Below are 288,358 nucleotides of genomic sequence, written 5' to 3' on the forward strand. Positions count from 1 at the left end.
ATATTTGGCTACTCTACCCACCTCTGCTTGTATGTGAAATGATCACAGACCTGCCATCATACCAATGTGTGCCAGTCAAAGTCACAACTCCACCCCTGTGCAACAAAGCTAGGTGTTATGGGCTTTTTTTGTCCTGAGTAAAGTCTATCAGGTAAGCTAATAGCCAGATTGTGTACTGGACTTGAGCCTCCCTCGATAAACTCTTTACCAGCCAATATATAAAACAAGGGCTGATGCAGGGTTCTTGCGATGGAGGCGACATTGCGGGCAGCCTGAGAGGAATAACACCCTGTAAGACAGAGCTCAGGGAAAACTGATTCCAAAGTACGTTCAGGTTCTTTCACTTTCCCGTGATGCATTGCGCGATATTAATGTGTGGCAGTGATGTCCGGTAAATCATGTAATTTATGTTAAGTTCATAAACATTCGTTCATTTTGTTGGCGGTAGGCTTCATGTATTTGTGATTTAATCGATGTATAACTTTAGCATCATAAGTTGGCTAGCTAATATAGCACATTCAGAGAGCTCCGGGGGTTACCGCTGTAGCCCGTAACTAAGGCAACCACAAGTGACGTGACCCGCGGGAGAATAGAGTCAAAAAGAGCACCCAAACACCTCGGACTGTTTACCTGTTTGTTGTTTGGCTTCCAGTCTGTAGTAACTAATGTGTTGAACATGGAGAGACATAACGTGGGAAAAGAAAGGCTCATAGTGCCCACCGACTTTACCTCACCAGCGGCTCCAAGTAAGTTTCCTGTTCTCGCCATGTTTATGGTTCACATTTGCTCCTGACGTATACGTTGAGTTCAAGATAATGCTAGCTAACGTTAGCTTACAGTGTAACCTAGCGTACTTAGCTAAACTAGTCTGCAGTTGTCAACACTAGCGTTGACTAAGTATTAGCAAAAACAAGGGGAGTGAAGTTAAGTCATCATATTTTGGTAACTTTCCTGGAAGTCAAGTGAAGTTAAAACACTCTACTTAAGAAACATGAGAAATATTACATTTACACTAGACTGCTAGACATAGCTAACCCAGGTAAGGCACGCACACACATAACCATTAATTGTGTAATGCAGGGAATACCCAGGAGGATCTGGTCCCCCCATCGCATTTCGCCTCGAGTGTCCAGTCTGCTGGAGCACAAAGAGGCGTTCACAGTGCAAGAAATCCGCCACTCAACTCCTGGATGAACCCAAGCGTCACATCAGTACCATCAGGAGATCCCAGTCCTGCCAATCCATGGCTCGCCATCACTCAGGCCCAGCAGGAAATCTTGGAACTGAGGAAAGAAAATCAAAGGATCATGATGTTACAAGGGGACAGCGTAAGAGGAAGGAGCCCTGTGGATCACCCAGCCGACCTTAGAGCAAGGTATCCAGCACTGTGTTTTATATAGTCAGAAATACTGTTATTATCTGTCAGTAATAGGTGGCGTGTTGGGTACATGAGTAGCTCCTCTTCCTCAAACACAGGTGTGCAGAGAGAGGCGAGCAGTGGTCTAGACGGGAGTCAGAGTGGCGTCTGGAGGCAGAGATGCACAAGGCTGAGGCTGAGAGGCTGAAGGGGCAGGTGGAGACCTTGAAGGAGACTGCAGCGAGACACAGGGAAGAAATGAGAGACAGAGACAGCACCCTGAACAGGTAGAAGAAATGCTTGTGCTATGATATCGAGCCACTTTAGAGGTTGTATCTAAACATTTCAGAGATGAATAATGAGTCATTGTGAACAAGCTTAACATCACCTTTGTTCAACAGACAGAGCCATGAGCTGGAAGCAGTGCGTGAAGAGCTATGTAAAGCTAAGACTGAACTCAGCCAAATCAGAACAGAGCTCACTCACAGCAGTACACAGAAGGAGAAAATAAGCTCCCAGGTAATGCTACTTACTAACAAAACATTTCATTTCGACACTAATGTCGACAAAGATCACCTGAGATTTACTGGCATCTTGTAGCTCATTTTTGTAGTTTGTAGTCTGATGTTTTTAGGACAGTCTTGTAGTCTTTGTAGTTTACAGTAACCTCACTGTGATTAGTTTTATATATGAAGATTTTTAACATTTTTTATTCTTGTAGCTTGAAAGACTGAAGAAAGAGTCTGGCGAGGAAATTACAAAGCTGAGGAGAGATGTAGCGAGGAGCAAAGAGGAAGCCCAGGAGCTTGCTCTGAAGGCTGAAATGGGCAGGTTACAAGCTGCGGAGGAGGCCAAACAGCTGACTCTTCAACTGTCAGAACAACTGGAGGAAATGCAGAAGAAGCAGGGGGTGGAGGTGTGTGGTAAATATCTGCAGGGAAATTTAAGCCATTGTAAACTTTGTTCATACTGATTTGAGTGATTTCAGCTCAAGGACCTGTGTCAAAAAGATATTGTTGTATGTCTTCATATTTTCATTGTTTGGCTCTCTACACTTTCAGCTGCAACAGCTGAATGCTTCCCACTGTGAAGAGGTGGCTGCAGCAAGAAATACAATCAGTGAACTACAGGACAGACTTCAGTCGATGACCTCAGAAGTGCTGCAGCTAAAAAGCACTCTGATGGCGGTATCTACTGAGAGAGATGGGCTGAAAGAACATTTAAGGTGCCACATTCAATCTAAAGCCAAAGAGAACTAAACATTTGTAGCACTTTGTAGTCAGATTCACTGATTTTTTTTGGAGGGGATGTTGTTTATTTTTCAGCCAAATGGGACAAGCTTTTGAGACACAGTCGGCAACACTGCACAGCCTCAGAAATTACATCGGCCAACTCGCCCCGGAGAAAGGAGAGAAGGAACAATTAAATAAAGCTGTTGAGGTGAACACAATATAAAATGCATTGATTGCAATCAGCCTACTGTAAAGTACTTGCACAGGAAAAAAAACTTAATGTCTTGTTCTTTTCAGGCGGTTAAAGAAAGAATTGTGGAGCAAATGAGTGTTAAATTAAAGAGTTAACATGCATATTATAACAATTCATCCCATTCTGTATACTTTATTTCTCTAATATCGTCCTTTTTATAGAGGCTGAACAAAGAGAAAGCAGCTCTGCAGATGACCACAGAGCTTTTGACAGTCAGGCTAAACTCTGTGAATGAGATACTCGCCCTCCAAGAAGAGAAAATAGTGAATAAGGTGAGTGTTACATTGCCATATGCTGGTAACACATAGTAAACCGTAGCACTGCTGCTTACGGGCTTGCTTCGTAGACCAGTCAGCTGCCTATCATTGTGTGTTGTTGGCTTTAGGCTGTAAAGTTTTAAAAAGTCTGACAAAATAGTCTCAAGTGTGGATGCACCTCATGGATTTTGAAGACGCTCCTGCTGACCATTTTCCAAAGCAGACCACAGGGTTTATGATCGATGATGGAGCAGCTCCTGTCAACATGACAAAGCCCTGCAGGAGTAATTCAGTTGGCTGAACACTATTCAGATGCGTATATATATATATATAGTGTGACTCTGCAGGTAACATATAAAATATTTATTCACTTTTGAATGTGTTTTCTTACTTTTTACTCTGTATTTCGGTTTGTTTGGAATAAATGTCAACTTGCAGGAACTTAAAGGTTGCATGAGATCGGTAATTGTCATTGTAGGTAAGTTGTATTACTTAATACAGCTTAAGTTTTTGGCGGAGGCCATTGCATGTTTATGATACTGTTTTGGAAACTCTTCTCTGTTAGTTTGTATACGTAGAAAGGAAAAAAGATGCATTTTAAAGAGTCTTCTTTGGAAAACATTGAGACTAATTTGTGAGCAATAATTACTCATGCTATGAAGCACTGGCTGAAGTGGTGTGTGCTTCTACTACATGTTTGTGTTTAAATAGAGCTCAACAGGCCCATTTGGGAAGAATGGATCAGAAGGCCTTCAAGTGCTTCAGCTCTGGAGAAACAAAGTATTCAAGTTATGCATCCAGCTTCGCTCAAAGGACATCGAACTAAAAAGAGAGAAGGATGAACTTCTTTCAAAGGTATGAAAACAGTCATCTGTTAATACATCACAGTATAATCATATGTTTGGAACTGTGTTTATTGTGTGATACTGCATGTCTGTCTTTTAGGTTAGATTCATGGAGCAGGAGCTCCAGCGGGAGCAGCATCGGGCTAGTGTGCTCCAACACAGTCTTGATGACAGGATAGCTGAGCTAGACCTGGAGAGAGTGGAAAAGGAGGTTAGTACCAAAGAAAGTGATGTGATTTACGTGGCTGTCTGAAATTTTGATGATGCACGATAAATTTGTGGCTCCTTAGGAAAGTGATAAACACTCGTGCATTTTTACCAGCAGGGGATGCTGACTATATGAAATCTTTGTTAGGTTCCAAAAGCAGTTGAAGGTTTCAGAACAGCAGCTGGGCATGAAAGCTTACTCAAAACTGAGCGTGTACAATACTCTATTAAATGGATGTGTGACTTTCTTCCCAGACACTGAAACACGACTTGGCCCAGGAGCAAATGGAAAACTCACAGCTAAAGTCGCAGAGACAGAAAGACGAGGCTGAACTAAGAATCCTGACAGAGGCAGTGCGTAGGTAAAACATTTATCTAAATTCAAAAATGAAAGGATTAGGTGATTAATTAAAGGAATTAAAGGGAAAAAACAGAAATTTTCTTGCCAGTGTTGAAAGTTTCATTACAGTTAATGCTGTATCATCACACATTCTGGCTGTGCCTCACAGGTTCAGTCTGGCATTTGAAAGCAAGGTGGCAGAAGTGGACGCAGCTCAGTCAAGGCTCAACACTTTGACCCAGAGGCTGACTTTTGCTAAAAGACGAGTGGAGACAATCCAAGGTGCGGTCTTACTGGAGGTTGATGGTGTGATTGCAGCACTTCAGTTTGAATTGCATATTTCTGGTAAAGATTGTATGTCACAGTGTTTTTGTTTTTCAGGTTTGACCATGAGGAAGGTGGCTCTACAGAAAGTTCAGCAGGCCAGTAAACAGGCAGAACAAGCTGCTGACAGGTATGAAGTTTCACCAGCCATTTTTACACGATTTCTTGCATCTAGTTTTACAAAAAAAAGTTAGTTAACTATTCCATTAGCAAAGTACTCACATGAGACTAAATGCAAAGAATTTATAAATGGCTGCAGTGGTCTGTGTATATGTGTGTGCGTGTGTATTTTTTCCCCACAAATATTTGTCAATACCTATACTCTGGAAGATAATTTGCTCTGTAATGGCAGAAGTTATGCAAGCTGTGCATATTCTGGAGCCCAAAGTCATGTCTTTAAAGTGCTAACCTATTCTTATCAACAGCCCCAAAATCCAAAGCACTCAAATTATAATGTGAAATGAAGACAGTCGAACACCTCTTTGCACTTTCTAAGCTGTAAACAGCAGATGTGTTAGTACTTTTACTTAAGTGATTAAATTGAATGACTACTGGTCAGATTTGGAGTGGATTAATTATGAGAGAATTCATTTAATCCAAGAACCCTCTGAGCACTAATTCAGAGAATTAGTAAGAATTCTTATTAGAAGCTTAATATTTACACTGTCCAAATAAAGGTCTAAGAAGAATTTGTGAACAAGCATGAAATATGTGTTTCAGCTTTGTTAGGAGGTAAATATGGCAGGGTAATATGGTTGGAATCATAATTGTGATATTGATATGAATATTTGTCTGATATACTGTGTCAACATATCAGGGTTTAAAAAATTGTATGCAAAGTCAGTTTTGTCGAGAGTTATTAGTCTACATGTAAAAATAGTTTTGAGTTTGCCTTCCTTTGTTATACACCATGCAGTTGCTTCTCCGCCTCTCTGCTTGACTTTCTGCTCCTTTATTTGCTCTGCCATCTTGTCTGTGTTGCCCTGCAGCATCACAAACCTTCAGACAGAGCTTAGTTTGGTGTGTGAAGAGAGAGACAAGCTCACACAGGAGCTCAAAAGAACCCCGGAGCTCATCGAGAAAGCTCTGGCTGATCTGAAAGAACAGTGTGAGCACCCTTACAACTCACGACACCTTATTATAACACATTATCTGTTTATCTGTCTGCTATCCATGCTTTGGCAATGTATGTGTCTCAGTTTACCTTTGTACATCCTCCTCAGATGAAAGCAAACTGAAGCGGCAGCAGCAACAAGCGCTGGAGCAGAGCTGGGCGGAGGTCCGGCAGGCTGTGGCTGGCAGAGAGGAGGCCGAGCTGAGCCTGCAGCAGATCCAGACCCAGCTGGAGGAGAGCAAGGTCAACCTGGAGAAACTCCGGTCTGAGCTGCTCAGCCAGCAGGAGCACAGCGACCGTGGTGAGGCAGCGGCTACCGTAAGCCGCATGACTGTTTTTCAGCCTCGACTTATCCAGGGAAAGCATACTGAGCACTCCTGCTCTATTTCAGAAATGCCCTTCGTCACAGTCTCCACATTGTCACAGCTGGCCACTCCGGTCTCCTCGGTAGCTTCACTGGAGCAGTTGGGGATTAAGTGACACGCTCAAGAGCACCTTGACTGTCGTTGATCAGGGAGAATTACTGACTTTCCCTAATACATTTTTCCCAGTTGGCTCAAGATTTCAACCTGGGCACTCGGGAAGCTCATAGCTTTAAACCAGCATTAGGACAGGGTCACAATTTTTAATTTTTTCAAGTCTGTCTGAAATCGTCATGTGGCCTATATGTACGTTCGTACATTGTCACCTTTAAGTTGAAACTTTAAACTTGTCTGTAGACAGTTGCTTATGTACACACACACACACCCAGCAGTTACGGTTCAACATTAGCATTGATTTGTAGTCGTGTTTGTGCCCTCCTGATGAACGGGAGTCCAATATCCACTCTCCTTTTAACTGTGTTTTGCTTTCCACCTACTCCTCAGGGAAATATCTGGCTCTTTAGCTGCTAAATTTCCCACTGCTTTTACCAGTAAGTCACAAACTGTTTCTGTGTGCTGTTTGGTGCTGGACATGTAGTGTACAGTCCATGAACCAAAACAGTAAAGCTGTGGGCTGGAACACAAACAAACGATGACTTGAAAGTCGATGGGAAATGTAGAGTGATCATTATCTCTGTTGGTTTGTCATAATGATCGACTCCTTTCATATACATGTCATAATGGGATCCATTGGTAAAATACAAGTATTGAATACAGCGGCTTTAATGATGCAGACATCAAATCCGGACTGTTGGGTGTCATTTCCCTTAAAGCTGGAGCGTGGGACTTTTGTCTCCCCCCTCTGGCAGTGAGAGTAACTACACAAACACTGTCGACTCCTGGACTCCTGCTTGTGACGCATGCCAGACAGTGAGCTTCCCGCCTCTCTCCTGTATAACCCTCTATCCCCAGGAGCACTCTCTTTAAGTACTTTTTGTGGTACTTTAATCCCGCCTCTGAGTGCAGAGTTTCTTTTTTATCTGGAGCACCCACTCCAGAAACCTTTTTTGCACGCTTCTTAGGATTTGCTGCCCCCTTTCGCTTTGGCTGGTTGACGTAAAATTGCATCACTTCGAAAGTCGCCACAGACCTCACAACTCCAGTATACTACGAAACTGAGAGTTCTCCCTGGCGTAGATAGGCGTACTCAGCATTGTGTGAACTAGATTGGCAAGGGCATGAATGTAAGGGAGGTTCATTTAGATGTAAAGGTCCTGCAAAACCAGCTTTAAATTCCAGGTCTTAAATGGCTTCCCTGTATATTCCTCTGTCTTTATTGAAAGAACAGATGAACAAATGTTTGCCTCTTGCTTTATTACAAAACAACAAGTGGTGCTTTTTTTCTGACTGTTAGGCTGCTGCCACCTTGCTTTGTTTCAGTCCCTTATGCGCTATCATGGCTGCATTGTAATAACTGAAAAATCTCGAACTGATTCAATCAGCCTCCTGTTTTTGGAGGTCTTGTGGTCTTTGAAAATTTGCAAACAGATGCAATAAAATCCAGTTAATCCCCAGAGGTACATAGAAATACAGCATTAGACTGTTTTTCTCAGTGTGTAAGATACTGTATTGAGGAGTGGTGCATTTGTTGTTCCCCTTCAGCCCTGCAGGAGAGAGTGTCTGAGATCGAAGACCGCTGTGCTGAGAGGCTGAGAGAGATGGAGGTTCAAGTCAATACTGCCAGGAGAGAGCACACCAAAGCAGGTAGCAGGATTAGCACCATGCTATCTCAGCCCACAGCAGCTTAACATGGGGGGGGCTGAAGTCATATCTGTAATGCAGACTGTGATCTAATATGATTGCAATTGTTTACCCAGTATATAGCAGCATTTCCCCATGGCTTTTGATCTGTCTGTGTTGTCTCTTGCAGTTATGACTTTGCGGCAGTTTGAGAAGGAGGCAGCAAGAAAACAGGATGAGATGAGAAAAACTCAACAACACACGAAGAGGGAAGTCCAGAGCAAACAAGTGAAGGAGACAGAGAAAGACAGGAAACTACTGCTGGTAAGAATTTTTAAACTAAAAGACAGTCGTGAAAATGTTTCTGTCTTCTGCTGATGACCTCTTATGACCTGAATCTCTTCCAGGCCACTGTTGCTGAGAAAGGGCTGACAAGTGAATATACAAGAGCTCACACAACACCTCTACAAACCTCTGCTGCTCCCAGAGAACATGGAGAAAAACCGTCAGAGAGGAGTCGCTCTGTGGGAACAAAAGTATCTCCAGACGGTGAGCAGTGTCCTAACTCCTCATGCGTCAGACACGTCCTAACATTTACACAGACATGATTGATCTGACCAATGGCCTGTCTGTATCCTGTCAGGGAGACTTCTGTCTGTCTTGGAGGAGCTCCATTCTCTCAGTGCTGCAGTGGTAAACAGCTCTGAGGACTCTGCGGAGGAGGAGGGACAGAATGACAGCGTGGGACCATCCACAGGCAGTCCGCACAGCTGATACCTGATGATGACTCACTGGAGCCAGTGAACGCACCTTTCATTTGTACAAAAGGTGGGCAGTGTTGAAAAAAAAAAAAACACAGTCAGTGGAAACAATTTGTTTGAGCCAAACATCAGAAAACCACGCATGTCACACTGCTGCTGGGTGTCTAAGAAGACTGATAGCTATCTGGTGCAGACTGCTTTAATTTAACATGAACATAAATTCAAGTTTATACGATTATTTCAATACATTTTCTGCATCTGTCTCCGGGGTGACTTTTAATTACAGAGAATACTGGACAGACATTGATAGACAGAGTATTTAACTCATAAAACCGCCATTGAATGAAAGGCATAGATGTTGATGTGAATATCTAGAGTTTCAGATGCAGAAAAATCTGATTTTTCACGTTCTTGCTTTGACTAAATCATCTCACCAATAAGACCACGGTTCGCACTTTCATTTCATTTCCTTATTTCAAATGATATTTCCCTCAAGATTTGTCCACGGATTGTTTTGAATTGTTCCAGTTGAATCAGTGAAATGGTTTAAATTTATATTTTTACTATATATAAAATAAAATAAAGTAATTTTCTGACAAAGAACTGCACAGATTGTGATGACTTTGATAAATGCAAATATAAGTCTAGATTTGTCAGTTGCAGTAAGATTTTTCCATAGACTGTATTAAATAACGGACGTAGCTACCGTGACGTCACCCCAAACAGCCCTGAGTTTGGCATTTCGGCCGTCGCCAGAAGCAACAGAAGCAACCATATTTGGACAAGAGGTTTGCACTGTGGAGGAGCGAGGGATTGACTCTGTTTTGGAGCCAGCCTCAAGTGGCTGTTCGAGAAACTGCAGTTTTTGGCACTTGGGCATTGGCTTCATTTTTCAGCCTCGAAGGTTTCCACTTGTTTTTATCAGATATGAAAGAAAGAAAACAGAGCTGATATAGTACTCATCCTGCTGATGCGAATGGAAATGTCTTCTGTTGACCGGTAGAAGTTCATGTGATGGTCCAAGTACTTTTTGTGTGAGTTCACGAAGTATTTTCATATTGCAATTCTGTAGCGTGTTTTGGGGATTTTTTGATGAAGCAATTCATGATTTGATATGCATCTCAATTTACGTCTCACTGCTAACTTTCAGCTGCAATTTCAAAACCCATTAACAGAAGAGCAACTATTATCGCTGAGTTTTTAAATAGGATACTTGTTTAAATAGAATTATATTTTTGCATAAAGTTTTGACTCTACACAGGAGTTTCTCAGCTTTATAGTTAGCTGTGAATGTGGACTTTGTAATGACGAAGCAGGTTTTAATGTGATTGGCGCATCTGCCCTGTTACTATATGTATTACATTACACAGGGATGATTGGGAAGACCTGTATGATATGATTTCATGTTGAAGAAATCAATACTTTCTATTTGGAGTTCTTTAATAGAGGTCAATTTTAAAATGACTTTGCAATCATAGGATGGATGATGATAAACATCATGATGAAGCAGATAATTGTGCTATTTGTCATGTTGTCATGAGCGCTAATAAATTTTGCAGTAGTTCAAAGTTTCAAGCCTCTAGGTAAAAACATCTCAGGGAGGGAGAGCTGAGAGAAAATAGAGAAGGAAAGTCTGGACTTTATTAGTATTTTCAAAGAGCATCAAATATAATTTGCAGGGACACACTCATTGCTGGAGAGGTGATTCATCACAGCAAGCACAGGATGAATGCATCAAATTAGATTTTTTAAAAGAATATTATTGGATTTCAGCAGTGCACTCTTGCTTATATCTGCTGCTTAAGAGTTTGCAAAACAGCACAATACAATTTATATTGTATTATATATTAAGCCTCTGATACACGAATCAATAATGTCACTGATGACACAGCGAAGGAATTATGTACAGTCTTAACTTACATGCATCACGATGGATAATTTCTAAGTAATGTGCCACCCAATTTGATATTCCATCTTTGAACACTGGTGCTCTTGTGTGATCTGCTTTAGATTATATCATCCATTAATATCAGACATTCAAGTCTGAGGCATTTTCATATCAATATCACTGTAATAATCATTGTGAGTCACGATTGCAAATGTTAAGTAGGCCTACTGCTGGAAAAAAAGCATTATGTAAAGAGAACCAGTGTTCTCATGTGCAGTTTAAAACCAGCAGAGGGCGATGTTGTCAAAGGTGAGAGCTGCACATACAGTGGTTTCCAGCAGTCTGGGCTGTTCTTTGTGAAGTGCAGTTTTTCTGTTTGAGTATTAGTGAGGAAAGAACAAAATGATTTGTATGGGTTATAAATGGGGCAGTGAGTGAAGGTGGCTGTATGAACGTGCAGTTAAGAGTTTTACTATCTGTATTATCACTACTTAAATCAGTCTGAACAATAAGCTTGTCCACAATCACTTGATACTGCACTGTGTTGCTCCACAAAACTGCAAAACAAAAATGAGAACAGGATTCTGATGAAGAAAAAAAAACCGATGTTAACAGTGTTAAATTTTTTGCCATGTCCAACAAGTGTCGCAAAAATGTGTGTTACAATATACAGCATAAGTAAATGCATTTATGCTTCTTCAGTGCATCGGCAGTGTGGAGGGAACTGCACAGCAGCAAGTGAACACCGTGGTTAACCTGATGAATAATTTAGTAGAGCATTGCAATCCAGACAAGACATGAAGTAAATGAGGTAATAAAAACCAATCAATAAGCTCCCGACGGATTTTTATTAACAATTCAGAATTAATGGCATGTAAAATTAGCGGTTCAAATAAACAAATGAGGGCCAGCCAAGTGTGTTTGTACATGTCTGACTCCAAGCAGCAGTAACACGGGGCGTGAAGTCACTAAAAATATGTGTTGTAATTGAATGATCTTGAAATCAATAACACATTTTCTTAAATATATACATTCACTGATAGATTGCAAAGTACTGTTGTGTGTCTTCTATGAACTCTCCTTCCTCTGGTGCTGAGGCTGATCTTGTGCTGTCAAAGTGCAGCGTGTCAAATCTGAACATCTGCTGTCATCGGCCGTGCCTGTCATCAAGCGTCTGCGTCAAGGCTCAGTCCTATACCTCTTCTACTGGTATAAACAAAACCTGCAGGTTATTTCCACTGTTCGGATGCTGTGGAAAGAATTTTGCCCTTTCGTTTAGTGTTATTGGTTTATTTTCCCTGAATGATTAATGGCCTTATTATTGCTAAACCTTAAATCAGATATTTACGAGACAACACATAGAAACCAATTCTTACAAATACCTTGGGACTGGAAAGAGTGCACTGTTGTCAAGGTTTGCTCTTTGCAAAACTTCTCCATGGTCCAGCTCTAGCTAGCCATTTTCTTTCTCTAACACGATTGCTGTTTGTGTGCTGCTGCAACAACATTTCCCCACTAGATAAATAAAGGTGTATCTTATCTGATGACCAGCTTCCTATTGTCAGATTAGGTTGATGATATTCAAGGCACAAATATATACAGCTCTCTTTGCTGTCAGGTTTTGTGCCTGCACTCTTCACAAGTTGGCAATGCAAACTTCTGCACTGCTAACAGGCCATAGCCAAAGTCAAACTTCACATGTCTGAAGTGTTGTGGAAACTTAATCATCTGCCTGCGAAATGCTCTGTCACACTTTGCCAAATGTCCCCAAAGTGGAGTCCTCTTGGGGCCAGTCCTCATTCAGGTTTGCTGCAGCCAATGGCAGGAATACGCTACAAAAACTGGTCAGTTTTGACAACTGTAAAGTCAGTGGGACATGCTCCTCAAACATGTTACATAGCACATGGCAGCAATCTGCCTTTCTGTTTGCTGCCCAATATTTAATAGCTTTGTTTATAGTTGTGCACTCTCACTCCTGTGCAGTTGTTTTCAGATTAGATTAGAGCATTACAGTACAAGCTACAAAACACCATCACATCCTCAGTTTGCATCTTTGCACAGTACTTGCAGGCCGGAGGTCAGAGCAAACTTGGAGCAGCGCGTGAGGTTGATGTGATCCAGTAAGTCAGGGTTGTTGACCACCAGTGCTGCATGCTCCATCAGAGCTTGGTGGATGGTTCTGCACCACCGTGGCAGGCCATGCTACAGGGTAGAGCAGCAGCCACGGAGGAGCAGTGCGAGGAACGGCAGCCAAGTAACCCTATTTATAGATGTAGGCAATGTGGGGCATTGTTTGTAGGGTTGCAGTGGACTGAAGCGTCCAATCTTTAAACTGCAGCAACAGCATCTACAGTAAGTGTTTTCCTGTAGCAGATGGAAATGAGGCAGGGTTTTATTATCCTTTTCCTGGTGTACTAACAGTGATAAAGTGTATTGACCTCTGAGCACTGACAAAAGTAGATGATAAAGATACTCAGTGTTCTGACCAAGAGCATCAGCCATTAACATTTATCATAGAAGAAAACTCATGACCATTATTCATTACAGTACTTTATGCGTTTTCACCCAGATAAAAAAAGAGCTAGAAGCCAGACATTTTTACAGAAAATGCTAGAAAGTGATACCCAACATATGGCTTCAGTAAACATGTCGTCATCCGTGCCTGATGAGGTCTCCACCTGTGCCAATCAGCCACCTTGTTTGCGGCTGTAATTACAGTTTCCTTTTGGGATGATCAGCACAATTTGGAATGCATCGGTGAGATGCTGCCGTTGTTTACCAGACGCAGGAGTGATTGTCATAAAGGATCCGTCTCACCTTTCATTACCGCACTGTGACAAACAATAAGGCTCTTGGCCCTGCATGTGTTTTACCTGCTGTACAAAGGAAAATATGAGAATGTAAATCAATTTAAGTTTTGATTAAAGTTATGATTAGGGACTTTTTTGCTGAGCTAGAATCGCTTTATTAAAATTTTGATTGGTGACTCATTTGGAAGGAGCTGTGCAGTGATATGCACGTCACTGTGGGTGCGAACTGAGCTATTGAAATCAACGCATGTCAAGAGGAGCACCTGTGCAGGAACGTCAACCCACAAGTTTTCTTGAAGAATTAGCTGCCAAGATTTTAATCTAGGCCTGGATGTGCTAAAAATATAGATTGAGTTGGAGTACAGGACTCTTGACGTGTATTGTTGCATGTTGTCAACAAATTGTTTGACATGCCCTTTGTACTAGTTTTTAAAATAAACCATAAGAGCACTCACTTCCTTGTGAAATATCTACCTGCTTTTCCCTGCAGACTCGCAGCCCACCTGTTTTAAAAGATCTTTGATTATCTTACATAAGGAAAATAGTGTGAATCCTCACTCTAAATATAAGTTATTTGTTTCTGTGTAGGCTGCAACCAGCGTCATATTTTGCCCCTAATTCATCATCGTGATATCTCCATCAGTGTCACAGATGCCTCCTGTTCACCATCTCAGTTTTAGCATTTAATGCGCTCATGCAGACACCGAGCATCGAATATGCATTTAAAAACCCATCAGGAGTCCCCTCTTCCTTTGTGTTTGTATCATTGGGAAATGTTGGCAGTAAACAATGCATCCAGAAAGTGCTTTGCTGTTGGATGAGATTACAAGCAATTTAGACTGGGATCAGCTTCTACTGGCATCCCTTGGTTATGCAGAATGGAAATGACTGCAGCACTCTCCAGCCATGTTCAGTTTGTTTTCTGGATGTTATAATTGAATATCTGACATAACACTGAAACATTAGATTACCACATGAATGGTGTGTGTGGACTTAAGTTTACTCCACAGCTTCAGAGGTAAAGTGAACTACTAAGAACATCAATGGAAAGTCAGCCAAAGGGCACAAAGTCTAATGTTAGCTCCGTCCTTTAAAACATCTGTTGTTGAGATCTCATCAGGCAGAAACAGAGAAAACAGAACATCGATAATTAAAATTGCCAGGCTAATTTGTTTTGTTCTGTAAGCGCTTTGCCTGTGGGATATTCAGTTAAAGACGTGGGACTGTTTAATCAAATTTCCATTAATATTCTGTGCTGCTGCACCTTAGCTCCCTCTGGTTACCAACATGCTGTTCAAAAGAGACTTCCTAATTACCAGATTTTTTAGACGTTCATTTCATCCTTTTCTCCACTTGCGAACAATCTGTGCTACGAAATATAATTTGAATCAGTTGCTGCTCTGTTAGAGAGGATCGCCATGTGACAGTTTAATTACACACTCAATATAGTAATGGACAAGCGGACTTTTCCCCGCGGTGGAATAGACTCTTTTCACTTAGAATTATCACAGTTTTTTATCATGTCATGTAAAAAAAGGAATAGTGGTACGCTGAAGCAATTCTGCCATCTGCGAACAATAAACAGCTTTCAGATTTTGACTTGGAGAAATGAGCCTAATGAGAACAAAGCACCGTGATTCATTCCTCTACATAAAAACATTACCTTGAGCTCCCCCTCTTTTAACAGATATGCTAATGTTAGGTATCAGGACATATAAGGTGGAAGATAAACTCACCAAAACTGATTCTACAAAGACTTTATGAGATTGTCTCAGTGTAAGGCTGTTCATAGGGTGTGCAGAGTTTGCAGTAAAAAGCTGATTTTGAATTTTCAGTGGCCCACTCATATATGTCGTAACAGGTAACATGCCTACACACTAACAGTGATTCTTGAGGGAATATCTCTGAAACCATGAACACTTGTAGCTCATGCATTTAGCAAGTGTGCCAAACTTAATGCACGTTCTGTGCTCCACACGTGCCAGTCAGTCTCAACATTGCTACACTATTATGCCAGTTGCCTCTCCACACTGACACATGTGAAAACACTATCACATAATGAGCTCACTTACAAATCAGAGCTTTGGTGCTGTAAATAAATAACATTTGGTTTTGACAGCAGTGGATGCTAATATTGGACAGAGAGATCTGAATGAAGTCTTCTGGTCAGACTCACAGCGAGGGTGAGATTTATGCAGTTCTTTTCCATTATTCGTATTAATGCTGTGTTATGTTTGTTATACACATCCATACTTTACCAAATGTTTATGTGTATGTGTGTTGTTGTTATACCCTGCACACAGAAAAAACAAAAGCCACAAGTGTTTTCATTTGTACTGTCAGTGCATAGCCAGTGCTTTGTGGACGTATTCACAGGGTGTTCGTGTGGACTCTATTGACACAAAAACACATCTTTTAAGAAGAGTTTTGCGAGAATGTTTTGCATTTGCAGGAGATGTGTAATGTTTTGCTGCTCTGGTCTAAGGTCCTGTGGTTAGTGTGTAAAGTTTTGCAAAAAAAGCCTAAAGATAGTGTCTAAGCAATCAGAAAGAAACCGGCAACTAAATTGTATGTGCAGATGCAGAAGGATTTTTTTAACCCTTAGAAACTTGAGCAAATTGGCTCGATTTCTTTCCATAATATGGAAAAAGGCAATGAGTAACTAAGGAAGAAATGTCCCCCAAAAAATGCAAGGAATTAGTTAAAAGAGAAAATTAAAATTAAAAAAAAATAGTAAAAAAAAGAAGATAACAATAAGATTTAATTTAATTAAATTAGAAAATGAAAGAAAGTGAAAAACAAATAAGTAATGACCTGGAAAAAGTGCTTAAAATTCATTAAAAACATTTTCCCTATTTTTGAATCTATTAATTTTTTGCAATTTGTGGGACATTTCTTACCAAGTTGTTCACTGCCTTTTTCCCCATGTTTGTGAAAGACACTGCACCACTTTGCTCAGGGTTCAAAAGATTAAATACTTGCGAAAGGTGTCTGAAAGCAGCACAAGAAAAGTGATGTCGCTTCAGGTTTCAAAGGGTTAAGAAAGGAAGAATGTGTTGTCTGTATCTGTATACTTATTTTATAGAACACATCTAGGATGCTACGCTCTTTGAGCATCAGTGTGATTTCTATGCCAACCTTGGCAGTTATTCAGTATAGCTCATTAAATAGTCATTTTTAAATAGCAAAAATGAGAAACATTTGCTGTTTCCAGATTCTCAGATGTGAAGAGTTGATGCTTTTCTTTGTCATACATGAAAGTAAACTGGATATTCTGTAGTATGGCATTTTATAGACAAAACAATGAAGCAATTAAAGGACAAACCAACAGATTAATCCATGATAAAAATGATTGTTAGTTTCAGCCTTGGTGACAATATCCCTACTGAATGGGAGAGCATGTTTGAAACATCAGCAAACTGAGCTAATGGGCCTTCATGGCTCATAAACGTATTGCTCTTCATTGGAAAATAATACATAAGTGCAGTATCTCATTCAAAAATATGTTACGCTCTGAATGTTAGATGCAGCATGAGCTGTGAGTGCAGTCTGTATCAGCTTGCTGCGTTATATGTTTGGGATTTTGCCCCATGGTTTGTTGCAGCTTAGAGAGGATGGAGGGGGAGCGACCGTGATCAGCTGCAGAATCTCCGAAGTCATCCAGGGCCTCAGTGAACGCCTTATAAGAGCTTTAGCTGGGTTATTCAAGGATTTTCTCATTGTTGCGCATGCCTTTGTCACAACCCGTTTGGATTATTGTGATGCACTTTCCACTTGCGTAACACGTCATCCTTAAATCAGCTTCAATTTGTTTGAAATTGTGCCGCCAGGCTCCAAGGAAAGTCTCCCTACGAAGACTCACAAGTCTGACAATTTGACCTTTGGTGTCCATATTGATTGACCAAGGTTAGGTTTTTATTCTTTTATCTTAAAAAATGTTTCCTTTTACTGCTAGAGATCAGTCCGAAGAACCTTTTATTAGTATTAGACAATGGCAGTGTAATTTATACGTGTGCATTTTCATCTCTTTTGAAAAAGCTAGATTGTCGCACTTGCAGTTTGCGACTGGATCAAGCTTTCATATCCATAATTTTAATTTAAATGGTTCAGTTGACTTCACTGTGTTTATGTGGACGACCCTATATGTTGATATTTATTGCAAAAGCTTTGCTGAGTAAATTACCACAGCACATATCCAGTTTACTGGCACATTACTTCAGTAGCTATAACACTAGATCATCAGATAAAAAACTCCTCATGGTCCCAGCCCCCGGAGCAGAGCTGGGTGAATCTGCCTTTTCCTTTCACGCCCCACAAGCTTGGAGGAGTTGCATACTAAACTTTGAATCTTTTCCCACTCTTGCCACCTTTATAAACACTTTAAAATCAGCTTTTACAAAGCAGTGTTATTGTTTTTAATAATTGCTATTATTTGTCACGATTCTTTTTAGCCCCTGACTCCTCTAAGTTTTGTGTCTGCTGTTTTTTTGGTATGTTTATTACAAATGTATAGAAAACAAGAAAATGAATAGTATAAGAGTATATATAGTATAATATATATGCCCTGTTAAAGCCCCTTAACACTGCCCCCCAGCACATTTCAAATTGAAATCCCGTTAATTATCTATAAGTACTTCCATGGCAGAGCTCCAACCTGTGTTCCCCTTAATGCACAGTGTATACATTCATACAGATTCACACACATTGAATTTAGGCTTTAACCCCTGAGAATGCAGCAAAGTGAAATGTGAGTTGAATACATTTACAGTAAATTTGCCAGGTGGCATATGCGCACTTAAGTTTCCTCATCAAGCCCACAAACACTGTGATCAACACTGTATAGAATGTTATGCTGCCTGTGCAAATACTTCCAGGACTGGGCCAAATTGTCTCTCATTCGCTAAATCACCTATTTGCTGCAGGAGTAAAGCGCGCTAATGTGAACTGAGTAAATGATGAACACTAAATTTAAATGCTCTGATTGCGTTAATTGGACAGATGAATCTGATAAGTGTGTTTCCCTGAAAGTGGCTTTGTGTTTTCAGTCATGCTGGCTGCTTGTCTCTGTGGGTGAAACTCTAGTCTCCGTCCATCCTTTAGTTGTTCTCTGACTTTCCCTCTGGTGCCATAATGTCAGCACTTTGGTTTATTCCAATATGTCAGTTCCATGGCCGAGGAAAGTTTAATAAATGTTTGTGAACGTGAGCCACTCTCTCTCAAAGCCAGAAACTAGAGACATAAGTCTCAAACTTGTGATGTTATCGAGTATAAATCCTGGAGCTGCTCTACTAACAATAAATGTAGCCTGATAAAAAAGGAAACAAACATTTTGTGGACCCACAGAATGTTTGTTTCCTTTATTATACCCCACTCAGCCTGTTGTAGTGTTCTCAGTCCTGAAACAGAGAATGTACCCATACACTCAGAGCAGTCCCCTGGGTGCTCTCTGTGTCATCTATGATGTCTTTCCTAATTCATTGTGTCTGGAGCAGCTCCAGGCTATATATCCCTGTAACATCACAAATTTGACTTTTAGCACTCTCGGTTTTGGATTTGGGAGAGTTGTTCGAGTTTAGTAGTATTTTATGGACTCTGCTAACACGCTAAACTAAGACGGTGAGTATGGTAATGGCTTGTTAGCATTGTTAAAGCGAAATCGTTTCACTGCTAGGTTTGCTGTTGTGCTCTGCCTGTAGACCAAAACAAAGTGTGTCATGAGCCACTCCTCCCTCTACCTCTGCTCTCCACCCCCCACTCACCTCATCTAAACTTAGTTTAGCAGTTAGCGATGTCTTTCACTCACTCTCAGTCTCTGCTGTGTTTAGCTATTCCCCTGCCTACTTCAGTGATGATGGTCCCTGTAATAAATGTAATATATTAGCTGAGATGGAGGCGAGGCTCAGAGACTAGAAGAGCTGGTAGAAGCGCTCCATAGCTGTAAGTTACTCCAGTAGCTGGTGGCAGCCGACTCGGCTACAGCCATCGCCGGATCCCGGCTAGTGCTAACACCGGGAGCTAACGCTAACGTTCCTACTCTTCTCCGTGAGTGAGAGCGATGTTTTAGCCTGGCTACATTTTACAGTGCTAATTGCAAATGTTAGCTGAGCTGCCGGGCTACTCACCTAACACAACCGTAACGCCTGACCCATTGCTGGGACCGAGCCGCTAATAACTCAAGCTCCGGACATTAACCCATGCTACGATTGTAACATTAAATTTAATTGAATCGACATAGCGACATGTGCCTAACATTACTGTAACACTAATTTAAACAGACATTTGACTTTATGTTGTACCTGTCCAGGAGAAGAAGAGCTAGCTCCGAGTCAGATTGTAGCCCCTTTAGCTCTCGCAGTGCTCTCCACCTTGGAAATGCAAGGCCAATGTTAATCCGGGTTCTTTATCCGACAACTTCTTTGCCAACGACCGTTGTTTCTTTAGAGGTAATGTCGGATCCTGGTTGTCTGCAGGTGAACGTTTCGTTCCGCTCTCCGCCATTTCGCTTCGAAAATACCCGCTGCCATTGCTCAGTGGCTGTAGCCTTTTACAGGGAGGGAGGGCCAAGGGCTCCGAGAGGAGGAGGAGGAGGAGGCGATTCCCATGAACGTACATGAACGTGCAGCCGGACCGGCTTGTAAACAAGGGGCTGGAGATCAACACAGAGAGAGGGTGTGTGACGTCATGCTATCCTCCAGATGAAATTACACCTCTAGTTCTTCACATAGCGATTTTTTAATTCCTTCAATCTAGAAATGGAGAATTTCGCTTATTGCTCCCTTAAGTGCATGTTAGCACACTGACCTTTAGCTTCATAGCTGCACAGAGCCACCAGCATGGCTGTGGACTCTTGTCAGTATTTTCTTTGCAGGAGTTTGGCACATAGAGCGAGTCTTAGATATGCAGTGATATATGAACAAATTTATATAAGTCACCGATGTGTCTCCCTCTTCTTAAAATATTATTATAACACATGCAACGTCCTGCATATTTGTGTTAAAAGATCTTGTAACCCCTTGAGCTGAGATCAAAAATAGTAAAAAATAAATAACTTGAGACTGTTTAATAATTTGTATGTTAATTATTTTCACAGTTTCCATCCTCCAGGAGGTCCTGTAGTTCTCACCTGTAGGTCAGACACAGAGACATCATCTGCTGTGAACACGCTGCAATGGATTGATTACTCAGAGCTGTCAGCTGAAACCGGTGTCATGGTAGGACACATCTGCACCCTGCTGCTGTCCACTCAGCAGCGTCAAAGAAATACTGTTTGTTGGCTTCCTTCTGCCCACAACAGCCTCTGTACTCACTGCTACTGATGAACTCACTGGCTCTGTACACAAATTATCATTATGTCTTTGTCTGCTGAAACTTAAAACCTCTATATAACCGCATCAGAACTGCCTCTAATGATAAGGGGTAAAACAAAAATAAATAGGATTTGAATGGTGTAGATCAGACAGCCAATCTCCAAGTGAAGAGCCATAAAGTGCCAGTGTGTAAGATGAGGAATGTTGAGAGCCTCGGAGCACTCACTGCAGCTGAAACTATGTTGAGCCATAAATACAGGCAATTTGCAGGAAGCCTTTGGAGAATGAAACATGAAAGGTTTTATTGTGAAGTTTTATAGCACTCAGCGTGCTCTTTTTATCTCCTGACCTTTCTGGGGCGCTTCAGACCACTTATTGCAGCCCTGACCTTGGGTACCATAACACAAACTACAATATCATCATTTCATCTCAGGAATTTTACGGGAATTACTTTTATTGTTTAGTTACAGGTAAAAACGTCTCTTGGGAGCCACTTTACCAGACGGGCAGGCATGTTACATACCGTCCGTGGTTTGGCTCATGTATTATTAATCCCACATTATTCCCTCGGGTCGTCTCTCTGTGTTGGCTGAATGAAAGTTGTGATATTAAAGTGAAGTCTGCTGCAGTCTGATCTATTAAGCATCCAGGAGCGCAACACGTTATCGAGGTTTATTAGATTGTGTTTGCTACCTCTTGATCCCTGACTGAGAATAAATAATGGATCTAGTTACACAGTTCACAGTTTGGTTTTGAAGACATTGTTTACAACTGCATTTCTCATCTTTAATTATCCCATGCCAACCCTCATTTACGTTATCTGCCCCAAGGAAAATGAGGCCGCGCGTGCATCAAAGTACTTCTGCTATGCATTTTTCAATTCTCCCAGCAGGCTTTGGCCCTAATGTCATCTTACAGTCAGTGTGAAATGCAGAGCCGCCGCACGTGGCTGCAAAGTTCCACATCCAATTTCACAGGTTCCAGCTCTGAGTAATGGCACTAAAACAGAGACTCTGACTGAATAAACAAGGGGAGTTCCAATCCCTAAAGCATAATTATATGAATTAATACACTGTTGAACAAAAGGAGCAAAAAAAAATACAAGCTCTGCTTTTTACCTGATAAATGCTGCTGAAATTATGACCAGCTCTTTAGAAAATGTTGTGATGCAGACATGTGCACAGAACAAATCTGAGAGCCTAATAGATTGTCATTCCTGTGTTAGCATCTGTTTGACAAATGTTCACAGTGAATTTTGAAAAGAATGTTAACAAGTGAGTAAAAATCAGTTGCCATTTTGATGACTTGATTACTGTGTTTTTTTGTAACTGTGTGCTCTGTGTTAAGAGTGCTACATGTAACACTGGATATGTCTGTATTTAGGCCACTCTGCTCCCTCAGGCTTACAGCTTGTGTGCATAATACTGTGGGTTATTACAAGTAATTGCTATATATATATAAAAAACAAGGTTAAGTTGACAGACGTTAATAGATTGGTATTGATGATTGATTGAACATGTTTGTTCTGTGGTCGTGTCACACTCTATTTTTAAACCAACCTACAATCACTTAAAGCAGTGCAGGGATTTGCAGTCTATCATCACGTTGCTCATGTTAGCCTTTTGGACTGATGCCAGAACAGCACCGTGCTATTAATTGCACCCACCATATGGTCGACACCTCATAAATGCCATTTTTACTTAAACTCCATAGGAAGTTCTGGAAAGACCTGCTGACATTTACACTCAATTGAATCTTGCTAAAGAGGTTGTGTATCAGACAGAGAAGGAGAGACTCCCTGAGCAGATCTCATTTGCTACGGTGGAGAGTGGGAAGCATGCCCAAGGTGTGCAGAGGAGACCTGAACGCTCTCCTAAAGACTTCTAACACTTATTGAAATTCCGTCAGATATTTGCCCGGGAACTTCACACTAAGGGAAACTGTGTGATCCTGAAAGTCACTGCCTTCTATTGATCCCACAGAATCAGAGGCCACAGAGTCGCACTGGTATAAATTGTACCGTCAAACCAACTCATTAAGAGGCAGAGGGGACGGGATCATAAAGGTGGTAAATATATCATCTTCATTTTTGAATATGTTTAGTGATGCATTTATTGCTGCAAAGTTTCTCTCATCACCTCGCTTTTTTCTGCTGAGAAATGTGCTTGTGTCAGACTGTCACATATGTTAGGGATTGTATGAAAATGTTTATTATTTTGTAATAGCCTCCCTTCGTAATACCGTCTACATGAAGACCTGACGTCTAGGCTAAATCATGGCTGAATTTGGGCTGTCAGTGAAAATTTGGTAGACGTCTAACCATAGCCAAAGTGTAGACGTCATCAATTATACGGCTATGTAGAGACCATGTCCAAAAAATGGAGATAAACATATTTTAATTACTGTTGACTCTCCATACATGATTGAATATCATACCGAAAATTACATTTAATCAATTTCAAAATTAAATCGGCTAGATTTGGGTTACATGTAGCCAGACTAAATCGGAGCTAAATATAGCCAATACGTTTAATTCATGACTATTGCTTGCTGGGTAGTTACATAAATAGGTAGCCTACATCAAAAGGGCAATTTTAAAGCTGCAGTAGGTAGAAAGCCTGAAAACGGTTGATTTTTGAGTCTCATCTGAGTTAGGTTTCGTTCGTCTCCGCCCTGAGCCCCTCCTACCAGACGAGCACACGAGTATTTTATCCTACTTGGTTCTGTTTCTCCCTCTTTGGCAGACGTTGCGCTAGACTTTTTCGTCGCCGGTCATTTTGACCGTCAGGGTCATAAAAATCCAGTCATAATCTATTTTTACCAGTCATTTTAATTTTCGTTTTTAAATGATAATAAAGATATTCAAAGACATTTAGTTTTCATTCGTTCGTTTTTAATAAATCCAACAAGCAAGTTATAAAGTGTGCATTAATAAGGACTTGAACGAAAAGATGAACAGACATCCACACACCTGTGCCATTAGGCTTCGCCCTGGACACACTGGACGGCACTAACACGTCCGGTGTGTCCAGGGCGTTATGTAGTTATGTCTGTAGGCTCGGTGACACTAAATTAAAATTGTAATGAAGTGATTATGGTATTGAAAAATGTGTTCGGTTATGCACTGTTGTGTTATTTTGAATTATAAACACGGTATTTTCTCCTCATGTTCCTCAGTGCGTGCTGTTGTTATTTTATTTTGAAAATTGGCCGGATTCTCTCGTCTTTTCTGTGTCCGACTTTCTGTTTGGTACGATCCGCTCGATCCAGCTTGACAGAAGCGGTCGCAGCTCCCGTGAAAAAGAGACCAGACTCCGAACTGAAGTGCTGCCTCTACTCCACGGGCGCTCTGCTCTGCTCAGCAGCCTGTGTGGACAGTCAGATAGGTTAACATGGGCACTGACTGAAAACTGCCTCCGCTGCTGGGCGCTGCGCTTCGGTTCCGTGTCCGGTGTGTCCAGGGCATTATGTAAACAACGCTACATCAGAGTGACAGATGAATGACTTTTTCTCTGCAGTGTGAAAACAGCAGCCACTTAAACCACTGACTGTGCACTCCGCTGCCAAGTGGGCAGGGGTGGTAATTGCAACCGGTCAAAATGACTGATGGCCTTCAGATTTTCCGGTCATTGTTGTAAAAAAACAGTCAATGACCGAGAATATCCGGTTAACGCGACCCCTGCTCTCTGGGAGCCTTGGCTCTCCCTCTCCGTGCAGCAGCCCTCCCCATCCCTCCCTTGCGGCCCCGCACATATACCCCCGAGGCTCAGCTCTCGCTCTCCGTGGAGAGCCCTTGGCTCCGCTCCCACGGCCGACCCTCGCGCCCTCTGGTCGGGCCCGGCCCCACCTCACCCTTCCCCTCCCTCCGGGCCTCCGGGGAACCGAGTTCTGTGTTCCTTTTTTTGGGTTTAGCTGTGTAGGCAGTTATAGCCAATGCTGGAATAGCTATTTTACCTGGTGCACTGTTCGCCATTGCCGCTTGCTCTCCCCTTCTGCCGGCGGCATGGGAACGCGCATATGCAGTAGAACAGCCAATAGGAACGCAGTGGTCTGAGCTGACCTTTGATTGGTTGATGCACATCGGCACAATACTGATTCTTTAGAGGCTGATCACAGAGCCATGGTGAGGTGCAGTAACCTATTGTTTGTCTCAGGCCACTTGATTTACATTATGCTCAGAGGATATTATAAAATTTTTACTCAATTATACCAAAACAATGTTGCCTACTGGAGCTTTAATTTGCTGCATAATTCTTAAAGGTGCTCTTGATATGTAGAGGACAACAGTTCTTGTTCAGTGTCTTTGTATCAGGGTTTTATTAATCTGTCAGTGACTGTAACTGCTTATCCTTTTTGAGGGTTGCGGAGGAGGATGGAGCCTAACCCAGCTGACAGTGGGCAAGGGTTGGGGTGCCCCTTGGACATGTTGCCAGATTATTAAAGCTGACGCATAGAGACAGATGTTCACGCTCACATTCACACCTATGGGCGACTCAGTCACCAGTCAACTTAACTTGCATGTATTTAGATTGTTAAAGGAAGCTGAAGAAAACCCCCGCTGACACAAGGAGAACATGCAAACTCCAAACAGAGGGCCACAGCCAGAACCCAGAACCCTGAACCTCAAACCCTCTAAAAGTTAATGGACCTGGGAAATTTATTCCAAGATCCAATTGGACTTGATCATTTTTTAATAATCATACTGTATCCCTGAGCCGTTGTTTGCCCAAGATATTACAGACCCTACCTGGTGCATGTACAAGAACCAGACAAACCCGGTAACGGTTTATCATGTCGGATAGAGCAAACTATTCCTACCCATTTTACTGCATATATAATAATTAATAATGTTTTTATTTTATTCTGTTGTAAGTTATTTTGTCGTTTTTCCTGTGACATGAGCTGCTGTAACTCCTTAATTTTCCAGACTCACCATCCACCTTTCCACTGCTCCCCCTCCAACTCGCTGGCGCTGCTACTCAGCGGTTTTTCCATTTTATTTTCGCTCTAGTAATCTGATCCTAAGTCAGCCTAAACATCATGCGAGTTACACACATGGCACTTACGCGAAGCTATTATAATCAGTGCTTTATTTGACATAATGAAAAACCGACCCAGGCACCGTCCTGGACCCAAAATAAAATATGGACCTGAACCTGTACAGGTCCTGAGTGGGGTGTAGGGTCCTAGGGTCTGGGTAAACCCTTGAAGACATGAGGACACAGTCTCCTAACTGGTTCAATAGCATGAAGAATTTAATTTTAATTCATTCCAGGCTGCACTTCCTGCTTTCCTTTTGTACTAGGTGTTTATACAACAGCACCTCTTGTGCTTTGCAACAATTTAATTTAAACAATCAGAATCTATGTTGAAGTGAACTGAAACTAATTGGATCATTCTTCAAGTGGCAGGAAACTCATATCTGCAAACGACATACTAACAGTGGTGTATGTCTGTGAAAAGGTCATAGCATCCAGACATTGTTTTCGTTCATGAGATTGAACTTAATTATAGAGCAGTTGTTTTACTCGCAGTGTCCTGTGAAAGATTAGAGCTGTATGCCAAGCATTAAATCACATCCAGATCAATAAGCACAGGCTCTGTAGCTGTTCTGCTGTGCTGGTTTTGCAGCAGTCTAAATAGGAAGCTGTAATGATTTCTACCACTCCAGCACACATATATTGTGTGTATATATAATACACACATACACCCCTGTCCCAACAAATCACACTTTGTGAGCATAATTGATATTGTATTGCTCAGTTAATCTAATGGAATGTAAGAGTCGCCCACAGTGAGTAAGCAATACTGCACTGAGTAAAGGGCTTTAACTTTAATGTCTTGAAACAGATAAATGATTAAAGAGAATGAACTTCAGGCAGAAGAGTGGTCGTCCTTAAGAAACAGACTTCAATAACTATTTAAATCACATTCCTTTACAGTACTGCAGCGTGGAGTACAGAGAGTGCTTTAACTGATATACCACAGCATCATTAAAAAGCACTATGAACTGTCAAATACTGACAATCAGCTGTAAACTTACTGTGATGGTGTGGTAAATGTAAATGCTGCATTTAGCGCAGGCTGCACACATTACAGACTATTGATTCAGACACAAGTAAGCAGAGTTGCAGTGTGTTAAATTAGAAGCTGATATTTGTACTTATTTATATTATTATATATTATTTATATATATATTTATTGGAGTTTACACCAAATCAGGCACAACTGCGTTAGTATAACTGTATTTGCCTCTTCATTGCTGGAGTTTAAGATTTGCTGACGTCACTAAGTTTTCAGACTGCAGATTACCTGGCAATCAACTCATTATGCTGTGCTGCTGGTGCAGCGATGTTGTCCGTGATTCCCATTCCTCTCATGCGGGTCTGATTGCCAGGCGGAGCATAGCTTCCCTGTCATGTTGATGGCGTAATAATTGGATGGACCATGTTCAACCACAAACAGTTTAAGTCTCTACACGCTCAAACAGATGTCTGTGCTGATCCCTCCCTTGTAGACTCTCCACTGTCTGTCTCCAGATTTATTCAGTTTTAGAGACAAACAACTAATTCTGTGATAAATAAAAATAAAAATGATGATCACCTCAGGCATCTCATAATGTTTTGTACTTTGTGAGTCAGGGTCCTTCTTGCTAATGCAATACTTTGTTTAGACTAACAACCATTGATGAATTACTGAAAGGGCTTAAAGTGTCAGGAGGCCTCCCCGGCCTTCGCCTGGACAATGTCACTTGAGCCCCTTTCACACTGCCAGATTTTTGGTGAAAGTTTGGCCGTTTTGTCGGCAAGCTGCGAGCGTTTAGACACACAGAGCCGGATTGGCGAGTTGATCCGAGGTGCCCAATTTTCCACCTCGTAGGGTAGACATATTGACGGAACCTTATTGGTTTAAAAAGAAGGAGACGGCCTTCTGCAATGGGAGGGGTTGTTGAAGACTTGTGGGAGGAGCTGTTGATGACGCCACATGTGCGAGCCACTGGCGGTGGATAAACAGCCAGCCCTCCTTGTCCTCACAAACGAAGAGGCCATTAACCGTCAGATGACGGGGACGGTGAAGAACGGGCCGACTTACGACAGAATCGCCGAAGGACTGACCAGCCACGTTTTGTTACTTGCTCACGCCCCCCATTGCCCCGAAAAAGGCACATTCTGTATGAACAAAAGTAGGTAGGCGGCATTTTGCTGCACTCCCCGATTTTGTTTTTATACTGCCAATGCTGAAAAAAGACTGATTGGGCTTTCCTGCAAATTTGCACAACTCCTGTTTAAAAAGGGCTTTCAATGAACACTTGCCGACCAAGAAGAGACTGCAAATGACTACAAAGAGATGCAAAGAAATAAAATAACCACAAAAAAGGCAAAATAACCACAAGGAGCTACACAAAATAACCAACCACACAGAGACACAAAAACCACCACAAAGTCTGTGTGTCTGTGTCCTGTGTAGGAGAGGTGTTGGGGCCTTTTGCATATCTGTGCCCAGGGGTCTGTTCCCTCATAATCCACCCATGCTGACAATATGAAACAGTGCCTGAATTAGTTTTACAATGCAAACAGTTAAAAATAAAATGCTCTGCACTGAAACTGGCCTCTGCTCCATTTGTCATTTAACTGCACATTGTGTGCTGCAAAATGTTTTCACCTGTGTCAGTGGAAAAATAACTTGTGCCTATATCTCAATGAAGTAAATACATACATTTGGGAAATTAACAGCAGAGAAAAAGTCCTTAATGCCACTGCTGAGTATTGCCAGAGACAAACACACCACTGCAGCATGATAGTTCCCAGGTGAGTGCAAGACAGTGAGTCAATTAGGATTCTAATATATAGCATTAGTGAGGCCGCTCGGCAACCAGTGATTAAACAGTGACAAATCAGTGCATTAGCTCCCACATGTATGGTCCCTGCTCTCAAACACCTGCAGGGGACAGGACAGCCTAAGATTATGCTGCTAGTGTGCAGGACCACTGCTGCATGAGTGCGGCTGCACATCTGATCACAGCAGGCAGGGAGACAAGATGCATTAGACAAAAAGGATAGATAGATAGATAGATAGATAGATAGATAGATAGATAGATAGATATGGTCTGTATACACACATTACATGCACACACTCACAAGTCAGCATCCTACTATTGGTCCATACTGACTGTAGAAACTGGTGTGTGCTGCTTTGCCTTTGCACCACACACACACACACACCAAACCCAGCAGAGGCTCTACACCGCCTCGCACACCAACTCTGCAGTGACGTGAGGAGGAAGACAGGAGGCTGCTCTTATTATAATTCAACGTCAGACCAAGTTTGATAAACGCCCCCCCTTCCCTCCCTCATCTCTGTCCTTCCCTCTCTCTCTCTCTCTCTCTCTCTCTCTCTCTCTCTCTCTCTTTCTTTCTTTCTGGCCCATTTCAGTGGTCCTTATCCACAGTAAGGAGATCCGCTTTTGCTCTCCTCCGCCACCACCACCATCTTTGAGATAAAACACTGGCTTTCCAGCAGCAGAGGGCTGGCGCTGCAGTTGCGCTGGCACACATTCAACGTGGGTGCACACAGTGAGTGAGGGATAGAGAGAGAGAGAGAGAGAGAGAGAGAGCGAGAGACGCCGCATCTTGTGGATTTCTTTGCGTACCAGCCCGTGTACATGGTTCTCCCTGCTTTGCCTCTGTCACATCCAGACCAGGAGTTGATTCCACTTCTCGGAGAAAAATGTGGCATCGCACATCAGCGACTGTCCTTGTTTTCTTGTATTTCTGGGGGGACTCGCTGGCAGGGTTTCCAAACCAAATCAACATTGGTAAGTTCAATAGGATACCCTGACTACACATACATGTCTTTGTTCACATAGTCTAAATAGGACACGTCTCTGTGAGTCGCACTGATGATGTTATTTGAATAATTCATCACCAAGTTCACTTCTCATAAAGCCACAAGGTTGTGGGATCCTGCGCGGCTCCGTAGGCGGTTTGGTAAAAATAGAGTTGATCCAAATGGTGTGAACGTTTCAGTATCTGCAGCGCATTGTTTAGTGAGTGCTAACACATTTGTTTCTTGGCAGCCTTTCTTAAAATTGACTGATCAATCATGTGTCCAATAATGCGTAATTGTACGGCACTGCCCGCACTCTGAAAAGAAGTCCTATCCTGATGAGGGGAGTAAAAAGTGCCTGTGCTCTGTTATATGTGACATGTTCTTTCCTGTAGGTGGACTGTTTATGCGCTCTACAGTGCAGGAGCACAGCGCCTTCAGGTTTGCTGTCCAGCTCTATAACACCAACCAGAATGTGACAGAGAAACCCTTCCACCTCAATTACAATGTTGACAACCTGGAGTCGTCCAACAGCTTCTCTGTCACACACGCATGTGAGTACTTGTACACTGATAGGATTTTCTCTGCATAAGAACAGCAGGAAAAAAATCATGATTTTTTTATTGGTTTTTTTTTTTTTATTGTTAAAACTATGGTGCAATTATTTTGTTTTCCAAATTGTAGCCCGAAGTAATGATGCAGACTCCAATCTAACAATCACACAAACACACACAGTATGTGAAATGTTCTGCTGTAATTGTCTCATTGGCAGGCCAATACGAAAATTACACAGATGTTTAGGAGCTGAAATTGGTGTTTGGATAAAATGGATGGGGCTGACGCTTGGAACACACAGACACCTGCCAAGTGTCTGGACTAATACACAAACTCCTCAGTCATGCCATCCAAAAAGTCACCAGCTGGATGATGGAGCATGATGGCCTGTAATTGGACAAACACAGTGATTCTGTAAACTGAGTAATTCAGTAATTCCAGAGGCGCTGATGAGCAGCACTTAGATGACTGTACTTGAAAGCGGGTAAAACAAACACTGCTGTCCCAGTTGTTGTATCTGGCTGTGACATTAGATAGAGGCTTTAGGTGATTTAGGTGCCAGTTACAAAGTGTGTTGTGGTGGTGGCTGCTGGTTTAAATGCTTGTGTCATGACAGTTGTTGCAATTAATCTTGTCTTTCCCCTTAAATGTTTTTGTCTCTCCACCGTCAAATGAAAACAAAAATGTCCCCTAAGCAAGCCTCATCTCTGCACCTTGATAATTAAGCTTTTGTTGATTATTTGTTGATTATTTGCCTTTCTAACCACCATTTTCCCACAAAATGTCAAATATAATGCAGATTAATTGCCATCTTTAAGCTGTTACCCATTGATCCATGTGTGTTGGTCCAGATCAGGCTCTATGATGATTTGAAATGTCACATTCAGTCATACCAGCAGCACAGAGGTGTAAATTTGTCTTTCTACACCTGTGATGTATAAATAGCCTACTGTATTAACTGTAACATGCTGTAATCCATGTAGTCATCTCCACAAACATGATGGATTTGATAGGAAGGGCTGTGGAGTGTGAGATGGCTTCATAATTGGTCTACCAGTCACTCCTCTGCCATGTAGGGCACCAAGCTCTGCCTGGAGAATTAATTTGTTATCCTTCTTCCCACCAACTGCACTTCACACTTCACGCTTAAGGATCAGCTGCAGCTCTCCAAACTCTGTCAGCTGCCGTAGAGACGGCTGTGTAACCTAATGAAGTGAGAAAAGGGCCAAAAAAGAAAGGAAAATTGAACACAATTGTACCTCGTACGTATCGGGCTCGGCTGTGAGAAAAATGGAAAACGCTGTTGAGGCGATGGAGTCGTTGGTGAGCGTAGCAGGGAGGAAGCACTAGCCTTGGGGAGAAGTTGCAGGGGGACGCAGTGTTACACACTCACACCTTGACGCAGTTCGACCACAGCCTTGCACTGCCGGCTGCTGAGTGATTACACTGGGGCGGCTGTGGGGTCAGTGCTTAGCTCAAGGGCACTTCAGCAGTGAAGAGATGAATATTACATGCTTGGCTTGTCAGGATCAGGTGTAAAGCACAGACTCTCCTGCTCGGGACTGTTTTTTATTACAAGGAGGCCAAAAGCAAGCCGTTATGTCACATTACTCACACAGCAGAAACATTTCTTATGACAGTGTCAAGGAGCTGTTTTTCCACCAGTCGGGTTGTCTTTGGTCCCGTGCATTCATTCTACAGGATAATGCCTCTAATGCAGCACTCTTAGATTTATTGTCATCTCATCTTCCAGCAAGTTAAAAGATGCATACCTGCCACATGTGGAGCCCTGTAGAGTTAAACATGGAAAATGGAGGCCTGCTGAATTACTGTGTATTTTGGATCGTGCACCAATTTAAGATTCTTTTGAGTAAACCTGAATCCATTGTTTCTGAAAGAGGCTTAAAGTTTTCTTCCTAATGGATAAGAAGAAAAACAAGATAATCAGGAGGATTAATTTCAGTGAGCTAAGCTGGTGCAAGCTAAGCTAAATGCTTCCCAGTTGAAAAAGACCAGTGAGCAGCTCATTATGCGGCCCAGCCAGCCCAGCTTGTGACTAAGACATTGCTTGAAAATGCACCAAACTCCATGATTCTTATTTTAGTAGTCTGGATTGCATAATGCTTTGCTTGCCTGGCAGGTGTTGATATAGCAAATGAATGTGATGATTATGATTTGACACATTTCTGTTCTGGCAAGAATGCCAGGTTAGTCATCGCTGTGCTTTCCCACAGCACCCATCGTTAATTTTGATAAGATTAGCAAGTGTTAAGATGACGGCGATTTTAAATCTGCTTATTTGTCGCAATCTATGGGATTGTCTGCGAAACCTTCGCTTTTGTATGAAGGGAATGAATATAATAATCAGGTATATAAATGAGAGGAGTGACTTTATGCTCAGAGCTCATTTGTTGTGTTTGTCGTATGGATCCTGAATGGAATAAAGCAGGACAACACCGCCGTCCTCCAGCTGGGTCAGTATATAATGATTGTTACAAATCCCTGATGGCAAATGACTGTGTTATTGGCAGCGTGGATCAATAGGTGGAAGGATAGTCCAGCAGTTGTGAGTGTGTGTGTGGCTCCAGTTTGTTCTCCAGTATGGAAAAATCAATCCTCACCAAGCTTTCATTTTCTCTTTCTCAGTCCCTCTCTACTAATATATGGCTGTTCTCCAACTTCCCTGGCCAGAGACGCTGAATCTTCATTTTGGTGCTTGCATAGCAGCTATGAAAGTTAAAAAAAAAACAAAACAAACAAACCCGTAAACAGCCAATGACACATCGCGGCAAACTATTCCCAGCCATTGCAACTTGATTGAATTGATTCCGACAAAGAGAACCTCACTGTGCCATTGTGTTTATTATCTCACCAATTTGTGGCTGGCTGGAGTGAAGCTGCAGGATGTATTGATGTGACACCTTGCCCCGGGCCGGGTCAGACTGTGTGCATAAATGCAGGAATGGGAAGGTTATATCCATTAAAGACTGAGGTCAGGGCAGGAAGGGAGAGCAGAGACAGAGACGCTGGTCCGGCTGGACACTCAGAGAGGAGTTCAACCAAGTGCATGTGGGATTATACAGTAGTTTTTGGATATGGTGACAGGGCAGACCGTGAGGACACATCATCTCAAAACTTTGTTTCCAGATCATTTACTCAGTGTATAAGTTAATATTACATAAATCCACCCTACATGAGTTAAAATGCTTGTTTAATATCTGAGCACATATTTAGTTACAGAAGAAGTTGCCAATCTATGCCATGTAAACAACAACAGCAGCAGCAACAAAAACAACTGAAAAAAGCCTCATCGTGTATTTTTAAAGACTTCCCCTCTCCTGTCTAAAGTGGCAGCTGCATGAATCTGCTCAGACCAGAATTTTTCCGGAAACGAACTTCTGATTTGATCAAATGTCAATGTGACAGTGTGTTTCTTATGAGACCGTTTATTATAGCCACCTATCCTCCCTCTGCTGTGACTCAACCAGTGTGATGCCGCTCAGACAGAGGCTAATGTTAGAGCACTTCACTGTGTAGGCAATGGACAATCCTACTAATGCAGCATAGACCAGTTTATGGAGCCAGATTTCCTCCTCCTCCTCCTCCTCTTCTTCTTCTTCTACTTCTTATTCTTTTGCATTATTGAGACCGTGGTGAATACATTGACTCATAAGCTGTGTCCAAATAAGGACGTTTTATTTTGTGCAGTGCAGGAATGCAAATTTTGATGTAAAAAAGTATGCATATAACTCTTATGGTATGAGCTAAACCTCTGCCTTGTTATTTGCATATGAAACAGTGGAAGCAGGAGATAGAGGAGCGGCAGCACACACCTGCACTTCAAACCTTCGCCTGGTGTGAAAGTCATATTGTTTGTACTGGATTATAAGCTCTAATCGTGTAGTATTCAGTACATTATTCAAAGGAGCTATATATGTGACAGAGTCTGGTCTAGGAGTGTCTGCACGTGGCTCTCACCTGTGATGTCACAAGCAAACATGGAGGTGGCTGAACCGAAATGACGGCAGCAAAGATGCCTTGTAATAAAAGATTACAAGCTGCGCCACTGGTATGAAATGAAAACGTTCGGTCTCATAAGTGGGCGCATTCGTCTCTCTCCCACATCCCCCCACCTCGTTTTGAAGTGTTGTAAACATGTAGATGGATGAAAGCGGATTCAAAACAGTACATCACCATATATAGTACAAGTGAAATGTTTGCTCCGTATTTTGCTGCTTTTTTTTAATCTGCTAGCTTATTATCCAATATCACCCCAGGAGAAGATCATGTCAGCTGTTGCCGGATTGCACCAGAGTGTGTTGCTGAGACAGAGACAGGCCCAGAGATGTGTGGCTTGTCAAAAATGGGTCCAATATTTAGGCAACACAAGTCACATTGACTTCTCCCATTGGAATGAATGGACGCAGCCGCAGGAGCTCCTGAAGGGGCGGGGCAACAGCAAAACCCACATGACACAGATAGAGGAAATTGCTTACTAACACTAACAGTGCTAACAACAGCAGCAGTGCTGACCGAGCTAAGAGTGTTAACACAGGGGGGAACCGGAGGGTGTGTGTTACGCTTCCACAGCCATGTGTCTCACCACCGTAGATCGGAATGACATTATCAGTGATAACTGCGGTATGAGTGTGGGACATGAAGTGAGGGACTCATATTCACTAACAGGCACGGGCAGCCGGCACAGCTGCCATAACAAAGAACAAAGAATCATGTATTACATCACACAGAGAGTGAGTGTGACTTTATTCTCCACACACAAGACGCCATTACAGCACTGTATCTTAACATAGGGAGCAGCTGTTTGCTGCTTTATTAATGTTCAAATTCTCATACACAGAACCTTTAAAGGAATAAATCAGGCATTTTGTGAAATATGCATATTCCCTGAGATGGATAAAACGATACCAGTCTCATGTCTAGATGTTAAATATGAAGCTACAGACGCCTACCAGCACCTCTAAAGTTAGCTAACTAACATTAACAACAGAGAGATGACTGGTTGCTCTGGATGTACAAACATGTGTTGGACTCCGATTGGTCCTGCCAGTATATAGGTGGGTCCATACCTGTAATACCTTTAATGATTTAGCCAGTATAATGAAGACTTTTTAATGTTTCCTTCCTTGTTTTTCTGTATTTTTTATTGCCTTCCCGTTGATCACTAATTGACATGTTTTATCTTATTTGTTAAATTCGTACAGAGACCAGAATGCAAAATTAACACATTGTGATATCAAGGACTATTTTTTTGGCTGGGCGCAATGACTTCCTGGTGTCTTTTTTGTCTCTGTGAGGTTGCCTAGCAACCAGCTAAAACTTAACATGTTAATAATTAGTGCAGTTTAGAGGTGCTGATAGGTGGATTGTGTAAACTTCCTCTCCTGTCTTTGTGCTAGTCCAAGCTGAACAACTGCTGGTGGTAGCTTCATATTTACTGTACATACACAAGAGCTGTGCAAAGCAAAAGCACCATGTCTTGTATCATATTGTGAAGGCTAAATGTTTGTATTCATGAATGCAACAACTCATACAGAGCCATCGTTTCAGAAGCTGAGCCGTTTCTGGAAGAATAAACAAGTTAATCAGAGAGTGTTTTCACTAATTGAATCATTACAGCTTTTTAAATTATTGTAGTATCAAAAGGTAAATGTCAATTTGGCAATGCTTTACACGGTTTTCACTGTAGTTACTGTAGTAAAACAAACATATTGGAGCATAACCAAACAATACATAACAACCTTGGATCCATCATGACACTGAGAACTCATTTAAACCGACAAGTCATGAATGATGCATGAGCACTAGAGACAAGGTTGTCAAATTGTTTGGCCCGAGGGAGAGAATTCTGCATGATAGTCTCTATCTTAATCCACACTCTTTGGCCAGAGTAATACATGTGTAAACACACAGTAAATTATTATTGAATCCCTATAGTTATTTTTCATATAGTAGCATCTCGGTCAGTGATGTCACTGATAATCAGAGGGAAAAACACAGTGTAAACTCAATTATCAGAAGTTGCTCAGCATGAAAAACATATTCACCAACTCTGCTACAACCAGACATCTTGTATGTTTGTGTTTCGTTTGAAAGCTTTAAATGGATCCTCTCGAATTTGGGAGCCCTTGAACTGAAAGAGACACTTACCCAAAAGCGTGTCCTTTTATCACGATGCACTGATAAAAATATCTGAGTTACTGCTACTGCAGCCAGAGTCCTGTCAGTTTGGATGACCTGCCCCAAGTTGACAAGTACTCATCCTCAGATTTGTCATGGTGTTCTCATCGGGGAGCATAACAAAAACATAAAAGCTTTCAGAATGTCTGGAGAATAATTTTTATCCAACTAAAGCGTCATTTCACTTGCAGGCAATGACGTTTACTAACCAATACTTTCACTGACATGAATACATGGTTTGACCCTTAGTTTAATAAGAGCTTTCAGGGGGTATTGCTTCGGGGTGACACAACACTCATGGGTCATCATGCAGCATAAATGCATTAGCTTTCTTTGAGCAAGGGAGTACTGATGCTAAAGAAATGGCCACAGCTACAATAGAGGCTTTTAGATATCATTTGACTGAAGACATCGCTGTCAGTTAAGTGCAAAATGCTACCTATATATGCCCAAACAGGCTTATAGCCACTGTAAGAAAGGATCTTATTTCTTGTTTTTCTCAAGCTGAGTCGCTCAGCCCCGGCTGGTCATAATGCTGTAAAATGGCGGAATAGTACAGAATAGGTTTGAGGGCAAGCCACTGGAGATGTGCAGTTAGTCTTTCATTCTGTGCATCAGAATGTGCGTACATGTCAGCGCTGTAACGGAGCGACGGTGATCACTACTGACAAGCTACAGTGTTGCTGCAGCAGTTTGTTGCAGTCTTACACAACGTCCTTCAGGGAGGCTGCCTCTGAAAGCTCTGCTGTTATTCACTAAATGTTACCTGTGATTATCCAAGGACAACAAGCTGTAAACTAAATAGAATAACGCGGAAGAAAACCAAAGGTGCTGTTGGGTCGGTGAATAATTTAGAGGGGCTGCTTTCAGGGATTTGGAAAAGTTTTATGAGTGCCAGCTGTTGAATGTAAGGGAACAAAATCACTGCAAGTGCCTCAGTGTTTTAAACTGACTTGAAACAAGAAACTATACAAACCTCATTAGTGTATTATTCATATTTGATACAATTTGTGTGGTGTTATTTTACAAGACTGAGCACCAGAACAGATGATTAGAGTTAATGACTTGTGAAAAGGTTATGAGTTGTGTTTTATAATTCATGTTAATTCATAAAACAAATTAATTTCATGCACTAAAATGAAGAATTTTGATGTTATGTGTTAATTGAAACTACTTTGCACATGGAGTTATCAAATTTTCCACTTCACTCCTTTTGTCTGTGTATTTTTCATGTGATTCCGTATCCCAGTATCCTCTGCAGCATTACGGCATTACCTTTTGAAACCGAGTGTGTTGTATTCATCTGTCTCCTGTAATAATCGTCCTTGGATGATGGTTTTTTTCAGTATATGCAAAGCATGTGTAGGTGGAGTGTTAGCAGCGCTTTTACTGCGCCGCAGTGAAATGTTAAAGTGTATTCTTTCATACAAGACTCCAGTAGCCACAGGCCCTGTCTGTGTTTCGCTGCTGTAGATTTCCTTCTGTCATGTTCTTTTAGCATGTGGGCTGAATCCAGTTGTATTTCTCAGATTAGGGCTAATCCAAGCAGTGTTGCCCCGCTCTTTGCATATAATGAGCATCTGCTGGGGGTAACCCGCTGGAAGAAAATGTGTGCTTTTACAAAGCTGTAATCTGTAGAGAAGAGGGAATTCCAGCCAACATGCAACCGCAGTGCCTGAGGAGAAACACCTACTCAAGCTCCAGTCCCTATATGCCCTTTGCTTTCTCCGTGGTTGGTCAGCTGGGATGAATTGCACAACAATGCAGAATGTAATGCGGATACAAATATGAAACGCTTAAATGTCATAACACAGACATCATTTAAACCTTGTGCACTTTGCCTTGAGTCAGGTTTTCATCTCGAAACAAACATTTACTGGGATTTTGTGGTGAAATTGCACCAGCAGATCTTAACAAGCCTCTCAGTAGAATGAGTGCAGCTTATTAAACTCAAACTAGATGAGATGCTGTGAAGAGCCACAACTCAGAGGCTCATGTGCAATTTAAGAAACATGCATAATGAATTTGATGTCTTTTTTTATTAGCCGTGTTAGCAACGCGGCTCTATGAATTGCAACATCAATCTGACGGTCAATCGGTTGGTCCACTGTCTTACAGACTAACATATCTCAACAAATATTGGATGGATTGCCATAAAACTTTGTACACACATTCATCGTGCCCGGAGGATGCATTCAAATGAATCTGGTGATCCCATAAAGTTTCCTCTAGTGCCAGCTTGAGGTTTGAATTTGTGGTTCTGACTAAATAGCTCAACAAATACAGCATGGATTGCCATGAAATTTGATTGCAAAGCTAATGATATTCCCGTCAGCCTCAGCTGTACTTTAAGTGCTAATTGGGCAGTGGCTACATTTACATGCACGCTAATATTCCCACTATTCTTAACATGATAATACTCTGAGTTTGATGCGGGTCATGTAATTAGCATGTTCTGTCTAGATACTACCAAACAGGCCTCTGTCAGTATTTAGCATTTTTTAATTAAGACATGTCTTAATGTGGGATATGCCGATGTCATTCCAGTTATGACAGCATTCTTTGCACACATGGCATCTTGTCTGTGTACAATCGGCTCCATGCATTGCCATGGATACATTGTTTGCAAGGCTGTGGTGGAGATCCATGCCCAAAAGAAAATCCCGCATTTCAGGTTGGAAGGAGAAACACACCTACTTTAAAACGTGATGAAACAACAGCTTTTTGGTATACGCAAATATTACATCACCGACTTTTTCAAGAAGGTGGTTGAAGGAACCAAAGAGGGAGGATGTGTTTGCACATCTTTGAAGGAAATGTGTTTTAATGCAAAGACGCAAAATGACAAGCAGCTCCAGCTGTTCTACTTTTCCATACTTTGAAGCGATGAATGACATGTTAGGGCACATTAATTGAAGTATGCATGGCTGCGTGTAAACAGGAATATTAGCAGAATATTGATTTTAATTAGCCATGTAGGAATATTCTCTTTTTAAAGACATAAAGGAACAAAATTGAGTATTTTGTGCATGTAAATGTAGTCACTGATAGCCTGCTAACATGCCAAGGTCTTAAATATGGTAAACACATAGTCCACTTTTAATGTTTATATTGCTGTTGACATAGCACAGTGAATCTGTTTCAGTGAATCTTCATTTCACAATTGATTTCATTTGAAGCACCACACAGTTTTGCTTTAGAGCATGCTATGATTTAAACTGTCAGAGAAGTTTCCATTTTAATTTTGGCAATTGTGATGCCTTCTCAAACATGGAAAATTGGATTACTGAAATCTACTTTCAGGTTTGTCCTACATCATAACTTAAACATTCTAAAAAGGCTTGAAGGAGTCAGATGCCCAAATGTAATGGAACAAATCTTGTAAATGACAGCGTTCGTAAAGGTCAAACACTGTAATGGATTCATGTGGAAGTTAAAGAAAGATTTTAAGGATCGGTGCAGGACAGAAATCTAATTTTATGCTTTGGAAACAGACATTAACCATAGTTAGGGAGGGGAGGTGCGCACTTAATGACCTGTTTACTGAGAGACTTTCGGTCTTCAGTGACCTTAAATGTGTATCTTTTCAATTTTGGCCTTTTATTTGACATGTGTCCACTCATGCTAATTCAAAAGCTTGGCTGCTTGATTCTTGCCATTAGTACAGAGGAAAATTGAATTATAGACTTTTCACCTTTCCATTACTTTCTGCTGAGACATCGCCTATAAATGGAGCGTGCTTTATTTTTGATGCCTGTGTACAACAATTGCATTGGAAAATTACCCCTAGGGCATTATTTGGATGTAATCATAAGACATATTTATTATGATTGTCAATTATTTAGGTTTTTCTGAATGACTTTTCCTCACAGTCCAAAGACCTGCGGATAAGAATGTAGAATCTACAGAGTATAGTGAGATTCTTACTTATAAATGCACTAAAAGTGGGTGATTATGTTATTGTTATTCCAGTCTCTTCAATGTCTCATTTCCTGCTGCCCAGTGTATGTTGCCAGGGCCTGAGCCCCTCCATGCCTCTGTGAAAACAGAAGCTGAATTACTGAGGATAAAAATAAATTGTTTTTTAGAGAATTTTGAGAACTCTGATGGTAACATGACCACAGCTATGATAATGCTTAGAGACACTTGCACTCGAATGTGTCCTCGCTCAGGTGTCAGACACAGACAGAGTCCTGAGATATCCCCACAACATCTCGGTACACCCTGTCCAGCTGACACACTAAACAGCTGCTGGCAGAATGCAAAGGAGGCATGTTAGCTGGAATAACAGGGGAGGTATGCTAGCTGCGTGTTCTGACCCTGCAAATCATCATTCAGGAGACGGCACAGCTTAGCCGCCCAGCTCGTTTTCACGAGGAAACACTGAATCTGCTGAGTGTCTGTCAGTCAGCACATTTGCAAGATTTGTTGGCATCCTCCGTCCAGCCTAGTAATGCTCTCTCATTTGAAGATTCCCTTTAAAACATAAGTGGAAACAGATCCTGATTACTTTTAGTTTTGGACCTCCAGTTATTCACAGCACTTAATTTGTTTCCTCCAAGTTTTCTGACTCAACATTTTCTGTCCTTTTTAATATAAGATTCAACTATTAATACAGCATGGTAGTATCATTGGTTTGGCAGGAATAAGCCATAAGGAGCGAACTGACTTAAATTAGAGACAGTATGTGTGTTACAATGGGAAAATGGATCACCTTGATTTACAGTCTGGAGTTCTTTCCACAGCTGTAAATCATACAGAGGTAACACAACCCCACATGTGACATCAGGGTTTAATGGTCTCACATGAAACGTGTTGTAAGAACATGTTTGACATGACATAAATTAATTTGACATGACATGAGTTAAAGGGCCAGTGTGTAAAATGGGTTGAAAACAGTGACATCAGTGGTCAAATTCTAGATTGCAGGGCTCACTCGCTCACCCCTCCCGTCGGGTAAATGACGGTGGCCTCATAGGGACAAAAAGCCTTGTGCAGACATGAGTTTTTCAGGAGTAGGTCTATCTAGCGACGAGGTGAATGTTTATTTAGAAATCTGAGCCATGTTACGATATTGTGATGAATCCCTCACGAGCAGGAGACCAGAGGAGCGTTCGGGAAAAAGGCCAGTTTATTTGAGCACTCCAAAAACTCCGGTAACACTCCAGGGGGTAAAAGACTCTGTCCCAAACTCTGACTCTTCTGGCGTAACACACACACTCCATACACACATACTCGTTTACCATACTGAGTGGGGACCCCTCCCCTCTCTGCTCCACCAATCTCCAGCCCGCACACTGACTGACAGCGTAGCCTGTAAACAGAGCTCAGCTGTTTATTTAGCCTAGCAATATCTCCGGACTATAGTAGCTGCAATGGACGACTTTGAACGCGATTTTGAAGAGTTTCTTGTAGCGGACACAGACTCAGAGCCAGATATTGATGGATCCCAAATTATGAATTCTAATGACTTTAGTGATCCCCTGACCTTTCCTCCAGCACCACCATCAGATTGACATTTGTGGCTTTAACTGTCTCAACAACAATTAAATATGCCTAGTTTTCCATCACAATTCATGTCTCCCTCAGAATTAATTTTAATAACTTTAAATGATCTCCTGACACTTCATTTTGCACCATCAAAATTTTCACTTTGTCCTCTACTATGCTATGATGACTAAATACATGCAAAACTAACGACATTCCCATCAGTCTCAACTAGACTTTGTTAAGGTCCAGTTAGCCATGGTAAGCATGACACCAGCTTTGCATCAGTACTGTATGTTAGCGCTATCATTGTGATTGTGTAATGTTAGCATGCTAGCCTTAGCATTTTGCTCAAAGTGCCACTGTACATCAGTACATCCTCACAGAGCCATCAGCATGGCTGTACAGCCTTAGAGCTTTTTCATATTTTGATTCATATCGTGCGCAAGTACGACTGCCTTGCCTCTGCCACTCTGACATTTATTTATGTTGGTGCTATAGTGTAGACAAGTGTGCCGATTAAAAGATCCCAAGCCCATGCAATGGATTCAACCTTATCATTAGGCCTACTATTGTTTATATTTTTGGAGACAGTTCCAAGAACATTACTCTTGTCTGTGCTCCAACTTTATCACCCGTGGACGTGCAGTTTGGAGGATGAGATCGGCGCATGTTGCATGGATGTGCAGATTTCGAAGGGGACCGGCGGCACTGAGAAATGCCTTTGCAACTCTACTCACAGACTGCTACTGGTGTTAAACAGCAGTTCACTCCCGTGTTGTGGTGCAGTTAGTTTTCACAGCTAATGCACACTGTACCTGAGTACACATGGACTGAACTTGAGATCACCCTCTCAAGTGGACCAGGTCAAAGATCAACACACCACGTTCAGGTACACACAGTGTTCACACTAATAAACAAACTGGACTCAGGGCCAAGTGTACTCAAATCCAGATTTACGTAGGTCCCTGATGTGAAAGCCTCCTTAGACTTGTAAATGATTCATGTGTATATGTTGAAAGGTTCAAGTAATTCAAATGTTTCAAGCCCAAGGGCAGTGAAGAGGCCTTCCATAATAACGGTTGTAGTGTATATACTGGGCATTTACTGTGTAAGGCTTTGAATGGCCTTCGTGCTTAGAGGCAGAATTATCTTTAAAGGCTTCACAGTAGCTTGTTTAACTGTCGGCAGGTCATTGCACATTCTGCACTTTTTATAATTGGTGAATAAATTCAGGGTTTTTACTTTCTCTTTGACCCCATCCTTTTTAAGCTGGTAGTTTTGGGACAGCAGCTGCTTGTTTGTGCCGTGTCCTCTGCCTTCTTCTTTTACTGAACATGTGACCCTGAGACAGGACAGGTATTCCCATGTGGCTGAGACCAACACCGCCTCCCTCTCCCTCAGGAAAACAAACTGAAGTCATGCTGCTCTCGTCTCCTCTGGTATGGCTGCAGGCGCTGCTCTCAGACAGCAGGAGAAAAATAACTTCCCACCAGGCAGCAGTACACGCATAAACAGGTTATTTGTTATCGTGACAAAAAGTAAAGTCATTGTCCTCACTTTGTCCAACTGCAGTATCCAATTCCCTCAAACCTTAAGGCTCTAACCAGTGACTCAGTCCAAAAAAACTCACCTCCTCATCTCAGTGTGAGTCCTCTCCTATCCCTCTCCTCATTTTCACTTTCTTATATGCATAAAGTTCAATTTTCTCACTGCGTGCGGTGTTCCCTTTTCAGGCGAGGATAGCAGCTCCCCTCTACTCCCCCCCAGCAATAGAGCTTTAGGAATTCACTTTGTAGACTCTGCTCTGCTGTGCACATACACCGCAGGTTCATCCTACATCAGCAAGTTTTATGATAGAAATGAAGAAGATTCCACAGCTGTCTGTGGGGGAGACCCTCAAAGCTGCAAAGCCCTGAGTTTCGGGAAGACTCAAGACAGTGTCAGTGCTACCTGAGCTGCTGCATCTACCTGTTAAGTTTGACGAGATGGCGAGAGCTGAAGAGAGGCAGAGAAATGGATGAGGGAGAACAGGAGAAGCGACAGTAATGACAGGCAGATGTGGGTGTTTGTTAGATGATGGAGAAAATAAGATGGAAGTGCACTGAAAAGTGAAGAGATGTGGATTTTTCCTGTTGGTTATTAATAATGCATATAAAACAAGTGTTAGTATTCTGAACAGAAATGCACAGAGCCTGCAGTGCAAAAACATGGCGCTGCTTCCCTCCTGTAATAAAGTAAATGATGCGGATCTTCATTGCTGACCATGATCAGGGGAATTCAGCGTAGCTGACGAGTGTTTACTGCTTCATGAGCCCAAATATATTATTTCATTATCCTTCAGCAGAACAGGCTGTCTATTTAACCTTGACAAACAAAAAGCTATTGTTCCCATTGTGAGAAGAGAATTGGATGATATTAGATGAGCTGAAAAGTGTTAATTTTATTGCTGCCCTCGATTCTTGTTGGATAGCATGAGCTGAATATTGTCTGCTGCAGAAGAAATTTGTCAATCTGTAATTTGAGGAGGATCTATGTGGTGTTGAATAATGTTATCTGCTGAAAGAGCCACTGTGAAGCATGCTGAATCCAGAACTGAACAGGAGATCATCCGCTCTCACATTTTTCTGTTTATGAGGGGGGAGGTTAACTGTTTGCGAAAGGCCCATCGAGTTATTGATATGAAGCAGAAAAATTGTCGTCAGATTTAAACAGTGGTGCAGCCACTCCTGGAAGATTTTTATCATTGATTAAAGCATCATTTTTTACCAGTAACACCAAACAGGTGCTGGTTTTTAATTCTGTGGATGCCTGTGTCTCCCCGCTCTTTCATAAGCAGATCTGATGTGCCTGCTGAGTTCAGTCAGAGGCTGAGAAAATGGAGGGATGGAGGAATAATAAAGTGATTGAGAGGAAAGATGACTGAACCAAGCCATCAAGGCTGTGTGGATGAGTGAGCGGTTGTGTTAAAGGAAAGCTAACCAGCAACCAAAACATACAGCACTGAAGCCCTAACTTAACACATGGAGAAATCACAGAGCTGTGAAATTATTTTATTGTGCTTGCAGACATTAATGTGTGGGGCTTTTCAATTTTGACCAGTCTAATCTATTGTGCATTTCCACCTAGCCAATTTAGTTTTTCCAAAATATGTTTTCCCACATTTCAGCCAGAAATGGCACTTTATAACAAGCAACAAAACATGCTCCATTTAAAGTTTTATTTGGATGACATTTGACAAATTGGAATATTTCACTTTCAAATGTGTGTTTTATAGTTTTGGGAAAATAGGTGATGAGTGCTGCCTAGTTTGACAGTTTGACCGCAGTTGACAAGCAGTGATTAACATGATTAACAGCTGCCTTCGAGACCACTCAGCTCCAAATGGGTGTTGTCCATGAGCCGCTGTGGATTCTAGCAGATGACATTAAAAGCACAAGCAGTGGGAGGAGGAACCTGATGTTTTCATCCTGAGACTATCTGTTTCATGTATTTCTGTGTGGATGTCGTGACAGTTTCACAACATATGACGAAAAGTTACTTTTATGAAAGTTACCAACTGTATCTTTAAGTCATGACAAACTCATAATTAGCAAAGAGGGGATGATCAATAATCCTTTGCAGCTCAGTATCAAGTCTGTTTGCAGGTCTTGGAGAGTAATGCTGCATATGTGGGAAAACAGTTGTATGAACCATTTTGTGGTTCCACAGGTAGAGCAAGTGATGTCATGTGCTTTAAGAAACGTCACCTTAGGTGAAGTCCTCTGGAGCCAAGCGGCAGCCTCCAGAGTTGAGAAATAAATGAAATGAATTTTAAATAACCTTTCATTTAAATTTGATTAAGAATTAAAGTTATGCATAACTAAGGGCTTAACAGGCTGTCTGTGAGGCGTCACCACAGTCTCTGAGTCAGATCCACCCCTTGCTCCTTCCCAGCTCCACCCTCTGACACAAACATGGGCAGATTATGTGACAATGGACCTTTGGGCACAGACATGCAGAAAGCCCCACCAAGTCTCCTACACAGGAGCGTGACACACAGACTTGTTGTTTAGCCTCTTTCTGTTGTTGTTTTGCATCTCTTTGTATTCATTACACATGTGTCTTGTGTCTCTTTGTCATCTGCTGTTGTCTCTCTGATAATTGTTTTGCATGTCTCCCTGGTCAGCACATGTTTTTGCGAGTGACATTTTGAAAGTGGAGGCCAGGGGGGCCACTTACACATTGGGCCCCTGAGCCTGTGCCTGCTAGGCCCGTTCAGTAATCAGTACTTGGGTTCAGATATGGTCACCTCAGGTCACTTCTGACTGAGCCAAAATGCCAAACTGGTGACTTCTCGGTGGCTGCGTCTATTATCAGGGTTCCTACGCAAGTATGGAAAGTATGGAAATAAATTTGATCAATTTCCAGGTATTAAAAAGTATGGAAAATGAAATATAAAGTATGGAAAAATATTTATGTTTCCAGACTATTACCACTCTTCTAAAATACTGTTTTCTAAAATAGAAAATTAGGTATTTCCAAAAATAATTTAATCAATCCGGATCGTGTTTTATGCCGGGCCAAGCACAGTTTGTGTGAGGGCAAACGTCTCAGAAAACATACCGCCCCGTTTACCTGATTGACAAGTGGTATGTCCAGTCCGCTGCCCCATGACCCTCCTCCAGCCCCCCAGGTATCAAGTTTCACTCCAACACTGCACCTTTGACAAGAAGACGAGTTTCACACAGTTTTCAGTTTTTGGATGGATGGCTTGACAATACCGTATATAAATACTGGTTGGCCAAGGATTCCCAATTCACACACAGAGCTAGATGCAAGCTTTGTGTGAAATCGTTTGACCTCGCCAGCATGGGGGAGAAGGCGATTCTGAGCCACGTGAAAGGAAAAAACACCGACATCTCGTTACTGCATCGCTTGCACCCAGAGTCCCAACCTTTTTGCCTCAGCCCAGACATTGAATTTACCTGAGTTTTTATTTGCATGCCATTATGGTACTTGGCTACAATCACCTGTTAAGAATAATTAAATATGATGTGAAATATGATACACTGATATATTTACTCAGATGTCGCATATTCTCTGAAAAACAAAACAAAACAAAAAAAACGCAGAGAAGTCTGGAAATTAGGTTATGGAAAAGTATGGAATTTTGAAATTCTAAATGTGTAGGAACCCTGTATTATTGTATATAATCTGTAGCTGGGGCTGAAGACTACGCCTTTGAAAATAAAGGTTGTGAAGCTGAGAAAAAATGAGCTAATCAGACCATTGTAGTCTGCTCCTCATCTCTGCCTGAGGCTAGCAGCTTGAGGCTACATCAGCCACTACTAGCATATCACACCCAAATCTCAGTTGGCAGTCAAATGTGGGTAATGTGCGCACTGGGTTTTGACAAAAACTGGAAGACGATCATCAGTCTGGTTCTGCTGCATTCATTTTTGTACTTTGGTACTATGGTACTTAAATCTGTCCATCGTGAGTCTGACAATGTTATTGAAGTGTAAAGTGTTCAGAAATCCATGCAGTATGTTACAGGGTGGACCTTCCTCAGAGTGACTGCATTTCAACCTACAGATCACCCCCTCAAAAAACCCATTAAATCTAATCAGTTAGATAATAACACAGTCAAACACCGATTAGCGACACTGAGCAGCTTTAGTGAGCAGTGTTGGAATCTGCATTGAGCAGAGGGTCAGAAATATCAGAGCAGCTCTGCTGGTCTGACCAACATTTGCTTCAGTTATAACTCGCAGTGAGACAAGGGTCATATCTCTGGTTCAGTCCTGCTTGGTGTTATTAAAACCATTTATTAAGTACAAATAACATAAAATAGTTAACGCCTTGTAAGACCAAGTGTCTGATGCACTGAGCGTTTATGGCCGGATCTCATTTCCACAGGCCCGCAGATGGCAGCAGATAGGGCTTGTTATAAATCTTTTATACTGCAGCACAGCCCGGCGCTTGCACATTTGCATGCTCATGTTTCAGGGTATTTGTCCATTAAGAGCTGTGGCCAATGCACTGATTTCCCCATTATTTCTAGTTGATTACCCAAGCAGTTGCATTCAGACCAAGGAGAAGTGAAGGGCACCGGGCAGCAGAGCATGGCCATGGGGAGCAGACATCCCACATGGCACCCATTTATTCAGATCACCGCTGCTTCACTCCGAAGATTAATGCCATCATGAATCCCCCCTCATCTCAACCTTGCATTAAAGTTTTTACTCCTGCATTAGACATTTAAGTGCGCTCAGCAAATTTAAGTTTCAATATGTTATGAAAATTTGACCTTAACTCTTTTTGAAAGGCCAGTTTGTGCTGCTGGCATCCCTGCTGACTGAAAGAACAGCTGATCATAAATGACTCTTGTCCCTGACCTGAACCTGCTCTCTGTCCCCGTCACCAGTCTGCTCCCAGTTCTCCCGAGGAGTCTACGCCATCTTCGGCTTCTACGACAGGAAGTCCATGAACACGTTGACCTCCTTCTGTGGGGCGCTGCACACCTCCTTCATTACTCCCAGCTTCCCCATCGATGCTGACGTGCAGTTTGTCATCCAGATGAGGCCCAGTTTGCGAGGCGCTGTTCTCAGTCTGCTGGACCATTACAAGTGGGAGAAGTTTGTCTACCTTTACGACACTGACAGAGGTAAGAGCGTCCCTCTGGGAAAATAAAATGCACACGGCAACACCGCAAGCTTTCAGTAAGAATGAGTAGTACAGAACATCTCATTGCAAGAGAAAGTAGAAAAAGTGATTGGTACGCCAAGCTCTGCTCATGCAGAGGTGTTATTATACAGTGTATATGATCAGTCTTTAATATGTAAATCCCTCATCCCCAATCCTTATTCTAAGTGGTCTGATACATTTTAATCTATGCCGGTAATGATCCCAAATTACTTCACTATGTAGCTGAATGCTGCTCTCAGAGGCAGTCAATAGCTCCTTGCTTCTGAGCAATGACTCATTCACAGGTGCTGCTGATCCGCTGCCGTAGTACGACTCCAGCCGCCTGAGCCTCTAATCCTCAGCACTCTCTGATTATCATTTAGCTGTAATTGGATTATATGAAGACAGACTACAACATACTGTAACTTCTGCGTGTGCTTCATGGCCTCCTGCTCCGCTCATGTAGGCCAACTATTTACAGACTTGGGTCTTTGTCGTCCTCTGGGGGTCAGCATCTGGAGAGGCTTAGAAGTTAAGAAAGAGTACAACAATCTGTCTGCGTAGATTGGACCACAGGCTGGCCATAGCAGCCAAGATATACTGTATGATGTAACTCCATATGTATTTTTAAAATGATGTTACGCGTATTTGAAATCACACAGTAGATGTAGAGATTTTCTAGGTGCAGTCTCTGCTGGTAAATGTGCCAAACTGTTCAGAACTGTGTATTCCAAGTATTTTTAAACTGACATAGAGCATTTCTAGGACAAGTGCACTCCTTTTCCACTTCCCCCGCCTCACTTTATGCTGTATATCTCCATTTCAGGTGGGTGTGTACTCCAAGGCTCAAACTGATTCTCACAGAGCCATTTTGTGCATTTTAAAAAAATCTGCAAAAACACTTTCTGGGTCGGTTTTTTAAACAAATTTTCTATGTCTTGCACAAAGTAAAAGCCTCATAACAAACAAAGACAGCAGCAACACTTCCATAATTGTGATATATACGTTCAGAGAGCCATGTTTGACCTCATTAAGGAGGTTTTTAGTACTCACGAACTGGGAGAGGACCTCAGTATCACTGGCTGGTGATGTGTCTCTGTGTTTTGGTGGCAGATTGTAGAGGCTGATAATTGGTTGGCTGAGACAAAATGATTAAGCAGTTTATAGTGTCTCTTGGGCACAATCAACCTTCTCCAAAGTGCCTCCTGATGTGGCCCTTTGAGCTCTCAACTTTTTTGGCCTCTCTCACCTGCTGCGTCGAGGCTGACGGGCCACCATCTGTAATGCTCTGCCCATTTCCACAGCGTGACACAGTGTAAACACTGTAGTTTAGGATGGATTCCCACATGCTGCACAGCTTGTGTTTGCTGAGAGGCTAGTTAGCCATCCTATTTTGGCTGCCGGTCCCAGCCCACTCCTCCCCATCAAGGCCAACACTCATCCAAATGTCAGTTTAATCTTCATTATAGGTAGAGGGCTCTATTTAAGGTGGGACAGGGACTTGCAGGGGGCTCCCGAGAGAAGCCTGTGCGAGTGACTGCTGATAGTTTGTGGGACAATATGACAGTAATGGGCTGTCGAGGTGTTTCACCCTTAACAAGACACTTGCCACACCTGAGCAGAGCTTTTTATCAGAACAAAAGCAGAGGCATCTTAAAGGCAGCTTGAAATTGGAAATATCATTAAAATAAAACCCCTGCTGTACGTCTGGGGGAAGTAGACTCTGTGTTCCCTTTCATCACACACCATGAGAAGGATTTTTTTTTATCATAGCCAGAAGGCATAACTACCATCAAAACGGTATCTGTATGATAGGATTTTGACTGTAATAGAAAATAAAATGCCCAGTGATTCCACTTAATGTGCCCATGTATGAACCACACAATATTACAGTCATTTTCAGTGTGCATTTCAAAATGGAAACCACCATCAAATAGCTTCTCTTTCATGTGGGAGATGCCTTCTTCTGACACAAGTATCGTAGGCTACTGATTTCAACTGCTTTAACTGACATAGTATTTGTAATAATGATCAAATAACGAGGAGTAGAGTTTGATTCCTGCAGCTGCCTTGTACAGAATGGGAGTCTGTTACCGTTTCGTGCGGCCCACATCTCATTAGAGGAATTAATTGACAAACATAACTGATGCAGAAGAGGAAACTGGAGAAACCGCGCAGATCCAAGAAAAGCACAACAAAGACTTCACGCCTTCACACACACAGGTCATTAAATACATGTTTATCTGGTACAGCGCAGCATCACCTATCCTGGATGTGCTGCCTGTGAAATGTCCTCATTAAGTAACTTAATGGCTGCTGGCAGAAAAGACCTCTTGAACTGAGGAACATCTGGGTATTACCAGCTGGCCACTGAGAGTAGGACCACACCAGGCTTTTATATTTACATTGTTAACTACAAATATACGGCTTAAATAATTGACAGGGGGTTCCACAGTACACCGTCCATGCTAGTTGTTATGAATTAAAAGTACAGTAATCCTGATAATTAACACGTCCTTTTCGGTTAAAAGCAGCTCCACTATTAGACATTAAAAAACGCACTGTGTATAGAAATGTGTTGTAGATACTTTTCTTTTAATAACCTCTGCAGGCTGACTTTAAGCAGACAAATATTAATCTGATGTCAAGAGAAACAAAGCTCAACTGCTGTTGTGAAACATAAAATCAAAAACACATTTCCACACATCTCAGCAGATTGAATCACTTCTTCTAAAGTGTGTCTCGGGGGTGACTTTGAGAACTGCTGTTTCATTAAAAAAAAATTAAGAGAAGTACAGTATGTTCCCCATTTGGTGCTTAGGGAGGCTGGTGTGTATTGCATTACAGTCTGCACCGCTGTCCTCTCCTCTATGTTGACCTCTGCAGTAGGTATTCTGATAAACACAGGGATGGAGAATTATTAATCAGTTTGCTGATTCCAGTCCAGGTGATGTTGTTCTGCAGTTTTTTTAAATTATTATTTTTAGCATATAATGTATTGAGCTGGTGGTAGTAAAGGAAGTACTCAGATCATTGTCTAATACAGCAGTGTAAAAATACACTGAGTTAAGTTGAAAGCAAACAATATGTAGAAGAATGATCCGTGTTTTATTATCGTACATTAATGATTTGATATCATTTATGTATTATGCATAAATGTGTGTGCAGAATTCTGATGTTGTAGCTTGTTGAGCTGGAGCAAATTTTAACTCTTTTATACAGTTATGGATACTTTAAAGTGGTCAGGTCCTCATGACCTGATGAAGAGCTGCAGCTCGAAATGTCGTCGTTTGATTCTGTGAATAAATTGCACTCAAGAGGAGCCCTGCAGTGTGCGAGCCTTTTCTTTCCCTGCTCAGCTTTCCACATTTTTGAGCTCAGCACCTGCACAAATTTGTTCGTGGATGTGCGTGCTTTTTGCTGCTTTGCCGTGCTTTAAAGTGGGACTCATGGGTGCAAATCCCAATTTCTGAAAAACACAAATTGTCCCCCCAATTCTAAATAGCCTAAATGATTGAAATTGAACAAATGTATTTTCCAGCTCCACATTCCCAATTCTCTTTCAAAGGTCTTTTTATTGGTGACAAGTCATGAATAAAACAGTCACTTTACAGGGAGAGGATTTTTGTTTTTCTGAACAACATCCACCCATAACACAACACACCTCACTGCACACACGGACAAACAGACAAACACAGCTGACCTCAGAAGATACACACAAAATTGTGGATAGACAGACTTTAAATTATAGACAGCAATGCATGGAGAATATAAATAGATGCAGTACACGTTAACATTAACAAAAAAACACAAGGCAAGAAATTATGAAAATTAGATGGATAAATAAATAAATAAAACAAAATATAAATATATTAATAAAAGCTACTCAGAGACTACCAAGAAGGGGCACCACATTTTGTAGAATTTATTCTCTGATCCCGGATAGTGTATCAGATCTTCTCTAGATTCATGCAGAACATTATGAAGCAAAAGCCAGAACGTTGAGTTTAGTCTTAGGCAAATCCAAGTCTGGAGCAATTCCAAAAATTGCAGTCACAGGATTTGGCTCAGTTTGGTGGTGAAGACTTTCTGATATTGTTTGAAAAACTAACTAAAAAGTTACCTAAAGACGGACATGTCCAGTACATGTGATGGAGTGAGGCGGGTGCACTTTTACATTTGTCACATGTAGGGTCGACATCAGAGTACATTCGAGCTAATTTGGTTTTTGATATGTGGATGCGATGTACTACTTTAAATTGCAAAAGTGCGTGTTGGGAGCACACAGAAGAAGAGTGTGTCTGATCAAATTCTGAGTCCCATATGTTGTCTGTAAAAGTATAATTTAGGTCTTGTTCCCAAGCTGTTCTTATAGCTGCCATTGAGGAGCAGTGTAGTTTGGAAATAAGGCTGTATAGGTTAGATATAGTACGTTTAGATGTGGGGTTGACAGAGAGAAAAATATCGAGAGGACTGACTGGGGGTTTATGAGGAAATTGAGGTGTTAAGAGCTGTATGTAATTCTGAAATAAATGATGTGATAAGGGCAAAATAGGCACATTTTGTTATTGGGATAATTATTCCTATAAAGGTGATTAATGAATGGATATGAATTTATTTAAATAAATCTGATTTTGTTGGGTCAACTTGTGTAACTTGTAAGTATTTATCGTGCTCTTAGAGCTGTGCTAATACTAGCATCTCTGGCTCTATAAAAACATGATCAGTTAGTTTAAGCAAGCTCAGTTAGGGGCTCATATTCTGACAGCCATCCATATCCACTGATGTATACAGTAGTCCTATATACTGGGAGAAAGGGAAGATGATGAGGAGAATTGGGAATCTGTGAGAGACAAGAGATGAGAACGTGAGTGGACACAACATGCCTGAGACCCTGAAACTAGAAGTAGCATTAACTAACAGCGAAGCAGTGAAAAGAAGGGTGATGGTTGGCTCCATGTACTGTTGGCTGTTTAAACAGTAAAGGTAAGCATACGATTCTCTGTGTAGGGCTTTTTGAATGACTTGGTGATGGTGATGAGCCAACTGATCTGCACCCATGGTGGGACTGTTGAATTTTTTAGAGACAAAACCACATAATCTCACTCTTAGAAATAAAAAAAAATCAGTTCAACAGTTCATAAAATTCAGTTCAACACATTCAGGAGTTTTGCTGGAATAGCCTTAAATGGCCTGGTATGGGCATTAGCTTATGGTGGCTGTTTGCTGACTTTAGATGGGTTTGTTTTTACAATTATCCCATTATTTTCACTTGTGCCCACAGGCTCCATAGTCTAAATTGAATCAATTTTATACATACATATATATATATATATATGCATCCTATTACATCAGTTTATCACATGTAATATCTCAATTTACTAAGTAACCTCAGCTGTTAAAGCTGGGTAGTAGAAATCTGGAGAAGGGAAAAGGGCAAAGCCAACAAAACAAAAAGCAAACAAAATATGTCAGAATTTGAGAATACAGCCTCCTCCTGCAGTTCTCCCCATGCTGTTATAAGCCCCTCCCACCAGATGACCACAGGCATATACACACACATGTTATACAGTAACCCAGTGTTCCCATACATTGATTTATTTCATCGTAATTTATTGTACAGTTGCATACAGCTCATTCGCTCAGCCCCTCCTGGCCCTGTTCTCTCTCTCTGTTTATCAGACCACAGATGAGAAAAGAAATAGCAAGCTAACGTTAGCCACCCTAAGGTCCTTCCACCTCACTTCCCACCTCTTTGAACAGCTTCCTCCAGCGCAAACCTCTCAGCAGTGGGCTGGTGGTGCCGGGTCTAACCTATCAGCTGATCCGTTGGAGGGTTGGGGCTGTCTGGTCCTCTGGAGCTGGGGTTTGCGCTGGATGAATTGTTGTTGCTCTGGCCACTGGCTCGTGGTCAGTCTCCAGGGCTGCTGCCCCCTCTCCTCCCGATGAGGTGGTCTGTAGCGGTGGGGATTCAAAGGTCCAGCTAACTGAACGTGAACTTAGAGCCACAGCCGTGAGCCTTTAAATTTGATTAGCAAAAGGATGAACTATGAACAACGTTTCCTTTCAATAAGTGTTATGTTTCATTTATTGTCAGACTGTCGGTCTGATAAGTGCGTCCTCTGTCCTTGGGTTGTTTTGCAGTGTAGGCAGCTGTTGCCAACGCTAGTATTGCCATTGACTTTCACTGAACGGACATGCATACACATCTGCATTTGTAGAACAGCCAATAGGAATGCCCTCTTTCTGAACTGGCCTGTGATTGGCCAAAGTCTCCCGTCACAGCCTGGATTTTCTAAAGCCTGGAAACGGAGCCAAGAGAAGGTGCAAAAGTCTAGTTTTCTCTTGGACCACTTTAATTACAATATGCTCAAAGTTTATTATTTGATTTTGACGCCAAAATGTATTGCCGACTCGAGCTTTAAATAAATGTAGTTGATTAAAGAATATTATATATCCATCTGAAATGTAACGGAGTAGAATTCTGAAGTAGCATGAATTGGACATACTCAAGTAAAGTGCAAATATCTTCAAACTGTATTTAAGTACAGTATGTGCGTGAATGTCCTTGTGTGAGATCACTGTGTATTCTAATGTTCACTGTCTAATGTAGTCCTTCAGATTCATGAACTCTACATAATACAAACCAGTTCCTAACGTCTTTTAGTTGCCATGAAAATGAAAGACTACACTTAAACAACCTTAACTGCAGCTTCTCCTGCATCCTGCTGCCCCTCTGACAAATGAGGATGGTTGGGATGGTGGAGAATTTGCATTCGGTGTGTAATCACACTGCCCTGCTGCTGAATGTCTGGTTGGTTTCGTCTCCGCAAGGAAACGTCTGATTAATTGCACACTGCTAAAGAGCTGCACTCAGCAGTCAGGCACACAGGCTCATTAACAGAGAGTGGGAGAGAGACAGAGAGACAGAGAGACAGACAGAGAGAGACCGAATGGCACAAAGCAGCTGCTCCACTCTGTCAACACCTTACTGCACCTTCACATGGAGATGGACATACATCAATAGGCCTTGACCCCCCCTCTATGGGTAAACACTGTTTCCCTCCTAGGCCCTGATATTAAGCCTAAGGCAGAGATTTATCAATCAGGCTCCTCTGCTTCAAGAGAGCTGTTATCCCTCCTGTTCAATGACTCCATTATGCCTCATGGAGAACATAGAAAAGGCAAAGGAGAGCGTATCTGGGATACACATATAATAGAGATGCAGATGAGAAAACACAAGGCAAAGATTCTTTAAGGTTCATTAGGACTGTGTCCACATTGATGAACTTTCAAAGGAGACCATTGCCTATTCTCTTTCTCTCTCCCTCTCTCTCTTTTTTTAGGAGAGTATGTTTATGTGGCTGCATGTTTTTGAGTATCCTCTCTGACTCGCTGTTGAATGAATTTCAGATTCTTTGTGGGAATCAGATTGCCTGTAGTTTACAGCTGGGAACAGAGTGTGTTTGGAAAGACAGTTTAGATGCTGCGAGAGAGTGAATGTGTGTGTGTGTGTGTGTGTGTGTGTGTGTGTGTGTGTGTGTGTGTGTGTGTGCAGTGACGTCATTATTGAAAACCTCAAAAGAGCGGTGTGCATTCAGTGTGAAGATACAGCTGAGGCGTTAGCTGTAGTGTTTCTGCATGAAGCCAACCTCCTCTGTTATCAAGCGCTCACTCCGCTCTGCCAGACGCCCAAAATGGCACCAATTGATCCATGCACATCCACGCATGCAGAGGCAGTGCAGCTTGAAAAACAACATCAAACAACACGCAAGCTGCAGACTTTCTGCTCTACACTGCAGTATGGAGCCCATTGTACCCACAAAATCATGTATGTGAATTATTCATGCAAAAAAACATTTCTTGGAGTTTTCCAGCCTGGGAAGTGAATTTATAAAATCTGATGCTTGTGTTTCTCAGCATGGATAATTTGTAAGTCAAAAGAACACAGTCACTTTTTTATGGACAATCTTGCTCTTAACATTAAGACACATCCTCTCCATTGAACAGATTGGCCGACAGACTTGCATTGCAGAGAAAGTAACACACCACTGTAGCTACAGCAACCTTCAGAAAGACATTACATAACTTAAAACAGTTGCATCACTTTGTAAATCTTTGTTCTTTGCTTGAAAGTGGCATTGCAACACTTGGCCTGATTACAGACAGTGTGTACTCTGCTCTGTGTAACCAGCTCAATATATGTGAACAGAGTCATTACTGCACCAATCTAGGATGCATGCTTTGCTAAACTGGCAAAAGTGGACGGAAGGTGTGCATTTGAATTACTTTCTCAAGTTGCAACAACTATTCCAGAGTGTGTAAAAGTATAAAGAAGCACTTGTCTCAGTGCAGAGATCATTGTTTCAGGACCCTGGACAGTTCCTTCATACCGCCTAGCTTTCCATGCCTTCAGCTCTCTGCTGTATCCTACACAGCTTATTTCTTAACCACCCTTCATGTCTTCTTGTAGTCATGCTGTATTTGTGTGTTTGGGTGACTAATTAAATGATAAACTTGAATAAATAAGCGGAGAAACACAACAACTGCAGATGCCTCCATACAGGCCATGAGAGGCTGCAGAATACATGGTTTGAGCATCAAAATGATGTGAGTCATGTGCTGCTGCATTCACAGTCTCCAGATCTCAACCCAAATAAACATCTTTGGGAGACTTTGGAACAATGTGTTAAACAGCGCCCTTAACCACCATCATTAAAACATCAGTAAGGGAATATCTTTTGGCTGAACAGCATTCATCCCATCAGTATAGTCTAGATCCCAAGACAACGGCTCGTGGTGGCTCAGCAGCTTACTAATAGGGGCGAGTGATAAGGATAAAACCCACTATCTGAAAAACCATGTCTTCTTTATATTACAGTATTGCTTATATTGTAATATAAACCTACAAAACCAAAACCATTCAGAGAGGTTTGAATGAAACATTATAAGGGTTATAATCTATGTGTTATACACTGGAATGAATATGAGTGGATGTTAATGGCTGCACAGCTGTGAATGAGCCAATGATTATGAATCATTTATGGAATGCAATCAGCCAATACAAGCACAGCTTCATTGCTCTGCCTGAGCTAACGGTATTGTTCATTAGAAACATGAGCAGACGAGAATATCTGTTTTTGGCTAATTCAGCAAATGAGGTACCTGACAAAGTTTCTCATTGAACTGATGCAGAAATCATATATAAAATAGAATATTGTCAGAAAGCAGTCCTGTTACCACAATGTGTAAGTGTACATACAGTAGATTGTTGCAGGAATGAGTCCTAAAACCTGGAAATGAGTGAGCATTTTGGCACTCATCTCAAAGTCAGTGGGTTTTTGGTTAGAGGCCTGAAATAAAGTCTGTAGTTAGTTAACACCACCGTAAGAGATTTTCTATGCATTCTGTGACATAAAATACGTCAGTAAATACCTGTAAACACCGTCAGTTTGGTCATTCTGAAGCTTTTTTTGCTAACAAGTGGCTAGAGGAGACAACAGAGGTTTTCACGGACATTAAATGCCATCACGCCGAACAACAAAGTTACTGGTGGTCACATTAAAGTCATGCGGCGGTGGTGTAGTTTATGTATCGAGAACTCACCGTGTGTTACCTTAAATTTGTGAAGAAAGTTTTTCTTGCATGCCTCCACGATGAACAGAGAGTCCTACAAAGATGGACATTGTTCATGAATTTAAAGGGAAATTTTGGTTTATTTCAACCTGTCTCCTATCGTCCTAAATTTGTTTCAAGTGACTAGTGACATAAAAATAATAGTTAGCATGTTAGCCGTTAGCCTAGATACAGCCGGGACGCATAGTAGCGTCAGACCTGTTAAAACGTAAGTGAACGGGCAACCTTCAAGTGCAAAGTTAGTCCACTAAACAAGCTTTTTTTCCACAAAGACCGCCTCATATCATTAGGATAAATGTCAGAGAACATATAGAAAACCACATGTAAACGTGTTGTCTTACCTTACCGGTGTGCTGCCATGTTTGTTTACCATTTAGCTCTGCTTTCCAAAGCGCAGCCGAAATCTCGCGAGAACAAGCAGCTCTAGATAAAGCCCAGCTGGATACTACTCCAGGTGGAGGGCATTACTGGAGATTACAGGCAACAAGTTGGAGATCAGTTTGGCAAAGTAAAATGGTTTGTAAGTGTGCATTTCCTAATTGTGAAAACAAAATGTGGCAGTATGAGATCGCTGCTTGTTCTCGCAATATTTCGGTCGCGCTTTGGAAAGCAGAGCTAGATGGTAAACAAACATGGCAGCACACCGGTAAGGTAAGACAACACGTTTACATGTCGTTTTCTATATGTTCTCTGACATTTATCCTAACGATATGAGGCGGTCTTTGTGGAGAAAAAGCTTGTTTAGTGGACTAACTTTGCACTTGAAGGTTGCCCGTTCACTTACGTTTTAACAGGTCTGACGCTACTATGCGCCCCGGCTGTATCTAGGCTAACGGCTAACATGCTAACTATTACTTAGCAATCACCTGGATAAATGAGCCTTGGATTATCCTGCATTTGTTGTGTAAGAGTTTGTAAAAAGATGTTTTGATATAGTTTTGCTGTTGATTATTTAAATTCATGAAGAATGTTCAAGGTAAGACGTGGTGCACACTTGATATACAAAGGGACATTTTATGGGTAAGGTATTCCTTTATATTCCAGGATGCCCTACAAAAAAGCATCATCCCTATAGAACTTGTTGTCTCACAGAATAAATTGTTATATTGTCCAACTCCACTTACGTAGACACTTACTGTAGTTCTCATTTGCCATCTGTACATCGTGGCCCAAAGCTACTTTTCCTTGATCACACTGATATATGTTCAATAGAAGGCAGAATGATGAGCTGTAGCTCAGTATCAAATGTCTCCCCATGTATGCATAGGCCTGTAGGCTGCAGTTGAGAGATCGTCCTTCACCTATTAATGTCCTCCAGAGGAAAGACAGGAAGTGAGAGTTTTTGCAAGATGAGTAGAGGTGAATCTGATCCTGCCTGTGTGAGATTATGACAATAGTTAAAAGTGTGTTGTAATAACCATAGAAACAACCATGCTTTAACTGTAATCACTCTTACTAACTTCTGTTTATTATTGGGGTATTGAAATTAATTTGAGACCTGAGACATCTTGAAATCTTTTCAATAAGCAGCCTGGAGCTTGATCAATCATATTTGTCCCTTAATATTAGCAATATGCAATCAATGCTGAGATTTCTCCGCCTGCCACTCTACTCATGATGCTGCCACTTAAAAATAGAAATCAGCAAACAAGGTAATTTTAATCATTGATTTTCTAATCTGTAAGGTGTGATCCTGCTCTTACGTCACTGCTGTTGGCTCAAGGAGAATGCAGGGCCGAGCAGCTCAGGAGCCTGAGGTTTATTTTCCCCTCAGCTCAACAGTGTTGTCTCAGCTGCTCGCACAGAGAGAGGGAGGAATAGCAGAATCTTCAAATGAATAGAAAAGAAAATGAAGCTGTACGGAGACGACGAGTGAGGGAAGGAACAGAGGAGTCAGCAAAGCCTTTGTGCCTCTCCTACGTCAGAAAACAGCGAATGGCACATGGGGCCAAGCACTGTCAGACATGCTGTCAGATGCACCCAACGTTTTTTACTCGGTGAATTCAGAGCCCCCTCCCCTCCTTTTTTCCCTGTAAGATCCAGCTTGTCATATCTAATCTGCTCTAACCTCACCACTTAACATGGCCGTGTAAGAAACCAGGTGACTAATGGAGCACCCCTCTGCTTTATCGGCTCTGTTTATGCCTCGACTCTTGTCTCTGTGTTGCCCAAATGTCTCTCATCTATTTCAGGACACTTGCTTTCAGGTTAACACAAGGCCATTACAACAGTAGTCTTTTTGCATTATGAAAGAGATTGATGTGATGTGCGCTTCTCTTTTTGCCCAAGAGAAAATGCCATTTTTATTTGCTTAAGAGATGGGAGGGTGTTTTTTTTTATAGGGGAGCTGAAAAAGAACAGGCAGTTAGTGCAGCTCTCAGTGATGGGCACAAGCCAGCCTGCTCCATTTCTTTGTATGTGGTTCAGATACAGATATCCATGCTTTAAATGTGTTTTAGTCTCTCGCCCTGTCTGTGTTTATGTTTTTATGACTTCACAATCTGAATCATCTTTAAGTGCAGCAAAAGTTCATGTTTTACTTAAAGAAATGTGAATAAAACTTACATGAAAGATGAAAAGAGACACAAGGAGAGATGCTCGACATTCTGTTAGCAACTTTGCAGCTGTCATTAGATAAGAAATAATCTGTTTGATTAGCTCAGATCAGAGATTTGGCAGGAGTGAGTGGTGTGGGGGTGCAGGGTTCTTTGCAGTTCAGCTAATTTGGAACAGGGAGCTGTTATCTGCATTGGTCTGCATTGGGAGTAGGCGTTGTTAGGCTAATTGTACTCAAAAGTGTCCTTTTACTGTCATTTGGCAGCTCTAATCCTTTTTTTATTTCACCGGCTCTGTAAGCGTTGCCCACTGAAAACAAGTCGTCTTTGAGGAGTCACATATAAGCTTTGAGATTTTTGGAGATTTCTCTGAAGTAGGTTCAGTGGCTTTGTCTGAGTCGCCTTCGGTGTTGCGCTCAGCTTTGGGCATCCCATGACAACGGCGCAGTTCAGATGCTTGCAAGAGAATTTTAAAGAGGTCACCTTCTCCAGGGTGGGGGAGGGACGACTGAGTCACAGTTGAGGCTGCACACCACGCTCGGCCGTCATGTGAGCCGCTGCCCAAGACAGGCAAGAAGAAACACACGGCCAGGTGCCAGCAGAGCCTCAGTCTGCCTCTTTCTCCCAACTCTCTCCATCACAGAGGAAATAAATCTCTTGTTAAATGTATTATTCTAAATTTGACCAAATATTTTTCCCTCTGAATTTAAAAATCTTGACCGAAGCAAATGTTAAACATATTTTTAAGACAAGTAAAGAAAAAACAAAATGATACAAAATGCCATTTAGAGGATGCTATATTCCAATGCGTTAAACCGTACATGGCTGTGAGTAACCCACAACATTATTCTTTTCACAGTTGAACTCTCTAGCGCTCTATAAAACCAATCCTTAGAGCTGCAGCAAACACCATATCAGAGGAGTACATACTGATCTTCTGGGCAGTGCTGTGTGGGCTACTAAGCTCATACTCAAGAGAATATATGAGCTTAGTTGCGGGACAACTCTGCTTTGTATTGCTTGCTCTAACAATTGCCGTCATCTTTAGGCATTTCTTTGGGTGCATTTTGTGGACAAACTTCAAAGCAGAGTGTGTTTACAGAATGGAACATAATCTCAGTGCTGTGCTCAGTGTGGTAGCTTGAAAGGAAAACTTTCTTGAGAAAGCATCTATTTGTGTTGCTCTGTGCCTGTTTTCTAGCAGAGTATTTTGGCCACCCCGTGTTACACAATACCAGATTGGTGCTCTGCCTGACTATCATTGGTTCTTGCAGTGTAACTGTCATGCTCATTTATGTGACATTAAACATTTTAAACATTGTCACCATGGCAGAGTCTGGTTCATGTTGGTCTTGGAATCCAGCTATCAGTCTGACATTAGTGAGACTCTGGGGACAGCGGCCAATATTTTGGAAGATCTAGTGCCAAGATTTGGTCTTCCATGTAGCCAGTCATTTTGATTAATCTCTATAAACAGATATCTGCATATGGATGCAGATCAATTTAAAAAAGCTAATTTAAAGCTATAAATCATCGGCCAAAGATAGCTGATGGATTCTAAGATGCATTTTGGCCAATTTACCTGCAGCTCAAACATGATTGGTTGGTATGATTCAGACTGCAAACAGACTACAAATGGAAACCAGAACACTTCCAGTGCCAAAATCTTGTCCCGTTGCTCACAGATTCTTCATGCATATGCATATATCTGTTTCTAGAGATTAGGTTTATGTCAACATGTGTCTCCTCAAGAGAACAATCATCATCTCTTCTTTGTCTTTGAAAAGCATGTCACTAAAAACTGTTCTCAGTTGTGAGTTGATGAAAGAGCAAGCTGTCCAGTTGCATACTGGTGCAGAATAAACCGCGGAGGAAACAGATGCTGCAATAACTCAAAGCTTTTTCTTCCCTTTTGTTCACGGCTTACAGGTACTGTATGAGTGTGTGTGTGTGTGTGTGTGTGTGTGTGTGTGTGTGTGTGTGTGTGTGTGTCTTTCTCTCCGCGACTTCAAGGTGCTTGCATCATTTTATTAAATGTCAAGAAACATTTCATTAGATTTCAAAAAGTCAAATTATGCAAATGTGTCTTTGTTTATCAAAGTTATTCTTGACTTTTAATATTTACAGCCTTATTTACTTGAACCTGCAATAACTGACTTTTTGGCTGCTTGGAGCAGTTGAAACAAGCTGTAAACACACACTGACATAATACTTATGAACTTTTACTTTGGAGATGAAATGGCAACCTTGTTAACAAAGAGTTACCTATCAACACTTTCAGTCGCAACATTCTAGTGGCTTTAGTTGCAGCTGGATCGAGCATGTGACCCGTCCACCCTACCTACACATCAGGCCATGATCAGCCCCCTCCACCCCTTGGTCTGGAAATGGAATCCCAGAGGAAAATGCTAAGTTAGCCTTACGCTAGCTATGAAGTGTTAGGTTAAAAGAGAGGCGGTTAAGGTTAGGGTTACATGACGTTATTCATATTGAATCACTACAACGTTGCATTGTAGCAGGGTTCAAATAACCTTCACATTGGTGTGTTTGTCTTGTTCTGGAGGTGGGTACCATTTGTAGGCGGCGTATCGTGTAGGCCACAAAATGGAATGTGGCTGCAGCCATACATGTTTTGCAACATTAGCATTTATGTGGAGTTGTGGTTCTGTTGGCCTGATGAGGTAAAATATTAACTCTCCACAAACCTCTGGGGTAAATATCTGACTCTTTAGCTGCTAAATGCTCTGCTATGTTTGCTAGCTTGTTGCTAAAGTTGTCTGTCTGCCATGTGGTGTTAAGCAGGTAGTGTACAGTGGGCCTATTGAGCTGCCTATTGACCCATAACGACACTGATGAGAGCTGAGAGAATGAACCTAATACAGCCAGAAAACCAAAACAATGAGCATAAAGACGGAAAAATGTTCCATAGAGCTGAGTCAGGTGATAATTCTCAGTGGGTTCATCAGTACCTGTGACTCCCTTCACATAAAAGTAGTCATGTGAACCCTCGTCCTTAACACCTGGAGCTCCACAGGGCTGTATTTTGGGCCCCTTGCTGTACTCCCCGTGCACACATGACTGTGTTGCAACTTTCAACTCCAACACCATCATTAAGTATGCTGACGACACAGCTGTGTTGGGCCTGATCCCAGCTGACAATGAAAAGGCCTACCTGAAGGAAGCAGAGGACTTGACGCGCTTATGTCACGACAACAACCTGCCCCTGAATGTTAGCAAAACTAGAAGATGAAAATGGACACGGCAAAGGTGCTTGAGGAAATTCTGAGTATCCCCTCTAATACTACTGAGGAATTTTGACATCAGCCTGGTACACCAAACAAGGCCCTACAAAGAGTGGTTTGTTCAGCTGGACACACTTTACATGCTGCTCTACCCTGCTTAAGGATGTTTATACCACAGGCTGGAAAATTAAGGCCAGTAGAACCATTAAAGATCCCCATCACCCAGATAATTCCCCTACTCCATGCTGAGGTCAGAGAGAAGGTGCCAGATACACCAGGCCAGCACTGAAAAGCTTCTACCCTTAGGCCACAAGGATCCTAAATGAGGACACTGCCTTAGACTGCCCAATCACATATTCATTATTATAGGGTTTTTATGCGCACATTGAAGGAACTGATGGGATTACATTTCACTGGACTTGTATTTTATATGATTTCATGTCACAAATAAATTGATTAATTGATTGTTGATATAAAGATACTGATTATAGCTGCTCTAAAGTGGAAATAATTGATGGCCAATGAGGACCATAGAACTGTCAGACATGAATTTGACTAATGTACTTAGGAAACAATTCCCTATTTGCACATCCAGTGGATACACAGCAGCATTAGCATTCTTTCAGAGTGGTGTTTCTGGACATTTGACAAATGTACTTCCATGCCTAATAACTAAAATTTAGCACCACTGCACAGCACTTAAGTGATTCATGTTTTGCCTGACATCAAGGCTGTCTTTGTAAAACATTTTACTTGTGCGAGAAATGAAATTGTTTCTCCCTGCTATAAATAGCCTTGTGACAATATGCTCCTGATTTTGAATATGTATTATTGTTCAGGGACAGTGCTGAATAATTGACTCTGTAAAATGCCCTTGATGGTTGCCCTGCCTGCTGGCTGTTGTAAAACGTACCATCTGTTTACAAAGTCAACCAAAACTCTTGCACCAAAAGACTTTGTCATTTGTGCACCGCCTGATAAATCCCACCAGTGTTAATATTCACCAAGAGACCTCGGATGTCCTTTGACATTCAGATTTCACATTTGTGCCTATTGAAGTTAAAGTACACTAAATGTCACATTCAGATAATTCCGTCAGTTCAGGACTTTCAAACTTTGAGCTTTTATTTCCACGTATCTTTAATTGTAAGTACACTGAATAGCTTCACATCGACAAGCTCATACAAATGTTTAAATCCAAAATATCCAGCTTAGTTTAGTGACAGAGAAGGAATGAAAATAAAACTCTCAGGGGAATCGTTTGTAAATCCCCCAAATCCTTTTTCTTAAGCAGCTACTAACATGTCTCAAAATGTCATGCATATCCCAGCTTATGGTGTTCAGTACTATGTGTCAGAAGACTGGGAGGAGAGCTGACACTCAGCTTCTGCCTTTTCATTTCCCCTCTGCCACCAGAGATACACTGTGCTGGATTCTTGTTTTGATATCCTCAAGCTGATATAAAAAATAAAAAATAAAAAACAACCATGTTTCTGCCTGTCTGACCTGATAAAGTGTGGATGATGACAGAGCCGGATCCCGTCTGAGGTCAGCTCAGCAGCTTCTTATCTACGATCAGACTCTTCACAATGCACTTAGACAGGACAGTTGCACTAACACTCCCTTTGAATTCCTTAACCTCCCCGAGTGTCAGACATGTGGACACACATCTCCTCGTCCTCTCTAGACTCCTGAGTGGCTGACGTGGTGGCGCCCAGCGAGAGCCACTTGTCTTTAAAGGCCATACCTGATCTGAGTGCTGTCTGCAGAGCACTTCGCTGTGAAGGTCACCAGCAGGGGAATGGAGGGCGGACATGTCAGCTGAGTCGCTGTGCTCTGAATACTTAGAAGCTCTATTTGGGAACATGTCAGCTCACATGTCCATCAGTGGTGGTCACCAGTGAATGGTGGAGCCAGTTGAGAAGAACGGGTTCTTTTTGCTGCAAATGGATCATTTAAAAAGAAATAAAAAATCAGATTAGATCAAGTGATGCACATCAGTCAGAAATACAGGACACCGCTGCCATCTTTTTATTCAGGGTAATTTGCACATGAATGCTAAAGACAAGTGAAAAGGCAATTTGTCAAATTCAACTCAACTCATAAAGCTTACTTCTTGGCAAATGGGCAGCATTTACAGTGGATCTTTCTTTAAAGGAGATTTACACATCGAGGTCTGTTAACAGGTGTTGGGGAGGTCTACTGCATATATGAAAAATCTTAAATCAAGTCTTTTGTGGCTCCAGAGGGAGGGAAATGTAACAAAAAAAAAAAATCTCAGGGTGTGAATTTAGTGAGAGATGAGTTTGCCAGGCCTCTGTAGCCCGCTGCTCATCTCTGCCTGAGGCTAGAAGCTTGAAACTGCATTAGCTACCATTGGCATAACACACCCAAATCTCCCACCTGAACTATTGGTGGTCAAGTTGCATTGTGGGTAATGTAGGTGCCAGGTTTTCATAAGGAAGAAGAATACTTGAAATAAAAAAGTTGATATTTCTGGTTTTGCTGCATTGACTTTTATTATTTTTCTGAACTGTCCATTGTGAGACTGACGATACGTGTGTTTACATGGAGCCATGTATTCCTTTTGCATTCGGGTTGGAAGCCCTACCCAAATAGAAATGCTCCTTGTAAACACCTCAACCCAAATGAAAACAGCCAACCTGAAAGTAAATCTAATCGGGTGCACAGGGGTGGAATATTCCTTTTCAGAACCTGAATGGAAGAATTTTTCTGTCTTGTATACACCTCCTACCCGATTCCAGCCATTCCGGGCTTTCTGCACATGCTCGTTTCCTTGCCCTTCTGGCGCCATGACGTATATAGCACCCATAGCAACGGGCTGAGATAGAGTTAGACGTGTTGCACTCACCGGTTTCCATTCTCCACAGCACGGTCTTCTATCTCCCTTCTTCGACCTTCTACCTCCCTTCTCCTCCTCAACAGACGAAGCATTAGCAGAACAAGGTTGTTGTCGTACTGCTGCTTCAAGAATATAAGCAAAACAAGCCCGAAAAAGGCACTAAGAATGGCGTCACCAAGCATCTTGTTATCTGGAGCGAGGACTACAGTGTTTTCTTCTGGTAAGGGTAAACACGTAACATCCGCCCCGCCCCCTATCCAATCAGAAACCTTCCCTGCCCCAAACCTTGCGCAGACCCGAATCAAGGCGATTAAACTGATTTCCCGTGTAAACCCTCATTGGGAATGAATATTTCCCATGTAAACTACCTGGAAAGACTTTAATTCAGAATGATTTCATTCAGATTTATTTCTGAATAAGAAGCCATCATGTAACCACACCCAGTGTAATTAAAAGCACCATACTGAATCAGTGGAATACTCCTTTAAAGATATTCAACAACCTTGTACACTTTAAGGATTGAGTTGGTATCTTTTATTAAAAAATAACTTTTAAAAACTATTACTATATTCACACAGCACTAAATGAGACAGATAATCTCTGGGAAAAAAAAAGATTCCTCAATTATTTTATTCCTCAAATTATTTATTCCTTAAATATTCCTCTGACTCCTCGTGTTGCTTCTAATGACTTTTTCAACCGTAAACAAAAACAACCAATCAATCAAGATTCTGTCACTGCATTGCCCATTTCTCACCCCAAATGTTTTCAGAAACATATTTTAGTGTACTGTTGAGCTGTAAAATGAGGAGGCTTGTTTGGAAACAGTTGAGCCAAAAGAAGACACCGCCCACCGACTGGAGCAAACTGTCTTATTTTACGGCTAAACAGTACACTAAATTGTTTTTCTGAAAATAGGGCTCAAAAGGGTGACGTAGTGGAGGTGGAAAAACTGTGATGCATTGTGGGCTTTGCGGGCAATTGGAAAGTTGTTTACGTTTCGCGACGCTACACTTGTGTTCCGTTGTTGTTGTTGTAGCATTTTAAAAGTAACTGTATCATGTGAAAATGGTTCAGACTTGCTGTGTCATTAACTGCCACAAGCGTTCTCACGATCGCCACAGGAAGAAGATCGATTTGATAGCAAAAACTGAAATAGAACTAGGGACAAATCTAACACAGCTGTGCAGTCAGGACTTTTAATCCCGTTTTTAAAAAAAGAAAAAAAAAAGTACACATCTTGATGTCGCTAAAAACATTGTTTCTCAGTTGTCTCCACAGGAGTAAACTTTTCCTAAATTGTCCCACCCATGCATGACGATGGAGAGTTAGAGATATATGGTGTGAAAATGCTCTAATTCTGAAATAAATAACCGAGAAGCCCATACATATTTACCACATAAATGCAGAGTGGATTTCAGGCTTCAAAATATTTTTTGTTTGAAATAAATTGGTCCAGCAGACACCAAGATATGTTAGTCAACACCTGAGCAAGCAAGCAGGCAGCACCACACGGAGGTGGGACACAGTGAGGCTTGTAAAGTTTACCTACCTCTGAAATGACGACGGTCTTCTCTTTAGGAGGTAAATTCGGTGGTCTTGCACCCACCCAAAGTTTGCTCGCCCATGAGCCCTTAAAGATTTGGCATTGCTAAATTCGTCGCCGGTATAATAACTTATACTGTTGATGAGATAGAGGACAAGCTCAGCTTCAGACAGCGGCGGCAGGGCTTTTAAATCCCGAGTCCAGTCTCTGTGCTCATACGGATCCACTCCACCTTTTTTCTGGATTCTGTCAAGGTACCGAGCCTTTGGAACAGTGTCCAGTTGTCTCGGTACTGTCTGACACACTTTTCCTTTGCCCGGTCCATTTAAATCTCTCACTTCACGCCTCTCTCCCGGCGCAACGCAATGTAAACAAAACAATTTGCCTGTAAAAATGGCGCTGGTTACACACAATGCATTGCAAAGTCACGTGCCCTTTTGAGCCCTATAAGCAATGCAGTGATATCTTGGCTCATATTTTGACAGTTTGACCGCAGTTCATGAGCAGTGTTTGACAGCTGTGTTAGAGACTCCTCAGCTCTGATTGGTTGTTTTCTGTGGGGCGTGACAGATTCTTGTAAATGCCATTAGAGGCATTAGGAAGAGGAGGAGGGACGTGATTTTCCCTCAGACTGTCTGTTTTATTTTCATAAAAGTTACCAACTGTAGTTTTAATCAAACTAAATATGATTTTAGCTGTGAGGGGAAAAAATAGTTGTTAATTGTTACAGTGCAGAGAAAACTGGATTGTGAGATGTACTGTCATCAGCTAATTGGAGCTCTAGCTATCTCTCTGAATCTAAAGGGAAGCCAGTCGAGAGCAACCCAGCATCCTCTGTGTGTAGTTTAACAGGACTTGTCTGCTTCTGGATTTGACCATTTTGTTTTTAAGATGTTGTCTGACTTACAGCTGCTTCTGTTAAGATGCATACTGATGTCAGTGAGAGTGCAGTGTCTATAATTTAGTTTCTGCAAGCCTGTAAAAGTTTACAGACACACTTTAAATCCCCTCTAGACATATTTAAGATGTTTAAAAAATACTCTGCTTTGAATAATAATTTGTATCTAATATGTTTTTTCCACAAAAAAAGTTCTATTACACAGACTGCTTTGCCCTCGATCTATAAATATGCAAATATTCATTTCAGAAGTTTAACTGCTGGACACAAGATGTCTCCTACTTTACAGAATAGTTTATTCTCAGTGTGTGTGCACTGACGGGTTCAGGGTTCAACATCACACTGGTGTAAGTTGCATTCTGGACCATGTTTGGCTGTCAGACTGTCTGTGGTGTCTCAGTCGTTCATACACGTTGTAAACTCTGATTTAGGAAACTTTCCACCTTCAGCAGTTGAGTGAAAACAACTTTCTAGTGTCAAACTCTGCACACACATCACTCTGCACAGTGAAGGTCAAACATCCAAGTGAAATAAAAATAAGCAAAACACATTTTTTTCTAGTGGAGAGGGGCTTTAAAATTCAGGTGTAATGGCAATAACAATTCAATAATTCAAGAAATGAGGAGCTCTAATATTAAAAGGGCATGTTCAACAGACTAATGGCCTCACTGAGGCTTCATAAGACCCATCCCTTTACAAATAATGCATGGATGACTTTGTAACCCGCCCAAACCCTGTCTACAGTATTAATGAGCACTGACTTCTATGCATAAGCTATTAAAACATACACACAGGAGGTGATATAACAGCTCCAGCAGCCATGATAGTTAAGAGCAGTCTGGTGTGTGCTGCAGGGAGGTAGTGCATCACTGACATCATGACTGTGATACAGAATGAGAACCAGTTTCCATTTAACCCATGTGACGCCAGCGTCCAGTAGAGAGGCTCTATGGCTGACTTGTATTTACATAAACACATTTTATACCAGCTTATTCAGCACCCGTAATAATACCCATTATTTTATGGAATCAGCAGTTTTATCTCTGCTCTGAGAGAAGAGGGTAACGCAGCATATGATGCTGCTTTGCTCTGCTCATTTGGTCCAGTCAGCTGCAGTATGTTGGCTATGGTAAATCATTTGCTTTCTGTCTGTTAGTTATGACCCAATACGGCACATAATGAGCTGCTGCCACCGTGCATTGTCACCACCACTCAGCATGTTCTGCACACGGTTTTTCACATAATGGAAATATGCAAATTTCCTCTGTACGTTGTCATTATCTGTCTCGGGAGCTGTTATTTATTCAGCTGTTTTTGTGTTGTTAATATTTTTTTCTGCTTGATAAGGTGTTACCTTTGCGAGGGTCACTGGTCTTCCAACATGATACCTTTTTATTGGCTGCAATTCATCCCTGTTTGTACTTTCTGCCTCAGAGCCTCTCATCAGACGCTGGATTTGTATTGAGTTGCATTCATTTTAAGTGAAGTCACTGAGATTCCAGAGGGGTTTAAAACTGGCATTAGATATCAGCTTTTAAACTTACGAAGCTCATTAATCAACGATGAAGCAGGATTTCAAGATGTTGCAAAAATAGAAGTTCCTACTGTGCAAGACAGTGTGGCCAATTCAAACATGTCTTTGAACAGTCAAATATAGACACACATTTCACTTAAGTCAAATATCAGCCGACCTAAACTTAAAAAATCTAAGCCAGTTTGATGCCTGCTGTTTCAGCACAGAGAGATTGATCACTTCTATTTTCTGCCAATCAGCCAAACAATGTGTTTACAATGATCTTGTACCGATTACTCACAAGACTAAACATAATGTAAATGCATGTACATAACCAATAAATGTACCTAATGTATTCATATGGTACGAAACAGTTTAAAATGAACTGTTGTGATGTAATATTGCCTGCTGCACTGTGTTACAGTTATTTTGACACACTTATGGTTTGTCCCATAACACTGGCAGGAGCGTCATTATCATACACTCAGAAACATATCTTACCATATAATGACAAAAACTCTGTGTGTCTGTTCCACGTTTTTCTCCTCACTGACTCGGTCAATCCATGTGAAATTTGGCACAGTGGTAGAGGAAGCAATATTACATCAATTGGCCAAAGGGGGGCGCTATAGCAACCGATTGAAATGTCAAACTTTGAATGGGCATATCTCATCTTCTGCTTATATAGATTTTCCGCCATTTTGAATTTTTTGAAAAACACTTCAAATGGATCTCTTCCTAGGAAGTTTGAGCGATCTGCATGAAACTGGGTGAACATAATCTAGGGAGCAATATCTAAAGTTCCCTCTTGGCAAAAGTTGGAAAACTTCCTAAAACTGAGCTTCTATAAGGCAATGAATATTGCGGAGGGCGTGGCTCATCACATAAAGGTGTAGAACATCTCAAGGGTTTCACCCATCACCACGCAACTTTGTAGGCATATGACCACACATAATCTGAGGGGACCCCTCCATTATTGAGCCCATCAAACAAAATGGGGGCGCTAGAGAGCTCATTTCTTATCTAGGCCTAACCGCCATATGGATTTTTACTAAACTTGGTAGATATGTAGAACAGGACGCCTCAAGGTGACTGGAGAAATTTAACTCTAATTGGCAACTGGGTGGCGCTATAACAACAGAAAAATGCTTCAAAATGGCTAAAATGCGACCGATCGCTGTGGCTCCCCCTGTGGACCAATGTTGGTGTTGTTTCTAATGTTTGGTATGACTAAGTCATGGTATGGTATGCTGTACATAATCACGGAAACTGTCAGTGTGTCATTCTGTCAGTCAGTCATTCTGTCTGTCCCACGTTTTTCTACTCACTGACGTGGTCAATCTATGTGAAACTGCACATAGGCATTGAGGACTGGCATAGGTAGAAGGTGACACAGCTACCAATGGGTGTGGACTAGTGTTTATTAATGTTATAATAATGTGCAGAATTCAGGATGGATAACTAAAGTAGTCAAGAAGTGCTTTGACTGTAAAATCTGAAAGGTCCCTGGATTCTTAACCTTTAGGAAAAGTAACCAGACAGAATTATTGGATGTTTTCCAAAACTTTTTATTATCCCATATGGTTCTACACATCTATGTGACACTTAGCTCAAAGAACAGTGTGTGTGTTTGTGTGTGAGAGAGAGAGAGTGTGTGTGTGAGCATTTCACCGTGTTTGTCCTCAGATAACAGATGTTTTGTTGAATCGACTTCATAAAAACTTCAAATAGCTCAGCAGGAGGTTCTGGCATACTGAAACAATCCTAGTAATCACACAGTTCACCTTCACTTCCTTTTAACTTCACAGCCTTTATATCCTAACTTACTAATGCCACCCAGTAGCAGATAATACCTCCTCTGCTTTTACTGTAACAATATCAGATTAATGCAGAGGCGGAGTGGCAACAAAAAGAGAAGAAATTTCTGTCTAGCAGCCCCAGTTTGGAAACATATTCCATGTGTTGGGCTAATATGTAAAAATATGAAGCAAAATTTTCAAGATTTTCTGCCTCACGTTTGTGTGTACAGGAAGCAAAAATTTAAAGATGAGTTAATGTAATGATCACCTGACACCTAATCTGACTTAATAGCGTGCTTTCAGATTTATTTAGAATACTGCAAAACAGTCAACAGTGTATAAACACAGAATTAAACCAGGAGCAGCAGAGTTTATCCACAGGAGCACACTATGTTTATGTTGAGTAAGTATTTAATAAGTCATTTTATTGCCGGGCTGGTAATCAGGCGCCCGCGAACACCTGGTTACCCTCAGGGAGCCAATGAGTCGCTCATGTCAGCCGTCGCTCACATCTACGTGGTCAATTAAGCTGATGCTATGACTGTAGTGCACCCAGACAGTCAGTGCATGCAAACAGCCCAGAACATGCTGATGGGGAGAGCTATGTAAGGTGTTAACAAAGGGTATATCACGCCGGTGTTGGGACAAAAAGACCGTCCCTCACAAGACTGGCCCACTGGAAACATTTCCAAACTTCCCAATGGCCAGTCAACACCCGAATTAGTGGATAAATAGCTTAGTGCAAACAAAACTTTATGAACAGGTGCACTGATTAAAGGTGCGGAAAATGACCAAGGGGATCTTGATAGGTCGGTGGCTGTTGTTTATTCCCAGCCAAAACTCTTGTTTGTTTTCCCAAAGAGAATGTAAAAAGGCAACAAATGACTTCAAACAAAACAACTAAAGCTCTCTGGTCTCTTTCCCTTTCAGCCAGAGTCACTGATGTGTCATTTCGGCTGATTTGGAAACTCTTTGTGGCCCCTGATGACTGCTGACCATGTAACCCCCTTAGTAAACTATCAGTGAAATCATCCAAAATCCTGCAGGCGCATCAGGACTTTTCAGTGTCGCTGCTCAGCTCGGTTACTGTCAGCTCAGCTTCTTTCTTTCATACACCTCATCTACTGATTCATCCCTCGGTACAGTGAGCTCGGCATTGAGTTACGGCGATTGTGCTCTCTGAACTGCCTCTTTAGCAGTCCGTTTCACTACATTTGCTGGAGTGTGTGCTACACGTCTTACTGTTGTGTCTTTGCTCCCTACTTGTGTTAACTCTAGCCTTACATTTGCAAGTTTGAATTCCTCAGCGAGGCAGGAGAGAGATAAGTGAGGTGACCTCCTGTGACACTCTGCTAAGGCAGCATGGGACGCAGCCAGTTCCCAGTTAATAGTTAGTTAATTATGCTCTGTAACCTCTCTGTCTTTTTTTATGGGCGCCGCAGCTTTAACTTAATCATTCGTGGGTCTATCGACCTCTGTGGACTCTTGTTCCGTCTTGTCTTTATTCCTGAATCTGCTTTGTCTGTCAAAGTTTTGCTAAACTTGCTTCTCTGATATTAACTTTGAAATGAGTCACTGATGGTGTGTATCTGACAGCAGTGATGTATAAATATCCATACACTGTAAATGCTACACTGCGAGAGCATGGGGCTCATGTTTAATTCATCAATAAGCCCAAAGCATTGTTTTCTTGGTTTCTCGGAATTCAGATTGAACAAACACAACAGATTCTTCAGATTTTTTCTCCCACCCACCTACTCTAACAACTGTCCATATTTCATCCTCTACAGACTGTTTGAATATCACCCAAATGGATACAGATCAGACCTTTTTTTATTCTGAAACCACATGGTACATTGTTTATCTGCTGTAAACAATTTCTGTCTCCATCCATTTTATATCTTACAAGAGGATTTTACTGTTCAAATAAACATTTCATCACTGCATCACAAGTTTGTTAATAGCTGTAATAAAAAGCTGGTCAAAGCAATCTGTCACTAACCATAGTTGAGAGCTAGAATACCTTCACACGTCTTATTTACAGCACAGCATTTACCTGCTGGTGTGCTCTTAGAAACAGACAGTTGTGTGATGGAGCTCTTTTCTCTCTGTTCCTCCAGGTTTTGCAATCCTCCAGGCCATCATGGAGTCAGCTGTCGCCAATAACTGGCAGGTGACAGCTCGCTCAGTGGGGAACATCGTGGACCCCACAGAGTACAGACGCATCATCGAGGAGATGGACCGCCGGCAGGAGAAACGCTTTCTCATCGACTGTGAGGTGGAAAGGATCAACTCCATTCTGGAGCAGGTACTGAGGCAGCACGCACCACTAGTTCGGCCTGCTTTATTACATTTCTGTCCTTAAATACCTTTATTCAGTCTCGTGGCTGTGCATGCTCCAGTGTTTCTAAAGGAGTAAACAGTCTTCTCCTCACTTTATGCCTTGCACATCAGCTACACATTTAGTGCAATAAGGCACTCTCCTGCCTTTGTTTGCTCCCCACTTTTCGTTCCTTTTTGTTATTACCCTAAACACTGTGAGTGCATCATGATTGCCTCAGATCTCAAGATTCTCATTTAGAAGACGGTGTTAAAACAGGCGAGACGGGCACACTCAATTAGGGCTTGTTATTTGTTGTTTCTGCATGCACGTTGTTTGAGGTCACCTGGGCTTAATTCACGTGGAGAAATTAAACAGCCTCCTCATCCTTGTTTCCTAGGTGATCATCAGCTGCAGTTTTCCCACATGAGTCTTGATTCAGATTTCAGTGTTTGCTAATGCGTGCTGCTCTCTGTGGCTGCACCGCACAGAACACTTTATTGTCAAAAACGTAATAAATGAGGGTTAACTGGGAATTTGCGTACTTCCTCAGAAGATCGTTAGTGTTCATTTGGAGGATTAGAAGCTACAGCATGTTGCACATGTGGTCACATTTTGCCTTGCAAATGAGTTTTTAAGTGCACTGTTCCTGAAGATTTGTGGAGTTAGATAGACGCCTGGAGTTCTCATCCGCGTGTCTTTTGAGCAGCAGCCTATCCCTGCTTCAAGCACATGCATGGGCTTTTGCTTAAATAGATGACTGTTGACAATATCTGATTACAGGGGCTAGGGGTGAGTGGTGTATGTGAGTAAGTGTGATGTAAGATGAATGAAGGTGATAACATTTGGATGTGTGAATGTACATTTATGTTTTATGTATGTTAAATATTCATGCTAATCTGACACCTACCTGTGATATGTATATATTATCATATATATCAAGACATTATGAAATTACTTTCTTCATTTTCATTTAATGAGAGTAAAAGCATGGTGGAATGCATACAGTTAAATTAAAATAATTATGCAAAAAGAAAAAAAAAATCATTCTCCACTTACTAAACCCAGTCCTGACCTGATGCTCCCAACCCTCACAGGACACTTAACATCTAAAGATTACTTCTAGTATAGACTACACAGTTTAATGTGTTATTTGGAACCGAGTAGCAACACATTTTATTCCCTTTATAATAAGTTCAATCAGGAGAGACACGTTTTTATGGTAAAAGAATATTAATTAACATGTGAATGAATGAATAAGAATGTGGAAAGTCTTTGGCGATTAGACCAAAGATACTGGATTACTACAAGATGGCCCACCTACAGTGTACTCCCATTGTATGAAATGGTATACATTTCCGGTCTCCTAAGTAGGCGTTGTCCTCCGTACCCCAATCAAAGACGATGGAGAACCGCCAATCAAAGACAAGTATCCCCAACCTCGCTTCTGTCAACATGTGTGTACCCGTACTGGCCGTAAGCTAAATAAATAAACGGTCCGTGAAAAAAATATTTTTTCCAGCGGATGTCTTAGTTACAACATGATTGAGCTAACTGGAGTAGTTTCATGTCGTATCCGACAACTGATGCTTTCTTTTTCGTGATTTCCCAAAACTGAATAAATACCACACATAGCAACACAAAACTGCTTTGCTAGCTCAATCATGTTGTAACTAAGATATCCGCTGGAAAAGATATTTTTTTTAATCCAGTATCTTTGGGGAAACTGCACTGATTTCAGCACCAGAGAGGAGATATCTGTTGCCAGATCTTGCGAGAGTGTGTTGTTGAGACAGAGACAGGTCTTGAACAAAGTAAATTTTCTCCTGATTTGTCCGTCTGAAATTTGCCATTTTGGTGTCAGAATGTTCTGATGATATGTGGCTTGTGATAAATGGGTCCAATATCTGCTTCTGTGACTATGGGGCGAAAGAATCGGCCATAATCTGTAATCACGTTCATTTCTCCCACTGAAGTCAGTGGACTCAGGACCTGCTGTTAGTCTCCTAAAGGGGCGTGGTGGTTGCGAACCCCACGTGACACTGATACAGGAAACTGACTCGCAGTGGACCGTCTTGGTTTATCCACCGTCTTTGATTAGACCCCGTAGAGATGGTTTGATTTAAGGAGGGTGATGAATCCATAGTCGAATAGGGAACTGCATCAGTTTGGATCCTTTTTACAACCCTACCATGTGAGTCTGACAATGTTATAGAGGTGCAACATTAAATCAGTTGAGTGTTGTTTTGAAGATATTCTGCAACCTTAAACACTTTAAAGCTACAGGTTTAGCTTTTTACAACTAACAGGGTCATATTCACACAGTCCTGCACGAGACAGGTGCTCTGTATCTGTAAAATAATCTGAAATTATCTGTGAAAACAAATCATATTTATCAACCAACCAGAGCTGAGGAGCCTCTAACGTAGCTGTCAATCACTGCTCATGAACTGTGGTCAAACTAGGCATGAATCAAGAGTCTGTTACTGCATTGCCTATCTCTCGCCTCAAATGTGTTCAGAAATATATTTTAGTGCACTGTACAGGTGTAAAATTGTTTGCACTTGGCACTTCAGTAGATTGTTTGAATATGACAAGTGAATTAATGAATAAATATACACTAAAATAGTTAGCTTGCCAAAAGAAATGGATGAATCGCTGAAAGTGTCGACTAAAAGTAATGAATATACAGTTGGAATATTTAGCTAAAATGGATGAATAAAATAGCCAAATGTCCAGTTTGTGCCAGTAGTAGTACAAATATGACTTTGACCAAACTTTGACATTGACAGCTTGATTGTGTGAATAAAAATAAAAGAATATTGTAAAATATTGAAAAAAAGTGTTGAGTAATACCCAGTTAATGATAATGTCAAATGAACTCATGTGGAACCTGACGGGTGACCCATTCATCTGATGAACGTATTATCATCTGATAGGGTGCAGGGTTATGTCTTAAAGCAAAGGTTGGAAACCGCTGATCTAAACCAACCTCTTCTTACATTTTTATGGCAAGAAATGCAAATAATTACTGAGCAATTTTAGAAGGAAAACCTGGCAGAGCGTGACATTGTTATTGCAACAAGTACTCCGACAGAGGTCAGGGGAGAGGTGGATTGCTGGGCATACAAAGTGTGTTACTTTGACACTGGAAACTTCAGTTTATGTTGTGTCAGTGTTGGTTTATTTTAACCATGAGGCAGATCTTAATTTTAATTTCCTACACCAAGCCTTTAACACACAGTTCTTCTTAGCAAATAAAATGTGTCTGATTTGGCAGTTAACAGTTTCTCCTCAGTTTGGGTTATTGCAGCCGCTGTACTCCGCTGCTGCTGCTGCTGCTGCTCAGCAAATTAACATGTTACAAAACCCATTAAGCCCACAAGTAAAGCCTGTTTTGCTCATTTGAACCATTAATCCCGAGCACATCTTAACCTTTTGTTCTTTGCTGCAATATTTGTGTGTAAAGCCTTCTGCCCTCTACGTAATGATCTTCATTATTGCCGGCCTTACGAGTTTCACTCTGACCTTCACTGCAGATCTGTCTTCATTTCCTCTGACGAGGGGGAATATTTTTAGTGACGGCACAGAACATTTTCATTAATTAGGAGAAGTTTGCTTTTCTCTGCCCTTCACGTTGATACGCAGGGTTTCTTCAAATGTTCTCAAATTGCCTCCATATTAGATTCAAGTTATCGAATCAGATAATAGGGTCACTTGGGTTCACGTCAGGCCGATCCGATCATAATCTCTTTACTGTGGCGGATTAATGCGAGTGGTGGCCATGTAGGCAGCATCTGTCAGGCGCGTGTCTCTCCAGATGCATGAGAGCGGCAAGACAGGCCTGCGTCTCCCGAGATGGATTCCTTATACGAGCTGTGACATCAACACTTGCTTTAATGTAATATCAGCTCCCAGTGTAAGTAGGACACACTGTCCCATAACAGCAACAACAATGAGCCTACTATAAATAGCCTACCCTCCTAGCCTGAGGGAAGATCTCTCACAAAGGCAGGAGTGAGCAAACACAACTGAGATCACTCAGGCATCAGGAAGCAAACGTTCTGGACAGGATTTATTTTGTAAGCAGAGACCAGGATTTGACCTCATAAATACAATAATTATAGAAACAAAATGTTCTTATACCTGCACGAAGGCTATTATTTTTACACAGTGGGTTATAAATGAATGTATACACAGATAGTTATCATTCAGTTTGTGCTAATTACTTTTGTCAGAGTAGTTTGACTTGTAACTGCACTTTATTTGTTGATAAATGTGCTGTAGGGTATTTCTGCTCCCCTGCTGGCTCTCTCGCTGCCTTTAAAGTATCAGTCTGTCTCATCCCTTCACTAAAGTAAAGACGGAGCGATAAACACCTTTAAGGCTTCTCATCAATAATAGAGGCACAGTGGATTTATAATCGCTGCCAGAGGAGCAGTCACCTCCAGCCTCCTCCTGCACAGTGGACAGACAGTGAAAGAGTCAGACAGAGAAGAAAGAGAGCTTGTGGGAATTGAGCCATGTAGTGTGAGTCTCTCTGTCTGGTACTGTGGAGGGAAATAGGAGAAGTGCTCAACGCCCAGAGGTGCACTGGAATTCCACTCCCAGTCAGTAGGATAGTAAAACAAGATGCTGCATTAGGGATAAGATTACATCTGTGTGGGTGATATTTAATCCTGTATGTGGATTGTAGTTTGGTTTGTTGCTTTGTGTGGGCGTTGGTTTTAAGGCCATGACATAACAGATAGTTTCTGTAGCATCAATATTTTCTCTGGAGGGGGTTATTTTTTTTTTTACATGGTTGTCTGGTCCCAAAAATACAGCATATTTAAACAAGAGTCAGCCTGCATGGCTGTTTGAGGCTGCTACTCAGGTACAGCAGTGCTCTCAGCTTCGTGGTAACATCAGTATACTGACATGCTCACAGTGACAATGTTCACATGCTGAGGTTTTCTGAATTTACCATGTTTACCATCCTAGTTTAACCCGTTAGCCAACTGTTAACATTTTCTAATTAACACTTAACTCAAAGTACAGCTGAGGCTGGAGGGAATGTCATTTGTTTGCAGGCGTTTGTTGCTACATAAACACTTAAAGCCTCCCACAGACTGTGAGATTGTATCAGTCTTATAAGTATTGTGTGAGCTACACTGTGCGGCATGTATCTAATAAACTTTGGTATGACATCAAGTTTGATGTATGCAGACTGTATGATGACAGTGTGCAGGGGCGCTGCCAGGGATTTTGGGCCCCATGAAAATAATTTTTACTGGGCCCTATACACAGCTGGCTGGGAGGCCGCCGAAAATTTTTGATGCTATTTTACATAAAACTATGCATTTTGATGGTATTTTTGACTGTCATTCCCACATTTGTGAAAAAAGAACAATCTCTTCACTTCCACATTCCTCCCTGACAAACTTGAAGAGGAGCTTCAAAGCTTCAAAGCTTCAAAGCTTTGTTCGATGGCACGGGATTTGATTGTGAAAAAAAAAAAAAACCCGAATATTTGGCCTTTTTTTCCTGCCGTTTCTTGGGGGGACCTTGACCGCAACACCATCTCCGAAAAGGAAATAGAAAGCCTGACGTGCGATGAATGGAGACCTAATATCCTGCTTGAACACAGGCAACTAAATTCTTTCAACAATGTGACTCGAAATGATAAAATAGATGTTATTGATGTAAAATAATATGCTGATGGTGACATTTTCCACCGGTCCGCTGCGCTCTGAGTCTGGTGTCAGTGACACATGCTGCTCTGAGTCGCACATCTGTCTGCTAGCGCTGCAGTGCGCGCCGAGGGTTTTTAAATTTTTAGTGTTAAATCAAAAGTTAAACACTACTTATCAGCAACCAGAAGTGGTTTTTGTTTGTGAATATTTTTATCTTAATTCTAGGGTTGCAAGAAACTAACTTTTCGCCATAATTTGTAAGTTATTAACTTTTTTGGACTTTTTTGTTGTTGTTTGCTTGCTCATCCCTAACTCTGAATATTAACTTTGTCCCTGGTCTATAAGCATCTTATAGACCAGGGACAAAGTTAATATTCCATAACTTTCCACCACATGAACCACTAACAAACCCACCTTGCTTTTTGAAATACTGGGTGACATACTGTCGAGCCTTTGCTTCTTTCTCCTCTCTTAGCTTCCTTTCTTTCTGTTTTTGGCTACCTGATTTTTGAGGCATATTGCCGTCTCCGCCTCCTTACCCGCTGTCAGTGGCAAATTACGGCGCACTGCAGCTGATCCAGTCGGTCTGAACCATTTTACGTAAATAGAGAGGGGGGGCGTTAATGTTTCCAAAACAAATAAAGTTATTGTTACCAGTACATTATAAATAAAATATATTTGTGATTATAAGTTAGTTAATAACTTAGTGTCATATTATTTTTTTATTTTTTGTCAGGCCTCTCTGGGCCCCTCTTAATCATGGGCCCTTAGAATCCTTCTCCTTTTCCCCCCTTTTCGGTGCCCCAGACAGTGCGTACTGAATCACAGGCTACCACTTGCATGCAATAGCTTCCCATACTGAGTGTGCAAGGATGCTGCACGAGTTATTACTTCTCTAACCGTGAAGCACAACATAGAGGGCCACATTATTAAATAACCTAAAGTTTAGTTGGCACTATATACCGTGGTGTGTCTGTGTGTGTGATTGCTAGCTGCTAGGTCGCTCACCTGCCAGCTGCAACTCCACCACTATTTCCTTCCATGCTTCGTCCTTCTTTATGCGCTCATGGTCAGAGCTGGAGGACACATCACACAGGCAAGGCTTCTGCTGCCACAGCTCCACAAGGCTTCCCTCTCTGCTGAAATCACGCACATTTCTTTTAGCATGTTTTGCGTCCATGGTGAGCTGCTATCCGTGTGTTTATTTGGGTTTAGCGCCAGTGTCATTTCATGCTGCATTTCTATTGGATGGTTTGTAAACGAAGGTTGTAACGCCAGTCACAGTGAGATGATCATCCCAGATCTCTGGCACTGTCAGAATTTTATCCCAGGCTGTGTTTGATCGCAAGACCGTGACGACAGCCATCCTTGAACGTTGAATGTCATGTTCCTTTCTCATCAGTCATCTTTTGTCTGTGACAGCCCAGAACGCACAGTGTACACCAGGCTCAAGGGATCAACAAAGTCAGTTGTCGAATTGTCCTTCATGGACCTTAACAGCTGTACAAAATGCCGTGACACTCCATGCAATGCTTTTTGAGACATTTTACTGAAAATTAAAAGCTTGAATCTTTTGGTGGCTTCAAGAAAAAGTCAAGAGATCACCAAAGTCATGGCAGTTTATCCCCTGAGAACCATGAATGTCTGTACAAAATGTAAATCTATCCAGTAATGGGTGCGATATTTCAGTCTGGACCAAAGTCGTGGACTGAAAGACCAACACTGGCATTTCTATCGCCACACTGTTAGCATGGCTAAAAGTGTTAAGTAGATAATATCCATGACCTCAGACTTTGATAGTTGATAGAGAGTACATTTACCATACTGTGGCTGCAGAATCTAATACTGAGTCAGAACAGAGACAGAACAGTTTTGGCACAATATTTGCTCATTACAATGCGGTTTAAATATTGCTCAGAATGTGTTTTTCGAAAATTTGAGTTATATCTTAAAAAGTGTTTGAAGCTAACAAGTGCAGTCTGGGCCACTATTTGTTAGTATGTATTTTTACATCTCCACTGACCAGTGGATACTTGGTCAAGACCCCTCGAGAGCATGTTCAGTTCATGGCGTCAGAAGGACTAGGCTTACTGATGAATGTACTCAACTCAACTCAACTTTATTTATAGAGCACTTTAAAAACAACCACAGCTGAAACAAAGTGCTGTACAAAAATATAAACATAAAACAAACAATAAAAACAATTAAAAAAAACAATAAAACAGTGCACGTGCAGCCAGTGGACGGAGGCCAGAATGGGCGTAATGTGTTCCCTCTTACGTGCTCCAGTTAAGAGCCCAGCAGCGGCGACAAGTTAGACTAATTTTAGTTGGCCCAAGGTCGAGTTAAATGTGTCAAGGCACCATTTTAGGTGATAGTATACATGCCACTATCCTATATAAGTTGTGTCTCTCTGTTCACAATCATCACATAGCTTCTGCATGTAGCCATGTTGATCCGAGCTCGTAATTAAACGTGCATTTAGAAAGAACTCTGTGTTCGGCCTCATCCTTGAATTCTCCAGCTCACCACAGAAACACCTACTCTCACTACAAACACTTTAAAGCAATGTGATTTGCTGATGTGGACTTTTTTGTTTGTATTTCATGTTGTACCTGCATGACATGATACACATGCGCATGACGCACTTTAGCCTACTTTTGTGCAGACTACAGAGGGCGGGAATAAGTGTAGTCATTCAGTGGAGGCAATGTGCAATAAAAGTTAGCAATAAATCAATAAAAGAAGAGAATGTTGCAAACAATGCAGTTTTAAAAATACTTGAAGTTTAAAGAAGCTAATTGCAACATTTGGTGCTAATGGTGCAAACAGTGCTAACAATGGTGACATGACGAGGAACATGACAGTCGCTCTGATAAGTCGACCTCAGGCTTTACTGAAATAATAGATAACACTGACATTAGGGAGCAAATATGCAGTATATTATATTATCAGGAAAGGACACTCTCTGTTCACTTATCCTTTGCATTGTCCTTCTTTCCTTTCTTTTCCACGCTGCCCTTGATAGTTTGCCATATATGAAACCTCACCTCGAACTACGGATAAAAATGTGACAGAACAGCATGCACTATAACGCCCTGCAAGAACACAAAAACAACAACAGGACAGCTGTGTGCTGAGCCCTTCTTTTCCTTTTTCTGAACTTCCATTATAAACAAAGAAAACATGGCTTCTAAATAAAGAGAAAAACTGGACTGTGATAGAGGAAGTTTTTGTAGAGTATTCTTTGTAGCGCGGGCATCCAAAGGAGACCCCAGAGAAGTCTGAGTTAAAACCAACCCAAAATGAAAAACAACATCAAACACGCGCAAGCAGGAGAGTTGGCAAGTGCACAACTGCAACAAGGATAGTAAGGACATTACAACTTCATACACATTTTTTATTTTGTTGAAATTGGCATACAATAAGAAGACTGTGTGAACTTCAGAGGTGTGTAGCTGATGGCTGCTGAAAGCAGAGAGCCGCTTAAACCCTCAGACTGCACACGGTCCCGGGAACAAGACTGGCAATGAAAGCACTTGTATTGCACCAAATTCATTCAATAAAGAATGAAGGTAATGTTTTTACACGAAGTAACATTTTAAATATTAATACCTGCGGCTAAAAAGGCTAGAAAACAGCAAGGACATTCAGTATTTAGAAGTAGAAGTTTAATAATGAGGCGCAGCTATTTTTAAAGATTCAGCTTTGTGGTGAGGTCCAGTGAACAATAGGGGATTTGAAGTAATGCTTAACTGATACACAGCCATGTCCTTCCTCTGCTGTGTTTTCTTTCTTCAATGTGCTTCTTTGACAGCAAAATCCCTCCTCACATTATGCCCTGTTTCGAGTAGCGTAACAATAATTAGTTGACTGGTGGAAAGGGACAGTCATCAACCTTAGGATGCCCGTTCCAGTTCTGAAGAAGGCAGATGACAAATCACTGTAACAAAGAGAAGCCTCCATCAGTGGGAAGAGAGTCAAATCCTCTTGAAGGCACTTGGGCAGACATCCAGCTCTGCGCAGGACTGTGGCTCCAGTCTGCTTAATTAGAGTCGATTCCCACAGGAATATTTAGGCTGATCGTCCTGCAGCTCGGCCCAGCTCGGGCTTGCTTCAAACGGCACAGACAGACCTGCGAGTCCAGACAGGCGGGCAGGAGGAGCCCTGAGGATGGACAAATAAAGATAATTGAGACCTGAGACAACTGCTCTGTCTGTCTGTCCCTCCTCCTGGCTCCTCCACAGCGTGAGGAGACGGCTCCATATTTCTGATTATATCGTCCACAGAGAGGTGAATACTGATGTAAAGATGTAACAGGAGTGTGTGTGCTGGGTTTATTTGTATTGCACTGGTGGGGGCTGGAAGATGATGTGCTGTGTTTTATTTTTAATTGCAGCGTTAAGGACTCAGTCCTGGTACAAAGATTGGACAACAACTTTGGATTTGGGCTCTACAGTTGGGAACAGTTTGATATTTTGCTGGGACAAAATTGAAACCACACTCAAATCTGTCTGTTGATTATTAAGCTACAGCCAGTAGCTCGTTTGCTTAGCTTAGCACAAAGACTTTTAAAGGTGCCTTTTGGAGTTTTGTGTGTCCTTGAGGGTTACAAGTGCTACTAGTGGTGAAAAACTCCACAGGGTACCTTTAAGATGAAAATATAACAGTTGTCCTTTCCTTATTCATAAGGACACGTCATATTTTGGGCCCACTGATTATCATAAAAACCAGCTAAATTGTGGTAGCTGTTTATGATTCAGCCCTCTGGGTTGGATTTATCACAGATCCATTTCAGACTGTCACCAGATGAGCACATTAACTGTTGAAAAAGGATGACAGGACATGGCACTGAGACTATCCTTTCCTTTCAATGAGCATTAAAAATGTAGGAGCCAGTCAGTACAATCAGTGCTGCAGGTTCCCTCTCGCTTACAGGCCGCGGGTCTTCTTTTCCCCCGAGCTGTTTGAAGAAGCTGTTTTGTGAGAAATGGATTTTGACAGAGAGGAAGATACGACTCCTGTGACAATAAAAGTGTGGTTCTCTCAGTGACGGCTGTGCCTGACCTCAGGTTCCCCGTGGTTTCATATACTCACAAAAAGCGATTATCCCAGGGGACCATGAAACTGGAGCATGAGGATCCTAAAAATATTTGTTATGCCCAGATGCTTCTTTTTTCCCAGAACAGCACTGCCAACAGAGGGATGGAGCAAATGCCACAGCAAACCAAATGAAATAATCCCTAACAAGAACATGTGTAGGCTACTGCTCATGTTGTGACAGAAAAATTGCTCTAGGTGTGTAGCTGGTTTGTGTTTTGGAAGTCATAATCATATTTTTCTGACTTAGTTTATTTTCAGAGGGTTTACTGAACAGAATGATGCATATGCCTCAGCTAAGATATTTCAAGAACTTGCTCAACCAGTCAGTTGTGATTGGTTGTTCATTAATTTTCCATAAGCACTGTTAGGGGTCGCGGGAGGGCTGGAGCCTATCCCAGCTGACACTGGGCGAGAGGCGGGTTACACCCTGGACAGGTCGCCAGACTGTCACAGGGCTGACACATAGAGACTCTCTTACACAGACGCCGATGACATCAGCACACTGGCTGACTCTGGCGTCTGTGGACATTCCCATAGGAAAGTTGTAATAGAACTAGCGCTGGCTCCCAGCAGCAGTGATGTGATTGGATCCAAATCTGTGTACTTCCGTACTTCCGCGACCAACGGCTGATTAGCTTTGCCTTACACCCACCTATCAATCAATCAATCAATCAATCTTTATTTATAGCACTTTTCATACATAAAAATGCAACTCAAAGTGCTTCACAAGATAGAAAAACAATGAAAAACCCGCCCCTCCCACCCCCACATATAACACACACACACACACACACACACACAGAGCACTCTCTAACTGTCAGTATAGTAACATGGCAGGGCACTGAGGCACCAGGTGAGGAAAAACCACCTATAGGGAGTTCATCCACACCAAGAAGCGCCACAGCGGACGGCCACAGGGAGCACTCCAACCCAGACAGACCGGGGTAGACTCAGTCCTCCGGGGCCAAGGGATCTCCAGGACGGCGTCCCCACGGGCAGACTGGAGCTAAAAACTAAAAGACTAAAAGACAATGGGATAAAAACAGCATAAGATAGAATAATGATAAAATGCATAAAAAATTAAAGATTTAGAAAATTTAAACATTTAAAAAAGTTAAAAATTAAAAATAATTTTGCATAAGGATTTAAAAGTAGATCATTACGAAAATTAGACATGAAAACATAAATAAAATTAAATAAATAAATAAAATAAAAGATAATAAAAGAAGGCGGCACGGTGGTGTGGTGGTTAGCACTCTCGCCTCACAGCAAGAGGGTTGCTGGTTCGATCCCGGGCGTGGGAGCCCTTCTGTGCAGAGTTTGCATGTTCTCCCCGTGTCAGCGTGGGTTCTCTCCGGGCACTCCGGCTTCCTCCCACAGTCCAAAGACATGCAGATTGGGGACTAGGTTAATTGATAACTCTAAATTGTCCGTAGGTGTGAATGTGAGTGTGAATGGTTGTCTGTCTCTATGTGTCAGCCCTGCGATAGTCTGGCGACCTGTCCAGGGTGAACCCTGCCTCTCGCCCGATGTCAGCTGGGATAGGCTCCAGCCCCCCTGCGACCCTCAAGAGGATGAAACGGTTAGAAGATGAATGAATGGATAATAAAAGAAGAGTAGAAGAAATCAGTTAAAAGCCAAACTAAAAGGTGAGTCTTGAGCCTCCTTTTAAAAACATCAACAGTCTCTGCAGTCCTGATGCTCTCTGGCAGGCTGTTCCATAAGTGAGGGCCATAATGGCTGAATGCAGCCTCCCCGTGGGTTTGAGTTCTCACTTTTGGGACGATTTAAAGGCCGGTGCCGGAGGACCTCAGGATCCGCGAGGGTTGATATGATAAAAGCAGGTCAGATAAATAAGATGTCCCAAGACCGTTAAGACATTTAAAAACTATAAAAGAACCTTAAAATCCATCCTGAAACACACGGGGAGCCAATGCAGTGATTTTAAAATTGGTGTAATGTGCGCCCGCCCTCTGGTCTTTGTCAGCATTCATGTGGCTGAGTTTTGAAGTAGTTGTAGATTGGAGATGGTCTTTTTGGGAAGACCAGAGAGCAGGGCATTACAATAGTCTAAACGACAAGAGATAAAAGCATGCATCAGCATTCATATTTCTATTTTTGGTACTATATTGTATCTTACTGATTATTTTAAAGGCAATTTTAAATCTTTGTCTTTTTGTTTTACTGAATATTTAGGTGAGGTAACTTATAACCCTTTAAGGAGTTTTTCATCTCACCTGCACAATCTGTTTTTTAAAACCAATTGTTTTAATACTGTGCAAATAAATAATACGAAATATGAAATCAGCACCTCTGTGTTAGCCTACACCAGAATTGCTGTTCCCCGAATTGTTGTCCGTAGTACACCAGAAAAGGAAGTGTTCAGTGCATCGCAAGAAGAGATTAAAATGGATATGATTTCATTTGATTCAGCTATATTGCAGAGCTGCAACGTCTCTGTTACATGTAACACACGTGCCGCACCTATGGCAACGCCGTCACGTGGTCTGCATTTCCCCGCCTATTTCTATTACAAAACGAAAGACGAATGTCCCCAGACTCCCATTCCGAAGTAAGGAAGGCTGGTCACGCCAGACTACCAATTAACCTGCATGTCTTTGGACTGTGGGAGGAAGCCCACTGAGGGGCTCCTCCAACACGGGGTTTGAGCCCCCCATCTCGGGATTGAACCAGGAACTCTCTCGCAGTGAGGCGACGATATTAACCACTGCACCACAGCGCCGCATATTGATTCATTAATTCATTTTAAAAAATTTAATTGGCAAAAAGCACACACCCACACACACACACACACACACACACACACACACACACACACACATATACACGTATACACATACTGCCCTCACCAACTACAACCACTAATGAATTAAGTAACAATAAAATAAGAAACCAAAGTATATCAGTATGCAGTTCCTTAACTCTCCATATCAACATTTTGAACATGCAACAGCATAATCACTGGTGTGCCAACCCTAGATTTTCAGTGGTTTCATCTGGCTACCTCTTTTGAAACCACTGTCTCTAAGGAACTTAATCATTTCACTCTGGTTTAATCATTAGCTGTTGTCATTATGGACACTTTAGTTAGTTTAGTTTAGTTTGGTGTTGGCTCATTGATAGATTGTGTAAATACAAACAAGATCAAACAAATACCACCTCTCATATCATCCCTTTTTCTGATTTACCAACCATATCCTGACTTTAGAATACTTGTCAGTCTCCGTGCTCGCTGCCGACCAGATGACTACCAATGCAGCTGTCAGGGGATTTTCCTTTTTTTTCTTCATGCAAGTCAAAACATTTTCAGGTTGTCTTGAAAAGAAATATTTGACACAAAAGCCAGGTGGTAAATCTATCAAAGAGATGTGCATGGAAGTATATGAAATGACGAAGAGGCAATATGAACATTTGGCAGTGGCGCCCCCAGACATTTTTCATAGGAGTAGACAGATGGGGCAAGTGAAAGTCTAAAATACATTCGCTTACATCACAGCTTTACATTAATTCTTCAATTTCAGAGTAAAGAACTTGAGATCTTTGAATCATGGCTGCAGAAGCTCGTAGCATTTAACACCAAGCTGTGGTTTAATAAACCAGGGAACATGCCGTGTGTTTATGAACTTTCTTGGCATTCATTATAACTTCTACCCCTCCAGTAGAAAGCCAAAAAAATACAGAAACACTCCCACATTATTATTTGTGTCCGTGTGCCTCCTAGCTACAGTAAGCAATAAATGTTTACAGTTGCTTATTTTCTAACAGCTAAACGGGGTTTCAGTCAGAAACAGCAGTTGAGGTGTCAGTTTTGGATGCTCATATAGAAGTGTGAAGTCTTGTGCTTTCTGCCTGAGTGTGCTGGTGACAAACAGGAGTTGCAGCCAGTCACTCCAGGCGCTGCAGCTTCATTAAGTGCTCACTGTGTTGCTGCACTCCTACAAATGAAAAGCTTTTCAAGACAATTTGGGAGACAATAAGCAGAAAAGCTTCCAGGATTTTTCTGCTTATGAGGAAAACGCAGGATGTGGGGGGGCCTTTGAGAGTCAGCGGTGAGAGGTGCAAAATGTCGAACACAATGAAATCATTTTTGCATTTCAGAGGAGGGTAATTGGATTTATTGTAGAAATTTGTGAGAGTGTATAAGCCGGTCGGAAGGCCGACCTTGGAGCATCAAGGACATTCCCTCTCTGGAGACAATTACGAGACATTAAGGCGGGGGTAAGCAGAGGAGTTTGAAGTGCACAGGTGTGAGGCTGCATGCACTGAATAAGAAACTGGACAGATATTACATCACTGTACGCCAGGCTGAAATGAAAAATATGGAAATAGCACTAGAAATATACCACAGGGATGCATGTCCTTGTTTCAGTGCTGTTGTAAAAATCTCTCATCTGTATTCAAGTCCTCTATAAAATCTCTCCAACATGATATCACTATCACTCTGGACATTTAACATTTAGCTGATTTCAGTGCCTGAGTACACTTATATCAAAACTGTGGGGGAGTGTAGAAAGTGAAAAGACAGGGAGGAAAAAAAGCATCTATCCACCCCCACAGTATCTTTTTGAAGCTTCGTACTCTGCGATGGAGAATCAGAATTGAGAGAGAGAGAGAGAGAGAGAGAGAGAGAGAGAGAGAGGGAGAGGGAGGCTTGGCTGGTGGATAAGTTTAAAAGAAATCAACGAGTGCAGCTTTCTCTGTGTCTGCTCGCTCAGACAGGTGCTGTACAACGTTTTGGGTTTAATTAAGTCTAGTGTGCGACTGAGACGGGCGGAGCAGGAAGAGGCAGACTGTAGAGCACAGGCAGCTGCAGGGAGAGGGAGAGGGAGAGGGAGAGAGAGGGAGGGAGGTTTGCCGGAGTCTTGACCTTATTTTACATGTTGAAGTTAATGGAAAGGAACAAGTGCTGTCATCACAGTTTCTCCCCTCTCTGTGTGCGTCTCGTACAAACACACACAAATGTACAAATGTGCTCACTCGCTCCATCTCGCCTTTGCAAATGCCTCTCTAAAATGTCTTTTCTCCCCTTTTCTTTCTACCAACCACTCTGTGTTGTGAAATTAAAGGTCTTTGTCATTTCTGAATCTCAGCCCTCCAAATGTTCTCAGTGTTATGAGATGTGAATGTGACTCACTGTGTGTCTCCTCCTGCGACTTGTAGGTGGTGACCTCGGGAAAAAACAGCAGAGGATACCATTATATCCTCGCCAACCTGGTGAGCGCTCACAACATGAAACAATCCAACGAAGCCCAGAACAACACTGCTCAGCGTGATGCAATGCAGTGCAAAGAAACGCAACACTCTCTGTAGTGTAGTCAAACATCTCAATGTGTAGTTACGATAGACTAACAATTGGTTGCAGTAATTAAACAGAACTATAGGCTAATGATGGGCACGCTAAAGCAGTTCTTTCTTTGCTGCTAATGATCCCTCGTTCCACTAGCAGCCACTTGTGCTCTTTGCTCTCAGGGTTTTTCCAACATGAGCCTGGACAGAGTCTTTTCTGGTGGAGCCAACATCACAGGCTTCCAGATCATCAACCCAGACAGCTCCATCGTCCAGCAGTTCCTCCAGCGCTGGGAGCGCCTGGATGAAAGAGAATTTCCAGAAGCCAAAAACACTCCACTGAAGGTCAGTGAGGCAAAGCCGCCGATGCTACATTTTATTCTTCAAAGACACTTTTTCTCTCCCTCTCTTCCTCCAAGTTTTAAGGTACTAACTCTGCTGAGTCTTTCACTGAGACGTTGCTTAAATAACTTGTCACCTGCTCGCCCTTGAACAGAAGCGTCTCACATACTCGCGCAATTTTTCATGTCAATCATAATGTGATGCTTTGATTCTTTTTTTACTTGTTACATCAGTAGCGCTGCTCTCTGTGTATACCGAGTGCTGCTGCAGAGATGATAACCTTGCTTTGATAGCAGTGCAGTCTGCATGATGTCAGTGGTGCGTCACTGGGGTTTCTTGTGGCCTTTGTTTCAGTACACATCAGCGCTGACCCACGATGCCATCCTCGTGATCGCGGAGGCCTTCCGGTACCTTCGGCGCCAGCGAGTGGATGTGTCTCGCAGGGGGAGTGCGGGCGACTGCCTGGCCAACCCCGCTGTGCCCTGGAGCCAAGGCATCGACATAGAGAGAGCCCTCAAAATGGTAAGACCAAGGGCGTCCACTGTCTCTGTAAACAGCTCTGCTTTTTACTGTGCAGTTTAATCTTTAGCTTTGTATCGCTCTTCACTCTACTTTGCTTCAAAAGCAACAGTAATTGATTTTATCCTTATGGTACAACAGCTGAAACACTTTACAATTCCAGCACCATATTTGATCCACACAGCATGTTAAACCAAAGTTATTTTTAAACATCACCTGTTTTCATCTCTTTGCCTCAGCAAACAGTGAAAGCAGTGTTTCCTTTGCCCCAAAAAAACTAACTTCCACCAGTTTTGTACAATGTTCAGACTTGTCACCCCTCTACATTGATCTGATTGGTCCAACACCAAACCTCACAGTCACTCCAAATTTGCATGCCACACCACTTGCCTCACCAATATGCTGAGAGTATAAAAACTATTGCAATGCTATTGGAAATATGTATTTAATAGACGGCACACCTGGGAAATGAAAAAGCACTGGAGAGAACGTTTGACGGCATATATAGTTTGTTTTCATGTGGAATTTGCTCACTTAATGCATGTAAGGAGCGTGTTAGCATTCTTTTCTGGTTGCCTCACAGGTCCAAGTACAAGGTATGACAGGAAACATCCAGTTTGACACATTTGGCCGGCGGTCTAATTACACAATTGATGTGTACGAGATGAAGCCGGTAGGCCCCAGGAAGGTAAGTGAGCACACAGCCTCGGAAACATCTGTCAAAACTGAATTAATGTGTAATAGCATATGATATAGATGTTAGCGCTACATGTTTTAAATCAGCGGAAATAGAAACAGACTTAAAGCAGCTCAGTGAAAGGGGTTTTACTTCCTCGTGGCATGTTGGCAGTACACAAGTTGTAGGGTTGGTTCTGATTTGGACAGACGCTGCCAGTACCCAGTCTTGCAAAGCCAGCCCAAATCATGTGAGCGCACATCCCCTCCGAGATTCTAATCTGGAAAACATCCACCGAGAATCAGTCGAGCCCTGCAGATGGAAGCTAAACCAATCTACAAACCTTTGGGGAGCGGCAGTGTAGATGATGACATGGCTCAAAACTCAGAAACATCACCAGTAGCTATTAAAACTGCATGTTGTAGCTACAGAATGAGGCTTTACTGCTACTGCAGGGCCTCACAGTGCTTCAGAAACAGATTAAAGTTGATAATTTAAAAGACATTGGGTATTTCTGAAAGAGCTGCCATGTGCCTCCAGATTTAAAATTTGATGCTGAAAACACTTACAGCCCAGCGAGTGGTGCATCTGTCCAGTCTGGTGTCTGAAGGCTTCATGCTGATGCCTGAATGAACTGTCAATCACTTAACATTACATCAAGCAAACACCTTTGGAGTTTAGACAGACAACAAGCAAAATGTCATTTGTGGGCTCGCTTTGCAAGATTATAATCAGCTAATATTTTGTGTATTATGACATATATGTGTTTATTGAAATGTGACTTTTTGAAGTTCAGTTTAGTTTTCAGCGATTTCCTCAAGGACAGGAAACACCATGACAGTAAAACACTTCACTATAATGAAGCTGCTAGGTGGGTTAGCAGCTCTTGTGGCAGCTTGGATCCCACTAGCAGCTGATATGAAGCTACGTGTTTACTTTAGAGATCTGATCTCTGAGGACAACTGAGGAACTCCGTATCCAAAATATTTTTGGTAATGTAGCCAATAAAAACATTTTATGTGAGGCTATATTTGAATACATATCAGCCGCAGACATGGATGCAAAAGAGCTGCAGCACACGTGAGCGTTCAGTGTGTCCGTTTTATCTACAAGCATGGACACACGTCTTGTTCTGCACCCTGGCTTGCTAAATGAGCCAACAAACAAACCTGGGAGAAGTGCACTCACTCAGAAAAGCCATTTAGCTATTTAGCACGACAGCTGTAAGACGTGTCAATGCCTGTTAGTTTAGATGTTAAGTGATTTGGTCCTTTTCTTCAATACCACTAACAAAACACTGTCTGTCCCTGATTAGCTTGTAAGCTCGACGTACTAAAACGAGTCAGCTCACAAACACATGCATCGACCTGCCTCCTCAGAGGCTCGGAAGCTAAAAGGTCATTTCTATTATGTCCCACAAGTTTTTCCTCCTTTTAATAATGAGAACTATTGATAAACAAATTGGAAACCACTTTGACAATGATATTTGGCAGCAAAAAGGAATAACTTTCTAATTTCAATTGAACTTTTACCATGGCATATCTCAAGATAATACACCCACATGCTCCCCTGGTGCTCTGCTGTAATTGGGCAGGCCAGAGGCAAAGACAATGTTGAGCAGTCTCTGAAAACAAACACACTCAGACTGACAACGCCGTGGCTTGGCTAGCTCCCCGACCCTGAACTTTGACAAGGTCCTCACAAAAGCTGGCACCAGAAAGGAGATGGCCCCATACTGTCCACACAGTTCAGCTCACAAGGCAACACACATCACGGCGGCCTGCACATCCAAACTATCTGCAGACAATCTGCAGTGACAACAGAGTGAGTATTGTGCATCATAGCTACCAGAAGTGGGAGGCGTCGACTTCTTCTTGGCTGAATACATCAGAGTGTAACCGAAATAAACACAATGCCGCCACTGGAATCATCTCAGGTCCAGTAGACACGGGCCAGTGTTTGTTTTTGTGTTAGATTATACTGTGTGTGCTATGTGTAGTATTAATAGAACAGTAGAGCAACCTACTGCACTGGCTAGATAAGGCACATTTAGACTATTAGGTTTATATTAATTTTACCAGTCTTCGAGTGCTCTATTGGTGCTGCTTTCTTGTTATGTAAGAGCGCATTTGCTGAGCCAGGAATAGATTACGCCTACTCTGCTGAAGTGTAGCCCAGGTGAAGTGAGAAGCACCACTACAAGCTTTTTATAAAATCCTACATCAGGCAACACTAGGCCTGTCTCCTGCTTTACAGATAGAGCCGACCAACTCACATGTACTTGGAGGCTCTACTGTAAAAAAACAAAAAAACAATGTCTTTCTGTTTCCTTTAATAAATGTGAACCTTTGTGTCGTTTTCAGATCGGCTACTGGAATGAGTACGAAAAATTTGTATATATAATGGATCAGCAGGTCACCAACGAGTCCTCTTCTGTGGAAAACCGAACAATTGTGGTCACTACTATTATGGTACACTCTCAAGCAGGTTTTAAGTGTTTCACCTTAAGATTTCTGCCACTCAAGGTCAAGGTGTCCATTGTTGCAATCTGTCCTGGGAGGGTAGAATTATTTTATTTTGAGTTGCTTTCCATCCACTCACTACATGTTGAAACAGTCGATTCACAAAGAGTGTTTCAACTGTATCCGTGTGGGTGCCAAAGCATTTTGGTTTTTTTATATTACGGTGGGCTGTTGTAGTAGTGACGTCACAATAACGGCTTTGGTAATGATAACTATAAAGATAGACACCATCGTATTCACATTCAGTGCATACGTAAGTAAACATGTTTCCCTCTCATTAAGTAAACCGTCAGTGGCACCGGGATGAATCAGCTGTGTCTCGCTGGAGACATGAAATGATCTGCACACAAGGAGGACATAAACAACCGAAGGCTGCAACCTCTGGCTGTTTATGTCTATGCTCAAATTTACTTTGGCACTGAATTGTAATGTATCTATCACAGGTCTCTCGAAAACCAGTGCTCCCAGTATACCAGGCTCAGGGTTAGGCACAGTGCTAGTGAGACTAGTCACAGACAGTTACCACAGGTCAGTAATCATCAGCCATTTTTAAATGTAAGATAAGGTGCGCCTTATCTTACATTTAAAACCACGGCCTCTCGTTCCTTCTGACTTTGTCTATTATGTTTTCATCTTAGACAAATTCAGAATGTAATAGTCATGCATTCTCATTTCAGTGTGTAGTAACTCATTATCTCCATGACCAGGCAGGAAGTACAACAGTGAGGAGGTGAGTGAGGAAGGGAGAACAGAAGAGTAGTCCCATTGCATTGTTTTCTCACTGCCAGGCATGTCTTTGATTTGAATAAAACAACTGTTATTTAAGATACATCACAGTCACGTCATTAACGTCATGTTGTTTTTCTTGCATCCCATAACTTTAAAGTAAAACGCCATGTTTAATGAAAGGCCATCCTGCTATTACAGGGTGCGACTCTTTCATTTTGTTTTGTTGTAACATTGTACATGACTGCAGAGTGGAAGAGAAGGTAACGGGAGACGAGTTTGAACAACAAAGGAGTAAAACTGTTGTGAAAACATCACGTAACAGTCTCTTCTTAAGATGGCTTTGAAAGGGGACCTATTATGCTCTTTCATAAAGTGTTATGATAAACATGGCCAAAGTTTCAAATAATGAACATATTTGGAAGTAATCCCCGTTTCCAACAGTTTTTTTCTCCTCTGCCTACAGTATGATGTCATAGCGTGCCGGGGTTTTTTATATGATCATCTGCTCCAGGCACGCGACTGCAGGTGTTTACATTATGTAGCCTAATCTGCTAAATTAAGCTACGCACTCATGTCAGGGAAACATGTAATTGTGGCTGGTGACGTTGTTAATTTCTCCCAGTTTTGGATCATATTCCTGCTGGAACATGTCCAGTTGTGTTTCAGGCTTTTTTTTGGTGATTTTTAACAGTACAAAGTGCCCCTTTTTCCCCGTTACTGTCATTCCCCAGCTGCACTGACGGTGCAGAAACGCAGAGATATGGAAGTTCCAAAAACCCTGACCAATCACAGCAGACTGGACTTGTTCAGGAGGTGGTCTTAAAGTGTCTCAAACAGGGGCGTTCCAGCACAGCATGAGGAAAAAAAGTGTTTTTGACCATTGAAGCGTGTAAACGTGTTCTTGTCGAAACCTTAAATCCAAATATGAACCTGAAAATGAGCATAATAGGTCCTCTTCAGTGTTAGTAAAGAACCTCTGGAAAACATATTAATGCCATGTGACAGAGTAAATCACCACTGATGAATATTCTCAAGGTGATATCATTTAATTGAAAAAAGTTTGATGGCAAACCTGTTGCATATTTTATTCAAATCTAAAGCACAGAGGTGATGTAACAGAAATGATGTAACCAACACACCAAGCAGATTATTTTATTGTCACAATAGTAATGAATAAAAAGAACCAGTATGACTTTTTATTTTGTCATACATCTACTCTTCTGACGTGGCTCACGCGTTTTTGCGCTTAACATTTGTTTGACGGATGAAGTAACTCTGTGTTTCTGATGTGTCTCTCTGCTGTCACTGACGCTTACTTCATGAACTGGAAAAGTGCTCCATTCAGCTTGTCCTCCTCCTTGTGCTACGCTGACGCAAAGCACATGCCACCCCCTGCCTATCACCCATTTTCACAGATTTAGATTGCGGATGAGGTTAGCATGAGGGAGCCCTGACATCCTGCTTTGCCTCCTTTATATGTGTTAGATGCTTCGCTCCTCCCGCTGGCCCGGTTGGCCTCTTTACTCCAGCAGCAGCCCGCTTTTTTAGTCTGTCGAGTCCCCCAGTAACATGCCTGTAACTGATGCTGCGTAGATCCTCTTAACCTCTGTTCTGTTTGTCTCTGTATGTCTCCCACATCTGTCTGTGTGTCACCCCAGCATGTGTGTGTGCATGCATACAGTACTAGTCACGGCCTTGTGTGAAACATGAGGTCTGGCCACTGTGGATGTGTGTATTTCTTTGCAATGAACTCAAAATTATGTCTAATTAACAGGAAGCTCCGTATGTGATGTACAAGAAAAACTATATGCAGATGGATGGAAATGACAGATATGAAGGCTACTGTGTCGATTTAGCTTCTGAAATTGCAAAACATGTGGGGATAAAATATAAGCTGTCGGTAGTGCCGGATGGGAAGTACGGAGCCAGAGATCCAGAGACCAAGACGTGGAACGGGATGGTGGGTGAACTGGTTTATGGGGTAAGTGTCAGTCCACCTGTGTAGCTCATAAGGGGGAGGGAGTTAACTGTTCAGTCTCAAAGATTTCAGTCCTGGTTTATTTGGTGACACGTGCAGTTACTGGTGGTGACAACAAATGCAAGAAGTCAGGCAATAATTGGCCTTTTTCTTTCATTCTGTGAGCAACCACGATCTAATTTTGGCTGCACATGGCATGAGTCTGCAGACAGCAGGACACAGTGAAAGGAGTTGGTTACCTCGCTGTGTTGGAGGTGTGCAGCCTGTCGTCTGCAGATCCACTGTCAACAAATGCTGAAAATAACCATTGTCTTCTTAAATTTTTGCTAATTGTGAGTGCTATGGTCACTGAAAACACATTGCATTTCCTGTGACCCCTTCATAATAAAGGTCAGCTGGGTTTGGCCAGTTAAATGCTCTTAATGTAAAGCTGCAACAGTAAGAAATGTTCAGTTTGCACTCTTGACACCCAGTTTGTAATACTGCAGATATATGAATATTGCAGTACTTTGATCAGTGGGGCCACAGGCTCAGTCACCATCATGTTACCTCATTCAGTGATAGTGACTTTTACTGAAATGAAAATCTTTGAGATTATTACTTTGACCCCTATTTATTCAAATTACTGTAAAGCATTGTAAACGTCTCAAAACATCCTCCACATTTGAATGTACGAGAGGTTTTTATAAAAGTCACACGGCCCATTTGTAGTCAAAATAAATCATATGATCATATTATGTGTGATTACTACCATGTAAAATATCCAGCTTTATTAGTTTCAGTCATGCAACCAAACACCAAAGTAAAAATAGATATCGATATGTTGCACTTTAATGAGAGTGGGCAGAGTGGGTTTTGGAAAGCCTTTCTTCAACTGTAAAATCACCTAGACTGGTTTTATCATGCAGCTCACTCACACTTGAACTGGCTTTAACAAGACGATTCACATCTTTTATGAGACCTCGGCTGCTGAATGAATAATGTTGAAAAAATACAAGACAGCGCAGACAAGAATCTAAAAAAATCTGCGTGCAAACACTTTCTCAGTGCATCTTTTGTTTCAGTTTAACACCTGTACTTTCTGCTGTTATGGCTGTTTCACAGGCTGCTCTGCTCTCCTGCAGCCCTCCCAGTATTCATAGCTGAGACAGAGAGAGATGATAATACGTGAAATCGCCTCTGCAATATTTATTTCATCCAGAATACTGGACACTTTTGGCTGAGACCACTCCTAACTTTATCTGTGTTAAATATTTTGATGTTCAGTCACTGCAGTGAGATGCTAATTGACAAGCGTGTCAGGCACTTGCAGAGGATCTGATGGAGGTGAATTTAACAGGCTGATTCACATTTCATGGACTGCTTACATAAGCTCCTCCACCTCTGTCTTCCAACCCTCTGCTTGATTCATGGAGGAGATTTGGATCGAGACAAAGACATTAGCCAACACAAATGCTGAGTGACTCATTCTCAAATGGCAGATATCCCTCTCACAGGCATTATCACGGGTCTATTCAGTAAGCTGTCGCATTTCAGCGTGTCCAATCTCTTTACTCCATGAATCCACTTTAAGGATGAGTGCCTGGGCATGCATATGTGATTATAAGACAGAGTGACTTACATATAGTCATGGTTATTGGTTTGACTTAGGGTTTATGGGTGTTTCCTTCATTAAATCAACATGTTACACTTTGGTTGGTTGTTTGTTCTGTGAGACTAACTCCCACTGTGCCTGTTCCCATTTTCACAGAGAGCTGACATAGCCGTGGCTCCTCTAACTATAACGTTGGTGCGGGAAGAAGTGATAGACTTCTCGAAGCCCTTTATGAGCTTGGGCATCTCCATTATGATTAAGAAGCCTCAAAAGTCCAAGCCTGGGGTGTTTTCCTTCCTGGACCCACTGGCCTATGAGATTTGGATGTGTATAGTTTTTGCCTATATCGGCGTGAGTGTGGTGCTCTTCCTGGTGAGCCGTTTCAGCCCTTACGAGTGGCATCTGGACGAGAACGATGAGGCCAAAGACCCTCAGAGCCCCCCAGACCCTCCAAACGACTTTGGGATATTTAATAGCCTGTGGTTCTCCCTGGGTGCCTTCATGCAGCAAGGATGCGATATCTCACCAAGGTTGGTTGTTGCGTTCACTTCCCACCACCCCCCAGTTGTCCTCATCATCTCTCTGCATTTTATAGTCCCATACATACATCTCCTTCCTGCCATGGTGCATATAGGTTATTTTGAGCTTTGCTGTCCATGTAAACCTCATGCTTCACTTCATTGCACTCTCCTCCCATTTCTTTCTCTGAGCAAACCTTTGTTTTGAAGCTGCATGCTGGCAGTGATGCTGTGCATCCACAAAATAACTTATATCCACCATGCTGAGGGCTGTAAAATGCACAGGGGTCATTACATTTCATTCAAAGTAGCTGCTTGAATCCCTCATGACTCTTGGAGGGCTACCGTGTTTTTGCTGCATGTCCCATTTTACGGTCATCTCATTGGTGCATATAACTCATTTTGTGGGGGGAAAAATCATCAGCACCATAAATGTTTTCCCAATATCATCTATTTATTCATCCATCCATCTCTTTACTCATCACTGTTGTGGTGTCCCTCACCTCTTCATCAAGGATTCTTGCTTCCATCATCCTTTCTTCTGGGACTGAGATTTTGTAGAAGCTGCTTGACGACCAACGAGAGGTTTCCTCAGATTCACATTAGTGTGACATTGAATGGAGTGATTGATGGCGTGCTCCCAAAACAATGTGCGGTTTAAAGGTGCTACATTTAACATTCTCTCCAGTTTTATTCTTTAGGGAAACACAGTAAGAACAGCCCTTTAATTATTAGTATTAACTACGAAGAAACATCAGAAAAATAGGCACAATAAATTACAAAAATATGTGAAAGTAAAAAAGTGTAATAATAATAATACCAGTCTAATAATCTACAATGTAGTCTCTGATTAAAAGTGAATGACCAGCACCCTCTCACTTCTCTCGGATGCTCAGTGGGATATCAGCCTGGTAAGTTGTCACATTAGCGGACTGAGACGGGCGATTTCTGCATCTGACACTTAGCTGTGATGGCGCAGGCTAAATACACTGTAAGCTCAGGTACCCAGGGCTATACGACTGAGCATAACTTAAGTCAATGCCATGGAAAAGCACAGAGGAAGCAGCTTCTGCAGAGCTGAAGTCTGCAGAGTTGTGGGTCTACACAGTTCAATAAATGAGTGAAAAAAATCAATTAGGCAGCAAATTGCGGGTCGTTTCTTGACTCCAAAGTACGTCCAGTTTTTGAATGAAAACTGCTGATTCTGTCGTTTTGTAAACAGCACTTAAAGCTCTATAGATCAGCAGTGTCCAGGTCACTGTAGTCACCGGAGGAGGAATTGTATTATCTGATTCTTACACCTACTGTAATGCATTTTTTCGTGGCCACAGCTTTGCCTCTGGCTCAAACATGTTTAAATCAACTCATAAGCATGGTCATTGACCTTAATGTGATTCATCTGGACAAGTATGCAAATTAGAAACCATTTACAGATAAGACTTTAATAAAATGTGCCCAGAATAACAGCCTGTCTGAAAGCTTGATGACAGTCACAACATACGGCAGATTTTGATTGCTGAAGGACAAACAAAATATTTACAACTTGGGTTGAGTCGAGGATAGCATAAATCCATAATTCAGACTGAAAATAAACTGTGAAAACAATATATTAGGAGAAACCCAGAGCGCTACATCTGCAATGCAGTGATGCGGTGCAAATGGATCCTCGTTTGAAATGAGAAATGTGAGTTCATCTGAGAGCAGCACATTTAGCGGAATATGTGTGTGATCGTGGAAGTCGGGGATGGTACCAGAGAGAATAGTCAAATTTGAAAAATATGAACCCAGGGTTGCTCTGCGAGGCACAGATTTAAAGTCGGAGCCTTTACGCTGATGTGCAAACTGTGAAGAATTGGTTAAGGACCAGTGAGCAGGATGGGAGTATCTGTGTGACAGAGCAGTTTGGCTCATCGCACCCTGAATTCAAGAGCAGAAAGAGTGTCATGCTGCTCTTACTACAGACTTGTTCTGTGCTCTGTGGTCTAAATTTGTGGTGGAGAGTGTTACATTTTGCAACAGATGGACTAAAACTTTGAACAAATGTCTGCACCAAACACTGGCTGCAGCTTTAAACCAAAAGAAACCATAAAGTAGACAAACTTTCTACTGGAAACAAGAATCAAAAGATATCTGCAGCATAGTATTCTGGCTAACTCTGAGCCAGTGTTGTCCCTGAAATTAACCCAAGTAATCTTGGACAGATTCTGGGGCATCGCTCATCACAGACCTGGCATCCTCCTGCAGGCTGCTGGATTTAGGCTGGAGCAGTTCCTGGGATGGCTGCTCACCTGAATTAGCTCCAAAACTAAATGTGGACACAGTTATATTAAGTTAATGAGGCTTATTATTACTTTCAACGAATTAATCAGCTGTAAAGGCAGCTATATTAAGTTAATGATACTTCACTTAAATGAATTATGCAAATTGCATGGAGCACTAGGGACATGGTGGATAATATTGCAGCTCTCATCACTTGATGGGATAACCGGACAATTTCTCCAAAAGTGTAAAATTCCCTTAAATTAAGGAGATAGGAAGAGCTGAACCTCTGGGCTGATGACGTGCCAAACAGGAGACACGGCGGAAAATTATCCTTCCCTCCCTCTCTATCTAGATCCGAGCATGCTGCTCTCATGTCTGTGTCTGCTCTGTTTGCTGCTCTCAGGTCTCTGTCAGGGCGTATCGTTGGAGGAGTGTGGTGGTTCTTCACCCTCATCATCATCTCCTCCTACACGGCTAACCTGGCTGCCTTCCTCACCGTGGAGAGGATGGTTTCTCCTATCGAGAGTGCCGAGGACCTGGCCAAGCAGACAGAGATCGCCTATGGGACGTTAGACTCAGGCTCCACTAAGGAGTTCTTTAGGGTGAGTGTCTCAACTGGCTGTCATCCATGCTGTCGCTGCACTGTATAACGAGAGCTGCTCTAACTGTAGTTAACGTCGGCCAAAAGCTCAGAGCTGAATAAGTCTCTGGAGCTTTCCTGTGTGTTTTGATTTATTACCTGCCAGGTGATAAATGGGATGAATAATCAATAATAGAATGTCTAAAATTGTATTTCCCCTGATACAGCACTTCTAAAGTACTAATACTACAGCTAGACTTGATTAATTCAGTACATCATAAAACAGTGATACACAGTGTTTTCTGAAAAGGAATTACAAAAGGGGTAAACTGCGACAAGAAAATTGCATGAATTTATTTTGTGAGATAATTTAAAAGCCGTTGCTGAGAGATGGATCGCCAAGATGAGCGCATATTTTTCAAGAACAGAGCATCAGTCCTTCTGTGACTACCACAAAATTATGGTATTAGGCTTATGGGATGAACACCTGTTATCAGCCTGGTTTCAAATCTATTTTGTCAGCAAAATGAACTTCAGTTCTCTCCGTCAAAATCAGAAGTTATTTTCCAGCTTTCTGGCAACAGGAATAATTCAGCTGTGCAGCTCCAACAGTCGTGCTCCCTCGTCCAAGCATCAGTGGAGTCATAAACCAAACTTTGATTATCCTCAAGGCGCTGCCACTAATGTGCAGATTAATTCTTATATCCACTACTCAAAAGTGCTGCCAAAGGAAGGGCGCAAATATCCTCATCAAGGTCACACAGTGCATAAATGCCTTCTAATAAAAAACAGATAAGGCTGCAGTATTAAAAACACCAATAACTGAACTTCAGGTAGTGCTGGCCGTTCAGGAAACCAGGTGACAGACTGTGTGAGCCTGCAGGTCTTTAATAAGTGAATCATTTTGAAATGCATGTATTGTTTTCATTTTTAAAATTGGCATCAATTTGTGATGATGTCGTCGTGTCAGCCTCTGAGTCGCTGCATGATTCATAAAGAGTCAAGTGAAATGAAACGACAGTTCAGTCTGATCATCAGGCCACATCTTTTTGTGTCTGAAAGTTAAGAGAAAAAGACTTTCAAGAATAACTACGAGATGTCATTATAATTCCAATTTGTGGGCTTCTGTCACCAAAGTGCAGTTTCAAAGAAGACGTCCTGTTTGTCAGAAATAGAGATATCGTTCACACCAAGTGTCCGGCTCTGAGCTGTGTCTATTTTTAGTCCTTTAGTCGGTCTCTTGGTGTGAGTGCTCCGAGTGAGTCTGAGATGTTTGATAAATACAAGCCCTGTGGACTCGGTTAGACTCTGGAGTTATCAGGAAGGCACTGGGTGTCCACGGGGAGTTATAAAATCTCATCAATCTCTCCTGAGATTTACAGCTTGTGTAAATATGCTTAAATACAGTCAGGGTAGAACCAGTTGCTTCTGTCTGTAAAGTTTGATTATCTGCTCCATTTTACAATCACAGCTGGCAGGAGAAGGCTCTCTTGTGAGGACAGAGTCAGTCCAAACATAAATCAAAAAAAAAAAACTTGCATAGCTCCAAAGAGAAAAGTGTGCTGAACGGTGGAGAAGAGTGATTTTTCAGGGATGTGACCGAGCGGAGGCATGTGCAACGTTTCTGTGACCCAAGCCATTTATAAAGGCGTTTGAGCAGAGTGGCATGGTCGGCTGTGCCAAGCTGAACTGAGGTCTAAAAGCATTGAATTGGAGCAATCACTGTGATCAGTGTGGAGGAGGTCATCTGTTACTCGCTGTCTCCTGCACTGCAGTGCTTTAAAACATTACTTGTGGAAAAAGATGGCTGTTCAGAAAAGATTTTATTTTGCAGAGAGAATGTGAATCCAACAAACTGCAGCACATTGAAATTTAATTTTAACTGTTTTAAGAATCTTCACTAATATAACATCATGTGGGGACGATAATCATTTCAGCATCACAAAATAAATGTATTTAATACGACACATCCCAAGTCACATTATTGTGTTTATTTTCTCCTCTTTTATTGCTGAAAATTAAAACTAGACTTCTGTTATTATGACTGCAGGGACAGACAACAGATGCAATATTAAACAGGACACTAAAGTTTGTTGGAGGCGTGTTGTTTGTTAAAATACCCCGATTACGTTCAAGTTGAAAATGATTTTATCATGCAGTGCGAGCGATACTGTTCTCAACATACAAAGTTTTCATCTGACTTCCCATTTGTCTTGTCAATGTGAATTTAAGAGATGAAGAAGTAAAGAAAGATGGTGTTTGGATGACTGGTGCATGCAGCAGCCCCAAAAATACCCCCTGACATGTCTGTTAAAGAAATTCAAATATATCAGACTGATTATTTCTGAGGCTTCCTGTGAATCATCACATTAAAAGCAGCTCCATAAGCAGCGGTGGATGTGCTAATCCACGATGCATTTGGCAGGCTGTGATTTGTCAAAGGTGCTCCTGAGGAGATAATTGACAGGCGTGTAGTGACTTCATCCTGAGTGACAAATATTCTGCCTTTCTTCCTCCGAACTTGAAATGTCAGTGCAGAGGAGCCATTCTGTGCGACGCTTATTGAAACTGGGTGATTCAGAGCAAATGATTAATACGAGCTGTAAATACCTTGTACAGTGATCTTCAAAGAAGATCATACAGCTCCCACACTGCATGTTATATACACTGATAACCAACATGCCCCGCTTTCAAACACTCACTTTTATTCTCTTCTGGTTTTCAGGAAGGGTTTAAAGCGTGCTTTGCTCCTAAACCACTGGGCTTTGCAAAGCCTTGAAGTCGTAGCTTTACTCAATCTTCATCCTCAACGAGATTTCTTTCTGTTAATGCAACATTCAGACCATAAGTATCAGATCTGGGTCAGGACATGTTTAAAGATTTGGGGAAATGTACTCATTCCCTTTCTGAATCAGAAAGGCAGTGCCGGACCTAAGACATTAGCCCAAAAACGTAGAGTGCCAGCAGCCTTAAAGCTCACTAATCAAGATGTTATATCTCATTTGTTAAATTCACATTTTAACTCACATTTTCCAGCATTACTTTCAAGAAGCCGCCAAGTCTGACAACTTATTTGTATCTGTGCTGTATATTAAGAGGTAAAGGAAGTGACAGTGAGTAATGTGAGCCAAAGTGGTAAAGCAGAGCACAAGCAACATGTCGTTTGTTTGCTTTCTATCACAAAATCAAAGTGTTTTGGTAATCAGTTTTACTTTAATTACAGAGGTGCTGCCACATGAGCCGCTCTATTATTATTTAGTTACATTATAAATTTGTTTCCGCTAATCATGAACATACAGTAAATGAGTTTTAATTACATACTTCATCATGCCCCTCTCTAAGAACTGCATGCAGATAAAAATAAAACACCAGAAAGATTGCACATGCTTTGTTTGGCCTGTCGTCTCCGTTTCTGGATGACAGCGTGACAGACACACACAGAGGGCCATGAATCACTCTCAGCTTTTCAGTCAGCTGCTAACAGATGAACTGGTAGCTGGAACGAATTTGAGTTTACACCAGCTTATTTCCAGAATGGATGAGGGGCAGTAAACCCAAATTCTTCACTTGCCCTGTTTGTCAGGTAAAAGACTGCTGTGTTTACACAAGTCATTTGCTAAAAGTGATGTCTTAAATAGTTTGTCTTTGTTAAGCTGTGACTGATGTAGTGAAAATTAGGCAAGGCAGGTTTATTTATACAACAGATTAGGACTCCAACATCATGAAGGGTTGCACAGATTTCAACGCAGGCAACCGACCTGCTTCTGACAAGCGTGCATCTTCATGTAACCCAGAAAAGAATCGCTGTTTTCACACTATGGTCAGGCCTGTCATCAGCTATTACTGTCATGTAACGAGTGTTTACATGAACACTCAACTAAACTGAAATTGTGCATATGTCAAGAATGATTCACTTACTAGCCTGAGCCCACAATCCATTACTTCTGTGGTGAATTATTTACCCAACAGAGCTGTACACACTGCAGAGCTGACACACTTTGTCAGTTCACTCTGACGTTTTCCTTTACTTTCACCTGCCAGATGTGACGTGGGACTGACTCACACAAATAATGAACTTACAAACTGGATAAAACCAGTCATGCACATTTGATTTCTGTGCATCAAATACTGCAAATAAGCAAGTAAATACATGTGACAGTGCCTCGTTAGCAAGGACAGCTTAAATAGTTAAACAAGTGATAAATAAAGCAATGCAGGAAAAAAATACTCCATTTAAAATTCCAACTATAACGTAGTGTTGTTAAAGAGAAATATAACAGAGCATCAATAAATCATGAAATAAAAAAGAACAAGAATTCAGATTTTCTCTGAGAACTTGCACCAGAGTTCCAGAGTTAAGACATCAGATGCTCGTTCGCACTTCTACTCCCTGTTTGCCTGAGTGATTATGAACCTGCCTGTCATGCTCTAATCATGATCCTGACAAGTGGCCCCGTGAAGACGTGTAGAAATATTAAAACTTTCAACTCAAAGTTTCCTCTGAGGCGCTTCTCCCTCGCCGAGCACAGCAGAAGGTCACATTAGCCCAGTTTACTGCAGCGTCTCTATTCTTCCCCTCTATTGTAGACAGCTGTGTACTCCAGCTCCCCGGTGACCGGCGATCAGCCTCTCACTGGCCATTTTTAGCAGCGTACTGAGTGTCAGAGCAGGGCTCTGCTGTGCATGTCTGTAGCTGCTCCAGCTGGCAGCTGACTGGGCCACAGAGGTGAAGCCGTCAGTCTCAGAGTAAGCAGGTCAAATGTGTTAAAGACTGTGCCATTACTGTCAAATAAACTATTTCAGTTGGTATTTGGCGTAACGTCATGTGGCTTCGTGAATATCATGTTAAAAGGGAACTAATGTTTCAACCTGGGCCCTATTTTCCCATCTACTTTTGTCTAAATGAGTGATAGGATGTTCAATATGTGACATTTCTCCAGTACGAAGCTAGGGCTGACCTGCCTGCAGCCCGTGAGTGCGCGCTATATTAAATAATAGGGCACTCAGACAGCGTCAAACAACGTCAAAATACGTCCACTAAAAGTGCATTTTTTTCACACAGATAGGCTCGGATTGTTAGTATAATTATCTGACAACAGCCTGTTGCTGCTCCCTCTCTCTCCTCATCCACTCTTCAGTTTCAATGAGCTCTGCGTCCGTGTACTCCGTGTTCAAATAAATATGGGCGCTCATCACATTCAAATGGCTCATCCAGATCCAGTTGGTCAAAATCGGGTAAAAATTCAGCCATGACTTCTCCAAACAGAGTAACTCCTCGAGTTTGTAAGGTCACTCCAGCGGTAACTTCCTGCAACAACTAAAATCTCGCGAGTAAAAAATGCACTTTTAGTAGATTATTTTGACGCTGTTTGACGCTGTCTGAGTGCCCTATTATTTAATATAGCGCACGCTCACGGGCTGCAGGCAGGTCAGCCCTAGCTTCATACTGGAGAAATGTCACATATTGAACATCCTATCACTCATTTAGACAAAAGTAGATCGGAAAATAGGGCCCAGGTTGAAAAAACATTAGTTCCCCTTTAATACAGATGACTAGGCAATAAAAAGTAAAATAATGAGTGCCCACTCAATCATGATTTTAATCTTTTTATAACTGGATTAGTTTATATTGATGTGCAGTACCACGTTAAAGTTAATGATTTTCAACCAGCTCTGTGTCATGGCCGGAGCTCCCTGCTCATTTGCATCACACATGATGCATTTATTGCATTCATCTGATAACTTAAAGCCGCTACAAGGAACTTTTAACTGGATATGCAAACGTCTCTGGTTTCTGCTGATGTCTGTGCGTGACCTACAACAGCAAATGAGACCATCGGTGTGAAGATAAGCTATTTCTATATAGTGTATATCCATACCTTTAGGAAACTGTCTCCAGGTCCGCCCCGGGTCGCTTCCAGGACGAAACAATTTACGGCACTCAGACGGCACACGTCATCTTACCTAGCTGCTTACATTTATAGTGACTCTTATAACTAGTCGCTATTCCTCCTCCTCGACCCGACGTCCGCGGGGAGTTAAAATAGCAGCAATCATCGGGTAAAAGTTTTGTGAAAGCACTGGACTCACCAACAGTCAGCCACGTCTCAGTCACACAGAGAAAATCCAATCCTCGGGAAGTCAAGAAATCCTTCAGGATAAACGTTTTGTTCGCTAGCGATCTAGCATTTACCAGCCCAATCCTGGCAGGAGCCGGCGGGTCCACGGCATTAGCTGTCCGGGGAGCCGCACACAGAGGCCGCAGGTTGCGCAGATTCACCCGAGGAGAGCAGGGGCCGCGGGGCTGGAAATAAAGAGGCGAGGCACCGCTCCATACTCAGTCCAAGAAGCCGTGGAAGTGCTCGCCAAACAGGCCATTAGCCTTACCAGCCAACCGCTGTGTTTACCCCGGCAGCGGTGGCGATTACGCTGGAGAGGTGGAGCTGGGGCGCGGCAAAGTTTTCCCGTCTTGTTGTTTCATTCATCCCCAAAACAAACACATGCGCGAGCCAGGTAAGCGTCTTTACGACAATACGCGCTAGAGCTCATGGGAAATGTAGGCTTCATTCCGGCAAAACACTACTGCTTTTGTCCACAGGGTCGCCAACATCAACTCAAAAATGCTCCTTGTAGGGGCTTTAAATTAATTTGCAGATTTTGATTAATAATGCAACATATAAACCAGCTCCACCTCCACCTTCACCAGCTGTAACACCAAAATGATGTACACGTTAATGCATCACTAACTGTAAACCAATAATGTGTATTATTCTGAAATAATCTTAATGACTACTTTTACTTTTTGCACGTTACTTTTACGTAAGAAACCGTTTGAATGCAGGACTTTTACTTGTAACCGAGTATTTCTACACTGTAGTATTAATACTTTACTTCAGTAAAAGTTTAAGTACTTCATCCATCACTGACTATATAAAACACTGTGTATGACATCAATCAGTAAGAGGCTTTATAAAGGAGCAGTTGGCTGAGGTATTTAATGAATGCACACCGGCCCTGACAGTTTGTATGTGAAGGTCTTTGCACTGAAACATTTAGTGGAGAACCTGCAGTTGTACAATACTTGCTCATGTCACTGTGTTTGAAGTTATAGTATCATCAAGCTGCACAAAGTTTAATGTTGCAGAAGCACAATGGTCAAATCAAATAGACTGAAATATTTAAACAGAAAGTGGAGCGTGATGATTGTGACTCCAGCTGTGACCTGCTGGTAGGGACACAAACAGAGTAGGAGGAGGAGGTCACTTCTGTCTGTTAATATTGATACCAAACATGGCCTGCATTTTGCTTCTGCTGAGCTGCCAGATTGTCAGACTTCAGGCCGCTGGCAAAAAGCCCACTACTTCGACTTTTTTTTTATTATTATTATTTAAAGGGTAAATCCACTCTGAATTACAAGAGGTAGGAACTGTGTTGAAATCTTGAAGCATGTTGCACTTCTGGCCACGCCCCAGTCTGTTGTGTCACAGCAGACACATGATGGACTGGGGCCAGGAGGTGCAGCCACAGCAGTTATTTTCCATGTGATTCAGAGTTGCTCTAAAGGATCAGTTCCACACTTTGGAAAAATGCTTTTTCACCTCCTCGTTGTGGTAGATGAGAAGACTGACACCACTTTCAGACATGAGAGTGGTGTCAATCTTCTCATGGAAGTATTTCCCAAAATGAGGAACTTTTCCTTTTGCTCAAACCCACAGCTGCTCACTAGAAATGTTCTTATGGTTGTTGATGTTTTATGAAGTGCATAATTAAACTGTTTCTGTCTTCTCTCTTTGTCCTTAAATGCAGCGCTCCAAAATAGCAGTTTATGAGAAAATGTGGTCATACATGAAATCAGCTGAACCCTCAGTGTTTGCCAAGACAACACCAGACGGGGTTGCCAGGGTACGAAAGTCGAAGGGCAAGTTCGCCTTTCTACTCGAATCCACAATGAACGAGTACATAGAGCAGCGGAAACCGTGTGACACCATGAAAGTGGGCGGCAACCTCGACTCTAAGGGCTATGGTGTGGCTACACCGAAAGGCTCTGCATTAAGGTGGGTGGGATAATATAACAATATCCTCCATGTTGTTATAGTATTCCACCTACCCTGATGTCTCCTTTTGCCATTCTCTTCTTCCTCACTCCTTAATTCTTCTGTTTTTTCCAAGTGCATCAATGAGTGAACAGTATTATGAGTTTAAGCAACACGTTCAGCCATTTTTATGTTCTGTCCTATGTATCTTGCTTGTGTCTCTGTTTCTTCTTTCTCTTAAGGTTATTGGTATATTAGTCACACTCAGTAAATCCATTTGAATGTGGATGTGTCACCTTCCCCAGCCCTGTTTGTTTTGCCCTTCAACCTCTCCTCCCTCCTGGTTTCTGTGGTGCCCTTTTGCATTGCTTCTAATTCAACACTGATATATTTTGGGGTTTTTTGCTAGTTACAGTGCTGGTCTGTCACTTGTGATGAATGTTAAGCTGCATGCTGGATGTTCTTATTTCGTATTCAACAATGACAGAATGTCCCCATCCCGCACACTTCAGTTACAAGCAATGTAACCCTCCATGCCACCTCTCTAATATTTAACATTTTCTTTGCTGTAAAAATGCTTCTCACCCTCCCACACCAGTGAAATTCTTTACCAATTTGTCCCTTCCGTGCTCCCCTTATGAACCATTGATATTTATCACTATTTTTTACTAATATTCTATATTAGATTTCTCACGGACCTGTTCATTTTCTTACAAGTTATGTTTTATCGTTTCAAGAAATGCTGTTAACCTGGCAGTGTTAAAACTGAATGAGCAAGGCCTCTTGGACAAATTGAAAAACAAATGGTGGTACGACAAGGGAGAGTGCGGCAGCGGGGGAGGTGACTCTAAGGTCAGCCTCAATGTCACCAAAGTCGGGTATCCTAGAACAGAGTAATCGGCAAGGCTGTCGTCACTGACTGTAGTCTCTGGGCCCAAATATCTGTTAATAAGTTACAGATAAATAAGTTTGTATTTCCATTCTTTATCGTGCAACTGTGATCAACTGGGAACCCTTTACTTGGCTAATGGAGGAGGAAAAAGCCCAATAGTGTGAGATAAAGCAAAGTGCACAAGTAGGAGAGAAAGATGAGATTATTAAGTGCTTCATATTCTTCTTCTTGTGACAGGGTAGTTTTTCCATATTTTTGGCCTGTAGTCATGAAAGACGGACATCACATTCCCCTCTGTTTTTTATATCTACAGGCCAACATGACAGCTTTGTATCTTAGTTTGTGACAAACTAATGCCAGAAGGACTTAAGAGCTAACGTTATTCGACGATCCATACCTCCAAGTCAAACAATGTATGCACTCTCCAATCTGCCGCCTGGGCGTTAGGGCAGGCACGGGGAACAGCGTTGTCTTGAGGGGACTAAGCATCGCAGGCAAACGTGAGAATTCTAATGACAGAGTGACAACTAACGGTCCAACTTTTTTGTCCAACATCCTCTCATCGAAATCCAGCGTAAGACTGACAGAACCCTTTGGTTGGTCTTGATCTAAGGCCGGTCAAAGTCTATCCATGGCCACCCTGACCTGGTAAACCCTGCAGTAGTAGAGTGTAAGATGTGACCAGGGGCCCCATTTGTACAAGAGGATTTGATTTGAATCTCACATTTGTATTGAGATCACTTTTTTTCATATTGAGCATAAAGCTGATGTACAAATGACTAAAGATCCATTCAAACCTTAAAGTGAGACTATGCAACTTTGGCCAAACACGTAGTAAGAGTCGTAAAGTCAGTGATCTGTCTGACAGATGTCAATTCAAAGCCATGCTGCCCCAGACATTTTTCTCAAGGTGGTCAAATGGGATCACTGAGAATCTGTGGCACACCAAAACAAAAAGCCAAAACTGAATTTCAAGATTTCTATTATGCTGTTGTAATATATAGATTAGCTGAAAACCATCTGATGTGCATTGACTAATACTGGAACACTTAACATGTTGAGCGCCACAGTGCATGTTTTGATGTGTGTAGGTGATTAATTGTTCTTCAAGTGGGCCAGTAAATGCCAGTGTGTAGGACTGAGAAGGATATATTGGCAGAGATGGCATATGATATAATAAGTATGTTTTCTTTAGTGTATAATCACGTGAAAATAAGACTCACTGTGTTTTCATTACCTCAGAATGAGCTGCTTATATCTACACAGGGAGCCGGTCCTCGGATATTTCTACAGTAGCCCAGAACAGACAAACCACCACCAAACACCTGCTCTCTCTCGGGCCATTCGTGTTTTCATGTTGGCCACTGCAGTTAGCGGCCCCTCCACGATGAGAGTGTTGGAAAAACACTGATTCAGTTATTCAGTGTTTTTATCAGTTTAAATCAGCGGGTCCATTTGGAAAGGAAGACTCTGTGGATAATTTAGCACCTGGTTAAAAACCTGCTGAATGTCTGGATCTCAAGTTTTTTAGAAAAACGTGAGCACACATTAGAAGGTGCTTGAAACAGCAGCCCGTCTCTAATGTGCCAAACAGCATCTTAGAAGCACTGATTTGTTATGTGAAATTGCCTGTGTGGTGTTATTACTGGTGTTAATCACTGGGTCTGTTTGTTTTGGAGAGAAAGAGACCTCTGCAGATAATTCGCACCTGGTTAAAACCTTCTGAACAATAAACACTGAAGAAATGTCGCCTCGGTGCAGTTGTATCAGGGTAGCTGTGCTCACCCCATGGTGGCACCACTGACTACAAGTGAGGCAGAGTGAATACTGAAGCAGGGCTGAGAATTATCACTTATGAATTTAACTTTCCATTTGTAAGAGGAAGAAGTTTCTTCTCTCAAAAAAGTCACATAGTCTCACTTTAAACATTTTTTAAAACAGAGAAAAGTATAAAGAATAGAAAAGCTTGACTGATTATTATCACAAAGCCCGTCCTACGTGCACATGATGTCTCCTCAGCTCTGCAGAAGAGCTGGAACCCTTTTATTCAATCAAATCTGTTGTACGATGTTTCTATAAATGAGGCCCCTGATCTTTTTGTTTCAGAGGCCAGGGCGCAGTAACAGCGCTCAACTGTGGATCCATCTCTGCCTCTGCTCTTCAGCTTGCACCATGACCACAGTACACTTGGCAAGACTGCGAGAGAAGAGAAGAGGCAAACTTTGCTGTTATTGACTGTAGTCATTCATTCCTGAGTGAGCAGGACATGGATACTACCGGTGGGATAACACAAAGAAGCCGTCTCCTCTCACTGGCAGTTTGCCTCGACCTCCTGGCTAGAGAGAGAATAGATGATCAGTGTAACACAATCACGTGTGACTGCCACATTTCTTTGTCCTTATTTCACTTTCAGAAATGCACGTGTGGGTAATTCAACAATGAGAAGGAAATATATTGTATGTAACTACCACTGAGAAAATATGGCATCCACAGCACAGCATCACTGGGATATATTTATATTCATATACTAAAAATCTGATTTTTTTAACCTGTTATTAAAACCAAACTCCAGACAGAACGTTGTATCACGCAGCAGCTGTTATGTTAATTAATGAAAGCTGGGTGACTTAAAACACTTACAACCATGTGGGTAATTTTTGTTTATACTGTGTGATGTTTATTTAATTTGACATCACACAGTTTGTGATTTATGTCCTAATTTGGCCACGAGAGTAAGTATGGTGCATGTGAATTATTTCATGTGGTCACAAGTGTTTTTAGATGCTGTTCTCTTGTTTTGCAGACAGACTGAAAGGTAAAGTTCTGATGGAGTCCACATTCGGGTACAAAGGGGTGGACACAATAAAAGAAACACCTGTATAATGTATCAAACCCAGCACAATAAATAGTATGATAGTATTTCTGTGAAGCTTAGAGGTCTCTTAACATGCGAGGTAATACTTCAGCTACTGAAACTACAACCCCAAAAGATTACTACAGAGGTGAATCAATACCGCTTTGACGCAGCCTCAACAAAAACATGAACATCATAAATTATTTAACTTCACAAATGTAAGATTTATAGCACTAGCTGTTGCATTGCTTTGCAATAGATTGCACAGTGGTCCTTGATATTCTGTCCACCCCCCTGTACTGCATCAGGCAGCTGGACTCATACATTGTGATTAGCTTTTAAAATGCAAACCAGCCTGAGACAAAAACAATTAGCAAACATTTCTTTAATGGTCTACTGCAATGGAAATTATATTTCATATAGTCATAGAAATGGTTTTTTAAAGTCAGTCAGTTTTCAGATTTGGTCAGTATTGTTAAAATATGTCACTGTGAGCAGCTTTAGTCCCCCAGGGAATCTAGGCCCTTCAGATTAGATACATCAGTCTGCTTCCTGGAGAAAATGATGTCAAATACTCCCCGACTTCAATGAAATCTGATTGGTCAGCTGGATGCATAATTAATGAGCCTTTGCATAATCAGAGAGTCACCAGAGAGAATGTAGAATCGAGAGAAGACAGAGGCTGAGGAAGTGAATTGCTGTATCCAGTGTGTTGGTGCTGGTAACTATTGAATACATGACAATAATGTGTGGGTGTTGTTAATGCCATGCAATAAGCTCCCTATTGACCTTAGAACTCAATCTCACAATAGGTTCTGCCATTAAAGTTACATTTTAAGGATTGAGGCATGCAGAGGGAGACACTGAATTTGTTAGAATCAAAAGGTTTTATTTGTTATTTGTTATGTGCAATCATATATTAATATATATACAACTAGGCCATAGCCATTGGTAGCTTTGTCACCTTCTACCTATGCCAGTCCTCAATGCCTATGTGCAGTTTCACATAGATTGACCACGTCAGTGAGTAGAAAAACGTGGGACAGACAGAATGACACACTGACAGTTTCCGTGATTATGTACAGCATACCATACCATGACTTAGTCATACCAAACATTAGAAACAACACCAACATTGGTCCACAGGGGGAGCCACAGCGATCGGACGCATTTTAGCCATTTGTAAGCATTTTTCTGTTGTTATAGCGCCACCCAGTTGCCAATTAGAGTTAAATTTCTCCAGTCACCTTGAGGCATCCTGTTCTACATATCTACCAAGTTTAGTAAAAATCCATATGGCGGTTAGGCCTAGATAAGAAATGAGCTCTCTAGCGCCCCCATTTTGTTTGATGGGGTCAATAATGGAGGGGTCCCCTCAGATTATGTGTGGTCATATGCCTACAAAGTTGCGTGGTGATGGGTGAAACCCTTGAGATGTTCTACACCTTTATGTGATGAGCCACGCCCTCCGCAATATTCATTGCCTTATAGAAGCTCAGTTTTAGGAAGTTTTCCAACTTTTGCCAAGAGGGAACTTTAGATATTGGTCCCTAGATTATGTTCACCCAGTTTCATGCAGATCGCTCAAACTTCCTAGGAAGAGATCCATTTGAAGTGTTTTTCAAAAAATTCAAAATGGCAGAAAATCTATATAAGCAGAAGTTATGGGTTCTTGAGGCAAATGTGTTCCTCACGAGGAGAGGCATCTCTGTGCAAAGTTTCATGTCTCTACCACATACGGGGCATGAGATATGCCCATTCAAAGTTTGACATTTCAATGGGTTGCTATAGCGCCCCCCTTTGGCCAATTGATGTAATATTGCTTCATTGGCATCCTCCCATGACCCTCTACCACTGTGCCAAATTTCACATGGATTGACCAAGTCAGTGAGGAGAAAAACGTGGAACACACACACACAGAGTTTTCGTCATTATATAGTAAGATTATAAACATTTTTTCGAGTGGCCTTTAGGTTGGCTTTGCCATTTTTCAATATAAAACTGTAAACTCTGAAAAATAATTAAACGTAGGCCTTTTCATTCTTACTTTTTTTGTGTGTGTATGTTTTTTATATTATTTTATAATTTAATTTGTATTTAAACTATGAGTTTTGATGCAAAAGCTATATAAACTATGAGGGATGATGCACCAAACTGAAAGGAGGAAGTTCTCTTGACAGACACATCCACATGCATCCTGTGTGTGACCGACTGTTCAGTATAACTTGAGTATAACGTGTGTTTTGTGGGCTCAGTGGCTCTGAGCTGTGGACCGTAATTCAATTAAGAGTTCAATTCAAGTGTTACTACATCTCCCAATCGACTTGTTTTCGTTCGCTTCATTTCATATCATTTTCTATCTGATTGTATAATGAAGCTGTAGAAATTCAATTAGCAGCAGCACATTATTATCATTCTTAGCTCTTGCTTTAAATGGAGCTGTTTGTGGTGGAAATGCTCTCAGTGAACTGTAAATGTGAGTCAGCTCGGGCCTGATAAATCACCTGTTTATCAGAGTTCACTCTCTGTGCAGCTGTAAACTGCGATTACATCAGAGGTTTGGGACAGCTCTTTGATGGTAAATGACAGGGGGAGTTATTTGCCAACACAGACCACACTGTAACGGGCAATAGAGCAGAAATACTTTAATACTGTGATGTTATGTCCCTGGGACAAATAATTACAAACCCGGCTAATTAGGGACTCAGAGGGAAACAGATGAACAGTTTTTTTCTGCTTCTCTCTGTTATTATCACTTAGTGTTTTTCACAAGTGTTTTTTTTTTCACCTCTGAAGCCCCTTTCATTGCTCTGTCAGGCTCCAGCATTAGCTCTTCATTTTTAGTTTATATCTTTGTCTGGTGACGAAAGGTAAATTTCATCCACACACGTATGATCCAAACCATTAATCAAATGTGTCACTGCAGCCACTGCTATACTCTGTGTCTGTGCACAATGTGTGGTATATGTGGATGACATTTTGCTATTTAGGTTTTCAGATGAGAAAAGATACAGGGAAATATATGAGTGTCTCTAAACAGTGCTCATCAGAGTATTATTAAAAGTCCATGGCCACCACCTGGTGGTGTGTGTGAGGTCTTTATCAAATGACCAGCAGGTTGTTGCAGCTTTTTTTTTTTTTAAATGTTGGAGCAGAAAGAATATAGATGTGTAATTTATAATGAGGAGAAAAGACAAGTCAGTAGAGTAAATCATCCTACCCACAATCCTGTGTGACTGATTATCCGATCACAACCAATCACAACCTTTAACCAGCTGTAGTTATTTTTATGTGATGGAAAGATAAGACACTGAGAAAAACAATGCAGTATGAGGTAAATCTGAGACAGAATCAATTACTGTTGTCAGAGTTTATTCTCTGTTTGGGAGGTGAAAGGTCGGAGTCGTGTGTCACAGAGAGTAAAAGAAGGCAAGATAAAAGTCAATACATGCTCATTCATAATTAACTTTAGAAGTGCTTTCTATTGTGATGAATGTGTTCCCCTTAAACAGCATTACTGTGAAAAATTAGAGGAAAACAGCTCACTTGAAAGCTTTTTTGTGTCTCTAAATTGCATCACACAGAGATTACACATCCAAAAAAGTCTCATTGTCCAGAAAATATAATTATAAATCACTGTGTGTAGGATCTTCCCTGCATCCGGCTCGATTCATAAAGTGTAACAAGCGTTTAGTTCAGAGTTTATGTTCAAATCTCTCTGCTCCTCTGCCGAGAAAAGTCAGCGGCACTGACGAGGCTGCGTCACAGGAATTAGTTTGTTATTTAAATTCATGCGTCTAAGTTTTTAACACTTGAACTAAATCATCATAACTTTGCCTTTCAAAGAGCTCTGCCTGGAGAACAGGACTGCAGATCATCCACTTAACATCATGCATGACTTCTTCATGTTTTTTGTTTTTAAATAAATAATCAGAACAGGATTTGTAGTCTGTACAACAGTGGTGAATACAATATATTTCATGATGTTGGATTACAAACACTGATCTTATTTCTGAAAGGAAATAAGCATGGGAATCTATCAGTCAATGAAACTCAACTTAATGTCTTGCAAAACAAAAACAAAAAAATTCAATCTGTGACTCATCAGGGATTTGGTGTAGAAAAAGTGTCTTTAGAGACTCTTACAACCAAATTTTCTCGACCCCATCTGGCTTCAGAAACACTTCATAATAACCATGTTTCTTTGTGTGGGTGATTTTGTGAGACATTAGCCTCTGACAGCTGTTAATGAAATTGGACTGCTGTGTTTTGTCTGTTAGTCAAGAAAGGGTTCCTGTTAGATCCACCTTGCTAAACATCAAAAAGGCTGCCCATAGTGAAGTAATGTGCCCTCAGCAATGACTGCCTCTGTTTTCTTTCATTCTGTGAAAGCTATGCAGCAGCTGCTTTATTCTGCAAGTTCAAATCTTTTTCTCTTCTTGTGATCAGTGTGTGCCGATTACTCAAAGCGATATAGGTGGGGTCTGGCATGCTAGGGTAGTCATGGATTATGAAAGGTCATACATATATTTACATTTTATATACTGTAGTGTTGCTTGCTATCTGTGAATGTGTTGGCCAGGACCCTACTCTATCGCTTTGCACAGTATAAAGTAGTTTAAAAAGTTTAATAACATAAAATAACATAATAAAATGTTATTTATGTTATTTCCCACGTGAAGAACTCCTGTAAACCTTGCAGTATTGAAACTCAGTGAACAAGGCATCTTAGACAAGCTGAAAAACAAATGGTGGTACGATAAGGGTGAATGTGGAACCAAGGACTCGGGAAGTAAGGTCAGTCGCTGCAGGTCTTTTTATACTGATTGAAAAATGCATTTTGACCTAACTGTTCATATGCAAACATTTAAAGCATACATTCTCCCAGACATTTTAATCAGGACATGATATATGTGTCAATACTCACATTAAAAACTACATTTACTTCACACATAGTCTAATTTCTTTGCACACTACACATGACTTTATTGCTGCTGTATGTAGACAATTTAATATTTGTAACATTACAGCATGATTACACTATTCTTTTACTCATACCATAAAATTTTTGAAAAGTTGAATCATAGAATTGAAACCATTATACTGCTATTTAGTCATCCAAACCTTTATTGAAATTTAGTTTATCGTTGATGTTATTCATTTGTATGCAACCTGCTAACGCCAGTATGACCAGCTAGTTTCCCAAAGGCATCCTTATTCTGACAAAGTCCAAAGTGACCTTTAAATACCATCTGAGCACAAAGTGGTCAAATAGTATTTAATAGTCAGGTCTCATCCAAGGAGTGTCAGAGTAAGGAACTTTTTTTTGTTTTGTTTTCCACTTCTTAAATTAATGTAAATACGACTTTTTAGATATGAAAATGTGAATTTACTTCCTTTAGGGCTGCAAAATGTCCCTAAAGGTTAGAATGCAAATGGTAAAACCTCACATAAATTAATTTCAATATCAATGTTTGGCTTTTAATAGCAGCAAAATGGTTCAATTCACCCTCCACAGCTTGCCACTTTGATTGTAAATGCAGTGTGTTGAAGTTGAGCAGCTATGATAGTGAATCGAGGGTTTAATCTGTAGACCTGTACGACCACGACCGCCTTCCTCTAGACGTGGCCTCGTAAAGAGACCATAAAGCAGGATAGATAGCATCTCTGTCTACATTCACCTTCCCAGCTCTTAGAAATAACTTGAGAGGAGGAACTAGACATATTTAAGTTGTTCCAGTTTACCTCACTTTATAGGCTAAATCAGGCATCTGTATCTCAGAGGGTTTTGTAGACACAATTAGCATCAGCCTCCTCTGAGTAACTGTTTAGTCATAGTGCAGCAGGATGTGCATTGTGATGTTTGAAGACAGCCTCAGAGTGCCAGTAAAAGAAGTCTTAACGGTGGTCTCTACCTCCCCCAGGACAAGACAAGTGCACTAAGCCTGAGCAACGTGGCAGGAGTCTTCTATATTCTGGTCGGAGGGCTTGGCCTGGCTATGACCGTGGCTTTGATAGAGTTCTGCTATAAGTCACGGCAAGAAACCAAAAGACTGAAGCTGGCAAAGAATGCCCAAAACTTTAAGCCAGCCCCTCCTGCAAACACCCAGAATTTTGCCACGTACCGTGAAGGCTACAACGTCTACGGGACAGAGAGTGTTAAGATCTAAAGGGTACGTCCCAAAGTTTAATATGTTACATCATAAATCCATCTCGTGGAATACGCTGATCTTTCACCATTAACTTAATGTAAACAAATGTTTTATTAATTTTACATTCATTCCTAGTGTTTAACATGATTTGAAATGATGAGGTGAATGAATGTACAGCTGAGAGCTCACGCAACATGATGAGCACACGAACAGACTTCCCAGCATGCCTTGTTTGAGATTTAAAACTCTCCAGAGATCCCACTGTTTGGAAACTTGCTGTTTGTCTTTAATACGTGTTAACTGAAGTTATGGTTGTTTCTTTTCATGATAATGAAAATGGTGCAAACCATGATGAGTGTTAGTATCAAAGTCAGTCCCTACCCCAGTGCACTCACCATCTATTCTGATGTGTGTTTATTGAACTTAATATTTTGAGTTTAGTGGACTTTTTATCTTAAGTTCAGATAACTTAACTCATTTTCACAACTCATGAACCAACTTTGAACTAATTATTGGGTAACACTTTACTTGAAGGTGTCTACATAAGAGTGACATGACACTGTCTTAACTATGACATGACACCGTCATGAACCTGTCATGAACATTATGTACATGTCATAAACATTTATGACTGCTGTCATTAAGTGCCATTCTGTTATTGTCATGACACGTTGACATTGTTTGGGTTGTCTTGATTATGACAACTTGACATTAATCAAAGTGACATTACCAAAAGTTGTCTTTGTCATGACAAGTTGACATTGTTTGGGTTGTCTTAAGTATGACAACTTGACATTAATCAAAGTGACATTACCAAAAGTTGTCTTTGTCATGACAAGTTGACATTGTTTGGGTTGTCTTGATTATGACAACTTGACATTAATCAAAGTGACATTACCAGAAGTTGTCTTTGTCATGACAAGTTGACATTGTTTGGGTTGTCTTGATTATGACAACTTGACATTAATCAAAGTGACATTACCAGAAGTTGTCTTTGTCATAACAAGTTGACATTGTTTGGGTTGTCTTGATTATGACAACTTGACATTAATCAAAGTGACATTACCAGAAGTTGTCTTTGTCATGACAAGTTGACATTGTTTGGGTTGTCTTGATTATGACAACTTGACATTAATCAAAGTGACATTACCAGAAGTTGTCTTTGTCATAACAAGTTGACATTGTTTGGGTTGTCTTGATTATGACAACTTGACATTAATCAAAGTGACATTACCAGAAGTTGTCTTTGTCATAACACGTTGACATTGTTTGGGTTGTCTTGATTATGACAACTTGACATTAATCAAAGTGACATTACCAGAAGTTGTCTTTGTCATAACACGTTGACATTGTTTGGGTTGTCTTGATTATGACAACTTGACAGTAATCAAAGTGACATTACCAGAAGTTGTCTTTGTCATAACAAGTTGACATTGTTTGGGTTGTCTTGATTATGACAACTTGACATTAATCAAAGTGACATTACCAGAAGTTGTCTTTGTCATAACACGTTGACATTGTTTGGGTTGTCTTAAGTATGACAACTTGACAGTAATCAAAGTGACATTACCAGAAGTTGTCTTTGTCATAACAAGTTGACATTGTTTGGGTTGTCTTAAGTATGACAACTTGACAGTAATCAAAGTGACATTACCAGAAGATGTCTTTGTCGTGACAAGCTGACATTAAATTTGTTTGGGATGTCCTTATTATGACAACTTGACATTAACCAGGATGACATTACCAGAAGATGTCTTTGTATCAATCATTATGTCATCTTGTCATTAACACAAAAAGAGGTGCATCTTCTGGTAATGTCACTTTGATTAATGTCAAGTTGTCATAATCAAGACAACCCAAACAATGTCAACTTGTCATGACAAAAACCGAATGACACTTAATGACAGCAGTCATACACGTTTATGACATGTACATAATGTTCATGACAGGTTCATGACCATGTCATGTCATAGTTATGACAGTGTCATGTCACTCTTATGTAGACACCTTTTACACCACTATTCTACTTAAAAGGAATACTCATCCTGTGCAACTTTGAATTCGTGAAGACAACTTTGTCTTTCTCTCATGCCTTAATGATGATTGAAGAAACCAAAAAACATTCTTGATTAATTGAAGTAAGAGGGGACCATGTTTATAACAGCAAAACTATATTAAAACATCAATTTAAAAGTCTCATGTATCCAGTCTTACGCCAAGTACTTCCTAAACATGCATTTTTGCTAAAACCTTTTAAAACAATTCTGTAAAAAAAGTCACACCCATGAATGTGCAGCGCACACAGTCACATGTGTGCAAGAGAATGCATGAGCAGAAGTCAAATGTATGCACTATCTGTGCGCACTTTTTGTGTTTGGAATTGTTTTAAAAAGTGAGATTTTGGCTAAAATGTGTGCGTCTGGGAAGTACTGAGCATACGACTGGATAAATGAGACTTGGATCATACTGCTCAAGTTGTGTGAGTGTTTGTAAACTGATGGTTTGATATAGTTTTGCTGTTGTTAAATGCAGACATCATTTCCTTCCATTCATCAAGAACACAGGATACACAAGATCAGTTATTAACATACAAAAGGTCGCTCTGTGGGTGCAGTATTCCCTTTGAGTTCAATTAATCTGTCTGAGGCAGCAGGGGAAATGATAGTTTTGAGTTGAACAAAGCAGCCAGAGATGATTCACAGTGTCGTGGCAGCTTTTTCATGTGATTGTTATCCTTTGCACATCTCCTCTGCAGAAGTGAAATATGTCGATTCCCACTGGTGCGTCTGGATGGTAACAGCCACTCTGTGTGACCCCGACACCCCGAGGCTGGCATCCTAGAGGCAACAGCCTTCTTTGTCATCAGCTTGGACTCAAGCCTACAAGTCAACAAGTGCTCATTCTGGGTTGTGAGGCCCGTCACACTAACAGAGGGCAATGACGCAACAGAACTTTTGCTTCTGGAAACATGAGATTTGCCTCTTGTAGTGCCTTATGGAGCATTTCGGCGTCATGGCAATGCAATTAAAATTGTATTCACTTGAAAACAACAACAACAACAAAATCTGTGGATCTATAGGGCAAAAAGAATTGCTTCAAATGACAATTAGATGAACTGTTGAAATTTCTGTTGTTTTCTATTTTGATGAAAAAGAAAAAAAAGCCATGATTTGCAATCAAAACATCCGGGAGTACTTATTAAGTCATTTTACAGACATATTTTTGTGGTGAAATCTTAAGTTGGATAAATGTTATATTTAGTGAAGTAAAGTCATTTTCTTGTTTTACTATAAGACTATTTTCAGTTTCATGATATTTAGGACAAGCATCAGTCGATAGGGTTAAGCATCAATTAAAGTGACAACATTGTACCCCTGTTTTTACTCAGAAAATATCAATAATATGAAAGTAGAGGTCACCTGAAGCTGCTTAGGTGGCGTCGTTTTCAGAGCCTGTTGGACATTGTATACAACTGACTGTATTCACTTAGATGCTTGTTTTAAATCAACCATGTGAGACTGCATTTGATTCAACTGCCACCATTTGGAAAAAAAAAAAAGGTTTTTTATTGAAATGAGGTCCGCTTTTAATCACTTAGTGCCATATTGTTAAAATCAAAAGCATTATAAATCCTTTAGAGACTATGAGAGTGACCCCTTTTTATGTGACAGCATATTCAAATGGTTTAACTGAGCTTATGGTTTACACTTTGTACACACTTAGAAGCCGTTCTCATGTAAATGCAGTATCTGCAGCTGTGAACTCAACATTTTTGGTAAATGATAACACACCATAGCTTCTTTGGTTGTGATGAGCTTTCTGTGTCTATGCATTATGCAGAAGGTGGACTGTACATTCAGGAAAGAGCTACAAATGAAAACGTTTGTCTGTTTGTATAAGTGAACTTTTTATAAACTGAAGGAAAAAAATCCTACAAATGCTACAAACCATGTACGCCTACATTTGTTTAGTATATCAGACTTTCTCATCCTTTTCTCCCCGGATAAAGTGCATGTGAACTTGGTGATAGTTTGACCAAACTGCAACTCAAAATGGACCCTGGTTTAGTTAGTCTCATAACAACATTTGATCCGGTTTGGTTTTAGTTTTTCCAGTTCATTTGTAACAGTACCTCAACCATGAGAGTTGCATGTATGGACACAATGAACCTCTGTGGAGAGGTCATGTACAAAGGATTTTATTACATTTCCTTAATAAAAGCAGGTTTATATTACTCTATTGGACTTTCATCTTTTTTTACATGTAAAAAAAAAAATACATAAACTGTCACTGAAGAAATGAATCTACTGTCATTTATCAATCAGAGGAATATGTTTGTTCCACTGCAGGTTTATGCTACTTTACGTCACACAAGTATTATTGCAGAGTTTACTATAACTTACACAGACATGCTGCTTTAATGTTGGTATGGAGGTCCACTTGTGCCAGGAGATGAGAAAATGAGGTGGATAGGTAGACACAACGGAAAAATGTTCATGGTTAGATCCAGAGTGTGTCAGAAATAACACATTATGTACGGGATAATGCCTGATGTGGTGTCCATTACCTCTGCTGCACGTCAAATGGTTCACGCCTTCCCGTTGGCCATTAATTCCAGATAATGGACCCCACTTACACCATCGTCACTTACCAAAGAAAAAAAAGTAAGAATATTCATTTATATTTCATGCATTTTGCAGTCAAAATCTTAAGTTTTCACAAGCCATAACTCAGTTTCCCTGGTAACACCTGAGGGTTTACCTAATACCTGCAACAACGATAACTATCCCATAACGTTCTTATGCAATGGAAGCATTGTAAACGACTCCAGTAAATAAGACGAACCATAAATACTTGGACGACTGTGCAACAGGAGATATCTGGCTCAGCTATTAGCCAGAAAGCTAACATAATGCTAGCACGATTCAACTCAATACGACTGTGCACATGTGACAGACAGTAAATATAATTTGACAGTATGTTTAACAACAAGACAAGCGACCCAGTCGTGTCACTGTCCTCAAATCAATATGAAGATTTTTACGAACAAACGATGCACCGTGAGTAACGTCACTGTCGGCTGCAGCCTAAAGGAGCGCTAGGTCACCATACAGTAGATGGCCAGGTTACCAAGGAGGAAGTGGGTACACTGTAAAACTTCAACTAAAACCCTAGTCCCAGTTAAACGCCCAGTCCCTTTTACTAGCCTGGTGTGGCTACACACTTTGATAAATGAACACCTGTCACCATCAGACACCTGGACTGTTGCCAAGCAGTTCAGGTTCTTTGGATGTATAAAACTGGATTGTTGGATACCTCAAATTAGTGTCCATTCCTCGTTTACCCTGTAAGTTATTCACATTCCTTTATGCACCTATGTTCTCTTGCGTATAGCTACAGGCCAGCTACAAGCTACAGCTACAAGCCAACAGTCAGAATGCCGGGCCCCTGACAGCAGTAATATAAAAGCATTTAAAAGTTTCAGGGTCTTGCTGCAGGGTTGTGGCCGATCAATCTGTAGGCCGGTACACTGGCAGTATACTATATGTGGATACCCAAAACTACACACAAAATAAACCCCTTTTCAACAGGAAAACACCCAAACTACGACTAGTGACACCAAACCTTAAATTATATCACCACAATTCAACAGGTGAACTCCCACTGCAGCAGCTGCTCCCATGGCCATAGGCCAACACTAGCTGCAGCACTACAAGATAAAACCATAAGTTCAGTTTACAAAAATACAGATAAAACTGTACAATGAACAACATAAAATTTAATATAGAACAAACAGCAATCAGCACTTTCCCTGGACTGTTAGGACCCAGGCGAGCATGTGCACCGGAGTGTTCACAGATGAAGGATGAGCCTCTTAACAGCTCAGGTGCTCTCACCTTGATTGGCTAAATTTCACCTGGGTCCTAGTGTTCCCTGATACATTAGTCAGTAAGTGTCCTCAGATCAAAAGAATCAAAAGGGTTTTTCTTAAGAATTAATCCAAGTTGTGAGGACTGTTTTAACAGGATGAAGTGGTGTTGTGACGGTATGCCGGGTGCCATAATCCTTCAATGGCGTAACTCACTCTCTGTCTAATGCACTGTCTGTCAGAGCTACATAAAATGAATGAGTCATAACTGATACATTATCTGAGGCTTCATTTCTATACAAGTAATATTCACACTGATTCAAATAATCAATTTGATTAGATTGCCAATGCCTGTCCCAAACATAGGCCCACTGATCCCAGTGATATAAGCCTTTAATGAAGTTTTACAGTACTCTCTTATATTCCAGTGGCTTTATGTCCAGTAGGTGGGTTTACTGTAAGTGGCCAGAAGAAAAGGTGAGTACAGTCTGTATACCTGTGTATAGAGTGCTCCAAGGGAAGACATTTTTCTGTGGACTGATGCAGAAGTTAGCTTAGCTGGTTCCCTCGTCCAAGAGCCTGTGGAATTTTCCCAGTGGATTTTAAATCATTGCAGAAAATGGGGTCAGCCCAATGTTCCCACAGCCCTATGTTCCCACAGCCCAATGTTCCCACAGCCCTATGTTCCCACAGCCCTATGTTCCCACAGCCCTATGTTCCCACAACCCAATGGTCCCACAGCCCTATGTTCCCACAGCCCTATGTTCCCACAACCCAACCCATCCCACACAGGGCTGTGGGAACACAGATCTGTGGGAACATAGGGCTGTGGGAACACAGGGCTGTGGGAACATAGGGCTGTGGGAACACAGGGCTGTGGGAACATAGAGCTGTGGGAACATAGGGCTGTGGGAACATAGAGCTGTGGGAACATAGGGCTGTGGGAACATAGGGCTGTTGGAACATAGGGCTGTTGGAACATAGAGCTGTGGGAACATAGAGCTGTGGGAACATAGAGCTGTGGGAACATAGGGCTGTGGGAACATAGAGCTGTGGGAACATAGAGCTGTGGGAACATAGGGCTGTGGGAACATAGAGCTGTGGGAACATAGAGCTGTGGGAACACAGGGCTGTGGGAACATAGGGCTGTGGGAACACAGGGCTGTTGAAACATAGATCTGTGGGAACACAGGGCTGTGGGAACATAGGGCTGTGGGAATATAGAGCTGTGGGAACATAGGGCTGTGGGAACATAGGGTTGTGGGAACATAGAGCTGTGGGAACATAGGGCTGTGGGAACACAGAGCTGTGGGAACATAGGGCTGTGGGAACACAGAGCTGTGGGAACATAGAGCTGTGGGAACACAGGGCTGTGGGAACATAGGGCTGTGGGAACACAGGGCTGTTGAAACATAGATCTGTGGGAACATAGGGCTGTGGGAACATAGGGCTGTGGGAACATAGGGCTGTGGGAACATAGGGCTGTGGGAACATAGAGCTGTGGGAACATAGGGCTGTGGGAACATAGGGCTGTGGGAACATAGAGCTGTGGGAACATAGGGCTGTGGGAACATAGGGCTGTGGGAACTCCCCAGAAAATAAGCTCTTTGGCAAACAATTTTTTATGATACTTACATGTTATGTTTAACAAAGTAATCTTCACAACTGAACACCTTTTTTATTATTTTAAGCATTATTTTTGAAACCCAAATGCATTCACCAGAGGTAAAAAGCAAACATCTCGCTATAAACAAATTACACTACAGTCGCATGATTTAACATCCCTACCACAGCAAGGCTGCAAAGCTGTGTTTGACATGATGATGTTCTGCAGTGTCATTTAGCCTCTTGTTAGCAACCACTTTCTATAGACACATAAAAGCTTCATAATTCAGGAGTCTATTAAGCTTGTGTTAACAAAAGACCTTATTTCAGCTCAACTTATTTCCATGTTTAAGGGCTCATTCTTGGTCCCTCTGTACCCTCCACTACAGCACCACTGATATGACACAAAGCACCAGTGAGTTCAGAGGGGCAGTGTAGCTCCTGCAGCTTGTGTGTTACAGTCTCCATCCTGTGGTGTTCAGAGGATGAGACACTGAACGACTACACTCTGTAAATAAACTGTCAAAGGAGGCTTTGGCTGCATCCCTGTTGCTATGGTTTCTCATATCAGATACAGGCTGATACTGTTATGTTACCAGCACATTCATTAAGAACAGTGAACGGACAGGACTATTTAGTGGGTGTCCATTATCAGGTTTTAATGAACACCCTGCAGCCAATCATGGACAATCACATTTGCTGCTGTCGTCCCCTTTAACCACAGGGCTCTCCTCGTCATGATGCACTGACAGTTTGGGAGTCCTGCAGAGAGGAAACTTATTGATGTGCAGAGTTTCAAATATGAATACAGCTGCTCACAGATCTACAGCCATGAACACACGATGACTCCTTTAACGTTGAATTAATTGTCTGGACATGTTGGAGATGTGAGGGTCAGCATGTTTTACTTTATCACAGTGATCTAATCAAGTTACCTGTCAAAGAAATACAGTGAAATGCTCAGTGGCATTCTGCCTACACAAAGGGCACTCATCCCTGAGCAACAACAGAAACATCCCACAATATACAGCACATACAAGAACCACCTGGACTTAATTAGCACAGTAGTGACATAACAACATGAGTGTAGATTTGTTAACAGCCTCTATCACAACATGTTGACCATCACTGTCCCGGGTCTGCCTGTGTCGTAGTTAAAAATGATCCGGGTTTTACTACTGCTGCTCTCAGAGAGATGACTACACAGGTTTCCCTCAGTTCTGAGGTGTTTAGAATTGGTTTGAATGAACAGTCATGAGGGAGTTATTGGCAGAAAGAGAAGTTAAATGATCCATTATTTTCAGTGGAGTTGTGTCTCTAACACGCCTGATTTGAAGCAGAATCATTAATCAAGACGACAAATTTGATGTGCACGTGTACATGGAGGTCTCTGTGGTTAATTTGAAACAGTTTGCACAAATTTAAAAGGCAAATCTGCCATGATTGATTAGAATATTGTCTTTGTCTTGTGTTTAACTTCTAGTACAATCCTTTTCTTTACCTGGCACCAGTGGGTTTCCATGTTAGAAAGAAGGGGGAATTTTACAGAGTTCGTAAGTTTGGCTTTTATTTTACAGGTCCAATCATTCTCATGATGTGTTTTCTGATGAGAAATATTGTTTGGCACAAATTTCAGAGAAATTTTTGCATGTAGTTGTTAACTGTGTTGAATTCAACAGCAGGCATTTTGAAAATAAGTACTTGTTGTACCGATACCAGTATCGGAATTTTGCATTGCTTTGCCTCACTTTTTACCACACATTAAAATCATGATGCACTGTATTATACTGCACTAAATGTGTTGGTCACACTTGTATTTTCTGTTTTGTTCTAGATGTATTGTCCTTGTTTTGTATTACTGTCTGTTCTGATGTCGTTCTGTAGTATTACATGGTTGTCCCTGACTACCTGTTTTTGTTTGATGGATTTTAATGACTCTGAGGTTTTTAACACCATGCCGGAGGACCACAGTTGTGAATTAGCCTTTGGCTAAAACTCACACATTTACAGAAATGTCCATTAATGCACACTGTCCTCCTTCCAAATAAAATAATAAAACAATGCCTCTGATACTGCCTAAAATGCAGTATCGGTATCAGTGAGTACAGCCTATGACCAATCCGATACCATGTAATGCCTCACGTCATTACGCATACGCACGCTACAGGCAAACGAAACGGAAACGGAGCACAGTTTAAAAAGCATTCTACTGTAGCCTTTAAAATGTCTTTTTTGCCAAATTGTGTGGCTGCACTTTAACCTGTGTCTTGATCTGTGTCAACACTGGATAATAATAATAATAATAATAATAATAATAATAATAAAGTTGTATGGCATTGATTCTACTATTATGTATTTATTTCTTAATATTTTACACAGAGTTTTAGGAGTTGAGACATACAACAGTTCATATCCCATCCATTTTTATTCTAAGCGCTGGTATCAGATCGGTACTCGGTATCGGCAGATACCTAAGGTTCAGGGATCGGAATCAGTATCGGGAAGGAAGAAGTGGTATCGGTGCATCTCTAGCACTGAGAGAACAAAAAAAGATTTAATATCACATTTGCTGTGACTCTGAGACTCCACAGATGATTCAGTCAGTATATTAGAATCAGGTGGAAGTGCATCACTTTGTTCATTCACCTTACTGTCATCACCAAATTACATTTTTTTCTCCCCAGAAACTTTCTGTAAACTTAGTTCATTTCTACACTTTTTTGGGGGGAAACTATGGGACCCATAAAATAAAGTGTTGTAGCTTTATCATTCTGTGTGTGACATCAGGGAAGTCAAGACAGCCAAAGTCATTTTGACCAGTTAACACAGAGCTGATTCAGAGTCAATGACAGGAGGGTAATCTGATTGATCAGGCTGCAAATGTAACTGTATCCACAATAAAAACACAGCTTCAATCAGATATCAAGACGGGCCCATTAAGACTCTTGAGCTAAATGTATTTCAGTGTTGTGGGTCAACAGGCTACACTGACAAACAGAAAAGTAACAGATGAGTGTGAGCTGAAAACCTCTTAAAATCATTCAACTGTACAAACAGTGAAAGTTCAAACAATTTCTACACCGGCTGTGACTGGTCTGTGGACACTGAGCTGTTTGCAGAGACAGACAAAAAGAACGATAGGAGACGATATCAAAGTGACACACTAGGAAAACTATTATTTATTGGTTTTTGTTTTTTTAAAAAAAGCTTACACTCATTGAGTACAGCAGATAAAATCTCCAAAAGACGTTTTGAAACAGTTGTATTTGGAGTACAGAGCTTCAGAATTGTTTTCTCTGGTTTATCTTTACAATTCTACATTTGAATCAAGATCGAACTGGCATTTTTTTTTTTTTTTATATAAATTATGTAAAAACCTGGTTAACACAAAATCACTGGAAGGGACATCAAAAAAAAAAAGAAAAAGAAAAGAAATAACATGATGTGAATTTCATGTTACCCTCTTTATTATTGTACACAATATACAAACTGGTCCTTTGTATCATTTTCCTCACTTACGTCTACTGTCTTACTCGGATTAAAAGGTGGAGATAAATAAATAAAAAGTATCTAAGTATCTCAAAAAGGATATGAGGTAAGTGAGTACGGAAAGCATGTTAACTCCAATAAAACGAGCAAAAAGCAAAGCCTGACGATGTACAAAACAAATATTCAAGCATGAGATTATTGAATCCATGACCAGGTGTTACCAAGAGATCATTTCATACAGTAACCACTTCTCTAATTAGAATAACATTGTGATTAGAGCAGCACATTGTGCCCATACTGAAGAATACAAAAAGAAAAACAACAAAAAGAAAAACAGATTTCAGCCGTTTTACTGTGTACTGAAATGGAAAAATAATGAGGTGATCTGTAAGTTGAAGTAACTACAGCTAACAACACTTGGGAGGAGACTTTACAGCAAAACAACACAGGCAGAAATGAGAGTACGAGTTAACAACATAGTACAGATGGAGTTGCAGATAAAAACACAGCGTCTCCAGTTCTGCTGTGGATCAAAGAGGAGAGCAGACATTAAATGCTGACCACATACATGCTGTACTGAGAGCTGTTTGCAAAGGAACTGAATGTGCCTTACCTTCACTGATTAGTGCACATTATCTGTGCTTGTCAGAGGATTTATGAGTATGATTGTTAAGGGAAACTGTAAATTAAGCAAAGACTGAAAGGCTGACACGTGCTGAATTACCGATCGTCAAAAAACATGTGTTTCTATCATGAAGAGAGACAAGCTTCAAAACATCCAATACAACATGAACAGCAACCAAAACAACACAAGTACTTTCTCCATTTCAGGAAATGAGAGAAACAGCATTAATACTCGTGTGGAGTGCCAGTGCATTGTAAATAACTGCCTGGTATAAAGTGAGTGAGCAACTGTATGTGCAACACAATGGCTCTTTGAAATGTCCAATTGAAATTATGAGATCCAAGTTTAAGAGCACATGATTGGTTTAGCTGGATCAGAGGGAGCGGCTGTAACTGCCAGACAGAAATTAGCCCGCGCTTAATGCTCAAATTACAAAAGTTGAATGGTTATAGGCCGAGGATTAGTGCGCTAATTATGTTTACAAGCGAGTCCTGCTGGCTGGCTTCTCGATGCGATAAAGCATCTGCTGCGGTCTTGAACAGTTGTTGCATCTCAGCGCGTTCAGTGACACACAATAGGAACGAAAATGGATGTGATGCCCTCATTGTGGAGACAAATGGAAAACACATTCGGTGCAGCGGAGTGGCTGTGCTTCACACACACTGAAACACTGGCGCACAAATGTTTAGTTTAAAACAGGCTGCTTTGTGTGTCAGTGTCGACCAGGTAACCCCGACTGATCTGCTGCAGCAGTGAAAGAGAAAGACTCCACACTTTAAAATATTCCCACTAAAAAAATCAATCATGACCTAGGTGTCATTCTGCATTTAAGGATATTGCTTTTTTTCTTCTTTTCCTCCGCTGCTGTCCCTCTTCTCCTTCTTTTCAGATTTCTCTTTATCGTGTCTGGACTCCTGAGGCACAACAACACAAGCAGAAATATTTAGCATTCATTTAAAGTCTTAATCTTTTATTCACACAATAAAAATACACATTTGAACTAAAAAACATTCTTCAACAAGGGACGACTACAACTTCCTGAATTAAAGGTCATGTTCCCTGCGAACAGACCAGGACAGAGTGTGACAGTGTTGGAGGGTGACTAACTGAGCTGACCTTTTTGCCTCCAGAGGACGTCCGCTCAGGTTTCAATGACTCCGCTTTCTCTTTACTGGAAGATTTGGATCTTTTGCTCTTCTCTTTCTCAGCAGAAAGCGGGGAGTCGCAGGAAGGACTTGTGCTCTTGCTGTTTTTAGAGGAATCTGTGAAGACAAATTGAGTTTGCTTTTGTCAGTTTTTTTACACTGTATTTGGTAAATGAACGGTTATTTCAGGTTTGTCAAACGCAAACATACTGGTTCCGTTCTCATCCTTTCTACGTTTGGACTCTTGGCTCGTCTCACGGTCATTGACAGCATGATCCTAAAGGAGAAAGAAGACGTGCAGTATGTTAGTGGCAACTTAAAATCCCAACTGTAGAGATCTGTTGCTACTCTGTCTAATGAAAATGAACACTGGCTACCTTTAGAACAAGAAATACATGGAGTTAAAAAAAAAAAATAGAGAAACACAGGATGACCTTTCCAAAAACCCATTTTTCAAAGTGCAGTGATCTTGTTAATACTGACTCTTTTCCTGTCTTTGCGATCCTTCTCTTCCTTCTTCTCTTTGGATCGGCCTTGTGTGTTGTCTGAGTCTTTCTTCTCCGTCTCTCTCTCTCTGCTCTTGGACCGGGCAACTGAATTGTAGTTGGCGTGGTGCTGCAAAGATGATTATATATGAACAGAACGAGACACAGAAAAATATATTTATGTCTTCAGGAGCTCATTCATATTGAGTGTTGAAATCACTAGAAATTAAGCTTGTGCCCTTTTTACTCCTGATATTAACATGCGTCCGGTCAAACGTGGCCAGCGTTGTCTGTTCACACTTGGCACTGGAATGTGTCTTTGTGTGAGCACTTGTGAATGGATCTCACATCCCCGCTCTATAGGCGAGTCAACACGGAACAAATGTGCTGTTGTTTTTAACTGGTGGGAGGTTTGTTGTGCTATATGCACTTTTTAGCAACAATATATTAGATTGCCTCGAGGAGACGGACTGTGGGAGACTGTAGATGTCTTTGTGGAGGGATGGGGGTCCCTATCACCGCCCCCTCCAACAATGCAAAGGATTACTTCAATTAAAAAGCAAGGAATTCCATCCAGAGGTGGCGTTTGACTTTCTCCTTGTTCCTCATTTTGACAGACAGGGTTGTAAAATTTAGGTCAAAATCTGATACTGTCCGTCATTTTAAATTTAGCTGTCACTGGCTGATAAAAGCTATGGGTATTAAATGATTGTCCGTCATCCTCCATCGCATTCACCCTTCTTGGGCTAATCAAAAGCAAACTGTTGATGCTTTGGCCACGGAGGTGATGCTACACATGACTTCTCTAGTATTTAAAATCTTATTTCATTGTACAGCTGCATGCAGTGCACTGACTCCCTTGGCCTGTCCTCGCCCAGCTGTTGCTCTGTTTCACATGAAACTGCTGCAGGAATGTGAGCTCCACACCAGGGACAGTTTGTGAGAGTCCACCCACATACACAGGTGACGGAGCTACCTGTTGGCAACACAAGGCTAACTTTATATAACGGTTATCAATGGCGATAATGCCAGAGTCGAGCCGGGCAGACACTGAAGCCCACCAATGTGATGGCTAAAAACAAAGACGTAATCTCTTTGGCTACAGCAAGCTGGACAACCAGGTCATGTTTGTGAGATCAAATACAAAACTAGACAAAAGCTTATTAATATGCACACACCACCAACAGGGCAGGAGTGTGAATTACTTAAAGTTAAGGCAGATCGCCTTCAGTGTTCAATCTGTCAAAATGACAGATGAGCTTCAGATTTTTCTCTCAGTTTAAAAAATAACAACAAAAAACAACAACAAAACATCAGCCGCTGATGTAAAATATTCAGTTAACTGGACTTATTAAATCTTCTACATTCTGCTGTAGATGGCCTCTCCTGAAGAGTATGTGAGTAACATACAAACAAACGCAATGTAAATAAAGAATGTGGCCATGTGCACCTCTCAGTGTGGTCTGAACGATTTGATCTCCAGAGCTAAGCAGGGAGGGCTGCATTCACACCCGTACTAAGAGCTGTCCACACGTGATGTGATCACCAAAGATTCATGTTAATACCAGGTGTAAACAGGACCTTACTGTGTTACAAAAGAATAACCAACGCTAGCAACAAAACAAGAGTGAAAACTACTGAAATCTTCTCTCTCCATGTTGATCCATACAGTCCCAGATACTGACTGACTATATTCCTATTCACATATCTGTTACTGAGATTTATAATACTTGGAAAATGTTTGATAGCCAATTTCATCATCAGTACTGATCAAGCTACCAAAGCTTTAACAAACAGACTCAAATAAAGCTGTGTCCAACACAACAGTCTCTGTAGTTCTCTGAACTAAGACGATATAACAAATATCACAACATCCTCTGACTGAGCTCCATTGGTCCTGCTGGTACTTTGGATTAATGTTAGCTTGCAGTGAATGCAGGACAGTAAAAACTACAACTCACTGCAACCTGAAAACAACTGGGACAGCTGTCTATAATCAATTTTACTATATGTCAGTGGGCAAAACTTTAGTTCAAGTCCCCCTCGTTTGTATTTATAAACATTATAGAAACATGTAATAGGCACTCCTGTGGGCACCCTGAGGTGGAGGCTGATGTACAAACACAAAATGAATGACCGTTAGAGCTGCAACAATTAATTGATTAGTTGTGAACTATTAAATTGTTCCCAAATTAATCTGATAAGCGATTAATAGGTTATTAGGTCATTTAAAAAAGACTCCAGCTTTTAAAATGTTGATATTTTTGGTTTCTTTACCGCTCTTCAACAACAAACTGAATATATTTGGGATGTGGATGAAAACAAAACATTTGAGAACTTCATCCTGTTCTTTGACACTGACTGACATTTTTTTTGGACCATTTTCTGCCATTTTATAAACCAAACACCTGATCGATTTATCAATCATTTATCAATCCAAAATGAAAATCGTTGCAGCCCCGTTAACAAGTTTATATAACAACAAAAAAAGCTGCAATAACATAAGATTTGTTTTCATATATCATGTTATCAGGAGGACTTAAAGTAAAGAGTTACCATACAGCACATACATACTTCTTTTGTCTTATCACACAGAAATGCAAAGACAGTACTCTGACACTGATCAACATGAAGTGAGGGGGACAGATGTAAACAGACGATGCAAACAAATCAAAAAGTTAGAATTACTGCCTTTGAGCTTTTTGTACTTAATTCAGGTCAATCAAGATTTATTTCAATTTTCTATTAATCAGTGTCAAAAACTCATGTGGTACACGTGGTTCAGTGTTGTGACAAACTCATGACACACACATATACAGTTTGGGTCTAAACTGACTGTAAAAGATGCCATAAGATGAACCTTAAAGCTTAGCTAAGCAACATTCTTTATATATGTATTAAAAAAAAATCAATGTAAGGACTGTGTCATTATAAAGGGGGGGGGGGGTGCTTGTAGTGACAAAGCCACGGAGATGATTACCCGACTGCAGTAGCCTCTGTAATTCACAGCTTTGGTTTTTACATCCAGCAAAGTGGTAATGGTGACACATGCATCAATCCACCACTACTGTCTTACGACTAGTTACAAAGTGTGACAACACAAACAATGGAGAGATGATGAAAGTCAGACATGTATAATAAGTCATTTCTTGTCAGCAGCTGTGCACATTTGGCACCTGTACAAAGAACAGACAATCTGAGAGAAGGTACAAGTAGCAGAGTCGGTTCAAACCTTGGATGTGGACTCCTTGGGTTCGTTGCTATTGTCCTGTAGGGATGAATGGAGATGACAGATGAGCTGGGAGGGGGTGGGGGGGTGGGGGATTGGAAGGAGGTTGTCAGACAGCAGTAGAGTTGGAAGAAGGGGTGGGGGTGGGGGCGGGGAGTCGGGGCTGGCCGGACCGACAGCATACTTCTCCCTTGACCTCTGACCTTTAAGGACTAAGGCTTTGACAAGGTTATTACATAAAGGAGAGTTCATAAGCTCAACATCTGGAATGTCAATACTTAAAATAGAAAACCCTGAGCATATATGAAATAACTGCTAGTCATATTACTACAAACATGTCTGCAATATCAGGCAGCATAATATAAAAGTCTTACAGTGCAGCTGCTATTCAACATCTAAAGTGCAAGTGCTGTAAATAATGTGTATGCGTGTGCCTGTGTGTGTGTGTGTGTGTGTGTGTGTGTGTGTGTGTGTGTGTGTAAGACAAATCACTCGGTTCTTATGTGCTTGACTGCATCCCTACATAAGTAACTGTTGCTGTCACTTACAGTTCAGGAACGGATAAGACACAGGGAGCCTAGTTCTCTGGTGGAAGGGTAAAATAAAGAACTATCACAAGCTTGCAGTGGTTTGGGCAATGCTCCAGACAATTCAGGCTTCGCCCACTCTTTCCCTCACTCTCTCTCTCTTTGTAGGGGCAGGCTTACTTTCCTCTGCATTTTTGGCTGATTCAAAACTGCGACATTCATTTTCTCCGTTGATCTCAGTTGCTGGTGGCTTGCCAGGAGGTAGTACGACTGTTGATGCCGATGGCTGGTAGTTGTGGGGATAGCGTTGTAGGGGCCGGCAGGGCTGACTGGACACGCATCGTGTGATGTGAAGGCTGCATGCAGGCCGTTTTAACAAACGGAGATAGGAGGGGGACCGGTGACTCAGCCGCCGCAGCAGGGAGGCTCTCCCACAGCAGGGTGGCTTGCTGGACGCCATCCGACTCAGCACAGGATCCGGGCACGTTGAGGGGAAAGTAAAATACTTTACATCACTTTAACCAGGGTATCTTCTCAGCTCGCAAAAACGGGGGAAAAAATCTTGGACACCATTTCAAGTAGTAAAACACTGCTCTTGGTGTTAAAAAAATATTTGCCATTGGAGAAGGCGAAAGCTCTTGATTTGGCAAGCCATGTTACTTCAGGTGGCTGCGATTCTCAAAAAGCAAGAAAAAAATCCACAAGGAATATAGAAATGCTTAAAAAACTTCTTTCTTCCCAAGGCACACTGACTGCTTTCATTAATATGAAAATAGATAAATATTTCAATATGAAAATACTCAATATACATAATATTCTCTTGGCTAAGTCTTTGGGGGGGGGGTTTCTCCCAATTCTGCAAAATATTATGCTGATGTCCATGGAATGCTTTCCAACTCCCATGGATTTGGTTGGGGTTTCCAGATGCCATGCCTGCATGAACGACAACTCTCCTTGGTGATCTTCGGGGCTGCTGGAATGTGCAACGGCAGGGAACGCTCCGGCAGATAGAGAAGAAACTGGCACAGCCTTCCTCAAGCCATACTAACCTTAACAGACGAGGAGTGGGACGGAGAAGAGTGACTGTCGAGCTTTCGTCTTTTGTGATCTGTGAAGACGAGAAGAGTGAGATCTGTGTTTAACTGTGTAGCACGGGGAGAACATTCCTACTCTTATTTCATCTAATTTGATTAAATTAAATATGTTGAAATAACAGAGCATCAGGCTTCTCTTTAGATTTTTAAAAACATCCATGTGATTTGATATTCTAAAACAAGAAAAGACACTTTTATAGACATTGTGTGTGGACCAGCAGTGCATTCAAATCAATCAAATTTAATGAGCAGTCGAGACATCTAGACAGGCTCCTTACCCCTCTCAGATTCGGCTGACTCTGATCTGGGAACTGGTGACTTGAGGGACCCGGCCACAGCGCTCCTGTCTCCTTTCTCCTTGCTTTTGGACTCCTTAATGGCATCGCGCTCCCTGGATGGCTCCATGGGCTCCCCGTTGCCGGCTTTGGCCTTGTCGTCTTTGCTGCTCTTCTCCTCGGCCTTCACTTTCTCCCTGTCTGCCTTGGGGGTCTTCTCCTTACCCTCACGTGCCGCCCGCTCCTCCTTCCCCGCTCTCTCGTCTCTCTGCTTCTCCCGACGGTTCTCTGCCTTTGTCTCGGGAGTACTGCCTGGTGTCTTTTCCTTTTTCTCTTTTTTCTCCTTCCCGCTCTTCTCTTTGTCGTCCCGCTCTTTGACAGCTTTGGTGCTGCAAAGGGATGCATTATTCATTATTAAAATTCTTTATTCAAAAACGTTTCAGACGAGATTCTGCTGATCCTAACACAGTATTATATATAGACTTGTAGGCAAAACCAACTAGAGGTGTAGCTGGACATGATATCACTGCTCACCATCAGTTTTGATCCTTTGTTTATTTCTAATCTTTGAGGTAAACTTGTGTCAGAGCAGCTCTTGGAACACTCACCTGTTGAGAGCACCATTCCCGTTGCTGGTGGTCACTTTGGCCGCTGCACTGTTGGCTTTGTTCACTGGCTTTGTGGTCCCCTGAGATTTATCCTTGCCCCGATCTGTATAAAAACAAACAAAGAACTGTATGAGCACAGGATTTAAAAATATTATTCACACGCATATTAGTTTAATGGCATTAAACCTATTATTTCAGGGGGAAAACAATGTTGCAAATGGACAGCAAATTAACCTTACAAGTCCAGTGTGTAGGATTTAGTGGCCTCTAGTGATGAGGGTGCTAGTCTCGCCACCAGCCAATCAGAGATCTCTGCCTTCTGATAGTCTGGGGACACTCCTTTCTAAAGTGGGTTTAACACACCGGCAAAAACGGCCGGCAACAAAGCAACGCCTCTTGCATTTTTGAAAAGGACACGCCTTCTCGGGAATGTGTGCTCCTCCTTTTCTCGTCCGCAAGGAAACAAACACACAGAGAGCTTGAAAATGGATGCCGAGAGATTTAACTCCGTTTCATCAAACGTGTGCTCATCCGTGAAAAAAAATATTTTATTCCAGCGGATGTCTTAGTTACAACATGATTGAGCTAACTGGAGTAGTGTCATGTCGTATCCGACAACGGGAGGCTTTTAACAGATGACGTCCTGATGTTAGCTTTGCTGCTAACCTGGTGTTAGCTGTCCCTGTCAGCTGCAGCCACTGATGCTTTCTAGACATCGTGATTTCCCAAAACTGAATAAATACCACACATAGCAACACAAAACTGCTTTGCTAGCTCAATCATGTTGTAACTAAGATATCCGCTGGATAAAATTTTTTTTTTCACGGACCGTTTAATGAGTTATTACCTATTACAGACACTGCTAACGGCTAAGAAATAGCTAAAAGCTAAAAGCTCTGCTGGTTTTCTACCCGGAAGTATTTGTAAACAACAAGGCGATTCCCTCTAACATTATAGTCTGGCCAGATGGATGAGTCATGACCTTGTAAAAGATTATGTTTGTTTCTTTTAGTTGGCGAGAATGTGTCGCCGCAAACGCAACAAACATCCACTAACTTTGACGGAGTTTTCTGCGAGCGCGGCTGAGCCATTTTGTACCGCTACACGTGTTTCTAGTGGGACTATGTTTACAAGCACAAGAGTTCAGCGAGCCACTGAAGGACCGCCCTGCAGATTTACTATTGGTTCTGCAACGTAGGGAGTTTTTTTAAACTCTGAAATTGTATCCGCCCATCTAAACACAAAATCAGGGAGAAAGTCATCAGTCTTTAGTTAAGCAAAGCGTCTAAAGACTGACTTGTGAGTCTGTGAGGGTGCAGACTGCAACAAAAACGTTCCTGTGTGCCAAGTGTGTAGGAGAATATAAGCCAACGAAAAACGTGAATGGCTCCATCAAGAATCAGGTTTGATTTGTCCATTCTGGACTACTGTACAACAACATGGCGGACTCCATGGAAGAGGACCCGCTCTGTATGTAGATATAAATGGCTCATTTAAAAGGTAATGAAAACACTACAATTCTTATTTTAACGTGAATATAAACTAATGAAAATGAATATTATATTCCATTACTGCTAATAAATCCCATTAGTTCTACACTGGACCTTTGAGCATTTTAATATTTATCAGACTTTATGAAACAACAATGTGAAACAGAATGACTCAGCAGTGGAGTGGTACTGCAGATGAAAACATGATCTCAGCTAAATGCAGCACAGCACCATGCTCAATCTGGTTCCTTACTTGTGAACTAAATAAAATGGTCACGTACTGCATTCAAAACCTGGTGTCGTTTCTAATCACTCACCACCATCCTCTGACGTCCCCTCCTCTGTCTTGCTTGTGCTGGTGGCGGGCTTGCCTGTGCTGCCGGGGCCGTTCTGTTGATTGGCGGGGGTGGCGCTGCGTGCTGGCTGCTCCTTGTGGTGAAACTCATTCTCAGGGACCATGTGCACCTTCTGGCTTTTCAACCGACCTGAATAACTGTAAGACGCATAAAGGGTTTGCACAGGCAGAAACAAAACACTGCAAAGAATATAACTTTCAAACAGAGACAGGAAAACTCAGGTAACTGAGCTCAGCACAGCATTTTTCTGCTATTAACCCTCCATACAAGGCTATAAATAAACACACCCGTGACACTCATAGGTACTGATCAGTATCTACCTAAGTACATACTTCCACCAAAAAAAAGGATCTGTCCCTGAATGTTTTCGGAAATCAGATGCAAGACAGGAGCAACTGGACTAGAAATATACTGTAGCTTTAAAGACTCAATCCTACATGAGGAATCTGAGGGTCTGCCAATATACAGTCGCTGGAATAGATTATCTTTTCAACAGGCACTTGATAAACACTCAAGGCTGAATTACAGACACTGTAGAAAAACAAGCTGCCTCCCATATAACGTCCTGGCCATTGTCTAACAATGCCTTTTCATAACAAAGCTCAAACATCTGCATTACAGTCCCCTCTGCCTCTCCTCGGTGTCTGAACAACTATGATAACACATCTATATATCCAACCAATTTGATAACGCACAACTATTTTTTTAGGACCCCGTCTTTCCACGTTTCCAATCTATTACCACTCTTCACACACTACATGTTAACTGTATGCTCCGCAGAGAGCTGAACAGCACACAATGCTGTGTTACCCCATTGCTAAGGCATAGAGGTCAGGCCTCTTGTCCTTCTCTTCGAGGCAGATCTTGTGGACACGGCACTCCAGTGCTTGGCCCAGGTTCAGGACCTTGGGGTAGCAGGGAAGGATCTTGGTGAGCACGATGAGAATATTGCGGATGTGGGTGTAATCTCCCGTCTCCAGGCAGTGAACTGAAGCCTGGATGGAGCACAGACAGAGGACACCATCGCAGATAAATACGCACTTCGAACAGAGCTCCAGCTGCCATTACAGAAGAAACAGAATTTTCAATAAGAATATGATGATAAGAAAGGGCAGCTCACTTTAGTCAGCATGTAGTGCCATTTGTGCACCACATGCCTGAAGTTCTCATAATCCAGCTGATCTGCTTTGTTCCCGCCATCGAAGCCTGTGGCTCTGAAGATGGTCAAGAAGCCGGGGTAATTGACGCACTCCTATGACCACACGGTAAGAACAGACAGTTCAGTTCCCAGATCATCTGACATCAGAAAACGGCACAAGTAAATCAAAGTGACAGGTGTGGAGGACAGGTGTAAATGGACACCTTCTCATAGACTGCACGGTCGCTGTGCCAGCGGGTCACCGTCTCCAGCATGCAGCAGAGGAAGCGTCCGTAGCGGTGTGACTCATTCTCCGTACAGCTGGCCACAGTATAAATGATGGCAGAGAACACCTGCAGAGTGACACGATGTTGTGCATTGGCTTACATAACAATGTATAAGGTTTAAAAAATGAACTGCATGTTTAAAGAGCTGCAAAGTCTGCATACATTTACATACATCAGCACTTTGATGCTCAGTATTTCACAGCTGCACTTATTTGTGTTATGTCTCTGTGAGTTTTACAGAAATCGTCTCATAGACCAGAAGTTATTAAACGTCCCTTTCAGGCTTTAATTTAATGGTGCACTTGAGTGGTGGTTGAACCACTCAGTGGAGTTTCCACACTTACATTTATCCTTTAGTGTTATTTTAATGGATATTTCTACGTCATCTTTTCCGCTGACTGCGCCAAATGAGAGCCTTAATCATCCCCTTCCATTAATCACATAATTAATGTTTATTCCTTTCTTATAAATCACTTTCTAGATTTAAGAAGACTGCTGTAAAAATCTAGTTTAATTATTAATCAGCACTGCAAGTGAATGAAAGTCGGAGCTTGTATGTATAGAGGTGTCTTACCCTGTCATAGCACAGCAGGGTGCAGAAGTTGGGTGTCTTCTGCTGGTGGACGAGCTCGACAAAGCGGGCGCAGTACACAGCGTCGATAGAGGAGAAGATGCAGCGAGGAAACAGACAGAGCTGCAGGAACTTCGTTATGGTCTCGTTCTTTGTGGATTCTGTCAGTGAGCATTTCAAGTTGTATTAGTAACAGAGACAGATAAGTGATTAACATTTAGACATTAATTTACCTCAAATATTAATGCTGCGATCACGGCAATGACTTAATCAGCTGTGTCTTTATGTTCACATTTATGCGTAACAGTCGTATTGTGTCTGGACCGTCTCAATGGAGTTCAAACTGTATTTTTATTTGATTGTAAAATGCAGGAACACTGTGTACCAAACATATATTTTTGTTTTCTTTCATATATGAACCATCTGTTATATACTTTACGGTCTTTAAGGAGGAACCAAACTTGAGCTCTGTAATTATGTGGCTGATGCATGTGTATGGTTTGGTCTATAAATGCAATTTTCACAGATCAATCATACTCAAATGGATGCACAGAGAAGTCACACACATTGCTGAAGACTGTACAAACATAGAGTAAGATGCATCAAAATTGTCACTGGCATGACACTTAGCATACTTACTGGCCAACAACCAGTTGTCTTTCTCCAGTTTGAGGCGGTGCAGAACCCTTTGGACGTGCTCCAGCTGCTTCTTTTCCTCCTCCTGCAGTTTTTCCTGCAGGGCAGTGCAGCGTTCCTTCTCCTTCTTCTTCTTATTCATGGGCTACATTTGAGAATATTCACACTATGAATACACACAACACTGACAGTGACCTATAATAATTATACTTTTTCACATCTCTTATACAACTGCTGAGTCTTGAGCTGCTTTGTGTGATTTTAAAGTACAAAGATTGTACTGCTGCAGTTATTGTAAGCCACACTACACAAAGTTTAGTTCAGTGTAAAATGTAAAAACAGTTGTTAGTGATGTGATGTGCTGTTTAGCAACAGCTGTGGATCAGCTACTCACTATCTCCGGGTTCTCCTCGATGGCCTTGATCTGGACCTTGAGCTTGTTGACCTCACGGTCGTAAGCAGAGTGTGGAACAGCCAGGTCGTACATGGTGAGAGACCAGAAAGTGGCATAGAACTGAGGGCGGAGGTCGTCCCAGACCCTGGCTGGATGTAGGGACACCACAGCTTCGTGCACCGGTGTCATCACCTGTTCACAGGCTGCCACATACTTGTGCACCTTCTGCTGCTGCCGGTTGCCTTTTTCTGCTTTCTTCAGCTCATCGTACTTAGACTGTGTGCAGAGAGCATAAATCAGGAGTTACATTTTCTCCAAATCAAAATAATTTTTGGTTTTCATTTGGAATACTTTATTAAAAAAATAAATGTATACAAACGGCACAATAAGTCAGGTCAACGGCTACAGTTAAGTACGAATCGAGAAACATCATTTTCAATACATTTCACACATACATAAACCCTGCTGTAAAGGTATCCATCACCTGATTTTTAACCTGTCCACTTCCAAAAAATTAAGTCTAATTTTTTTTCCCCTAAAGGGATCTAAACTAAAGGGATAAGTCTTATAGAGACAGCTCACCCTAAAGATACACAAATACAACACATTTTTTCCTCGTACTTGTAGTGCTATTTATCAGTCTTTACTGTTTTGGTGTGAGTTGCAGAGTGTTGGAGATATCTGCCGTAGAGATGTCTGCCTTCTTGGCTTGTGGTGCTCAAAGTACCAAAACAAAAACAAAAACAAAACAACATTTGGAAAACTCAGCAGCAATGTCTCTTTTCAGAAATCCTGCCCTGGTTACTCAACATAATCCACATATCTTGTTGAGAGCAGTTTCATGTAGGAACTATTTTCTTTCTACTGAGCTACACCCGCCAACCGTATCACCACACAGAAGGAAGCGTACATCTACTCATGGATGAGAGGCTCATGCTCATGACAATACAAGATGTTAATATTGATGGCGTCCTCCACAGCTAAGTTGTAATGTCAGCCATCTCTGTGGTGCTAGAGGACCTAGCTGGCCACCACACTTCCTTCTGTGTGGTGATGTGGTTGGTGAGTGTAGTTCAGTAGGAAGAAAATAGTTCCTACATGACACTGCTCACAGCAAGCTCTGTGGATTATCTTGAGTAACCAGGTCATGATTTCTGTGAAGAGACATTGCTATGAAGTGTTTCAAAATCATTTTTGGTGCTTTGAGCACCACAAGCTGAGTGCCATCTAGTGTCATCACTACATTTGAGAGGAGGCAGACATCTCTTGCTAATATCTCCAGCACTCGGCAACTCACACCAAAACAATCTTGACTGATACAAAACGTTACAGGCAAGAGGAAAAATATGTCTTTTTGATTTGGGGTTGAACTGTCCTTTTAAGGCAGCTGAAAGACTGTCTGTTGAGTAAAAACTGCTGCACCTTGCTCCATTTTAGTTAAAAGCAAAGTAAAAAAACATGAGAAAGAAAAAGAGAGAAAATGTGAATTTGTCTAATCGTAGCTATTACACAATTCTACAATCAAAATCCAACTTAGACTGAATTGTGTGGCAAAAATGTACCTGATCATTACCCCCTTTTACACAGAGATCATGCTACAGGGCTGCGACAAAGTCCCTTATTTATGCCTCCTTTGCATTTTTACACACAACTAAACAACAGCTCATGCCACTCCAGTAGTGATTTTAGACAGCAAGCCTGCAGAAGCTAAGCAGGCCTGATGTTTAACACAAAAGAGTCGGCCTCTGGTGTTACAGATGACATAGGCATCAGCAGCTCTTTATAAACAATAAGAATGGCCAAACATGACAATAACAATCATCCACTGTCTCTGTTATGGGGTGGTTGATCTCGTCCTCTGCTCTGAAGTTATGGAGCTCGCAGACCACATTGTTTACCCAATTTGCAGAAATTTTCAGCCGCCATTCTTCCTCTGTGAGTTAGCTGCTAACTGCTACCAGCTACTTCTGAAATCTTCTGCAATGAGCTGCACTTAAAACACTTAATCGAAATGTCACACCTGTGCTGCCTGTGATACCATCCTGCCAGTTGTCCGTTTTACAAAACCCTTGTTTCGGTGCTGTTACCACCTTTGATGCAAACTTGAACGCAAGACAACTCTGTCCCTCCATTTAGCAATTGTACCTTTTATACAGAACCACAATAACAGTGTGAAATTCCCACCGCTAAGAGGCAGTGTAAAAGAGACTACAGGCCTGATTACTAAGGCTAGAACTTCCCTCAATAAGAGAAATTCAACATGATGCACACTGAGGCTCTGACACAGTGGTCCACTCACCAAAATTTGATGGGCGTACATTGGCCGAGACAGGAAGAAGGCAGCATCATGTGGAGTGTGGAACTGGTTACAAAGGATGTCAATGGAGGGAACCCGCTTGATGTAGTCCTCAGTGCTGAGGTTGGAGGCCAGAAAGCCACCAAACTGCACCAACGTGTCATGACACTGCAGGAATACAAATAGTTATATCAGACAAGAAAGAAAATGAACAAAGAGCTTATTTGGATGAATTTATTGAGAGAGGATGCATACCTGGTCATAGAGGTGGCCAACAAGTTTGAGGTGTTTCTCTCCACCCTCTAAGAAAACCACACCATTCCTCTGCTGGGCCATGAGTAAACACAGAGGCAAGGCCAATTCGTGGTCCAACAGCGCATCCTTCAGCCGCTGCGACGACTTCTTAGTGTTCCTGATCTGGCCGAAGTAGCCGCCCTGTTGACAGAGTCACATCCATGAAGACAATGACCTGATCTCAGGTGCAGCAGTGGTTGGGGTACGCATAGAAATCTTGCTCAAGAGACTGCGTCAGAGAGTGATAACGATACTTGAGTCTACATACCTCAGCTTTGAGTTGCTCCCCTCCGGTCATGGCTTCTAGCTGCTCTGAAGTCATCTCATCTGTGATCTCAATGCCAGCCATTTTCTGCACCACCTCTTTCAGGATCAACAGGTCAAAACTGCAGAGGAAGGAGGGATGAATGAAGCAAAGCACATTTCCGGACACATTCAAAGATGCAATAGAAGTGAAGTGTTTAAAATATAATGCAGAATGGACAAGTTCAACATCTCCTTTGAATGATATTAAAATAAATGAGCCACTGCTTGTTACTGTAGCTTGTAATGTGATTTGCAGTGATATTAAGGTACAGCTGGTGCTTGGACTCAACATACCCAGCACATTTGTCGTGTGGAGCTACTTACCTCTTCCCTGCTTTCAGCTGATTGGTGACATACTGAAGAAGGCCAGCCAGCTCAATTGGGTATTTTCTGAACACGGCTCCACACAGACTTGCCAGGCCTTGGTTGACAAGGTGAACAAGGTTAGATACTCATTAAAAGATCAAACAGTTTCTCTCCTTTTGCATGCAAATTAATGTTGCTACCGCGGCACAGTAATTGTGAAGCCACATACTCTGAAGCCACGAGGAGATGGTGGTGTCGTCATGCTTCATCTTCTCCTTCTCGGGGTTGGCCAGAGCCTCGATGATGCAATCTGAAGACAGAGTTAAGTAGAACAACATAGACAACAAAAAGACGCCCTTTACACATACACCCCAACAACACGCAAACACACATGTATCAAAGGGATACAGGCCAAGACATCATAGTTGAGGGATGTGAGGTATTTCAAGGAATCCACCACTGGAACGATGAGATTGTCGTACCACTGGATCTGAGACAGCATCTGATGTAGAACAGGACAGGACAGGACAGGAGAGAGGAAATAACATCACCAGCTGTGGAGGATATACATTACACGTGAGCTGATGCTACCACAGTATCCTTACAGTATATATGTGCTTCAATATCCACAGATCAGGGGACTGACTCAACTACAAAAGGTGAGCTGTGTTTGAAATTACTGATGAGGTAGGTTGCGGTGGTATATATAAAGATGCTGACAACTCCACATGGTACATCCTCCCCTTACTGCATGTGCAACGATCAACAATGTTCATTGTTTTATCTTCTATATCGAAACTGCATTGTTCAATGCTACTACAAACACGAAGAGAAGTGACATGGACACTTATTAAAAAAGTATTTCACTGCTGGAAAGACGGTCCATTAAACTGGGCTGTCTATGCAGTAGAATGACAAAAGTAGATTCCTATAGTAGGAAACAAACATGGTGGCCAACTGGTAATAAATGACCCTTAATTACAGTTAAACAATAAGCTAAAACACGTTTTTGAAAACAGTTTAGGTGAGAAATAGAAACAGGATCTTGTTTCATATTTGATCAGCACATCATGAATGCATGATGCAAGCAGAGCACTAGGAGTGAGCAGTCCCCAGATCAGACACAGCTGTAAGGGCATGGGAGAGCCAGAGGAGTGTAATTGTAAACGAGGTGAGCAAGGTGCTATCTGCTGTAAAATGCTGTTTATTTTTTGTCTTTGCAGTTTGCTGACATCATTCCAAAACGGCACTTAAGTAGAATAAAATAATCGCCGCAAAATACACTTACATAATCAAAGAGGATGGTGGGATTGCTATGGCTCAGCTTGCCAATCTGCCTTCCAGATTGTTTCACATTCTCTTTGGTCAACCGCCTGGGGAGGAAAAGAAGCACAAGGCGGGGAAACAGCAGATTAGAAACAAAAGACGATGCAAAGAGCGCTGCGAGCAAAGACTGTCATATCTGTAAGCTTCACAGCAATTGGAAAATGCTCTCATGGTTGTCAGCTTCAGATAAAAGTAGTGTCAGTGATTTCTTCAATACCAGAACAGTGTTAGAATAATAACTTGACCAGCATAAAAACTCAGGATTTAAAGTCCCATGTTTAATTCTTGTGCTGTCTGTGTTAAACTGTCCTTTAACAGTCCAACAGTCATTTTCACAAATTTGTTCCTGAAATTACTGCGAGCAGAACAAACCAGCAGAGGAAGTGGGTGTTTTTGTGTGGAAGAGGCAGCAGGGTGAGAAAAAAAGATGGCCTTGATGTCCTGATGGTAGTGAGTTTCTGCTGAGAGTGAGCTGTGTTAAGAGCTGAATTTATTGTCCAAAATGCCGCCGTATCTGAAGCTCTCCGTCCTCTGAAGTGACTTAGCACAGAGGACGGTGAGGTTATGTGTGATGCAGGGAGAGCAAAAGACTGAAAGACCACAAAAAACATCCCAAAAATTTACTTGGCAACTGACAAACTGCATAGAGACTCGACTTGAATGAATGGGGAGAGCTTCCCATTCGTTCAAGGTTTACTTTATCAGCAACAGTCTGCTGAACAGAACAGGACTGAATTAGCTGGGGAAGTGAATAGCTGCACATTTTACATGAGCACATAGATAATAGGAAGCACGCAGCCTACCTACAAAGACACATGTACTAACCTGGTGTCTTTATTGGAGACATGGCTAAAGTCAACCAGAGCTTCAGAGAGACAGATGATTGTACATTAATGGTACACTGGGTTCTGCAAAATGACTTACTTCATAATGTATTTGGCCCTTTCCACAGTCTGAGCTTTGACTTTGACCAACAGTGGATGGCTGGAGTATGTCTCATTCTTCCACTGTCCATATAACCGGTACCTGAGGGAGCACAATTAAATTATGAAGCATTCGGAAATGGCACAACAGAACAACAACTTAGCAGATTTAAATGCACAAATGTTTTTATTTAATTTATTTTTTTATACTTCTTTTTTTTTTTTTTTTAACAAAACAATACACAACCAGAGATTAGACTTGCACAGATTAATCTGCACTGCTCGGAATCGGGCCGGTTTTCACGTGATCAGCCATGACCTGCGACCAGTCTAAAATATGACAATTTAAAACGGCGGTCAAATTTCTGCCGCGCTGCATGATTGACATCGTGTAACATCAGCAGCACACACACACGCACATGTGCAACTCATGGATTGGGCGATGTGAGAGGTGAAACATAAGCGGCTTTTCACCTTAATTGTTCGCACACACATCAAAAGACAGAAGAAGAAAGTTGTTAACTGTCCGTGTTCAACTGAACTGCAGAGCTCTCACTGCTGCACTGTGCCGCTTGAAACTGGTGAGGTGTGTGTCCGTGTGCTGAAGATGCGCCCGTCTGCACGCTTAATGGCAGGTGCGTCCTGAAGACCTGTGTGAATTTTCCACAGGAGATATTTTTACTTTTTTGTCTATTCAAGAAATTACCCACAAATGCTCTACACCAAGAATTATTATTTAATTTATCTATGTTTTTATTTATGCATGCCTTTTTTACTTACTTATTTTAATTCTGTACCTGAAGTTATATTTGAGCAAAAAGGAAAATGTTTCTTAACCTGTGTCACTGTTGTTGTTTGTTTGTTTGAGATGATTATTGAAAAGTTGGTTGTATCTTGGTTAAAATGTTCTAATAAAGCAAAGATAGAAAATATTGCAATATCTTGTGTGCTGTAAAGTGGTTTGAAAAAAAAAAAAAAAAAAGAACTCGGAATCGGCCGTCCAAATACTCTGCAAATTGGAAATCGGTATCGGCCCAAAAAAAAAAAAATTGTAATTGGTGCAGTCTACCAGAGATGTAATAATCCATATACATACGCAGTAACAATTTTAAGATAAACCATATAATTCAATTCAAAGCAGTCCATGAACAGAGAAGTAGCAACTGTCAATTGGTGTGCCGGAACCAATGAGTTATAATAACAACAATGGCAAGCGCCATAGACTGACAGACGCTGCTATCGACGCTGCTCTGCATCAACACGTCTTCTCAATACCCCCCGACATCGTAGTTTGTTGGCATGGCTACACATCGGTTTGGACTAAAAATGACGTTAGAGTCAGGCAAATGCACTGGTCTCTAGTGACTGGTTAGACACACTGAAGCCCCACTCCTACTGGAATCATTTAGAGTGGATGTAATGTCAGACTGAAGATGAAACCAGAGTGTAACAAGTCAAGAATTCTGTCTGATATCAGGCAAAAAAAAAAAAGGTTAATTTCTATATAATTTGCCTTCAGCCATTTAAATAAAAACAACTGCACCTCAATGATTGAGTTACTCTTGAAAATCAGATCAAGGTATTTGCTGTATGTCATATTTGAAGCAAGCAATGTGAGTATTGTTTATATTATGATGTAAATATTTTCAACATCTGTTAATACATGGAGGGGGTGCGATCCTGTATTGTGTAATGACATTAATAAATCCTTGAAGGAATGTTATAAAGGCTCTTAAGATGCATCAACAAATTCAGCATAAAGAGCAACTGGGGCTGTACCCGCATTGTGTCAGCTGAATCAGTAATAAATAAAAAAAGATAACTGCTTGACTTGAAGCAACTTCAGCTGACTGAGGGGTCTCCAGCCGATGATACGAGCCTCCGACTTTCAGGGGGCAGCCCTGAGAGCAACCCACTGTACAAGACACCGACACAGCAGGGCATAAATCACCTGCACTACATGTCCAGTTTCATTTCATTACAAATCCTTCCTTTGACAGTGTTGATACAGTTTGGTGTACAAGACAGCGAAATACTCTACAAAGTGCTTTTATGTTCCGTATCCAAGAAGCTGCAGTATTAGTTGTGACAAACTGACACGGATAACAAAAGTAAAACAAAACCTTTGAGAATGCCGAGTGTCAGTGCTCATCAGCAGTGTGCCAAAAATATTTAAATAAAGACTCTAAAAATAAAACTCTGGCGTTATTCCAGAGCAGAAAAGATGTTTTGATAAGTAACAGGGGGAAAAAACATTTTAAACAATCAAGCATGGTTTGATGAGCACCGTGCGATGATGTGTGCTAGTCTTTTTCTTGCCAGCTAGTAAACAGCATCCTGGAGCAGTGCCTGAGGGTTTACTATCCGACAACTCAATTAAACAGTGCCACATGTAGTGAGAGTGAGAGTGTGTGTGCGTGTGTGTGTGTATCTCACCTGTGCTGGTAGGGAAAGAGTTTGAAGAGACCCCACAGTTCCTCAGACATGCAAGCATTACACTCCATCAGGGAGAGAGAAGGGAGTAGCACCTGGTCTGCAATGCTCAGGAAACAACTCAAGAGTGTTTCCTACAAAGAACATACAATCAACATCCATTAGGTTGTCATAGTAACATACACTACAGAGATAAACTGGCAGATCCAGTAAAGCAAGACAACAACTTTACTCTTTTGAAAAAGTCTACAGCACCTACCATTTTGTCTTTGACCTCAGGTCTGCTCTCACTTTGGTACTGAGAAGAAAAGGACACCAAATATCAGTCAGCAACAAAAATAGGCTTTCGTGCCCATGTAGTAATGTAGTGGTGATAGTTCTGTACCTCTTTCATGAAGCCCTTGCCTAGACGCACAATCTTGGCAAAGAGAATAGGGTCATGAGAGAGGTGAGGGCCCAGGTAGCAGATCATGCTGAACGTATCTCTTTGCAGGTCCTCGAAGCTCTCCACAGGCCGAGGCGCCCGCTTGTTCCTCAGTGGATGCATCACACATCCCCTTGCCCCTTTTGGGAGGCCGGCCCTGTGAGGAACAGACCAGTGTGTCAGAGCCTGCTTTTTATTTTCATTTTTTGGCTTCATTATTCTTTTTTCCTTCCTTTTCCAACTTGTTGCATGAAATGTTGGCACTCAGGTGAGTTTAAAGGAGTCAGTTTAAGCTGTGTAATAAGAGGTACTTGTGGATGCTTTCTGGGCTGACTACTCATAGTGGGCAGTAAGTGAAACACAGAAAAATCAGCACCTTCTGTAAAGAGGCTCCACAGTCAGGTGCACCAGCTGGCAGAGTGCCAGCGCAATGGCCTTGTGAGAGGAGGCGTAGAAGGACGGCATCTGGTCCATAATACTCTGGGCGTGGTGCCAGTCTCCGATTCTGAGCAGCGCTTCCAGCAGACCAAGCTTCTGGTTATCAGGTGGCTGTGTGCAGAGGAAAGAGCAAGCGACTGTATCTTATTAAACATGCCAAAGTTCAGTGAGCAGAGCAGTGCTGTCACACTCCAGAGTGATGCATTTTAAAACCATTCCTATCTCTATATCAGTGCCATGTTTTGAGGGCTGAAAACATGATATATTATCTAAGGTAAATCGTGATGTAGCATCTGAGACGTCTGGGACAGATAAATGTAGATGGAGCAACTCAATCGTTTGATTTGAAGTTGGTTCCTGTAGGTCTGGCCTACTCCAACCACGCCTGGTGGTCACATCTGCGCTGTGGTCGAATAGTAAAAAAAAAACATGTCCTGTGTCTTTTCCTTTCTTTGACCGCAATGGACAATGTCATGAGGTGAAGTTAACATGTGGGAGAGAAAGAGGAGAGGGAGGTGGGGAGATATACTGGTAGAGAGGGACAGAGTGTTATTGGTTACAGTTATTGACACTTATTATGGTTCTGTGCATGGACAGCAGGACAGCACTGATAGCTCACTTTATTGTTCTGCACTGTGGGATGTGCCTGAGTCAGATATGTGACCAGAGATCTTTTTTTTTTTTTTAAACAAAAAAACTATTATTTAAAAGCTATTTTTACTACATTCATTTGCATTTGTTTGAAATCAGTCATTACCACAGGCTAAAAATGTCTGGCCCATCAAAACTTACTGGTTTTAAAATCTGGCCCAACGCAGACAACATGCAAACTCTTATATTCCAGTATTTCATAGTGAATGTGTTATAAAGCTGTTATGTTGTGGGGTATATATATGGCTTTTAACATTTATCCACATACACTGCATTTCTCCAGAACAGCCTTATATTTACAAATGCTGGTACCTTGTCATTCTTCTCCTCCTCCTTTTCCTTCTCCTTGTCTTTGTCTTCACTTTTCTCTGAGGGCAACACAACCATGACCAGCTTGCGTGCAATCTGCTTGGCCTCCGAGATATCTCGTTTGTGTTCCTCTACGATGGTGGCATCTACTGGCATAAGCTGGAATGACAGGGAGGCAACAAAGAGTTTTCAGTCCAAGGAAAAGGGATTCTACAGTGACCTCACATTTGATGAAGGTTAAATAACATTCATTTTGTATTTGGCCCAAAGGTCTGATAAATCATCCTGAGGACATCAGAGGTTCACATCTTCAAGCCCACATTCTGACTGACATATGCAAATTGTTGGTGGTCTCTTTTAACGAATGGGACGAGTGGCTGGACTCAAGCTTTTCTTTGCCTTACATGTACATAGAGATCTTCCAGCTCTATCAGGTTGTGATGAAGCAGAGCAGCAGCAATGTGGTAAAGTGACTTGGGGGTTTCCTCGTTCGGCTCCTGGAACAAAGACACAATAAAATAAACGATTACAACTGAAAGTCAAATTTAAGTGACAAATCAAATACGACTCACGCTTTGATTACAGTTACAGATTGTTTATGTTCTGCCATTTAAGACATGTGGCAACAGGCTTGGTAAAAAGCTCTTAAAAACAGACACTGAACACACTCTAGCTTTCAGTAACTTTGAAGACCCAGTCTTGTGATTCTCACCTGGTAGAATTTGAACTTAAAGCCCAGGATGTGGCAAAGGGTGAGTGGCTCACACATGTAAGACTTGATGAGAGACAGGAAGAACTCGTCTTGGTCAGATCGACTCTCATACACCTCCAGGATTATGTCCAAAACACGATTAGGGTCCAGGTTAAAACATCCTGCAGGCAGAAAAGAATTTGTAGGCAACTGGAAAAAATAAAACTGATGAGTCTAAGCAGTATTTTTGAAACACAAGGATATCACCCTCTAAGAAAGTGTCACAATGGGCTTGAAAAAATATAGACCAGAATATAGAATAAAAAGCTGGATAATAAAAACTATTATTATTCCAAAGCTATGCTACTAAGGCCCTGAGTAACACTAGTGGCAGTCCTTGGTGTCAAGAGACCGGCAGGATGTATATGAGTAAAAAAACATATGGGTACATGGTCATGCAAAAGCCCCACACAAACAGCAGAATATTCAATGTCAAGGTCAATGCTGAATCTAACAAGTGACCAATGAAGGTGGGGATCAGATCAGGTGTGAAGATGATACAAACCCTTCATATATTCTTGAATTCATCTAATCCATTATTGTCAATTGACAAAAAACACAGCAGGCACATTAAACAAGACTGTAGATGTAGGGTATGTAAGACTGGGTCGCCCTAAAAAACATTAGTGAGGTACCTATGAGGGACTTGATGCTCTCCAGGACGATGTGGCTAGTGATGTTGCCTGAGAGGTCTTGGCCAAGCTCGGTGATAAGTTTGGCATAGCCCTCATTCTCCTCCCTTAGCAAGTTAAACTTCTGTTGCTTGTAACTGAGAAGAAAAGACAAAATATTGAAAACATTTAAATGCCCCTTTTGTATGTATGTGTGTCTACATCTCTTCTGAACTGTGCATTCTACTTACAATAGTTTAGTCTTGATTTTCACAATCTTCTGGTTGAACTGATGGGCTTGTTTTATAAGTCCAAGAGACTCAAGGGTTTCTGGATCCAGTCTCTCCTTCAGGATGACCTCCGGAACAAAGAACTGAAATAAAATGTTTACTTGTTAATTTATTTGTTGTAGTAGCGTATTACAGACCCAGGCTTCACCGTCAGTGATGCATTTATGACACCAGCAGACAGTGGTATCAACTTCATTCAAAGTTTTAAAAGTCTCCTATACCGATTACACTACCGCACGTTCAGGACAATGAAAGTTTTTGAGTTTATAAGTGTGCTGCAACTGTTAATACAAAAATATATTCTTACCAAACATGCTCCCACCAGTTGCGTGTAATGGTCACGTTTGTTTTTTTCTTCCAAAGCTCCAGTCTCTAAATCTGTAAACATATCAGTAACAGTAAAAACGTGAAGGTTGCTCACCATTAAAATCTATATTTGAGTTACTTTTAATGCAGTTCTTTAGATACAAAAAACAATTTTACCTAGTATACTGAACACGTCTGCTAAAATTGATGGCATGTCATCTCGGAGTTCCTGAAAGAAAAACAAAAGTTAACTGAGATTGTACAGAATTTCTGAGCCCATGTGCCATGGGCAGACACCAAGCAGAATGAAGCAAGCTTTGTCTCTTCATACTCAGCATAGATGAGGGCTGTGATGGTGTGTGTATTTGTCAGAGCTGTCAAGGTGCAGAAGTTTGGGAAAAATGTTACCTCAGTGCCAAGCAGTAAGGCTGTGCAATTAATCGTCTGGTGATCGCGATTACGATTTTGAGGTCAAACGATTTCAAAATTAATGGAATCGAGTGTAAATGATTTTTGGTCACGGACGCCTGGAGATGTTATTTTGACTTCTACGGAAGCCGCGCATTCGCAATACCGCCCCTCCCCTCCTCTCTATTCACTCCATGAGCCAGTGAAGTAGGTGAACAACGAATAATGCAAGGGGCAGGTGATCGCGAAAGATTTCAAAAACAGCGTGTTGAAAATGGCAGAGGGAGAGCGAGAGAGGTTGGTCTGTGTGTGTGTGTGTGTGTGCGCGCGCGCGCATCGGGGCCGAACTCCGCCGTACGTGATACAGAGAGCAGAGAAGAATTGTAAACGTGCGACCATGTAGAGACAGAAATAACATGTCGTCATGTAAACAATGTAAGTCATCACATGTGCCGCATAATCGTGATTTCAATTTCGCCAAAATAATTGTGATTATGATTTTTTTCCATAATCGAGCAGCCCTACCAAGCAGGAGGACTGTGTCTGTCTTTGACACTTACACTACTGCCTGTTCTAATTAAATAAAAACAACGAATCTTTATACATTTAGTTTACTTCCTGTTATACCAAGCTCGTTCCAAACTGTGACTCCCGAACCTGGTATGAATCGAACCGTGACCTCTGTGGATCGCTACAACCCTTGCGTAGCCAATTATGTGTTTCATATTGTTTTCACCCTCAAGCAAAAAAAAAAAACCCAAACAAACAAACAAAAAAACCAAACTTGTACCATCATGTCCCCGAGGACGCTGACGACCAGATCCAACTTCAGGTTCCCTTGTACAACCTGCCAGCAGAGCTCGTATAAGGCGGCCTGTATATCTGGAGGGGTAAACAGACAAGACACAGCTCATCTCAAACTGCAGTGACAGAAGTGACAGGAAAAGACTCTTTGATATTTAGCATCAGACCAACACAGAAGTGGATGGGTCTGTGTTAGCTTTGCACAACCAGAGGCTGCAAATTTTCTCCTTTCCTCTGCAAGTCAAGCTTAAATTTCTAAAATGATCAGATGTGCATCGCAAGGGGCTGGAACCACTAATATATAAATGGATAATCATTACTAATACTATTAAAAATAACTTATTGTCATGTGTGTCTGTGTTTTTATCACTTTTTCGAAATATTTCAGTTTGCATTCAAACTTAAGTTTACTGCTGTGCATCAGTAAAGAAGTTACGATAAAGCAAACACACTGGTGTGAGTGGGCTATGAACAAGTCACAGCTTGAATGAAAGCTGTCATATTATTTTTTAAAAAGCTATCTGCAGTGTGGCAGTATTTTGAGAAGCTAGAGAGTGAAAATGTGTTGCTTGTTAACAATCTCAAAGGAAAAACAGCCAAGTTATCAGGTCTTTTGGTGGCATTCATCACTGCAACTGATGATTATTTCACTGAAGAGGACAAAATTGTTAAAATTGTCATTCCCCACTGGCACGCACACTAACTGCATGTTGCGGATAAATATAAATGTAATCTATTTAATAGGTACATTTTCCAATGTACATGTTCAATCAACATAGTAAAATTATCAATAAATACAACTGGCATAAAGTTATACTTGACTGTGTGCCAATGTATAGGCAGCTAATATCTTAATATCCTTACATCTATACAAACACACTGTTTTTACTACTCTAACTTTAGTGCATAATTCTAAAATATTTCCTTTTCTTACATAGCTGATCGGTTTGAACTACCCCAATTCTCATGATGGATGAGTGTCTGTGTGTACAACAGGAAAGTTTAAATTAGAGATGCACTATATTGGATTTTTTACCTTCCAATATGCCAACATGTAACAATTCATTCAGCTGATAACTGACAGTGATATATCCACTTTTTCCCTCTCTAACTTTAGTGATCATCAAGTCTTTCCTGGAGTTGAATTAACATATTATGCATGTATGCTCTTATCGTGACTATTGGGTGATTCCAGTAGTTCATTTTAAAGCCAATATCGGTCGAAACCTATGACGTGTCGATATTATCGTGCATCCCTGGTTTAAATACGTAGATTGGCGAAGAAATAACAGGTGTATGACAGCATTGAGGTCATTGTCAACTTACCTTTAACCTCACTTCCATGATCTGTTTTCTCTGTGAGTTCTTTGCAGAGTTGTACGCTATGAGATAAAGACAGAAAATTCTGGTCAATTAGACTACTCCAACATGACAATCCATAGCCTTTAAAACTGCCTATATACTATCACTTTGCTTGATACAGCTTATCAATTCATTCCCACCCATGAAAAACAATGCAAACAAAGCGGCTTTATTGGTTACAATTACCTGCACACCAATATTGTTGTAACATCTGGGTTACTTATGCCTTAACACTATGCCAACACCAATGAGAAATGTGGAGGAGAAATGACTTCGAAACTTTTTCCAACTTGGATGTATCCAAGCTGAAAAAATAAAAACCTAGCTCAGGATGTTCACCGACAGCTCAACTGGCCTCAAAGATCTAGCACAGACAGAGGAAGACTAATCACATACTTTGTACCGCCAGTGTTTCTTGTTAAAACATACAAGGCTAGATGCACTGAGAAAACTAAGCCTACAGTACATGCAATGGTCAGTCAGAGATGCTCAACAGAGCCAACCTGACAACAGAGTTTCAGGGTCCCTGGGTCAAACATAGCGTGGTTAATATTCTTGTGAGGCTGACAGGCCACTTTTATACTTTTCCCAGCAAAAAGGTTCAGCTCTGAATAGGCTTGTCAAAAGTATCGATACTCTGAAAAGTATCGATACTCAAACGCTGTATCCGGATATAATACTAATTTACAAAAGTATCGATACTAACAGTGCACGCCACCTCAGCGCCTGTCGGGTGTGCGCGACGGGTCCGACGGACACGCGCTGTGCAGGTAGCGTCTGGCAGGCACAGAGCCCTCGCTGCAACCCGGCTTGCTGTCGTCGCTGTGCATGCATGCACACATTTCTGTTGCTGTAATACGGCCAGCGCGGCTGCAGGAGGATCAGAGCAGCCAGTTTTGGTCATAAATGATAAAGGAAATAGCGCTCTTTAGAAATATTTAGTGAAGTGAACACAGCACGCTGCAGACAGCAGGTACAGCAGCTGAGCAGCTGGTGTCGCCAGCATCAAACTAAAATATAACTTCTAACGTTAATGTGGGAGCTAAGCAGAAAACTTTATCAGTCATGCCCGTCTGTAACATTAATACACAATGTTAGTTTAACAGGACAACACAATTATGTGTGTCTGAAAAGTTATGTTAACTGTAAAGTCACAGATTGAAGCTGAAAAAACGTTTGGTTTCTCCCGTAACCCCTGGTTCTCTGATCACATAGTGAGGTAGAACCAGGAGCATCCTGAGCCTAAACTACCAACTCTATTTGATCAGCAACGAAAATATGGTGCCAATTCACCAGAAGCACAGAAAATAAACAGGGCTGTAGATAAATACATTTGTATGGACAGATCTTGTTTTTTGCTGCTGTATCGAAAATGGTAGAGTATTGAATATTTTCCTGGGTATCGATATTGAGTTTGAAATTTTAGTATCGTGACAACCCTAGCTCCGAACCACCTTTATCAATGTCTACAATAATGTTAGACGGCTTATGAAGATCAAACAGTTGCTGTGTCCAAAACTGAAAACTATGTATGGCATCTGCAAGCAGGATGAACCTCTGGAGTTTTTCATCACGTCTCTGGGAGTGACGTTACTCGGCCGTTAAAAATGTGAACTGCAGGTGAACTTGTGTTACGTTATGTCACAGTAATCTTTGTCGCCACATAATGCTTAAATAAGCTAAATGCTAACATCAGCGTTAAAGATGCTGTTGATGTTTAGTGTCAAAGCAGTGGATTAACTGACCAACATCCCTAAAACCACAGCACAGGCATGGCTTACCAAAAACCCAAACCATGTTGTATCCATAACAAAGCTCTATAATCATGTGATATGTCATCTATCTGTCATGGTGACCCTACCACAACACTTCACATAATGCTTCCTAAAGAGCACATAAGGCAGCAGACCCATGACCAAAGTTATTCACCTCTAGAGAGATTTGTATTAGTTACTGATGTTACAGAGCTGCCTTAGTTGCTGGCCATTGTTATGAAGGTTGTTGCCACTTGCACATTGCATCGTGGGATATTTATGCTCGCGTAATGCCCAGTGCAAACTGTTTTATTTCACCTGACATAATATACAATTCATGTACTATTGGTATCATACTAAGGCTTTCAACGTACTAAAAGATCTCACATACTGTTTTCACCTGCTAGACAGCATGTTGGTGTGGGATTTCTGATACAGCCATTATTTATCCTGAACAAAAGGTGGTGATGTAATAACATCGTGACACTTTGATTATCACATGGAAACTGCCCTTTCACTTGCTGCCCCTCCTTGTGATGTTACTTCACCGGACAGCATTCTTTAAGTGACAGGAAGTCTGTAGGGCTTGTTGACATGGGACCTTTACTGCCTTTAACTGTTTTTTGTCAAGATAAATAAGTATTTCTCCAACAGCAATGCATTTTAACACTTCATGTGTATGCTGGATGCTTCACAGCTTCACCTCAGCTCCAGCTCAGATTGTGCACCAGAGTCAGAGACATGCAGAAGGGGAATATTCTGCATATTTAATATGCATGTGTGTGAATATGTTGCAACTATTTCAAACAGGCTTCTGTCATAGTGCCATCAGCCACATACATGCGTTTTATGTGACGATACACGACTAAGAATGGTGTAGTCTTGAGTTGATCTCACTGCAGGCCTTACTTAAATATGCAAGGCCTACATCCACTAATAGTAGCTAGCACTGTGGCTGAGCCTATTGTGTCTCCGCCTGTAGCGTTAGGTGATGGCTGCGCTCAAAAAAATGAATCAAAATCGTCACGGAAAGTTTCCCTTCTACTAAAATAATAAAGTTAGAAACCCTGTTCTGCCCTTGGTTTCGATTTCCAGATGTTGTAAAGGCCAGCTTCTATGGTGAAGCCTACGGTTAGCTTGATGTGTTTGACGCTGCACCGATAAAGTTGGTGCTCGCTCCCCAAATATCGTCGGTTAGCGCCGAGTGCATCATTTTGTATCGACGTGAGGCTCAGCCGCAATCAATTAGTTAGCTAACTGATGGGTTACACAGATATGTGGCTCAAAGTTAACGTTAGCTGACAGTGTATCGCGTGAGCTGTACATTGACGTTACTACCGTTAACCGTTAAAGCTTCCTTACCGAAGACGGTTTTATTTCTGCAGTATGTTCGAGATCGTTTATCGAACAAAATACTGAAATCGGTTATTTTTCCATGCCCACATATCTGAGGCAATGAAACGCCCAGCAATGCAGGCGATGTCACTAGTACGTTAGCTAACGTTACAGCTAGCTAACTTGCTATTAACGTTATGTCAAGATCAGTAGTTTCCCTCCACTTGATTGCTATTAACGTTACTGTCAACGTTACTCAACGCTAGCTAGCGTTTGTGGCCAAATGCACGTCGTATGTGTGCTGGCAAATAACGGCGGCTAAGTAACTACCTGAAATATAGCATAAAATTCACTTCAATTAAGCTGGAACTTAGTAAGCTGCATGTATGCTAACTAGCTTAGCTCTGATAGCCACCGTGTTTACAAATGATGGAATGGCTTAGTGGGAGCGTAAGCTAGCTTTAGCCAAATCGCTAGCATGCAGGTAACGTAAGCTGTTAAATTTAAGTGATGACTCAAATCTACGAAATGAAGTAAATCGGTTGTCTTCACTGTGTAATAGCTACGATTTAGAAGATTTCCCTTTTTTAAATAGCTGCGCTGCGTAATGTTAGCAAGCCACTTCAAATGTTTTTTAGCTTGCTAACGTTAGCGCTTAGGTTAGCCCTCGCGAGCAGACTTCTAAGACTAGCCTTAAATTGCAGTCTTTCTCTAACAGTTACCTCACGGTTACACCACTGTGAACTCTAATGCTGTGTTGATGTGTATATCTACTCACAACTCGTGTTTTCCTGATTTTTCCCAGTTTTTGATCCATTCACCAGGGAGGATAAGTGTCGCCATCTTCCATACACACAGCCCGGATGTCTAATTCATCATGGCACACACAGGGTCAAATGTGGTGGTTAGCTGCTGCTAGCTCACTGTTGCATGGTGGGACACTGAGGGCTGCCTCCGAAAGCTTTGTTAGTCCGGAACTTTGTGTTCTATGGGTTGAATTGGTGCGATATAGGTGTACATCGAGGCTCAGTTTCGTCCAGTTATTAAAGTACAGTTGATTATCCACGAATAGCAGAATTGCAAACTAACACGACTTCTGTAATTTAAATAAAACTGTATTAGCATTATAGCCATGGTTTCCAAAATTCGCACCACCCTGAACAAGCCATCACCATCTGCATGTTGAATTTGTGCTAACACAACCATGCCGACACTGCTAGAGAAGATACTCAATTTGTGAAACGCGGGTTAATGTCAACATTTCATTCATGTATAAATCTAATTTGGAAACATGGGTTGAAATCATCACACAGTCGCAGAGAGATTATCGGTTATATCTTCAGACAGACATACGTACACATATTAAAGGATGCAATGAGACACAGATTGAGTAAAAACACAAATTTAATATACACAAATATTTAAATATGTGTAAACATACAGATGTATGCACGTTTTCAGCAGTTCAATGCAAAACAGAAGAGATTCAAAATCAAAGGATTAATGTAAATTTACAGGCAATATTAAGATGTGTTTTTCTCACCTGCCTTATATGAATAGTCAGTATGTGTATGGTAATATTCCAGACCATGTGATCTGTTTCTCCAGTTTATAGTGAGAATCTGAGGAAATTAGGGATCTGTTTCTAACTACAATGTGTATACACTATTTTCCATTAAATCTGAATCTGCCAACCAGGCCAACACACAGAGGTAAAGAAATATCGCAACAATCCATTGAAAGACAAACAAAACAAGGTACTGTATGTGTACTTGCAAATTAGTAGGTTAACTTCAAATAGGTACATTCTATTTAACCTTTCCCTAAAATTTCAAGCAAACAGAAACTGCAAATATAAAATGAGCACCAATTCACAATATATTACACATCTGTAATTGTATAATATACAATTCTGATACTATGATAGTTGACTAAAGAAGTCTAAAACTTTGCAATTTAGAATAATTCTATAACTCTTATACACGCAACAGTGGCTCATCAAATAAATTGGCTTTTTGAAAAGAAAAAAAAAAATCCTCTGCACACTTGCAAACAGGAAACAAGAACCCAAAACAAAACAAACAACACACACCTTTCTCACCACTTCTCAAATCCGTTCTTTTAAAGATTGCAACTATGGCATGTCTGTTTTCTTAGATATTATTAGATACTATACAGCGGAGAAAAATAGTCAGGATATAAGAGAGATTACATGTTTAAGGTTGAGTCAAACTTGTATGTATGACACTGTGAATGCTCCCAATGTTAAAAAAATTCTTTCAGATGCAGCCGTCAATTTGTCAAATTACTACATTTGAGCAACGCATTACTTTTGCACCCATTCATTATAGAGAGTCGAAAAGAAAATACAAACAGCTGGCCGTATCTATAGTAACATAATCATTTTCATTAAAAAGGATTATTTCAGCATCTATGTGAAATAACATGATTAGAAACCATTAATTTACATTTGATTGTCATTACAAAATATCTATAAATCAAAGTCATCTATAAGGTATAAAAGCAGAACACATACATTTCTAAAAAATACCATCACAAAGAAATCTGAGAATGTCGTATATCATTTCTGGCAAGGCCTTTGAACAGTATGAGACGCCAGTTCACATTATACTTTACTGTGTACATGTTTTGATATATGGCTACATGCCATGCCAAAGTCTACAGTTTAAAAGTACAGCAGGTGAACGCAATATCACTGACACCTTTACAATGTAACGCAGTCCAATCCAACAGCCCTGCAATAAATGCCGTCTTTATGAAGCTCATGATGTTCAATTTCTGTTTAGATTGCGTCAGAGAGGCATTGATTGGAGCCTATGGTCATTTCTAAAAATATGGCTGTAAAATGACCATAGACTTGAATTAATATCTCTATGACAAAGTGCAGTGTCACTATAGTGTTCAACAACAACTGAACGCTTCAAGCATCACAAAGGCAGTATCACTCACAGGGTTATTATATGTCTATCAGCTGGTGTTCATGGAATTGTGTTCACCCCTCCTGTATATCGGCCACTATGTATTTACATCAGACAATTTTTGTCTACTGAATGAAAAAGATTAAAGGTATATATTATTAATTTGAATTTCAGTCTGTTATTGTCCCCTCACCATGCACCTGCCACATCACTTCTGTACTGCTTCACCTCAGTGAGCTACGCTGACGCCAAGTTGTTTTTGGGGTAACTGAACAAAACAGACATTTTTGCTGCAGTGTGACAAAAGTCCTGTGTGTGAAAATATCAGAATAAAATTCAAATTCAAGCTCTCACTCTAAGTTTTAACAAAGTGTTAAAGAGGCAAACATTGGTGTCTCACAAACCATTTATAGCAGTCCTTTTCGCTTGTTTCTGATTTTCACAGAGAACAGTCATCCATCTTATCTTCCAAGGATTTTGATAACACATTCTCCTTGATGTTTTAGAACATGGGAACATTGAGAACCTAAGGATGTAAAAAGAAGAAAAATCAGAAATCCACAATCTTATAGTAGGAAAAACAATGGTTTGCACACTTTTTTTGGCCTAGAAAGATTTTTTAAGAGCATATTATTTTTGAGATATTCAAAAACGTAAGTTACTGTCAACTGTGTTGTCCATTTCATGGACACAGGCCAACATATGATTGAGATGCTTTTTTGCTATAAGGGTTAGCCTTAGAGCCGGCAGCAGCAGCTGTGTAATTGATACAATATTTGATAGAGTTTTGGTGGAGTAATGCTGTAACCTGTAATATCCACCTGGATAGATGAAAAGATATGTTCATAATTATCCCTAAACAATGAGTCATGATTATGAGAAGACCGAGAAACCTCAAGCTAACATGCCTGAGAATTATGAACAACCATAACCGCTCAGATTTACACATAAGAATTTAAAAAAGGAGCAAATAAGTAAATTGCATTGTAAGTGGAAAATCCTCACCGAATCATCCATGATGGAAGATGGATCAAAGTAGTCTGGCTTTAGTTCGGTTCTTTCTCTGCGATTCTTTGATGCCGGCTGAAAAAACCCCAGCTCAGTCAGAACAATGCATCACAAAATGTAATTAAACTAAGAAACAAAAAAACTATTTAGACTTCATGGTCTGAAAAGAACGTGACAATCAAATGCTGATGTGCAAATTCTAATATTTGGCAACACAGGAAAGCACCAACACTTTTTTAATTTGGAGGAAACTTGCTTGGAAAGTTTGCTTCCAGTTACGCATGACTGAGTCACGCAGACAGTTAAAATAATATTAAGGAGCTTGTGACATTTACTGTAAGTATTTGCCCATGAACCATAATAAGGAACTGTCTGTTCATATTCTTAGTACAGAGAATTCATATGAACAGTGGCTATAATCAGTATTTTCAGAATAACAATGTATCAATTGCCAATGTGAAAACATCATGATAATGTGAAATGGGCTGCTCATAGTGACGACCCTACAGATAATTATCCCCTCAATCTGCAGCTCCTCTCGGCTTCATGGAGCTTTATAATGAGTTTCAGCTCACTGTTTAGCTGTCCAGCTCACATCTCATGGCTCTGATAAGATCTACAGTCCAAGGAAGCAGCTGTTTTGAGGGAAAAGCTCTAAAACCCCACTGTACACTAGCTGCTCAGCACCAAACAGCACACAGACACAGTTAGGTGGACTGTTGCTCTGTAACTGCTGCGTGTGTCAATAAGAAACTGTTTGCTAACAAGTTTGCCATATCAGCTTGAAATGTGATGTCAGTGCTGTGTTCACAACTTGTCCCCACTGACCCCCATTTGCATTACCAAATCGATGTCCATTGTGTCAAAATCCATGCCCTCATTGATGTCCTCCAAGCGGTCCTCTGATGACATCATCACATCCTCCACTATTGGCTCCTCATCGTCCTCCATGAGTCCTGAGCCTCGACGACTGAGGGGTGCACATAGGTACTTGTTATTAGGGAATAATTTTCACATACTTTATATTGTCCGGATGTGATTTAAAAAACATTTCCTCCTTCATTCAAACCTATTTAAAGTACTGTGAGGAGAGTGCCATCTTACATTGCTTGCTGCATGTGGTTCCTCATCTTGGCATAGTGCATGCTAACCCGCTCTTGCTGCTGACGGGCCTCTGCTTGTTGCCTCTGTGTCAACATCCAAGTTACCTGGGTACTGTGGATACATGCTCAGTATTTAACATGTCTTTATAATGGCCATAGTTTAAAATAACACCTGCAACTATTCTTTTAAATATAAGGTAGGTAAGGAGAAGGTTACAGAGAGGTTTCGTACTTGTAGTCAATGGCAGCCTGGTGGTGATGGTGTGGCTGCTGCTGCTGCTGCTGGGGAGGCACAGGCTGATGGGGATGCTGCTCTGCTGGCATGGTGTATGCGGCTGTGTAGCTGTCCTCTGGCCTCATCTTCTTTGGATCCCTCAGAACAGTAGAGGTGAGGTGGGGCGAATGCATCATCACTGGCGTCTGCACGTTCTGCTCACGGTTCATCCAAACTGCATCACTGCTGCTGCAGCTGTTCTCTTCTGCTGGAGAGAGGGATTCTTTAAAAGACAGAACTCATTGTGTTTACAGAAAATGTCACATTAGTTTGCAGATTATTGCATGTTGCAGCTCATGAAGTACATAAAATAAATCTTGACAAAGCAAAGTATAATAATGTCATAATATGATAATGCTCACCTTCAGGCAATTTCCTTTTGCTAGCAGTGGCTGGCTTGGGCTTCTTACTCCTGGAGGAGCCTCGACTGCTGATCCCACTGATGACAGACATGGTGTCATCATCCCCGCCAGCCTGCAAGGAGTTCCTGTATGAGATGAGCGGCAGCCAGCAGTCCTCTCGCTGCAGGGCCATCTGAATCGTCATGAATCGCTCCAGGTACATGTGACTGTCACAGTGTCAGGATACAAATCAGTTAGGACGTTTTCTCCATCTGCTTCATGCTCAACACAAACACCAAAACACACTCAAACTCAGACTTACACTGTTCTCTTATCCTGTCGAATCAGTTTGCTGGAGAACTCGCTCAGGATATCCAAAAAGGCTAGATTGAGAGGTGGACTCCCCTGTCCTTGGGGACTAGGTTCCTTAAATGCAAACTCAATACCATCCCTAAAACACAGGGCGAAATAATGATTTGCCTTACTTACTGAGACACAGATGTCACTCTAAGAAATGAGTTGCATGCATGTTTGTAAAGTAAACCATTACGTCTTGGCTCAGGACTGTTACTTACTTATGTAACATGGCAATGGCCTCCCTGGTCTTCATCTGATCCAAGCCAAATGTCAGTGAGAAGCGTCGGGCGAGCTCTTTTATGCCACAGAAGGCTGATGTTGAGCGGTCGACGTTACAGCCAAGTTCAGACAACATCTCATTGAATAACTACAGAAGAAAACAGAAATACATTTTTGTTTTACGGTTCCACAGACTGAGAAGTCTAATTCTAGACTAAATGCATTTGTGACCTTAGTTTTTTTTTGTTTTTTTTTTTTAATTGGGTCTAAAGTCAGTAAATATTTCAGATTTTGTTTTAGATAATCTGGAAGATTTGCTGGATTCTGTTAATACTGGATATTTAAAACCGAAACAAGGCAACAACAAATATGTTGTCTTTTCACATATTACAGAGTCTCCACCTGGGCAAACAATCTTACCATTTGCAGGCTCAGCACAAGTGTCTTTGCACATTGGATTTTGTCGATCTGTCTTGTTTTGCTCATTGTTTCCTTGATGATATCTCCATAGTCATTGTAATACTAGACAGAAAAAGAAGGAATACTGTTAACAAGAAGAGCAGGGCAGAAGGAATTCCTTACAAGTCTTTAATGTTTAAAAAGAGGGTTAAACTTACCCTCATGTACTGTTTAAATATATCTGCCCCGGTGTTCATTTCCACAACATTGTAAACGATTAATTTACAATAGGCAGCTAGAAGGTTTCTCCGCTTGTGCAGAGCCTCAATTTTACTGGCTTCCTCATCTTGCTGTCCGTCTGGAAAACACAAAATAATATATAAAAATACCGTAATATATTTATTTAAAAAATATGATTAGCAATTTCAAATTTTAGGGTTTTACAGAATGGTGACTGAATCTGACCTGTGCTGTTGTTGTCATCGTCCTGATCAATGAACACTTGATCCAGAATGAAGTTGAGCAGATCTGCCTGCAAAGAAGAGTCTGGCATATAGACCAGAGGCTCCAGTTGTTCCCGGCCTGAAGACATAATTTGGTGACTGAAGATCAGTAGCAGATCACATAGTATGGTGAAGGCCTGGAATGAACACAACGCTTCAGCATTCATGAACATTTTCAGTGGCATTGAAGACTGGCAATGCAGAACAGTCCGGAATAAAAGAGCAGTCCTGAAAGCATCATCCCACCTGTTCTTTAACTGCGTTGTTGATGCTGTTTAGGTAACGCTGACACATGAGGCAGAAAGCTCTCATTTGCTTTCTCAAGGTCATCATGTCACCCTAAAAAGAGCAAATGTTCAGTTAGACAGAGCACAGGCCTTTTCAATTACATAGTGAACAGGATTGTCCGAGTACTGACAGATCTATGTGTTTAAAAAAGTAATAGTTAAGCCGTGCAAGAAATAGGATAAAACAAAGCAAGTCAGCATCATAGTTTAAACCAGTTACACTTCATGGAGGCAAGCTTTCAGCACGGGGGTTTACCACATATTGAAACCTGTAGCTGTCAGTTAGTAAGTAAATGATGTTTAAAAAATACTTCACAACTCTGTATACCGTGTGTCAGCTATGTGGGGAATCCCTCTCAGAATACAGAATCAAAAACCCTGATCTTTTTAAGGAACTCAGTCGTGATGTTCTTCCAAAAATGTAGAAAAATGGTTGTTAGTCATCTTGCCCATTAGGAGGTCACTACTACTTTTAAACTTTAAACTTTAAAATGTATGCATATAAGTGTTTTGATTCTTTAACTGCTATCTCTTTTACACCTTTACTTATGCACTTCTTTTGCCAAGTATCCCCAAAATGACCAAAATACCTTTAATGAACTGCTGTCTGAAACCTTCGCTAGATGCCACAGGATGATGTAATGTGTGCACTGCATTGCGTGAATCACAATCTAGAGGAAAGGGGGCAAGCAGATCAGATGAGCCACAACTTTCCAGGCAGTCTGTAAAACTACACATTTTACTTAATTAACCAGGTTACACAGGTGATCAGAGAACACATTTACACACACTGCAGTAACCAAAGTCACGCAAGTCCACGTTAGTTACAACGATTGTGACTTATTCAAACATGGAGAGGTGACGCAGTGCTAGTCTCAGTCTCAGTTGGACATATGAAGGACTGTTTTTAAAAACAAGAATGCATTGCTCCATGTCATTATCTCTCCTTTCTGCGCTGTTATTTTAACTGTCTGCACTTTTTATCATATAAAAAGTTCATTAGAAATCTGGTGACCTGTATACCAAGATTTCTGGAATCCCAATCCCTGATTATGGAAGCCAAGTTCCTTGTTTAGATGATGGTAAAGATATTAGCTTACTACTTAAGAGAAAGCCAACTGTAACCTGGATACTTAAGTGCACGTAAACCCACTTGTTGACTATTGACTATTTAGCATTTGGAGAAATTACTGACGGTCATAGGAGACTTTGCTGTTACCTGTTCAGGCATATCCCCGTTCTGTAGACCTGTGTTGAGTAGCCTGTAGTTGCTGGTGAAGAGGTCCCACTTAGAGAGGTCATGTGCACTGGAAGCAAAAAAGAAAACACAAATGATGAATAATACAAAATAACATAATTCATGCCAATGTCTTTATGCACATCTTACCTCATAAAAGAAAACCAAAACTCAAATATGTATAACAGGAGATGCTAATACTCTTTCTTCAACAAGTGACAACACATTGAAATCAAAAGCAAACGGGTTAACTGCTTTACTTGTGGAAAGCGCTGATCTTCTTCAGTGTAGATAGAACCTGGTAGGCATCATCCTCATCTGGTTCTTCACCCTGACAAACAAGATCAAACCGGTGAAACATTCACCCTTGCCTCAGCACCCATGAGCATGCTTTCAAACAATTCATACAAAGAAAAATCTTACAGCACTCACCTCTTGCAGGAAGTCCTCCAGGAGTCTGTTGAACTTGTCTACCAGCTCATCGAGAAGCTGGGAGCGGGCGATGTCCACGCGGTTGTAGATGGTGAACTCTTCGTTGCAGAGAAAGTGGTAGGTGGTGGAGCAGGCCTCCAGGACCTCTGTGTCTGTGTGCTTATCCTGGACCTCCCAGATTTGCCGCAACAAGGCGTCCAAATGCTAAACGAGAACATGAAAACAAGAAACATTGTTTCACTGACACTGCATGTAATCTACAAAGTGCATAATCTAGAATAAATGTAAAATACAACAAACCTTTTCTAACCGGCCAGTTGTGTAGATGTCAAGATCAAAGTACTTTGGTATTTGTAACAAATTGGTCACCTTGTCAATATCAACGCAGTACTGTGACAAGAAAGGAAAAGCAGTTGGGTTGAATACAAAATACAAGTCAACTCTTGATAACTTTTAGCTGCAGAGCAGAAAACAAATAATCACCTTTGCCAATAACAGAGGCAATGCAACTGCAAACATCTCTGTGACCCTCGTCCGATCGTCCAGCTGTGTTTTCTTCTCCTTTGCAGTCAGGACCTTTTCCAAGCACAAAAACCCAACCGTGCAAATAACATGAAATCATTTAAGAAACAAAGATAATCCTCTCTACGTCGCATGCATGACAACCAGAGACTCACCCTCTTCCCTGTGCCTCTGCCTACTGGAGGGTGGCATTCACAAGCCTGCCGAATGGCACAGAGCATGATCTCAACCAGAGCCGTCTCCTGGCGATCAGTCAGGGCTAAAGATTGCACACGCAGACAGTTACTGACAATGTAATAAAAAGACTTGCCCAGCTACCTGAGTGTCAATCAAAGACAAAACGATTAGTAAGAAGTAAAATGATTTTCATAATGGATCCTTTTCTTCATACTGGTGTTGCACGGTGTACCGGTACTAAAATAGTACCGCGGTACTAGAGTATTCCAAACGGTACCATACAGCATTTGGAAAATACCAGTACTTTGAAACTGATTCAATTCATTAATTTAGTTAATTTATTTTACTCATTTACGCACACAAACGCCTTTCTTGTTCCTACTGGAGCACAGATTGCACAAGTGGTGTGTATGACAACACCTGTATCAACATTCGCAGCTGCCACACGTGAAAAAAGACAAGAGAAAGTCTGCCTCGCAAAGGGAGACAACACGAGACAACACCAACTTGGTGGAACATTTGAGTTACCAAACCGTGACGTCCCTACTGAGGTACTTACCGAACCATGAATTTTTTGGTTCCGTTACACCCCTACTATTTATTGTTCTAAACGTTTGTATCCAAAAGGACTTTTCCTTAGGAAAAGTACCGAAGAGTATCGAAATTCATATTGGTATTGGTACCGAAACAAAGATTTTGGTATTGTGACAACACTACTTCATACTGGAGCTGAAAACCTGAGTCAGTAATTGTTGGACAGAGTGGACCCTTACCCTCCTCTCCGGGCATGGGCTCATCCAGCAACAGGCTGATCATGGTCTCCCAGTCCTTCAGCAGCTCTGACCCGCACTCCCACAAGCTATCCACCAAGTAGGCCCCATGTTCATGCAGCTGTCAATCATCAAACAGTTAAATGTCATTGAATCAAATTTGATCTAATCCCATCCAAAACTAAAATAAGATCTTAACACTCAAAACTAGTTTAACAGATTTCCTGCGATGGACAACATCCAGAAGTGACACACAAAGGCCTGGTTACCTCGCTTTCCAAGAAGAAGAAGACAGTAGTCTTGATAAGGCTGCCATTGAGGCTCTGCCTGCCCCTCCGGGGTAGTCCCTCCTCCTCAGGACCTCGATGGCTAAAGAGCCTTTAATCAACACAATGCAGAAGGCTGTTAAAAATGCCTGGTGGGGCAGGTGGAATAAACAGCTGCTCTGCCTGCAGTCCCTGTGGCAAAGCTATGAGGTGGGACCACTGACTGTATATTGATGGACGACATTACAGCTCCCCAAAAGTGAAGCCAAAACACCTTCACTGCCCCCTGGTGGTTGGCTGCATTGTAGGACATAAATTTGAGCTCTGATTCTCCGCCCAAGTCGGACTAGGCCTGACCCGACCCGCCAGGTTCAGGCTGGGCCAGGCTGTAATTTTCCAATATTCCCTCGGGCTTGAATAGGTCGGGTTCTTGTCGGTTTACCAGTGTTTTAATGGACTTTTAACGGAATCAATGGGGGAAAAGAGAGACGGACAATGGGGGGCGGGGGTTGCATCTGCAGTGGGAGAGATGTGCATAACATGTAACATGCAGTGAAGAGTGGTGATCATTATCAGTATGCCGCAACACTGCACTGCACCCACAGACAGGCGCAGAAATAAGGAAGAGAAGAGGGAGAAAATAGTGCGGGGAAGCACATCAGCCCTTAGCTCGTGATAAATGTTTTATCATAAAAGATAATCCAATATATAAAATCTATATTTTTTCTTACAGTAGAAATTCAGGTTTTTAATGAGGCTCTGTTGCTGCTGTGGTTCCAGCTCAGGTTTGTACATATTAAATACATGTTTCCTAAAGATTCTGTCACTTAAAGTACTTCTTATCATGCTTCTGTCTGTTCAAGTATTTGTTTATCTTGATAACATTGGTATTAATTAGTTATCTGATGGTATAAAAAGGGGGTGTGACATCACGATTGCCAGCTTTGTGCGTCAATCAGTGTGCTCGTGATCTATGGCGCTACTCGCGGCTGGGTCAGACAGGTGTATGGGTGGGAAGCACAAGATGGCAGCGCGCCTGGCCAGGATATTTTGACTTCATTTTTGTACAACAAAGGAAGCGGTGTCCATCTTTACATACAGTCTATGGATGAGAAAAGACTTAGGGGCATCAAACACATAAAGATCACTAAGTTACGCACTACCAGAGTTTGTAATTTCACAGGATTTTCCCCTTTTCATATTAATAAAAAAACAAAGTGGGTTTTCACGAGTGCCCTAGTTATTTAATGGATTTAACATAACTCCTAATGCATATATTATTGTTTCTACTTGATAACTGTGAGCTCACACAGTTAACTTGGCAGGCACACCAATTCTTTGCACTTCTGTTTTTTTGCTGTGAAACAAGATGAATTTTGGAATCCACTGCAAACTAATACAAACCCAGGCTGTAATGTGACCCACCATAAATGTACTGGAGATACGATAACAGCCATTAACAGTTCAATTGTTTCAAAAGACACAAAACACTTACTTCTTGAACAGGAATTCTCCTGCTGAGACAGCGATGGGTCGATGTGCTGAGTAAACCAGATGATACACACTCTCACAGTCCTCTGCTGTCAGAACCTCGTCACTACTCCTGTTAGACGAAATGCACGCAGTTTAATCAATTTGGGACTGGCAAAAGATGAGCGTTTAGCATTGGACTTAGAGATTAATGTGTAAAATGGTCTGTTTGAAATGTTCTCACAGAAGCTTTAGGATCGGGGAGAAAATATGAATATCAAATTTTACAAAAAAAATTGGTTGATTCTCCTTATTTCATACTGAGCAACAGTCGCCTCGGCTATAAACAAAAAATGATGCCATCTGTGAGCGCTTACAGTCAAGGTTAATGTCTCTGATTTGAGCCACGTTATATTAAATCCCAATCTGCAGTGAGACTTTGTGTTTATCACGTTGACTTTAATGTGTATTACGTCTTTAGAGTCACATTAAATGTCTTCATAAAACAAGATCAAATGCTGAATGGTGCCTTTCAAGAGGAGGGAAGGTTACTCACTGCAAGACAAGTGTCAGAAGTTTAATGGCTTGTACTGCAACATCATACTCCTTGTCCAGAGTCATAGACACAATGCGGTCCTGTCAGTGAGAGTAGGTTTATATTTCAGATACAGTATCTTAGCTAGACAATCTCCGTAACATTAGCTGTGAAATCATGCACGGGAATACTGCAGTCAAAGTGATGTTATAACTCTTAAGTTAATGGCATATAAAGACCCAAAACCTGAAGAGTGTGTACATGTTCAAAACATTTCAATGATGCACAAGAACCCTGTAACGACCAGTGAAGCGATGCAGCTGCTGGCTTACCTTGAAGCGACTTGTGAAGAGCTCTAGTCGGGCGCCAAGCTCTCTGCTGTAGAACAAGCCTTGTAGGGCAGTCAGGCACTTCAGTCGCACCTCACCTTGCTGGAGTCACGGTAGAAATATATATTTACCATATTTGAATGCCAAGACTCAAGTGTTACTTTGTCATTTCCCCAGTTAAACCTGTTTATTATTGTGTACCATTATAGACTAAATATGTGTCAGTAAGATTTCTTTTGTTTCATCAGATTTTGATGCAAAGATGATAAAGATATACAGACAGAAAAGAGAGCTATGTGTGACTCGTGTTCTAAAGTGACCGAAAGAAGTCTTGACTGATAGCACTGGTTGGTGTTATTTTTAACTGAGGTTAAAAGCATGTCTGATTTGCCATTTCATCAGTTTTTCTTAAGCTAAGGTTCATTTGTTAATCTGTAAAACAGCGACAGTCTTTTAGCTCACCTTGTCATGCATTGTCCAGCCAACATACTTCAGGTAACTGTCATTGAGGAAGGCGTCACTGTACAGCTTCATCCACACTCCAATCTCCTCGATACAAATAGCTCGAATTTCTGGGATGGAATCACTGGCAAACACGAGACAGCTGATTAAATGTAGTCACTCATATGACGTGCCCTTGTGTAAACACAGTTGTTCAGAGCAGTAAGGTTTAAATCACGTGGCTCATATTGGTGTTGACATTAGTTTAACACTAGAGGGCACCAAAATCCAACAATGAACACTGAACGGTCCCTGCTTGTTGTGATAAGACTCAAGTGCGATTAGAGGCTCCTCAGTGAAATCTCACAGTCAACATACAGTATGTAAGTCAGTCAAGGATTCACATACCGATATCTGTGAACAAACACTCCTTTGAAAATCGCATTCATCATGTTCTCAATTTCATCTTGATTCTCTTGAAGCTGAAAGATAAACACAAAGTGATACTTTTTAAATAAGCTGCAAACAAAAGAACCTTGTTCAACCTTCAACACAGAAACTACTTTCAAGAGGTTTTGCAAGACGGCCTCTATTAAAGTCATTTGAGCTAAGTCAAAGGGGCCAGGCTGACATTATTCTATATTTAACTAATTTGTTCTGCTGCCAGAAATCAGCAGGCAAATTAAACACAATTAGAAAATATTATTAGCACAGCTGCCAATTACATCATCAGAGCAGCACTGTACTGTGTCAGAAATAAAAAGGGAATGAGTTACTATGAAGCTATGTGCCGACAATTAGAGATACTTAGACGAGATGATATTGTAGGCGACCGAAGGTGATTTTACACTGTTGGTGCAACAGAGGATAATACTGGACAGCGACCTGCGGGTGACACAATTTTCCAAACTACTAACTGCTGAAAGGTACAAGTTACTGTGTGGAAATAAAGCAATAAACTCTAAAAAAAGTTTTCAGTAAATCGAAAGGTTTCTCTTAGTTGTATATTTTATTGTAGTTCATTAACCAATTTAAATGCCAAAGTAATTCAGAGTAAATACAATTTCAGGTTAAATGTTAAATGTTTTGGCCCTGAGAAGAAAAGGCAGACTATCTGTTCTTGAATCTTCAGGTCTTGTGTGACAGGTCTGGACAACTTGTAAAATGTGTTTGCACCTGAAGCCTCGTTCACACGTACACGGGTACATTTTTAAGCTTTTTCTGTTTTGACCTTTTCTCCAAGAGCAAACTATGTCTTAGGTCACTGAAAACTCATCTTTTGTAAAGCTACAAAACCAGAGTTTTCGACAAACGTCACGGTGCATGACGTTATCTCCTTTCTGAGGCATCACAAATGAGGCGACACTTCGTGCAATGTTGGGTGTGGCTCTAACCTTGCTAACAGGATTTTTTACATATCTACAAATAAATGTACCATTACTCTTCCACTATTTTAGGAACGGAGGCATCAGAATGCGCTACAGAGGTCACTGCACCAGATAGCCTTTCAGTTATAGCCTTACAGGCTTCTGATTGGCCACCATCTGGTTCGCCTTCGTTTCAAGGTTATCATTACCTCCTGGTGGTTTGGCGTGCTCTTGACAGCGTTTAGTTGTGTTTTTGCGTTGTTGTACAGAGATTTTTTTTATAACAGTGCTTGTGCAGACGGGATAATGATGGAGGGAAAAACCCCATTTTCAAAAATACCCATGTTCGTGTGGACTAGGCCTATGAGAAATTTCTTAATGCCACAAGATTGGAAATAGCCAAATATTCTGCTTGTTCGAGAGCTTCTTGCCTGAGGCCCACTATATATTTAGATTAGACTAGACTCTTAAATTTTATTGTCATTGCATACAGTAAGAACAGTAAGAGCAGTTAAGCATTAAACCAGAGAGTGCAGAGTGCATATAAACACGTTAAGATAAATTAATTTACAGATGAATGCAAAATGAATGCAGCTGTTACATGTCATTAATAAAACTTTGATATGCACAGTGCAAAAAGACACAATATTTGAGAGTAATATAGATACCTCTTTACGCTTCTGTAACAGGAGCTCAAGCCTATCATTGGCCCGTTTTGCAACGACCTTGTTCCTCTCCGCCTCGTACTGTCTCTGCGTGTTGTCCATATTGATGCTCAGGTTGAGAGCAACGTTCACCAAGGCTGTCATCAACTTCATGGCTGCAGAAAACAACAAAGTTCAGGTACACAGTAGTGGCAGGAGCATGCAGGTAGGCATGGGGCAGAAATGCAGAAAACCAAAGTGAAACACACACATTCAAACTTACCTGCTAGTGTGCTTGTATGTCTAAACGCCCTGACCTGTGAGTCGGACAGGCCGGTGAGCAGTGAGATTATTGTGTCCATCATATACTCGTCGTAGATGATGCTGTACTGACACTGACGCACAAGAACCGCAATGAAGTCACAGAAGCTTATCCTGAACTTCTTCCACTGTGGTCCTGACAGGGTTAATGGATAGTCACCGCTGTCCTGTTTGATGATGAAGAGAGATGATCAGATATGTCTGCCACATTACAAATATCTCCAATGGTAGCATCTGATAGCTGCACACAGTTTATGGTTGTTCTAGTAAGCACTGTAAATTGATATAAAAACACAGCCAGCATCACCTCATCAAACTCCTCTGTCATTTTCCGGATGATTTCGGAGTTCTGCATATGTCTGAACATCTCTCCACTCACAGCACCTGTGAGAGGAACCAAACAGTGGCAGCAAAGTTAAGCACATTCATTTGCTTTCAGCCACCCGACCTGCTGTATATTTAGATGCATCATTTCAGATACTTACCTCTGCAGCCAGAGCACTGAATGAAGAAGTTGATTAGGTCCAAGAGCGCCGTGTCCCTGTCATGTTTGTATGCCTCGATCCAGTCATCAACAACAGACTAGAAAATAAAACATGACTGTGACAAATACAGCTTAAAAAACAACTCAAAATATGTTTGGGATGGTGATGTTGCTCCAATATAATTTAATGCAACAAAACAATGTGACGAAGATGAGAAGATACTTTGACACGAGACATAATCGCTCAACCACACTAGTGTTTACCCACCTGTGTGGCACTCTTCCCCATTTTAACCACCTCAAACAGGGTCATATTCTCCATCCCGTTCTCCTGATGGTGGCCATTCACCCTGCCAACACTGGGGGCCCTCCCTGCTCCCCCACCTTTGGCCTTGTCTCCAAGCGCCTTCTTCCCTTTCTTGGCAGCCTGCTGGGGAGAAAGATGTTAAATGGAAGATGAAAGTGTGTAATTGTGTTATCATATCTCTGAGCACAGTGCATGTGCATTGCAATGTGCGTGCAGACCGAGCAGCTTATCAAGTTACTGTGAATTAAAAAGCTGTCACACTGTGGGACTAAATCACATTACAGACATTTGATGCAGTGATGCAGCATTAACTTATTTTCTCTTCGAACACAGCTGCTGCATAACATCACACTGTTTCTACTCTGTGTTAGTCCTGTGATGTACTGGGAACCAGTCCAGGGTGTTTTATTGCCTTCCACCCAGTGCATGATGGGATTGGCTCAAGCCTCGCTGTTACTGTAATTACACATGGATGGATACGGAAAAAGAAGAAATGATTATCAAAGGTTTGGAAAACATACCATGCCCTTTCCTGTCTTTGCATTTTTGCCATCGGGATCCTCAAGGTCAGTATCTGAAGACAACTGAGATTCTGCCTCTCTGTGTACAACAGATAGAGTCATTACAACCACAAAACAGATTTAAAAACAAAACATTCAAAGACATGTTCAGTTTGAGAAAACACATCTGTGACGCTGTGCTTACTGAGGAAATTGAAACTCTGTGTGCAAATCCTGCGCTGCTATCATTTCTTCAACATTTTCTGGATCTGCTGAAGTGGGTGCTTCTACTGCTCTGGACCCCACGCGAGAAGGTATCTGCACCTGGAAAATGAGACAAATGAGAAGAGTCCGCTGATGAATGAAGACACCAACGCTGACCGCAGTAACACACAAACACATCACAGTGCACAACCCCATTTCACACTCAAGACCAAGGACAAAGAAAGTGTGTTTGTTTCTATTGGCGGGAAGAGCACATCAGGCCCTGAGATGCACCGGTCAGGCAATGCACCATTTAAACACCTCAGTGACATGGCAGTAGCAGTCGAGCTAATTAGGAAAAAATGCCTGCGGAAATGTCCCCAATTTCAGTAGGCCCTAGACTGTGACTGTGACTTTTAACACATAAACTCACCTCTTTTTATTCTTCTAGCTTGGCTACATGTAAACCTTAAAAAGGACCCTGTTAACCACTGTTTTTCAGTGTTTCTCACCAAGAAGCATGTTTATCCTCGAGGCCAGCCACAATGGGTGTATCTCTTAGCTTACAAAACATCTACAAAGCCTAGGGCTGGGCGGTATGGCCTAAAATCAATATCACGGTATTATTTTGGGGGGATGCTGTGACAGTATGATATCGCGGTATCGTCTTATCTCATTTTTTTTTTACACCTTAAATAAAACAATTTAAAAAGCCATACAAGTCTAGGATGGAAACTATTTATCGTCAGAAGTAAAATGGTTGCTAATCCATCTATTAATGTGTATTAAACGTTATATAGTATGTATAAACGTTAGAGGGAAGAGGGAGGGCCGGCGGCTCCCGGGCCCCCTTCTCCCACGGGCCTGGGTTTGGTGCAGTCAGCCAGGCCACCTCCATCACGTAGCGAGGGAGGTGCGTGAGGCAGGCAGGTAGGCAGGCAGGCCGTTGGGCCCCGTTCTGCTGCCGGAGTACTGCGGTATGAAGTTAACCACAAAAGCAGTACCGCGGCTCATGTTTACTGCGGTAGGTTACCGTCACCGCGAATACCGCCCAGCCCTAACAAAGCCTGAAAAGACACAGGTGTAAATAATACAAGCAGGAATTCGTAACACCTGTGACCTCTGCGCCAAATTTCAGTCTCCTAGGGCAAAAACTAGAGATGCATCCATACTACTTTTTACTTCCCGATACTGATTCCGATCCCTGAACCTTAGGTATCTGCCGATACCGAGTACCGATCCGATACCAGCGCGTAAAATAAAAATGGATGGGATATGAATTGTTGTATGTCTCAACTCCTAAAACTCTGTGTAAAATATTAAGAAATAAATACATAATAGTAGAATCAATGCCATAAAACTTTTTAAATTATTATTAAAAATAATAGTTTCGTTTGCCTGTAGTGTGCATATGCGTAATGACGTGAGGCATTACGTGGTATCGGATTGGTCATAGGCTGTACTCACTGATAACGATACCGTATTTTAGGCAGTATTGGAGGCATTTCTGATACTGGTGTCGGTACAACTCTAGCAATAACTGTGGCTGCCAAAGGGTGGGGAAATTTTTATGAACCGAATGATCAACCAACAAACAGAGCAAGATATACAGCTGCTGGTCACAGCTAAAAATGAATAACAGCTGAATTCCGCTTAGCTGCTTCAGTTTCAGGGTCCTGGTATTGTGCATGTTGGCTCATTGTCACAGTGTCATGGCTTACTGGGACACCTGAATAGATAAGAGCCGTCATTAGGGTTTCCAGTAACACCTGAGCTGTTCCTACTATGTCAGAGTGCCATGGTGTCTCTGTTAAGGACAACTGGTCAAGCAACAGATGTCTGGAAATGTCATCCTGGGGTCCAAGAAACACATTTTTAATATTTTCTGACATCTGTAAACAAAACAATAAACTGACTAATCTCAACCGATTAAATGATGAAGAAACACTTTAATGCAGCCCTGCTTTATTCACACATCTTGTTCAGAGCTCTCCTCAACAACCAAGCTTTTGTTGAAGCCTTAATGGGGATGCTTTCCGTCATAGCACTGAGTCACTTCCACTCTCTGTTCTACAATTTTACACACTGAGAACTCCACCCTGCTTTTATCTCTAACTATGCGGATAATTTGGAGCTTGAAAGCCAGTCATTTATGTATAAACTGCACAGATGGAAATGCAGATAACATTTTTTAGCACTATTTCTGTCCTCTGGATCACAAACTTCTAGTTTTCTATGGTGTATTACTGCCTAGTGCTGAATAAATGTAATCAATTTGTTGATGAACATTATGATGGTTGATGCCACCTTTGCCTGCTGAATAGCAGTTTGTCATTTATTGAATAAAAATACCAAGTACGTGCTGGGTGATACATCATTTACCTGATGATTTTGTGTATTTTCTGCATGTGGTAAATTGTATGCACATTAGTTTCATATCATCGTTGATTAAACAGTCTGGCTTTAATGATTGCTGCCTTAATAAGAAACTGGATGATATCATTTTGGACTCTGGTAACAAATTATGGGACTCCCTCTAACTGGTCAAGTCCAACACTAAGAGGACTAAAATGAAGTTCAATCACTAGGTTTGGTATAATGGTACAAAGTGGAGGTGGGGGAAATAATCGATACAGCATAGTATTACCATATTTTGCGTGACAATATTGTATCGCTAAACGGACGCCGAGTATCAATTTGCAAAGTAACAATTGCTTTATCAGTTCTCTAAATACATTTTTGCTGTAATAAAAATAATTGAAGCGAGATAAACAGATCGAAAGCTTTCTCGTATTAGATAAAACAGATGTTTTAGTTAAAGATAATAAACTGAAACTGCAAAATGTTTAAAATCTCAATAATGTTGAATCGTGACTTAATTGTTCTAATAGCTTATCATGGGGCCGCTGGTGATTCCCAAAGGAGGGAACTGACAGAAATAACAAGTACAGATTGTGTATAGAGGTATAGCAAATTATTTCATGACTGTGGGAATATTTGCAGCTAGGCAAATATCAAAATCATGCCTTTCTGCTGCAGTCACAGGTGTGTTTCTATCCCTACTGTTGCACCTGTAGTGACCTCTTGACCCAAACCTGAACACATATTCTACAGAGCAATGCAGTAGGTGGTTTTCTAAAGTCAAAATTGGCTATTTACCATTTGCCAGGTGGTTATCTGACAGAACAGCAGGACACCTGTGCTGAAGAACCAACACTGAATCCACAACTGAGCTGAGAGACACAAATGAGCCAATGACAGCATGCAAAAAGCTGCAGCCATGGTGAATAATTTTGTGGGCCACACCACACCGCACTGACAGCTATGTGTTTGTGGGCTTCCAAACAACCAGGAGCCCATGAATGCCTGAGCCTGGAAAACATCTTTTCATTTGGGTTAACAGATTGTGTTGACTGGATCTATCTTTGGTTCAGGAGACACCCAGCTCCTCCAGAAGTGCCTGTAGGAAGGTGTGGGGAGATCTAGCCCGTCTCATGACACATGACGTTACTTTTGCAGGTTTATTAGTTTGTTAATTAAACACATGAACCTGATATAATTAGTATTTCCTGCAGGATTACACCATTCACCTGAGCACACAGTGTAAAGCCTGCTGATGCACACCGGTGCTTCACATTTCAGCGCCTTAACATGATCACAGATATTATCAGAGAAGAGGAATATGTGGGGGCGTGTTGACACAACACCAGCACACTGTAACTGTAGCTGGCTGTCCCAAAACGCAATGTAAACATGACATGGTTGTCATTGTTCTGTCCAGACAAACAGTCGGACTCCAAGACCCAAACATGACGTAGCATAACGTTACTGGATATGAGTGCGTCAATATATCGCTCGTTACTTTCATGGAGAAGTAATGTAATATAAGCATTCACGCCAGGTCGTTGTGATAGTGAACTCTCATTTTACTTCGGTTATAAAGCAAGTAGATCCCAAAATGATTCTGACACGCGCAGTTGTAAAACTTTACTTCCGAACTACAAACGCAACTACAGATGTTTCCGAAGCTGGTGATTCCTATCCACTCTCATCTCCTCCTGACGTGCCGTCTGTGCTACGACGGCCAAGCAGCTCTGTAGCTAATGCGAGCTAGCCTCACTCAAATGTGCTGTTAACAGATGCATTATCTAGTTAGCTGCCTTTAGACCCTCTCACTGACCACTTTAACCGTAACGACAAACTAGCTTTGGGATTAGGATTTACTTTAGGATGCTAACAGTCACATTTACAGGATTAGATTAGCTGCTATCTTGCCTAGCATTGCCGTTAGCTGTAACGTTAGCTAGCTATCGGGACCACCAGCTGAAATGTTACCTCGCCATTACGCATCACGTTATTTTTATTTAATGTGATAAAGTCATATATGTATGTCAATGTCTCCTGTTAACGCGAATGTCAGGTGCCTGGTCAGCTAGCCAGTGTAGCAGCATCAATGACAAACTCCCTGGATGTTAACGTTAGCTATCCGCCATTTTACGTTACAACTTACCTCGTTTTAAATCAAACACGGATTGAAACCAAATAATCCAAACGCTGCGGACTTTACAGAGAGGATGTTTTCGTTAATTCCCTGCACAAACTGTCATCCTCCAAAACTCAAAAATAATAGTTTTATTTGCTAGCTCACGTAAAGAAGCTCCTTGGTGGCTAACATAGCAAGGCTCAGTTTGTGTTTTCGTTGTTATGCATGTAGCACACACACCACCTGTCGGTCGCTCCGGGAACTGCTGGTTAGAGGGGACTCATGTCTGTGCCGTGTGCTCACAGCTCGGCAACTCTGAGTCAGTGTGTTGTAAAAATAATCCAAAGTTACAGTTATCTTAATTAACAGAAAGGTATGGATTAGATGGGGACATGTAACTTAAAGAGAAGAGACCACTTTGGGAGAAGGTGTGGGCTCTTTTTAATATCAATAATACCCTCCTGTGTGCTGCTCACCTGCTAAACTGGCTGGTAGTGTGTTTTTCACTTGATAGATTGATTACATAAAAACAGCTAAACACAGTCTATAATCCATGGTATTATTACTACTGTACATCCACATTCATTTCCAAAATATTAGGAACACCTTCCTATCATTATAAGGTCTTTAACCATGAGCTGTTTGACAGGAGGATTAATGTTCTCGCACATTTCCACATCATCACCAGAGGTGGGTAGTAGCTAGTTACATTTACTCAGTTACATTTACTTGAGTAACTTTTTGGATAAATTGTACTTTTCAGAGTAGTTTTAATGCAAAATACTTTTTACTTTTTCTTGAGTTATATTGTTTTAAAGCAACAATACTCTTACTTGAGTACAATATTTGGCTACTCTACCCACCTCTGAGTACACAATTACATATATATATATATATATATATTTATGTACAGTATATATATATAAGGGGTATCGTTTAAAATACATTAATTTGCAGATTATTATGTTTGATTGATTGATTACGTTCATGTTCTTATTTTACAAATAAATCAGACGTTACTCAACAGTTACTCAGTACTTGAGTCGTTTTTTCACCAAATACTCTTTTACTCTTACTCAAGTAATTATTTGGATGACTACTTTTTACTTTTACTTGAGTAATATTGTTCTAAAGTATCAGTACTCTTACTTGAGTACAATATTTGGCTACTCTACCCACCTCTGATCATCACCCCATCATGACTGAAGTGAATCATTACAAAATCATAATCACCAGTTTTTACCTGCTTAGCCTGTCTCATAATAATTATGATAATACATTTTATTTCTGGGCGCCTTTCATGACACTCAAGGTCGCCTCACAGAGTAAAATACAGAGTAAAATACAAAAAAATACAAATACAACAATACAATACAATACAACATAATTTAACAACAAACAAACAAAACAATGGACAAAAGGCCTGCACTTACCTGACACCTTTGAGGAAGAACAAACAAACAAAAGCTGCACGCTGAGTGAAATTCTGTAAACTGTCTGATGCAAACAAATGAACAAAAACATCCATACTATATTTTTGTTTTGTTCAGCACCTATGAAGCTTTTTTTTTTTACAGCAAATGCATGGTTTCCTGCTTCCTCCTTATGCTGAATAAATGAATCACAACAAGATAAAAGCTTAAGTTAGCATTTTATCTACTCAATAAAATATATAGAGAGGCAAGGCAATTTTATTTATATCGCACCATTCATACACAAGGCAAAATACGTTAAGATAAAACATTAAAGGAACAATAGATCATTAAAAACAAAAGCTAAAAGCAAGAAAAACAGTGTAGAAAATGCATTTAAAAAGCAAACATAAAGCAAAAGCAACAGCAGACAAATATAAAAACAATAGCTACAGATTATCCTAACAATAAGTTACATATCTAGTTCACTGGTAAGCTGCAGTAAATAGTAATGTTTTAAGCCCTGATTTAAATGAGCTGACAGTTTCAGCCGACCTCAGATATTCTGGAAGTTTGTTCCACAGGCGGGGAGCATAGAAACTAAAGGCTGCTTCACCTTGTTTGGTTTTGATCCTGGGAACACTGAGTAAACCTGTTCCAGATGGATGCTTCATAACGTACAAGTATATCAGAGATGTATTTAGGCCCGAGACCATTTAGTGCTTTATAGACAAGTAACAAGATTTTAAAGTCTATCCTTTGACACACAGGAAGCCAGTGCAGTGATTTAAGCACTGGTGTGATGTGCTCCACTCTCGTGGTGTTGGTGAGGACTCTGGCAGCAGCGAGAGAGAGCTGTTAGGATTTATTTCTTACACTGGTTAAATGCACAATCAAAGCAGACCAGTGCAGGAAACATGTTCGTCTTTGTTAGGCTTTTTTGTTTGGTCCCTTTTTGGAAGTTTTTCTTCTTGGTGCCAATAGCAGCTGCTTCTTATTAGACTAAAAAGGAGAGGTATGTTCAGTACAATAGCGTAATCAGAATAGCTTCTCACATTCCTCCCCTCTCCACATTCGCTATGCAAATTGGGATAGACAAAATATTCACAGGCAGGGCTGCTGTAACAAAATGAATCTACAAGTGAGTTCAAATTAGTTTAGCAGCCTATGTATAAATAGCATCACTCATAGTGTTAGCACTGGCTTCCCTTTAAAGACAATTCCAAAATAATCATGTGAGATATGCAACCAGTAAACCCTGGAGCTGTTTGAATCTTTAATAATTTTGGTGAAACTGCAGATGCACTGTACTGAACTGTTACAGTGTTATGGCTGAGGCCTGTGACTATGTCTCGTGTTGAAGGGTCCTTTGGTGGAAAACCTTCAGATAGACAGACAAAGGAAAGACATCTTAACAAATGATATATGTGTATTGTTCTACTTGAATTTAACACAGTCACCTCTGTGTAAGCTAGTGGATAGCTGACCGCTGATAGCCAGTCACAGCAGCTGTTCTTGTGTTATTGCTGAGTGTGTACAGGACAATAAAGAGGTCTTGGTGAAATATGTCACTTTTCCCACAGTGAACGTCATGGCCGACAGATTAAAGTCTCTATTGGATTAATGCAGCTGCTCTCCCGTCAGATATTTTGCAACCATCTCAATTCAAATGTTCACTCTGCTAATGCCTTGAAGTCTGCTGTAAGTCTGGAGACTGAGTTGAAACCTGCAATGACTAATTCTTTGGCCTCTTGGTGGCAGCAAACGTCAGACTGTAGCAACAACACTCAGATTAGTGGCATCTGGATCCATAACAGCAGCTGTAAGAGCAACAAGAGTAAATAGAGAAAAGACCAGACGTATCTTGCTTTTTAAATAAACAACACAACTTTTATTTCGATTCATTTGAAAGACTTTTTACAGTTTGATATCAGTTCCCTCCAACTATGCTGACTCGTGATTCTTATTCAGTGGTATCCAGAGCCCAGTTGTTCAAAAGTAATCCAATCAGATTTCAGCTAGTGGACTGGATCAAATCTTGAAAATGGGTTGTTCAAAAGCGGGAAACAAGATATTGAAATCAGATTAGATCACGTAATCCAGTCTTGCTTTTGATATTGATCAAACCTTCATTTTGTGTTGCTCAGAAGTTTTTCATAGGATTGGGGTTTATTTGATTAAAATCATCCTGATGCCTTGATTCAGGGTGGATTTCAGGAACAAAACATAGTTAAAAAATACACATTTATTTACATTTTACATGTGATCTGTGATTTTCTGAACCATTGCTGCGATAAAGAAGACTTTAGGCTGTCTATTAAATGCTTTCTGTTTGATACTGACTGCTGTTTTTTCCGTTCTGAAATGCTTAAAGTCTGGAAGATCTCTGCTTCGTTTTCTTTGGCAGAACCAATGGCAATAAGTGGTGATTGCAGTGTGTTGACAGACTGCCTACATTGTGATATGTAGTCCTGTTTAGAGCAGTGGATATCCAAATTTGGTAATCTTGTAAAGTTTGTTTTTATAACAGGGTGATCCAATCCAATGTTACTCTGGAAGAAACAGCACCAAAGTGAGATGGATTGGCTGATCCTGGACAGCAAAACACGGGATATTCCAAATCTGGATCATTCTTAGGCAGATTAATTTTCATGAATAACGGGGCCTAGTCGTCAGCGTAGTTGAATGCTGAGTATATGAATCAACTGAAAATCAACAAAACTAAATATGTGACCATGTACCATATTCAGATAATCTCTTTGTGTCATGTTTTATTAGACTGGATAGAGAGAAAGAATCAGGATCAGCTTTATTTGCCAAGTACGTGTGTGTACACAGAAGGAATGTGACTCCGGTAGACTTGTTCTCAACGTACCAGAACTGAAAAAAGTACTCAAAATTTAGTCAAGAAAGAAAGAAGGAAGGAAAGAGAGAAAGAGAAAGAGACCCAGCTCTCCAGCTGATGTACAGACGTGTTTCTTTTTTACTGCCTCTACTGTAAATACTGTGTTCAGTCTGCTGCTCACATGATGCATGTGGACATAATAATCTGGCTGACATCACAGAATTATTTGAATCATCCAGAAAATTAGCTTTTAAGATTTGTTTCTATAGTCTTGACGGCCTCTGTGCTCCAAACAATCTGACTGTGCTAACATGGAATATGAACACAACAATTCATCAGTGTGTGGAGTTTGCAGATTGTCAAGTGAAGTTAGTCTCACAGAAAAATGTGTGTTTATTCTCAGTCACTAGGAAATGATCACAATAATTCTCTTATTGTTAGTTTTTTATTGTTATACTTTGGTTGCTCAATTCTAGCATGTTGTTATGACTGCTTTGACTCTGACATGAACATGACATACAACATAGACTGGCCTCCAGACCTGAAATACAACCTATGGAATACATTACCATCTGAAATAAAAACACTGACAGAGCTCAAGGCTTTTAACACAAAAGTAAAACAATGGCTGAAACTGAAACAAGCCTGTGAACACTGGCTTTTATACATTATATACCTATTTGTAATAATCATACTGATGTACATTCATATATACTGATTTATAATATGTTGTGTGACTCTGACAGTCAGTTTTTAAAGTTCAAACTTTGTTCAGCTGATACTGTGTTTACCATATTGCCTGTTCCTGACACTGTATTTAATCAACTGGACAGAACATTACTAATCTGCATTGCATAGTACACATTCCTTGATGAAATATTTCTAGGCAACAGAATGCACAGAAAATATAAAGAACAGGGAGGGCTCTTCTCATTTATCTATTCTGTGCTAGCCCTGCATCAGCTAATGTGTGCTCACCTAATTTGTAGAGTTTTTCCGATACCAGTATCGGAAATGCCTCTGATACTGCCTAAAATGCAGTATCGGTATCAGTGAGTACAGCCTATGACCAATCCGATACCACGTAATGCCTCACGTCATTACGCATACGCACGCTACAGGCAAACGAAACGGAAACGGAGCGGAGTTTAAAAAGCATTCTACTGTAGCCTTTAAAATGTCTTTTTTGCCAAAATGTGTGGCTGCACTTTAACCTGTGTCTTGATCTGTGTCAACACTGGATAATAACAACAATAATAATAATAATAAAGTTTATGGCATTGATTCTACTATTATGTATTTATTTCTTAATATTTTACACAGAGTTTTAGGAGTTGAGACATACAACAGTTCATATCCCATCCATTTTTATTCTACGCGCTGGTATCAGATCGTTACTCGGTATCGGCAGATACCTAAGGTTCAGGGATCGGAATCAGTATCGGGAAGGAAGAAGTGGTATCAGTGCATCTCTAGTTTTTGCACTAGGAGACTGAAATTTGGTGCAGAGGTCAAAGGTATTACGAATTCCTGCTTGTGTTATTTACACCTGTGTCTTTTCAGGCTTTGTAGATGTTTTGTAAGCTAAGAGATACACCCATTGTGGCTGGCCTTGAGAATAAACATGCTTCTTGGTAAGAAACACTGAAAAACAGTGGTTAACAGGGTCCTTTTTAAGGGTTACATGTAGCCAAGCTAGAAGAAAAAAAAGAGGTGAGTTTATGAGTTAAAGTCACAGTCACAGTCTAGGGCCTACTGAAACTGGGGAAACTTACGCAGGGATTTTTTCCTAATTAGCTCGACTGCTGCTGCCATGACTCTTCCTCTCCAAAACAAATGGACCTGGGTATTTAAACTGGTAAAAACACTGGATAAAGCAGATTTACATTTCAAATCAGGGTTTCTCTGACGCTTCTCGCATGTTGGAGATGTGCTGCTAGCCTGCCACCTGCTAATCTGTGCTCCACTTTCTCTGATAACTTAAAGTGTGTTCACCTTGTTTCTGATCCACACGTTCAAGAGGTTTTTACCGTGAGCTAAATTATCCACAGAGGTCTCCTCCCCCACTGATCAAAAAAAAAAAATCACTGGATAAATCAGTTCTATGTTACAAATCAGTATGTGTTCAACGCTGGTGGCATGGCAGAGATAGGCCGCTGGCCAGCATCTGCTAATCTGTGCACACCTATTTCCTCCTTAATTTAAGATCCAGATGTTCAGGAGGTTTTTACCAGGAGCCACATTACCCACAGAGGCCTCTTTGTCTCTATTCTAAGGCAACACTTCTTATTTCATTAGGTGATTATAGACTACAGAAAAAATACTTATATTATATTCCATTTCCAAACCATAGTTGGATTAAAGTTGTAAAAAGTCAAGTGAAAACACTTAAGGTCTTCTTCTTCTTGGATGCAGAAGAAAAGTCTCTTCACACCTTGAACAGCTTTGACATTTTATTGTTCCATTAATCATATCTTACAGGTTTTGTATGCAATACCAACATGAAGAGCCACCATACTGTTAGTAATTATGACTAATTCTATAATCCATGTCATATCTCTTTCCTTTACATCAAAGTGTATGTATACAGGATGATCCATTCAAAGCCACAGCTTCATAGGGGAGTGGAAGATTGAAACAGATGTGATGTAGTGCAGTGTCACACGAAAAACTCGAGTCACACATTAAAAAAGCAGAGAAAAGTCTAAGGTTCTGGCAGCCCACACTTGAATAGGGGTTTGATTTTCTGCTGGCAGGGTTTCATCTACATGAACTCGTTGAGGAAGCTATGGACCGTCCCTTCAGGTGTCTCCTCCAGAGGCTGTCCCAGACAAAAGGTGGGCACGGTGAGGAGGTCAGGATCCTTGATCTCGATTTCAACCTCCGTGAGGCTGTGAGAGAGTGACACAAAAATGACATTTTTAAAGGACATTCATCATGGGGCGATCAACACTTTCTGGTATCACAGATACCAGAAAGTGTTGATCGCCCCAAGCATTTAAAAACACTTCACCAACCTGATAATGAATGATGAGGACTCCTGGAAGTACAGTGTGCACACTGGCAAACATCCCATGGTCACACTCATGGAGTAGTGACCTGAAAAGAGAAAGACAGAAAACACTCAAGTCATAAAGAACTCTGGCACATATTACTATACATATGATTTTATAGAAGCTCTCACACCTTTCTTGTCTGACATTGTTCCTGTCCATACATTGGCTTTCAATCCCTCGCCTTCAATGGATGGACTCCCACAGTTGACCGTAGCCACAAATGTTGCATCATCGGGAATATCTAGGGGGTGCTGGGTGCATTGCAATGCTTTTTTCTCACAGCTCTGGTTTTTGCTGTCAATCTCGTAGAATACTCCCTGCCACACGTACACACAAATTCATTCGTCAGGGTGCAACACAGCATCAAGTAAAAGGTGACTTTTTTTTAAAAACAGAACTGACTTACATCATCGAAAAACATCAGCAGATCCAGACCTAGTGATGTGTTTGTGGGGTGGCTCTCGTTTGATCTGAATCGCAGTTTCTTGCCCATTGAATCATAGGTGAATGCTCCAAATGCTTTCATTTCACCCTTTAGGGATATCTGGTTTCATTCATGCATTCAGAGACAAACAGAAAGAGTTTAATGCTGTGTTTCAAAAGTACCAGAAGAACCACTGGCCTTGACAGACACATTTAAAAACTCACCACAGACATGAATCCTGTCATATTGGGTGCATCTGAAAGACAACGTTGTCAGTTAGACGGGACTTACGCATGCTGATAGAAAATATTAGACTTTAGACACATTTAAAACTAATAACCAAAGACCTTTGAGTACTGTTGACACAAATAGCAAATGCAGTGATCTTGAATGCTACCTAACACACGGACGACTCAAAATCAGATCACAAAATGATAGAACTGCAAATTCTTACGACAAGGCTGATGGTGATGATCTGCATGTGTGGTGGCAGTCAAGCACATGAAGACGAAGAGCGTAACAGCCGCGTACATTTTCCTGGTCCGGTGGGAGTCACAAAGAGTTCGAGATGGCAGAAACAACCCTAAGCGCATCTAACTTTGAGCGAAGTTACTGCTGCTTTTATAGCGATGAAACCCGGTGGAGTCAATAGGTGTTGCGTAAAACAACCCAGGACTTCAAACATCAAGCTGTCTAAACAAATGAGGCCCAGCTGGTGGTGACCCGATGAAACGATTTTCTTAAGCTGTCTTTTCTTTTGTGATTGTGCAGCTGTCCTCAGATGCTTTTGTGCATTGTTTATCTCTGTGCCTTTCAGAGGGTCATATGTAAACAGGAGGTCAAGTGGGGACGATTATGAAGGATCATCAAGGCTCTTGAAGGGAAACAGAGCCATCTCTTCATCTTTTTTTTGGCATTATTTAACTGTATGGTTAGTGATAACAGCTGCCCATTTACAGTTAAGTTAAGAGGTATGTGCTATCGACTGAGAAGCCTAGATTGACATGGATGCAGCCTGTATGAAACTGAGATCATCTTCATGTCACCTTAGGTTCACCAAACTCCTCACCCTTAATTTAGTTGAAGCTGGTATGAACGTAGGATGGCTGCAGGGTGGTAGGGGATGCACATGTCCTGAATGTTGAGGGGGACTGTGTCCTCTGTGTCACTCCCAAAATCTACACCTATGCCCTCCGGAAAGATACAGAAAAACAACTCCACTTTGTATATAAACTAAGCTGCCAGGACACTATTGTTATCCTAGGTATTCTTCTTCTTCTTCTTCTTCCGAGGAAATCATACTTCCCATGGGTGAAAACTCACCAAACTTTGCACAAAGGTCCAGTCTCATGCCAGATATCCTCAGCTGTAAACTCAAGCCAATAGTCCTGATGGTGGCGCTACAGCAAGCGTCTAAAGTTCAAAACTTTGAAACTTCATAACAAATCAACCATACATGCTACAACTTCACAACTTTCATCAAACTGTAGCCCCAATACTGAAGAAACTTTTGTACATTTAAACCTGTTAAAAATTATGAAGTTCATCACTGTTTTTTTCAAAAACTGTAAAACTTCTTAAACCTATCTCCTCCCACAGTTTTTGCTCAGTTGACACCAAACTTGCTACAGAGCATCTTCAGACTGTCCTACACAAACTATGTTTCTCAGATTTTTGATTTATCAAAAATTGAGCCTACAGTGCATCAAAATGTTTGACTGTAAACAGTACTGTAAACATATACATGCAAATTCTTGCTAAATAAATCTTCAATGTTCATGAAAAAATGTCAAAATTCTAGAGTCATGGTAGATGATGTGTGGGAAATTTCAGAATTTTATCTCAAAAACTGAATTTTTGACAGCATTTTGAATTTTGCTCTAATGTGAACAATTTGAGTCAATGTAAAAATGGCAATTTTAAACATCAGTTTTTCACTTATGGAGCAAATCAATCATTGTTACAAACAAATTACCAACATCTCCATGCTGTCTAGATGCAATATGTGTATTTTCAGATTTTTGTTTCAATAACTGAATTTTTTTTTTTACAGTGGTTTGAAATCTGCTTTTCCATGCATGGACGGCTGCTAAACCTGCACGTCCGGCTTAGTCAGTTTGTGAAGCTACACATGAATTGTCACTGACTAATTAGCTCAGTGAGATAGAAACTGATTCTTAGTCTCAGAGGTTGTGAGTTCAAGCCTCAGCTGATGCAAAAGGCAGACTGTGTTGCTAAATTCCTAAATGTCTTCCAGTTCTTCTGCTTGTTGCTCAGAATTGCCTAAACATGCCCGGACCCGAGCCATCACTGCGCAGCAGCTATAATTATATCTTAAATTTCCCCCTTGAACAAAAAAAATACTCCCTCTCTCTTTTGTCAAAAAATCTAGAGTGAAAATGCAAATAATAATTTCACAAGTCTAACTATTTGAACTACTGGTGCACTGGGGGCTTTAAGTTTCCACATCACATTTGCGTAAGCTGAATACTGCACCATGACTGGTTTCCAAAGATAGCTGTGATGACACAAAATAAACTCACACATACAAGTCTCAAACTCAGATTCAAGGTGTGTACAGAGAAACTTTCCTTCTTCAGCAGATGAATATGCAAACAGCCTCCGAGGGTCAAAGTCTTCACTCTGCACAGAGAAGCTCAAACATCAACAGTGAAGTAACAATTAGCAAAAGACAATTCAAAAGGAACTTTACATTTGATTTAAATTTAGATTTATGGGGTCATATTTATTTCATTCAGTGTGATTTCCTCTTTTGTCACAAGGAAATAAATCCCATCAACCTTAATTTAAAGTTTTCGCCCAGTCAGTTGGTTTTAAAAGAAAGATTAGAGCTGTCTGCACCGTCAACTGAAACCTTCCTGCACAAACTAGAATGTTATAGTTCTTAGAAAACTCTGTGTGGATTAAAAAAGACTTTTAAGTACAGTTTAGAACCATTAATCTAACTCCATCAAACTGGGGGTTCTCCACCAGAAAATTTCGAGCACCATACACTTAATCTCTGCATTCTGGTGATTTGATTTTTGCACCAATTTGCGCCTTTTCTGCACCAGTTTATGTTATTAATGTCTTTAATTTTTGGAGTGCTACTCTCGTGTTTTAATGGGGCTGGACCAATGAACATGTTCTACATATTAAGAGGGATGTGTCCCTTGTGTCCCCCTGAAATCTACATGCATGGTTGTATGTATGAAATCTTACAATGAAATCATGAACAAACACATTTCAAAAACCGCAGTATGAAGCTGTGCAATAGACTGAAGAGTCTTGGCCCGCAGTGAATTGGGCCGGCCTCCTAAAACACCCTCACCCTTTCTTTTCTAAAAGTGATCCAAACTAAATAGAAAGCCTGGGGAGTTTATGCCAGGTCATCTGCACGAACCAGACCAGAACTGTGTTGTTGTCACAAGTACACTTTGTGCAGCTGTCTTTTGTTCTTTTGCACATCACAATGTCCCTGTTGTGTGCTTTAAAGCAAACAACTCTGTGTCAGACAGATGAGAAACAGCAGTAACTTGTTTATCTCATGTGTGCTGCATCTCTGGTGGCCTGACACGGCCTCGCATCTTATCACGGTCTATAACGTATTCTATTTGACTGACGATACATATATGTTTGTGTGTGTGTATGTATAACATTTTTAATGATCTGTAGTTTGTATTATTTGAGCCATTTTATGTTCATTTATTTTTGTATGCATTTATTTATTTCACCTGTTTATTTGACAGGGACCACATTAGATAAAAATACATTGCTATGGAGCTACATTAGGGTCAAAAGTTTTGTATTTGAAAAAATAAAATTTGAAACTGAAAATTCATGTGTTGATCTTGAATTCTGAAAAATACAACAATGTATTAAAAATATTTTTTTTTCAGGTTAAATGTAATTTTGATTCACTTTGGTAATTCTTTTGAATGAATAATTTATTTTCACTTTTCACTTCCATATTTTATTTTAACATTTGTATATAAGTGTTGAGTCAGATTTTTTTTAGTTCCTACGTTTCCTGAAGGCACTGTCACTCATGATTCCACAACCGTCTCAGTTGATGCCACGCCCCCCACGCCACATCAGGATCAAAAGTCTGAAACTCAAAAAACAGATTTGAAACTGGGAAAAAAAAAAAAAATATATCTGAAAGTGACAAAATAAGATTTGAAACTGTAAAAAACAAGATGTGAATCTGAAAAGATAAAACATGCAACTGAAAAAAATAAGACCTCAAATGTTAAAATGTGAAAAGTGAAAATAAATTATTCATTCAAAAGAATTCCCAAAGTGGATCAAAATTATATTTAACCTGGAAAAAAAAACATTCATACACTTATTTTTATTTTGAACACATTGTTGTACTTTTCAAAATTCAAGATCAACACATGAATTTTCAGTTTCAAATTTTATTTTTTCAAGTACAAAACTTTTGACCCTAATGTAGCTCCATACATTTCCATACATTTCAACACTTGAAATCTGATGCATTACACAGAGATATAGGCTGTTCTCAGGCAGGTGAACTATACAGACAGCATATACATTATACACAACAAGCATTACAGAATACTGATCACTATGTACATACAGTCACAGGATGCCTATAGTGTTTACAGAACAGCTGTTGTAAGTCAGCAGGGTCATTTTTGTCTTTTTGAATGTGACATTTTCTTTTGAAATCTGCACATAGATAGAGCATTAATTTGAATATAGAAAATGCAATAAAATGTGTCCAGCTCCTTACATGTTAAAAAACAATAATAGAGTTTGGAGAGTAGAGTTTCAGACAGGAAATGCCAGGAGAAAGAGAGCGGTGTTTGGCAGGTGACCATCGTCCCTGTCTCTAATCGATTCTTTATTCAGGCATTTTAGATCTTCCATAAGGAAACAGAGAAGTTAAGGGCTTTTTGGTATTGGTCTTAACCATTAATCACCAGGAGCCCCTTGTTTGTATGCTTTTGAACGTGTTCTTTGATATGATTTTCATATTTTTTTCTGCATTCATCTATTTATTTTTCACTGTAATCATGTCTATAAAAGCAATGTTGTCAGTTCAATGTGTTGTTTTTAATTTAGCTGACTTGACTTCTATGAATGGATAAACACAGCCGAGGAATACAGACAATAAATGCTGTGTCTTCTAAATGTTCACTATATGTGTCATGCATTTAATGAGCATTTTATTGACTTTTAAACATAAACATGATTGTTTACAAGCCCCTTTATCACAGCATATATTTTTCACTGTCAGAAAAGCCTTTGACATGCAACGTGTGATTAAAACATTCTTTATTTACCATAGGATGAATAACAGTACCAAGCTTTTTGTCTTAATGCTGTTTATTGAAGAAGTGGGAATCGGAAGGAAATACATAACAAAACTAAAGGGGATGCCTGAAACCACAAATGAATGAGACTGAAATAGACTGAGAGTAAATTGTGTGTCACAAGGGAAATTTAAGATTACTGTATGAGGGGAATACGAGGGTGGGAGTTCTGAAAATGAGGGAAGCCCTTCTCTTTAGGCACCCCTTCCCTTTTCACTGACCATATAATGACAGTTCAAGAAAAACTCACCGTTTTCTCTTTCTGAGAGGAAGTCGGCTTGAACCATGACTCACCCATTGACCCGTGGTTTATGATCTTATAGTTTCTGTAAGATCTTTACTCATGTCTGACATGTACAAATGGCCCACTGTGTATTTTTTTAGTGTCTTTTTTTGGACTTTTAATGAATGATTGTGGCGGCATCATGTCGTTCTTTTAATGAATGATTGTGGCGGCATCATGTCGTTCTTTTAATGAATGATTGAGGCGGCATCATGTCTTTACCCAAATACAACTTAGTAGTTTCTTTATGTATTTCAGAGACCTGAAAACTAATAACACATTTACAACATCACAAGAGAGACAGTGAGCCCTTCAACAAGGTTGTGGGTAGAGATATGTGTTCAAAGAGGAACTCACATTCAATTAAACACAGTGCTGTTTGATATATTTGCCCACGAAAAGGCAAACACATCTTTAATTCCTTTGGCTTTTTTTGTTGGTAAAGTATAAGATAAGATAAGATAAGATAAGATAAGATAAGATAAGATGAGATAAGATAACATAACATAAGACAAGACAAGATAAGATAAGACAAGACAAGACAAGACAAGATAAGATAAGATAAGATGAGATAACATAACATAACATAACATAACATAAGACAATACAATATAATATAAGATGAGATGAGATGAGATGAGATAACATAAGATAAGACAATATAAGATTAGATAAGATAACATAACATAACATAAGACAAGACAATATAAGACAAGATAAGATAAGATGAGATGAGATAACATAAGATAAGACAATATAATAAAAGATTAGATAAGATAAGATAAGATGAGATAACATAACATAAGACAAGACAATATAAGACAAGATAAGGTAAGATGAGATGAGATAACATATGACAAGACAAGACAATATAATATAAGATAAGATAAGATAAGATAAGATAAGATAAGATAAGCTGAGATGAGATAACACAAGACAAGACAATATAATATAAGATAAGATAAGATAAGATGAGATAACATAAGACAAGACAAGACAATATAATATAAGATAAGATAAGATGAGATGAGATAACACAAGACAAGACAATATAATATAAGATAAGATAAGATAAGATGAGATAACATAAGACAAGACAAGACAAGACAATATAATATAAGATAAGATAAGATAAGATGAGATGAGATAACACAAGACAAGACAATATAATATAAGATAAGATAAGATAAGATGAGATAACATAAGACAAGACAAGACAATATAATATAAGATAAGATAAGATAAGATGAGATGAGATAACACAAGACAAGACAATATAATATAAGATAAGATAAGATAAGATGAGATAACATAAGACAAGACAAGACAAGACAATATAATATAAGATAAGATAAGATAAGATGAGATGAGATAACACAAGACAAGACAATATAATATAAGATAAGATAAGATAAGATAACATAAGACAAGACAATATAATATAAGATAAGATAAGATAAGATGAGATGAGATAACATATGACAAGACAAGACAATATAAGATAAGATAAGATAAGATGAGATGAGATAACATATGACAAGACAAGACAATATAATATAAGATAAGATAAGATAAGATAAGATAAGATAAGATGAGATAACATAAGACAAGACAAGACAATATAATATAAGATTAGATATGATGAGATGAGATGAGATAACACAAGACAAGATAAGATAAGATAAGATAAGATGAGATAAGACAAGACAAGACAAGACAAGACAAGACAAGACAAGACAAGACAAGATAAAATCTTTATTGTCGTTGTACAGACAGCTATACAACAAAATTGTGCTAGCTACATCTGTAAGGTGCATTAGAGTAAAAACAGAATAACATAAAACAGAAAAAACAAGGAGAATACACACACACGTACACACACACATCATTCCGATGCTTACTGGTGTGTTGGTGTGTGTGTATCATAACTAGCAACTAGCACGCACTAGGGCCCATCGCAACTACCTTATGCCATTGTCCGTTATGGTATAAGATTCCAATTGTAATTTATATCATGTGTAACTGAGTTGTTCAATGTCTATCTAATCAAATTCCTTAATCTGTATGATTAGATTTCCACTGAGAGCACAGATCAGAACAGGAACATCAGCATTCTTGTGAAATCAATACATGTTAAATGCTGGAAAATAAACATTATAAACATGCATAGAGTAAGTAACAGGGGGCCACGTATTGATCTTTGTGGAACACCTTTATCAGCCATTTGAACCATTACATAATATGATTTAATTGATTAAATTAGATTTAATGCAAGAAGGTAATACCCTACACATATATGTGACACTTGCTCTTGTAGTTTTACGAGACAGAGTGAGCTTTGAACCCTGAACATTTACAGGAGCACTGACAACCTCTGCCCTCAGCTGTGCATACGCACAATATTGAGAAACCATCTAGACTTCTGTACTGTACACTGATATGCCAAAGTGAAACTGCCACAACACAAAGAGGTAGGTTGAAACCACAAGTTGTTCAGTGTTTCTAGTGGGGAGGTATTTTCAAGGAATGTGTTCAGATTTTTTGATATTTTGAAACTAATGATGACATGGGGCTTATCTCATAGGAATTTTCACAAAAAAAGTTTTATCTTTGTCCCGCGTGTTAGTCCTTGTCACGCTGTAACTTTTCTTGTCACCACAAAGAATGATGCATATTTTGTCATACCTGTTAAAAAAAAAAAATAACAAACCACTCTAAAAATACTTTTAACACTCAAACAAAGTAAACCAACAAAAATGACTGTGAGATATGTGTTAGTGAATGAAGTGGAAGTGTTACCGTCGAGTAAGCTGCTCATTTTAACCTCTCATTTCCCTGAAAGAGAAATCATCAGAACAGAAATGTTGTTCCATAAAATGTTGCTGCTGTAAAGATTTTATTAGTTTTATTATGTAGACGGACAGCATTGTGATCATAAAAATATAGACATCAAATAGACTTCCAAATGTTCAATACAGTGTCTTTAACACACTTGTTTTCTATCAGGGTCTTTGTTCTGACCATGTGAACGATAATACATCTGATCCCATCAGGTGTGGTCGCTGACACTTTTCCATTTCCATCCTCAAAGAATACATGTCGTTTACTCTGTGTGGACACAGGCTCAGTAGAGGAGATTATGTGTGGATGTAAGAAGAGACTGCTTTGTGTTCATTAAACACAAGGATTTATTTAGTTATCCTTTTATTTTTTCTTGCTTCTCGGCAGGGTTGAATCAAACAAGTCTGCACAAGACCCCAGGTGACAATCAGGCTATACATTCTAATGATAGATGGCTTAAATCTATGTCATCTTAGTGCTGGAATGAAACTGACTGAAGTAAAAGACCAGAGTAATCAAAGGTTATTACTATTACAGCTGCATGTTAATGTGTATCAGCAGCAGTATTTTGTACACTAAACATGCATCATCACTCTCAAACTGTTACTGCACTCATGTTTCAACTGTATTGCTTTCTAGTTCACTGATTGATAATGAAAAACTTCAATCAGCACAGCATCTTGTTCAGTTTCCAATATGATGACAGTTTACACCCCCAGTCCTTTGAATCTTGGGTGACTTCCCATACGCACTGTATACGCATTGGGTTCATCTCTGGCTGGGAATTTACCTCCAAAGAAATATCAACCCCTTCATGGTTGCACAGTTTTCTGGAAGAATGAGCTGTCCCCTTAACTATGAGGAAAACCACAACACATATGCTTTCAATAACGCTTTCAATTAAAAGCTACCAAGACTACTTTGAAAGAACAAAGCAGGATCGGACTAATTAAAGCTGGAGATGTGACTGGAGGCACATGGAAACCTACAGTCAAATCCACAGTAAATGGCGTGTAGGGGTAGTGACTGTAATGACTGGATGATGGGTAGAGTCAGTGGTGTGGTGGTAGTTGATGAGGTGGGTGTATTATCAGGTAGATGGGTAGGTTACAGAGGAGGAAGTGGGTATATTCTCCTATTTATTCCATTGGCCTTTTGGCTGATAGGTGTGTATACCTGCCTCAGCTACACCAATGGGCAAACTAGAACCCAAATTTCGACACAGAAGCAATCAATTCAACATGGAAGGCAGGCAGGATCTAAACGAGTTAGCAACACGGCATGAAAACACATCAGATTATGAAATAAAAGTTGGCAGGGGTCGGGACAATGACAAGGTTTATTCTTCATGACTTCTTCTGTGATGATGACTTTGCATGACAGCAGTGATGCCACACTACAACCTCAACCTTTTACACATGTATAACACATATATGACACCGGTAACCATCATCATTTTAATCTGAAGAGAAGTTTTTTGACAAACATGCAACAACAGCTCTGTTGTGCTCTGACCTGTGGATGTCATTTACTGTTGAGCCCCCCTTTCGTATCTATCTGTCTTACATGTCACAAAGAACGTGGTGATAGAGGCATGTGCTCGTTTTTCTTGAGAGGCGACTATGTTTGAATAGTTGTTTTACTGTGGATTTTTGTATGATATTTGTTGCATTCCAGTGTGTTTTGACTGGCTGCTACCTCGGCCAGGTCTCCTCTGTAAAAGAAAGTCTCAATCTCAATGAGACTTCCTGGTTAAATAAAGGTTAGATAAAAATAAAAAATAAAGACAAACAAAAAGATTCATACAAAATCAGGATGAGGCTCCAATAAAAGTATCTATTAAGATGACAAAGGCTAAAGCAAGTAGGATGTTAATGAATGAAACAGATGCAAGACGAGCAGACATCACCCTGATATCAGGAACTATTACAAAATACTTCCTCCCAATAATAACTGGTAATAACGACAGTCATAATGACAGGGACCTTTTTTGTGTCTTCTTTTCCGTTTTGTGAGATTCACTGAAACTGTGCCAGTTATTACTCATCTACATCATGAGACTCCCAAAATATTCCCTTAAGATGCACAGTCAACACTAAACTTCACTGCCTCGTAAAAAAAATTGTGTAGTTTTTAACAGCTTGCCACTTTCACATTCGTGTTAAAGGAAACATTTAATGAAAGTCTTCAGGAATGAAGCTGCATACTGCATACTCAGTGTTTGAGTGCACATTAATATACATAGCTGTAATTTTACCAGAGGGTAACAATCTTAACAGTAATGAATAAATAAAGAGACCATCTTGCTATGGGATCACTCCAGCTGCATTACAGCAATATGCAACTTAAAACAAATGTGTGTTAGGAGCTTGAAGTTGAGGGGTCACTGGCCCCTTGCCGGCTTCCTACTCCCCTACTTCAGGCCCCCTTGCTTAGACCATGCCCATCTTTGAACTTGACCTTCATTTTGACCTCACCTACACATCTGTAAAGTAGAGGTACTGTATGCGCCTGTGTTCCAAGAAGAACTCACATTCAGTTAAAAACTGTGCCATTTGATATAAATGCCCACAAAAAGGCAAACTCATCTCCATCATGGTTTTCATTTTTAAAATATTTTTTTCAAATAGTTTTAATTTTTAAAATAATTTTTTAAATACTTTTCATTTTTAAAATATTTTTTAAATACTTTTCATTTTTAAAATATTTTTTAGTTTTCATTTTTAAAATATTTTTTTCAAATAGTTTTAATTTTTAAAATAATTTTTTAAATACTTTTCATTTTTAAAATATTTTTTAAATACTTTTCATTTTTAAAATATTTTTTAGTTTTCATTTTTAAAATATTTTTTTCAAATAGTTTTAATTTTTAAAATAATTTTTTAAATACTTTTCATTTTTAAAATATTTTTTAAATAGTTTTCATTTTTAAAATATTTTTTAAATAGTTTTCATTTTTAAAATATTTTTTTCAAATAGTTTTAATTTTGCAAATATTTTTTTAAATACTTTTCATTTTTAATTTTTTTAAATACTTTTCATTTTTAAATTTTTTTAATAGTTTTCATTTTTAAAATAGTTTTCATTTTTTAATTTTTTTAAAAAATAGTTTTAATTTTTAAAATATTTTTTTAAAAATATTATTTAAATATTTTTTTAATAGTTTTCTTTTTTAAAATTATTTTTTAAATAATTTCCCCCCGGGGATTAATAAAGTATTTCCGATTCTGATTCTGATTCTGATTTTTTGGAGGGTAAGACAATCAGTAGCAGTCTATAAACATATATCCATATATTCTTATTATATAAACTATAGAAAAAACTATATATGATTTCTGGGTAGTATGTATGTTGATGGCCAGTGTCAAGTCTTTATTTGATTTTGTGACAAAACAATTCTTTGAGGCAGCTAGTTCACAGTTGGTGCAAAATCTGTCAAGACTAACAAGCTGAGCAAACCCAGTGAGCAGTCATGCCTTTCAAACAATAAAAGCAGCGGTGAGAAAAAATGAGGTAGGAGAAGGTAACAACTCGCAAGGTGAGAACAGCACCAGCTGCTGCAACGTTGTCTTGGCAGGTAATTAAAGCAGTGCACCTTTGACATTTCACTTTAATGATCCTGGTAAAAGGGTGATGCATTCTGGATACACAACCACACTGTGTACTTAGAGTCATGAGGGCGTACAGTACGTGGAAACTGTTTATTATATAAAATATTACTTCAAATGAGTATCATAGCCCACGGCTACCTAGACACTTAATCAGCACTCCTGGAAACACTCATTCCCCACGTGTTACAAGTACATTCATTTTTTTAGTTCACTTCCTCCACTCGGCTGGTTACCACAAGATGCTGAAACAGAGAGAGAGAGAGAGAGAGAGAGAGGGAGGAAAGAAAAAAAAAACTCCAGAAACTGTCAGAAACCGAAAGCAAGAACCTGACAAATATATAAACAGTACATGCGCCTCACTAAAGCATGAAGGTATCTTGCTCTCGCTCACTACTCCTCCAAGGTAAGCCCATCTTAAAAAATACAATGCGTCTAACATTGGCTTGATGGTTTGGGTATTTGTCTATTCACATATATAATTATTTTGATATTATTTCAGTGTTTGGATTAATTTACTGTATGTGAGCATATTTAAGACACAGCAGTGGTAGAGACAGATGCACAGTGTAGCTATGGCAGTCAATATAAATGCAATCATTTGTTGGTGACATTTTATTTCTATTTCTTGTATTTTTAATTCTTGTCAATGTCAAACTTCAAGTAAAAAAGGCCCGTCGGGCAGCTGCAGTGTTCATGTACGTGGAATAACATCTAGTATCCATACTGGGTTCAGTTCCAATAACTTTTTCGCCGTTTGTGTAGAAGTGAGGAAGCTTTTGTTGTCAGTTATCTGGAGAGACAACTTGACAATGGTCATGGTTTCATGTGAGTGAGAAAGATGTTGACTCATCAAGAAAACTGTGTTGATGTAAGCTACTCATGATGTAAGTGAATATAGAGACCAAAATAAAGAAGGAAAAGTTGCTTCTTTATTGCGACAGATTAGAAGTGATGTGTTAGCAAAGTCTTTAATGTGTAGTCGGCTGATTGGGATCTCTGAGACTCTGAGAAAATGCTTCCTTCCACGCTGAAAACATTTGAGGAATCAAGACCCTTTTGTTTCCATGCAACCAGACCATCTGCAGTGTCACTGGATGACTTGAGGAAAAAGCATGTATGAATATGCTGCCATGTGGTGACATTTAAGTTCCCATAAAGAGAATCCACGTACTTGACCGGAATGCTGTGCAGTAGTTTGCGTTGGAAGTGACATTAAAGGTCATGTCTTTACAGTTACGTGATGTGATGGCGCTTGAATTCCAGTCATAAAAGATAATAAATTGTAAGCAAAAGATGATTTATAACCCACATCTCTGGTCACGTCTGTTTCAGATGACTCTTTGGTGGCAGGCTCTCGTCCTCCTCTGCTGTGTGCTGAACTGTGTGGACTCATCCTCTCCATCTCCACTCCTCCAGAGGAACAAATACAACAACTCCTTTCGTCTCACGAGGTCCACCAGAACCCGTGTCCAGCAGCTGCAGAGGAAATATGTGAGTGCTGACAACTGCTCCCTGCTCCCCTGACTGGCCAGCTTATCACTGTGAGCTCTGTACACAACCAGTGTTAGCTTCCCCTAACAACAACAACTCTTTACTTTGACAGAAGGAGCAGCAGTTGGGGAACAAGCACTTTGAGGACAGAAGTCGGCAGTTAAAGGACCTGCCGTTGCTTTCTACAGATTTCTACGGCTGGCTCAGTCTGACGGTTTGTATCTTATTGTTTCCTAACAGCTTGGTTGCTTTTCTGCAAAACACAGTCTCAAAGTTTTCTGAGAATTTCTTGCACTGTTTTTAGAATTTTTTTACCTTATGTGGTGAAAAAAAACGAAACCTCATGACACTGTCAGAGAGTCTGCTCTTGCAGAATGAAAAACTTGTAAAAATTTGAGCGGAATTCCCCTTTTTACAACTTCAAGCAAAGAGAGGGGGGTTGTGCAACATTTTGATTATGTAACCATGTGGCTGTCTCTCGTTGTGCGCTCAGGACTGGGAACGACTGCATGCTGCTTTCTGGGACATGCAAGCCTATTGGAATATGCTGGAGTGGAAGAGAAAACAGCTGGAGAAGGAGGAGAAAGAGCAGATGGTGGCGCGGGCGGTCGGCACAACTTTACCTCAGAGCATCAGGCACATTCAGCTGGACCTGAGGGACCTGATGAGCCAAGTCAGCAGTCAGGTACAACCACAGTCTTCTTCTTACTAAAATCCGCTCCCATTGTATCCCCCTTTGTAGCATACACATACTTTAGAGGAAGTGACACTGAGGTCTGATGAAAAGTACTTTTGCTTTCTACTCTAGATGAGTTACATGAGGAGCTCTTGGACGAAGCCAACCTCTCCTACGGCACCCATAAACCCACAGACCAGATCCAAAACAGTATGGGACAGCCGAGTGGAGGGTTACATCATTCTGAGGGATCTAGACCTTTACCTCACCAAGCTGGCAAGAGACTTCCTCCTCCTGGCTTCAAAAACACACTGATGACTCAACGCTGAACGCAGAACGCTGGCACCCTGACGACAACACAAACAGGCAAAAGGAAGAAAAGGCTGAAGTGATGATCAGCACCTAATTGGAATAAGAGTTGTCATCGGTGTTTTAGAGGCGTTGTCAACACTTTATACGGAGCTGTCACTTTAGCTAGTTGCATTTTTTACTCAGTGTTTTACAGTATATTTAAGGGCTTTCTTGGGTATTTCCCAGACTTTCTGTCTCACCTCTAACTGTAAGTTAGTAATAAGCTGCCCGAACAGAAAAGCACTTCCCAACATCCTGTTTTTCCCCCAACCCTCAGTCTATTGGACTTTCCAGAGTTATATTTACTATTTATTGACATATTTATTGACATGCTATTTATTTTAAAGTGGTTTATTTTATGTCTCTTACGATATAGAGGTACAGTGTTTTACATTTTTATGTTTTATATTTGACAGAGCGGAAATATATTTATGTATGACAATAAAGAGATGAAGCATTTGAAACGGTGGCGACTTCATGTTATGATTTTCTTATCTTTAAAAAAAGGTTCAGTCATTATTGTAACATTGAAGACATTCTTGTTATAATGAAGATGCCTATGAATAAAAAGGCATCTTCCTTCTGTTGTGTGTGCTTGTGTTATCATCCTGTCGGCTACAAACACTTAACTTCTGAGTGGCAATCCTCCAGTTAGCTAAAAGGATTACTGTTTGTCTGGTTGCTGTGTTTTTTGTTTCTTCACGTGGTGTTGATCCGAGGGGCAGTCTGCAGAGTGAAATCAGATTGAAAACAGTCAGCAGGCCGGAATATTTTTATGAAAAAAACCCTTTCCTCCCTGCAGGCTGCACACATGACATCAGAACAGCCACTGACTCACCACTAGCAGATGTCCTCGCTTGCCTTTTGCCACCTTCAGCTCAGAGCCCCGGACGAAATCAATGATTCCCTCCTTGCCTCGAGCCACAGCAAACCTGATGCTGCACGCCACACAGGAGGTGACAAACAGGAGACAGTATAGAAACATGAGAACTGCTGGGTTGGCAAAGATCACCACAGAGAAGCAGTAAAGGAGGCCCTACCTGCCCGGGCTGATGTTGACGTAGTTGACCTTGCTGGCCATCATGGCTAGTTTTGTCACCAGCTCAATCACATGGTTGCAGTGCAGCACAGCGTCGCCCTGAGAGACACACAGCTGGATTTAGAGTGGTTGCATGTTGCGCGCTAGTAAACAGTCGTGACTGTTGTGTCGGACTGTACCTTCTGCTTATTGTCCTCATTGGGCATGTGCAGAACAAACATCCCATCGCTGAGAGAGCTCACAGAGATGCCTGTTTAAAGAGAAAACTTTGCTTGGACCTCTTGAACCAAAGAACACAAGTGCAATGAAATCAGTAACATTTTAGCCACGTTCTTTTGTCCCCTTTTCCTGATTTGGTTTCATTACAAACGGTCCTCCTCTCAGTTAAAGGGAAATTTCGGTTTATTTCAACCTGTCTCCTATCGTCCTAAATTTGTTTCAAGTGACTAGTGACATAAAAATAATAGTTAGCATGTTAGCCGTTAGCCTAGATACAGCCGGGGCGCATAGTAGCGTCAGACCTGTTAAAACGTAAGTGAACGGACATATAGTCTCGCTCACCAGACCTTTCTCAAGAAAAGAAAGGTCTGGCTGGGCCGACTCTCACTTTAAGATTGGAGAAAAAAACGCCCCGGCTGCTTGTATTTCTTTCAACCAATCACAATCGTTCTGGGCGGTGCCACAGCAACGGTGCGCTTGCAAAAATATTGCCGGGGGGAAACAGGTTTTGGTGTAACACGCCCACAAAAATATCGCCTACAGGACGCGAACCATGGCAGAAAAATGGCTACATCCCCGCAAGATCAAACACTGCAAAAGTTAGTAAAGGACGTGTTGAAAACTGCAACTGGAGGTGGTAGGGCGGGACTTGAAATGAGAGGCTGATCTATGCAGTGAACTTCCGCCCACTCAGACTAAGGGGCAACCTTCAAGTGCAAAGTTAGTCCACTAAACAAGCTTTTTTTCCACAAAGACTGCCTCATATCGTTAGGATAAATGTCAGAGAACATGTAGAAAACGACATGTAAACGTGTTGTCTTACCTTACCGGTGTGCTGCCATGTTTGTTTACCATTTAGCTCTGCTTTCCAAATCTCAATCGCAAAAAAAAAATCATGTTCCTCTGCCTTCTTGTAGTGCTCCTAATGGCATTTGCATCAAAAACTGCTGTCAATCATGGCTCGTGAACTGCGGTCAAACTGTCAAACTCAGCAGTGCTTTCAGAAACATATTTTAGTGTACTGTTTAGCTGTAAATTGAGAATGTTTGTGACATGTTGAAGACTGCCAAAATGAAGCACCGTCATTTACAGCTGAACAGCTCACTTGAATCTTGATTCCTATTTGATCAACACTGCCTAGTTTGACAGTTTGACAGCAGTTCATGAGCAGCATATACCATGAGAGGCACAACAAGGAGGAGGAGGAACCTTGTTCTATTTCACAGACTATCTGTCTCATGTTGCACCGTGTGGATGACAGTTTCAGCAAATATGACAAAAAGTTGTTTTCATAAACGTTATCAACTGTAGCTTTATAAGTATCTCGCTCAGAGAAAGGGTGATAAGAAAGCCAGACACAAACACTACTTGGTTGCCATGGATATTTCTGCAGAAGTGCACTGATAACATACAGTAATTGAGGTGTTCTCACTGCTGAAGGTCAAAGAAAAAAGATGAATTGAAAACTATAACTGTAAAATCTCCTCCTTGGCAATGGCAACACACTGAAAATGAGCTTAGTGGTGATCACAGATTCAAGGACATTGCTTAATATCATGATATAACACCTCCACTCAGGGCTGGTTCTCACCTCTCAGAGCGTTGTAGTCAATCTTCTGTTTGATCTTGGTCCTGTCCACCAGCACGGCAAAGGTGTTAGTGAGGAGCAACTGGCGAGGGCGAGGCTTGAAACCCCTCCTGTCATACTTAATGACTGGAACGCCGTACTGAGAAGCATAAGGAGACGTGTTACTGTGAGGCAGCTGAAAAGTTACGCAGCACTTTAATTATCAATGCTTTGAGTAAAAAGCTTAAACCCACCTGCACTTTGTCATTGCCGAGGGTCTGGACGACTTTGAGATTGATTTGCTCACGCTCTGTGTAAGGCAGTTAGAAAGTCTCTGTTAAATGTTAATTCTTTTGTATGGTGTTAATGAGCACAGAGGCAATGAATGCATGTATCAACACATACCCAGCCTGGAGTCCAAAAACAGCCGTCCAACACTCTGAGGATAGCCGTCTTTCTGATCCTTGAAGATCTCACTGGCTACAACCTTCTGCATCATCTAGAAATAAAAATCAAGAAAGATGAAAAAATAGCAACATCTTTTATTTTTTTTTACTTTTAAAGCAAGTAAGGCCATGGCTTTTATAGGAAGTGTACCTGCTTCTTCCATTCAGGCTGGACCCTCCTGCAGTACTTGATCACCATGTTTCTCATGTGCAGCCGCCGCAGGTGCTCAGAGGCCTGTAAGGAATTGACAACGCATCATTAATATAAAATCAGTGACTCTGCAGATCCTTATTCACTTCTATACGGGAGCTGAGAAGGGATGTGCTTCTTTATGTAATTTTAAAGTTTAAATCAGTTGCTACAGTTGTCAATACACCATCTGTGCATGTTGGTAGAGCACTCCTGATCTCTGAGAAACATTATCAGTAGTTTAATAAGAGGGAATGACCTTGTCTCATTATTACGAGATAACAAAGCTAATTTTCCAGAGATAGCAAAATAATTATGTCATGATCTCCAGATAACGGCATTAAAGTAATAATTGGTAGCATGGCCTTTGTCAGCTTCCATACTTCTACAAGTACCTATTCAATCTGTCACGTGTATAAGAGATATAGTGATGTGAGCCAACAGACTGTCTGTGTGTTCGCACCTCAACGAGGGAGGGAGGAGGTGTCGGCCAGTTTTTGTCCAAAACACTCTTGGGCAGGTTGTTGCGCAGATTCTTGAGGAAGGAGTAGCGTACATGATCCAGGAAATACTCATTCTCAGGGCAGTATTCCTCATGGCGGTAGATGAAGCCCTTTATAAACCTGAAAAAAACAAGAACACAGACACAAGGAAGGGAATTAACTGTACATGCAACATGCTGTCGCAAAAACACATACAGAAACAAATCATAACAAAGTGTCAGTCAAGCACCTGCGTATTAAGTCGGCAGCCTGTCGACGCCTCTTAGCCCTCCTGCGTGCTTTCATCCCTCGCCACCCAGACTGGATCACAATCACTATACATACACATACATGCATGTTTATTAATATATTAACACCAAGACAATCTTTTTACTCAGTCAAAGAGAACATCCCAAAGTTAGTACAGCATAGGAAGTCAGCTAGGCCCAAACAGATTTGCTGCAAAGTGAAATTAAGAAAAATCTCCACAGAAAACACAAGCATGCACCCACCAACCGTATCACTGCGCAGAAGGAAGCGTGCATCTACTGCTAGCTAGTGTCGCACCACTGAGCTAGCTAATGTTACAGCGTAGCTGAGGAGGATGCCATTAATGTTTACATCTTGCGCTGTCATAAGCACGAGCCTCCTGTCCATGAGTGATATGGTTGGCGTGTGTAGTTCAGTAGAAAGGAAACAATTCCTGCATGAAACTGCTCACAACATGGCCTGTGGATTATCTTGAGTAAACAGGTCATGATTTCTAGAAAGAGACATTGCTGTCCAGGTTTTCTTTGGCACTCTGAGCACACATGCCATGTAGCTTCATCATATCCGAGAGAAGGCAGACATCTCTAGGGCAAATATCTCCAGCATTCAGCAACTCACACCAAAGCATTCTATATTGATAGATCACACTCCCGGTAAGCAGACAGATATGTATTTTCGATTTTGGGGAGAACTTTTAACAAGTGACATAGTGCCAATATGACAATGAAAGAAATCCAAACTCAGCATTTAGAGAAGTAATAATGAAAGTAAAACTCCATCTGAGAGTGACTCAAACTTAAACTTGTTTGGACAGCAAAATTTAAATACATCCAAATGATGAAAACATGTGAACCATAATAAAACACATTTATTTCTGTGAGCAGTCTGTTTTCAATTCCAGTTTAGGAGAGGTAGGAAACTGTGGGAGGTGCTCTGACCTGCACGTCTGATGCGCTGGTACTTGGCTCTCTCCCTGTAGCCTCTCCATGACGTCTGCAGGGCCAAAGCTGGAACACAACAAATAAAACAGAGTAAAGGTGGATTTATGCCTTTTTGTCGCGGTGTTGCTGGTAATGCTGATTCATAGTTGAGTGTAGGAGTTATCCCACTGATTAGATATGTTGAGCATTATGAGGCCATGTTGTGTAGTGATTATATATCCAGTGACTGAATGTGTTCTTTGTGATAGAGGGTGGTGAGTGCAGTGAGGAGATGGTACATGTTACAATCGAATATAACAGACATCACCTCTCTGACACCATAAACACATCACAGTTGTACTTCATAAAGGTTGTATTTTACCGAGAGTCATTATCTTTTATCTTTTTCGTTTCCATTCTGAAACCCCATTGTTTACAGTCCTTACCACTCTTTCTTACCTATGTCTGGCTTTTTTGCTTCTAATGCATCCTCAGTGTTGAAGAGAGTTTTGGGAAAACGGATGAAGATTTTTGACCTGCAGAGAGTAGACAAATAAATTAGTGCTAAACACTTACATCCACATTGCTTGCATGCATTTAGTCTGGGTGGCCCCATCATCTGTTGTACCTGTTAAGCTACTCACACATCATCATTACCAAACTCTCCTCCTGCACTTTACTCCCTATCTCCCTCCAACAGCACATTACCTGCCCAGTTTGTACTCCTCTGGTTTGTAGCCCAGATGGTTGACCAGTGTCGAGACACCATCTGCAAGTCTGCCATGCCAATTGGGCCACGTCTCAGGACACAGGGGCTTGTACCTAGGGCCATTTGTGCATAATTATAACAACAGTAGGCTGAAACATGAAATGAACAAAATGAGCAGTGACTGAGGCTGCAAGCCATTTGGAGAGAAGGTCAGTCACCTCTGCAGAAAGGCTTCGAAGCGACGTCGGTAGGCAAATCCAGCTCTCCTGACCCTCAGGTTTTCCATCAGGCCCAGGTACTTCACCTGGTGTCTGACCAGAACTTCATCAAACTTTCCTGCAGGGACACATCTCATTTACTGCGGACAGTAACACAGGTGTGCATGTATACATATACACGTTATACATGATTATATGCATATAGTAAGTTGAGATGAAGAAAACAAAGTCAAAGTCAAATTTATTTATAAAGCACATTTAAAAACAACCCAAGCTGACCAAAGTGCTGTACCTACAGTTACAAATGAATAAAAGAGATAAAAATGAAGTAAAATAATAAACAGAACAAAAACAGCAACCAACATAGATCAAGGCACAAATAAACACATAGGCAACATCAGGAGGACTCGAAAGCTTTAGTAAGGAGAAACGTTTTTAGCCTTGATTTAAAAGAGTCGCTGGAGGGGGCAAGTCTGACAGATGCTGTTCCAGAGTCTGGGGGCTGCGACCGCAAAGCCACGATCACCCCTGAGTTTAAAATAAGCGCGTGGAACAGTTACAAGTCCTAGGTTAGCTGACCTGAGGGGTCTGGAGGTGGAGCATGGGGTTAAAAGTTCTGTCATGTAGGAAGGGGCCACTCCATTCAGGGCTTTGTATGTGAATAAAAGAAGTTTAAAATCAATATGGTGCTCCACTGGCAGCCAGTAGAGAGAGGCTAGGACAGGGGTGATGTGGTCTCTCTCTCGGGTACCTGTCGAAAGTCTGGCTGCAGCGTTTACTGTACTACTTGTAAACGGGAGAGAGAGGACTGATTAATTCCAGTGCAAAGAGAGTTGCAGTAGTCCAAGCGGGTGGAAATGAAAGCATGGATGACTTTTCTAGGTCCTTGAAACTGAGGAATGGTTTGATTTTTGCGATGGTGCGAAGTTGGAAAAAACTGGCTTTGACTACTGAGTTGACCCGTTTATCAAACCAAGGTTTTTGACGCAAGGTTTGATAAGAGTGGACGGGTTGTCAAGACTGTTGGATATCATTTATTTATTTTAGCTTCATTTAGTTGAAGGAAGTTTACTGCCATCCAGGATTTTAATTCACTGATGCAGTTGAAGATGTTGGTGAGTTTGGATTGGTCAAACAACAGCCTTAATCTATTTCATATCTATTACAAGAGGGCTGACTTTCTTTCTACTTTCCCTTTTTTTTTTAAATGCTCTTAGTTATATTTTGGTTGTTTTCTTCATTTGTTGATACACAAACCAACACTTCCTCAGTCACTTTCACATTCAAATGCTTCAGTAAGCATAAATTCTTCCCTACCCGGCGAGATTTTTATTGGTAAGCACTTGCAGGAGTTGTGAAGTGTTAACAGCAGCAGTAACTTTACCCGGTTGAACGCGAGAGCTGCTGGTCTACCACTGCCTCAGTCAGTTAGCTTGTTTGTATCTTTGTGTGACTTTGGTGTTTTTAACAGTTATTTCAGATTCAAAGTCACCAAATAAAACAAACTACCGATCGAGGCAGTGGTGGACCGGCAGCTCACATGTTCACCGAGGTGAAGTAACTGTTTTTGTCAATGGAGTCTGGCGCTGAGGAGAGTGTAGCTAAGTTTCACTTTTATTTCAGCTGTCCGTCTGTGTGTTTGGGAGGCACTGAGCATACGGCTGGATAAATGACACTTGGATGACACTGCATGAGTTGTGCGGGAGTTTGTAAACAGATGTTTTGGTACAGTGTTACTGCTGTTTAACACGGACCCCTAAAGACTTCAATCCATCAAGAATTTTCTGTTTTTTGATTCTTTGCTTACCGTGGAGACGTGCGAGAAAAACAAGGTTTTCTTCACAAAATCAATGTAGCATGGGGTGAATATTCAACATACAAATGATCATTTCTGGGGGGAAGTGTTCCATTAAAGTGTTCAGTATGTCCTGACTGTGTTGCACTGTGTGGATATAAGACTTTTATTAACCATGTATTAACCGGCATTATAGCACAGGTATCACTATTTCAAAACCATCTCTTCTTTGACAATAACTGTGACACACAACAAATTCATATTACAAGATGTGAGGTGTACCTGGCTGCTTGGCGTCATTAGGTTTGATACAGCGCACGTAGGATGGCTCTTTAGACATGAGGATCTCCATGAGTTTGGTCAGGCTGTTTTTAAACTGAGTGGCGGCCTGAGGGACAGATGACACAACAACATGAAACTATGGGAAATTTGTGCATGTGTACGGGGTTTTTGAGAGAGAGACAGAGAGAGAAAGTGTCCACATGCTTCTTTACTATCACCATCTATAAAGCAGAGAAATACCTTTGATTTAAAACCACATCTTAATGTGACCAAAAAAAAAAAACAACTGAGAGAGAGACAGAGAGAGCGAGAGGGACTCATTCTCACCATCTCTGGGCGTTTCTGGTCTATCACTTCCTCCCTGCGGAAGCAGTGACTTAGGATCTGGTTGTCTGACTGGCACATGACCTAAACAGAGACCAAACCACACAACCACATGTCAACGGGGCACACCCCCCCTCTTCCTCTTCATTCAGGCAACGGCAAGAGCGAGCCACACATAGTTTTAATAGGTTGTGCTGTGGTGAGCCTCGACCTTGACCATTTTAATAGGCCTCACCTCTTTCAGGTTCCTGTTCAGCAAATCATTGTTCTTGTCGAGGAAACCTGAATGAGACAAACAAAAACACCACAGCTTGTCATTAAGGAATCAGCGGGTTGCGGGTCATGCTCTGAAATGAGCGAGGATTAAATGTATGAATGAAAATAGCCAACTGGTTCATCTCATGATAAATTACAACTTACCATTGACATTGTAGTTGACCTCTCCAGCGTAATGCAGCAGCCTGAACTCCTCCCTGCTCATTACCCTGCGAGTTTTTCCATTTGCCAACTTGTGACTAAAAGACATACACATACAAAGACGTGCAAATATACACAGACTTGCTGATATAAGAAGCTGTAGGTAGAAGAGTCTTACTGTAAACTCAGAATAACGTTTGATACAAGACCATGGGCGGATTATGAGACACATATGTACATAGGAGATGGGGTAGGGCCGTCTCTTTATAGTTTCTATGAATATTTTTGTCGTTCTGTGCCTCAATGTGGTCATTTTGAGTCTTTATTGTCGTTTTGTGTTTCTCCTTGTGGTTGTTTTGTGTCGTTTTGTAGTTGTTTGTGTCTCTCTGGGGTAATTTTATGCCTTTTTTGGTCATTTTGTGTCGCTTTGTGGTTGTTTTGCACATTTTTATAGATATTTTGTGTCTCTTTGCAGTTTCTATGCATCTCTTTCTGGTCATTCTGAGTCTCATTCTGGTCTGTATGTGTTCATTTTAGTGACATAGGCCCGTTCAGAAATCCATGTACAAGACAAAGCTTACGTGACAAAATGGGGATGGCCGCCCAGTGTGTCTTCCAGCTTCTCTAAAAAGGAGATATCGCAGGTCTCTCCAGGTCTCAGACACTCCTCATCCTGAAAGAACAGTCGCACATGTCTAACTTTACCTACAGTGACAGAGGGTAACACCATCTACAGATACAAAAATAAACTGGGAGCTGTTATGCGCACCAGAATGGAGATGATGCCTTTGTGCTTCTCCTCTATCAGGTCACAAATGATCTTGTTGTCGAAGTACTGCACCGTCTCCCACTGACATTAGAGGGCAACATTTGGAGGAGAACAGTGTCGTGTTAGCATTTATAAATATATCAAACTTATTTGTTTTGAGCACCAAAACAACAATTGACTCACTGCAATTCCCTCTGTCTCATACTCCTCCTGCTCCGATCTCAGGGTGAGCTCGATAAACAGCTGCTGGAGCTTCTCGTTGCAATAGTTGATGCAGAACTGCTCAAAACTGCAGGCAGAAATTTTAGGGGACATCGGGTTAACTGTATGCCAGAGCTATGTCCAACAGCTATGTGCATTACAGACAACTACTGCCGAAGAATTTGGTTTCCAGAAAATGAGAAGCAGGTTAAAAAGTGGCAAAAAAAAGAGGAAATGAATATCACTTATACCTGTTGTGCTGCAGGACCTCGAAGCCATAGATGTCAAGAAGCCCTATCACTGAGCAGCCCTTACCACTGTGGTAGATTTCCTCCTGTAACATATAAAATACACAGCATGCAGTCATGGGTAAAACACAACAACAGCCCAACAACATGACGATGGACTTGCCACTGTTCAGAACTGTTACTGCACCCTCAGAGCCAGCGACTGGTTGATCTTCTCCACCAACCAGGTGAAGGTGCGACCATACACGGCCTTGGCTAAGGCATCTCGTGCAGACACTGCCTGCTCAAAATTCAGCGGGCTGATCATCTGTGATGCACAAACACAAGCACGACACAAAATTATAAAATCACACGACACACACCAAGCATGTACAAACAGGAGGAACAAGGACAAAATGAGCGTCACCTCTTCTCCTTTGGCTGTGAGTTTCTTGTGAGTGAGTGCCTCCCTGAGGGCTGAGCCATCAACACCCAGCAGCTGGAAGACAACACATCTGTTCATACACTATGCATTTTTGTGAGTGTTTATGCATATTTGAACATCCAATAATACCAATGGGACTGATCTGACCTTCGCAAGATTTGGTATCTGAGTCTCTGTGGTGATATAAGTTTCTCCTTCCTCCCCTTCGCCAAACTGAGTGTTTCCCAGATGGAGAACACTGGCGATGATATTCAGCAATTTCTGAGGTCAGACACAGGAAGACAGTCAACAACAAGCTCGCAGATGTCTGTTTTTTAAATAAAACACAATACACGTTTAGAGCCAGAGAGCTTGAAAACAAAATAGCCCTCATATTTAAATGGTGACCACACATACACGAGGAAGCAGGGCCATGTAAACATTGCAGGATTCAAAACTTTAAAATTGTTTAATAAGTAAAAATGGCTAAGTTATAAGGATATAAAATGTTCGGGGGTGAAAAACAATTAATGCAAAACACAAAAATACCGATTTGTCACTATTAAAGCTGCACAGGGTCCTGTGGTTTAAACTCATAACTCTAGTTTTGGATTCATGTCTCTTTCCTGAATGTGTTTATTATAATAAGATATGTGATGTTTGGCCAGTGTAAAAAATGATGGATAAAAACAGATACATTTATGGTGGAAAATAATAAAGAAAAGTACATTTATTCAGTTCATTCTTTCAATGCTGTGATTGTTACAGACCTGCACTTCCTCCTCAGTGAAGCCGATCACAGACAGGGCCTTCATCACAACTTTCCAATTATTCTTGTCACTGACGGTGCTGAGTCTGGGACAGTTGCCCTTAACAAGATAATCAAACATCACACCACAGCTGATGGTATAATGGCATAGACCTCAGTTTGGAAGCAAATAAGTCATCAAATGTCTGCACCACACACACCTTTACCAGATAGTCGTAGCTCTGCGGGTTTCTTTCCAGGTCCAGTGTGGTCAGCAGGTCGTCGTCCCCTCCATCCAGAAGCTGATAGAAGATGTGGAAGTTCCTCTCACCATGGTTCTGATGCACCACACGGGATTTCTCTAGCAGGTAGTTCAGGATGTGGCCGCCCACTGGTGCCCCCTGGGAGGAGTTAGAGAAAAACAGCAGCTGTGAAAAGCAGGTTTAGCACCCTGGAAGTTTGAACGTCTTCTATCAATGATGTAAGTGCTGTTATCAGTGTGGTGTAAGATTAGTAAAGGGAATTAACGAGTCACATGTAACAGAGTTATGTAATGTGATTACACAAGCATTGTAATTTGAATTAGTTACGGTTAGTGAGAAAAAATATGTAATTCAATTACAGTTACGAAACAAAATAACGATGATTACAAAAGGGTTCAATCTGACTATCTTTTTGGTCAGAAACCTTATATATAGAATAAAACATTCATTCTGTTGCTCTGTATCTCCTCTTTTCAGGTTTACTGCCCAGTTTAAAATATTTGTCACTTGTTACTTTGATGACGCAGTTAAAATAGTTACATTACTTATTACACTTTAACAGGTAACTAGTGATCTGTAACCTGTTACATTTCAAAAGTAACCTTCCCAACACAGTGTAAGAGCATAAGAGTGTGAAGGCAACAGAGGGAGTGTTTACCTTAAAGTCAAACTGGACATCCATGTATTTCCCAAAGCGGCTGGAATTGTCATTCCTAAATGTTTTGGCATTGCCAAATGCCTGCACACAGCAAAAGGGTCAGGAAATTAGAGGGAGGAAGTGAAATTAAGAGCAACAATAGAATAGCAAACAATCAGGAAAAAGCATTCACAACTATTTACAAATAATATAAGTGCAAAGGTCATTCAGATTTGTCAGGTCAGACATATGAAACCATTTATTATGTGAGACAGCTTTTAACTGTGACAGTCGCCATTAAGTTTGAACAGTTTAAATACCTCCAGAACAGGGTTAGACTGCAGCAGGCATTCACCCAGGGTGGCCATGTGATCACTAGTGGGGCACGTGACTGCATAGTACAGGAGGATCTTCTTGGATGCCTCTGTTTTACCCGCTCCACTCTCACCCGATATCAGAATGCACTGGTCCTTCCTCTCAGTCCGCATCGCCCGGTAAGTGTTGTCTGACACGGCGTAGCTGAGGGAGAACACAAAAGCAGCTTCAGCTCCGAGTCAACATACGGCAGAAACATAACACAAACATTTCAGTCAAATGAATGCAATACTGTAAAGTCTGTCATTCACATGCTTGCAGCCTGTCACCATCCACAAAGCTGGTACAAAATCTAAATCAACATGTCTTCTCAGTATCGTCCAACATCATATCATATCATCTCTGCTCCACTCTCAAAACCATCAAAGTAGAGTGGTGACAGTCAGACTGCAGTTGAAAATGCAGAGTAAATAGTTGGCAGTTCTGTCTGATATCAGGCGACTGAAGTTATGCACTGTACTGTTATGTAATACATTTATTTAGCTCTATAAAGCCTGTGTGGAGGTTTCAGTTTTGGAGCATATAATTCATACATGCCTGGAATATCACTGAATGACTCATGCATGCCTCAATAAATCCTGTTTAATCACAGAATATCAATTAAGTGATGCATGATTCTCAGCATGGCATGTGATTATTAGCTGGGCAGCTGACAGCAGAGGACAGTGGAGGAGTTTGGTAAATAAATGGCTGTGGATGAAGTGACTCACATGTGAGGCGATATCTCATAGAAGCTGACCCCTCTGTAGCGTTCCATCTGCTGCTTGGAGTAAATCTCCAGATCTTTGTAAGGGTTCACCGACACCAACACTGAGCCAATGTATGTCTGAGCCAAAACATTAGAACACGTTCAAATATGTTTCATCACAACAACTGAAATGTTTTGTAACACACAAAGAAAATTGGCTTTATTACGTAGATGAGGTTTTCCCCGAAGCGTCTCCGTAGGTTCTCTATGAAGGCTGCCTCACTGTTGTAGTTTTCCAGCAGGACAAAGTCCTGCACCCCGACCCTGTCTCGGGCGGTCAGTGCACTCTCCATCACCAGGCGCACTCTTCCTTCAATATCCACCTCCTACAGGAAGAGATGAGGAGGAACATTAGGTACAGCAATGAAGAAACAGGCACAGTTCAGTCTGGTTTTTACTGATGAACTTCCAATAGATGTAACTGCACGCTATTGACCAGCAGGGGGCACAACAGGCCTAATCCCATTTCATCTAATTCATGACACATTCACCTAGTTATGAAAGAATTAACATCTGGTGCTCAGTATTACAATAATTGCCACATAATTATATTACAAGACAGAATCGAAGCATGAAGGGAGACATCTTTCAAAAATATCAGTTCAAATGTCTCAGGACTCAGTGACCACATCACCAAAACAATCTGTAAACACACAAGTAAGAGCAGTTCCGCCGAGCTTTGCCAAGATTAAACAATGAAGACATTTAAGGAATCCAAATGATAAACAGACAGGAGAGACTCCTCTGTTATGCCAAAGGGAGATAGTGTATTATGATGTATGTACAGTACACACAGCTCTATATCACGAGAAGAGATTTAAGCAATGCCACAAGGAAGTGTGTGTACATGTCAACCCCACTGTGATGGCAAACATCGTAGTGCAGACAGGAAATAATTACCAGTCGGCTGAGTGAAATCCTAAAATACGCCCTGAGGTGAGATATGACACGCACAACCACATGCACGGTCATATGAACTTACGAAGAGATAAAACTGTCAGTAGGCAGTACTTACCGATGATAAATATCCAGACACACAATTCAGTGTGTAATCAATGCACTACACCCCATCCAAACCAGCTGCACTCTATCGTCAGTATCAAAGATACATTTATGAGAGAAGCCCTGCCGTTTTCCTTTACACATTCATAAAAAAACAACAAGCAGAAAGTGGAACAAAGGGGCTAGACTTCCACAGGACTTCTGTTTTTCTTGAATGCAAGAGCCTCTCAAGGGTCTCATTTGGCGGGTTAATGCCGGTAAAAGGTCATTATCTCTGTGCACTGTGTGCAGGAAAGTCCTTTAAAAAAACAAGAGGACAACAGTGGACGATAGCCAAGAAACGAGAGCAAAGGAAAGTCAGTGGACATTTCCCACTGCAGCCCCTCCTCTCTGCTTCACCTTGGAGTATTGTTCTCCCCCTCCTGCAGGTGGGCTTCCTACAGATAGTAATTACAGTTCACAGTCAGATTTTCCAAAGGATACAACTAGAGGAATGTTAGGGTCAAGTTTAGGGCAGGCGTTCAGTGGATTCCATTAAATGCTTTTATGTGTCAGCAGCTGTGCATGTTTTTATATCAAACAGTGAGGATGTGTGTTTTTGCATACATGGTTAATAAGTAATTTGTATTAATGACACCTAAAAAGCAAAAGTGGAATAATTAGCAGTGACTAAACATGATCCTCACACAGCTTTAGGTGTGGAGGATGATATGAAGGTGCAGTGATTCTTTGACCGTTTATCAATTTGCACTTTATATATTGAGGCACTGCAGATGAACTTGAACTGCAAAAGAATATGAACTTACTTTAGTTTAGCTTTCATCAGTGCATGTGGTTGCAGCTTACTGCATATAACGGCACATAGCACATTATTATGCAAAGTAGAAAACACCTCCATGGTATGATGCTGAGCAGCACTACCTGACTCTGAACTGTAACAGACTCCTTTGGTGTGAACATTTCATTCCACATTCCTCAGATCTTGTACCTTTTATGATCATCTGTGATGTTTTTAAGATGTACAGTGGCTGCTGTGCTGGCAGTGTCTCTGCAGTGTCCACCTTTCCAAACATTAACATTAACATCCAGATCTGAGTAATAATCTTGTTATGCTCGCTTGTTTTTTATGACTCAAAAACACAGCAAACATTGTTTTCAAGTTTCCATCCCTCAGCAGTCACGAGCATATACTTTTTTTACTTTTAACCCAGGGATTTTATCATGTGGAACAAATTCAAGTTTAATGATGAGAAGCCTCATCCAAAACATTTCTATCTCTAAGTTTGTGGTAGAGGAAACTTTGGCTCAGATTTCCTCATGGCTACAGATCCAGGATGGAGATGTAACCAGAATACAATGTAATCCAATTTTGTTGTCAGTGAACTGACCTGAGGCTCGGTTGTTCAGCAGTGAGAATCTGAACTGGCTGCCGGCAGTGCTTGAGTGCTTTATGGGACTTTGACTCTGAGTATCAGGGAGCTTTGGTGAAATCTGCAGGTTTGTAGGTGCAGCAGCAGTGACAGCCAGTGAAGAGGATAACCTAACAGTGGGACTTGGCTCCAGGCCCCATGACTAAGCTCTGCTGGGCCGACTACATTCGGATTGTCTTCCTTATAAGGCCTGCCCCACCACTCTGTCCCAAGGCAAGCTGCTTTGGTACCACAGCTGGCTCTCTACCACTGATGGGCCAGTAATGGACATGGTGGAAAAATACCAAGTTTATACTCTTTGGCCTGCTTGGGTTAAAGCTTATACAAAAACCAAAATACACACTGACTCATGCATGGGCAAAAAAAATCTCTAAGTGACTCATTGTTCTGTTTTGCTTCCCTCCTCAATAGAGAGATGGTGAATTGGTGGAGCGGAGCGGATCTTGTGTTGTGTGAGCACAGATAATGCACGCACATAAAATCCAGACACTTTGCAGCACTAAACATGAAAACACAACAAGGAGCATCATGGTAGTCCGGATCTTACCCTGCCTTGGTACCTCATCCTGCCCTGTTGTTGTTGGAAGAAGGCTGAATTGGTGGTTCCCCCCCCCAGGCTGGCGCTCCTCCTCCCGTGTCAGACCGACTCCTCAACTGTAACGTTTCATCCACCTTTGCCCATGGGCGACAGAATTCAGTAACTTTTCTTCTTCTCTCTTCCACACGTCCGTTACTTTCTCACTTTCTCTCAGCTGTAGTCTCCTTCTCCACGTCTTTCCTCCTCCTCGTCTGGCTCCCCTGTGAGGACAGAGCATATGCACTCAAGCCCAAAACACAAACAGCTCCTCTTGTTTATACCTTCAATTCATCTTCCCTTTGACAGGTCAGGCAAATGTCCGCCTCTCTGTAAGTCCCTCTCCTTCCCTCTGAACTATCCTGCATGAAACAAGGGCAGGAACTCCACTCACACGTCACACAACTGGACAAAAAAAAGTCAAGGGAAAGTAAGCCGTTGGGAAGAGCCAGAGAAACAGAGAGCCGAGAGGGTTTGGAAAAAGTTGCTAAGAGCCCCAAACTACAAACATGTAATCACTGTGCAGCTATATAAAAAGGGAAAAAAACAGAAATCACATGATGAGATCTCAGTGCATTCTTTCTTTCCTTCCCTCCCTGTTTAGTTTGCTCCCTCCCTTTTCTCCCACAAGCTGAGACAGATTCACATGGGATGTGAGTTATGGAAGTGTTTCGCCAATAAGACCGCCTGTCTCCTCGTGGCTGCCTTCCACTGTTGATGAAAGAACTTTCACCATCATCATAATATCACTGCAGATATTTGAAAGTCTGTTATTAATATGATTTAAGTGTGCGCTGTCATATTCCCCAACTTGTTAGTTTCCCAGGCAACATTCACAATGCAACAAGTTAATAATAATTTTACAAAAAACCTGGTGACTGCATGAACCATCAGATTCCTCCCTTCTCTCCTTCCCTCCTGCTGGGAGCATTTTTGGGGAGTGCAATCAAGGCCACTTTGTCTCTGTGACAGAGCAGCGCCCTCGTCTGGTTTCCCTCCTCTTGTGTTTGCTCTCACCCCATTTTCCCTCACTCTGTCTCCACGCCTCACTCTCTTTCCTTTGCCAGCATCATCAAATATCCAACGCTGAGGAATCTGAATAATGTTACCCAGATGGAGGGAGCCTCTCGCTCTTTTTCTCAATCTCTGGTTGTCACAATAAGTCTGAAAGCGAGGGGGGGGTGGGACATCCACGCTGCCTCCTCCCCACCACTCACAATATATGCAGTGTACCCAACTAGGTAAGAATTGACTTTGCAGCATTCATTAAACTATTTAAAAGATCTTGTGCCAAACAGTCAAACAGTGTCATTTAAAACCTTATTTTGGTGCCCTGCCTCTAATACTATATATGGAAAGCAGTCCTGTGAGGTCTTCCCTACTCAAGTCAAGACAAGTCAATTTTATTTATATAGCTCAATGCTACAAATCACAAATTTGCCACAAGGGACTTCACTTTATGTTCCCTCAGTTGAACTTTTCAAATTTTCTCTCATAACTTTTCTATCTGAAAACGTAGCCTCCATGCCTGCTGAGTTTACTCAGTTACCTCATTGCATTCGTCCACAATTGTTCGTGTTCTATTCACACCAGCATCACCAGCAATTTCTATAGAGCGCAAATATCAAAAGAAACTTGCAGAATGATGTGACAGTTGATCATTTAGTTGGCACAGAAAAGTTGACTATGGCAGAATGGTAGGTATTGTTGTGTTTCCCTATCAAAGCCACACACTGCTCTGAGGAAATATTCTGGACAAGGAGTTAGGTGGTCTGTATACATCAGGATACACTGAATGTTTGGCTCCAAGTGCTTCTGAAGTCAATATTTGTAAATTGATGCAGGCTAAACAAGAATGCCTATTGTTGGGAGAATTTGAAATGTGAGTACAGTACGTTGAATAAAAGTTTATAGAACACCATGCGTCCATGCCTGGCCACCAGGTGCTCACTTGTGAGCTCCACTTTCACGCTGAGCTTCAGGCGCAGGCCCTGGTTTGCTTCACCTGAGTGTCATATGTCAAATTGGTCTTATCTTTATCCTGGACTTTGTCTTGGAACAAATTTTGCAAGGAATACTGCCTGCAACAGCTCAGCTCCCAGGCTCACATGGACAAAAGCATGCTGAACATGGAACAAGCAGCCTGCCTGTTATGAGACATTGATAAGGACTGTCGGCAGGTTCCCTGTTTGTCATGTAGTACATATTAACTTGCTCCCACTTGTGGTAAATAGTAAGTTGCTCGAAGCTAAATAGTAGCCTGCTCCCACTTGAGAGGACTTGTATAAAGAATGTATATGATGTAAAGCATGTTGTGGGTTCTAGGTGTCACCCCTGAACACCCCAGTGATAAGAAACGGTGAAAAGAACAATTATCTCAAAAGGCTACTCCACCACCGTTGGGTGAAGACCACAGGAAGCAGCCGTAATTTACTGAGAACACTGCAATTGTCTAAAATGTAACCACTAAATAAATAAATAGTAAAACATAATAATGAAATACCCGACACATCTGTTCCTCTGATAGGTGACAAATTTAAGGTTGGACATGTTTGGATACCTTGGAGTCATGAGAAAAATCAACTTGAAGATGTCTGAGGTCAAAACTATGCACAGGCGTCTCAGACAGAATGTATGACAGATAGATTGCTGGCAGCATTTTTTGACTTACTTCTGAAGGGCATCCAAGACATAGCATATGTAACCACATGCATGCGGAAAACATGAGGGTTCTCTGCTAACGCATCTGGTTTGTCTACTCTGCAGACATAGCAGCATCTGGCACAACCTTACTGCCAACGAAGTCAAAAAGATACTAAAGTCAACCAGAAAGAAACTTCACCTCCACTGTAGCATGCACCTCCACCACCTGAGTGTGTGATGCGTCATTTTCCAGCTAAGTTTTTTTCAGTGTGTGTTCCTATCTTTGTTTAGCAGTTCCTGTAAGAAGGATTTCCTTCCTAGCTGTTTCCTGACGTTCAGGGTCTTCCTTCATGACAGTCTCAGTTCGGATGTGAACTACATTTTTCTCATTTTTAGTTCTATCTCCTGCATGTCTACATGTAGTGGCTTTAAATGGTTTCCTTTCTTAATAAAACGAAGAGAACCCACCGTGCTGTGTATGATAAACTGGAGTCCAACACATGTCAAAAGTAACTGCTGGTAAAATATGGATGGTAGGTCTAAGCTGATTGATTTAAACCAACTTCCTCTCAGGCGTACACCCACTTACTAACCACCACACTGTCATGCACGTCTGTCAAACTCAGTCCCAAAGCACTCTAATAAATATCTTTTTTACTATTTCAACCCTATGCCTGACTTCAATTTCAGATAATTTCATTAACAACTCAAAAAGTAATTCTGAACATCTGACATATTATGGAGCAAATCCAAAGTATCCTGGCATAACCCTCCTGCCTGTGTGTGCAGTGTCTGAGTCTGAGGTATAATAATCGTTTTCCTCATTTTGTATTTAAATTGCTCAGGTTTTCCGATTCAATGTAACAATGAATCACAGAGGAATGATGACTTACAGGGCGGGGTGGAAAATGGGTTGTTTCTCTGTTCACCTCCTCTCTCTCTCTGTCTCTCTCTCTCACACACATACACATAGAGAACGTCTGTGAATAAATGAGACCGTGGGTATCATACATAATCTTAAGCGCATATCTTGCTCATTTAAATCTCACCACGCTAACTGTAACATCATTAAGTTTCTCTCTTTCTTCTTTCCTTCCTATCTTTGACGTGCTATGTAGCCTCATTCATGCTTCAGTCAGTTTCAGTTTTTATCAGTTATGATAAAAACTAAAAAAATACTGGGGTTACCTACCCTGTAACTTTCTTAACAGTTTGTTATGGTCTTGGTAGAGACACCTTTTGTCACCTACTGTCCATCTGCGCTGAGCTCCCTCAGCACCCATCTGCTGTCCCTTTCACCCCGTTCTCACCTCCACTGCCTCTCATCATCCCCCAGATCCCTGTTACACCACAAGGGCTACTAAACTGATGAAGGTGTAAAACAAAACCCCATGAATCAACAAGCTGTTGAAAGACATATGTGTATTTTTAGCAGGACTTTAGAAGCAAAAACACAAAAGGAACAGCTTTCTACTGGGGATGTACTAATCTGTTTTCTCTTTATAATAATAAACACAGTCAGTGCGAGGATGAGGTCAGGTCAGTAATGTAACTTCCCTTGCACGATCACTGGGACAATAACAAGCATGAGCTTATCACTCCATCAGCTCCTCTTGAGATCCAAATTATAGGAAGGCTTATGGCTCTGCCTAGTGGTGGCAATATCAATTACACTGAACTGGCTCCTGTGCCTGTATTTTTGTGAAAGGGATGGATTGCAATTACATTTGGCTCCCAGAAGATGAATCCTAATGAGTCTGATGACTGCTCGACTGTTTATCTTGCACCACAAACAGATGGAAAATTTCTATTGCCTAACACTTCAGTGTATAACTTGATCATTCTTAATAAGAAATGTCAGAACTGATATCTGCATGCTGTATTTTCCTCATAATTGACTAGTATTTTTTTTTTTACAGTGACTGTACTTTTATTTAAGAAATGCATCTCAGAATTTGTTCCACTGCTGTCTAGCAAAACACTTTCAAAAATTAAACTCAAATACTGTACAAGTATGAAAGGAAAACTGTAGGCTATGCATCTTGCACATCCCAAAAATACATACACACACAGTACATACAAATATAATGCACACACGCAGCTATGATATGCCATGAACACACAGGCCTACAAACCATATAAAAATATACCTACCTTAATGATCAGAGTGCATGAACAGCCTCACTGAAGCTGAACGATGCACACTTTCTCCCATATCCTCCTCCAGCAGCAGTCTGGCGGATGCCACTAAGGTTACTTGCAGCACTGCCAGACTGACCCTCTCCTCCCAGCAGCTGAGACGAAATGCACTCCCACTCGGAACCACTGAGTCCAGACGGATAAAGTTACAACACAGCGGAAGAGCTTGAAACGCTCACAGAAAGTTAAAAACGATGTCCGCATTAAACCTTCACTGAGAGGTGACAGAACATTTCAGGTAGTTCATAGCCCGTGAATCCGCTAGGAGGCGGCAACGCTAAAGTTAATCATCAAAGTAATCAGATATGATGCTGATGATGAGTGATGCCAGCCACTGAAGATGGAGCAGCTCAATGGCATCGTTAATATAGGCTACCATATTGTGACCTTATACAGGCCAGGGTATGAGTATAATAAACTTAGTGTGGGTTCCTTCACTGCATCTGGCTGCCTGGATGTTTTGGAGTAGCTTTGAGCCTTGTACAGTCTGATTTCCATAGTCTAGACAAGAGTGCTTAGCGTAACTGAAATAAGTTTACAAGGACTTAATCAGTTTTTATTTATATGATATCATGTAATTATATATATCCCCTTGTAACCCTTAAAATTTTGTTATGATTTATGCATTTTTATCATTCAAAATTAAAGATCGCTATTGCTAACCTACAGGACTGGGTATGTGACATCAGTTAGCCACAAAGTTGCTAACGTTTCTCACCCCTTTAAGTTAACGCTAACCGCTAATTCAGAGTTTAACATTAAATATTATCTTTTTCGGCAATTAACATTAACTCAGTCAATTTACTTAATTAAATTTCAAGGTGTGACGTTGTAGAAACGTTACAACACACACTAACTTAGTTATAACTTTACTGCAAACCAACAAGTAGGCAACCTAACGTTAGCTAGCTTAACGTTACTATAACACAACGCTAACGGTCAAGTCACATAATAGACTTAGCATGGGTTCCTTCACTAGCCTACATCTGGCTGTCTGGATGTTTTGGAGTATTATTTCTATTTAAGTTATTTTTCTATTTTTGCTTTGAACCTTTGATGCAGTCTCATTTCCCTGATCTAGACAAAAGTGTTTAGCATAACTGAAATAAGTTTACAAGGACTTAATCAGTTTTTTATATGATATCATGTAATTATATATATCCCCTTGTAGCCCTTAAAATTTTGTTATGATTTATGCATTTTTATCATTCAAAATTAAAGATAGCTATTAGGACTGGGTATGTGACATCAGTAGTTAGCCAAAAAGTTGCTAACGTTTCTCCCCTTAAGTTAACGCTAACCGCTAATTCACAGTTTAACTTTAAATATCATATTTTTCGACAATTAACATTAACTCAGTCAATTTACTTAATTAAATTTCAAGGTGTGACATTGTAGAAACGTTACAAAACCACACACTAGCTTAGTTATAACGTTACTGCAAACTAACAAGTAGGCAACCTAACGTCAGCTAGCTTAACGTTACTTATGACGTTATAACACTTACCCTTATAATGCTAACGGTCAAGTCACATATTAGACTTAGCGTGGGTTCCTTCACTAGCCTACATCTGGCTGTCTGGATGTTTTCGAGTATTATTTCTATTTAAGTTATTTTTCTTTTTTTGCTTTGAACTTTTGTAACGTTACAGTCTTATTTCCCTGATCTAGACAAGAGTGTTTAACGTAACTGAAATAAGTTTACAAGGACTTAATCAGTTTTTATTTATATGATACCATGTAATTATATATATCCCCTTGTAGCCCTTAAAATTTTGTTATGATTTATGCATTTTCACCATTCAAAATTAAAGATAGCTATTGCTAACCTACAGGACTGAGTGTGTGATGTCAGTAGTTAGCCAAAAAGTTGCTAACGTTTCTCCCCTTAAGTTAACGCTAACTACTAATTCAGAGTTTAACTTTAAATATATTTTTTGACAATTAACATTAGCTCAGTCGATTTACTTAATTAAATTTTAAGGTGTGACGCTGTAGAAACATTACAAAATCACACACTAGCTTAGTTATAACGTTACTGAAAAATAAAAAGCAGGCAACCTAACGTCAGCTAGCTTAACATTACTTAGGACATTGTAACACTTGCCCCTATAGCGCTAACGGTACAAGCTGAGATGGGCATAAATACATCAAAATGTATTTTAATACAAAATACGAAATACCCCTCAAATAAATGAATCAAATAAAAAACATGTATTTTGCATTTTCAAATACAGAAAATACTTTTTCTTTTTCTTTTTATCAGCAACCTGCAGCTCTATAGGTCACTCGGTTGGTCGGTTGGTTGGTCAGTCCACAAAACTTTTTGTGAATAATTCAAAAAGTCCTTGACCAAGACTGCTCAAAATTTACATGCTGCAATTAGAGACCATGAGTAACTATACCAGAAAGAATGCCCACAGTTCATCCATAGGTGGCGCTATACTAACAGATTCAAATCTTTTTGTGAATAACTCAAAAAGTCCTTGACCAAAAATGCTCAAAATGTACATGCTGCAATTAGAGACCATGAGTAACTATGCCAGAAAGAGCAATTATGATAATGGCGTGATAGTAGCAAATTTTGTCGCAGCTATTGACAATTTGTGCTTGTTTTCTCACAGTTTGGTGTAGCAGAGTATTCAGATACAAACAAGCTTTGGTGAACCCCACAAAAAGGCAGAATAGTCACAGAACTAAGTGTCACTAAGCAAAGCCATTAAAAGACAACAACTTGATTAGGTATATACAGTACAGGCCAAAAGTTTGGACACACCTTCTCATTCAATGCGTTTTCTTTATTTTCATGACTATTTACATTGTAGATTCTCACTGAAGGCATCAAAACTATGAATGAACACATGTGGAGTTATGTACTTAACAAAAAAAGGTGAAATAACTGAAAACATGTTTTATATTCTAGTTTCTTCAAAATAGCCACCCTTTGCTCTGATTACTGCTTTGCACACTCTTGGCATTCTCTCCATGAGCTTCAAGAGGTAGTCACCTGAAATGGTTTCCACTTCACAGGTGTGCCTTATCAGGGTTAATTAGTGGAATTTCTTGCTTTATCAATGGGGTTGGGACCATCAGTTGTGTTGTGCAGAAGTCAGGTTAATACACAGCCGACAGCCCTATTGGACAACTGTTAAAATTCATATTATGGCAAGAACCAATCAGCTAACTAAAGAAAAACCAGTGGCCATCATTACTTTAAGAAATGAAGGTCAGTCAGTCCGGAAAATTGCAAAAACTTTAAATGTGTCCCCAAGTGGAGTCGCAAAAACCATCAAGCGCTACAATGAAACTGGCACACACGAGGATCGACCCAGGAAAGGAAGACCAAGAGTCACCTCTGCTTCTGAGGATAAGTTCATCCGAGTCACCAGCCTCAGAAATGGCAAGTTAACAGCAGCTCAGATCAGAGACCAGATGAATGCCACACAGAGTTCTAGCAGCAGACCCATCTCTAGAACAACTGTTAAGAGGAGACTGCGCCAATCAGGCCTTCATGGTCAAATAGCTGCTAGGAAACCACTGCTAAGGAGAGGCAACAAGCAGAAGAGATTTGTTTGGGCCAAGAAACACAAGGAATGGACATTAGACCAGTGGAAATCTGTGCTTTGGTCTGATGAGTCCAAATTTGAGATCTTTGGTTCCAACCGCCGTGTCTTTGTGAGACGCAGAAAAGGTGAACGGATGGATTCCACATGCCTGGTTCCCACTGTGAAGCATGGGGGAGGAGGTGTGATGGTGTGGGGGTGTTTTGCTGGTGACACTGTTGGGGATTTATTCAAAATTGAAGGCACACTGAACCAGCATGGCTACCACAGCATCCTGCAGCGACATGCCATCCCATCCGGTTTGCGTTTAGTTGGACGATCATTTCATTGTCAACAGGACAATGACCCCAAACACACCTCCAGGCTGTGTAAGGGCTATTTGACCAAGAAGGAGAGTGATGGAGTGCTGCGGCAGATGACCTGGCCTCCACAGTCACCGGACCTGAACCCAATGGAGATGGTTTGGGGTGAGCTGGACCGCAGAGTGAAGGCAAAGGGGCCAACAAGTGCTAAACACCTCTGGGAACTCCTTCAAGACTGTTGGAAAACCATTTCAGGTGACTACCTCTTGAAGCTCATGGAGAGAATGCCAAGAGTGTGCAAAGCAGTAATCAGAGCAAAGGGTGGCTATTTTGAAGAAACTAGAATATAAAACATGTTTTCAGTTATTTCACCTTTTTTTGTTAAGTACATAACTCCACATGTGTTCATTCATAGTTTTGATGCCTTCAGTGAGAATCTACAATGTAAATAGTCATGAAAATAAAGAAAACGCATTGAATGAGAAGGTGTGTCCAAACTTTTGGCCTGTACTGTATATATATTTATTAACTAGACTTAACAGCCCATAAAAATGTGTAGCCTATTATTTTTGTTTTTTGATTCGTGGAGAAAGTATTTGGATTATTTTAAATAGGCTACTCCACTCAGAAGTATTTTGTTACAAATTACATTTGCTTTTTATCGGCCCTATTAAATACAAATTACAAAATACTCAAATGTAATTGAAATACATACAAGTAATAGAAATACTGCCCATCCCTGGGTACAAGTCACATAAAATCCTCACTTAAAGTTGGTTAACCGCGGACAAGCAGAGTTTGTGTGGCTCTAAACGCCAAGTATCAAAGCATAAAGTGTGTCCACACATACTGGCTGAATGCAGAGAAATCGATTACTTTGGAGTAACGAGCCTCTACAGGCTGTATACCGTGTGCTAGCAGCAGCAGCAGCAGCAGCGAGCCGACCTGCTGCAGTTGTGTGAGGGCGCCGCTGGGTGAGTCCCTCTCTCCGCTGCTTCTGTCTCCACAGCTCCCTTTTCCAAAAGAAAAGAAGAGGAGAACTAGGTCCGGGGAGGAGGGCCGCCGCCATTATCGGAAAGCTGGCAGAAATACCACTTTCACACACGCAATCTGCTCACAAATTGATCAGGACATGAACATATTTCCGTTGCAGCAGAAACATATTTGAGACCAAACACCACGGCGATTGCAACAAACTCACCGTTGTCTCGCGTGCGCGACCGGCCCAGCATTATGTGGGCACAACAATGGACAGAATAATTATTGAAAAAGCAACGTGGTGAACCGAGCAGAGGACGGCTGGGCTGATTTTTGTACGCCTGAATTTCTCACGAGGAAAAGCCTCTTGCAAGAACAAAATCGGATCGCTCTGTCATTTGGGATATTTATTTCTTCCTTCCCCGTGTTTAATTGCAACGTGATGCTAAACAAGAGAATCCAGGCATGGGTAATGGATATTTAAATCAAATTACCTCATCGCACAAGTTGTAGTGTTATCAGTGTTATCTGTGAATTGAGACGACCCACAGTGTATTCTGCGGCTTTATGCTTATGCACATCAGGCGGCGAGGGCTGCGGCAAGCGCTGGCCTGACAGATGCAAGAGGAGAAAGGGAGAAATGCGATGGTATGTACCCTACATGCTCTATCCTCTTATTATGGGCTATTTCCCAGTGAAGCTGTCGAGTGCTACACCCTAGACAGCTGGGTGAATAAATTCCCTCTAAACATTGTCGGTGTGGAGAAGGTAGTCTATCCCACATTTCGGCTCTGCAATTTCATTATGTAGACAGCAGGCCTGGCGTGGTCAGCCCCTCTCTGTGCACCCTAAAGCCCATGTTAACTGTTAATCCTTTGCACAACATATAACCTTACTAAATCTTGTCTAAGTAAGTAGGTTATGTAAATGAAATTGCTTGAAGGTAGGCTTTGCTAAACTGTATTTTGATGCCGACTGACAGAGTTTGGTTGTTTTTATTCGCAAAAAACTTGTCTGATCATTCAGTCAGCGTTATCAGGCCTAGCTCAGCTGAGCGGTGTGGACTGGCCATGGTTGCTTTTGACCCTGCCGGAGCTGTTTGTTGCTTGTGCGTGGTCACTTCATGTGGCAGGTTATTCATTTCATTACGAGCCTGTAATTCTGCTTGTCATGATGTTTGACTCCAGTGGATCATGTTATACACAAGAGAAATTCTGCATTTGGTCGTTTTTGTCCTTTCATAGAAATACAAGCTGGCTATTATATCAGAATTGCACCAGTGTCACTATAATAGATGCATTAATCAGTGGTCTAATGATGGAAGTATTAACATTACATGTGTTGAGTAAGTTGCGTGTCCTCTGGCAGAGACTACATGTGTCTGGCTCTCTGTTAATAATGTCTTTATTCGTTCACTGTTTTGTCTGTGGAGATTGGTCTGGTAGCTGCTGCTTCATTTGGACTGAGAGACTGAGGTGCCTACAACATAGTCATTTTCATGCTTGTCACCCCACTCACTGATCAGCTGACATTGTCCTTTAAAGAGCACCACTCCCAACATGTTTTCCTTCTAGGATTAATGCTGTCATTTTCATCCTGGTTTGATGTTATATTAATTGTAGATGAGTGGACCAATAAGTTGATTAATCGATTAGTTGATTGATGTAAGATTATTCAGGAACAGTTCTGAAAATCAAAGTCATATGTAAAGTGAGGTAATATTCAAGCAAAGATTTCAGAAGCTGGTCTTTTCCTAGTTTTGATAGTGAAAATACTTTTTGTTTTTTGGGCTGTTGGTCAGAAAGAACAAGAGATGTCACATTGGGCTCGAGGGAAATGCGCTAGGTTTTTTTGTTGCTTTGTTTCAAACATTTTTTAAACTAAATAATTAGCATATTAATTCAGCAGTGAGAATAGTTGCAGCCCTAGAATGGACAATACATCTGCCTGACAATTAAATGAAATTCGCCAAAAAAATAAATAAAAATCAGTTGATTGCATTTCAGTTGTATTTACTCTAACCATTACTTGTGCAACTAAAGTCTATGGCCCCTGACAGGAGATATTGTGACTGGTCCTGTAACACTGTCCTCATTATGCTTTTGCTGGTGGCTAGATGTGATGCCAAATACTACAGCAGTGTTTGATAACAGCTTTGTGTATACAGTGATAAAAAAAAAATTCTTTGATAAATGATCAGACTTGATACACGATTAAGGCCTTGGTTGTGATCACGGACAGTAATCAGAGCCCTGTAACCAGTTGTACTCAGAATCAAAGAGCCAACTTTGGTTGCTCTTAAACATTAAAACTGACCTTCACCACTGAGAGGGTCCATTTCTTTAGTATCATTTAAAGGGAACGGGCACAAGATGTAGAAAACGTGCCTCTTGTCATCTCATGTTCAGTTATTATTAGAGATCACTCAATTATTAAGGAGGTTAGAAATGTATAAAAAGATCTTACGCAAGTTGACAGACATTTGCGATGGCTATATGGAACATTTGTCAGCAAAAATACTGTCAATGACAAGTCACTTATCACATGTAATAGCATGTTTTAACAGTGGCATGCTCATCCTGTTATATCCTAGGGTTAATGGTCTGATCTTTTTCCCCCTTTTAATTGAAAATGTAGTTGTTTATTGCGTAGTTTGTCTGATTTTGTTGTTGTTGTGTTTTTTTGACAGGTTCTGATTCATATAAGGAGTGAATGAAAGAACCCTCTGCTCATATCACTGCACTGCTATTTATTAAAGTCGAAGCCCAGCAGAAGAAAGTGAAATCTGATCTCCTGTGTGGATCAGCAACTTTATGGACAAACATTCAAGTGAACAACTTTATACAGTGCCTGTTTATGGCAGGATGAGTTTCAGCAGACTATGATGGCGAAAAAGCAAGATGCTCGGTCGCCCATTTACAACCTCATTGTGGTGGGTTTGTCAGGAACAGAGAAAGAGAAGGGGCAATGTGGGGTTGGCAAGTCCTGCTTGTGTAATAGGTTTGTGCGGCCCAGTGCTGATGACTTCTACCTGGACCACACATCAGTGTTGAGCACCAGTGACTTTGGGGGTCGAGTGGTTAACAATGATCACTTTCTGTTTTGGGGGGAGGTGTCACGGGTTCTGGAGGAGGGGCCTGAGTGCAGGATGCATGTTGTGGAGCAAACTGAATTCATTGATGACCAGACATTTCAGCCACACCGTAGCACTGCTATGCAGCCCTATATCAAACGGGCAGCTGCAACCAAGCTGGCCTCAGCAGAGAAGCTTATGTACTTCTGTACAGATCAGCTGGGCCTGGAGCAAGACTTTGAGCAAAAACAAATGCCTGAGGGAAAGCTGCAGGTCGACGGCTTTCTGCTTTGTGTTGATGTCAGCCGGGGCATGAACCGCAACTTTGATGACCAGCTGAAATTTGTCACAAACCTGTATGGTCAGCTTAGCAAGACCAAGAAGCCCATTGTGCTGGTCCTCACCAAATGTGATGAAGGAGTTGAACGCTACATCAAAGATGCTCATACCTTCGCCATCACAAAAAAGAGTCTGCCAGTAGTCGAGACATCTGCACGCTCAAATATAAATGTGGACCTTGCCTTCCTCACTTTGGTTCAGCTTATTGATAAGAGCAGGGGAAAACCCAAGATCATTCCTTACTTTGAAGCTCTAAAGCTCCAGAGTCAGCAGATAGCTTCTGCCAAGGATCGCTATGAATGGCTTATCAACCGCATAGTAAAGAATCATAATGAAACCTGGTTAAACACCAGCCGACGCATGAACACCTCCCCAGAGTACAAAGAATACGTCTTCTTGGAGGGAACGGCTAAATGCAAGAAGCTTTTTCAACAGCATGTCTACCGTCTGAAGCAGGAGCATATCGAGAGGCGTCGCAAAATATACTTAAGCACTCTTCCTTTAGCACTTAGTTCTTTGGTGCCTGACCTGGATGAGATAGATCAGCTGAGCTGGTCTGGGGTACAGAAGGTCTTAGAGTCCAAGCAGCACTTTGCCCACTGGTTTGTTGTTCTGGAGGACTCACCATGGGAGGATACATCACACATTGACAACATGGAAGATGAACGAATCCCTTCTGACCTACTGGAGACTGCTGAAGCAGAGGACATATTTAATGCCCACCTGGAACATCTGCGAAATGAGTGCAGACGGGCAGAGATGAGGCTGGAGTTCAAACATAAGTTAGCCTCCTCTCCATTTGTCACACCTGGTAGACCTTGGGAGGAGGCCCGCAGCTTTATCATGAATGAAGAGTTCTACCAGTGGCTTGAGGAGCCAGAGTACTTGGACCTGTACAACCGCCATCAGAAGGAGATCATTGACCGTGCTAAAGAGGACTTCCAGGAGCTCTTACTGGAGTACTCTGAGCTTTTTTATGAGCTTGAGGTGGATGCCAAGCCAAGCAAGGAGAAGATGGGGGCAATTCAGGAGGTTTTGGGGGAGGAACAGAGGTTCAAGGCTCTACAAAAGCTCCCAGCTGAAAGAGATGCTCTGGTATTGAAGCATATCCACTTTGTGTATCACCCCACCAAGGAGACCTGCCCTAGCAGTCCTCACTGCGGAGACTCTAAGATTGAACAGCTCTTAGTTTCACGTTTCCCCACGTGTTACCCCTTTTTTGATGTAAAGGCTCATTTTGGGGACACCAAGGCTGACAGAATTAACCTTGTCATACTAGGGAAGGATGGACTGGCCAGAGAATTTGCCAATGAGATTAGGGCTCTCTGCACAAATGATGACTGGTATGTGTTAGATGGGAAGATGTACGAACTGACGCTGCGGCCTATCGAGGGAAATGTACGTCTTCCAGTAAATTCCTTCCACACCCCCACTTTCACCCCTCACGGATGTCTGTGTCTGTATAACTCAAAAGAGTCCCTCTCTTATGTGATTGAAAGCCTTGAGCGACTTAGGGAATCAACTCTAGGTCGGAGAGATAGCCAGCTAGCACAGCTGCCAACATCACTTCTTTTAGTCACTAAAAGAGGCGTAGGATCATATGTGGATATAGGTGGAGAAACTGCCTTAAACCTTATAACACAGGGACAGCAAGTTGCAAGGAGGCTGCAGTGTAGCTTTTTAGACCCTGCCTCCCCTGGTGTGGGCTATGGCCATAATGTCAATGAGACCCAAATCAACCAAGTGCTGAGGGGGCTACTGGATATTAGGAGGAGCACATCCTTTAGTAGCAGCTCCCCACCCCTCCTCCCTGAGCCTCCAGGTCTCAGAGACTCTCCTCATCAGCCGGCACCAGAGGCAGACCTTCGCATTGTCATGTGCTTAATGTGTGGAGACTCCTATGACATTGAGCAGCTCCTGTCCCCCTTTCTTATGCATCAGCACTGCAGGCCCATGTCTAATTGTGGAACCTCTGTATTGCTGGAGCAGACAGTTGGTGGACACAAGCTGGCTATAGAGCTCTCTCTGCTGTCATACCACGCTTCCTTCACTTTGCGGAAGAGCAGGTTAGTGCACGGCTACATTGCTGTGTACTCGGTCTCCCGAAAAGCCTCCCTGGAGACCCTGTGTGCATTCTTGTGTGAGGTTCAGGACATCATCCCAGTTCAGCTGTTGGCAGTGGGAGATAGCCAGGCAGAGCTCACCGACAGTGACTATGCCTGTGAGCAGCTGATCCAGGGGGAGGAGCTAGCCCATGAGATTGAGGGTCGTTTCAATAGCGTGGTCTGCGGATCTGGGGGGGTGGTGGGAGGCCTGCACAGGATCGAAATGTTCCATTCGTTCCTGATGGAGGTGGTAGAGAAACGCAACATTGTGGAGGCCACACACATGTACGATAATGTTGCTGAAGCATGCACCAATGAAAACGTGTACTCCCCACGCTGCAGTTCTCCTAGTCCTGTCACCATGTTCCTGGATTCAGAGGATGATGTAGACCCATCGCCACCATACTACGATGGCACACTCACATCTCACAGTGGGGGCTTCAACCTGCCGGACTTAGATTCCAGTGACATCTCTGTCATCTCTGATATCAGGGACTTTGAGAACAAACTCAACAACAAAGTGCCCCCCCAAGTGAGAGTCAAACCGGGTGTCACTTTTGACTTCCGGAAGGTGAGCCGTAACCCATATATCGATACACTGGGTCATCGTCGCTCGCTGCCTTCTGCTGTTACCTGGGTTCCTGGCGGGGATGTGGGCTACGATCCCTCAGACTATGCCGAACCCATTGATGCTGTTTCAAAGCCCCGCCCAAGCAACGAAGAGATCATCTACTCAGTGCCACATGACAGCACACAAGGCAAAATCATCACCATCCGCAACTCCAACAGGATGCACTCCAATGGGAACGGCTCAGACAGCGAAGCAGACAGCAGCTCTCTGGAACGAAGGAGGAAGTTCTCAGCGGCGGGGGTGAAGCCCCGTCTTTACCGTGACCGCTCCAAGCGGCTCGGCAAGTTCAGCAGCTTCCGCACGAGCTTCATAGGCAGCGATGATGAGATGGGAGCTCTTCCAAAGTCCAAGGAGGATGACTTTGGGACCCTGAAAGGTGAAAGTCTTGTTAATGAGGAGAGTGAGGACCCAAAAAAGAGGAACATTCTGAAGAGCCTGCGACGAACAGCCAAGGTGTGTAGTATACCTCCTTTATCTGTTTTAATCCAGGAAACAGTACCTCATTTTAATTTACTAGCCCATAATGTCATACAGAAATTGTTAATATATTGCCCTTGTGGAAAACTGTAGTCATTTCTGTAGGTATAATAGCGCTGCTAAACATAGTATACAATTTGTGGAGGTCACTGTTGAGTGTGCATGTTTAAATTGCGGTATTGTCTCAGGCAGGAACTAGACACTCAGCTTGTGTCTGAATGTGAGGAACTCCTGATTTTCTCTTGATTTAGAAAGGTGCATTTTGTTAGAATCCAATGAGTGCCACTTAGTATCAGCATAATTATCCCCGTCTGAGACGCTCAGAGTCGGCTGTCTTTCTTCCTTCACAGAAAACAAGACCAAAGCCCCGTCCAGCTATTCCCAAGCCCCCAGAGAGCAGTTACTTTGGGGTTCCCCTTGCGAATGTGGTATCCCCAGACAGACCTATCCCACTCTTCATCGACAAGTGTGTCCGCTTCATTGAGACCACAGGTGCGTTGTTGTGTCCTTTGATTATGATGTGATGTATGCAAAATCTGATTCATTCTGAGAAATACTGACAGCTATAGTTCATCACTACAGGAAAATATCTTTTAGAACGTTAATGTTATTCATTGGTCACCTAAAAAAGCTTGTTGTCAGAACCTCTAACCCAGTGCACCTGTCCATGACCACAAAGTGATGTGAAAGTAATACAAGGGTTTATTCTGTTAAGTACTCCCCTAGAAACTGCCAGCATCTGTATTGTCATGTCTGTTTGCAGTGGGGCTAATGAAGTGTTTGTGCTTTACTTGTTTCCCACTGTGCCCCCCACGTCTTCCCCCTTTTTCTCTGCTGCGCTCTTTTTCCTCAGGCCTGAATACAGAGGGTTTGTATCGTGTAAGCGGCAACAAGTCAGAGATGGAAAGCATGCAGAGGCAGTTTGAACAGGGTGAGCTGATCATCAGACTTGTTTGAACCAGCTGTTTGACATGTAATTATGTGGCTGCCTAATCAAAACATAAACAGAGAGCTACCAAAGGAAAGTGACATGCAACTGATTGTTCACCCCTGATGACAGCTACTGCTGATGAGCTTATTTTCTCTGATCCCTTTAAATCTCTCTTTCTCCGCGTGCAGACCACGGATTAGACCTGGTGGAGAAAGACTTCTCCATAAACACTGTGGCTGGAGCCCTCAAAAGCTTCTTCTCTGAGCTGCCTGAGCCCCTGGTGCCTTGTGCTCTGCAGGTGGACCTATTGGATGCTTTCAGTAAGCAAACACTGCTGGGCTGGGAGGGTCTTTACAAGAACATGAAAAGATTATTTCTTTAAGAGGGAAAAGGGTAGGGAAGGTTTTGGCAGACCTGTTTTGCTCTGTTTAGAATAATTTTCATGGAGAGACATTTTAGTTTTAAATCACTGTGTGTGATGATGAGGTCCTTAGTTTTAATGGCAACTTATCTCTTTGTGCACAGAAATCAATGACCGAGAACAGAGGCTATATACCATGAAGGAAGTCCTGAGGAGGTTCCCCAAGGAGAATTATGATGTCTTCAAATATGTAGTGAGCCACTTACACAAGTAAGTTTTCTGTCCACTGTTTAAATCACTTACATGGATTTGTTGTGATAGCCACCCATCTGTTTTTTTCTGCGCCGTATGATGAGAGCGAATAATTTTGTGTCTGTTTGTGTGTTTTTCTCAGGGTGAGCCAGCTGAACAGGGTGAACTTGATGACCAGTGAGAACTTGTCCATCTGCTTCTGGCCCACCCTCATGAGGCCGGACTTCACCACTATGGATGCCCTGACTGCCACACGCACCTACCAGACAATCATCGAGAGCTTCATCCACCAGTGTGCATTCTTCTTTTACAACCAGCCCCTCCTCGACTCCCCCACTGGCCTAGCGGGCCTCCCCGCCTCACCCACCACCACTCTCAGCGGGAGCTCTGCCTACTCTTGTTACCGCTCCTCTCCTCCCCACACCACCACACACTTCAGCCCCCTGCAGCAGTCCCCGCCCACCACCCCCCAGTCTCCCCTGCAGTCTCTGCTCCCTCCCCTCCACCAGCACCCCCACTCCCACCACTCCCCTGCCGAGCAAGAGACACTGTGAGAGACAGTGAAACCACGTGTGCCCATGATGATGCTGGACCTTATCACCAACACACACTGAAAGAAAAAAAAAAAAAAAACGTGCACTTGCACACTACATTTTTGATCATGGACAACCTAGGTTATGAAAAGAGGAGATAGGAAGTGTATGAGAAACTTCCCTAACCTGCCATTTGTATCCATACTCGTGTGCGTCAGGGCAGGCCACCATTATCAGTGACTCTCCCTCTGCCCTCTGAGCCCCTGATCGCCTGGAATTTAACATCAGGTCAGAAGTGGAGGACAGAGGTCGCCGTCACAGCAAGCCTCTCATCTGTCAACAGCCACCACTTATCCTACACTACCGAGAAATAGAAACCTCTATGCCAAGCTGGAAGAATTGATTTGTGGCCACTTTGTTTTTTTATCTGTGTAAACTGTTTTAGTTTTTTTTCTCATGAAAGTACTGCCACTGGATTTTTAGACTGTTCCTCTGTAGGTCCTTTTGGGCAGCAGTTTGCTTCACATAGCAGAGGCTCCTCTGTCTGCCTTTGGGTTTCTCTCATCGGCTCTACTTGAGCGGTCGGCATGGGGAGGGGAGGGGAGGGAAGGAAAGGGAGGGGAAAGGGGTTTACACATCCAGGGATGCACTTTAATGATCACTGTTGTTTTTTCCCTCATAGGGTTGTTTTTTTGTGTTGACATACTGTTTTCTTGTGTGTTTTTAATTTCACACCTCAAACAGCCATACCCATTGCCTCTACAGAGCTCTGGCAGATCAAACTTTGTTTACATCAAACTTGTTTTTGTATCCACAAACTTATCTGAAGCACTTTTTGATAGTGTAGTGTTAAATTTGAAGAAATGCCACATTGATTAATTGTCCATATTGTGTTTTTTTTAGTGGCTGAACGTGGCATCAGTGCAGGCTTGTGAAACAAGATCCTTTTGTAAAAACTTACGTTCTTTGAGTTGATCCAGACGTCCCATTGTAGGTTAATGGGAAATCTGAATCTAATCGTATTCCTCATTCATCCAGCCATGTGAAAGCTAGTTTTTCTTTTAGAGTTTGTCCTCTTTATAGCTGTTGGTTGATCTGAGTGGATGTTTAGGGAAGTTTGGTTTAATTAGACCAATATAATATCACAGAAGACTTTGCCTGCCATCAGTCAAATGAAGGAGAATTTTTTTTTTGCCATTTTTGAATGTGTAACCTAATCGTACCATAACACAACTCTACATTGCCATCTGGTGTCTCTTGAAACCAAACGCTTGAAACCTGATAGGTTGCTGGATGTGTCGCTGTGGCTGTCTATCAAACCAAGCTCTTTGTATTCATCTAATATTAAGGACCTTTAACTCAGAAGGTTCAGTACTCTCAACGCACTGTTACTGCTCGTCCCGCTTTACAATACAATGACCAGTAGATGTTAAATATTTGTGGACGGGACACATTCAGGAAGCACCACCGGCCGTTTACCTGCTCTAGTGAATTAGCTCTGTGCTGGCATATTGCCCTCCCTTTTCATGGAAAACAATCAGCTGATTTTCAGTGGTAGCACTGCTAATGAAGATCTGATCATTTTAACCATTAAACTTGTGAGAGGAGGCACTGTCTTTCAATGGGGACAAGTAAAAATGGACCACCAGACATTGAAGTTCTGGAGGATTGTGTTCTTGGTTGCAAGAATGACCAGACTAGTTAGATCATTGGCTGTGGTAGTATTTGGGATCATCACCTACTGGTACTTTTGGAATCGCAATGCTGTCGTCATTTAACGTTAAGTGGGACTAAACTGAGGGCTCTTCTCAAACTGCTCCGAGCTGTAAGCTGTAACATTAAGACTGGCAACCAAACAACTGCCCCACTATAACACGATTCCTGGGAGTATATAATCTTACCACATCACTTGACTTCTGACACAGCCTCGACAAATCTGCCGTTCAATGAGCAAAAAGTGAGTGCATACTACTCTGTAATGGTTGTTTATTTGTTTGTTGGGGAACACCACCCGTTAGTCAATGGTAGAAAACATTTCTAGTGTGTATTTCAATGATTGAAAGTCCATTTTTACAATTTTTGTGAATGGTTCAAGGCCACTTAAGTTTAGTGCATGATTTAAAAAACACACCAAGGGAGATGGATGGAAGCCTCTCCCTGTTTTAAAACATGAAAATTAGTACAAGAACAAAACAAATACTAAAGTGAAATAGCTGAAACGTGAAAGTTTATGTACTGTGCACCAAGAGCAAACCATGGAATTTGTCTGACTGAGAATAGTGTTTGAAGATGAAGGCCTTATGTGAACTGTATAATAGTTAATAAATTAAATCTTGTAAAATTGTCCTCAGCTTCCTTGTGGTGCATGTGTTTTGTTTCTTTCATTGGGCCTTTTGCAATGTGAGAGATACCTCCACGCATTAATGTCACAATTTGCGAGACTCAAGGGTGAAATGAAACAGGAACGTCACTGTTAACAATGCAGTCTCTGATTCTAATTTACGCAGCTGTGCGACAGCAGTTAGATTAATATTGTTATAACAATGGAGCCCAGCAAATCAAGAATATCAAGCATATAATTTTGCTGGTTAAAATTCTCGGTATTATGTGAAAACCGAGGAGAGGGCCTGTGACAGTGTTTTTGAAAAGCCTCGCTGCACCCTGCCGTCATCTGACAAAATATTAGACAGGCTATTATTATCCACATATTTGACTGTGGAACAGTGGAGCGTGGTTCAAATTATTTTTCTGATTGACAACTTACTAAACAAACACAAGGCATGAAAATATGGCAGCTGCTCCCCAAAGATAATTAGAGGGCCAAGCTAAATTAAAGCACACTTTTAAACCCAGTTTATGACCTTAATTCAACACAACACAAATTACAGAGAGAGAGAGAGAGAGAGAGAGAGAGAGACTTCTGCTGTAGTAACTAGAAGCTGTAGTATTTAGCCTCTGGTGCAGGTGACTCTGGAAAGCATCAATTATTCACAGCATATCCGTCATGAGTGACTGCACTCTTTTGGTACAACACTTTCGTCACAGTATCTGTTAACATATGTGGAGGGGTTTGGACGTTATAATGTTATGACGCCATCTTGTGGCTGCATTGCTGTAAAGCTACTGTAAGAGGAGGTGAGCCTCTGTGCGTCACGTCTCACTAGTCACTGTGGGTTATCATGTGTCATTTGATGAAAACGTGATGTGGCTTTATATCTCACTTAGTGTCCCCTTTCCTGACTTCTCCTTACATCTCAGATTCAAGTCTTTATGGAGCACTGACATCAAATCTTAAATCACTTGAGCATCATCAGTCTCTGACATCACCATCACCTCAAAGTCTCAGTGATCTGTCCTGCAGGATGACACATGCTGTGCTATTTTCCCACTCCAGAAATATTTCAAACATGAAATAGCACATTGGACTTATCTATGTGGTTTTGGCATCAGGTTATGTACTTTATAATATTGTTTGATGTGAATTCAGTGCAGTGTTATTACAGTTTTCCCCCTCTTATATTTAGAGGGACTGTTCAAACCAAAATCAAAATATTTTTCTAGTCTGGATTGTTTTGGTGCAGAGTGATGGAGATATCAGCCGTAAAGATGTCTGCCCTCTCTCCAATATAATGGAACCAGATGGCATTTAACTTGTGCTGCTCACAGCGCTGAAAAAACACATTTGTAAAACTCAACAGCAATGTCTCTACAGAAATGATGACCCATTTACTCAAGATAATCCACAGACCTTGTTGTGAGCAGTTTCATGTAGGAGCTATTTTCTTTCAACTGAACTACACCTGCCAACTGTATCACTGCGCAGAAGGAAGTGTGCATCTACTCATGGACAAGAGGCTCCTGCTTGTGATAACACGTCCTCCTCGGCTGAGCTGTAACGTTAGCTAGCTCAGGGGTGCTAGCTAAGTAGCAGTAGATGCATGCATCCTTCTTCAGTAAAAAGAAAAAAGTTCCTCTGTAAAACTGCTCACAACAAGGTCTGTGGATTATCTCGAGTAACTGGGTCATGATTTCTGGAAGGAGACATTGCTGCTGCTGTTGCATTGCTGAGGTTTTTCTTCTTTTGTCTTTAATTTTTGGTGCAATGAGCGCCACAAGCTGAATGCCATCAAAATATATATCCTCCTGAGACCCTGTGTCTTCATATGAGGACATCACATTTTGGGTTATTGTGACCTTATACTTCATTCTGTTTAAATTAGACCTGATGTCCTCGTTCGTGGACACATCTAGTGGCCCTGGCTGAGCACAGAGAGGATGGTCAGACTTGACTATCTAGAGGAAGTGAAAGTCATAGCAAGGTTTCAGTTGGTGAACATGCGGAAGGATAATTTGCACAACAGAGTGTGCCAGTAAACCGGGAACTCCGTTAGCGCTTTTAGCACTTCCGGTTCTCTCGTCTAAAAGTCAATATGTTTTTTGAATGGGATTTTGGTAAAATGCCTCAAGTAAGGTCTGTGGTTAACAAAAGCTTAAGCGAGTTTAAGGTTTTGTTCTACGACATAAAACACATCAGTAAATACCCTACTTGTGAATTTTGAAGCTTTTACGTGTCGTAAAAAAGGCGGTTGCTAACAAGTTGCTCAATACGACTACAAACCCTGTCGGGGACATTAAACGTCATCACCCCCGAACAGGCGAGAGTGCTGGCAGTCCGCCATTACAGCTTCTTATTTAGCTTAAACAGTCCGATTTCCCCATTATACAATGTTTTTAAAATAAAACGGCCGAAATCAGTTGAAAGCTTAGTGGCAGTGACATCAAGAGTCATGCGACCGTGGAGTAGTCATGTAGTCCGTGAAAGCCTAACGTTAGCTTTTTACTTCTGGCGATCGCATTTAAGCTTCAAATGCAGTATGAAAGGTGTTCATATGTGAAGATTATCTCGCTGAACAAAACCTGTAAGTATCATAAACTTGTGTTAGCCACAGAGCTTATTTTCTGACATAATCCAAAACGCAATGCAAAAATCACATTCACTTTCTCTTCCGGGAACCAGCGCAATACTAAACTTCCGGGTTTTGACGTCAGCCCTGGCACACTCTATACTCTAATCTATGTAAAGACAAGATGGCAGCCATCTCTGCTAAGTCACTTTGCAGCTGATCCCGACACAAAACCTGATCACATTGTATGGTTGAAACTTTTTTTTATTTATGATTAATGTTTGTACAATGATGGGGCAACACATCTGACCAATTTTAGCAACAGTAATAAGCTAAGACGCTGTTAATTAGGAAGTGCTCGTTTGAGGACAGTGGGACTAGTTTTATACTTACTGAGTACCTCTGATCCAAAATAGCGAGAAGAAATAAAGAATGTGTGCCAAACAATAGTTTGCGTATCAGGAGGATATTTAAGAGAAGGCAGACATCTATACGGCCAAACCACACCAAAGCAATCTGAACAGAACTGATACCAGTGTTGAACTGTCCCTTTATACAACTATGAACTGAGCAACTCTCCAGCCTGAAATGACAAACGCTGCAGTGAATGAGAGAGATGACACTGAGCACAGGCTGAGAGGATGGATATGTGGGATGTTTCCTCACAACACATTTGACTGAATGAGGCGTATCACTCAGACTGAGTGCAATTAGCCTTTTCATTGATGTTGTCTCATTAATAAGTGCTCACAAGAGTAAGAGAGCACATAGTCAGTTACCAACGTGAGTCTGACATCCTCTGTGAGTTATATTACCCCATCTCCCCCCAAACATCCATCGTTGTTGCTCAGTGATGTTTATACTGTGCCCCCCAAATATTAGAACAGGTACCTGATAGTTAAAAATGCCTACTGTATAAATTCTTTATATGTTTACAGATTGCTACCCCCTCATTCCCTCGCCTTATATCTTCTTCCCTTCTCTGTATGTGTGTATTAGTAAATACTGTACTGGTGCACCCAGTTACACTATAAATTGGGATTATGCTGTAAATTGCAGACTGTAATCTAAAGGGCGACCCATGAAGTCAATACACATTCTTCTGTACCTACTGTATCAATCAATTTCCTTGTCATGAAGAGTACTATTAGAGTTATGTAATAACTTATGTAGTTCTGGAAGAGCTATTGTCAGGTCTGGAAAATACCCCAGGACATCAGGGTTATTTTATTTTTGGCAAGATACTTCAAGTTTATAACAGAAAGCCAGTGTGGAGGCAAGGAGGGTCTGATGAAGGACAATATCAAGTTGGACTGCCTGTCACAAGCTCCGAAACTGGCTGGAGTACCCATTCAAGTTAGTATGACTGACGCATTTACACATTAATTCATTGTTTGTTTGTTTTTTAATCTGTTTTTTTTGGGCAGTTTTGCCTTTAATTGATAGGAAAGTCAAGTGTGAAAGGGGGAGAGAGAGAGAGAGAGAGAGAGAAAGGGCATTGTACATGGGGCGCCTGCTCTATCCACTAATCCACTGACGCCCCATTTCATCGTTAAATTTCACATATCATGTGCTTTCATTGGACTCTCATGTATCATCCATCCATTCATTTTCCTAACCGCTTATCCTCTGGACAGGTCACCAGACTATCACAGGGCTGACACATAGAGACAGACAACCATTCACACTCACATTCACACCTACGGACAATTTAGAGTCACCAATTAACCTGCATGTCTTTGGACTGTGGGAGGAAGCTGGAGCACCTGGAGGAAACCCACGCTGACACAGGGAGAACATGCAAACTCCACACAGAGGGGCTCTCCTGGGATCGAACCACGGAGGCGACAGTGCTTACCACTGCACCACCGTGCCGCCCTCTCATATATCATAATATTTGTGTATTTTATATTTTATTTTAATATTATTAGCAGAGTATTAACAACAAGTACCTCCAGTGATGCTCCATACATGTTAGGGAATTCTTTTTAACTGTTCTGCTGCACGTGAAACGCTTCATTATTATATTTCAAAATGAACGTCAATTCGAACATGTTCAGATGATACGCCAACAAACCTGTTGAGAATGACAGAAGCCGTGACGTATGAAAGATAGCTTTATTGCACAAGGTGTTAGAATGATCTTTTTAGTTTTTGCTTTCTTTTCATAGAAAATGTACTTTTGAACACAAGCAATTGCTATAACAAGCAACTCAAACAAATGTTTGGGATACCCTCAACATTTTTTTTTGTTTGTTTTCTTTTTGATTTTCATACATTTTTTCCTTCAATTTTTCCCTTTTAGCAAGCATGCAATGATTTTCTGAGGATGAACAAAATACAAAATAATGATAATAAAAAAGTAAAGTAGGACAAATGACAACATCAAAAGACCTTTAAAAAAGAATAAAAATTCAACAAATTAGTATCAAAAACATAAAGGGAAAGAAAAATGTTTTTTGCCCATTTCAGAAGTAAAATATTTTATTTTTGATACTATTTCAATTTTGAAATTGGGGCATTCAACCCTGATGTGTCCCCTGATTTATTCTGACGAAAATAGCTCTTCATACAAAACTGTGTTTTATGTACAAGACTTAATCTATAAACAACACTGACAAAAGGAGAGATGACGGGTCTAGTATGTTTAGGGTGGTGAATTTTACTTTAATTTATCTGAATGGGGGCAAAGGACGGGAGCCAGACTGCTTCAGGTTTACAGACCGACTCCAGTCCAGTATATACACAACAGCAGTTTGTGTGACCAAAAGAGCTACGAGTCCCTGATTTCACTTGGCTGAACTGGTTTTAGCCACAGGCCACATACCTCAGTACTGTTTGGCCTCTGGAACAAAACAAACAAACAAACAAAAAAACCAAACAAAATAAAATGTTTAAAATTATGAATCAAATCAAAAGACCAACAGAAACCCCTCCCCTAAACAAACAAACAAAGCAAATGGATAAATATAAACCACAAAACGCTATCATGGAGATGCTTCAGAAACACATTCCAATAGGTTCTTGTGTGAATGTACATTATCGCAAAATGGAGGGGTACTGAGATAAAGAAAGCGGGACATATACAGTACTTCAGACAGGGCAACAACAAAGATATCAATTGAGTGAACATTATATAATTTTCCAGCCCACTCACCAGAAGAAAATGTTGACGTTGTACGTTTCTGCACACCACGAACACTTTACATTTGCACGTTTCATACATATCGTATCAGACCTTGACACTTGGAGGTAGAGCGGATGGAGAGTCACCTATAGGCGAGGCACCTGCCAAGCTGCAGACCATTGTTCAAGACTCACCAACAACCAGACAGGTTGTTTTTTAGTGAGTCATTGCTGTGTTTCCTACGTGGTTGTTTTCTGGCGACCCGTTACTGTTTTTCCAGCGGGGATAGTGGCAATAAAGACAGCTGATTTTCACTGTGACATCACTGCTTGTCTAGCAGGAATTGTGCCCCCACAAGCGTTAGTTTAAGCCAAATCATAATCTTTTCCTAATCATAACCAAGTGGTGTTTGTGCCTAAACGTAACCGCACATCAGCCACAGCGTTGTTGAAACATAAAGTTTCACTGTATCGTGCAAATGAAACGCACCCGTGGTTTGCAGGAACATACAGTGCCAACATTTTTCTCTGGCAGTTGGGTTGAATTTTCAAAACTGAACTCCCTGACATATAACATCGCTCAACATTATATTATTTTACTTCATTCACATCAAGACTGGGATTCCTTCAGCTAGTTATCTGTTTCCTTGAAGAGCGAAGATTGGCCGGGTGACACCGAGGCAGGCTGGGAAGTTGGCAGGATGTGTTAGTGAAGCCTTAATTCTGTATCATAATTCAAGTCTGCAGCTGCCTCGCACCGACCCTCCTCCCAGCATAAAACTTATTTAATGTTCCTCTGTGACACTGACTTGGTTTTTTAATGTCACTGTATTTACCAACCACTCAGGCTCTTGACAAGCTTAATAGAGTCAAAGAGCTTATAGTCTCCTGAGCAGACTTAAATAATATTACAGGAGGCTTTCTGCCATGATTGTTTCCACTGAACACCCACAGCAAAGTAGGCATTCAAACCAGGGAGGTTTTATTTGCTCACCCAGCCTGCCTTTTTCAGGAACTGAAACTGAAACTAAGTAGCCTATCTTGCTTCTCCCATCTCAACATGGGTTTTGGAAAGGGCCACTCTCTGTTCATACAGGAGCGAAACACTCTTCGCTAAGTCGGTCTACATACAGTAACATACAGAACATCCCGTATATATACTAAACTTTTTCTTTCTTTAGTCCAACCTTTTTAAATTTCTCTTTTTTAAATTTCATGATTGAGCGATTGTCTCATTCTTAAATTTGACATTAACATTAAATTGCTGTATATACTACTACACTGTCGTAGTACATACAGTTTATACTTTGTCATAATTTCACTTAGATGTCAATAATATACCTACATAGAAATATATATGTAAATTCTTTATAATACCAAATATTCTCTATTTGTAATGTGAGAACTTATAGCTGGTTCATTTGGGTTGTCATGATTTGTTTGAAAAGTTAGACACTGTTCAGCTGGAGAGAGATGTGTGGAGAAGATTAATGTGATAGGAGTCTTCTTGGAGGAGAACCTGAATCATTTCGTTTGGGATCATCATTAAGAGAAAATCTGCCAATAGCTATTTGGGGCTTTAAGAGACACATAGAGGGTGAAAGATACAGTAAGAATAGGGAACTTAACTGGAAGTCCTGCAAATTGACAATAATACTCAAACTATGGAGGACAGTATGCGTGTGCGTATGAGAGACAGGATGGCCACACAGCTTCATACTGGCTATCGTAGTCTTCATCGTCATAAACACAGAGCTTTTAGCTCTTCAATTATAGTCAATATTTTCCGAATGACCACAGAATCGCTTCCTGGGTTTTTGCTGCGCTTCTCCCGCGAGAACTGAGCGGAGCTGAGCACCAGCCGGCTGGAACTGTTAGTTGGAGTTAGTAATTCTTTTACAGAGTCCCAGGTGAACATGGAAAGTAGGGTTAGCTGGGTCTCTGTCTGGGAGAACACCTATCCCGAGGAAAATTAGACAGAACGCTGGGCAGTTCACCATTAGTTGGGTTTAAAGAAAGATGGTTGCATGCCCTTTCTGGCCCAGACTGAAGAGCACCAGAGTGGGGCTGGCTGAGGAGCGGGACAGCAATGCAAGTCTGTGCAAGAGAACGGACTACACCAGCGTGTATGACTTGGAGTAGGCCCCCACACTCTGTTTCTGCAGTCTCCCCAGTGCAGAGGAGCTGCTCTCTAGCAGCGAGTCTCTGGAGCCCCCCACCTTGTTACTGTTGGTGGGGTTGCTGCTCGTGCTGGAAGTGGAAGCTGTCGCTGCAGTGTTGGAGCTGGGCATGGTGAGAGTCCTCTGGGGCAAGGTGGCAGTGCCTGAGCTCGCACCCAAGCTGCCCAGCCCAGAATGGCCCAGCGTCAGGACCTGCTGCTTGGCAGGGTCTAGAGTCTTGTGACGGCCCTGGGTGTGATACGCCCGCTGCGTCAGGCTGCGGATTGAGGCTTCCCGCGGTGGCACAGCTGGGCACGGGTCATGCAGCTCCCCTTGTTTGCGGAAGAATGGGTCTGTCTTCATATAGAGGGGAAGGTTGCAGAATTCACCTGAGAGGCAAGAAAATATTTTTAAACTTAAGTTCGTTTTTCTATACATGTGCCTATATGCCTACACACTGACACAAGCATTGGTGGTCTTGATTTGATTTTTCATGTGTGTGGCAATACTACGCCTTGGAGACATACCAGCCAACAAACATGACTCCTTGCTTCTTCTTCTGCTTAATTATTGTGTAACTATCACTTCCTCCCACAGAGTCCAGTATTTTCCCACTATGTATTCGTATTTATTTGTTGAAATCACTTTGGCTTCTATTCCAGCATTGTCTTTGTCATTTTTTGGAATAAAACTTTACTGTCCTTTGTCCCTTGTTTCAGGGTATCTCTGGGTAACAGTACATAGGCAGAAGACGCAAGAACCTGCGGTCTATATGAGTGTCTTTACTTCAACAGTATGGAGTACAGCAGCTGAATTGAGTGCACACTGCGTTATCAAAGGCGCTACATCAAGAAAAATCAGCTCATCTGAATCTTGTTGTACTTACTTTTGTTAGCGCGGTGGGGAATGGGCACTGCCACATTTTTACCGCGGTCATAGTCCTGCGGTTTGGGCGGTGAGGCAGTGAAGCGGCAGATGCCTGGTTCAGACGGCGTGCTGAGCGAGGTCATGCTGTCTGCCGGGTCATTGGTACCTGTGGTCATTTGGTCAGATGAACTATCGGAGATGAAACACTCTGTGATGGTGAACTTGGCGTGCTGCAGGTGCTCCTCCAGCTTGGCGTGCTCGTAGGCCCTCGCCAGCTCCTCATAAGTGGAGGAGGCGCTCTCCGTCGACACCATGCTGTTTCGACCCTTATCTGGAAAGACAAGAAATAATTTCCTCAGCTGTCAGATAAAAGCTCGTATGAGTCAGGTGTTCTGTTTCCTTACATTGGCCTCCAGGTGGTTTGATTGATTTTAAAAATATATTTTTTATTTGTTTTTAATTATTTTAGAAAAGGATGATGTACAGACACAAACCTTTGGTGTCACTGGAAATATGTATCATCTTAGAGAAACATTTGGTTGAAAGTTAAATATGGCTTCTGAATTCTGGTGAGTGGGAAACTGTCATTCTTTAAGTCATCTTTTATTTATTTGTACAATGATATTATTGTTGCAGAATCATTTTGCTATCTGCTTGTGTCCATGTGTTAACATGGATATAGAAATAATGAAGTCAAGTGATTTTGAAGGGCAGCATTAGGTGAAGATTTCTGTTCAATACTTTCTTTAAATTGCATATTATGTGGTATATACCATTCATTTGTCTCCAGAGGTCTTAAATTTGATTAAAAAACACTAAAGACATTTCAGATATATTCATAAAAGAGCCACTTCTTGGTGTAAAAACTGGAAATGACATAATCGCATTAGTAGCACAAAGTGTAGCCGCATCACTGTGTCAGTGGCAGAGGGTGGGATTGACCCACCTGTGTCTTGCGACAGGCTGGCGCTGTAGCTGTCGCTCTCAGTGGCGGTGATGCCATGCGAGCCCATCGTCCGCCAGTCGGAGGTCAGAGTTCGTGCCGAGGCCGTCGACTGGCTCTGACTGGGGCGGCTCAGCGTCCACTGGCTGGAATATCTGTTCCTGGAGCTGTGGGCTGATTTTATACTCTTCCTGGACACGGGATCTGAGAGAGGTTACAGTGATCAGAGAACGGCGTGGCGGTACAAACACTGTGTATCCATGTATTGATTATCAAGAGGACTAGATACTGTCTTCACTGACTGAAGTGGATGAAGTTCAGTTCAATAGGAGATCAAAGCTTTCACCTGCTCAACAGACGTCATGTTCTGTCACTTTAAGAGAGACTTTATGACTATTAGCATCAATGCTATTTACACTGAGCAACGTCGAAATATGATGTTAACAGGTTTCCTCAGCTATTCTGTTAAATTAAATGTACACAGTGTGCAATCAGCAGATTTGTATATCCTAAAAACTGAAATGAATAAGTCAACTAAGTTTAAAAATCAAAGCCAACGTTGACTCTAACCCCAGTCTCCTGTGTCAAAGTCTTGTGTTTGACCCATTTGTCCACCACGTCTTACTCTCTCCACGGACTGTGTCTCTTTATACTATGTCACCTGAATTTCTGGCAGTGCATTTGTGAATTTTTTCTCATAAATGTACCACTTTACTCCCCGAGAATATCCACGATTGGCTAGTAGTAGCTCTAACCATGACCTCTTTGCCCTAAACCTTAAAAACACCTCCGATCACAGCACGCAGTGGGATCCATAATAAGCTGCCCAGGTGCAAACAGATACTCTGAATCTTTTATTTAAAAAGAAAAACAAACTCACTTGTGCCTGGGCGGATGTCTGACATGTCAATCAAGGGCCCCGAGTTCTGGATAAGGGCTTGGTGGTGCAGAGACACGCCTGTACAGAAGTTCTGCGGATTCACCGATTGGCTGAACTCCGTGTCTGTCACTGGCACTGCTGCCTTGTCCTCCCCTGTTGCAGGTAAACGATGATGACATGACAGTTAATATAAGATACTAGAAAATGACACTAATAAATGATGAGTGTTGCAGTTGAGAGCAGCCACATGCCTATCTGTTTGATGCCTTCCTTGTCCTCAATGAGTAACTGAACACGTGGGATGTCAATGTGCAGCCTTGGTCCTTGAGGAGGGCCCTTCACTGGAGTGTCAATACTGCGATTGTTCTTGCTGCACACACACATGGAAATGACAGATAAAGTCTCCAAAAATGTATGAGGTTAACTTAAGTTAAGTATTACTTCTTCTACACAGCAGACATAAAAACTCAGGCCATAAACGCCGGCTCTTACCTGATAAGCATCTCAGCGAGGCTCTTAGCATCTATAAGAAGACAATATCTTAATTAGATCATAGTTGGCTCTGGAGATAATCGTTTCAACTTGTCACTCAATGTTACATTAATCCATTACACACAATAATGCTGATCTCCCTCTGAACTCTCACTTTCTGTCTCTTACCTCTAAGTCGTTTAAGCCTCTTCTCCTTGCGTTTCTTGCGGATAATGAAGAGCAGAGCAACACCCAGAGTAACCAGGATGACGGGAGAGCCGATGGAGAACAGCTTCTTCACATCATCCCCTTCTCCACGAGCTGATTTAATGGGAGGGATTGTACCTGTGGAGGGACACAAGACAGAGGGAAATATTAAGTACAGAAATTTCAGCACGAGAAGCACTCAGATAGAAAAAGATGTAGGATGAACTTACTGCCGTCATAGTCGGTGGTGGCAAACTGGGAGCTCTGGTTGCCACACCCAGCACTGTTGCATGCCTTCATTTTGAGCTCATACCAGGTGGCCTCGCGCAGCTCACTGAGGAAGAGCTGAGTGGTAGAGTTGGCCTTGAGGCTCTGCCAGGCCCAGGTACCTTTGGGCCTGAAGTCCAGCATCATGTCGGTGATGGGGCAGCCACCGCTGGTCCAGCCCTGCAGGTTGAGCCCCGCATGAGTGGAGTTGATGTGAGTGAGCAGCGGCTGATCTTTATTGAACACTGGCTCTGTGGAGAGGAGAGGAACAGAAGACACAGACCAACAGGAGGTTAGAAAGAGGTTGGTAACGCCAACAAAGGAAACATGTCTGTATGTATTTATTATCATATTAACATCTGGGAGGAATATACCATCAGTGCTATTTCACATTTAATTGTATTTTTTGCGGGGTTCCTAAATACAAAGTCACAGTGGAGTTTTTTAGTGTTATGCAGCGTAACAAAAGAACACTGAGTGTCCCAGCTTGTTGCATTATTGATTCTGAATATTTCCACGTAGAGACTGACGTTTTATCTAATTTCATCTCACTGCATGACAGCAACACTCTGGAGACATTTGTGTCTTTCAGCAAGGGGCAAGTTTTGAAGGTATACTGTGCAGGAACTGTCTGTCACTGTGTGTGTACAGTGTCACCAGTGAAAGTCAAAATAACAGCCAACCCCAGAGTCACTTTTGTTTTGGTGCTGTGACCACGATTTTTGTGGCTTCCTCTACGACGCATGCTGTTTACGGCCTGGCACCTGGTCGCTTTCTTTTTATAAAGCCCCGACCTCACCTGCACACTGTGGCCAGAGACACAGCAGAATAAGGAAATACAGGCACAGGACAGAGTCTCTGCAGATCAATACCCTGCCACACACTTCTAGTGAGTATTATTGAGAGGGATTGCTTTTGTGTGAGTCTGTACATTGCTCTAGGATGTTCCTGCATAGTTTACCTTTAAAGGTTGAGTCTGTATGATTTAGTGGCATCTAGCGGTGAGGCTGCAGAACTTAACTTTTTACTGTGTGCCAAGTGTTCAGGAGAATTACGGTGGTCGACATTAGCCATGTTTCCATCAGCCTGTTAGATGCACATCTAGAAGTATCGCATCGGAAAATTTTGGTGGAAACGCCAAAATTTTAATTAAAATCCCCTGATTCGCACAAACTAAAATACGCTCGCTTTAGCTGGGTTTTGGTTGATTTGAAAAAATGTTGATTCGCAAAACGGGGGATGGAAACAGTTATGTTCAAACTACATTACTAGGCGGTAATGCATTTACAAGCTGGTTGCCAACCACCAGAAAACGTAGAAGAAGAAGAATGCGAGACTTGTTTTGTTTCCGGTTCTGCAGAAAACTTGTGCGAGTTCGTAGTTTTCACCAAAGTCCGTACATTTAATAGAAACACACAGGATTCATATTTCTTTTAATGCGGATTTCCCAATGATTCAAATCACTTTTGGATGGAAACATAGCTACTGTTACAGCTGTGTATGTGTTCTTTGCTGCTGTCCCTATTCCCTCCATGCAGATCTGCTCAGGTGTGCTGCATTACCTAACGAGGTGCAGCACACCTGGCGTGGAGAAGGTGCTTAAGAGCTCCTGTGCCAGCAGCAGAGGAGAGAAGCTCTGGTGTGGGGACAGCTGCCTCTCACCGTGGGATTTTTGTTGTCTTGTCTGCTTGTTTTCATTCTGATTAGTCCCATGAATGTGATTGTTTTAAAGGTGTTTATGTGGTTATTATTGGGTCAGTGTTTGGAGTTTTGTTCGCCCCATAGGGCCGCCTAAGGGTGGGGCGTAACAACACAAAAAATGGAAATTGCCCTGTCTTGAGCCAGTGTTTCATTTGTCTTTGTGGATGAGGACCCACTCCGTATGTAGACATAAACAGCTCATTCTAAGGCAACAAAAACATTATTTAGGATGGAGCAAAGCAAACCAGAAGCCAGATGTGATTTGTCAAACTAAGCAGAGAAAGGTCAAACTTAGATTTAGTTTTATTCCTGGTATGAATCCTGATCTTGATCTGAATGTGAGTGAAACCATTGAGTGAAATTAGCGAAAGCATTTCAATCTGTTTTGAGCAACCAGAGTTATAGTCTATTCACTTGTCTCCTGCTTCAGTCATGTCTACAACACTTCAGTTTCTGCCCCTCACCTCTTCCGTGTGTCTTAGCCTCAATGATCTCGCTGATGCGCCCTGAGCCCACGCTGTTCTTGGCGGCCAGCTTGACCTTGTACCAGGTTCCACAGCGCAGGTTGTCCAGCCTGAAGGAGCGCTCACTGGAGCTGATGAACACATCCCTCCATTCCTCTGTGTTGTCCACAGAATACTGCAGCACAAATCCTGCAGAATCACACGACACAAATCGTTCAGAACGACTACAGTAAATCCAAGAAATTAAGACTGAGGAGGATCTTTGCTGCTGCTGCTGCTACGTCTGTTGGACACCAGGGGGCAGCAATCAGCTACAATCAGCTCTACTTTGGCTACTGTTTACAGAGAAGCATTGTTTACACTGCTGTTTGCAGTATTAGTACAACTAAAGTACAATGAAAATGATGCATCAAAAAATCAGCTATAAGCTCAGGAATATTTCATGAGACACCTGCGAGGTGGGCAGGTGTTTCTCCATTCACAGAGGGTCTTACCTCTGATGGAGCTTCCCCCATTGTCCCCAGGGATCCAAGCCAGGGTGATGGAGGAGGTGGAGGTAGTGGAGACGGTCAGACGAGGCTGATCGGGGGGAACTGAACGAACACACAGCGACAGTAACTCAGCAACAGAATGGGAACGAAGCAAACACACTGGTCACTCAAATGCATCTTCTGTTTCGTCTTACCTTGCACCACCAGATTGACTATGATGGTGTCAAAGCCCAGGGTGTTCGTGGCTGTACAGGTGTAGTACCCAGAATCCTCTGCTTTGACTGAACGTAGCACCAGTGTGCCGTTGGATAAGATCTGCCTTTGACTGTCAGCCGTCACCGGGATGGCAGAGTCCTCACTGACGCAGTACAGACAGGTTACAGATGTTAATCTCATCCAAGTTATTTTTCTCTCACAGGCAGCACTATCAGTCATGACGCTGACATATAAGCGATATAAGATGAGCTCTGACCTGTCTTTGGTCCATTTAATTGTGGGGGCCGGCTCTCCAACTGAGCTGCAGGGCAGACGCACTTCCTTCATCCAGGGTGTGGTCACCGTGCCCCCAAAGGACAGGATCTTAGCCGGGACTGTACACAGAAATAAAGCGATTAAAATTGAATATGTGACACACACTCTGACACACACTCTGACACACAGTTGTACCGACAAAAAACAAAAACTGCCACAGCATCATCTTCAGAAAACTGTCTTTATTCATACTTTCAGATGTCTAACCGCCTGCCTCTGAATGAGTGGCCCCATTGCCTGAGGGGAGAGACCTTTACTCACTGCTGAGTGAATAAAAAGCTGTAGCTCAGTGTTTTAGTGTGGCCCCTCCTCTAACCTCTTAGTTTCAGTCTATCTTTTCTCCACAGATCCTCCCCTCTATTGATTCTCGCCTGCTACCTCTCTCCCCAAGGGTCATTTTACTGGATAGGCCCTGTTCATCACCACATAATTAACAACAGCGTTCCTTGCAACATAGCCGCTACTCGATCAATACTACGGCTGTCAATCAATAACAGAGAGAGCAGACAGAGATAGAAGCAGAGTGATGAAAGTGATCTGTGTATAGGAGATCATGTCGCCACTTCATAGCCATCTTTCGAGCGTTCTCCCTCATAACCTTTACAGAAATCTCTTAACACCCCTCCACACTACAGGTTCACCGGGAGGACCCACCTTTCCCAGCGGGCTCCACCGTGACCTTTGAGCTGATGTTGCCTCTGCCGGCAGTTGTCACGGCTGCAGCCCAGATGTGGTATTGTTTGCCACGGGTGAGGTGCGTGATACGGTAGAATAGCATCTCCGGGTTGGCTTCGTACTCACTGGGCGCCTGGGACAGAGGGCACGCAAGGTCATGTTAGCAAATGATGATAGTCCAGTGGCACAGCAGGCTCTGTGACAGCTCTTGTGACAGAAACTCAAAAACAAGTGTTACAGGTTACACATCTGAAACGATTTCATTGAACTTTAGCATCAGAAAAAAATATGACATTTGTCTTGTTCACAGAGCAAACAAACAAAACAACTTTAAATAAAGAAGGAAACACCACAAACTGCATCAGACATTACAAAGAGCATGCAGTGCAACAAATAAATCATTCCTATTAGATTCAGTGTTCAACACAGGCACACTAAGGCTACAGGTACAGAAAGACACTCTCATTTCACGTCTGCCAGTATATCTTTTTTCTTTGACATTTTAACTGGTCATTTTAAATTCTATAGATTAACATAGCAGCACAGCTTCCCTGCTTCAAGATAAAACAAACAACAATGACTGTCCTTACTTAATGTAAAGGTCCACAGAACAGATTGGCAGTCTGACTGTAAGTAAAATCCTTCTTTAATACATGGATGACCAACGTGTTTCGACTTAAACAGCCTGACTGGCTCGCATACATAGTAGCAGACGTTCTGCTCCTCTGTTGTTCAGTCAGTTACACCACATATTAACATTTTCTCTTTTTCACTGTCATGTGTTTCAATTGGGCACTATGACATACCATGTAACACATGTCACATGACCTCTTGATGAGTTTTAGATTGAACACCTGTCCCCAGCACATTTTATACCCTAATGAAGACTCAGTCATCCATGTATTACATTGGATCTTTACTTATTAAGCCGTCTCACAAAAATGCTTTTTCAGACTGCCAAGCTATACCATGGACTTCTACTTAATGTACGCTGGACAGTCATTACCTGCCCTGTCCTTGAAGAGCACCTGACTTTTTACTTTTACAAACACAGTTTCTTGACCCAGCGCAGCACCCTCTATTTTCTCCATAAAATGATCTGACTTGCCCAGTGTGTAGAACCTCAGGGATGGGCAGTACTTCTATTACTTGTATTTAAAATTCATATTTCAGTTACATTTGAGTATTTTGTAATTTGTATTTGATGAGGCCGATAAAAAGCAAATGTAATTTGTAACAAAACACTTTTGAGTGGAGTAATTTTGTATTTAAAATACTCAAAATACTTTCTCCATGAATCAAAAAACAAAAATAACAGGCTACACATTCTTATAATATTGGATGCAACAATATTTTTTTACTTTTTTTTTTTTAATATCTTTATCTGAATGTTTTTTCAATGTGACCTTCATTGGACTGTGCATAACAACATAACGTAAGAAATTGTATGTTATTAACCGCCATTTTTTGTTTGTTTTTCTGTTTGTTTGTTTTTTTTGTTTTGTTTTGTTTTTTTCTTCTGTCCCATTTTGTTTGCACTGTTATAGTGACCATATGTGTGTAAAGGGTTTAATATTTTTGTTTCACTGAATGTCCCCGTCCTACAAGGACCTGTATGTTAACACACTGTCTCATTTGTGTCACTTTGTTGGCCTTTTGTTTTGTCTTGTTTTCTAAATTTGGAAAATTCAATAAAGATATTGTTGAAAAAAAAAAAGAAACTGTATGTTGTTGTGGTTGATGATTGGGATGAGTATGCTACAAATGAACTGCCTCACATGGGATCAATAAATTTGTCTGAATCTAAATCTGAATCAATAAATAATATTTTAGGGTAGCCTACATGTCCCGAGCTTTGTTCTCTCTTTTTCATTTGGAAAAAGTTGAACACAGGGCTCCAAAGGCTCCAAGTTAGACAGCAGACGTGGATGGAGCCACACTACCAGTAGACTACCTTGCTGCTCACGTCTTCCAAGTTCAACAGATTGTCTGTCAAGGTAAATATTTCATCTGAGTGTGACAGATGTCAGCTGGCTTGCTGTATGATTTATGTATCTATGTATATATCTATTTGTGTGGTACTGTAATTTTCACAGTGTTCTTGTAAAGCACTTTGGTGACTTACGTCTTTTTAAATGTGCTATAGAAATAAATGTGACCTTGACCTTGACCTTATGTCTGGGTCTGGCTACATAGCCTATTGTATAACAATAAACATGGTGATGATAGTTATAATATCAAGCTAGCGATAGCCCAAACCTGAATACTCTGCTACACCAAACTGTGAGAAAACAAGCACAAATTGTCAATAGCTGCGACCAAATTTGCTACTATCACGCCATTATCATAATTGCTCTTTCTGGCATAGTTACTCGTGGTCTCTAATTGCAGCATGTACATTTTGAGTTATTCACAAAAAGATTTGAATCTGTTAGTATAGCGCCACCTACAGACGAATCGTGGGCATTCTTTCTGGTATAGTTACTCATGGTCTCTAGTTGCAGTGTGCAAATTTTGAGCAGTTTTGGTCAAGGACTTTTTGAATTATTCACAAAAAGCTTTGTGGACCGACCAATCAACAGAGTGACCTATAGAGCTGCAGGTTGCTGATAAAAAGAAAAAGAAATAAAGTATTTTCTGTATTTGAAAATACAAAATACATGTGTTTTATTTTGTACATTTATTTGAGGGGTATTTTGTATTTTGTATTAAAATACATTTTGATGTATTTATGCCCATCTCTGCTGGTAATCAACAGGAACATAGAAAAGAGTAAATAGGGATTTTTAAAAAGAAGATTGCATGTGAGATTCCTGTTTGTCATATTGACAGTTACCCATTACTGTATTTTCATGTAGACTCTTTTTCTATTTATACATACTGGATTCCTTAAAGCTTTTCTATTTCTTGAGTTTAAAATGAATTGCTGTCTTTGGTTTACCTCAAACATTCATTTTCCCTACAATCTGCAACACTGCCAAAATTGAATTTAAACATTTAGATGTTTCATAATTTCTTTTTGGTTTCTGGAAGGGGAGCATGTTGACAGTGAAGGCCTTCCTCAGCTATGACTGCTGACCTCTGTATGGACTCCACCTCTGTGTTCATGGAGACTGTCCTGTGAACTCAGTGCTTTGAAAACTGAACTCAGATAATTACTGGTTTTAATCCTGAAGCAGGCGAAAAATGAACTGACTTCCCTCTGACACACACGTGTTAAATGTTTTGAGTGAGTGACGGCCTTTTGCAGGACACATCAGGTGTTGTGCTACACAGTAGAAATAAATCATTGCTTTTAATGTTTGGAGACAGTGTTTCAGAACTGTTGGATTAATTGAGAAAATTTGTAAGATAAAAACTGAAATAAAAGCTCCCCTTTTGTTGCATTGTTTAGTTTTTTGGAACAAGACAGAATAGAGCAGATCACACTGGTCCAACACTGTGGACACAAATGATTTCACCTCATATAGGCTGATTTATTCACTGGGTTAAGAAAATCTAATCTCTAAATTATGTGTTCCTGTGGATATTTTTCCTATAAACACATCTTTGAGAAAATATTCACGCATACACCTGCAGGCACACAAACACACACACACGCCAACACGCACACAAAAGCACTGTTCTCTCTCAAGTCGATCCTCTGTTCTATCTCTTTAATCTGTTCATCTCTCAGTGTTCATCTTCAGTTCCTTCACCATTTGCTTTTCCCCCTTTCCCTCTATCCCCCTCTGTCTAGCTCAGTGATGAGGAGAGGATGGAGGGACAGAGGGAGGGAGGATGTGTGCGAGTGTGTGTGTGTGTGTAGGGGGTGCGTTCGAACATTCCTCCAGCATAGCGGCGGTGTTGTGGTGATCCAGGGAGTGATACAGGGAGATAATGAAAAGACGGACAAAAGCACTCTCATCTCGATGTGACTGATACCCTCCTCTGCTCCTCCCTTCTTCCTAGCCTGTCTCCCCCTCTTCCTCTCCCCTCATCTCTCTCTTTTTTCCCCTCGTTTCCCCCTTGGTCTCTCCCTTCCTCTAATGGTGTTTCTCTTTCTCTCTCTCCCAACCTCCTTTCCTCCCTCCCTCCCCCCTCTCCTCCCTGCCTGTGCTCATTTACATGGCACTCATGCACAGAGAGGGAGGAGTATTTGTGAATAATAAGAAAGTGAGATTCTATCCTGATATCAGATTTCACTGTGTGCTGGTGTTTGTGTGCACATGATCTAACCACAACTGAAATGCCGCACACGCGTGTATAAATAGAAAATGTTGAAATGTGATGTCTGCATGTGTGTGTGTGTGTGTGTGTGTGTGTGTGTGTTTCTGATGCGGCAGTGTGCATGTGTGAGCTTGTTCTCTGCTTCATTTGCATATCTACGTCTCATCACGTTGCCAAGACAACCTCATCTGTTCATCTGGGAGGGCAGGAAATAAAGCGATGGTGCAAACACGGTGAAAGAGAGACACTCGCAAAGATACACACACACATACACACTCGGGTTCAATTAACAATAGTGGTTACAAATTAATTATTTCAATTGGAAGATTTTTATCACAAATTCCTTGTGTCTCAATCACCTGGACCATTTCCTACTGGCCCCCGATGAGCCACACCCACAGAGGAAGGACTTACCGGCTGCCCAGACCCCGGACTGGAGCAGTAGATGGTGTACTTGCGAATAACACCGTTTGGTTTGTGAGGAGGCAACCAGGACACGACCACACTGCTTGGAGAGGAGGGAACTGCCTTGATGCCAGCCGGTGGACCAGGAACTGTAGAAAACACAAAGAAACATCAGCAAAGCGGGCATGCGTGTGCTTCCAGTGTGTGTTTGTGTGTGTGTGTGTGCACATGCTGGGTGTTGGATGCCTGTTAAAGTGAGCAGGCTTGTTTGCAGATTGCTAGTCTTATCCTGCACTAAGCCGCTCTGTGAGGACTTGGAAGAACTCCCTTTGGGTGGTGACAGTGGTGGTGACATATGTTCATTCAGACACTGGTCAGCAGTTCTGACTTTGTGACACCCAGCATTCTCTTAACTCTCAAACCACAAACAGATTAGACACTAGCGTCTGATCCTCTGCTAGCCACTTAAGCCTGACACTGGACACCACTTAATACTCTCATCTCAAAAAAACATGCACACACACATCAGGACACTGGATGCTGTGAAAGGTGAACAATAATGCTTTTGTCGCATTGGCTTTACAGTATGAGGTTCACAGTGTCAAGCCTATTCAGCCCCCGCTATAAATATGACTTGCTCCTGACAGTGGGCCTCATCTGGGCTCTACAGAAGGTGGTTACCACAGTGTAAGACCCAGCTCTCCACATCCAACCCCCAACTCCTCTTTCTCTTCTATGTGAGGCCCCCTGATCCAGTCTTTCACCCAGCCCATGCCCTTACACTCCTCCATCCGGCACATTACATGAGCAGGGATAAAAACAAACTCTAAAAGGATAGATGTAGCGAGGGAGGTTTTAAAAGAGGGAGGCGGGGATGAAAGAATGGCGAGAATGATAGGTGCAGTTCCTGGGGGAGTGATGATGGCGGTGGTGTTGGGGAGGGGCAGATGAGGCAGTCATCATTATCATAACTGGACCTCCATGTCAAAGGAGGAGTGGCAGTGGGAGGGGGAAGAGTTAAGTCCCATCTGGTGCCCAAAATCTGCCCAGGACTGACATCCAGACAAACAGACAGACAGGCAGACAGTCTGCTGCTCAGCCTGCGTGATGACGAGGAGTCGAGGTACAATGGTGCTGAGCGAGCATCCCCACACACGTGAATATATTATGCACCACTGTGCCAATCAGAGAGTGTCACAGTAAAGGGCTAAGAATGTAAGTCTGTAAGTCTGAAAATTAAATTCTTGGTAGCGACATTTCTATTACGTTTGTGATCACCTTTCTATCTCTCCATCTTCAACCCCAAGGCCCCTCCTCCTCCCCTGCTCTGTAAAGAGACATGGATCTGGCTGTAATCCCGCCTCCAATGGTGTAAACAGAAAATTAATTCTCTCTAATCCAAGAGGAGTTAATCCCTGTGCCTATGGCAAGAGGGCTGGTGGAGAGGATGCGGCCTGGGCTGACGGCTGACTCCTGGATGGTATATGCTCCGAGGGAGCACCCCTCCTCTCCCCCAAGTGTCTCCCGCCAGCCCTCCCTGAGCCCTGAGCTGTGGACCCAAAGCCTCTTAATTCTCATTAGCACTGCTAATGGAGCTTCCCAGCATAAATGAGCTTTTGTCATGGGTTTGATACAGCCCAGCACTCTTTTTATATCCCCCCTTCCATCTCCCTTCCCCCTCAGCCATCACCCCATACACTGTGCAAGGATACTTCATGCTTCATTCCCCCAGATGGATTTGTCTGCACTGAAATATATCAACACATAAGTTAAAAGCTGACATCTTTTTCTTCAGGGTTTCTTTCCGTGTGTACTTACGGTCCTCGCGGGTTTGGATATACAAGACGTTGCTGCGGACCCCGTCTCCAGCTTGCGTGTAGGCCAGCACCTGAACACTGTAGTTGGTGAACTTCTCCAGCCCTCGCAGCTCCACCTGTTCACGTGTGGTGGTGATATTTTGCATCTCTCCCCATTCTAAGGAGAACAGGATGTTTTAGAGAGGGCTGCTGGTTATCTGGTGGACTGGCCACACACACTGACTCTGTCTTCTATCGAACACATTTATATACTACTAAGTTGCTTTGCTCAGTATGTTTTGGAGGATATGTGGTTACTCCCTGGATTACAAGGCAGCAGTTGTAGGGAGGACATTGAGGTGGATGGTTGGAAATACAAAGCACAAAACTTTAAAGCAGAGACCAGGATTTGTGTGCTGGGCTTATGTTCTACTGCAGCTCCTGATCAAGGTTAAGAAAAGACTGTGGTTTTGGTTAAATATTGTAAAAGTCAGCACCATCTGTCTTGCAACACAGTCTTTCCCCAACCTTAACAGAGTGCTTTAATAAGTTGCAGCATGTTTGACAAGGGCAAGTGCGCCACAATGACCGAAAACATCCCCATATGGAGAAATGTCCGGCAGCTTCACAAATGACGCCAATTCAAAAACACAAAACAAAAACTGAGCAAGTAAGACAAGGGAAATGAAAATGGAAATATACTACAAAGAGCCAAAATAAATATATTAACGGCAAACATGCTGCCCCAAAATAATGCAACAGAAAACAGTCTCCAGGCCTCTAGGGGGAGCAGCGAGGGGAACAGCTTGATCTGCGAGAGAGAGAGACCAGACGACAGAATGAGTTTGTTTTTGAAGTGTGAAGCAAAATGGAGTAAAGAGGCGATCTGAAAAGGTATGTATTCATATTTACATTTGGTCTTTTTCAATTCTGTGAAATAACAACAGATTTACATAAAAGAATAAGGCCAACTGTAAAAACTGATACATGCCACGTTGCCTCTCTCTTTGACTTTTGCTTCATAAACAAACACACACTCGTCTGGTGTCTCTCACACTCTGCTCTGCTTAGCACCCCCTCTAGTGGTTTAGAAAACGTCCGTTGTGTTGGCTGAATATGCACCGTTTTTTGTTGCATTTACAGTTTCTGTGTTTTTGACTTTGCATCTTTTCTGTATTTGTTGTGTGTTTGCTGTTAATGGATTTATTTTGGCTTTCTGCAGTACCTTTTTTAATTTGCAGCACATTTCCGTTGTTGTTTTGTTCTTTGTTTTTGATTTTCCTATGTGTTTCTGAATAGGCATCATTTCTGAAGCTGCAGTAAGTTTCTCCTAATGGAAATGTTTTGAGCCGTTGTCGTGCCTTCGCTCTTGTCAGCTGCTGTACTTATGTAGACTAGACATAACCAGAAAAATCTTAATTGTGCTTTTCTCTCCATTATCAGGATGTCATTTCCCACAAAACATATTTGCTAGTGCAAATTAGTTGAACAGACATAAGAGCACAAACACACTCAACTACTGTAACTGTAATCCTATCCCATCAGTACTGATGGTGATACAAAGACACACGGGCAAACGTGGACAAATTCAAAGACACACAGGAACAAGAAGTGCTTCATGGGAAAGGTTAACACACTCTGACTTACAACACTGACAGAGAGGCAGGTGGGTGGGTGGAAGGGTGGGTTTTCGGTGAAGTTTAGAATGAGATAGGTGATAATTACTCTGCATTGGCCAATGGGCCTGGCCCCCACAGCACCCACCTCCGTCGGGGAAGAGGGACCAAAACACAACCCGGTAGCCTTTCAGCACACCGTGCAGCGTCAGCCGTGGAGGCTCTGCCCATGTGATCACCGCCTCGTCCGACGTCACAGAGATGGCTCGCACGTTCTGCGGAGGCTCACTGGGCACTGGAGAGAGAAACAGGCGAGCGTTAGTGCTGCATGGTTCAAATACACAGGTTTGAGGCTGTTTTAACAACTTGTCAAAATTCTTAAGTTACTGCTGTTGTTAAGAAGACCTGGCTGAAGCACAGAAAATTAACAACTACTCAACACCAACAACCCACAGGCAATCTCTGCTCAAACAAATCAGTCAGATTAGCTCTCAATAGCTCCTTGTTCAGTGCTAGCTTTTAGAGCACAGAGAGGAGAAGGAGAGGAGGTGCAGAGGGGGGTCGGTGGAGAGGAGGAAGAGCACTGAGACAGAGCAACGTGAACAGTTAAACAGCTCCACCTTAAGGGGTTAAAATGCAGAATAGGAGGGCGGGGTGAGCTGAAATGTGGAGGATAAAATCTGAAGGAAGACACTGTTCGTCTTTAAGGTCACTGCTGTTGTAGAAGCAGCCTCAGATTACCTGTCTGGACAATTACCGTCACTTCAACTGTTACCATGATCAGGGTGTCTATCATTACTGTCCGCATGAACAGTGACATAAAAATATGAGAAACTAAAGGATGTAAAATAGACAGAGGAAAGATGAGGAGGAAGAGAGGGGAACCAGTGGGAGGAAGAGGAGGATAAAGAGAAGGAGAGGCAGAGTGGGCAGACATTTAGAGAGTAATGGGGTTCCTTGTTCCTCTCTCGCTCTCTACCAGCCTAATGAGGGTGCTAATTAAAGCCGAAAGAAGAATGGGGGATGTGCTGCGAATTCAGTCCAACCATTTTTGTGAGTGTGTGTGCATGTGTGTCCATATATGTATGTTAACTGTATTAATGTATATGTCCTCCATCCTGTTGCTGCATTTAACTCTATTTTCTATTCTTTTTGACAAATCAAAGAGAAATGCATGATGGATCTTTTGATTTCTGTCTCTCTCCACTCTCCCTCATGCCGTCCCACGCTCTCTCCTACGCACAGCTTAACAGCCCACTCTCTCAGCTGTGTCTACACTCCTTTTCCTTCATCTTGTCATCTATGGTACATTTTCTTCCACCCTTCTCTCCTGGCTCTCTTACCATCTTCCAACGTGGTAGCGTTGATCTCAGTACTGGATGGGCCCGTCCCTGCTCTGTTGAAGGCCTGGACCACGACCCCGTACTGGGCAAACTTCTTTAGGTTGTCCAAGGTGTACACTTCACTGTCCCCTGTGGCTTTCATTTCCACTATGCTGTACTGGCCGTTGCTGCCCGGACCGTTCTCTCTGTAACCGATCTGGTAGCCTCGGATGACACCATTCTGCAGCTCCTTCTTAGGAGCCTGAAAGGAATGTTGTGATAGCAGTTACTAGTGAAGTGCATTTCAAACCTAAACCATTGGTGAGTTATTTTTGTTTTGTTAACTATAACGTTAGCTAACTCAGTGGTCTTAGCTGAGCTAGCAGCTACACATTGCAGTTGCCAACTAATTCCGTTATATTTGGAAGAAGGCGGACAACTCTACAGCTGATATCTTCACCACTCAGAACCTCACACCAAAACCATCAAGACTGATAAACCGCAGCACAGGTAAGGTTAACATGTATTTTTGATTTTGGGGTGAACTGTCTCTTCAAATAGACTCTTGTGCAGACAGAGACACAGGATGTGTTCACATGGTAGTGATTTACCCTCCATGTAACCCGTATGCTCTGAGACGTCATCGGTTGGAGGATTACATCCATCGGCGGCCCATCCGGCGCTGTTGATGGAAGATGTCAAATAAAGTGTTACTGTCAATATTCTTAGCCCTCTTCCATACAGAGAAAAAGTGAGTCACACATAGAGACAAACAGACAAGTGTGATTTTTAAGACGAGAAAACAACCACTTACGTGCTTCCTCAGTGCTGATTGTGAGCTCTTTACTTGGAAGGCTGCGGCCTATCTTGTTGTAGGAGTACATGCGGATGCTGTAAACGCATGCCGGGTGCAGCTCTACAATGTTGGCCTGGTTGTTGGTGGGTGAGATGTTTCTGGTTGTGTACATGTGATCCCAGGAGTCTGTGGAATACAAAAAGATTTGAGATGTTTGCATCTTAAAAAAATCTGACATGCATATTTAAATGAAGGATATCTACCTGACTTGTTCTTGTACTCGATGTCATAGCTGGTGATGATGCTGTTTCCATCGAACCTTTGGATCCAGCGCAGGTTCATGCTCCGGTCCTTCACCTCCCTCACTTCCAGCTCAGGAGGATCAGGTGGTTCTGTGTGCATGAGAGAAAAAAGACCAGAAATGAGAGCTTTTCAACTGCAGTGTTTCTCTTGGACTGTTTGCATATCCACATGTACTGTGTTATGAGGCCTAGGGTTTCCATAAATTAAAGAAGACAGTGAGACGTACAGAGTATGGGGGGGAGATACCTTGCACAGTGAGTTGAATGAGCCCTCGACCCTCTCCATAGGAGTTGATTGCGTGGCAGGAGAAGAAGACAGAATCTCCTCGCTCGGCTGGGTTCAGCTGTGAGCATCAACACAAACAGAAAAGGTTACAGTGTGCCGTGTCGAGCTTCTCTAACTCTCTGCAATCATGCAAAATTATACAGAAGAAAAAGCTGAAGAGAGTTTACTTGACATGTTTTACTTGGTACATCTAATATAGATGCTAAAGATGCCTCAGTGTGTCAGTATCAGACGCCAGCAGCCACTAAGTGTTGGTATTTGACAAGTTGGGAGTGAGAATGGATTTGCTTATAAGGCAAAAGGATTCGTGGAAGTATTTAAGTCTTTTTTACCAAATAACTAATTTTAATTCATCTTTAGTTTCTGTATATTCTCTTCACAGCATCAAACATTCCCTCTCAGATTTTTTTGATGAGGGCGTTGTGCTGAGTTCGGGGTCTGCCGAGCTGTATCTGACCTTAAGCGTAGAGATGACTTCGTCCCCCTTCTTGTTGATGGTGATCGAGTAACGGGGGTTTCTTTCAGCGTCGATGACGGTGTCTCCTCTCTCCCAGCGAATGATGATGGGCTGCTCACCCCGCGCTGTGCAGTTCAGCTCCTTGGTCTGGCCCTTCCTCGCCATGGTGGTGTTGGGGTGGCTGGTGATCATGGCGGGAACTGAGCAGAATCGCAGACATATGTCAGTGTGACGAATGGTATTATATGGAGTAATGAGACAAGGGAACAGGGATGTGGTATTGGAAACCGAGGATATATTACAGATGTATAGACATCTCTATTTCTGCACTTCGTTCTCCATTTTCATTTCACGCTTCAAGCCTCGCTGGCCCTCTTACTCTACCTCCTCCCCGTCTGCCTTCTTCTTCTACTCCTGAATCTTTTCCACCTCCTTTCCTGAGACATAGATTATTGATTGAAGGGGTTCCTGCGGTTTTGTTTTCATCACTAATTCATCAACCCTTTTCCCCACCAAACATTCAGAAGCACACAAACCAGCAGCCGGAACACATCAATCAATAGCAAAGATACCCTCAGTTAGTGATGTGCAGGATGGAGACAAGGTTTTGTTAGGTTGAGTACAGGCCGCAGTAGCCTGGGGCAAAAGTGCATCTTAGAAGAGCTCATTCACCTCCAAATTCTTAACAGGCTTGTCTCTGTCTACAGTATATGTTCAATCCAGGAGATGTGGTTATGAAAGCGTTTGAGCCAAAGAGATTGACACTTACTCTTGACAGTGAGGATCATGCTCTTACTGATGTCTGAGCCCACTCCGTTAGAGGCCTGACAGAGGTAGTACCCGCGGTCGTCCTCAAGCACATGTCGGATGAGCAGAGAGCCGTTTGACATGATCTGGATACGGCCAGTCAAAGGGACCGGATGGTACTGCTGAGGGTTTCCTACACCTGCACCACACAAAGTAAAGGTAAGTTAGTGCTGAATTTTCCTTGCTCCAGTGATTTTGTTTTCACAGTGTTGAGGGGAGGGATGGTGTTACCCTTGGCATGTTTCCACATGACTTTCGGAGGTGGATAACCCTCCACAGAGCAGTTGAGAACTCCAGCTTTGCCATAGATGCAATCTTGATTGTTGGGCTGCACCACGAAACGCGGTGGCACTGTGAAACACAGAGATGTGATAAACCCAAATGGAGGACTAAAAGAAGATCGTAGAGTAAAAGGTAGAAAATGGGAGTGTTCCTAAAATAACATGTACAATTCTAAGCTCCCTCTGCACAGTAGATATCACTTCTGATGTGACCTAATTCATCATCATGCCATCCTCCCTTTGCTCAGACCCTCACCAGTGACAATCAACTGTCTTTCCCAGCTGACGGTGGCGGCGGCGTTGCTGGCGATGCAGGTGTAGTTTCCGTTGTGCTTCAGTGTCACCTTGGATATTTGCAGGGAGCTCATGAACTCTTTGGTCTCTATTGCGACGCCAGAGGCGGAACCTGGCACGATGAGCTGGCCGTCTTTGTGCCAGGTGATGCGTATGGGCATGTCCCCAGATGACACCACGCAGGCAATGTACATGAGCTTCCCCACTGAGGTAGAGGGAATATCGAAGGGCTGGATGAGCGGCGGCACTGGGGAGAGAGGTAGAGTGCAAAGAGTCAGCGGGACGAAGGTAGCGATAGACGTGGAAGAGTGGCAGTGTGGCCATCTGGAGCAATGCTGAGAGAGAGAGAGAAGGTCATTGGCCAGTGGGGCCCTCGTCTCGCCCCCCCCCCCCCCTTCCCCCTTCAGCCCCCATCTCCTGCAGCCCATAATAGCTGCTCTGGTTAGAGTCCAATTGGCAGGAGGAAGTCATTCCGTTGCCATAGTAATGGAGGTTGGGGTGGGGGTACTACAGCTGAGACATCTGGGGGATTTAATCTAGGCTTCATTATTATTCATCTAATTAAATCAGAGACACACTCACACGCAGGCACATGCACACACCCTTAAACACCTCTGCAGCTGCCCTGCTACCATCACTACCCCACTCACAGACTAAACAAAATACAGGCGCACACTGGGACATAAATCTATCCTAAAACACCATCTACCTCCATCAAGCATTACTGTAAAGCTGCACTGCACAACTTCAAACACTGGTGTCTCAAATTGGCAGTGGTTACTCTGATATCCAGAAATCTCTGTAAACTGCGGACGTTTTTGGGGTTTTTTCTACCAACCAGACCGGTCTGTTGGTGCTTTTGGAGGAGAAAGGCAAATAACTAATGTTATCTTTTTCAGCTTTCTTTGGACACATTGCCTCTGCGACATTTTGTGTTTTGGATACAGTGATGTGGGTAAAAAAAATGCCCACAACAAGCAGGAATACTTCTTTGGGAAAACAGGGTGAAGTAGTCACTGGAGGGTCACTCTGTCTGGATTGAATAGATATATTTGACCTAGTAACATTGCCTCGTGCGGTTTTATCCCTTTGTATCTATTCTTCTCTTCACGCTAACCTTTTACAGTGACATGGACGGTCTGGTTGATTGACACCTGGGGCTGGATCAGAACGCTACACAAGTAGGTGCCCTCATCCGCGCCCTTCTGCACGTCCGTCAGCCTCAGGGTGCCGTTCTCAAACACCACTTGACGATGATTATCAGGCAGCTGCATGCCGTCCTTCAGCCACTTGATGGAGTAATACGGGTAGCCAATCACGCGGCACGTTATGTAGGTGTTCCTGCCCGCCACTGCGGTGATGTCCCGCATGGGTCTGATTCGGGGTGGACCTGGAGACACAGGGAAGAGAGGGAGGGGATGGAGGGAGGAGATAGAGAGAGACACAGAGAGGTCGGAGAGAGGGGCAGATGAGGTGAGGGGCGTCATGGCAGAGTAAGGGAGCAGCCACAGAGACGAGAGGAGGTGAAGAGATAAAGGTTGAGGGATAGAGTGATTGGGGCAAGTTGACAGGTGGAGAGGGAGGTTAGTTAAGCTCCCTTTACTAAAATCTGATTGAGGATATTTGTTGATTTTAATCTAATCAAATATTCTGTGTATCTAAGTGACTGTGTGTACTTTGCTAAATTACCCTCAAATAGATAGATAGATAGATAGATAGATAGATAGATAGATAGATAAGGTTACATATTTGGGCAAAGTTTGGTTACAGTAAGACCCATATCTGACTTTTTATATTTTATTTTACAATATGAATACTGAATTTGCCAAGTAAATGTATAATTTCCACCAAAATATTTTGTAAAGACTTGTTACTTCGTTCACACTAGCCATGTTTCCATCAGCCTGTTTAGATGCGCATGTAGAAGTATCGCATCGGAAAATTATGATGGAAACGCCAAAATTCGAATAAAAATACCCTGATTCGCACAAACTAAAATACGCTCGCTTTAGCCGGGTTTTGGTTGATTCGAAAAATGTTGATTTGCAAAATGGGGGATGGAAACAGTTATGTTTGAATTAAGTCTGACGTAGCGCACCTCTCTCCATGGTGATATCCACACTCCGGGTCGGGAAGGCGGTAAGAGTTCGTAGTTTTCACCAAAGTCCGTACATTCAATGGAAACATTAAATGTACATTTCTTTTAATGCACATTTCTCAATGATTCAAATCACTTTTGGATGGAAACATAGCTACTGAGAAGTACGGAAAAATGCAGTGCACTATCAGTACCCGGATAGTGCACTCAAAACGGTCAAAAAGTTGAGTGTGGAACTATCGACACTTCTCACCCTCAATGGTCGCCATCTTAGCTACGTAGTGGAAGGGGAGGGACCACTTTTCAAACTGGAAATGGTGGCCGAGGACTGTGCAACCGTGAACATCGCTACATTGTACAAATACACGTGTTTTTTGCACTAAGCACCACTATGCTGTTGTCGGGTATAAGCCAGCAGTATGTTTGTTGGGTTAAATTAGCAGTCTGTAATGATTAGGTACCGTGAACGATAACGCGAATGCTAATGCTAGTTTGCTAACTAGCTAATTTGCGGTCGTCATTTCCAGTGAGTGCACAACGGCCGTGTTTGTTTTGAGACAACACTACCCTGTCGAAATCTGCGCACTACGCCAATGAGTACATTGTGCACATAGTATACTACATGGAAGTGTGCTAACGGAAGTGTGACACACCACTAGTCTTTTTAGTTAGCTGGTGAGATAGCCATGGTTAGCCTTAGCTAAAGCTTAAACTAAATTTATTTACTTTACTTACTTTTTCCCCAGCTGTCATTCAAAAATATACACTTTGATGAACCATTATCTTGGTAGTTTGTTATTCACATAACTAAAATGAGACAATTGCAAATCAAAATGGAGAAAGAGAACCAAGGTAAACTTTTGCTAAAGGCACGTTAGCTTACTAAGTTCAGTAGCAGTAACCATCATCTCAACTTTTCGCTCTAGTGGAATTTATGCTATTTGGTGAGGTAAATCAAATATTTTAATGTTTTAAATTGTTTATTAATTTACGTTACTGTTTAAGATTTTGGACTATGGACTTTAAATAATCTAAATAAAGTTTTTTTGAGTTCAGTATCTGCGTTTTTTCGGTAGGTTCAATGGCAGTAGTTTCTATCTGTAATGCACTTTGCCTGCCTGAGAAATGAACCTAAAGTTACTACACCCTGTCTTTGTAGTACCAAATAGATAGATAGATAGATAGATAGATAGACAGATAGATAGATAGATAGATAGTAGGCCTAACTGTGTGAAATGCAAAGTGATCTATGCCTCTCACTAGCCCTCGTGTGTTTGTGTAAAGTCAGGTGTAGAGTGCATTTATATTGAAAAGCAGACAGGCACCTCTTACGTTTATGCGCGCTTGGTACTCGGCGCTACCGGCCGAGTTGCGTGCGACGCAACGATACACTCCCCCATCTCGAATGAGCGGGCTGCTGACGTTGACGTGTGACACGGTCAGGCCGTCCGACAGGGTGTACTGGCTGGTCTTGTAGGTGGAGTCTCGCACCACGGGCTCGTCGTCCAGCGTCCAGGTGATGGAGGGGGGCGGGGCTCCTTTGGCAGCACACATGAGGGAGAAAGGCTCGCCGGGGTTCACCACCCGCTCGCTGAAGGAAGACACAATACGAGGAGTTCCATCTGAGAGAAGACAGAGAGAGAAGGATGACAAATAGAGAAGGACATAAAGAGCGAATGGTGAGAAAAGCAAGATTTAGATGTGTTTGTGCTGCCATCTTTGCTGCATATTTAATACCAAACAGCTCTGTGGTGTCATATTTATGTGTCTATAAATGACATTTGCAATCTCAAACAATTTATGCACCAGTAATTCATATAAAGAATAAAAGTCAACAGCAAAAGTAGAAGCTCTAAATTCAGTCAGCCTTTTTGTCATGTGTCATTTTGCTGCAATAAAGTGCCTGCTGCATCCCCATTTACACAGAATGTGCACTCGTTTAGTTCCCCGACAGTCTCTGTTCACATACCCTCGAGCAGAATAATGGAAAAGTCCTGAGCAGTGTGGCCCTTTCGGGAGGCGAAGCACTGGTAAGCCCCAGAGTGAAACTTCTGTGCTGCAGTGATCTGCAAGGTGTCGTTGTGTTGTCCCTGGATGGAGATGTGCTGGTCGGGGACAATGGGCTCCGTGTTGCTGTACCAGTTGATGGTGTATTCTGGGGAGCCCTCCACAGTGCAGGTGAAGAACAGGGTGCTGCTGATGCCAGTTTTCAGATTCTTAGGGGACAAGGTCACACGAAGTGGATCTGGGAAAAGGACATGTTTGTTAGAATACAGACATGTGAAAAAATATACTTTTTCTATCTTTTGGTTTGTGCATATTCTATTTTTATGGTTATTTATAAAACTGCTGTGTAAGTGAAATTATTATTATAAGTATGCATTGCTTTGCTGCCTTTCATTTGCCATTATATTTCATTTCTGCAAATATATCCACCTAAATTTTGAAATTTTAAGATGTAAGGCTTATAGAACTTTGTGGTCTACTGTGCAGTGAATCATAATTATAGAGATTATCAGTTGTTATTTGTTAATTTATTGGTGTTTAATAACACAGGTATTAATGCTTCACTGACCGGTGATCCAGTTTTATCCATTAGATAAAAATACATTTTGTGCTGCCAGATTTCTGAGTGAACATTTACATCATACTCTGCTAACTTAACTTCCTGTCTTTACACATTACATTAGGTTATTATTCATTTGCAAAACATTAATGAACTATTAATTGATTTATATACGAATTAAAAACCTTTTATGAGTATGTCATATTATCTAGTGATACCAATTAGTCTAAAATCATTCAGCTAGATTCAAAGTGTGACACACACATACAGTAGGCGTTTACATTCACAGAGACGGAGAGAGAGAGAGGGAGCGAGAGAGCACAATCAGCGGCGGTGACTCAATCAGTTCGACGCACTCATTAAAAAAGCAGCTGGAGATATCTCTTCACATCTCTGTCCACTTGTGTGTGTGCGAGAGAGGGAGTGTGTGTATGTCCATGTGTGTGTGTGTGCAAATGTCAGTGAGCAATAAGGCAGCTGGTGGTGTGTGCTGGGGGGCATCGCTGTGCCTCCCAACCCCCCCCTCACCCTGTCAGAGTCACAGAGTGTGCTGCCATGATGTGCCCACTGGCAAAGCCTACCGCCTCTCTATTCTCTCCCTCTGTCTCGCCCTCTCCAGCTCTTTGTTTCTTTGTATACTTCACACAATGTACATTTATCTCCGCCTCTCTTATTATCTTGTTATTACATTGTAGATAATGTCATTCTAGCACTGTCTGGATGTCTGATCGTCCCCTCTGCGACCCCTCGTATTTATCTCCGTCTTCCTCGCCCTCCTCCCTGACGGTGAATGGTGCTGGCAGCTGTGTTACGGATTCAGTCTCAGTGAATTACTGCCCTGTCTCTCTTTTTGAGACCTGATATGACGGGGCTTCATACAGCTCACACACATGTTTGTTACAGACACACTGTAGGTGCGACTTATATGTGTGCCTCAAACCAAAAGGAGAGGAGTTTGTGAATGTGTCCATCTGCCAGGCTGATTCACCGAGAAGACAGCGTGGGAGTCTGTCAGGGTGTTTGCGATAGAGTTGTGTGCGTGTGTGTGTAGTTGTGCTCACACACCTATAACGTGAAGCTGTCCAGACACCTCCTTTGAGCCAAAACTGTTGGTGACCTCGCATGCGTAGCTGCCGCTGTCCTCCTGCCTCAGGTCACTGATGGTCAGCCCTGTCAAACGCCGTGTCCAGCGGGCATCTGAGGGCAATGGGCGACCATCTTTCAGCCAACGCACAGTGGGGCTGGGGTACCCTCCCGCTATGCAGGGGAGCTCGATGCTCTGGCCTGCCTGCACCTCCCCTGCTTGGAAACTGTCCAGGATGGTGGGTGAGGACTCGTTGGGGTCTAGGGGGCAGAGATAGAGTCATTATTTTGTCAAGACAATGAATCAGACCAACATGAGTGAAGTGACAACACCAAGCTGCTCACCCATTACAGAGAGCCGCGCTCCATTGCTTTGGCGCGTCTCGCCGCTGTACTTATGTTTGGTGATGCACCGGTACGTGGAGAGGGCGTCCTCCTTCTGAACATCAGAGATGTAAAGAGCCCCGAAGGAGGTCAGCGAGAACCTGTTACCTGCGGAAGACACATCATTCAAGACTTACATTCATTTCCCCAAAAGAAAAACTGCTGACAGACACAAACACGCTGTAAAAAACATCTGCATTAAGATGATCGCTCTGGTACAAATGCATTGTGCTCACTGCAAAACCATATTGCGCTAAGAACAAACAGCTGCCTGAACAGTTGGCACTACCTGCCTGATAATGTTGCTTCCCAAAAACCTGGCACTCTTTCAAGGCCTGGAGGACACACAGCGGTCACTTACACAAACCATAGACAGAGCAGAGACAGTTTTACTGCCCCTCTACACACGATGTAAAACTGTTATGCAGCATCGCCAAACTATCTAAATGTTCTTCCTTTCAAGTGCGCTCACAAAAGTAGAAGGCCAAAGATCAAATGTGATGAAGCACAGTCGCTAGAAGAAAATGTTCAACATTCATATATAAGGGAATGTATAAGCTTACTTTTGTCACCTAGAGGTGGAGGGATGGTGGATGGCCCGTCAACTAGGGAGACACCTGCAGACCATTACATACCACTATATACCAACAAACAACAGAACTGGTTGTGATTTAGCCATTTGGTCATTGTTGTGTTCCCAGTGGCTTTGTAGGCACCAAAAGTGTTTGTTTAAGCAACCCATCGCTGTTTTCCAGCGGCGTTTAAGCACAAAAAGTGGTTGTTTTTTACTGAAACTCGTCGTTTTTTTCTACCAGGACAGTGGCCTGAAAAGCGGTTGTACTTTACCAAGACACTACTACTTTTCCTGCTAGAATAATGGCCCAAAAGTGGTCAATTTTACCAAGACATCGATGTTTTTCCTGCTGGCAATGTGGCTAGAAAAGCGGTTGTTTTTCACCAAGACATCACCGCTTTTCCTGCTGGGATAGTGGTTGAAAAGTGGTTGTTTTTTACCGAAATTCATCGTTTTTTTCTACCAGGGCAGTGGCCTGAAAAGCGGTTGTACTTTACCAAGACACTGCTACTTTTTCTGCTAGGATAATGGCCCCAAAGTGGTCAATTTTACCAAGACATCGATGTTTTTCCTGCTTGAAAAAATGCTGAGAAAGTGGCACGCTTTTACCAAGACATTGCTGCTTTTGCTGCTGGCAATGTGGCTGGAAAAGTGGTTGTTTTTCACCAAGACATCACTGCTTTTCCTGCGGGTCCACGTCATTGGTTCGACATCCCATTAGTCTGACTGTCCGTGGTGCTGAACGGCTCGCGGCGGGCGTATGGTGCGCCGCGACCGGCTTGAGGCGGAGCAGGCTCACGGCTTATGTGTTTGCCACTTTCTTTTTCATTTTAACCCACACCATGATCTTTTCCTGACCCTAACCAAGTGGTTTTTGTGCCTAAACCTAAACCACTGTGTATCTGCTATATAATAATATGCAAATGTAACATATCCATGGTTTGCAGAAACGTACAATGCTAAAAATTTCTTGGCTATTAGGTTGTGTGATGAGAACTGCCTGTTCTCTTTCATAGCATTTGACTTGTGTCTCACATTTTATGCTACTCAGAGATCTGTGGTTATGTAAATAATCCCAAGTTTGCATGCTGTGCCCACTGATTGGAGGAGGAGAGGGAAACCAGAGGCACATTAATGAAGCCATACTATTGCATGGGACCTTTAAACACAATAGCAACTGTCATCACTTGTGTCTTTTAGTATCAGACCAGCAGCTGGATTGGCCACGTTCAGGTGCACCTGTGTGTTTATCAGCATCAATATTTTATCTACAAGCTCTGTGTTTGTCGGTGTGTTGCGGTGGGGCTGAGCAAGAACACTGAAGGTAGCAGTTATGGACTGTGCATGTGTTTGCATGGAATATACTGCATGACCCGAGAGGGAGGCACAGGCTGCAATTTCACAGCAGCCTTTGTTTGCCCCCCAGAATGAAGCCTTACTGGATAATGAGCACTTTAAGACTGCTACTCCCACAACACCGACGACTCGCCTGTCACAACACTCTGACATAGGCAGGGGGAGAGAGAGAGAGAGAGAGAGAGAGAGTCAGCTGGATCTGTCAAAGCCACACTTTCTGTCTTCAGCAGGAATTCATCCCTCTGAAACAACACTGATTAAACAGTACACATCGTATTATTCCCCTTATTATCTTCCCATCTTAAGTGAGTGGCTTGTACATAGAATCAGTCTATCAGTCTATCTTTAGTCGACTCTCTCCATCTCTTTGTGTGAACCCTCTCATCGTCTCACTCTCTCTCTCTCTCAGTCTCTAAGCAGAGTGGCAGACAGAGTAAAATATTAATTACTAAATCACTGTGCTTCCTCAGCTTTTATTCATGCTGACTTGACTAGATAACAAGAAACTGAGCCAATGTGCATTTCACACATACACACACACACACACACACACACACACACACACATATACAGCTGCAGCAAAACATGCAGACATGCACGCAGGCGCTCCGAGCAGAAAATGACCGCAGTTGTTAGTGTTGCGTAATTTGTTGTTTTTTTCACTTGTGTCACATTCACACTACTCTGTAATGCTACAGCCTCTCTGTAGGAGAATGACAACTTTGTTTGGCAGGTGAAAATTCTTACACAAACCTGCAGTTTTTCCTCCACTTTAAAGGGACAGCACACCCGGAAATCTAAATTTCATATTTTTCCTCTTACCTGTAGGACTATTTATCAATCTAGATTGTTTTGGTGAGAGTGTTGGAGATATAAGTCATACAGATGTCTGCCTTCTCTCCAATATTATGGAACTAGATGGCATCCGGCTTGTGGTGCTCAAAGTGCCAGAAAACACATTTGTAAAATTTAGTGTCTCTTTCCAGAAATCATGACCCGGTTACTCAATAAAATCCAGACCTTGTTGTGAGCAGCTTCATGTGGGAACTGTTTTCTTTCTACCAATCTAAATCTGCCAACCGTATCACTGTGCATAAGGAAGCATGCCTCTGCTGCCAGCTCACCTAGCACCACTGAGCTAACTTTACAGCTCTGTTCAGCCAAGGACGCCATTAGTGTTTACATCTTGCACTGTCACAAGCTGAGCCTCTTGTCCATGAGTGGTGGCACACTTCCTAATGTATGCTGATGCAGTTGGCAGGTGTAGCTCAGTAGAGAGGAAATTAAGTTAGTTAAGTTAGAAGAAAGACATGTGAACCAAAACTCCACTGTGAAAGGCCTGGCTGGGACGCCTTCTTCCTGTTCAGTGACAGAGGCAACTGCTGCATCACACATTGTGCTTCACAGACACGTTTCTTCATGACTCATACCAAAAACTATATAGACTGTGGTGACCCATGTTTTCATATCTGTAGAAGGCCATCATGGGAGCTTTGTGCTTTGCAAAACACCATGAACTAAGGAACCAGAAGGACCATTAGGTAAAAAATGGAAGCACTCATGGATCCTCAAAAAAGCTCTGATGGAACCATTTAGAGGTTTAAGTATTTTTCATCAGCTATAAATGGCTCTTTAAAGAGTTCTCTCACCCAGAAAGAAGCTTTTTGTAAGAAGCTGTATAGCCTAGAGGATGCCAACATTGTTGGATTTTGTATGAGTTCGGTCAGAGTCTTAATGAGATGCATTCACAGAAGAGATTGTGCAAAATTGTTTGTGTATTCCTGATGCAGATGGGGTCCAGAGGGAAACTATTGGAGTCTTAAATCAAGTAGTGGATCAGGAAAATGATAAGTTAAAGTTAAAGGTACAGAAGAACTCAACAACTGTGTATTATTCTCTTTCGTAAAAGTCAGTATGTAATTCTGGAGACAGTTGACTGTTGAGTGTCATTCCCAGGACGTAAAATACGGATGCTTTGGGTTAGTGGTTCAGTACCAGCCCAAGGTCATCTGTATTTAACTATCTTTCTCCAGAGCTGCATACTGCAACTTTAGAAAAGAGAAACTTTAGGATTTTGGATATTGGGTCATTTTTCCATCAGTAAAAACAAGATTATTTCCCTCCACATACCTCCCATTCCTTCTCCCGATGTATCCTCTAACGGTTTGTATTATATCTAGACTCACAAGTCAGTCTTTAGACGCTTTGCCTAACTAAAGACTGATGTCTTTCTCCCTGATTTTGTGTTTAGATGGGCGGATACAATTTCAGAGTTTAAAAAAACTCCCTACGTTGCAGAACCAGTAGTAAATCTGCAGGGCGGTCCTTCGGTGGCTCGCTGAACTCTTGTGCTTGTAAACATAGTCCCACTAGAAACACGTGTAGCGGTACAAAATGGCTCAGCCGCGCTCGCAGAAAACGCTGTCAAAGTTCAGTTGCGTTTTGCGGTGACACATTCTCGCCAACTAAAAGAAACAAACATAATCTTTTACAAGGCCATGACTCATCCGTCCGGCCGGACTATAGAGGGAATCGCCTTGTTGTTTACAAATACTTCCAGGTAGAAAACCAGCAGAGCCTTTAGCTATATATATAGCCTATATATCACATTTTCACATCACTGTATCACCGTTTGGACTAATCCAATGTTTGTAAAGTCTATAAATGCAATGATTGAACAAACATTACTATTTCTGTGTGCACGTTTAGCTGGGCTAACCGTTAGCTGTTAGCCCTGTTAGCTGTTAGCGGTGTCTGTAATAGGTAATAACTCATTAAACGGTCCGTGAAAAAAAATATTTTTCCAGCGGATATCTTAGTTACAACATGATTGAGCTAGCAAAGCAGTTTTGTGTTGCTATGTGTGGTATTTATTCAGTTTTGGGAAATCACGATGTCTAGAAAGCATCAGTGGCTGCAGCTGACAGGGACAGCTAACACTAGCAGCAAAGCTAACATCAGGACGTCATCTGTTAAAAGCCTCCCGTTGTCAGATACGACATGAAACTACTCCAGTTAGCTCAATCATGTTGTAACTAAGACATCCGCTGGAAAAAAATATTTTCTTCACGGATGAGCACACGTTTGATAAAACGGAGTAAAATCTCTCGGCATCCATTTTCAAGCTCTCTGTGTGTTTGTTTCCTTGCGGACGAGAAAAGGAGGAGCGCACATCTCCGAGAAGGCGTGTCCTTTTCAAAAATGCAAGAGGCGTTGCTTTGGTGCCGGCCGTTTTCGCCGGTGTGTTAAACCCACTTTAGAAAGGAGTGTCCCCAGACTATCATAAGGCGGAGATCTCTGATTGGCTGGTGGCGAGACTAGTATTATATCTTACGAAAATGCACATACAACGATCTGTATAATATCTAACGAATTAGGATTTCATGAATGGTGTTGTGTACTTGGGTTCACAGGGGACACAAACACCAGTCTCCTGGAGGAAAGTCCTGTGCCTGTTGCCCCATCCACCACCCCAACCTGCCTGTTTATGCAGACTTTCCGTCTTTACTCCCCTCAGCAAATTGGTCATGTTATTGCAGCCTTCTCGATAACATGGGCTATATATAAATTACTGGCTCATGATTATGAAGGTTATATATAAGTTGTGGCACATTACTGTTAGATATATGTACTAACAGTGCATTAGAACAGCCTGCTTGTCCAGATGTTTAATTTTTAATCTTTAAAGTTGTTTTAATTCAACAGGCCATTCCACAGCTGCTTTTACTATGTTCACATGAGTGCATGAACAGTAGCATACATAGACAAATTTAGTCCTGCACTGTTTGCATCTACCCTTATTAGGTAGCACACATTTATTTGAAACTGATTCAAATCCACAGACGGCTAAAAGGCTAAGTGGTGGACAGCGGCTGTACTGTGCACTTCAACTGTACGCCATGTTTGAATGTATGCAATGTGAAAAAAGTGCCATTACTCAAATGAATCATGCCGTATGTCCTCAGCGAACCTCTCTCGTGTATTAAAGGGTTTCTTTCACTTCATTTTTTTAATCCAGCAAAATGCCTGCGGCCTCGCAGTCACACAACAGGCCAGACCTGCTGCTATGACAAATTCCAAAGAGCAGAAAGCAAAAGGAAAATAATGGAAGTATAAATGTGCGAGAGAGAATAGAAAAAAATAAAAACATAATAGAGAGTCTATAAATAGGATACATACTGTAGCCCGTGTGGGTCCAAGAGTGTGTGTGTGTGAGTGCACTGTGTGTGTGTGTGTGTGTGTGTGTGCGAGTTCGTAGCAGCCTCATTTTCTCACATGCAAATGAAGGCGTCGGCGCAAAGATAACGAGGCCCATATTTCCACCTCCTCAGTGGGGCCATTATTTATTGATGTTCTGCATCTTTCCCCCTCCCTCCCACTCTCACGCTTTCTTCATCCTCTCCCTGTTGCTAGGGTCTTCTCACTGCCATCCTGTTACGATTTCGGTGTACTTTCAGCAGTTATTAAAGCACAACGTGTCTGCAATCATCGAGGACGAAACAGTGAAACCCTCTGTGTCGTGTGACCGCAGAAAAAAAGGTGGAATAGTAGAAGTCGGTGAAGTTAATGGGAAAAGCATAGCATTGCATGAAGTTGCTAAATATAGCTTTTCAGATGCAAGTTGGTTTTTCATCCAATCACAAATATTCCCCAAAACACACAAACATAACACACTTTCTTTTCTTTTTTTCCCATATCCTGAGCCTCAGTCTGGAGTTTGCTAGTTGGAAAGGCAGCTTAGTCCAATTCTGTGCCTTAAAATAAGTATAATATAAGAAACTTATTTAGCTTTTCACACCCTCAGGACTCACGAAAGTAGTTTAAAAATTACTTGGGGCCTGTTCATTGGCAGTTTTATGTGCAGTCTGGAAACTAAGTTGGACTTTTCTACCCTCAACAGGAAACTAATTTAGCTCTTGGATGTGAATCTGACCTACATGCTTTAAAGGGGCAAATTTCCACACGATCTAGACTAATCTATTTTAGGAGACAACCGTTTTCCTCTCTTAGCAGGAATTATCTTATCTTATCCAGAATACAGCTTTTCCTGTCTACAAAGCACAACAAAAACAAAACAGAAATACAAACTGACTGTATGATCGTGCAGCACTCACAGCTCTGAGTCAAAACACTGGTGTCCCCATGGGAGCTCCCAGTATGGACCCCATATCTAATCAGTTTGGAAAAGGCTAATGAGCTATCGAACTCACATCCCTGTTTTCCTCCTGGCAGAGCACTACAGTCTGATCCCTGGAGTCTCCATCCAACTCAATACTGTTGACGGTCAAAGGCAGTGGTTCCTTGCCTTGAAGGGCTCTGCCAGTTAAATGAAGGTTAGCGTATTTTCGCTGCTCATTATGAAGACTATAAGCTCGCGCAAGGAGAAAATGTGGCAAAGCAGCGGAGGGTCAGAGGCTTCACTCCTCCACAACAACAATCTTCAGATACAGTCGATGCCTGCAGCACAACATGTTTACCCATTAAAGAGTTGTGGTCTTAAGTTAAAAGATTAGAGGGAAATTGATTCAAAGAATTTTATTCAAACGGTTACCATTACGATTATGCTTCAAAGGAGGGATGGGAAGGGGCTCTCGCTGTCCATTTCAGAGGTATCACTATGCTGAAATGTGAGCTGAAATATCTACACATCACCTGAGGCTTTAATAAGAGACAGTTATCTCATATTCTACTACACATAGACGGAGTTTGAAGGGATCACTGATATGAATAGTGAATATAAAATAAAAGATGATTTGTAATTTCCCTCCACTGATACGCAGAAAACAGCCAGTTGCTTTAAAATTCAAAAATGTAAAATTGTGATATTTTTTTATTTTTAAAGATTATTTTTTGGGGCTTTTGCCTTTAATGAACAGGACAGAGTGAAACGGGGTGAGAGAGCGAGCGGGGGGGTTGACATGCAGCAAATAGTTGCAAGCCGGAGTTGAACCTGCAACCACTGCAGCAAGGCTTCTCCTCTGTACATGGGGCACCGGCACTATCCACTACGCTACCGACACGCCCTGGATTTATTTTTTTCACCAATAAACCAGCAACCTTTGGAAGAGGAGACAAGTGACAAGTATAGAACTTTAATGATAAAAAAAATAGGCCTACATATTTTATCTATATATGTAATGGGTGCAGCAGTGACTGTAAACATTTGGCCCCAGTAGTCTTCCAACTGCACTGCAGGCCTGCCTATAGAAATGGCTGGCCCCCTGAAAATATCCAGTGAATGGGCCCTTCCTAAATTTACTTAACGCAATCAACCATAGACTGTAAAATTAATGGACGTAGCCACAGTGATGTTATCCACTGGTTTGTGGTCTCCTGTTTTGAAACCTTGAGTTTGGCATTTTGGTCGTCGCCATCTTGCTTTTTGGAGCGAGAAGTGATCATATTTGGACAGGAGTTTGGTGCTGTGGAGGAGTGAGGGGTCGATCTGACTGAGAAGCCCAGGACACTCAAAGTAGCCTCTCCCTTAAATATGAGTAACTTTATTCTTAAATAAAATGCAAACTGGTGACTGATGTAAAAATTCAACCCCCTTACAGTTACATCAGTGTTGAAATTAGCTATCGATTTTTGTTCCAGGCTGTAAACATGTTTATTTTAGCTGTTAAGTTGGGCATATTAACATGGAGGTCTGTGGGGATTGACAAAGGTCGAGGTTGCAGCTTTACATCATCAAGGCCCGGTTTTCATTTTTAAAACAGTAATAATTACAATGTTTAGTTTTGTTGTTTTAATAAGTAATAGTGAGTATTCTGGTTCAAATAAAATGCTGTCATCATTGCTTCTGATGATAACAACCCTACTGCCAGAGGTTACTGTCTGGTTTGAACTCCAGATATCCAAAAAACTCTGATACACACAAACACAAATAAACACATACCACACATGAACGTCAAAGTTTAGTAAGACACTGTAATTTAGCAAACGAATAATAACCCTCTGATGATGGAGACAGAAAAAGTGGCCGATATTCTGACTTTAACGTTTGCATTCTGTATGTCTGCCTTACATCCCGGCTCTCTGCGGCAAGTTGCTGAGAAGAATTTGAAAGGAGGTGAGAAGACAGAGGAGGAGAAGGAGAAGCGGATCAAAGACTTGTGACTGTCACAGAAAGAAGAAGAAAGGGTAAAAAAAAAAACGCAGCATATTCGGGAGATATTCTCTGCGGCGCTGGAATGTGCTTGGCGCTCACAAATGCAGACATGCTAGGCACAAACACACACAGAAACACCTACCGGGCTTAAAATAGGACAAAAAAATATTTCCCGGCTGGAATGAAAAATAATAAACTGTGTTACAAAATTAGCACAGCGGAGTCAGTGAATGGCAGTGGTCCAGTTTTGCAGCAGAGGAATGTGTTAAAGCAGAAAATCGGCGCTGTTGGGCTGAATGACTTGATTTAGAGAGGAATGAGTGGAGAAAGGAAGAGAAGACAGTAGGGGAGGAAAGCAAAGGGAAAGATGGAGGGTAAACTGTGGAGGAGATAACAGTCCATGTCTGTGTTCTCCCCTCCTTTCAAACCTTTATGCAAAAAAGAGGGGTGTTGCATCTGTATTCAAAGCGAGCGCCCACTCCACCCTCCCTTTGCTCTCTCCCCTCTCTCTGCTGTGTACATTAAAAGCCCGAGTAGAAGCAGGTGTCAGCCAATTAAATATATACACTTTCCTGGCTTTTATTCTGCTGCACACTTACTTAACATCTATGAATGGCGCCCTCTTAACTCCTTTCAATTCACATTCAAAGCAGGTTTTATTGGCACAACTGATGTGTAACAACTAATTGTGCAATGGGAGCCCACCCCGTTGCATCTCCTCCATAAAAGAGACTTTGTTAACACGACCAAACTGTTCAGACGGAGCACGAGTCACGCTGCCAGTTAAGACTGACACTGCATGAGCAATATCTGAATCTCTGCATTCAATTCTCTCTCTCACCCCCACTCTCGCTTCTTCTTCTCCGTCGCTTGTTCATTTTCTGGAAGGGGGACGAGATGCAAGACGTAGAAGGAGCCGCGGCCCTGTCATGTTTTCATTAAAAAGCCACGCTTCACTGTCTAATCCTAACTGCTGTCCTCTTTCCTAACCAATTCTGACTGCTTACCTCATCTTTCAATCACATCTCTCTGCCCTGCCTGCCCCTTGCCACTGTGCTGTGTTGTGCACCGACTCACCCCGAGCACAGAGAGGATGTTGGAAAGTTGAGGGGACAGAGGGGAGGAGTGGACAAAGGTGGAGGTCGAGGAGAGAAAGAGGGATGAGAAAGAGTAGACAGACAGAGCAGAGTCCAGTTTCCACTGCGATGGGACCACGTCTCTTCTGCTTCACTTGACTGCTCTGTCCCAATTTGCCCTGTGTGACTTTAAACAGTAAACACTGGGGGAGGGGATGATGCGGAGGGGTGGGGGGGTGGGTGGCGGCCTATCGAGAAGCTGAACGGCCAGTCGGGGACAGACATAAAACTGATCGTATGCAAAAGACGTCGTTTGCGTGAATATAACTCAACGCAACGCTGCAGAGACGCCATGTTCCCCCCCATAAACCCATCCTAACCAGACAGGCCGACGATGCTGCATAAAGCTAAATGGACCATCTCAGATAGAGGGAGCGCTGAGGAGATTAAGCATCAGTAGAAGCATCAGAGGAAACGAGGGATGGAAGGGAAGAGGGTGGGAGGATAGGAGAGAAATGGGGAGAGATGTAGAAATAGGACTCCATTATTCATGACGTGTGTTTCATGTGCTTGGTGACATCTGGGACAGCAGTGATAATGAGAGTCCCGGGAGAGAGAAACCACATACACACACACACACACACACACACACACACAGACATCCCGATGCACCGCACCATACAGAAGTGTGCCACCATGGTCCAAACACCTACCCTTCAACTGGATATCCCATTAACTCTTATTGAACTGTTAATCGCGTGTGCACTGAGGCTTAAACACTGAAGTAACTCTGTTCTTTAAAAAAATATGTCATTCAGCCAAAGTAAACATCCAGCGGCAAAAAGCTCTCGCCCTCCACCTTGTTTTGATTTAGCAGTAGAGAAGAGACAGAGTTGGATATACGGTGTGTGTCTGCCATCATGTGTATGTGTGTGTGTGTGTGTGTGTGTGTGTGTGTGTGATGCGGTGTACTTCAGCTTAGCCCATGGCCCGGGGCAGTGAGCTGCATTAGCGGGACTGAGTGAGCGGCCTGGTCCCTCCCTATTAGAGTGCTGGTGGCAGAGGAGTGTCACTGCCCAGCATGGAGGGAGAGAGAGAGCTTAACTGCTGCTACACACACACACACACACACACACACACACACACACA

General features: G+C 41.6%; 8 protein-coding genes across 26 annotated transcripts in view; 3 read left to right on the plus strand and 5 right to left on the minus strand.

Annotated features, from left to right (window-relative positions):
- Positions 1-372: 372 nt before the first annotated feature.
- On the plus strand, positions 373-22,108 carry cchcr1 (coiled-coil alpha-helical rod protein 1). Of its 2 annotated transcripts, XR_007450642.1 has the most exons (20): positions 373-746; positions 1,081-1,375; positions 1,477-1,644; positions 1,759-1,876; positions 2,079-2,273; positions 2,419-2,582; positions 2,683-2,797; positions 3,004-3,114; positions 3,811-3,954; positions 4,045-4,155; positions 4,407-4,513; positions 4,661-4,773; positions 4,873-4,945; positions 5,805-5,923; positions 6,039-6,230; positions 7,954-8,055; positions 8,222-8,355; positions 8,439-8,580; positions 8,675-8,859; positions 20,581-22,108. XR_007450642.1 is itself a non-coding variant. In XM_049592584.1 (19 exons), the coding sequence occupies exons 1-19, from the start codon at positions 677-679 to the stop codon at positions 8,803-8,805; spliced, it is 2,604 nt and encodes an 867-aa protein (XP_049448541.1). In that variant the 5' UTR covers positions 373-676; the 3' UTR covers positions 8,806-9,395. The 2 variants fall into 2 exon arrangements, 1 of the variants encoding a protein (XP_049448541.1); XM_049592584.1 differs by lacking the exon at positions 20,581-22,108 and having other exon boundaries at positions 8,675-9,395.
- Positions 22,109-29,215: 7,107 nt separating this feature from the next.
- Positions 29,216-124,874, plus strand: gria3a (glutamate receptor, ionotropic, AMPA 3a). 5 transcript variants are annotated; one of them, XR_007450519.1, is made up of 16 exons: positions 29,216-29,612; positions 30,019-30,177; positions 48,273-48,512; positions 74,705-74,892; positions 90,864-90,917; positions 91,173-91,334; positions 91,686-91,853; positions 92,434-92,538; positions 94,890-94,997; positions 97,552-97,758; positions 99,506-99,879; positions 102,533-102,731; positions 110,516-110,763; positions 111,480-111,594; positions 119,171-119,285; positions 120,413-120,550. XR_007450519.1 is itself a non-coding variant. In XM_049591138.1 (16 exons), exons 1-15 carry the CDS (start codon positions 29,525-29,527, stop codon positions 120,656-120,658), a joined length of 2,661 nt encoding a protein of 886 aa, XP_049447095.1. In that variant the 5' UTR covers positions 29,217-29,524; the 3' UTR covers positions 120,659-120,661; positions 123,396-124,874. The 5 variants fall into 5 exon arrangements, 4 of the variants coding, with proteins under 4 accessions (XP_049447097.1, XP_049447099.1, XP_049447095.1 ...); XM_049591138.1 differs by lacking the exon at positions 119,171-119,285 and adding an exon at positions 123,396-124,874 and having other exon boundaries at positions 29,217-29,612; positions 120,413-120,661; XM_049591139.1 differs by lacking the exon at positions 111,480-111,594 and adding an exon at positions 123,396-124,874 and having other exon boundaries at positions 29,217-29,612; positions 120,413-120,661.
- A 6,390-nt stretch (positions 124,875-131,264) lies between these two features.
- thoc2 (THO complex 2) lies at positions 131,265-162,685 on the minus strand. Of its 3 annotated transcripts, none has more exons than XM_049591113.1 (39): positions 162,569-162,684; positions 158,666-158,721; positions 157,326-157,417; positions 156,305-156,356; positions 156,129-156,199; positions 155,783-155,904; positions 155,556-155,689; positions 154,882-155,042; positions 154,574-154,666; positions 154,173-154,328; positions 153,148-153,320; positions 152,733-152,928; positions 152,607-152,645; positions 152,351-152,481; positions 149,916-150,017; positions 148,954-149,038; positions 148,074-148,167; positions 147,895-147,975; positions 147,684-147,780; positions 147,322-147,439; positions 147,015-147,194; positions 146,763-146,927; positions 144,464-144,739; positions 144,073-144,214; positions 143,437-143,594; positions 142,800-142,928; positions 142,558-142,689; positions 142,248-142,432; positions 141,399-141,574; positions 139,592-139,694; positions 138,987-139,372; positions 138,664-138,722; positions 137,091-137,126; positions 133,857-133,988; positions 133,584-133,650; positions 133,345-133,490; positions 133,066-133,142; positions 132,217-132,263; positions 131,265-132,123 (listed from the first exon to the last, which is right to left on the minus strand). In XM_049591113.1, the coding sequence occupies exons 1-38, from the start codon at positions 162,631-162,633 to the stop codon at positions 132,236-132,238; spliced, it is 4,695 nt and encodes a 1,564-aa protein (XP_049447070.1). In that variant the 5' UTR covers positions 162,634-162,684; the 3' UTR covers positions 131,265-132,123; positions 132,217-132,235. The 3 variants fall into 3 exon arrangements, 2 of the variants coding, with proteins under 2 accessions (XP_049447070.1, XP_049447068.1); XM_049591111.1 differs by having other exon boundaries at positions 131,265-132,126; XR_007450518.1 differs by lacking the exons at positions 131,265-132,123; positions 132,217-132,263; positions 133,066-133,142; positions 133,345-133,490; positions 133,584-133,650 and having other exon boundaries at positions 133,890-133,988; positions 137,795-138,722; positions 162,569-162,685.
- A 491-nt stretch (positions 162,686-163,176) lies between these two features.
- stag2a (stromal antigen 2a) lies at positions 163,177-183,970 on the minus strand. 6 transcript variants are annotated; one of them, XM_049591133.1, is made up of 34 exons: positions 183,737-183,970; positions 179,228-179,346; positions 179,044-179,122; positions 178,484-178,642; positions 178,217-178,313; positions 178,039-178,115; positions 177,694-177,898; positions 177,435-177,586; positions 175,808-175,881; positions 175,421-175,544; positions 174,962-175,060; positions 174,651-174,730; positions 174,120-174,227; positions 172,628-172,736; positions 172,362-172,479; positions 171,567-171,670; positions 171,373-171,465; positions 171,190-171,279; positions 170,890-171,093; positions 170,718-170,788; positions 170,440-170,527; positions 169,811-169,891; positions 169,180-169,272; positions 168,896-169,070; positions 168,649-168,788; positions 168,452-168,553; positions 168,031-168,179; positions 167,778-167,906; positions 167,477-167,682; positions 167,073-167,319; positions 166,842-166,952; positions 166,581-166,707; positions 165,735-165,812; positions 163,177-165,255 (listed from the first exon to the last, which is right to left on the minus strand). In XM_049591133.1, the coding sequence occupies exons 2-34, from the start codon at positions 179,269-179,271 to the stop codon at positions 165,232-165,234; spliced, it is 3,837 nt and encodes a 1,278-aa protein (XP_049447090.1). In that variant the 5' UTR covers positions 179,272-179,346; positions 183,737-183,970; the 3' UTR covers positions 163,177-165,231. The 6 variants fall into 6 exon arrangements, with proteins under 6 accessions (XP_049447090.1, XP_049447087.1, XP_049447085.1 ...); XM_049591130.1 differs by having other exon boundaries at positions 167,073-167,322; XM_049591128.1 differs by having other exon boundaries at positions 167,073-167,337.
- A 6,436-nt stretch (positions 183,971-190,406) lies between these two features.
- On the minus strand, positions 190,407-192,051 carry LOC125897778 (ependymin-1-like). The gene is made up of 6 exons (XM_049591176.1): positions 191,901-192,051; positions 191,671-191,702; positions 191,429-191,566; positions 191,153-191,339; positions 190,984-191,065; positions 190,407-190,857 (listed from the first exon to the last, which is right to left on the minus strand). The coding sequence occupies exons 1-6, from the start codon at positions 192,037-192,039 to the stop codon at positions 190,731-190,733; spliced, it is 705 nt and encodes a 234-aa protein (XP_049447133.1). The 5' UTR covers positions 192,040-192,051; the 3' UTR covers positions 190,407-190,730.
- A 14,464-nt stretch (positions 192,052-206,515) lies between these two features.
- Positions 206,516-227,236, minus strand: LOC125897765 (unconventional myosin-Ic-like). Of its 4 annotated transcripts, none has more exons than XM_049591136.1 (33): positions 227,115-227,236; positions 222,291-222,541; positions 219,479-219,637; positions 219,274-219,389; positions 218,509-218,707; positions 218,210-218,290; positions 217,510-217,689; positions 217,311-217,409; positions 216,709-216,822; positions 216,544-216,615; positions 216,325-216,444; positions 216,141-216,223; positions 215,872-215,977; positions 215,689-215,769; positions 215,501-215,592; positions 214,923-215,017; positions 214,738-214,784; positions 214,506-214,586; positions 214,179-214,284; positions 212,102-212,219; positions 211,883-211,996; positions 211,634-211,710; positions 211,193-211,261; positions 210,235-210,319; positions 209,966-210,125; positions 209,464-209,547; positions 209,272-209,365; positions 209,121-209,176; positions 208,891-209,026; positions 207,260-207,330; positions 207,082-207,179; positions 206,880-206,979; positions 206,516-206,767 (listed from the first exon to the last, which is right to left on the minus strand). In XM_049591136.1, exons 2-33 carry the CDS (start codon positions 222,306-222,308, stop codon positions 206,741-206,743), a joined length of 3,138 nt encoding a protein of 1,045 aa, XP_049447093.1. In that variant the 5' UTR covers positions 222,309-222,541; positions 227,115-227,236; the 3' UTR covers positions 206,516-206,740. The 4 variants fall into 4 exon arrangements, with proteins under 4 accessions (XP_049447093.1, XP_049447092.1, XP_049447094.1 ...); XM_049591135.1 differs by lacking the exon at positions 227,115-227,236 and adding an exon at positions 222,712-222,891; XM_049591137.1 differs by lacking the exon at positions 227,115-227,236 and having other exon boundaries at positions 217,516-217,689; positions 222,291-222,892.
- A 4,703-nt stretch (positions 227,237-231,939) lies between these two features.
- LOC125897762 (rho GTPase-activating protein 35-like) lies at positions 231,940-243,055 on the plus strand. Of its 2 annotated transcripts, XM_049591115.1 has the most exons (8): positions 231,940-232,471; positions 232,587-232,650; positions 234,692-238,603; positions 238,978-239,119; positions 239,481-239,558; positions 239,747-239,878; positions 240,084-240,189; positions 240,314-243,055. In XM_049591115.1, the coding sequence occupies exons 3-8, from the start codon at positions 234,884-234,886 to the stop codon at positions 240,723-240,725; spliced, it is 4,590 nt and encodes a 1,529-aa protein (XP_049447072.1). In that variant the 5' UTR covers positions 231,940-232,471; positions 232,587-232,650; positions 234,692-234,883; the 3' UTR covers positions 240,726-243,055. The 2 variants fall into 2 exon arrangements, with proteins under 2 accessions (XP_049447072.1, XP_049447071.1); XM_049591114.1 differs by having other exon boundaries at positions 231,940-232,650.
- A 4,658-nt stretch (positions 243,056-247,713) lies between these two features.
- The window catches only part of LOC125897758 (Down syndrome cell adhesion molecule-like protein 1 homolog), a 73,875-nt gene continuing 33,230 nt past the window's right edge, over positions 247,714-288,358 (minus strand). The window contains exons 4-33 of one of the 3 annotated variants that reach the window (XM_049591107.1): positions 277,054-277,200; positions 276,691-276,969; positions 275,029-275,304; positions 274,385-274,681; positions 272,079-272,351; positions 270,924-271,208; positions 270,618-270,737; positions 270,349-270,525; positions 269,580-269,779; positions 269,084-269,180; positions 268,798-268,926; positions 268,553-268,720; positions 268,350-268,420; positions 267,760-268,000; positions 266,565-266,711; positions 264,823-264,978; positions 263,014-263,153; positions 258,370-258,523; positions 257,657-257,774; positions 257,379-257,542; positions 257,188-257,286; positions 256,694-256,882; positions 254,492-254,779; positions 254,244-254,399; positions 254,076-254,106; positions 253,835-253,953; positions 253,584-253,736; positions 252,707-252,907; positions 251,780-252,091; positions 247,714-251,282 (exon numbers count right to left, since the gene is read on the minus strand). In XM_049591107.1, the coding sequence (XP_049447064.1) occupies positions 250,849-251,282; positions 251,780-252,091; positions 252,707-252,907; positions 253,584-253,736; positions 253,835-253,953; positions 254,076-254,106; positions 254,244-254,399; positions 254,492-254,779; positions 256,694-256,882; positions 257,188-257,286; positions 257,379-257,542; positions 257,657-257,774; positions 258,370-258,523; positions 263,014-263,153; positions 264,823-264,978; positions 266,565-266,711; positions 267,760-268,000; positions 268,350-268,420; positions 268,553-268,720; positions 268,798-268,926; positions 269,084-269,180; positions 269,580-269,779; positions 270,349-270,525; positions 270,618-270,737; positions 270,924-271,208; positions 272,079-272,351; positions 274,385-274,681; positions 275,029-275,304; positions 276,691-276,969; positions 277,054-277,200 (5,621 nt within the window). In that variant the 3' untranslated portion in view covers positions 247,714-250,848. Of the gene's footprint in view, positions 251,283-251,779; positions 252,092-252,706; positions 252,908-253,583; positions 253,737-253,834; positions 253,954-254,075; positions 254,107-254,243; positions 254,400-254,491; positions 254,780-256,693; positions 256,883-257,187; positions 257,287-257,378; positions 257,543-257,656; positions 257,775-258,369; positions 258,524-263,013; positions 263,154-264,822; positions 264,979-266,525; positions 266,712-267,759; positions 268,001-268,349; positions 268,421-268,552; positions 268,721-268,797; positions 268,927-269,083; positions 269,181-269,579; positions 269,780-270,348; positions 270,526-270,617; positions 270,738-270,923; positions 271,209-272,078; positions 272,352-274,384; positions 274,682-275,028; positions 275,305-276,690; positions 276,970-277,053; positions 277,201-288,358 lie in introns of those variants that run through there. The other 2 variants (XM_049591106.1, XM_049591108.1) reach the window with 2 other exon arrangements.

The sequence above is a fragment of the Epinephelus fuscoguttatus genome, linkage group LG12 (genome assembly GCF_011397635.1).
Source record: "Epinephelus fuscoguttatus linkage group LG12, E.fuscoguttatus.final_Chr_v1".
NCBI classification, from domain to species: Eukaryota; Metazoa; Chordata; class Actinopteri; order Perciformes; family Serranidae; genus Epinephelus; species Epinephelus fuscoguttatus.

Excerpts from the sequence above, each read along its gene's own strand:
- cchcr1 (XM_049592584.1), top strand. The coding sequence starts at position 677 with ATGGAGAGACATAACGTGGGAAAAGAAAGGCTCATAGTGCCCACCGAC. Across the intron at positions 2,583-2,682 it reads GGGCTGAAAGAACATTTAAG|CCAAATGGGACAAGCTTTTG; the intron begins GTGCCACATTCA and ends TTTATTTTTCAG. Across the intron at positions 4,774-4,872 it reads ACGAGTGGAGACAATCCAAG|GTTTGACCATGAGGAAGGTG; the intron begins GTGCGGTCTTAC and ends TTTGTTTTTCAG.
- stag2a (XM_049591127.1), bottom strand. The coding sequence starts at position 179,271 with ATGATAGCAGCGCAGGATTTGCACACAGAGTTTCAATTTCCTCA. Across the intron at positions 168,789-168,895 it reads CGATGACAACAACAGCACAG|ACGGACAGCAAGATGAGGAA; the intron begins GTCAGATTCAGT and ends TGTGTTTTCCAG. Across the intron at positions 166,708-166,841 it reads AACCACATGCAGCAAGCAAT|TCGTCGAGGCTCAGGACTCA; the intron begins GTAAGATGGCAC and ends TGCACCCCTCAG.
- gria3a (XM_049591138.1), top strand. The coding sequence starts at position 29,525 with ATGTGGCATCGCACATCAGCGACTGTCCTTGTTTTCTTGTATTTCTGG. Across the intron at positions 74,893-90,863 it reads TCAACTCCATTCTGGAGCAG|GTGGTGACCTCGGGAAAAAA; the intron begins GTACTGAGGCAG and ends TGCGACTTGTAG. Across the intron at positions 91,335-91,685 it reads CCAAAAACACTCCACTGAAG|TACACATCAGCGCTGACCCA; the intron begins GTCAGTGAGGCA and ends CCTTTGTTTCAG.
- LOC125897762 (XM_049591114.1), top strand. The coding sequence starts at position 234,884 with ATGATGGCGAAAAAGCAAGATGCTCGGTCGCCCATTTACAACCTCATT. Across the intron at positions 238,604-238,977 it reads GCCTGCGACGAACAGCCAAG|AAAACAAGACCAAAGCCCCG; the intron begins GTGTGTAGTATA and ends CTTCCTTCACAG. Across the intron at positions 239,879-240,083 it reads GGACCTATTGGATGCTTTCA|AAATCAATGACCGAGAACAG; the intron begins GTAAGCAAACAC and ends CTTTGTGCACAG.
- thoc2 (XM_049591113.1), bottom strand. The coding sequence starts at position 162,633 with ATGGCGACACTTATCCTCCCTGGTGAATGGATCAAAAACTGGGAAAAA. Across the intron at positions 152,929-153,147 it reads GTGGAGCCTCTTTACAGAAG|GGCCGGCCTCCCAAAAGGGG; the intron begins GTGCTGATTTTT and ends TGTTCCTCACAG. Across the intron at positions 133,143-133,344 it reads CGTCCTCTGGAGGCAAAAAG|GAGTCCAGACACGATAAAGA; the intron begins GTCAGCTCAGTT and ends GTTGTGCCTCAG.
- LOC125897778 (XM_049591176.1), bottom strand. The coding sequence starts at position 192,039 with ATGCGCTTAGGGTTGTTTCTGCCATCTCGAACTCTTTGTGACTCCCAC. Across the intron at positions 191,567-191,670 it reads TGACAGGATTCATGTCTGTG|ATATCCCTAAAGGGTGAAAT; the intron begins GTGAGTTTTTAA and ends GAATGAAACCAG. Across the intron at positions 191,340-191,428 it reads TGCTGATGTTTTTCGATGAT|GGAGTATTCTACGAGATTGA; the intron begins GTAAGTCAGTTC and ends TACGTGTGGCAG.
- LOC125897765 (XM_049591136.1), bottom strand. Across the intron at positions 216,224-216,324 it reads ACCAGTCGCTGGCTCTGAGG|GAGGAAATCTACCACAGTGG; the intron begins GTGCAGTAACAG and ends TATATGTTACAG. Across the intron at positions 215,978-216,140 it reads GAGGTCCTGCAGCACAACAG|TTTTGAGCAGTTCTGCATCA; the intron begins GTATAAGTGATA and ends TTCTGCCTGCAG.